At 38.5% G+C, this 288,358-nt stretch overlaps 1 protein-coding gene and 1 pseudogene across 2 annotated transcripts; one reads left to right on the forward strand and one right to left on the reverse strand.

Moving 5' to 3' along the window:
- Positions 1 to 89,487: 89,487 nt before the first annotated feature.
- LOC149206840 (Tetratricopeptide repeat (TPR)-like superfamily protein) lies at positions 89,488 to 215,523 on the reverse strand. 2 transcript variants are annotated; one of them, XM_089395600.1, is made up of 4 exons: positions 214,662 to 215,517; positions 91,436 to 91,588; positions 90,862 to 91,067; positions 89,488 to 90,696 (listed from the first exon to the last, which is right to left on the reverse strand). In XM_089395600.1, the coding sequence occupies exons 1-4, from the start codon at positions 215,121 to 215,123 to the stop codon at positions 90,498 to 90,500; spliced, it is 1,020 nt and encodes a 339-aa protein (XP_089251726.1). In that variant the 5' UTR covers positions 215,124 to 215,517; the 3' UTR covers positions 89,488 to 90,497. The 2 variants fall into 2 exon arrangements, with proteins under 2 accessions (XP_089251726.1, XP_089251727.1); XM_089395601.1 differs by lacking the exon at positions 91,436 to 91,588 and having other exon boundaries at positions 214,662 to 215,523.
- A 63,384-nt stretch (positions 215,524 to 278,907) lies between these two features.
- LOC149206841 (threonine synthase, chloroplastic-like) lies at positions 278,908 to 280,497 on the forward strand (annotated as a pseudogene).
- The last annotated feature ends 7,861 nt before the right edge of the window (positions 280,498 to 288,358 follow it).

Genomic DNA, 288,358 nt, shown 5'->3' on the forward strand with positions numbered 1-288,358 from the left:
TCTAAAGTCCTCTACCTCACTAAACTCACTATAGCTCATAGTCACTACTCTGACATAATCTCATCCATCCAACAATAGGGTAAAGAAAAAGTCCTTTCTCCCATGGCCTGCCCTTTATTTTATAGGAGTCCTCAGAGGTGACACTTGGCATTTCATGCATAATTAATTAATTTTTTTTATAATTCCATAGTTTGATTATTCACCCACCCATGTGTCACTCTCTCATCAAGAGTCTCCAAAATTATTTACTTAAATTTTAATTTAAAACTAATATTTTTCCTCACCTCAACAAGATTCCTATTTCTTCTCCTATTTGTTTCTTGATCCCCCTTTTTACTCCTTAATTTGTGTTCATTACTAAATTCAATTAATGAGTCAAGATTTGATCCCCTATCTACTCCCTAATTTAACTCAAGTTATCTCTTAGATGGATATTCTTATGTTGGTTGTTGACAAATGGAGGTTCTCTATATTTATCTAAAATTTAATTTATTAATCTTATTTCAATTCACCATCCTATTCTCTTAATTAGGTTTAACTATTTTAGGATTAATCTTTATCCTTACATTTATGTCCCTCTTTCCCCTTTTTACCTAATTAAACTACATAATCTACCTAATATTTTCCAACATGGGAAGGGTAGAGTTTTTAAGATAAAATATTTTATTCCTCTTAACCCAAGTTTTATTCTTGATTTAATTACCTCAGTTTCTAACATAATTTACCATTGATGTAAATTTACCTAGTTTTCATTTCTTGATTATATTTATTAATTTATTTATTTTTAATGATTCCAAGGTTGCCAAGTTTGGTCGTGCCCTTCAAGAACTTCCCTTGAAGTTCCAAGGGTGCCATGCCAAACAGTTTATTTGTGATGCCAAGGGTGCCAAGTTGGTTGTGCCTTTCAAGAAATTCCCTTGAAGTTCCAAGGGTGCCACGCCACTTGCCCTTCAAGCATTTAGTGGCTACGAGGGGAAAGTATAGGTGCAATGACAGACACCACTATCATCTCTTATGTTTCCTGCTATAATGAGACTAATGGTGTCGGGGATCAAGGAATCCGCCTTGATGCGCACCCCCAGTAAAATCCTCATGAGCGACCCAACTTTGGGACCTGGCCTCATAACATCGTGATCTTCAAGGCGAAGGTGTTTCAACCTTTCCAGCCCAAGTCATGGCGGGGGTGCTAGTGGGTGAGATCAGGGATACTGCCCCACCCCTCCCATGTTGTTCCATCCAATTGTACAACCCCATCACCCATGTGTGACTCATTCAACCAAGTAGCTAACCTGTGCCTGCAACCACTAACATGTCATTAGAATTTATGGCAAGATTCAAACTGAACTTTAAAATTTTAAAGACAAAATATTCATTTCCATCAAACCAGATGTTGTTGACTCTTCACATGCGAGTGCATCTGGTGTTTCCTGTCATACTCGATAACCATTAGTAACAATGTTTCACAGTGTTAGTCATTGACATAATAGCATCATCAACATGACATAGTCATCCAAATCATTGTTCATTGTGAACTAGAACTAATATAAGTAGACAACATAAGGAACACGTCCATCATAGGTATCATCAACATAACATCAGTAGAAATAATACATATACATCAAAGATATCATCATCATAATACTGAATAGGAAATAAACACATCCATCACATCCACTAATAGTAGAGTTAAGTGTTTGGATCCTCAACTTGAGGTCCCCAAAGAATAATGTGTGAGCCTTGAGGCTAAATCATTGTTAATGTCATGTCATATCAAGGTCAATCAACTGGAGAGGGGCACTACAGGGAGATCCCTTTTGATGGTGAAGTCATGTTGATGAGGATTAATGATGACTTCTTGGTGATGTATTCAATGGTAAGGAACTTGCTTCAATGAGAGAGAGTCTTGATGACACCCCCTTTTGATATAGCTTCCTTTGGATGAATAGTCTTAAAAACACTTAATCTTGAGTAGATGTAGGGTTTTGGCCTTCTTTTCTTGATGATGATCTTAATACTTCTTTGTAGACTTCTTGAGTTCAAGATGATATTCGCTTTGATGCCTTCCTCTAGATTTGATCCTTGAGTGTCCCTTAAAAAGATTCCCTTCCATGAATTATTTACCTTAGCTATAATTCCATGTTGAGTAATTTAGGGCATAGCAATTAAGTGATTTCTCTTCTATTAGTAACTGCTTGTGAATGCTTTTTACTTCTTATATTAGGATCTTCTTATGTTATGTTATTATTTGTGTTCATCTTCATCAAATAACTACCATTCCATGAACATAAATAGACAAGAGACATAGAATGTAGGCTATCATCCAGTGCCAAAACCTCTCACTCTTTGAGAGGAAAACCCGCACACATTCTTCTTATAGAGATTCCAATTGACGAATACAAAGACCAAGACCCTTGACCTTATTTCCACTCCAAGACCAAGACACAAGTCCTCTTCCACTTCGATCTTCTTTAGCTTCAAAAATTTCGGCCTTCCTTCTAGAATTCTACTCTTGCCTCTTTGAATTCAGATCTTCTTTGTCTCGACCTCTCTTCTATTGGTAGCACCAAAATCATTTGTTGTAGTAATTCCGAGATCACTTGTTGTGGTAGCACCGAGATATATTCACTGAAATAGCACTGAAACTGTGATAGGCTCCACTGTAATTATACCGAGATTTTAAGAGCACCGAGACCATTACTGTAAGTGCACTAAGACCTATAGTTACTGTAGTCACTATAATAGCATCTGAACTGTTCACTGTAATAACATCTTCCTGTTCACTGTAATAACATCTGAATTGTTCAGTGTTATTATCTCTATAATATTTCTGATCTCCTTCACCGAAATACTTGTCTTTGGAATTGCTATTCGAACTTATCTATGTAATTAACTCGAAATTATGTGTTGAAAATGAAATCCGAGCTAGCTATTTATAGTTGTTTTCCACAGTTAGTGAGCTGACATGAGTGAAAGTGAGACGATGTGACCTTTGAGAAGATAATTTTATTTCTTTGAAGCCGACCTGTATGAGGATGCTTATGCTTGTCTTAGAGGGTTGTTTGACACTTCTATTTGACTCATACAGAATATAATATGCCCAAGAAGGGTCCTTCATACATGATATAAACTAAATTTTACTTTTATGACTAGATGATTCAGTCCTAAAGGCTCACAATGGGCGCCATTACTAAAATAAAATTCCTTTCCCATGAAACCCACGAGACAAGTATTACATAATAATTTTATTTTTCTTATTTTCATCAATTCATAAAATCACAATTACACATGTCATTATGAAGACCGAAACTAGTTACTTTTCAATAGGATAAGCATATATGGTTTCCTTGAGGATATAGAATCCAAGAAAAGAAAGGTACCTACACTCTTTGAGGATAGGACAGGTATCCAAGAAAAGAGACGTCGAAGAGGACTTATATTCTTTGAGGACTCAGGATTGGAGATCCAAGATAAGAATAGTCGTAAAAGGACATACCTTGTGAACATTTGGATGGGGTATATGCCTTGTATAGGTAGTTCGATATCACACGTAAATCCTCCCAACATAATCCTCTCAAATAAATTTGAGCTGGTCAAGATAGGCCTCAGTGACAATGTTGGTTATAATGATGATGCTTGTAGTTTGGCTTATCAATCTGACTCTTCTTATGAGAAATATTTAGTCTAAAAATGATGTTGTACTGGTTGTGCAATTATGAATACCTCCCTAGTTAAGAGGGAGTGTTGAAAATGTAACTAGTTTTGGTATTCATAATTATTGTTGTACTCATTTCAATATGTATCCTATGTAACAAACAAAAGAAGAAAATAAGAAGTTATTATTATTAAAGCATGGGTTTCATGCTTCTTATTTATGGTCTTCTAGGTAAAAACATGTTCTTCACGGTTCTAGGGTTTGTTAGGTCTTAGGATTTATTGTCATGAGTAAAAGGAATCAACATCATGTTTATAAGACCCTTCCATGTTGAAAAATGTGTAACTAGGTTCCATCTTCATAAATATGAAATGTAATTTTGATTCTTGTATATTGTAAAATGAAAGAAAAATTATTATTGTTATTTTTGAAGCATGGGTTTCATGCCCAAGGTATTTTATTTTAGAGGTCAACCATCCATTGAGTGCTTCTAGCATTTTTCCTAGGTCAAGAAGTCAAAAGAATCACTATCATATTGTTAAAATTGGCAACTAGGGCCAAACTCCATGTGGGTCATCTTATTTATGGTAGCTGATATTTTTATTGGATCCTTCTCATCGAGAGGTGTAGGATTGATCTAAAGATCATCTGATTCTGATAAGTATTCATGGAGTTAAGAATTTATTTGTGTTATAAGACAATTCATTAAGGTCGGCCAACAACTAAATAACACCCACATGTGCTTAACATTTTAGTATAAAAAGAGGTAACTTGATTGTCATTTCAACATACACTTCACTCTTGATTTCTCTCCATTTGTTTTGGGTTTTAGTGGAAGATATATCAAGGAGTGGAAGCCCTAGACGTTGGAGGAAAGGAGGTTTCCCTAGCCACAACAAAGAAGACAAGCCAGCGAAGCTATGGAAGGGATCTACATTAACCTAAAGGAGCTCATGGAAGAAATTTAACGCAGCTATGGAAGAGGCCTTAACAAGCCCTAGCCACAGTCCTAAAGTAGCCCTAACACTATCCTAAATCAGCCCTAACCGCAGGTCTGCCCAGCCCTAACCGCAGGTCTATTCAAGCCCTAGACGCAGATCTATTGAGGTGTCTTGGGTGCAAGAAAGGGCAGCGTATGATGCTACAAGAAGAGGCCAAGGCAGCGAGGGAGTTAAGGTCTAACCGAGCTATTGTTAGAGGGTCGAGGAGCTGAACTTGGAGGCCGAGTTGAAGAAGGGTGATCACAGGTCTGTTTGGGGCAACGAAAAGGTAAGGGAAGGTTGTTTTGAGTGGGCTATAGGTGATAGCATGGGATTGTGGTAGGCCACAGTCCTAACCACCTCAAAACAAGGATAGTGTGGAGAGGTTGAGGGCTCAAACATGCCCAAAACAACAACATGCTAGGGGAGGAGTCTCATGAGGGTGTGGTGCAGTTTTCCTGAGAGTTGTTCAAGGACTGTGTGAGGAGTTTAGGGCTGACCTAGTTCCCTAACCAGAACAACCACGAACAACAATATACAAACATATTTGGAGCAACATTTGTATGGTGTGTTGGCAGCTGGATACATGGGACAACAAGGTCACTTGGTGGAAAAAGCAATAGGAAAACAATCAATGACATGGTGCAACAAGGCTACAATGGGACAACAATAATAACATAATGCTGCAAATTCATTAGGACAACAACAAAGTACAACATGCCAAATGGGACAGCTAGCAATGGTGCTTGTTGGAGCATAGAAAATGAGACAGCAGTATGCCAAACATGGAATGGAAATACCACTAACAATGGGACAATAGTATGCCACATGGGACAACAGTGGCTAGCATGGTGCAGCCATGGCACATGGGAGAGTTGTGGTAGCATGGTGCAACAATGACACATGGGACAACAATGGCAGCATAAGGTGCAACAATATGATGTGTGCAACATGGTTATGAGGTCCAACATAGTGATGATGAGTGCAACATGGTGCAGCACGGTGAGGTGCAACATGATGATGAGGAGCAACACAATGATAGGTGCAACATGGTGATGGAGTCACCTGGGAGAATCAATTGAAGCAGCTTGTCTTCAACTGAGTTCAACTACCTCATGTATCATCTATTTAGAGATGATCTATGCTCTTATTTAGATAAATCAAAATGCTGACTTCTGTTGTATATGTACTATCTCTCTCTCTCTCTCTCTCTCTGCTGAACTATTGAAGAACATATAAGAAGAATTGATCAAGGGTTTCCCCACATTGGGGTTTGTCCCTGGCTAGTGCCACATCTTGTGTCCTCTTGTCTTGGCTTGTCTTCTGTGATCTATGTTTATGTTCTATCTGCAATTTACTTTAATGCTGATGTGATTGCTAATCTGGAAAAGGTATTGAGCTAACTATGAAAATTGAAATAAATTTCTTTATGCATAGAACATACCTAAATTTAACATGGAATCAGAGCTGAGGTGAAGACAAAGCCCAAGCAAGAGTGAAAGAACAATCACCGAAGACAGTTGGGAAAGGAAAAAAGGCTCAATGGGTTCCTCATCCCTCTTCAAATTCACCAAGGGTGAAGTTGAAGCAAAGAACATTATCATAATGGCGCAGCGGAAGCTTCTAATGGCCTACCTAAAATATCACTTCATTGGAAGGAAAGGCAGATGCCTTTTTTTTAATAAGTTTGGCCATTATGCGAAGGAGTGTCTGAATGGTAGGGACGCATCACTTGATGATAACAATCATTCCAGAAACATCTTCAATGATCGGAGGAATGACAGGTAATGAATATCATCAAGGAAATAGCCAATTCTTCAAAGAAAGCAAGGAACCCCAAGTATGGAGAATCAAATGTTGTTTCTAATAAGATAAAGAAGATCATGTATTGGCCCTCTCCTTCAGGGTCTTTGGGAATCTGGCTTATTGATTGTAGTGCTTCAAGGCACTTCATCGGATATAAGGGTGCTCTCTAAGTTGGTAGAGACGGAAACAATCATGGGATTATACTTGGAGTCGACACCACCTATCCCGGAAAGGGTGTAGGGAATGTTACCCTCAACTGAATGAGGGTAACTCGATTCATTTACAGGAATATCTTTTATGTACCTGATCGAAAGAAGAACCTGGTGTCCATTTCGGCAATGGAAGTCAAAGGTTTCAGGGTGGAATTTATCGATGAAAAGGTATGTGTTTGAAAATAGAAGTTTCAAATATGCTTTTACTCATGGGTTCAGGGTTGAAAATTTGTATCAACTTGCAAGATGGTCCATTGGGGATCATGTCAATTGACTTATCTCATCTCTAGCACCGGAGGTCTACTTACTATAGGACCCTATCCGATGTGAGTCAGATGGTGACTGGGATGCCTGAATTCATAAATAGCATGAAGGTACATGTCTGAGATGTACCGAAGGAAAATCTTACAAGGGGACCATTCCCCTCATGTAGCAGGTCCATAGGTTTGGAACAACCCGAGGGTTTGAGATTCATGATCGGGAATCTCATGTATGTAGATGGAAGAAAGCTCTCTATGGCTTGAAGCTAACACCCCGGGCTTAATATGAATGAGAGAATTGATAGTTGTCTGATGAAGATGAGATTCACTAGGAGTGAAGCCGATCCAAACCATTGCTTGAAGGTTGTGGATGATAGACCTCTCATATTAGAACCTTATGAGGACGACCTCTTTCTAACAGGTGCAGACCCTCTCATTTGCAAAAGTAAGAGGGAGTTGGATTCCAGATTTGGAATGGTGAACTACAAGCCTATGACTACCTCGATGGAGCTTAACTTTCAGAAGTTATGTGGTAGTGATGCCGGACCAGATTTGGGAAATGCCTTTGAGTTTCATAAACTCATTCGCATTGATGTTCTTGGTGAACTTCCGTCTGGATATATGTTTTGCAGTTAGCATGTTGGGCTCATATTTTTGGTTGAGCCTCATCAGATTGGTGCCAAGAATATTCTCAGATATATTCGGGGCACAATCTTTCATGGATTGAGATACACTGCTGGAAATATGAAGCTACATGATTATTCGAATGCTGACTGGGCAGGCAGTGTGGAGGATCTCAAGAGTAATTCTGAGTGCTGATTCTCTTTGGGTTTTGTTCGATATCCTGGATGAGCAGGAAGCAGAAGACGATTACTTTGATCACCGTTGAGACCGAATACATATCCACGAGTAAGATCTCGTGTGAAGCTGCCTGGTTGTGGAAGCTCTTCAATGAGCTATTTGTACACATGATGGATACCATCGTGATCTTCTGTGTCAGCCAGGGGGGGATTCGATTGTTGAGGAATATCGTATTTTATGATTTCTCTAGCATATAGACATCAGATACTACCTTATCCGGGATATGGTATGTCGATGAGCAAGGAGGCTCCATCGCATTGAGACTGATGTACAGGTCGTAGACATTCTGTCAAAGCCCTGGGGAAAGGTAAAATTTGTGACTTTCCCGAATGACTTGGAGTTGTTGAGAGACCCTCTTATGAGGGTCCTGCATGATGCATGCATTGAGCTCTGGGAGCTCCAGTGGGCTTGGGGTACTTCTTGGAGAAACAAGCGACCATAAGGTGACTCACCGTCCCCTAACGGTGTGTTGTGTACAGGGTGAATGGCTCAGCCTTCCCCTGTGATACCCTGTGGCGACTTAGGGACAGGATGAATGGTTCTCTTGTTGAGGCATCCTACCCATTGCAGTATGGGACTCATGGGAAGTACCTCTCATCTGGCCAATGAGCAGGGAAATGGGGTTAGGGACCATAGTAGTACTATCGATGAACACATCGTTGTATATATAGTACTCCCTATGCTAGGATGACCTCCATTGATCTGGGATCAATGAAACTGATCTAGGATCAGTATGAGTGGTTTCAGACACTCTCTTGTGATATTGATCCAGGATGAATGAAACTGACTTTGGTTCATTAAGAGTGACATAACTCACTCTCTTTTGGAACTAATCTGGGATCAGTAAGAGTGGTATGACACACTCTCTCCATATGGAACTGACTTCGGGTCAGTAGAGAATGGTATGAGACATTCTCGATCAATTCTTCTTCTTCATGGTTTAGTAGAGCAGTGCAGGGCACTGATGGCAGAGATAATACAGTCAGACAGATGGATCAACAAATGGAGTTCTCCCTAGTTGAGAGGGAGTGTTAAAATTGGAAACTAGGGCCAAACTCCATGTGGGTCATCTTATTTATGGCAGCTGATATTTTCCTTGGATCCCTCTCATCGAGAGGTGTAGGATTGATCTAAATATCATTCGATTCCAATAAGTATTTAAGGAGTTAAGAATTTATTTGAGTTATAAGACAATTCATCAAGGTCGGCCAACAACTAAATAACACCCACATGTGCTCAACGTTTTAGTATAAACAGAGGTGACTTGATTGTCATTTCAACACACACTTCACTCTTGATTTCTCTCCACTTGTTTTGGGTTTTAGTGGAAGAGAGATCAAGGAGTGGAAGCCTTAGACATTGGAGGAAAGGAGGTTGCCCTAGACACAACAAAGAAGATAGGCCAGCGAAGCTATGGAAGGGATCTACGTTGACCTAAAGGAGCTCATGGAAGAAGTTTAACGCAACTATGGAGGAGGTCTTAACAAGCCCTAGCCGTAGTCCTAAAGCATCCCTAACGCTATCCTAAATATGCCCTAACCGTAGGTCTACCCAGCCCTAACTGCAGGTCTGTTCAAGCCCTAGACACAAGTCTATTGAGGTGTCTTGGGTGCAAGAAATGGCAACGTATGATGGTACAAGAAGAGGCCAAGGCAATGAGGGAGTTAAGGTCTAACCAAGATGCTGTTAGAGGGATGATGAGTTGAGCTTGGAGGCCGAGTTGAAGAATGGTGATCACAGGTCTGTTTGGGCAATGAAAAGTTAAGGGAAGCCTATTTTGAGTGGGTTGTAGGTGACAACATAGCAATATGATGTGTGCAGCATGGTTATGAGGTCTAGCATAGTGATGATGAGTGCAACATGGTGCAACATGGTGAGGTGCAACATGATGATGAGGAGCAACACAATGATAGGTGCAACATGGTGATGGGGTCACCTGGTAGAATTAGTTGAAGCAGCTTGTCTTCAACTGAGTTCAACTACCTCATGTATCATCTACTTAGATATGATCTATGCTCTTATTTAGATAAGTAAAAATGTTGACTTTTTTTGTATATATACTATCTCTCTCTCTCTCTCTGCTGAACTATTGAAGAACATATAAGAAGAATTGATCAAGGGTTTCCCCACATTGAGGTTTGTCCCTGGCTAGCACCACATCTTGTATCCTCTTGTCTTGGCTTGTCTTTTGTGATCTATGTTTATGTTCTATCTGCAATTTACTTTAATACTGATGTGATTGCTAATCTGGAAAAGATATTGAGCTAACTATGAAAATTGAAATAAATTGCTCTAAGAATAGAACATACCTAAATTTAACACATATGTTGAAGGCCCCATCAAGAACATTGTAACTTGTAAAAATAATTATTTGTGTATTTAAAAGTGTCAAAATTCCCTCCAAGACCAAGTCGCCCTGCCAGCTAAGAAGTCGGCCTAATTTGGGGTACTTCGTCGACCTTGGAAACCTATATATAGGAGGGAAATAGACCTCCAATGGACACAATTCATTCTCTCATCAAGCAAGCAAAGGAGAAGAAGAAAGAGGATAACAAAGGAAGAAGAAGGACAAATACCAAGTTATTGGGTAATTGATCTCTCTCTCTTCACACGTGCGAAGGAAGGAGACTAGGGTTTCTATTGTTGGGTTAGGGTTTTGTTGTTGCAGGATAGAACTTGGAGAAAGTGAAAAAAGAAGGTCGAAGGAAGGCTCATTAGGTCATCCTCAAGCCCTAGAAGAAGGAGAAATTCAATCGAAGGTTGTTGAGAAATCTAGGGCATTGGGATTAGGATATTTCTCTTCAATGATAAATGCTTGTGAATGTTTTTTACTTCTTTATATCAGGATCTTCTCTTTCGTTAGATTATTATAGTGTTCCTCTTCATCAAATAACTACCAAATCATAAATAATAAAGAGACAAGAGACACATAATGTAGGCGATCATCCAGGGCCAAAACCTCTCCAAATTGAGAGGAAAAACCCAAACAAATTCTTCTTCTTATAGAAACTTCAATTGACGAATACCAAGACCAAGACCCTTGACCTATTTAACCTCTCCAAGACCAAGTCACAAGGCTTATTATTTTGACCTCTTCTTCTTCCTTGAGTCAACGATGGTTAAACTGCTACCTTTCATATCTCGGCTTCTTAGATCAGACCTGCAACTTTTTGGCCCTACTTTAGAAACCCTAGTCGCAAACCTTTACTAGGTTTGATCTTCTGAATTTCTTTGCTCTAGATGAAGGCTTCTTCTTTAATAATGCAACTTGAGAATCACCTTAATATTCTTCGTAACCTGACCTTAAAGTGTTATTGCAATACTTCAGCTCCTTCTATAGCACCTATACCTCGCACGTGTGAAATGTATCAACCCAAAACAGATCAGAAATAAACTTGGTTATGTTCTTCCTTCACTTGGTTATAAGCTTCCTTGTTCATGAACTTCACACTTATTTCTCTCTCCTTTTCCTTGATCAAAATTTTGTCTTCAATTGGAGGCCAAGCTACCCTATATATAGTGATTTTCCCTTCAAATAAGCCGACTTCTCCTAGTGACAAGGCCGACATGCGTTTCTAGAAATATATTTAGGCCGACTTGAAGGAGGTGTTTGAGCTTGGTCTTGGAGGTTCTTTTAATGAATCACATACATATGTAACATATCCAATAAGGGTATTTCATACATGATATTGACTCAATTGACTTTTATGACATGATGACTAATCTTAAAGGCTCACAATGGTAGCCTTAACTAAAAATAAAATTCCTTGAGCATGAAACCCATGACTCAAGCATTACAAAAATAATTTTATTTTCTTCTTTACATCAATTACATAAAATCATGATGTCATTATGAAGACCAAACCTAGTTACACATTTCAACACTCCCTCTTAACTAGGGAGGTATTCATAATCCATACAAGGTACTTGGACATTCTCAATTTGAAGAATTCTCATACAAAAAGTCGGATTGGTAACCCATCTGTATAACATCATATGACCCAGCATTGTCACATAGCAAGGTCTTGATTAAAAAATCTATCTCTCCACAAGATCAAAGCACAATGTTGGCGAGACCAATGATGTATAGACACCCTCATCATTTTCTCTCTCGAAACATACCCTACCTGGGTTTTCAGAGTGTGTTCTACCAGGACCATTCTTATCTTGGATTCCCAGTCCTCGGTCCTCTACGAATACTCTTATCTTGGATGCCCTAACTCATCCTCAAAGAGTATCAGATGCCAAATGTTTACCCAATCCTCCATTTTGTCTTGCCAAGTGAAGACAAGAATGATGTTTCTATCTCTCTCCTCATGGACTTCACTAAGACTTACGATTGTTAGTCCTGGTCTAGAGCATGACACATGAGATAGAGAACCATAACTGTCACTCCCTCTTAACCAAGGATGATCAACCCATTCTGTTATCACTTGTTAAAATTGGCAACCAGGGAAAAACTTCATGTGGGTCATCTTATTCATGGCTGATAATATTTTTATTAGATTCCTCTCATCGAGAGGTGTAGGATTGATATAAAGATCATCCGATTCTGATAAGTATTCATGGAGATATGAATTTATATTGATTATGGAATTATTATCAAGCCGACCTACAACTCATGTAGACTCAGAAGGCCAACAGTCACATCTATTCACCCACCAACGTTGTGTATAAATATAAGAGGAATTTTCCTCATTTGGACTCACTCATCTCATCACATCTCTCTCTCTCTCTACTGCGCAGATATGAGTCTCTTCTCTACTGCGCTGAAATGGGTCTCTCTCTCTCACACATGTGAAGCCGGAAGCTGTTGAATTTGAAGCTGCAACTGCAGAAGTAAAGATTGACTTGCGTGGCCTAGAAGATATCCTCTTTGGAACTGCACTGTAGGTTCATCTGAACCTCCTCTGAAAGCCGCAACTTTTGGTGGTGGAATGAAGTCAATCCGACGAACGGTTTGCAAGATATCGACTGCCCTAGTTTGAAGCCGGAAACTGCTGAAACTGAAGCTGCAACTGCAGAAGTAAAGATTGACTTGCGTGGCCTAGAAGATCTCCTCTTTGGAACTGTGTTGTAGGTTCATCTGAACCTCCTTTGAAAGCCGAAACTTTTGGTGGTGGAATGAAGTCAATCCGACTGTCGGTTTGTGAGATATGGTTTGCCCTAGTTTGATAATGAAGCCGCTAATGCTGATGCTACTGATCTAGGGTTTGCTACTGCTGATATGAATCAGATTTATTGTACTACTTCTGTCTGCTGAATTATTGAAGATAAAAGAAGATTTGATCAAAGGGTTTCCCCACACATTGTGGGGTTTGTCCCTGGCTAGCCGCCACATCTTGTGTCTCTTGTCTTGGCTTGTTTTCTGTCGATCGTTTAATGTTCTATCTGCACTTTACTTTATGTACATGTGATTGCTAATCGGTGGAATATAATAAGAAAAAGAAGTAAACTTTTATAAGCATAGAACATACCATAACTTAACATGGTATCAGAGCTGAGGTGAAGACAAAGCCCAAGCAAGAGCAAGAGCAATCATCGAAGAGAATATTGGCAAGGCTATCCTAAAAGAACTATGGGGTCCTCAACACTCTTTCCTGCTGAAGACAAGCTCCGTGAGAAAGCTGACTATCATGGATGGAAGATGTCTATCGATCTAACCCTTGAAGATCAAGGAGTGCTGGACCATGTAAGAGGCAATATTGTTGAGCCTTCATCAAATGCATCTGCTGCTGCCTGGAACAAATGGAAAAATGGAGAAGTCAAAACAAAGAAGATCATCCGGGACTCTATCAACAAGCGCTTGGTGGCCTACATCTCTGATCTAGACACCTCCAAGGAAATCTACGACAGACTGGTGAGTTTATTTAAAGTTAATGATGCAAATCAAGTTTTGTTTCTTAGAAATAAGTTGAGGGAAATCAAGAAGGGTAAAGATGAAAGTATGCAAGCATACTTCATAAGAATCACTGAGATCAAGAACAATCTCCCATCTATTGGGGAAACTCTTACTGACAGAGAAATGGCACTCAGAACTCTCGAAGGATTACCATCTGAATGGTATGTGTTCAGGACTACTCTTCTGAACAATAATGTAATTCCTAGTTTCGAGGAATTAATGGCTAGATGCATTCAAGAAGAAACAAGGGAAGAAGTGCAAGAAATGCCCATGCCTAAAGGTCCTCATGCTTCCTTTTCTTCTCATGCAAAGAAAAGAAATAATTCCGGGACTAAATCAAAAGGAAAGGCTGGACCTAAGGCTAGAAGAAAATGACGATGTTACATTTGTGATAAAGCAAGTCACTATGTATGAGATCATGAGCATCATGATGAATGAGATCATGGACATAAAGGGCAACATGAGATCATGGACATATAGGATAGCATGATGATGATGCACACTAGTTTGAGCAACATTATGATGGATAAAATCATGGACATGGGCAACATGATGATAATCATGATTAGAGAAGCATGGTACAGTATGCAGTGGTGCAACTCGAAATCCCTATGATGGCAATCAAAGGAATGACAAATTCAACAGCAAAGGTAAGAGGAGAGCTGGGAATCAAGGAAGAGGACAAGCATTCAAGAAGGCTAGAAATTCTAGGATGTATTAAATGCACCTGACCTCAAAAGGAACCTAGTGTCCATCTTGGCAATGGAAGACAGAGGCTACAAGGTAACCTTCAGCAATGGCAAGGTATGTATATGGAAAAATAATGTTAAAGATGCCTTTACTCTTGGGTTTAGTGTTGATTCATTATATCAGGTCGATGGAAGTCCGCTAGGTGTCATGTCTTGTGACGCAACTCTTTAGTCCGAACTTTGGCATCAGAGGTTTGCCCACCTTCATTACAAAGCTCTACCTGATGTAAGACAGATGGTAACAGGGATGCCCGAATTCCAAGTAGAGAAAGAAGGTGTATGTCCGGGATGTGCCAAAGGAAAGCTCAAAAAGGGGACCATTCCCCTCAAGCCAAAGAAAGACCTCCGATATATTACAATTGGTTTACTCAGGCATACCTGAGGTTGGCATTAAGAGGGAGACTACGACACCACATACTCCTGAGCAGAATGGTGTGGTGGGAAGGAAGAACCACACGATGATGGAAGCTGTCTGGACCATGCTACATGATCAAAGACTTCCAAAGTTTCTATGAGCTGAAACTACAATCACCGCCATATATGTACAAAATCGATGCCCTCATCAAGCATTGGGTTCCTAAACTCCTGAAGAAATGTTCACCACCAGTCAAAATGGAAGTCATGATTAGTCATGATGTCACCTTTGACAAATATATGGCTCTCAGCAAGGTGGACAATCTGCTGACTTTGAGTAGCTCTCAAGAAGACAACACCAGGGAACCGAAAGAAAAGGATGATGAATCAATGCCTGATGTAGAAGAACCCATGGATCTGATTGATCCTCATCCACATGAGCCTTCCTCTTCTAGGAAGAGGCCTTCATGGCTTAGGGGGATACTTGATGATGTTGAAGGACATGCTGCACCCTGAGGAACCTTCCATCAAAGTAAGAAACTTAACAGGTATCAGGGATACCTGACCATCATGAGCACGATCATACAAAATGAAACTTCATCATTCTCAGATGTCATCAAGCATTAACTATGGAAGGATGCTATGACCATAGAATATGAGTCTATTATGGAGAATGATGTCTGGGAAGTAGTTCCCAGACCCTGGACAAGACAATTGTTACTTCAAAATGGCTTTACAAGATAAAGCATGTAGCAAATGGAAGTATGGAAAAGTATAAGGTTCATTTTGTTGCTCGTGGTTTATCCCAGAAGGGAGGTATAGACTATGATATTTGCACCTGTTGCCAGATATACGACCATCCGCTTGATCATAGCCCTTGTGGCTTCACAAGGATGGAACCTACATCAGATGGATGTCAAGACTGCGTTCTTGCACGACTCGATCAAAGAAGAGGTCTACGTGGAGCAACCCGAAGGATTTGAGATTTATGATTGAAAATCTCATGTATGCAGGTTGAAGAAGGCTCTCTATGGGCTGAAGCAAGCACCCCGAGCATGGTATGAGAGGATCGATAGCTACTTGATGAAGTTGGGATTCACTAGGAGTGAAGCCGATCCTAACCTTTACTTTAAGGTTGAAGATGAAAAGCCTATCATACTGGTGTTGCATGTGGATGACCTCTTTCTACAGGTGCAAACCCTCTCATTCACAAATGTAAGAGGGAGATGGCTTCTGAATTTGAAATGAAGGACCAAGGACTTGAAGTGTGGCAAAAGCCAGGAGAAATTTTCCTATCTCAAGGAAAATATGTGGTGAAGATATTGGAAAGATTCGGAATGGTGGACTACAAGCCTGTAACTACTCTGATGGAGCTTGACTTCAAGAAGTTAAGCGGTAGTGCTGCTCGACCTGTTTTACGAAATGCTACCGAGTATCGGCAACTCATCGGAGCATTAATGTTCTTAGTGAACTCCCATCCAGATATATGCTTTGCAGTCAACACGTTGAGCCAGCATATGGTTGAACCCCACCACATACACTGGATTGGTGCCAAGAATCTTCTGAGATAACTTCGTGGCACAATGGGTTAAGATACACTGTCGAGGATGTGAGACTACTTGGATATACTGATGCTGATTGGGCAGGCAGTGTGGTGGACCGTAAGAGCACTTCCGAGTGCTATTTCACCTTGGGATCTGCTTCGATATCCTGGATGAGCAGGAAGCAGAAGTCGATGACTTTTAGCACCGCTGAAGTAGGATATACTGTTGCTAGCATGACCTCGTGTGAGGCAGTCTGGTTGCGAAAGCTCTTCAGTGAGCTATTTGGATACCATTGTGATTCTCTATAACAACCATAGGTGGGATTCGATTATTGAGGAATCCCGTATTCGTCGATTGCTCCAGCAGATAGACATCATCTAGGATATGGTAAGTTGATGAGCAAGGAGGCTCCATCACATTAAGATGATGTACAGATTGATACACCTTGTCAAAGCCCTGAGGAAAGATCTAATTTGTGATTTTCCCAAACGACTTGGAGTCATCAAGAAACCCTTGTACAAGGGTCCTGCATGTTGCATACATTGAGCTCTAGGAGCTCTGAGGGCTTGTGATTCTTACTGGAGCAACATACGACCACAGGGTGACTCACCCTCCCCTGGTGGTGCGCACTAGAACAAGATGATTCGCTCTCTTGTGGAACAAGATGATTCACTCTCTTGTGGAACAAGATGATTCGCTCTCTTGTGGGACAAGATGATTCGCTCTCTTGTGGAACAAGATGATTCGCTCTCCTGTGTAGCAGGATGATTAGTTCTCCTGTGAGGCCTGGATTGATGTGTTCTCCATGGCGATTGTAGCAGGATTGATGTTTTCTCCTGTGAGGCCTGGATTGATGTATTCTCCATGGCGGCATGGATTGATGTGTTCTCCATGGCGATTGTAGCAGGATTGATGTGTTCTCCTGTGAGGACAGGATTGATTAGTTCTCCTGTTGAGGCATCCTACCCATGCAGTCTGGGACTCATGGGAAGTACCTCTCATCTGATCACTGAGTAGGGAAATGAAGTTAGGGACCATAGTAGTACTGATGGACGCATCGTTGTAACTACTGTACTCCCTACGCTAGGATGACCTCCATTGATCTGGGATCAATGATACTGGTCTGGGACCAGTGGTAGGAGTTGTACCATACTATGACGCTGACTTCGGGTCGGTTGAGACTGGTCTGGGATCAATGGTACATACTCTGAGACTGACTTTAAGTCAGTGGAGGATGATATTGGTCTGGGACCATTGGAGTTGTACTCACTATGACGCTGACTTTGGGTTGGTTGAGACTGGTCTGGGAACAGTAGTACATACTCTGAGACTGACTTTGAGTCAGTATGATACATCCTCGATCATTTCTTCTTCTTCATAATTCGGACAAAAGCAGAGTAGAACAGAACAATGCAAGAGCAGAGCTGAACAGAACAAAACAGTACAGATCAGTGCAGGGCAGAAGAAGACAAAGCAGAACAGGCAAAATAGAGCAGATAAGGGCAAGGGTCAGGCTGTACAAGGCAGTGCATTTGATGGATGAATAGTAACGACCGATAGACAGATTGCAGATGAAGTTCTCCATGGTTGAGAGGGAGTGTTAAAATTGGAAACCAGGGCAAAACTTCATGTGGGTCATCTTATTCATGGCTGATAATATTTTTATTAGATTCCTCTCGCCGAGAGGTGTAGGATTGATATAAAGATCATCCGATTCCGATAAGTATTCATGGAGATATGAATTTATTTTGACTATGGAATTATTATCAAGCCGACCTACAACTCATGTAGACTCAGAAGGCCAACAGTCGCATCTATTCACCCACCAACGTTGTGTATAAATATAAGAGGACTTTTCCTCATTTGGACTCACTCATCTCATCACATCTCTCTCTCTCTCTACTACGCAGATATGAGTCTCTTCTCTACTGCGCTGAAATGGGTCTCTCTCTCTCACACATGTGAAGCCGGAAGCTGTTGAATTTGAAGCTGCAACTGCAGAAGTAAAGATTGACTTGCGTGGCCTAGAAGATCTCCTATTTGGAACTGCACTGTAGGTTCATCTGAACCTCCTCTGAAAGCCACAACTTTTGGTGGTGGAATGAAGTCAATCCGACGAACGGTTTGCAAGATATCGACTGCCCTAGTTTGAAGCCAGAAACTGCTGAAACTGAAGCTGCAACTGCAAAAGTAAAGATTGACTTGCGTGGCCTAGAAGATCTCCTCTTTGGAACTGCACTGTAGGTTCATCTGAACCTCCTTTGAAAGCCGAAACTTTTGGTGGTGGAATGAAGTCAATCCGACTGTCGGTTTGTGAGATATGGTTTGCCCTAGTTTAATAATGAAGCCGCTAATGCTGATGCTACTGATCTAGGGTTTGCTACTGCTGATATGAATCAGATTTATTGTACTATTTCTCTCTGTTGAATTATTGAAGATAAAAGAAGATTTGATCAAAGGGTTTCCCCACACATTGTGGGGTTTGTCCCTGGCTAGCCGCCACATCTTGTGTCTCTTGTCTTGGCTTGTTTTTTGTCGATCGTTTAATGTTCTATCTGCACTTTACTTTATGTACATGTGATTGCTAATCGGTGGAATATAATAAGAAAAAGAAGTAAACTGTTACAAGCATTGAACATACCATAACTTAACATCACTTAAGAATTCTAATGCCAAAATTTCTCACACTAGTTTGATGATAAAGGTCGGTGCTAGTCTAAGTTTGATTTTTGTTTTCCTTAGAGTCTGAGTCTTAGGAGTCTTGAGTCAAATATGCATTCTCATTCATCACTAGTCATTCTCATTCATCACCGGTCTCATAGCCATGTGTCAGTTTTGTTTAAAAGCTACTATGTGCCACAAAGCCCTTTAGGTGATTTCGTAGCGCATGTAGTCATCTTGAAGTGTTTTCGCAGCGCAAAAATTCTTTTTAGTAGTTTCGCAGCGCAACATGTTTTAGGTGATTTCACAGCGCGACATGTTTTAGGTGATTTCGTAGCGCATAATTCAAAATTTACACTGACTGCGCTACGAAATCGGAGATTCGTGCAATCCGCAGCGAATCTTTCCTAACTGTCAAATTTGTCAAGTTCAGTTATGGTTGCATTATTCATTGTCAACTTATGCACTCCACATATCATGTCCAACCGCTTATCTCCATTATTACAGCCACTAGGTACATTGGTACACACGGATTGCAAGTTCCAAGAGAGGCCAGGTATTCACAGTCTTAATGATGATTGTATTCGTTGCATGAGGGACAAGACTGCAAGTTTTCAATTTGAATCCATAGTTATCAAGCGAGGCAGCCATTCAAGCGAGGCAGAAATTGAAGTTTAAGCAGCGCTAGCATTTCCAACCTCCATTACACTAAATCTTCATGGAGGGATTGGCAGAAAGAAAAGACCACAGATCAAGCAGATGTTTGAGAAACGAACCTGAAGGTGTAGACATTCTCTTGAAACACAAAGAAGTTGAGCAGGCATTCAAGCAGGTTGGATGTTGGAATTTTTGTGAGAAACTACAGGGAGGTCATGCACAAACCACCAAGGAATTTGCTTTGAATTTCACAGGGCTGAATTCAAAGGTTGGGATGCTCGAATTGCAAGTCTCACCAGAGGTAATATCCACAGTTACTGAGATTCCAAGGGGACAAGAAACTTGGTTTAAGAATTTCAAATTTGATATGAGTCCCTGCAAAGAGTTTTTGAATCCAGAACACATTGACTCAGATTTAAACAAGTCTGTGACTAGAAATTATGTCAAAGACTCATATGCCAATCTTCTTACCTGTATACAGAGGTACCTTACCTGTGAAGGCAGATATAACAACGTGTATTCATATCATTTCAAGATTTTGCTACATTTCGCAGGAAAGATATCCATTGATCTACCTTTTTACTTATTCCGTAGCTTAATTAAAATGTGTGATAAGGTGCAGCTAAGGAAAGAAGCCTGTGAGACCTCATTGTTTCACCACGGTTTGATTAAGTTTATTGTTCTGCATGAACTCTAGAAAGTAGGTAGAGACTGGCCCACCTTTATATTCATGTATGGTTTCAAAAACAAGACCGGTCTCAGTCCTCAAGCTGCAAAAGATCTTCCAACAACAACTGGTCATCAGGCAGAAACAAGATCCAGGAGGTTTTCAAAGCTAAAGGCAAGGAAGCAAGTAAGAGAATCCACCAGGCCACTGACTATCCAGGATACACCCCAGCATTCCCCTAAAGAGAAAGCTCAAGTCAAGAAGCTGCACATGAATCAAGCACAAGTGAAGGAGTTCAAAGAAGAAGGACTAGGAGCCAATTAGCTAAAGAAAAAGGCAAATCAAGGATTATTGAAGAAAGCTCTGTTTCAAAGGGAGACTTAAATGACTTATTGCAAGCCATCGACATTGAAGAATCTCCACTAGTTCAAGTAGATTTGATAGAGTCAGGAAAAGACAAGGCTAAGAGAGTCAAAGCCTCGAAAAAACTCAAGTTTGATGATCAGGTTGATCAATTTGTCTTTAAGCCCAGGAGACCCATAACAAGGAAGTTTAAACAAATACAGGAGGTACTACCAAGAGCAGATGAAACAGGGGAGGTGACACAGCGTCATGAAAGAAAGGATAAAGGCAAAGTAGTTACCATTCAAGAAGAAGATAGCGTGGAAGAATTGAAAAGGAGATTGGAATTGGCCAACTTTGAAATTGCTAGACTGAAGAAAGCTGCCAGGAAATTTGTAGTTAAGGAGGCTTATTTTAACCAAATGCAAGCTCGGTGGGAGGACCAAACACCTGAGGTGGTTGATTTTAATGTTCAATTCCGTAGCTGGACTGTTCTTGCAATAAAGGAAGCTCAATTTATCAGAAAGGTCAATACAAACCTCAGATCTGGGATCAAAGTCATGAAGAAACAAATTGAAGACTTAAAGATACAGTTAAGCCAGTAGAAAGAATTTCCTTAAGGCAGTCACACATCAAGTAAGGTTTTGTTTCAAATTTTGATGGTCTTCCTTGTTATAATCCCACTTGAAGAATCATACATTTCCATTCAGTTTTGAAAAGCTTTGGAACAATTGAAAAGGATGTTTAAATATCAAGAGGCTTAAAATAGCAAAATTTTGGTTGAAACTGTGTTTTTTGGAATAACACAACAGTTTTGTAGCGCGTTACAAAACTGCGGAAGATGATGACTAACGCACAACAGTGTCGTAGCACGCTAAGAAACTACTGAAGCTGCACAATCTAATCTCAGTCAACCAATTTTGAAATACAAGTGGAAATTTTTTTAAAAGGGAATATCTTCAAGGGATCATCTACAGGTATCAACATTCAACAAGGTCAAGACAGGTGGAGGAAACATGTACTCGAATCCAACTCTAAACTTTTTGTCATAAAGTGATCACATTTACTACAGTCCAAGATATGTCAGACAGCTTGGAGGAGCTTTTGCCTTCACACATGAAAGAGGTTGACAGCACATCAAGGACGTGGCATTCTGATATATTTTGGATAATCAAAGATGAAAGACATGGTTCATTGGATTCGAACTTTTTTGAGGAAAACCAAAGGCCGATAAACAGGGGTAGTTTTCTATGTTTCAGGGGCAATGGAGAAGATGTGACATTGAGGACCATTATGGAGCTTTGAACATCCACCACAGCCAAACTAAAAAACACCACTTGTCAAAGAACGAGAATGATTGTAATTAAGGCTATTATTAGCATAATATGGAGTTAGACTCCTATTTGATTTAGATCTCTAGAAAGTCTAGTAGCAGTTTGTTACATTAAATAGGCAGTTAAGATTTGAATAGGTGTCATTAGAAGTAGATTTCGAGTTCCCCTCATGCTTGAGGAGGAATCTCAGTCAGGTAGAAGAGCTCTATATATAGGAGAAAGAGAAAGGTAAAGAGGGTTGGAAATTTATGTAAAAAAGGCTCTGATATTTGGCTTATGTAAAGACTCTGTTTCTTTTGGTAATACAGTACTGGCTTATGCTTCTCAAGAATCATAGAGAATTCAATGTATGAGTTTCTTTTGTTGTCTTTTCATGTTACCTACAGTATTATGAGTATTTGATCACTTAGAAATCACTTGCAGTGTTCTAATTTCCTTCATATACTCGTAGACTGTCTTTTTGTGTTTGGTGTGCTCTACCTATATTGAAATCTGAATGCCTTGACTTTTATGCAAAGCCAATCCTACTATTAATACTAAATCACATATGACTCCATGAGCCCAATGGATGCTTGTTAATTTTGTTTCCACCATCTTCATTCCTATTTGTTTCACAAAGAGTTAGCCATCTTGATCATAATCAAAAAACCTTTAATCCTTTGAGAGAGCCCTCTCAGGCTAAGGAGGCTAAGTCTTAGCTAAAAGATTGGTTTGATACAGTTACTTGAAGTCTTCCTGGTTTACAGCCTTCCAGGGCTTGATTTTGAGATAACATTTTGGTGCGTCTGCCGGGAGCCTGAAGATTAATCATTCCCGAAATCAAAAGACTGAACTTCTGAAGGTAGCAGGAGCTCAGAAGATTTTTCGAGGCTGCAATCTACCTTGGTGACTCCATACAATTTTCAAAGTTTAAAAGGTGGCTTCGAGAGGGAGATATACACGGAGCAATCCTGACCCAGATCCACCTACTCCTGTGGACAATCCAATCACCATTTCAAGGAGCAGACAAAGATTTACTAAAACACCAGGTACTCCATCTTTTTCAAAATCTTTACTCTCTGAATTTTCAAGAAGTCCTGAGGACAAAATTGTTGATGTAAGATTCATGAGGTGTTGTTGAGATCTGAAAACGAAGAAGAACTTATTGGAATTATTCTAGGTTTACAAAAAAGAGGTATTGATACTTCATCCTTAGTGTCACAAAAAGATAAGGAGGAATTTTGGGAGGTTGTTACTTCTAAATTGTTGTTAGAAGAGGTGGATTTAAATAAACTCAAAGAGCTTAATCCTTTTGAAGTCTTACTCAAATCTAAAACTAGTCTACCCCTTCCAAATTGGAGTACATTTGTCAGTGGTTTGCAAAGTCCAAATAGTCCTTTTCGTATCAGCACTTTATCCTCTGCCTCTGCTAGTCCTAGTAGCTCTCAGACACTAGGAAATCCACCTCATACCAGTTCTGGTTCCTCTGTGCCCACAGTACCTATCATCACTACTCCTCCACTAATTATGGTCGTACCTGCTAGGTATGCTCCACTAGCCCTCCCTGTTGTTTTACATGACCTTCCCAGCAAATATGTTGCTATAATTCCAACATGGGGTGGGGATGAAAATATCACAGCAGAAGAACATGTAGACAGATTCAATGATTTTGTGGACAGAGAGGAAGTTGATGATGAGGATGTGAAGCTTAGATTGCTTGCACAAATCTTCATTGGAGAGGTTAGAAAATGGTTTAAGGCTCTTACAGCCGGAAGCATTCACAGTTGGGCAAAGTTTGAAGATAGTTTTCTAAGGAAATGGGGAAATAGAACTAACCCTGTCCAAGCTCTTACTGAATACAACAATCTTAGAAGATCCCCTGATGAAACTATCCAAAACTTCTCCAAGAGGTTTAATAAAATATACAATTCTATTCCAGCCCATTTCAAACCTCCTGAGGCCTTGGCACAACTGAGATATGCCGAAGCATTTGATTCTGACTTCTCTCTGTTACTCAGAGAAAGGGATTCTACTACTCTTGCTGACATGAAAAACGATGCAATTAAAGTGGAGGTGAACATGATTGCTACTAAGAAATCAAAGATGGCAAAGGTTAAACTGAAAGAAGAAGAGAAACCTTCCACTTCAGCTCCAGAAGATAAGTTTGAAACAATGATGAAGACCATGGAAAAATTAATGGATCGGTTGGCTCTTGGGAATACCTTTGCTCCCCCAGCACAGCAGGAACCTCAATTTAGGAACCCTCAGTTCAGAAGACCTCAAAATCAGCAAAGGCCAAGAGAGAACAGAAAGCAACAGCCAGATCCTCCAATAAGACCTCCTTTCCAGCAAAATTTGGTGGATGAAGAAGATGAACCTGAAATTCCTGAGGAGTCCATCCATTGTCTTGATGAAGAAGTGTCAGGGATTTTCTTGACTAAGGAAGAACATGATCAGTCCAGTATGACCAAACCAGGAGAAGAGCCTTCAGACTATTTAAAGGGCTATCAACATGCTATCTTTGAGATGCAAAAGCAGTACAATCTCAGGAATAGAAACGTGCCCATTACAGCAAGAAAAGCACAACCCAAGAAGGATGCCTCAAAGTCTGTTGAAGATAAGAAGGATAACTCAAAGGTTGCTGAAGGTAAAGATGATTCTCCACCTGGCAAAAAGGATATTCAAGCTCCATCACCTACTAAAGAAGTTGAGAAGACTGTTTCTGTTTTTAACCTTGAGAATGAGATTGCAAAAATCAAGATATCAGTCCCCTTTAGTGAAATCCTCAAGGTAGATAGATACAGAAGTAAGATTGTTGAAATGCTCAATTCACAACCAGGAGTAGCTGATATCCTAAATGTACAAGAAGATAATCCTATTATTTACTTAGGTCCAAGACTTGAAGATGAACAGAATGAAGAGTTTCCTTCTTTCTACATAAGCATTAGCATTCATGACATGAATTTACATAATGCTATGTTAGATTCAGGGGCATCTCATAATCTTATGCCCAAGGTGATCATGGAAAGACTGGGATTAGAGGTAACTAGACCATATAAGGATTAATTTTCCTTTGATTCAAAAAGAGTTCAATGCATTGGTTTGATTAAAGATGTTGTGGGTCTCACACAAATTCCAACGAAAACAATTGTCATGGACATTGTTGTGGCTGACATTCCACCTAAGTTTGGGATGCTTCTCTGAAGATCGTGGGCAGCAAAAATCAAGGGCACGATGCAGATGGACCTTACCTATGCTACTATCCCTGTTTTTGGTGAACAAAGGAGGCTGTATTGGGAGACCGGAATGGCTTATATGGTAAGCAGTAAAGATAAACCTCAAAACTTTCCCATTTATTCATTTGACACTGGTCTTAGATCAACTATCCTTTTCAATGAGTCAGTTGGAGAAGAATCAGAGGATAAACTTTCAGGAAACCAGTGAAAAGGAGATCAGCAGGAAGAGAGGGGGCAGGAGCTGGAATTTGGATCGCAAGTCCTGACAAAGAAAGTAAGTTTCTCTCCTACAAGCTAAATTTTGATTGCACTAACAATATGGCCGAGTATGAATCTCTGATTTTGGGTTTAGAAGCTTTGTTAAAATTGAAAGCTAGAAACATTGTTGTTTGTGGAGATTCTGAATTGGTAATAAAACAAGTGGAAGGTGCTTACCAAACCAAGGATGTAAGGATGAGGGCATATAGAAACTTAGTGTTGGATATGTTGGAAAAGTTTCAGGCTCATACTTTTAGTATCAAAACCAAAGACCAAAACTCTATTGCAGACTCTCTTGTTGTTTCTGCCAGCCTTTTTATTATTCCTACACACTCTTCTGAAAAATGAGGTGGAGGTTCGTCACAGACCAGTTATACCATATAACATTATTAATTGGCAGGTCTTTGAGGATGATCAGCAGGTAAGGAATTTCATTGAGTTGAAGGAAGAATTTCAGAGCACTCAAATAGATCAGCAAAATATGTTTGTGGAATCAAAGGAAAAGTCTAAAGTCTTACAATTAAAAAACAACTTAATTCCAAAAGGTCTCATTCCCCTTGAGAAATTGTTTGATCAAAACGATGTATTCAAAGCACCAAAATTACAAGCTGATGAAGAAGAGGTGGAAAGCTGCAATTTAGGAGATTCAGTTGTGCCTAAGATGGTCAAGATTTCAAAATTTCTTTCAGCTGATATGAAGACTAAATATGTTGAGATGATGAAAAGGTTCATTGATGTTTTTGCATGGAGCTATGCTGACTTGAAACAATATGATTCCTCAATTATACAACATACCATTCCTATTAAGGAGAATGAAAAGCCTTTCAAGCAGAAGTTAAGAAGAATTAATCCTCTTCTTATGCCATTGATTGAAAAGGAAGTAAAAAAAAAAATTGATGCTAAGATTATTGTTCCAATCAGATTCTCAAATTGGCTTGCTAATTTGGTCCCAGTTAGGAAAAAGAATGGAGAGATCAGGATTTGTATAGACTTCAGAAATTTGAATAAAGCTTCATTGAAAGATAATTATCCTCTTCCAAAGATGGATCTGATTCTGCAAAACATTGTTGGTTCACAAAGGATGTCTATGCTTGATGGTTTCTCAGGGTACAATCAGATTCTTGTTCATCCAGATGATCAAGAGAAAACAGCCTTCACAACGCCATGGGGAACATTTATGTACGCCAAGATGCCTTTTGGTCTCATGAATGTAGGAGCCACTTTCCAGAGAGCAATGGATATTGCTTTTGCTGAAGAAAAGGACAAATCAGTGGTGGTTTATCTTGATGACATCACAGTTTTTTCAAAGAGAGAAGAAGATCATTTGAAGCACCTTGAAAGAGTTTTGTTGAAATGTAGAAAGTTTGGTATTTCCCTTAATCCAACTAAAAGTATTTTTGCTTTAACCTCTGGCAAACTTCTTGGTCATGTCATTTCTAAAGAAGGAATTAGAATTGATCCTATTAGAGTTAGTGCAATTCAAAAGTTAGATCTGCCAAGAAGTAGGAAATAAATTCAATCCTTCCTTGGAAAAGTCAACTTTGTTAGACGATTCATTCCTAACTTTGCTGAAGTTGTCAATAATATAACAAAGATTGTTATGAAACCAGCTCAAGAAAAGATAGAAAAGATAGATCAAAGCCTTAGAATTCAGCCTCTTCGAGGGGGAAACCTCCTTTACATTACATAAATGAACAATTCTTGGATGATACAAATGAAAAAACCTCCTTTCTATATATAGGAGTCTAAGGAGTCACAATATAATCCAGCCGACCTAACAATAATAATATAAAGCCACAAAAATAACAATAGAGGGATTCTATGGGGCACAGAAATAACAATATGGGGGTAATAGGGGCACAACAATATAAATAAGGGGTATAACTACAATAGTAATGGGGTAATCACTAGTATTATAGGGACCCAACATGCCCCTCTCCTTCAAAAAAGTGTTGTCCTCAACGCTTGAGTAGTTCTGGATACTTCTGCATAAAATTCTCATCCTCCCATGTGGAATCTTCAGCGGATAAGTTCTTCCACTTGATAAGATACTCTGAAATTGATCGATTTCGTAGCTGTCGAGTTCTTGTTTCTGTGACTGCTTCCGGTTCCAATATAATTTTTCCTTCCTCGTCAAGTTCTGGCAATATTGTTTGAACTGGGAGCTTGTCGCCTATAACCTTCTTTAAACATGAAACATGGAAAACTGGGTGCAATCGAGAAGCTGCAGGAAGCTCCAATTTGTATGCCATAGTACCAATCTTTTGCAACACCTTGTACGGACCATAATACTTTGGTGATAATTTATTATCCTTCTTAGCTTGCTTTAGGGACATTTGCTTATATGGTTGTAGCCGTAGGAATACCCAATCACCTACATCAAAACTTCTTTCACTGCGATGTTGATCTGCCTGTTGTTTCATTCTATTTTGTGCCAACACGAGGTTATCCTTTAAGAGTTGGAGGACTTGTTGTTGATGTTCGATGTGATGTTCCACTGCCTGAACCTTAGAATTTTCTCTTAAATATGATGTGATGGATGGTGGTTGATACCCATAAAGTGCCATAAATGGGGTCATTTTTGTTGCTGTATGGAAGGAAGTGTTATACCACCATTCAGCCAGAGGCAACCATTTGACCCATTGTGTCTGTTTATCAGATACAAAGCAACGAAGATATCCTTCCAAACATTTGTTTACTATCTCAGTTTGCCCATCAGATTGAGGATGATAAGATGAGCTATGAGCTAACTGAGTACCAAGACAAGATAATTCTGTCCAAAAATTTCCAGTGAAAATGGGATCTCTGTCACTTACAATAATCTTTGGGTTTCCATGTAGCTTTTGAATTGTTTCCATAAATGCAGTAGAAACTGTACTGGCTTTAAATGGATGTGATAATGCACAAAAGTGTGCATACTTGGTAAGTCTGTCAACTACCACCATGATGACACTCTTTCCCTCAGACTTGGGTAAACCTGTGATAAAATCCATTGAAACCTCCTCCCAACGTTGGCTTGGAATGGATAAAGGTTGTAATAGACCCGGTGTCTTAATTGTTTCAACTTTATTTTGTTGGCAAACCAAACATTCCGCCACAAACTTTTGAATATCTGATTTAAGGCCATCCCAAAAAAATTCCTTCTTAACCCTGTGGTAAGTTTTTAAAAATCCTGAGTGCCCTCCTAAGGGAGAAGTGTGCAATTCCATAAGAATCTTTTGTTTTAGCTGGGAATTCTTACAGAGGTATAAGCGATCTTTGTACCATAACGAATCATTTTGCCAGCTAAATGTATCAGACGTACTGGAATCTTGTTGTAGCTTTCGAATAAGTGCCCACACTTCTTCGTCATTCTTCCATTCCTCCCTTGCTTCGTTTATCCAATCTGGTTGGATAATAGAAATGGCACACAACAATGCTTCCACATCCTCATCCTTTCTTGAGAGTGCATCTGCCACCACATTTTGCTTCCCTTTTTTGTAGATGATTTCAAAGTCATAACCCAACATCTTTGTGACCCACTTTTGTTGCTCTTCAGAGGATAATCTTTGTTCTAAAAAGTATTTAAGGCTATCATGATCCGTTTTTACCTTGAAGTGTCTTCCCATTAGGTAGGGTCGCCATTTCTTAAGTGCATGGAGTATTGCCAACATTTCCTTCTCATAAATAGCTTTGCTTAAAAACTTTCCCTTGATTGGACGACTTTCAAAAGCAATGGGTCTTTCATCTTGCATTAGAACAACACCAATTCCATTTCCTGAAGCATCACATTCCACAATAAAGGTTTTTGTGAAGTCCGGTGTAGCTAAGACCGGTGCTTGGCACATTGCCTCTTTAAGATGTTCAAAGGCCTTTGTTGCTTCCGGAGTCCATGAAAATGCATCTTTCTTCAATAATGTTGTTAGAGGTGCTGCTATTCTCCCATAATTCTTAACAAACTTGCGATAATACCCTGTCAACCCAAGAAATCCTCGCAGATGCTTTATGGATGTGGGGATTTTCCATTCCTTAATGGCTTTAATTTTGCTAGGGTCTACCTTAACTCCTTCATGAGATACAATATGACCCAAATATTCCACCTCCTGGACTCCAAAGAAACATTTGGATCTTTTTGCATATAATTGTTTCTCCTCCAATAGTTGTAGCACCCTGTCAACATGTTCAACATGATCCTTCCAAGACTTGTTGTAGATTAGTATATCATCAAAAAATACTAACACAAATTTTCTAAGGAATGGTTTGAAAATTGAATTCATCAAACCTTGAAATGTTGAAGGTGCATTGGTAAGGCCAAAAGGCATGACCAAAAATTCATAATGACCCTCATGAGTTCTAAATGCCGTTTTCGGAATGTCTTCAATCTTCATTCTGATTTGATGATATCCTGAACGAAGATCCAACTTGGTGAAGTAAATTGATCCATGCAATTCATCCAGTAATTCATCAATGACAGGAATGGGGAACTTATCTTTAATAGTGAGCTTGTTGAGCTCCCTATAATCCGGACACATGCGCCATGATCCATCCTTCTTGTGCACCAATACTACTGGAGCAGAGAAAGAACTTTGACTCGGTTGAATTATACCAGCCTCTAGCATTTCTGCAACCATACGTTCAATTTCACTTTTTTGGACATAGGGATATCTGTACGGCCTGATGTTTGGAGGAACACTTCCTGGAATCAGATGAATAGCATGATCATGATCACGCATAGGTGGGAGACCTTTGGGAGTCTCAAATACCTTGGAATGATTGTCCAGACTTTTTGGAGATCTGGAGAAATAGATGATTCCAATGTGGAAACATCTAGCGAACATAATTGTGCAATTACACCTCTTTGCTCCTTTTTTAGAAGCTTTGTCATACCATTAGAGCTGATTATCTTTCCTGGTTTCCCTGCAATACCCCTTAATTCAACTTCCTTTCCTTCCGTAGAAAATTTGATGAAAAGTTCTTGAAAATTAAAAGCTATTGTACCCAAGGATTGTAGCCATTGGACTCCTAGTACAACATCAGCACCTCCCATTGGAATGGAAAGCATTGGGCTAGTCAATACATATTCTCCCATGGATAGCTTGATATTATGGCACTTTCCAGAACAATTTATTGTTCCTCCATTTGCAATCATCACTTGACACTCTGGTGCTGGATATAGGAAGCAATTCAATTCTTTTGCTACCCTACAATGAATAAAATTGTGGGTGCTTCCTGAATCAATCAACACTATTACCTTTTTCTTCTTGATTTGTCCTTCTATCTTGATGGTTTGAGGAGTGGTAATTCCCGCCAATGCATTACAAGATATGGTCGGATTTATTTGTTCTTCATCTAGGCTTTGTTCCTGGAGTATATCTTCTTCTTTTGACCTTTCTTGCTCCTTTTCTTCTTCCTCTTCACAATCTATGTAGAATAATTTCTTCTCAGCACACTTATGACCTTTAGTGTATTTGCTATCACAACTGTAACAAAGCCCTTTTGCTCTTTTTTCTTCCAATTGTTGTGGTGTCAACCTTATAGGTTGTGGAAGACTAGGGGCAACAACACTTCCGTCTTTATAGTTGTGAGTGGTATGCTTCCTAGTTGCCATAATTTTGCTTTCCATTTTTCTTGCTAACCTGAATGCCTTCTCTAATGAATCAGGTTCCCAAAGGCGAACATCATGTTGGATATTATCCTTTAAAGACCCTATGAACACATCAATCCTATGCTCCTCTGGAATATCTTTTACCCTTATGTTCAATTTTTGGAACTCCTCAATGTGCTCCATTATTGAACCCTTTTGTTTGAGACTTATCAATTGGCTAAAAAAAGTGTTGCTTTTTGTATCTTCATAATGTGCTATCAATTCTTCCGTAAAAATTGCCCAAGTGATAAATTTTTTACGAGAGCAAAGCCATTGATACCATACAAACTGATTTGGTTCCAAATATACAGTTGCCATACGTACCTTTTGTGTGTTTTGCACATTATTGAGATCGAAGAACTGCTCCATCTGTAATATCCATGTGGCGGGATCCTTGCCATCAAACTTCCTCATATCGATTTTTGGAATATGGTGGGTCTTCGATCCAACATTAGAGTCTATGGAATCATGATTAACATTTTTTTGTTCTCATCATGAGTTTCCTTTACAACCTTTTCACCATTAGTAAGTATTTCTTGTAGAAAATTTGTCAAATCTGTCTTCAAATCTGCCATGTTTGTCTTCAAATCTGTCTTCAAATCTGTCATGTTTGTCTTCAAATCAGTCTTCAAATCATCCATCTTAGCTTCCATGCCCTTTATCTTATATTCCATGCCATTTATCTTAGATTCCACGCCATTTATCTTAGCTTCTGTTAGCTTTTGTGAGCGTGACATTTGTTGCACTTGTTCTTGTAATTTTGATATATCATGTAGCATTTCTTCCTCTTCTTCATGAGTCATGCTAGAGCTTTCAGGTTCCTTACTAGGTGTTTGCATTTTCTTTCCTCGGGGCATCAGTTACCGATAATAATGCTTTACTATGCCCTTTGAATTCCGTTAAACCAAGCTTACACAAAAATTTTAAAAAAAACTACACACCTTTTTTCACTTTATAGAAGCCTGATATTGAATCTGATGTATCTCTGTAATTTTGGATCATCCAATTCTGAAATTGTGATATATAGTAGCCTTCTGCGTCCTCTTTCCAATGCCACAAGTCTGACCCAAATTGGATTCTCCAAGGAAGAGTTATGTGAAATCTCCCACAGTGACTTGATTTTAGACTAGTTCAGTAGAGCGAACTTGTACGACGTGCCACGAGTCACTGTTTCAACCTTTGGATCTGAAACTCGCATACAAGAAACTACAGTCCGTCCTCTTTCTGTACCTTCTTATGAAATTTCAATCCGATCCCTAGAGAGAAAGTTATGACGATTTTCCCCAGGTCACCTGTTTTGAATGTAATTAAGGAGTCTGCAAAAAGACCAACTTCCTCAGATCATATCTCTGAAATTATCCCGCGAAATTCTCTGAAATTCGGACCCAAGGTTCAGCGCGATTTCTTCTCAAATGGGTTTTTTTTTAAACTTCTGAAACGTCACAGAAAAAAAGTTATAGCGAAAATGCCACGATGACCTGTTTGGAGCAGCGAAACCCTAAAATCCAAAGCTCTGATACCAAATGTTATGAAACCAGCTCAAGAAAAGATAGAAAAGATAGATCAACGCCTTAGAATTCAGCCTCTTCGAGGGGGAAACCTCCTTTACATTACATAAATGAACAATTCTTGGATGATACAAATGACAAAACCTCCTTTCTATATATAGGAGTCTAAGGAGTCACAATATAATCCAGCCGACCTAACAATAATAATATAAAGCCACAAAAATAACAATAGAGGGATTCTATGGGGCACAGAAATAACAACATGGGGGTAATAGGGGCACAACAATATAAATAAGGGGTATAACTACAATAGTAATGGGGTAATCACTAGTATTATAGGGACCCAACAAAGATGTTGAAAAAGGGAGTGGACTTTAAGTGGACAACTGAAGCAAAGAAATCATTTGAGGAGATCAAGAAGGCACTCACACAAGCACCTGTACTTATCAGCCCTGATTTTACCAAAGAATTCCTTATTTTTACATTTGCTTCTGAGGATACAATTGTTGGAGTTCTGCTGCAAAAGGGAAGTCAAGGTACTGAACAACCTATTTCTTTCTTTAGCAAGACATTAGCAAATGCTGAACTGAAGTATAATATCCTAGAGAAACAAGCCTATGCATTGGTGAAAGCAATAAAGGATTTCAGGATCTATGTTTTGCATTCTCACATTGTTGCCTATGTTCCAAATGCTGTTATAAAGGATATTCTAACACAGGCTGATCCAGATGGAAAAAGGGGCAAGTGGATAGCAAAATTGTTAGAGTATGACATTGAGATTAAACCCACAAAGTTGGTAAAGGGTCAAGGCTTAGCCAAGCTACTGACACAATCAAATTTGGACTGTCTTGACATTAACTTGAGTACAGAGATCTCAAAAATTTCTGAAAATGAAGAGGAGTTGGTCCAAATAAATGAAAAATTCTTGGTTTCTGAATGGTACAAGGATGTAGCATTTGTTTTGCAGCATAATAGAGCCCCTGCTAATCTTTCAAAATCCAAAGCCCAATTTGTCAAGCTGAAATATTTAAGATATTTTGTGTATGACCAAAATTTGTTTTGGAAAGATGCAGGAGGGATATTGTTAAATTGTCTCCTTGAAGAAGAAGCTGATAAAGTAATTGATGAATTTCATAAGGGAGATTGTGGAGGACATCACTATCGGAAAGCTACTGCAAACAAGATCTTGAGGGCTAGATATTTTTGGCCAACTATGTTCAGAGATATCTACAAAAAGGTAGCTACATGTCATGAATGTCAAGTATTTGAAGGAAAAAGGAAGCTTGTGCCATTGCCTTTGGTTCCTATATATGTTGAAGCGCCCTTCCAGCAATGCGGATTGGATTTTATAGGGGAAATTCATCCTCCTTCATCAGGTCAGCATCGTTGGATTCTCACAGCCACTGATTACTTTACAAAATGGATAGAAGCAATCCCAGCAAGGCAACCAAATGATTCAGTGATTATCTCTTTCTTAGAAAATAATATATTATCAAGATTTGGTTGCCCAATGAAGATTGTAACTGACAATGCTCAAGCTTTTAAGTCCAAGAAGATGATTAATTTTTGCCATCAGTATCACATTTCTCTTGGACACTCTACTGCTTATTACCCGCAAGGAAATGGCCTTGCTGAATCATCAAATAAAAGCCTTGTGAGGATCATCAAGAAGCTACTGCAGGAAAATAAGAAAGCTTGGCATTTGAAATTGAAGTATGCTTTGTGGGCTGACTGGATTTGTACAAAGAGATCCATTGGGACATCACCATATGAGTTAGTATACGGTGTTGAAGCCATATTTCCAACATCCCTTGGAGTACCTGTAATGAAGCTGATTCAAGGATTAGAAGAGGAACCAAACGTTGTACAAAGAAGGATCAATCAGCTGATAGCCTTGCAGGAGAAAAGAAATGAGGTGTATGACAGTCATCAACAAAGTTAGAACAGAATCAAGAGAACATTTGATAAAAATATCAAAGAAGTTACTTTTCAGATCCATGATAGAGTGTTGAAATGGGAAGCTAGAATTGAAGAAAAAGGTAAGCATGGTAAATTTGAAAATTTGTGGAAAGGGCCATATCAAATTTCTACTTTTCATGGAAATAACACTTACATTCTGCAAGAGATTGATGGAAAACCATATGCTGGAGGACCTGTCAATGGCAGGTTCCTAAAGCATTATTATTGATCAAAATTCTGCCAGTTTCTCACAACATTGTATATACCCGTTTTATCAGTTTTTCTTTTGTTGCAAATAATGACAAGCTGAACAGAAAGCTCAAGCCCGAGGTGAAGGCCCAAGAAGCTGGAAAGAAATGCTCGTCAAGCAAATCTATGTTTATCATAAAATGGACAAAGCACTGGACCTGCGAGTTCTTAGTGTACTACAGGAGCACACTATCCCAAGTGGAGCCACTGTTATCACTTAAGAATTCTAATGCCAAAATTTCTCACACTAGTTTGATGATAAAGGTCGGTGCTAGTCTAAGTTTGATTTTTGTTTTCCTTAGAGTCTGAGTCTTAGGAGTCTTGAGTCAAATATGCATTCTCATTCATCACTAGTCATTCTCATTCATCACCGATCTCATAGCCATGTGTCAGTTTTGCTTAAAAGTTACTATGTGCCACAAAGCCCTTTAGGTGATTTCGTAGCACATGTAGTCATCTTGAAGTGTTTTCGCAGCGCAAATTTTTTTTTAGCAGTTTCGCAGCGCAACATGTTTTAGGTGATTTCGCAGCGCGACATGTTTTAGGTGATTTCGTAGCGCATAATTCAAAATTTACACTGACTGCGCTACGAAATCGGAGATTCGTGCAATCCACAACGAATCTTTCCTAACTGTCAAATCTGTCAAGTTCAGTTATGGTTGCATCATTCATTGTCAGCTTATGCACTCCACATATCATGTCCAACCGCTTATCTCCATTATTACAGCCACTAGGTACGTTGGTACACACGGATTGCAAGTTCCAAGGCAGGCTAGGTATTCACAATCTTAATGATGATTGTATTCGTTGCATGAGGGACAAGACTGCAAGTTTTCAATTTGAATCCATAGTTATCAAGCGAGGCAGCCATTCAAGCGAGGCAGAAATTGAAGTTTAAGCAGTGCTAGCATTTCCAACCTCCATTACACTGAATCTTCATGGAGGGATCGACAGAAAGAAAAGACCACAGATCAGGCAGATGTTTGAGAAACGAACCTGAAGGTGTAGACATTCTCTTGAAACACAAAGAAGTTGAGCAGGCATTCAAGCAGGTTGGATGTTGGAATTTTTGTGAGAAACTACAGGGAGGTCATGCACAAACCACCAAGGAATTTTCTTTGAATTTCACAAGGCTGAATTCGAAGGTTGGGATGCTCGAATTGCAAGTCTCACCAGAGGTAATATCCACAGTTACTGAGATTCCAAGGGGACAAGAAACTTGGTTTAAGAATTTCAAATTTGATATGAGTCCCTACAAAGAGTTTTTGAAGCCAGAACACATTGACTCAGATTTAAACAAGTCTGTGCCTAGAAATTATGTCAAAGACTCATATGCCAATCTGCTTACCTGTATACAGAGGTACCTTACCTGTGAAGGCAGATATAACAAGGTGTATTCATATCATTTCAAGCTTTTGCTACATTTCACAGGAAAGATATCCATTGATCTACCTTTTTACTTATTCCGTAGCTTAAGTAAAATGTGTGATAAGGTGCAGCTAAGGAAAGAAGCCTGTGAGACCTCATTGTTTCACCACGGTTTGATTAAGTTGATTGTTCTGCATGAACTCTAGAAAGTAGGTAGAGACTGGCCCACCTTTATATTCATGTCTGGTTTCAAAAACGAGACCGGTCTCAGTCCTCAAGCTGCAAAAGATCTTCCAACAACAACTGGTCATCAGGCAGAAACAAGATCCAGGAGGTTTTCAAAGTTAAAGGCAAGGAAGCAAGTAAGAGAATCCACCAGGCCACTGACTATCCAGGATACACCCCAACAATCCCCTAAAGAGAAAGCTCAGGTCAAAGAAGCTGCACATGAATCAAGCACAAGTGAAGGAGTTCAAAGAAGGACTAGGAGCCAGGTAGCTAAAGAAAAAGGCAAATCAAGGATTATTGAAGAAAGCCCTGTTTCAAAGGGAGACTTAAATGACTTATTGCAAGCCATCGACATTGAAGAATCTCCACTAGTTCAAGCAGATTTGATAGAGTCAGGAAAAGACAAGGCTAAGAGAGTCAAAGCCTCGAAAAAACTCAAGTTTGATGATCAGGTTGATCAATTTGTCTTTAAGCCCAGGAGACCCATAACAAGGAAGTTTAAACAAATACAGGAGGTACTGCCAAGAGCAGATGAAACAAGGGAGGTGACACAGCCTCATGAAAGAAAGGATAAAGGCAAAGCAGTTACCATTCAAGAAGAAGATAGTGTGGAAGACTTGAAAAGGAGATTGGAATTGGCCAACTTTGAAATTGCTAGACTGAAGAAAGCTGCTAGGAAATTTGTAGTTAAGGAGGCTTATTTTAACCAAATGCAAGCTCGGTGGGAGGACCAAACATTTCAAATACCCGAGGTGGTTGATTTTAATGTTCAATTCCGTAGCTGGACTGTTCTTGCAATAAAGGAAGCTCAATTTATCAGAAAGGTCAATACAAACCTCAGATCTGGGATCAAAGTCATGAAGAAACAAATTGAAGACTTAAAGATACAATTAAGCCAGCAGAAATAATTTCCTTAAGGCAGTCACACATCAAGTAAGGTTTTGTTTCAGATTTTGATGGTCTTCCTTGTTATAATCCCACTTGAAGAATCATACCTTTCCATTCAGTTTTGAAAAGCTTTGGAACAATTGAAAAGGATGTTTAAATATCAAGAGGCTTAAAATAGCAAAATTTTGGTTGAAACTGTGTTTTTTGGAATAACACAGCAGTTTCGTAGCACGCTACGAAACTGCTGAAGCTGCACAATCTAATCTCAGTCAACCAATTTTGAAATACAAGTGGAAATTTTTTGAAAAGGGAATATCTTCAAGGGATCATCTACAGGTATCAACTTTCAACAAGGTCAAGACAGGTGGAGGAAACATGTATTCGAATCCAACTCTAAACTTTTTGTCATAAAGTGATCACATTTACTACAGTCCAAGATATGTCAGACAGCTTGGAGGAGCTTTTGCCTTCACACATGAAAGAGGTTGACAACACATCAAGGACGTGGCATTCTGATATATTTTGGATAATCAAAGATGAAAGACATGGTTCATTGGATTTGAACTTTTTTGAAGAAAACCAAAGGCCGATAAACAGGGGTATTTTTCTATGTTTCAGGGGCAATGGAGAAGATGTGACATTGAGGACCATTATGGAGCTTTGAACATCCACCACAGCCAAACTAAAAAACACCACTTGTCAAAGAACGAGAATGATTGTAATTAAGGCTATTATTAGCATAATATGGAGTTAGACTCTTATTTGATTTAGATCTCTAGAAAGTCTAGTAGTAGTTTGTTACATTAAATAGGCAGTTAAGATTTGAATAGGTGTCATTAGAAGTAGATTTCGAGTTCCCCTCATGCTTGAGGAGGAATCTCAGTCAGATAGAAGAGCTCTATATATAGGAGAAAGAGCAAGGTAAAGAAGGTTGGAAATTTATGTAAAAAAGGCTCTGATATTTGGCTTATGTAAAGACTCTGTTTTTTTGGGTAATACAGTACTGGCTTATGCTTCTCAAGAATCATAGAGAATTCAATGCATGAGTTTCTTTTGTTGTCTTTTCATGTTACCTACAGTGTTATGAATATTTGATTACTTATAAATCACTTGCAGTGTTCTAATTTCCTTCATATACTCGTAGACTGTCTTTTTGTGTTTGGTGTGCTCTACCTATATTGAAATCTGAATGCCTTGACTTTTATGCAAAGCCAATCCTACTGTTAATACTAAATCACATATGACTCCATGAGCCCAATGGATGCTTGTTAATTTTGTTTCCACCATCTTCGTTCCTATTTGTTTAACAAAGAGTTAGCCATCTTGATCATAATCAAAAAACCTTTAATCCTTTGAGAGAGCCCTCTCAGGCTAAGGAGGCTAAGCCTTAGCTAAAAGATTGGTTTGAAACAGTTACTTGAAGTCTTCCTGGTCTGCAGCCTTCCAGGGCTTGATTTTGAGATAACACATTCCATAAAGGAATGTACCCAAGCTCCCTCTTAATCAGGGACTTGACCAAGCTTCCTCTTGATCATGGACTTGCTTTCAACAGATCTTTAGGTGGAGAACATGGGATTACTAGCTGCTTGTAGAACTACTTCTTTTGATGTCATGAATTTCTTCTTTTTCATAGAGTCTACATATTTCGGTACTTCTTCATAGGGCATAGACCATCCATCACTTTCATCCATGAGTTAGTCATGTCATCATTCCTTTCATTAGAAAGTGATCCATTAGTCCATATCTGGTCTTCCTTTATGCCATGCTACTTTCTTCATGCCATGTTTCCTTAAGGATATTTCATCCTACTACATCGGCATCAATTGTGGAAGACATCCACAGCTCTTCCCTTGGAAGCCCTGCATAAGCCCATCCAAATATTATTCAAAAATAAGAAATGAACATTAAATCAAAATTACCTTTGTGATGGTATTTCATCATGACGTCTTCTAGTTTGCATGAGCATCCTGCATATGCACTGACACATCTCCAAAAGATATATATTGTCAAGGGTCTCTTTCTTTTTCAAAATTCATTAGAGTCTTTATATCTTTCATGGAGAAATCTTAGTCAAATCTTCCAGTTCTAGGATGTTGATTGCCTTCTTCATGGTTGCATATTCCACGATCTCTTTCCTTCTTTCTTCACACATTTTTCTTCCTAGGAACTTTTAATCAGAGTTCCTCCAATCACTGTCAACCACCTCATATATGAGGACATATTATGTTGATTTTATCTAGTTAATGTGTGACCCATGACTTGTTGCATCCTTTAAGGAGGAGATACTTTCTTTTGATCATGCTCCCGAGATAGATCATTTATCCATGTTACCTGTAGCCATATGACATGACTCTACAATATCATATACAAGCATACACACCTCATTTTTTCCCTTTTTGGTTATCTAGACTTTCTTCGACAACTTCCTTGATTGAAATAACTTCAATCCTTGATTTTCTTCACATCTTTGTCATCATACCATCATCCCATGAATTCCCTCAAAATGGAATTCTTGATGAAACCCTTGCTTCCTTTTTATTGTTGAACCTTCCGATGAAGATTCCAATAGAGGATCTTGAGTATCCTCATTCAACAAATGTTCCCTTTTGACTAATGTATGGTGAGCTTTGTGCTAGATGAATTTTCATTCTTTTTCCCATAAGTGCCACTTATGCTTCTAATGAGGTTTCCAAGAGATATATCCTTCCATATGTGACTACCATAGACTTTTATTTCAGCTATTTTTCTCTATGATCACAAGCTCTTTCTTTTCATGCTTCTATGATTTCATTATGCATCCTATTATTTTCCTTATTGATTCATGATATCCATATCTTACAACAGAAAATTTGAAAAGAACTAAGTAGGGAAGACTATCTCAATCATAGTAGAGATATTTTACTTCCTCTTTCTTCAAATTCTTCTTTTCATCGTCCTCCACTTATTCGGTGATATGGGATGCTTCTCTACCTCTTTTTCTATTGTCCTTCTTGAGCTTAGAACAATATATTTTGTAATGCCCATATTCTTGACATCCATAGCATTGAATCTTAGCCATGTTCTTCTTCTTTTTTACGAGGAATAAATTTCTCATACTTTCCTCTTCTCTTTGCCATAGCAACATATGCTTGATTTTGCTTATTTGATCCTACATCAGTTTGCCTTCAACCTGGTTTCTTCAATTTTGCATAGAGACCATAGATCCTAGAATGGAGTAGCTTCTTTCTTCCCATAAATACTTGAAGTAAAAGTTACCCCACTCCTTTGGTAGTGCATTTAGTACTACAATGGTCATCTCCTTGTCAGACATTATTTCACACAGACCTTGAAGTTTATCCCTTATTTTAGATATCCTCATAAAGTATGAGTTTATCCCTTCTTCTTTTGATATCCTTAGCTTGTAGAGTTATTTCCTTAGAGAGATAACTCCTCTTGCAGTGCTTACGGAAAATAAATCTACCAATTTGTCATATATTTCATTTGAGGTGCTGTGTTTAGATAGATATGGAATCAAGGGATCCTTGATGGATTCTATGAGAATCCTTTGAGCCCTCACTTTCCCTTTCATAAACTTTTCAAGTGCTTGAGCATATTCTTTTGATGGTTTGGTGATAGAGCCTTTGACATGATCCATCACCTCATTTTCAATGAGATTCAAATCTGTCCTCTTCTTCCATGCAATATAGTTTGAAGCCCCAACCAATTTGTTTCTTTCCTTGCAAAAAGACATTTTGACAGATTCATACATAAATATACTTACTTGTGAAGATGCTTCTTCCACTTGTTGCCTCCTTGAATTTGATGATGATATAGTTAATAGAAAACTTATCCTCCTTGATGGAGATAGTTCTCTTTAGGAATGATCATTGACCCCACAAAGAGGGAGATCACTTTAGATCCATTGATGGTGATGTCCTTGTTGATGATGGTCAATGATGACCTCTTGATGCTTCTTGGATGATCTTCTTCAGTGGTAAGAACCTTGCTTCAACGAAAGGGAGATTGCCAACGTCCTTGATATTGCTTCTCTTGGACGAATAGTCTTTAAGATTTATAGGTCTCATTAACTTGAGTAGGTCTTTGAGGTCTTTTGAGGATCCCAAGTCTTCTTCTTCGATTTAGGGTTTTGAAACTTCTTTGTAGATCTTGAATTTTTTTTTGATATCCTTTGATATTTGATCCTTGAGTGCTTGTGTGTCCGTTGATGAGATGCCCTTTCCTTGATTTGTCACATTAACTCTAATACCATGTTGAGAAATCTAGGGTATTATGATTAAGAGATTTCTCTTCAATGATAATTGCTTGTGAATGCTTTTTACTTATTTAGATTATGATCTTCTCTTTCGTTAGATTATTATAGTGTTTTTATTCATCAAACAACTACCAAAACATAAAAAATAAATAGACAATAGACACCGAATGTAGGCGATCAGCGAGGGCCAAAACCTCTCCAACTTGAGAGGAAAAAGCCAAATGAATTTTTCTTCTTATAGATACTTCAATTGACAAATACTAAGACCAAGACCCTTGACCTATTTAACCTCTCCAAGACCAAGTCACAAGGCTTATTATTTTGACCTCTTCTTCTTCCTTGAGTCAACAATGGTCAAATTGCTTTCTTCTTCCTCTTCCTCGGCTACACTTTAGATCTCGACTTCTTAGATCAGTCCTGTAAATTTTCGGCCCTACTTCAGAAACCCTAGTTGCAGCACTTGACTATGTATGATCTTCTAAATTTCTTCGCTCTAGAAGGAGGCTTCTTCTTTGGTAATGTGGCTTGAGAATCACCTTAATATTCTTCGTAATCTGACCTTCAAGTGTTACTGCAATACTTTAGCTCCTTCTATAGCACCTATACCTCGCACGTGTGAAGTGTATCAACCCAAAACAGATTAGAAATAAACTTGGTTATGTTCTTCCTTCCTTCGCTTGGTTATAGGATTCCTTCTTCATGAACTTCACACTACTTTTTGTCTCCTTTTCCTTGACCAAAATTATATCTTCAATTGGAGGCCAAGCTACCCTATATATAGTGATATTCCCTTCAAATAAGTTGACTTCCCTTAGTGAAAAGGCCGACATTCCTTTCTAGAAATATCTTTAGGCCAACTTGAAGGAGGTGCATGAGCTTGGTCTTGGAGGGTCTTTTAATGACTCATATACATATGTAACATGCCCAATAAGGGTCTTTCATACATGAAATTGACTCAATTGAATTTTATGACATGATGACTAATCCTAAAGGCTCACAATGATAGCCTTAACTAAAAATAAAATTCCTTGAGCACGAAACCCATGACTCAGGCATTACAAAAATAAATTTATTTTCTTCTTTACATCAATTACATAAAATCACGATGTCATTATGAAGACCAAACCTAGTTACACTTTTCAACAAAGGTCTCAAGAAGTCTTGGAAGCTTGAAATAAGCTCACACGTGTGGAAGCAACTATTTCTAGGAGGGCCAAAAATTTCAGCCCTGCAATAGAGGCTAAAAATATGTTGTTGAGGGTCGAAGTTGTGCTATTGGAAGAGATTTGACTGGGTTTGACTTGGAAAAAGGAAGCACACCATCAAAAAGGTTGGACGTGGTCTTGTGGAGGTATTGGTCTTGGTTTAGAGGTATTGGAATTCGTCAATTGAAGAATCTATAGGAAGAGAAGAGATTTGTGTGTTTCCCTCTCAAGTGGAGAGGTTTTGGCCATGGCTTGCAGCCTATATCTTGTGTTGTGTATTGTTGATCTTCCTTTTTTGGTAGCTGTGTGATGATAAGAATAACATAATAATACAAGAAGAAGCTAATAAGTAAGAAAAAGTAAAAATACATCACAAGCAGTTATCAAGCTAAAGAGAAATCATCATATCCATTTCCCTGTAAATTTCTCAACATGGTACCAGAGCTAAGGTTGGCTAAGGGCATGATGACGATCACTACTCCCGTAAATAAGTTTCTAAATAAGTGTTTGATGTTATCAAGTCATCTAAATAAGGGCATCAAGGCATTATGGAATCTCCTATTTTTCAAGAATGATATGACCAAGACATCCATAAAGGACGAAGGACTATTCTTAGCTCTTACTAGCACATTTGAAGATGAGAACATTTGGGTAATCAATAGTGGAGCATCAAGACATATGACTCGTGAGCACAATCAACTAAATATGTTATCAAGAGGGAAATATTCTTACTTATTTGAGCTTGGTGACAAGAAGAGCTATCCTGTAAGAGGAATTGGTTCAACCACGTTGGAGCTAGAGAATGGAGGAAATATTCACCTCAACAACATCGTATTTGTTCCAAGTTTGCAAAATAATATACGTTCTATTTCATGTCTAGAAGATAAGAGAGATAGAGTCGCTTTTATAGATGTAAAGTTTTTAGTATGGGATAAAAACTCTAGCAACGAAAACGCAAAGATGATTGGGATTCAAGAAGGAAGACTCTACAGATTTTTTACTCTTATCTCTCAAACTTTCGTTCACATTGAAGTAATCCCATGTGAAATTTGGCACAAAACGTTTGGTCACCTTCACTATAAAATCCTACCAACTCTAAATTCAATGGTGAATGGCATCCCTGAACTCAAGGAAGATCATTAAGGAGTATGCAAGGGATGTGCATTAGGTAAAAATGTCAAGAGAAAATTTGGAAGCAATGCTTCAAGTTCAAAAGAAATTCTGGAACTCATTCATTCCGATGTCTTTGGTCCTACATCTACAAAGTCTCTTGGAGGTCATCTATATTACGTGACATTCATTTATGACCATTCAAGGAAAAATTGGGTTTATTTGTTGAAACCCAAGGATGAGGTATTCATTAAATTTCAAGAATTCAAAGTTGAAGTGGAGAATCTTACAAAAAGAAGAATAAAGATTCTAAGGTCTGATAATGGAGGAGAATATACTTCAAAATAAATCATATATTCTTGAAAGGAGTCTGGGATAAAGAGGGAGTTGATAGTCCCATACAATCCCAAACAAAATGGAGTGGAAGTACGAAAGAATTGATCTATTGAAGAAAGTGTAAGAGCCATGTTACATGATCAAGATTTGCCAAAATTTATGGGGGGTGAAGCAACAAACACTGTTTTATATATTCAAAATCGAAGTCCTCACAAATCACTAGACAACATGACTCGTGAAGAAACATTCACTAGGAAGAAAACGAGTCTGGACCATCTTTGAATATTTGGTTGTCTTATCTATATTCACATTTCAAAGGACAAAAGAAAGAAGTTGGATCCTACAAGCATGAAGGGAACATTTGTTGGCTATAGTAATACTTCAAAGGCATATAGGATCTACATAAAGGAAGGACACCAAAAAAAACTTAGTCGAGATGTGATATTTGATGAAAGAATTGCATTTAAGAAATCAAAATACCTCGATATGGAATTTGATGATGAAGAACTTATATTTGAAGAGGAAGGTACAAGGGAAGAAGAAGATTCAAATCATGAAGATGAAGGTCCCAGTGAACACGTGTAACCTGTGGTCATCCATGAAAGAAAAAAGAGACTTAATTGCTTAAGGTCTATCCTCCTAGATGAAGAAGGACATAGAGAATCCAAAGCCACATTTAGGGAAAGTAAGAAGCCCAAAAGATATTCGGGGCATGCAACCTACATGACAAAGTTAATAGAAGTTGAACCATCCACCATTGAAGAGGTTGTCAAACATAAAGAATGGAAAGATGCCATGAATGAAGAATATCAATCCATAATGAAAAATTGAGTTTGAGAGATTGTGTCTAGGCCCGAAGAAAAAAATGGTAACTTCCAAGTGGCTCTATAAGATTAAACATGCAACAGATGGAGGTATTGAAAAGTATAAGAAATATTTGTGGCTAGGAGATTCTCTCAACAGTAAGGCATCGACTATGAAGAGACATTTGCACCCATAGCAAGGTATACAACTATACGTTCGTTGGTCTCTTTGGCACATCGAGGGGATGGAACATCCATCAAATGGATGTCAAAACTACATTCCTGAAAGAAACTATTGATGAAGAATTCTATATAGAGAAACCCTTGGGATTTGAAGTCAAAGATAGAGGGACTTATGTTTGTAGGTTGAAGAAGGCATTTTATGGCCTCAAGAAATCACCAAGGGCGTGGTATGAAAGGATGGATGCATACCTACAAATATTTTACTTCTCAAAGACTTTTGTTGATCTGAATCTCTACATCAAGGTTGTGAAGGATGAGCATGTAATCATTATTCTATATGTTAATGATCTTCTCATGATAGGTGTGGAAGGTCATATCCAAGAATGCAAGAAGCAACTGGCAACAAAATTTGACATGAAGTATCTTGGGCTGATGCACTATTATTTGGGAATTGAAGTTTGGAAGGGACCTAATGACATTTAACTAGATCAAGGAAAGTATGTGATCGATATGTTGAAGAGGTTTGACATGATGGATTGCAAACCTATGACAACTCCCATGATCACAAACTTGAAGACGCTAATAAATTTTGAATCAAGACTGGTGTATCCGACCAAGTATAGACAATTGGTTGGCTCACTGATGTATTTGGTGAATACTCTACCAAACATATTTTTACAGTGAATGTTCTTAGTAAGTTCTAGGTAGAATCCAATCATGATCATTGGACAACAACCAAGAATATACTGCGATATCTACAAGGAACAATCTATTACTGCCTGAAGTATGATAAGAGAAATGATGTTCACTTGACCAGATATACAGATTCCAACTAGGGGAGGCAGTGAGTAGGATGGAAGAAGCACTACTAGAGAATTCTTTAGTTTGGGATCCTCCATGATCTCTTGGATGAGCAGAAAGCAAGAATCAACTGCTTTGAGTAGTGTTGAGGTAGAATATATTGCAACCTGTGAAGTAAGCAGAGAAGATGTCTAGTTGAGGAAGCTGTTGTCTGACTTGTTTGAAGGACCAATGGACCCTAGAGTGATACATTGTGACAACACCAGCTGTGTAAGGTTGTCTCAAGACCTAGTGTTTCATGGAAAGACAAAGAACATAAATAACAAGTATAACTACATTCGAAAACTGGTGCATGATGGAGTGTTGAAGCTACGGTATATCTCCACTGTTGAACATGTAGATGACATCTTGAAAAAATATCTTCCTAACAAGAATCTTGTGTATTTGAGAGACAATCTTGGATTGTTTGACATATCCTCCCTATTTGAGAGGGAGAGATACACACATCATTCTTGTCTTCACTTCAGGAAGAAAGAATGGAGGATTGGGTAAACACCTGGCATTTGATACTTTTGAGGATGAGGTAGGGAATCCAAGATAAGAGTATTCGTAGAGGACCGATATTTTTTTAGGACTGGGAATTCAAGATAAGAATAGTCCTGGAAGGACATACCCAGTGAGCACCCAGGTGAGGTATGTGCCTTGAGAGACAATGATGATGGTGTCTATTAGTCATTGGTCCCACAAGCAGTGTGCTTTGATCTCATGGAAATATAGAGTTGTTAGTCAATGCTTTTCTGTGTGACAATGTTGGATGGTATGATGTTCAACAAATGGCTTACCAATATGACTTTTCTTATCAGAACTCTTCATATTGAGAATGTCCATGTACCATTTATAAGTACCTCCCTAGTTACGAGGGAGTGTTGGAAAATGTGCAATTAGAAATATGAAATGTACTTTTGATTCTTGTATATTGTAAAATGAAAGAAAAAATATTATTGTTATTTTTGAAGCATGTGTTTCATGCTTAGGGTATTTTATTTTAGAGGTCAAGCACCCAATGAGTGCTCCTAGGGTTTGTCCTAGGTCAAGAAGTCAAAAGAGTCATCGTCATATGTTGAAGGCCCCATCAGGCACATTATAACTTGTAAAAGTAATTATTTTTATATTTAAAAGTGTTAAAATACCCTCCAAGACCAAGTCGGCTTGCCAACTAAGAAGTCAGCCTAATTTGGGGTACTTCGTCTACCTTCAAAGCCTATATATAGGAGGGAACTTGACCTCCTATGGAGACAATTCATTCTCTTATCAAGCAAGTGAAAGAAAAGAAGAAAGAGGTTAGTGAAGGAAGAAGAAGGATGAAGATCAAGTGATTGGGTAATTTATCTCTCTCTTCACACGTGCGAAGGAAGGAGACTAGGGTTTCTACTGTTGGGTTAGGGTTTTGTTGTTGCAAGATTGAAATTGGAGAAAGTGCAGGAAGACGGTTGAAGGAAGGCTCATTAGGTCATCCTCAAGCCCTAGAATAATGAGAAGTCAAGTGAAGGTTTCAAGAAGTCTTGGAAGCTTGAAATAGGCTCACACGTGTGGAAGCAACTGTTGCTAGGAGGGCCGAAAATTTTAGACCTGCAGTAGAGGCCAAAAAACTGTTGTTGGGGATCAAAGTTGTGCTACTAGAAGAGGTTTGACTGGGTTTGACTTGGAAAAATGAAGCACATCATCAAGAATATCAGACTTGGTCTTGGAGAGGTATTGGTATTGGTCTAGAGGTAATGGAATTCATCAATTGAAGAATCTATAAGAAGAGAAGATATTTGTGGGTTTTCCTCTCAAGCGGAGAGGTTTTGGCCCTCGCTTGTAGCCTATATCATGTGTTCTTGTGTACTATTGATCTTCTTGTTTTGGTGGATGTGTGAAGATGATAATAACATAATAATACAAGAATAAGCTAATAAGTAAGAAAAAGTAAAAAGACATCACAAGAAGTTATCAAGCTAAAGAGAAATCATCTTATCCATTGCCTTATATATTTCTCAACATTCTGGGAAAAAAGTAATTGGAAAATTAATTATTTTTTAGTCTAGAAATTCCTGGAAACTCCAAAAGTACAAGTCAACCTTTGCAACTTTAAGTCGACATAAAGAAGGGAATTCAACCTCTTGAAAAGGCTATATAAAGGAGCAATTCGAACTCATTTTCCATCCACTCACCAAGAAGTTCGATCTCAAGAAGGAAGTTCGATATATAGTTGAGAAGCACATGAGGAAGATAGTGAAGGTCTAGAAGAATAAAGGAAGGACGCAAATCCTTTTTTTGGGTTATCTCTCTCTCACATGTGCAAAAGTCTAGGCTTTTTGCAACTACCAAGGAGGGAAAAATTGTACATTCGAGTTGGAGTAGGACGAAGTACAGTCTCCTATTGATGGAAGGAAGAATATTATGTCTTGGCCTCGTTGACCTTAGGAGGAGCTATCTTTCTCAAGGAAGGTCTCAAGAGGAATTTGGATTAGGGTTTTTGCAACTACTACAGGGCCACAATTGTAGGTCGAACAAGCAATTCTGAAGTTGGGATGTCGAAGTTGCAGTTTGAAGTTGGTTGGTACTAGGTTAAAGAAAGAACTTGTTGGAAAAGATGACTTGGTACATGGAGAAGGAGTTGGTCTAGGATTGGGTCTTTATTGTCTCATTTGAATTAGATTCTATAAGAAGTGAAGAGTTTTCCAGGTTTTCCACTTGGAGCGGTTTTGCCTTGGCTGAGAGCCTAATTTCTATATCCTATGTTGTTACTGTGTATGTTCTTGATATTTTTTTGATGAAACGATTTAGCTAAAGAACACAATAAGATGAACTAAGTTCACAAGAAGATATTAAGGTTAAGGAAAATCTGAATTAACAAGCTACCACATTGCATTTTCCAACACTTCACAGTATACTTTCCTTGCCCAACAATATTCCATCAAGTTTTTGCCAAATTTCCAATCTAAGATAGTATTGCATAAGGCCAAGACCCCATTCATTTCAAACTCTGAAATTAATTTTTTCTTGCATTGAGAAATCAAATTCTCAGCTCCAATAAGAAACAAGCCATCCACATATGACAGTAAGATCAAGGGTTTTCCTTTCACAAGTTTGAAATATAGGTTGGCATCAACATCACGTTTGGTAAAGCCAAGACTCATCAAGTAAGTATCAATTTGGGCATACCATGCACGAGGGGATTGTTTGAGTCCACATAGGGATTTATTCAATTTACATACTTGAGTCTCTCTATTATGAATTTTAAATCCTTTATGTTGTTCAACATACTCCTCTTCTTCTATAAATCCATTCAAAAAAGCAGTTTTGACATCTAATTGATGCAATTTCCAACCTGTAATGGAAGTAAGTGCAATAATTGATCTAATGGATGTACACCTGACAACTAGAGAAAATGTATTGTCGTAATCTTCTCCCTCTTTCTGGGAGAATCCATGAGCCACGAATCTTGCTTTGTATTTTTCCACACTTCCATTAGCTGCATGTTTGATTTTGTAGATCCATTTTGAAGTGACAATAGTTTTACCCTTAGGTCCAGGTACAATATCTCAAACATCATTTTTCAAGATGGATTGGTATTCTTTTGTCCTGGCTTCTCTCCATTCATGTTGTTCAACGACTTCTTCATAGGAGGATGGCTTGACTTGAATGAGGCTAGCCATAAGGGCTATATAACTTGAGTATTTTCTAGGCCTATTGCTTTCTCTAAATGTTTCATGAGCAACAACATGTACTTCAACATCCTTTAAAGTGCTCTTCAACCAAGTAGGCCTTTTTCTATATTCAGGTGCATGAGATTCAGGAGGATGATTAGTTTCATGAAATTCTTCTTCTTGAATATCTTCATCTTCTTCCATGGAACGATGTCTTTTGTTTCAACATTTTTAGGGGCTTCTTGAACTTCATTATCAATCTCCAAGTGAGACTCTTTATACTTCCAAAATACAACAGCTTCATCAAAGATAACATCCCTAAATGTTTCAATTGAAATATGCCCCAGAATATATACCTTGAAACCCTTAGAAGACTCATTGTATCCAACAAAGATTCCCTTTTTTCTAGATGGTTCTAGTTTTCATATTTTCTCCTCGGGAACATGAACAAATACGGGACAACCAAATATTCTTAAATGATCAACATTTGGTTTGTCACATGAAAATACTTCTTCCAGGGTCAAGTATTTCAGGATTCAATGAGGACAATGATTTTTTACATATACAATAGTTCTTGCAGCTTCATTCCATATAAAACTTGGAAAATCTTGGTCATGGATCATTGCTATGGTAACTTCCATAATTGTTCTATTCTTTCTTTCAGCTACCCATTTTTGTTGAGGATTGTAAGAAACAATGAGCTCCTTTTTTATCCCATCTTCTTTACATAAAGAAATGAGTTCTTTAAAGACATACTCTCCTCCATTATTAGATCTTAAAATCTTGATTTTCTTCCTTGTAGCATTTTCAATCTGAGCTTGAATTCACGAAATTTGACATACACTTCATCTTTGGTTTGAAAGAAATAGATCCATGTTTTTCAAGAATAATCATCAATAAATGTGACATAATATAGATGGCCACACAAGGATTTGATAGACATGGGTCCACACACATCAGAATGAATGAGATCAAGAATTTCGTCATACTTGATATCACTGCTAGAAAATATTCCTCTAACATTTTTGCCAGGAGCATGACCTTTACAAATGCCATTAGTTTCAATTTTGATCTCAAGAACACCATCTACACAATATTTCATTCTAGATAGGGATTTATAGTGGACGTGAGCATACCTTCAGTGCCAAAGTTCACATAGATCAATAGTATAATGTAGGAGATCTTCAATAGATATACCAAGAAGATGATATGGCCCTCCTATCCTTACCCCAATTACTTTGGTATATTCTAATGAAGAATATTTCTTCCAATCAAGTACTTGTCCATCCACAAAAGCAAATCTATAGCCCTTATATTCAAGAGAAGAAACAAACAAGAGATTCTTCTTTAACCCAGGAACATAAATTATATTGTTAATAGAAACATTTGTACTTGATTCCATTCAAAATGTGGAAGAGCCAATGTCTTTGACTTCATATTTTTCCATTGTCCCCAAGTTCCACCTTTTGAGGTATCATTTGTCCATCAAGTCTGTAAGATTATCACAACATCTTGTCATGTGCCTAGAGGCACCACTTTAAATCAACCAAACTTCATCATGTCCTTCAAGGGAACCTATTAGAGAAGAGATAAAAGAACATTCTTCATCACTAGAATTTTGATCTTTGGCTTCCTTCTAGATGATGTTTCTCCAACTTAAGTTGTTGATGAAATGATACTAATTTCTATTTTTTCTACATTGAGGGCAATCCCTTTGCTAATGCCCATATGCATGACAATGAAAACATTAACCTTTGACAAGTCAAAATTTATTGAAGAGGGAGGTATTCTTCCTTGAGGAGTGGGTATATTTCTTTGAATTTGATTTGGAGCAGGTCTTTGTCCTTTCTTTCTTTGAAATTTTCCAAAGTTCTTCCTTCCCTTGTGTCATTTTGCATGAGTAACAAGAGCTTGTGATTATTCATTTGGAGTCATTCCTCTATTCATGAGGCTAGATTCCTCTTGAGTGTAAGCATTCCATAATTTTTCAAAGGTGGGACGAGTTTCTGTAGCATTGATTCCAAACACAAAAGGACTCCAAGGGGGAGGTAATCCATTGAGAGCAATAGTGACCAATTCTTTATCTGAAATATGTTCATCAATTGCCTTGAGTTGATACCAAATTTGACATAGTTTTACAAAGTAGGATGCCACAATATCATTGCTTGTTATCTTGGCATCTATAAGTTGATTCCTTAGACAAATAGATCTATTCATGTTGTTGATTGTATTGAGATCAATAAGAGCATCATACATTTCTTTGGAAGATTCATGACCAGAAATGTAAGAAATGAGGTGGTCTCTTACCAATTCAACAATGATGCTTCTTGCTAAGGTGTCTTCATGTTGATACTTCTCTTTTTCTGTTTGAGAGACTAAATCTCCTGGTTTGGTAGCTTTTCCAGTCACAACACCCAATACTTTATTTTTAGCAAGAATGATATCCACCCTTGTTTTCCATGCTCTAAAGTTTGATGCTCCTTTTAGTTTGTGTTTGGTCTTCATGAACATATTCATGTTGATTCAAATGTAAATAATAACGTATTCAAAAGATTTTTGGTGATTTCAATGCTCTCTATTCTTCTCCTTAGCTCTGATACCGTGTAGATTTTACTAGTGAAAGTAGAACTAGAATAAAATTTTCAAACCTAGTATCTACTTCAAATGATTTGTCAATCCACTTTAGATCGTTTAATGTAACTTGTAGAGCATTTAAATCATCAAGCCGTTACACATGAAAAATTCTACTATAAACAATGAGAAGTAGAGATCAAAATAATACAGAGACAATAGACACCAAATATTAGGTCAATGACAAGGGAAAAACCCACAAAGGAGAAAACTCAATCCAATCTTTTCCTTATGATAGAATAATCAGTTCCAATTATTATCCAATAATATACAATCAAAGGTCAAATATTGACCTTTAAATATCAAGTCAATGTATCCCAAAACAAAGAGAAATATCACAAATTTTCCACTGTCAAAATACTAGTCAAAGTGTGGTCAACGATGGTCAAACATTCAGATCTGTCATTGTTCGGTGTATAGAGGTCAACGTAGGTCATTAGACCGAAATTCCACAAGTCTGAGGATCATAAATGGAAATCAACAAAGGTCCAAAGTCGTTAATTTTATATGGTATGTTCTATGCTTGCAACAATTACTTCAATGTCTTATCACCAACATATATCCATCTTAAGCATGGATCTAACATGAGCCGAGAGGGATCGAATTTCTTTAGGTGCAAACTTATTTTAGAGTGCAAAAAACAATGTATATTATTTGATTGTTTAACTTGTATTTTTTAATGTTATAGAGATTACATAATATATGTATTGAGTCATTTTATAAACTAGTTTTTTTTATTATGAATATATTTAAGTATAAGTATACCCCTGATGGGGGTGGACATACGGCGCCAGGTTGGTCCTCGGGGCTTTCCCCCTCTATCGCGCAACACAAATGTGGCATTTAAATAAAGGGTTGAGTCCTCTGTACTCCTGTAGGGAGAATGTTCTAGATGGTATATTGGTTATATTACGAAGGGTGGCATTTCTCTTGTTTTGGTTGACAGTTTAGGTGATGTATGTTGGTAAGAGGGAGATCAACAGAGTGGGAGACGCTATACATGGTGGATCATCGGGGCTTTGGCTCTAGATGTGCGGCTATGTGGATTTCCGGTCCGCTCTAGTTCGACATAAAGTTGACCTTCAAACGAGCACTTGGGATCCTAGCTCTGTCAAGGGCGGAAATTTGTAGCCTGACTCTATCTTTGGTTGGAAATTCAAGTTTTGTCACCTCATCCTGCTTTACTGGCTCAAGATGTTTGTCTTTGCTGAATTTTTTTAGGTAATTTTGCTTTTCAGTTTGTACACGGCACAAAGGTCTCTCTTGTGCATCTAATGTTTCCTCTGGGCGTTGTTGGGCAGGTTTGGTTTTTATTTCGAGGTTGCGTGTCTTCAAGAATTTACTGACTCCTATGGTTTTGTCTACCTTTGTTTACTCCCTGGGTTTCTCTTGTTTGGTCTATATGGGAGCCCATACCTTGGTTTTTCTTTAGCTACCTTCTCTGTTTTTCTCCTGGCTAAGGGATTGTCTGTTTCTTCTATTTGGGTATCAACTACGTGTTCTATTTTTTCCCCAATTCTGGTGTCGTAGGGGTCCCCAAGCAATTTTCGGGGATGGTATTTGGGCACGTCTGTGAGTTCGTGGTTATTTGGTCAGAGACTTTCCAGGTGAAGTTCGTGTTGAAGGAAGTGTAACTAGGTTCAGTCTTCATAAATGTAATTTTGATCTTTGTACTTATAAAAGAAAAGAAATATTATTTTTGTAAATTGTAAAAATGAGTTTCTTGCTCATTGGATAGGTCTAGCACATGTTGAAGTGCTATAGGAAAGTCAAAGATTCAGATAAAATGTTGAAGAACCCTTCTTAGGCATATATCAAATGTATTTGAGTCACAAACACTGTCAAATAGCCCTCCAACGACAAGCACAATCCTCTTTGTCATGTCGGCCTGCAAATCGAATTAAAATAAGACATGTCGCTCATATTAGGAGACACATTGGTTCACTCGGTCAAGTCGGCTTATTATGGAGGAAAAACTACTATAAATACCCAACTAGGGTCTGCGCAAAAGGAAGGTATAAGAACTCACATTTCTCTGAAATATTCGGATGGGTATAGGGTCTGAGATCTGCATTACAAGAAGGCAGAACAATCTTGGATAAACTCTGAAATTTTCGGTGGTGATTACAATGAGTAATCACAGTCTCAAGACCTCGCAAATATCTGAGATCTTTGCTCTTTCAGATGGGTACCATAGAGGTACAGTCTCGACATAATTGTGACAAGGAAGATCTTGGTGCAAGGAGAACACAGTCATAGTCTCGGTGAAGATCTCAATGCAGAAAGAAAACACAGTCATGATCTCGGTGATCTCACAACAACACACAGTGTCAACATACATATAGATGCAGTCATGGTCTTAGCATATGTGTAGATCTCACAGTGTCACACTCTGTCTTGACATACCTCAAGGTACAATCATGATCTTAATCTTGATGAAAACACAGTCATGATCTCGGTGAAGGTACAACTATGGTGAGATAGTCATGATCTCGGTAGATCTAGGTGCAACTCTCATTCATATATATACATATCTCAATATGGAGATCTCGTTGATGAAGACCTCGGTGAAGGTGCAACAATGGTGTTGCAGCAGTAATAAATATCTCGGTGGTGCAGTAGTGATGACCTCAATGGTGCAACAATGATGATGATCTCAGTAGTGACAAAGAAGAGGATTGGTGTCTTGGTATTGGAGTGGCCTAATAGGTCAAGGGTCATGGTCTTGGTATTTGTCAATTGGAATCTCTATAAGAATAATTATGTGTGGGTTTTCCTCTCAAAGAGTGAGAGGTTTTGGCCCTGGCAGAAAGCCAACATCATGTGTTCTTGTCTCTTTTATTTTTGGTAACTATTTGATGAACTAGGTAGACACACTTCAATAATAAGGAAAGCTTCTACTAATAAGAAAAGTTAAAAGAACCTCACAAATAATTATCATGGCAATAAGAATCTCATTAACTTCATTTTCCCTAGATTCTTCAACATGGTATCAGAGCTAAGGTACTGAAGTCAAAGGAAGGGCAACAAGAAGAGACATTCAAGGATCAGCGTCAAGAAGGGCATTAAAGCAAGTTGAAGGGCTTTGTCAAAATTGAAGGATCAGTCTTCAACAGTAATCTACAACAACAAGGGTTTTCTTCTATATAATCAAGGAGACAGTCTACAACAACAAGACAATTCAAGATAATTTCGGTGCCAGGATCAAGTAATCTCAGTCAAAGTGAAGTCTCAATGTTAGTGCTCAGAACTCGGATCACAGTCAAAAGAAGAAAATGCAGTACCTCTCACAGTTTCGGTGCTAGCCACAAATTGGGTGTCATTACAATCTCTGTCATACCACAAAGATCTCAATAACTTATAAGCCTAGAGCAGTTTCAGTGCTTGGTGATGGATAATGCTAAAAGGTTTCAAAGGAGATTTTTGAAAAAGGGATTTCAGTTGTTCATGCTAGTCAACTCAAGCAAGGATCTACAAGATTCTACACCAGCAAGGAGCATCACAACAAGACCACAAGGATATACAATAAAATCACATCAACTTGAAGATCACCCTGAGGAAGCATCAATGCATCTTCAACATGATCAAGGCAAATATTTTATCTTCACATATCAAGTAAGTATTTTCATTAATCAATTTGGTTAAATGACTTTGTGTTTGCAAGGAGATCCATAAATCGGTTGGGTCATCAAGATTCCTTGCATAAGAAAGGAGGATAGATATAGTCCCCGAAAGAGAAGTCATATGAAATCAGTCCTAGGTCCTCTCATCCCTATGTAGCAGGAGAGGTGACATAAAAGAGAGATATGAAATGCTAGAAAATATACTCTCTGAAATGCAGTGAAGAAGGTCATATCACTTAGACCTATTGTATCAAAGAATGAAGGGATATCTTCATAAGATCTCAATTGGAAGATCTGGGAGAGATGATAAGAAGATGATCATCATTGTTCTAACTGATAAGCAAGGTAACAAATGTCCATGAACAAGAAGGTTACCTCATTCGACAATTTGTGGTCTCTATGCTAGATAGAGAAAGACAAGTTGATGGAAAGTATTGAAGGATAAAGGACTCAAACATGTGTAGAAAGGAAAGAGGGAGTAACAAGATCTCTACTATGATTGAAATGGTATCCCTCACAAAAGGGTCCTACCATAAGCTTCTGTTATAGATATGACCATGATAATTAGATGCATCATGAAAGCATTAGAAACAAACTCTCGGAACATCACGATGGGAATCATGAAGAACAAAATCCATGGTAGTCAAATGTGAAGGATATAGCTCTTGGGAACCTCATTAGACATTTAAGGAAAGGATGAAGTCATCTAGGACAAGGCTCATCATACATCAAGTCAAAAAGGAAACATTTTCTAGATGGGGATATGCAAGATCCTCAAGGTTCTTTGATGGAATCCTCATTGGAGGGTTCATTAATCTAGAGAGGAAGCAAGTGTTTCATCAGCAACTCCAACTTATGGAATTCATGGGATGATGATGTGATGAAATGAAGTAGATCAAGGGATTGAAGATATTTTCAACCAAGGAAGTTTCTGGAAGAAGCCTCAATGATCTAAAGGTAAAATCAGGTATGTATGCTTGTATTTAATATTATAATGACATGTCGTATGGTTGTAGGTAACAAGGATCATTACTTCTATCTTAAGAAGCATGATCAAGAGAAAAAGGATCTCCTTCTCTAAAAGGATGCAGGAAGGCATAAGTCACACTAGATGAAATCAACTTAATATGTCCTCATATGGAGTATGAGGTGGTTGACTACAATTAAGAAACTTTGGTTAAAGATCTTGGGAATGGAATGTATGAGGAAGGAAGAGATCATGATATATGAAACCATGATGAAGGCAATCAACATCCAAAAGACCAAGAAGACTAGACTAGGAAATCTCCCGGAAACATATGAAGACTCTGATGGAAAAGGATGAATACCCTTGACAATGGATATCTTTGGGAGATGTGTCAACATGTATGATGATACCTACAGGAAGATGTCATGATGAAGAGCCATCTCATAAGATATTATTTGATTTAATGTTATGATTTCTTGAATAATATCTGAATGAATTCATGCAGGGCTACTGGAACAAGAGTTGTAAGTGCAAGTACAACTATCTTTCATGTAATGGATGGAAATTCCTGAAAGAAGCATGATGAGAAAAAGGTAGCCATATGAAGAAGGTTCCAGATATATACCAAGAAGGCAACTTTCCATGAAGAAAATAATGATATGACAAACCAAGAAGGAAAGTGATTGATGGCCTATGCCCTACAAAGAAGAAGCTCGACTAAATTTCATGACATCAAGGAAAGAAAGTGATCAAGCAATTGAAGGACCCATGAAGAAGAAGTTGCTGATGAAAAAGGAGAGCCCTTGCTAAGAGGGAGCTCTGACAGGTCCCTAATCAAGAGGGAGCTTGGATTGGGCCACCCCTAATTAAAAAGGAGTGACAGTTGTGTTTTTTCTATTTCATGTGTCATGCACTAGACCAGGACTAACATTCGTAAGTGTTAGTGAAGGCCATGAAGAGAAATGTAGACACATGATGGATGTATCCTCCCTAAATTGAGAGGGAGAGATAGACACAATGTTCTTGTATTCACTAAGGAAGAAAGAATGGAGTATTGGGTAATCATTTAGCATCCGATGCTCTTTGAGGATATGTAGGGCATCCAAGATAAGAGTAGGCAAGAGAACCGATATTCTTTGAGGGTTGGGAACCCAAGATAAGAATAGTACTAGAAGGTCATACTCAGTGAACACCCGAGTGGGTATGTACCTTGAGAGACAATGATGAAGGTGTCTATAGTCATTGGCCTCGCCGGCATTGTAGCTCATGGTCTCGTGGAGAGATGGAGTTTTTAGTCAAGGCCTTGCACTGTGACTATGTTGGTTGATATGATGCTATACAAATGGGATTACCAATCCGATTCTTCTTATGAGAAATTCTTCAGATTGAGAATGACAAAGTACCATTATGAATACCTCCCTAGTTAAGAGGGAGTGTTGAAGGAAGTGTAACTAGGTTCGGTCTTCATAAATGTAATTTTGATCTTTGTACTTGTAAAATAAAAGAAATATTATTTTTGTAAATTGTAAAAATGAGTTTCTTGCTCATTGCATAGTTCTAGCATGTGTTGAAGTGTTATAACAAAGTCAAAGAGTTAAAGAAAATGTTGAATAACCCTTCTTGGGCATATATCAAATGTATTTGAGTCACAGACACTGTCAAATAGCCCTCCAACGACAAGAACAATCCTCTTTTTCATGTCAGCCTGCAAATCGAATTAAAAGAAGACATGTCGGCTCATATTAGGAGACACATTGGTTCACTCGGTCAAGTCGGCTTATTATGGAGGAAAAACTACTATAAATACCCAGCTAGGGTCTACGCAAAAGGAAGGTATAGGAACTTGCATTTCTCTGAAATATTCGAATGGGTATAGGGTCTGAGATCCGCATTACAAGAAGGCGGAACAATCTCGGATAAACTCAAAAAATTTCGGTGGTGATTATAGTGAGTAATCACAGTATCAAGACCTTGCAAATCTCTGAGATCTCTGCTCTTTCGGATGGGTACTTGTCGGCATAATTGTGACAAGGAAGATTTCAGTGCAAGGAGAACACAATCACAGTCTCAGTGAAGATCTCAACGCAGAAAGAAAACACAATCATGATCTTGGTGATACACACACAGTCTCTACATACATATAGATGCAATCATGGTCTCAACATATGTAGATCTCACAGTGTCACACTCTGTCTTGACATACCTCAAGGTAAAATCATGATCTTAATCTTGATGAAAGCACAATCATGATCTCGGTGAAGGTACAACGATGGTGAGACAGTCATGATCTCGGTAGATCTAGGTGAAACTCTCATTCATATAAATACATATCTCAACAGGGAGATCTCATTGATGAAGAAATCAGTGAAGATGCATCAATGGTGTTGTAGCAGTAATAAAGATCTCGGTGGTGTAATAGTGATGACCTCAGTGGTGCATCAACGATGATGATCTCAATAGTGACAAAGAATAGGATTGGTGTCTTCGTCTTGGAGTGGCCTAATAGGTCAAGGGTCATGGTCTTGGAATTCGTCAATTGGAATCTCTATAAGAAGAATTTTGTGTGGGTTTTCCTCTCAAAGAGTGAGAGGTTTTGGCCCTCGAAGAAAGCCAACATCATGTATTCTTTTCTTTTTTGTTTTTGGTAACTATTTGATGAACTAAGCAGACACACTCTAATAATAAGGAAAGATTGAACTAATAAGAAAAGTTAAAAGAACCTCACAAATAGTCATCATGGCTAGAAGAATCTCATTAACTTCATTTGCCCTAGATTCTTCAATAGTTCATGGTTCCCTTTTGTATTATCTTTAGTGGAGCCTCTGGATTTTCTCAGCCTTATGGGATGCCCCTCTCCTCTGGTGGTTGCTTATGCGCTTTCTATTGCAACAATTCTTCGGGTTGCTCCCAGTTCTGGTCGTTCAAACCCTTTGCTGCAAGCGCAATGCCTCAACACCAAGGATTACCTCATCACAGGGGTGGAAATTTCATCAATGTAGGCCGCCTTATTCCACATAATAACTATTCTTCAAGGAATTCAGTCATCACAGAGTGTAAGGGTGAAGTGGTGCTCTCTCTAGCTCGCTCTCCGGGAAGAATCAAGGCTCCAACAACAATGGAATCCTTGGCCATGTAACTTTGAGACATTCAGGTCGATCTTGACATCATTTGCAACCACAGGTCTGAAGACCGCAATGAAATCATTGCATACATGAATAATATCCAATTTAGCCATAATGAGACACTGGAATAGCTGGATTATGTTCGCCGAAGGCATCGTAGAATGAATGACCGCCTCCGTAACCTAGAAGCTCGGGTGGAACATATTGATTTTCATATCCATGAGCATGTTGGATACTTCGTAGCTCCCCCTGTACTCCCTCCCCATCCCCCTTCCTTGATATGTTTTCATTGGTCTATGTAGTCTTTTTGTTTTCTACATGCACAATATGGCTTCTATGCCAGGCAAAAATAATGTTTGTAAAGTCTTATCAGTGGTATCCTCCGGCCCCTGATTCCAACAAGTCTAGTCAGAATGAGGAAAAGGGGTCCGTAGAGACATCTTATGTAACCTTTGTTTTAATGATAATCTAATGAAGGAATTCGGATTGACAAAAAAAACTATTTAATTATAAGTATTCATAACTCACATTGGACATTTTATTTTATATAACATAAAAGTATTTTCTTTAACATTTTTTGACTATATATAGATATATATGAAGTTGACATCACATGTTAAAATATTTTTGAAAAGTATAAGGTTTAAACATCTTACTCACATATTTTTTTTACTTCAAATTACTTTACATGAAATTATATTAGGTCATATGGACAACAAATTAAATATATATACATACATATATATATATATATATATATATATATATATATATATATATATATATATATATATATATAGAGCTTACATTGCTTTTTAGAGAATATTTTATTTTTATTTTAAGAGGGATGGACATACTTACACATCCCCTTCGCAATGGGTTGTAGAATGAGCCTCTCGGCTCAATCATTGAGAATAATTATAGATAGAAAATCAACAATATGTACAAGAAGATATGAGATTATTTGATTACACCTGAGGGTCCCAATTATATACCTAGGTAGGTAGCCATTCACGAATGGTCATGTCCTTGGAGACATGACTCTTCAACACTAATTATTAGTTAATTATTCATTATTTATGATTGTTATTATTTATAGTTATTTATATTATTTTTACATATCTTTTATTTTATAACAAGCTTCTAAGAAGGGGAATTAGTCCCTAGTTGCACTCTTTAATACTCCCTCTCAACTAGGGAGAAACTCCACCTCTCAACATCCATACACTAGTATGACATCATGTCCAGCATGTGCCATCTTTGCAACTTGTCTCATCTCAGCTGAAGATTGATATCATAGTCCACTAAGAAAGCATTTGAAAGAGGATGGGTCATAAGACCCTTCCATCCTCGCCAAAAAGATAGAGGCAAGTCCTTATGTCCAAGGATATAACCCCTACCAGGCTTGATCCTTAGTGATCAAGTTGTTGAACATCATGCATCCTAGTCATAGGGAATACAATAGTACTTGACGAGTATGTCAGTAGTACTAATTAACCCTAACCACTTTTCCCAACTCATCAAATAGATGAGAGGTACTTCCCAAGAGTCCCGAATTGCAAGGGTAGGATGTATGTTGGGGTTTCCACAGGGGAAGGTGAACCAATCACCCTGTTTTCATATAGTTTACTCAATATGGGAAGGTGTACCACTCGCCCTATGCCCACATATAGTGTACTCCATAGGGGAAGGTGAACCACTCACCCTATGTTCACATATAGCATACTCCAAAGGGGATGGTGAACCACTCACCCTATGTTCACATAATGGGGTATGTACTCCACAGGGGAAGGTGAACCACTCACCATGTGCTCATATAGCTCCAAGAAGTACCTCAGACCCCCAGGAGCTCCCAGAGCTCAATGTCCAACTCAATCAAGATCTCTCCATATAGGGAATGTTTCTCTCTGAAGGATAAGAACTTTTCCTTCCCTAAGGCTTTGTGAGGATATCAAAAACATGATCATCCATCCATGGGAGTCTCAGTGATCCTACAAGCATCACATAGATGTATGATGGCACACAACTACTAAAGAGCTTCCTAAAAATACATTGTCTTACAACTAGCCATTCTAGCAACAATGATTTTAGCAATCCTTTGTTTCCTATACATTCAGGATACCAAATCAAAATCATGTTAAAGAAAATATTTCACTAACCTTACTCCATCACTCAAGGAGACCACAAGCCTAAGCGTTTCTAATTCATGAAGGTGCCCTAGTGCTTGTTTTGCACAATTTTCTTTCATACGATCAGACTCTCTTTGGCTTAAGGTGCATTTTGTAATACAAAGGATGCTTCAAACAAGATTGTAGTGGTGATGCATAACTCTCATTACAATGATGTGAGAAGTCATCGATATTTAAACTTAGTTCTCACATCATAGTATGTTATGCATGGAAACCTTTATCAAGCTAGGAACCAAGTAATATGTCAAGTTGAAAGATCTTCAATCTTGTCACCTCTTTATTGCCAATGCCAGTTAAGGTTTATGAAAGAGGGTCTTAACCAATCTTATTTAAGCAAATTGACTTCATAGACTTTCAATTATTCCTTATTCCATTCACATATATAGTCTTCAAGAGCGTTCAAACAAAAATTACTAATAGCAAGTACATACTTTATATTTCGGTAATTAGACATATTTACCAGTAGTTACTCCCCACAATAATTTATGGAATTCTTTGCATTCTTTATATTTCAATAATTAGACATATTTACCAGGAATTACTGCCTACCATAATTTATGTAATTCTTTGCATTCTTTATAAAGGAGTAAAAATTAAATATGTTGTACGTAAAGATTGTAACAAGCCCAAACAATTGAACACTTTGTTGAGGCCTTTCTCCACCAAAGCTTTGATACCATGTTAATTTTATATGGTATGTTCTATGCATGCAACAATCACTTCAATGGCTTATCATCATTGACAGCAATTGTAGATATAACGTCAACAATACGTACAAGAAAATGTGAGATTATTTGATTACCACTAAGGGTCCCAATTATATACCTAGGTAGGTACCCATTCACGAATCATATCCTTGGAGACATGACTCATCAACACTAATTATTAGTTAATTATTCATTATTTATGATTGTTATTTTTATAAATTTTATATATATTTTATTTTATAACAAGGTTCTAGAAGGGGAATTAGTCCCTAGTTGCACTCTAACAGAAGTCACTGCAATTTTCGGTCTTCTTCCATAGTTCAGTCAAACCCAAAAACAGTCGAATCAACGTTTGATCAATAGAGTCAAACTTCAAATCATAATCTTCTTTGTCTTCTCCTTCGCATGTGCAGAATCTTCTGCGGCTAGTAGATGGTTTCTTGTTGTGTGATTGGATGATGAAATGATCTCCTTTGATGGGTTATTTATAGTGTCCATGTGGGAGGGTCATGACCCTTCAAAAATCCACCTTTTGAGATGTATCTGACCTAATCTTGAAGCCTTCACAATCATAATTTCGACCTTAAAGTTTTTGTTAATAAAAGTAATGACCAAAGCTATATTTTCAGCGATCCCTCTTAGCTAGGGAGGTACCTTTTATTCTCCCTTCTATTATCCATCATCATAAGGAAAGATACCATCATCTCCTTTTAGGGAGAGAGAACACCATACCATCATCTCCACTAAGGAGAGAGAACATCAAATCATCATCTCCACTTAAGGAGAGAGAACATTACACCATCATCTCCAATAGGGAGAGAGAACATCAAACCATCATCTCCATTTAAGGAGAGAACATCAAACCAATATTCTCCCTAAAGGGAGTATACATGAAAACCTTCCTGATAAGGAATATTTTCATTCTCATAGTATCATATAATCAAAGCTCCCTCTCCTTAAGAGAGGGGTTATCAACCACACCAAGCTTCTCCCTAAAATATGCAAATTTTATCTGAGATAGTGGCTTGGTCAATACGTCAACAACTTTTTCATCAGAAGTAACATACTCAAGATTTACAACTCCTCTTTGGACAACATTTAAGATGTATTGATCTCAATATGTTTTGATCTATCATGAAAAACATGGTTCCTTGAGAACTTAGCACAACATTGATTGTCACAATATATAATGGTAGGCTCTAACTCATGCCCAAATAAACCATAAAACATCTTTCGGAACCAAACTTCTTCTTTACATGTTGAACCGGCAGCAATTATTCAACCTTGGTCAAACTAAGAGCAATAGATGTTTGCTTTTTACTTGACCATGAAACCATGGTAGACCCAAAACTGAGAAAGATCCCATATGTGCTTTTTCTCTCTTCGGAGCAACTTGCCCAATCAACATCAATGAAACCATGTAGAACCCATTTTGCATTTGAAGCAAACATCAAACCATATTCAATAGTGTCACGCAGATATCTCAAAATGTGCTTAGCAAAAATCCAATGTAAATTACGAAGCTCAACTAGAAATTGGTTCAAAGTGTTAACAACATAACAAACATCAAGGTTGGTATTAGTCAAAAAATTTAAAGAGCCAATAAACTTTTGATATATTGAGGGATCAATCAAATCAGATTCATCGTCTTGAATTTTCTTTAAATTTGTTATCATGGGAATATCCATGGACATGCAGTCCATCCTACCAAATCTTTGAAGGATCTTCATGTTGAAACTATAACCAGTGTCAATCTTCATAATCGTTATTGTACTCATTTCAATATGTATCCTATGTAACAAACAAAAGAATAAAAGAAAAAGTTATTATTATTAAAGCATGGGTTTCATCCTTCTTATTGATGGTCGTCCAGGCAAAAGCATGGTCTTCATGCTTCTAGGGTCTGTTAGGTATTAGGATTTATTATCATGAGTCAAGGGAGTCAACATCATATTTATAAGACCCTTCCGGGAAAAATGTAATTGTAAAAAGAATTATTTTTGAGTCTAGAAAGTCTTGGAAACTCCAAAAGTACAAGTCGGCCCTGGAAGCTTCAAGTCGGCCTAAAGGAGGGAATTCAACCCCTTGGAAAGGTTATATAAAGGAGCAGTTCGACCTCATTTGTCACTCACTCACCAAGAAGTTTGATCTCAAGAAGGAAGTTCGATCTATAGCTGGGAAGCATAAGAAGAAGATAATGAAGGTCTAAAAGAATAAAGGAAGAAAAACTTGTTTTTGGGCTATCTCTCTCTCACATGTGTGAAAGCATAGGGTTTTTGCAGCTACCAAGGAGGTTGAAATTGCATATTTGAGTTGTAGTAAGACGAAGCAATGTTGCACGAAGCGGGAGCGAAGCGGAAGCGTTTTTTGGAAGCGGGGACGCCGAAGCGTCATTTTCCAAAAATCTAGGAAGCGAAGCGTCTGCAGAAGCGTCTGCTATATATATATATATATATATATATATATATATATATATATATATATATATATATATATATATATATATATATATATATTATTTTTTTGCATTTATACTCAAAACAAACATCCCAAATACCAAATTAATTGTAGAAGACATGAAAACATGCATATTTTTGCATAAATCAAGATAGATATAACATCCATTGTACATTAATGATCTAGAATCTAGATTCTTCTCCTCTTGTCTAGCCTTTGCCTCTACCTCGATTGTCTAGGGATATTAGTCAACATTGCCCAATTTTGATCAAACTACCTAATTCAAGACTTAAAATATGGTAGAAAAAGCTTAACATGTTTGATCGATGATTTTGACTTGATTGAAAGGTAATTTTTTGCTAAGGGTGTGCCGCGTGACAAAGGAGTTCAACAATTAACACCACCAACACCAGGGTACATATAGGGCTTGGTGCTCTTGATTAAATGTTAATCGCATACCTTCATACTTGATATAATCTAATGAAATGCCACAATCCCATTGATCCTGAATACCTGAAAACTGTTAAGTCTGCTGAATTTTGAATAGGATATGAAATTCTATTTTCTCCATATGAAGTCCAATGAGGCTGGAACCACTCTCAAACATTCTGAGTCATTTCATGGTAATGTTAAAAATTTAAGTAAAAGGATGAAAATGAAAAATAAAGGAGAATGTCACTTTTACTTTAAGAATTTAACATTACCATGAGGGAGCATCTGCTATATTTATATTTCTTTTTGCTTTCATTTGTCACCCTAACCCAAGGTGGACCCACCCCCAACAAGCAAACTCACCTAAAATTTAAAAAAAAATTGAAAAAAAAAACGATTTTCTAAATGCTTTTCCGGAAGCTTTTCTGGAAGCGTACGGAAGCGTCTGGGAAGCGTCTGGGAAACGTCTGGGAAGCGCCGTACGAAGCGCGCTTCGGCGCTTCGGAAGCGGCTAAAAAATCCGGAAGCGCGCTTCCGGCCAAGCTTCCTAGGCGCTTCCGTACGGGACGCGCTTCGGGGCTTGGAACCGGGGGGGGGCGCTTCGTGCAACACTGAGACGAAGTGCAATCTTGTTAAGTTATGGTATGTTCTATGCTTATAACAATTTACTTCTTTTTCTTATTATATTCCACAAATTAGCAATCACATGTACATAAAGTAAAGTGCAGATAGTGTTATCACTCAGGTTGTTCCCCAAAGTTGTAAGAAAGGGAATACAGCCGAGGTAACCACAGACCAATCTTTTAGATACAGATTCTAGCCAATCTGTATCCAGAGAGGGCTCTCTCTATATGATTTAGCTTTGTTTTGAAAGGTGTTAGGCTAGCTATAAAGTGCAAGGGTTTTGTTTTGAGTTTGGTTGGAAGGATTCAATAGAATAGTGAGGTAGAACTGAAAAGTTTCAGTCCATTGGGCATGATGGAGTCAAAGAAGGATAGCTTCCTGGATTCGGTTTCTAAACAGAGGATGGCATCACAGAGCAAGGTACTCAAACATGGAACAATTTAAAGGCTGAAATCAGATGGAATGGAGTCAAATGGGTGAAGGGCAGTTAAGAATCCTTCATCATATTTTGACAGAGGGAAAATGGCCGACTACTGCTAAGGAGAAATTAAGAATTCCTTAGCAAATACTCAAGAGGAAAGAATCAGGGGAAACAGGAGCAATTAAGAATTCACTGTTTATTCTAATTCTGAAGAAAACATTGATAATAATAAAGACTGAAAACAGAGTGCAGTCAAGCAAATTCTGAGTTATTCTTTCTCTCTATTATTCGGATTATGAAACATAGATGATATAGTAAACGTAAAAACTGTAAAACACAAGTTAGAATGGACTTATTGATCCACAAGTTGATTCAAGAATTCTGTAACAAGTCTTCAGCATCAATTCCTCATCCAGTAGGCTAGACAAAAATGGTTCCAACAGCTTCTTATTCCAAAAAATTTCAGTATTACAGTAAAAAACTATGAACACCCACCAACCCCAAATACTTCGTCTGGGGGGATATTTATACAAAATATCAAAATGTCTTACAAAATATCTGATGGAGATAATATCTAGTGATGACTAATCTCTTCTTTTGCAAAAGATAGAGACAAACAGTGTCGAAAACAGGGAAACAATAAATTGAAGCTGTGCTAGTCGTTCTATCTTTATTGGATGTACCGGAGGTAGGTGCTGCGAGTCGGTTTATGGCCGTCTTCTATTGAAACTATGTGCTAGTTGTTCCGCCTTGGCCGGACATTCTTTGACTTTGATCAGATATGCTTTGACCCGCTTGAGCCTCATTTAACTCTGTTTATCTTATCATGGAAAAATAGCCCGAAATCTCCGCTTTGTCCAAGAGAAATTTACAAAATTCCCAACATGTCTTCCCACCATTGTTGATCTGGAAATTTATGCCTCTGAAGTTTCCTCAGTGTTTCATCAGCTTCTGTATATCTAACAAAATTAGGCTGGAGCTAAAACAGATGTTTTACTTCATGTTCAATATAAAATAAGTTCTCTAAATTATCATAGAGACTCTGGCCTGAGGGAAGTGCTTTTTCTCCTGAAGCACTTGTTGATGAATTAACTTGATCAATAGCAAATGTGTTCAACTTGTGTACATAGTCTGTGTCTCATTAGCTTGTCATTATTTCCTAAAAGACTTGGCAGCCCTTTATCCTGCAAAATTGTAAATCTTTGCATGAAAGAATTGATTTCTACTTGCATATCCTGGCATCTTTTTTCTAAATTCTGCATTAGAGTTTTCTTGGTTAGAACTCTTTTGATATCCAAAATGGTGCCTGTTCTGTCTGGGATGCTGAGCTGTTCCAGCTGTTCTCTGTTTCTATAATTCAAAAAATGAATGAGCCTGTTGGCTTGATCAGGCATTTGTCCTAATAAAGCTCTTGCTTTTTGAATTTCTCCATGTGCTGCATTCACCAAGTCAATCTGCTCATAAATTGTCTGGATAGATGGCCAAACATCACTAAGGGATTGAGTGATGTTGGTCCAAAGGATTCCTTTGATTTCCGCCAGAGGCTTGTCCATAGTGAGATCCTTTTCTAATGTTCTGACTTTGTTCTGCAATGCTTTAACCTCTCTTGTTTTCTCTACCACATTAATTTTGGATTTATCATAACTCTGTTCTACTTTTGCCAATTTTTCCTTTACTTGCTTCAGCTCTGACACTTGGAGTTTCAATTCTTCCATATCTTTTATCAATTCTTCTGTGCTCATACCTGTACTGCTGCCTGGTGCTGCTCCTGCTGATGTTGTACCTGTGATTACCTCAGTTGTGGCTGGTGGGACAATTGGGGCCAATGCTGATCCAGTTGTTGAAGGGACTGCACTTGTAACTGTAGGGATTACCTCAGGTGGTCGGGAGGTCGACTCTCCCTGCTTCTCTTTTAATGCTTTTTCAAGTGCCTGCTCTGTATTAGTTAATCTTTCATTGAGTTTCATGAGCAGGTCCATCATGTACTCCTCTGATTTTTTCTCTATGATTTCTGCAGTCTGAGGGTGTCTTGAAGGAGGTAGCTTCAACTGTTTCCTCAGGGCAGCAATGTCCTCTTCCTTTTTCTTGATTAGTGCTTTTATGCCTTTAGCATCTTTGGGGTCATGTCCCAGTTCCATAATGATCTCTTCCAATGATTTTATTCTATTATCTTTGGCCAGAGAAGAAGCTTTTTCCCAATCTAACTGTGCAGTTGTGTTGTCTAAAGAACTTTGTAGCTGGTGGGCCAACATTGCTTTGTCAGCCAGTGTAGAATAAACCATTTCTCCAGTCTGCTTGTGGAGTTCAATTTGGTCCATTGGATGAATATCTTTGGCTAGGACCTCCAAGTTTGTTCTGATGAAATCTGCTGATGACTGGGGTTGTTGTACCTTTGGTTTAAAATAACTCATTATCATTTTACCCTCTTTAATGTCATATGCAGACATTAATCTTTGTTGGTTTGAAGGGGCCATCTTCAAGTACTGATTGTACATTTGAATCCTTACAGGCTCATTTTTAGCCTTAATTTCTGTGAAAGTCTTTTTAATGTCAGAGGCTTGTTTGCTTTGTGGCCTGGTAGATGATACTTCAACATTGTGCTGCCTTTCTAGCTCCTGCCTATGTGAGCTAGTTGATGTATCTACCACTGGGGAAGTTTGTTGGCTGACTAACCTCTCACCTCTTAGGCTATCTGTTGTTTCCTCAATGATTTCCTCTTCTAACAGAGGATCCAATCTTTGTCTTTTTGCTCCTGGTTGTTCAGCAGGTCCACTGATAGGTGTGGCCTCTTCTCTGTCTCTCTTCTTGCTTCTTTCCTCATTTAGAGGGGTTTGTAGTGCTGGAATTTCTGGTGCTTTAGATTGGGCAGGAGGAATTTGTACTTGTCCCTGCTCCTTGGACCCCCCTGGCTGACCAGTCATTATTGGCTGCTCTGCAGTTTCTACCTCTTTTCCCTTTGAAGTCCCTGTGACTGATGCACTGGTTTTCTGTGCAGGCTGCTGAGAAGTTCCAACAGAGGATGTCCCAACTCCTGATTGTTGAGGCCACTTGAAAGATACCTGTCCAAAAGAGTCCAGGTCAAGGGTTTTTTCAAGATTTTTCATAGCTTTTTCCATTTTTTCCTGTTCACTAATTTCCTCTATTAATGTCCCTTCTACCCATTCTTCCTGATTTGCATACTGCTCAATTTCTGGGATTTTATGATGTACATACACTGATAACCTGTTTCTTACCCTTCTGTCACTTATGAAACTACAAGGGTCATATGGTACCCACTCAAAACTCTTCTTGAATTTAAGGTGGTTTTCTAATATGTTCTCAGCATCTTTCCATGCATCTCTAGAATGGATGACATAAGGGCCCAACTGGTTTTTGATTCTCAGCTGAGCCTTCTTCTTTACATTACAAAAGTGGGTTAAGTCTGAACAGATGAGCTGCCTGAAATATTCTAATGCAAATAACCTCATAGGCACATACCTAGGCAACTTGAATGGGCATAATTCACATCCATATATTCTGATTTCAGTGTGATTCTGGTAGAGGTACCAGTCACCTATCCTGTACTGTTTGGATAGCTGTAAAATTTTCTTCATATCACCAGTAATTCTAGGAGGAGGAGCTCCTATCAACAGAGTGGAGGCTGGGTGTACAAACAAATCAATGAATTCACTATAGGTATAAGGGGAGTCATAGTTATGGAAGACTGAGCTCCAAAAAATCACAGACCTCCGATTTCCTTTTGAGTCTAATTTCCTGATGGGAAATGGGAAACTGTCTAAGTGATAATATAACAACATACGGTATATGAAAGATGTATATTTAAACACTCCTTCCCTTTCCAAATTCATGAATTGAGCATGGATTTTGTCAGCAATGAAAGTGGCATAGTCATACTTGACAGCAGGGGGTTGTCCTGGAGTAAAGATAGATAACAGAACCAGGGTGATATCATCCACATATTCACTGGACCTAAATCCCAAGATCAAGGATATCATGTCAAGAATGAGTTTTCCAGTCTCAGTGAACTAGACATGCAAATAGGGAGGTGGGCCTTAGGGTTGACAGTTTGGTTTCATGAACATCTGGGCAATACGAGTTATTTCTGAGCTGGGAAATTGAGAGGCTTTTTCAAGCAAAAATCCCATGGAAAGATGAGCGAGGGGTTCAGATGAATGGAAATGTATCATCTCATTGATGGATTCAGCAGTTATGTAAAAAATGACAGTGTTGGACGAAGACATAACAGCTCTATGAACAGGGTCATAATTGGCACAGCACTGGTGAATGATGTCTGGGAAAACATGGACTGAGGGCAGGAAATACATGGGAAGGTTTGATTCCCACAGTCCAAAAATGTCAGAGTTGCTTAAATAACTATCCCTTATCTGGCAGAATGTTTGAAGATGATTCCCATCACCAAATGGGTCTTTTATTTGGAAATCTTTGTCGACCAAAGGTAGATAATTCAAGTCTTTATGAGGTGCATTCACGGGCGCGACATTCAGGGCTATGGGAGCTTCCATGTTTGGTTCTTGTGTTTTCAAACAGGAATTTGGGCTTTCTGTGGTAAATTGGACTAAACAGCAGGTCTAGGAGTCTTTTTGTGGGCTAAACAGACTGTTCTCAACTTGAATTTGGTTTTCACAGGTGGAATTTTCAGTGAAAAAGAGGAATTTACAGGGTTGCCGGTAAAACGAGTAAATACCTGGATTAGGGACGCAAATTGAGTAACTGTAGGTTGAATAACGGAGTACAGAGCACGTTGCTGGTGGTTTCCTCGGCCGGGTGGCGGTTGAAAGCAGGTACAGTGGCTTCAGTTGTTATTTTGCATGGGAATGTGAACACAGAGATTTTACAGCGAAAATGACATTTCGTCGCTTTTTAACGAAATTTCGGGTTGGCGGGTAATTTTGGCATTTATTGACGGATGACGTCAGCATGATGGGACAGTTTGTCGTTTAGCAGAGAGTACGGGATGGTGACGTGGAGAGATGACATCAGCGAGGGGTCAGCGGGAGGGCGGTAAGTGGTTTACCCCGGACCGCTTATGGGCTAAAGTGGTTTTGGATGGGGGGGCCGCGAGCAGTGCGGGCGGTTGACACGCGTCCATGGTACGGGCGCAATACCGCCAGTCTCCCGGGCGTTAAAATGCAGCGGCGGAGGGGGTCGCGATATGCATATTGACCGTTGGATGAGCGGGCCCAGATCTGACGGTCGGCGCTCTGCGAAGATAGTGGAGAGTTAATGCGCGGGGCCCAATATAATAAACGTTAATTAAACATATCGGGGTTGTGTTTATTGGTTGGCGGGGTGATTTGTTATTAATTAACATGGGGTTAATTAATCCCGTGGTTTGTGCGCGGTGGGTTATGGTTCTTAACAGGCTTCAAATAAACCTGCTAATTCATATTTGAACAGCGATTTAACAGTTTTATGGTTATAATAAACTGGGGCAGGGATATTAAAATATAAGGTTCTTTGTTATATATACATATTTACGGGGAAGGGTATTATTTCACAAGGGATTTATATAATAAATTTAGAGTTTAATTAATGTGATTTATGAAATGGGAAGCGCTAAGTGATGAACTTAGGCTATAGGGAAATGAGATGGATGGAAGGAGTTGTTTGGTGATATTAAGCAAATCTTAATATCACTAGGGAAGTTAGTAAATGATTTCAGGGAAACATGAGGGAAGTTAGTCATGCCTCTGCCATAGTACCTGTGATGGAAGTAAGATTTAACATTCTGAGAGACGAAACCTATCATAAGTCTCTTTCTGCAACATCAAAACTACCTACCCAACCTACTGTACCTAACATTTTTTCTGCTTTTTCCAAGGGTGCACTTAGACTAGCAAACCCTTTTCAATCTTCTTTCTTTTCATGGTAGGCTTACCTAAGTCAACACTTGTAACATCCAAGGGCTCAGATTTAACTGTTGAGCTCCTTTGCTTCTCTACCTAACTATTTATCTGCCAAGATTAAATAGTTTGGACAGATTTTTACTCTCTATCACTCAAACAAGTAAATTCAGACATGAACTAGCCAAGATCGACAGAAAACAAGCCAAGACAAGAGACACAAGATGTGACGGCTAGCCAGGGACAAACCCCACAATGTGTGGGGAAACCCTTTGATCAAATCTTCTTTTATCTTCAATAATTCAGAAGAGAGAAATAGTACAATAAATCTGATTCATATCAGCAGTAGCAAACCCTAGATCAGCAACATCAGCATTAGCGACTTCTTTATCAAACTAGGGCAAACGATATCTCACAAAACGACCGTCGGATTGACTTCATTCCACCACCAAAAGTTGCGGCTTCCAGAGGAGGTTCAGATGAACCTACAGCGCAGTTCAGATGATGAGATCTTCTAGGCCACGCAGCTCAATCTTTACTTCTGCAGTTGCAGCTTCAGTTTCAACGGTTTCCGGCTTCAAACTAGGGCAGTCGATATCTTGCAAACCGTTCGTCGGATTGATTTCATTCCACCACAAAAAGTTGTGGCTTTCAGAGGAAGTTTAGATGAACCTATAGCGCAATTCAGATGAGGAGATCTTCTAGGCCACGCAGGTCAATCTTTACTTCTGCAGTTGCAGCTTCAATTTCAGCAGTTTCCGGCTTCAAACTAGGGCAGTCGATATCTTGCAAACCATTCGTCGGATTAACTTCATTCCACCACCAAAAGTTGTGGCTTTCAGAGGAGATCAAGATGGACCTACAGCGTAGTTCCAAAGAGGAGATCTTTTAGGCCACGCAGGTCAATCTTTGGATCTGCAGTTGCAGCTTCAGGTTCAACAGCTTCCTGCTTCACATGTGTGAGAGAGAGACCCATTTCTGCGCAGTAGAGAAGAGACTCATTTCTGCGCAGTAGAGAGAGAGAGATGTTATGAGAAGAGTGAGTGCAAATGAGGAAAAGTCCTCTTATATTTATACACAATGTTGGTGTTTGAATAGATGCCACTGTTGGGCTTCTGAGCCTACATGAGTTGTAGATCGGCTTGATAATAATTCCATAATCAAAATAAATTCATATCTCCATGAATACTTATCGGAATCGAATGATCTTTATATCAATCCTACACCTCTTGATGAGAGGAATCTAATAAAAATATTTTCAGCCATGAATAAGATGACCCACATGAAGTTTTGCCCTGGTTGCCAATTTTAACAAATCTCCTGTTGCTGGAAGGAAGAATATTATGTCTTAACCTTGTTGACCTTAGCAAGAGTTGTCTTGCTCAAGGAAGGACTCAAGAGGAAGCTGAATTAGGGTTTTTTTAGTTGCTATAGGGTTGAAGTTATAGGTCCAAGACACAGTTTTGAAGCTGGGAGGTCAAAGTTGCAATTTGAAGCTTGTTGGTACTAGGTTAAATAAAAGGACTTGTTGGAAGGGATGACTTGGTACATGTAGAAGGAGTTGGTCTAGGATTGGATCTTTATTGTCTCATTTGAAGTATATTCTATAAGAAGAGAAGAGTTTTTCAGGTTTTCCCCTTGGAGGGATTTTTCCCTGGATGAGGGCCTAATTTTTGTGTCCTCTGTTGTTAATGTTTTTGTTCTTGATATTTGTTTGATGAAAAGATCTAAATAAAGAACACAAGAAGACTAACTAAGTTCACAAGCAAATATTAAGGTTAAAAAAAATATGAATTAAGAAGCCGCCACATTGCATTTTCCAATATAGTATCAAAGCTAAGGTGAACAAGAACACGGCTGCAAGGATTATCGTGTGGAAACAAGGAAGGGTTTGCTTGTCAAGGGGAATCATTTGTGGAATAAATGGAAATAGAAGACTTATTGATCTGAAAGAAGGGTTTCTACATTGAATAAGATCAAGTCTACATCAAGCTCTCATAAAAGGAAGGTTTGAGAGGAAGATGACAAGAATGTTGTTGATCTCTATTGTAAATAGATCCATTCATAAGGTATATTTGAAAGAAGCATCAAGGGATCTTGGTATCATTCATCGCTCTTGGAAGTCGTTGTTGGAGGAATCCTAGGAACATCTTTCAAGGACATTGTTGAATTTTCTTCAAAGGTCTTGAGGGCATCAACAAAGGTTAGAAACATCATCAAGGAAGAAGAGGGTCATGGTTATCAAGTAAGTATCATATTATTACTCTATGTCTGAATCTGTAAGTCATATGGGTTCTTTCTGCAAGGAGAGAAATAAGCTCGTTCGAGCATCAAATTACCTAGCCTGGAAGAAAAGGATTGACCTGACACTTATTGAACATGAGGTAATGGAATATGTCTCTGGTGAAATTAGTGAACCTAGCAAAGACAACACTCAAGATCTAGCAAAGTACAAGAAAGGGGACATAAGGGCACAAAGGATCATAGTTGAATCCATTAAGGATCCACTTGTTCCATTTGTTGCAAATTTGAAAACTCCCAAGGCTATGCATGACAAGCTAGTGAACTTGTACTCTGTAAGTAGATCGGGACAAAAGATGTATTTGCAGAACAAGCCATATAGAATGAAGAAATGTAAGGATGAGGACATGACATCCTTTTTTATGAAGATCTCTCAATTAAGAGATCACTTGCAAGGACTTGGAGGGACTATTTCTAATTCGGAAATGTCCATTTGTGTACTAAATGCATTGCCATTGGAATGGATCAGTTTGTAACAAGCATCTATTCTAAGAACGATTCAACTCCCTTTGACTTGTGGGCACAATGCATTTTGGAAGAATCAAGGATCAAGGTAAAAGATGACATTGGATTAGATGAGCAGTCTCAAACCTTTCTAGTTCGAGTGAAGAAGCAAAAAAAGGGAAGGTTTGGAAAGTCCAAGAAGAAAGATATGTCCAAGGTTCAATGCTTTGAGTGCAATGAGTATGGACATTATAAGAGGGACTATCCTAGTTCACAGAAAAACAAAAGAAAGGAAAGAAGTGAGGCTCACATAGCTGAAGAAACAAGAGATTTGAGAAGAAGCTGAAGAAAGAAGAAGTAAGGGATTTTTACTATTGAAGAAGGCACCCTGTCTATCAGGTTCTCCATGAAGATTGATCTTTCCTTTAGAATAGTATGCATTGTTGTTTACTTAATTTTTCATAACATCATAGAGAGAAGCATGTGGTAGTAGCATATGTAGAGTCTACTTGGTTGACTTGCTTTGTAGAAATCATATAGTCCTTCAAAGAACATAGATAGACCGTTTTGCATATTGCTCATCCAGGGATTTTCTAACATTATGTTAGAGGTAGTCATATTACTTAGGTGGATCATCATGATCCTTGAAAAACCATCATTGTGGAAGGTTCTTGGGAAAAGCACCATGACAACGTTAGTATACATTCCATGTATATGGAAACAATACTAGTAAAGGGATGAAGAAATGCTATGGGTCGGGATGCAGGCTAATTATGAGACATATAGCTAGATGATGGAATAAGAGGCATAAGGATGCATGTTGGAAGTGACTATTGGTTAAGATTCATGTGTATAGAATATTGTAACATGCTTGGTATGTTTGTATGATGTTTAAAAGAAAGAATTTGACTTACTTGAGAATGTGTAGAAGATTAAGACCTTCAATAGAATATGTAAATAATGATTAACATCCAGTATAATCTCCGAAAGAAAAAGTTGTAACTTGATAATCAAGTTCGATCCTTGGGAACTTTGATGCATGAAGGAAGATTCATATGGAGATGGACCATGAGGATGTTGATGGAACAAGAAGTTCATCATGATGAGGTAAGTTTGATTTTAATTATTGTTGGTTATCTGGTTAACATATTATTTTTCTACCTGGAAGAATGTTGTAGGAATACATGATGACAATTGAGGCAAGTTCAACTATATGATGGAAATGTATGAAGAATGTTGAGGGAAGCTCAATATCTTGTACTTGGAAACTGTGAAGTCAAGATGTGCCCATCTTGGGATTGAAAGGTAGCAGTGCAAGAAGATAACCTGAACTTAAAAGGAGATCACTTTCAATTTGGAAAGGCTAAATGCAATGCCTTCATCTATGATGTCAAAGATGAAAGTGATGAGCAAGAGAGATGAACTAGATCCTGTCACAAGATTGAAGAGTGGATTTGGATCCATGATACCTCGAAAGGAAGTAATCTCAATACGATGAGATGCAGAGAAAAGAAGGAGCTTGACAGCGATGAAGAACTAGTAGTTGATACTCTTATAAAGACAAGCTATAAGGCTTATGGTGTTGACTTCCCAAATAGAAACAAAGTTTGGAACCTCCTCTAGATTTGAGAGGGAGCAAAGGAGTCTCCTTAAATAGGAGCAAGGATGTATTCCCTAGACAAGAGAAAATAGGTTTATCCTCTCTAGTTGAGAGAGAGTGATGTTGGACATCACGTGTGTATTCTCTTCTTCAAGCGATGAAAAGAGAATGGTGGAGGATTGGATAAGAATCTATGGTTTCCTTGAGGATATGGTATCTAAGAAAGGAAAGGTACCAACACTCTTGGAGGATAGGATATGTATCCAAGAAAAGAGTGGTCGAAGAGGAACGATATTCTTTGAGGGATTTAGTTTGGAGATCCAAGATAAGAATATTCCTAAAATGACATACCTTGTGAACATCCGGATGGGGTATGTACCTTGTAGAGGTAGTGCAGTATCACATGTAAAACCTCCAAGCATAATGCTCTCAAATAAAGTTTAGCTTGTCAACATAGGTGACAATGTTGGTTATAATGATGATTCTTATAATTTGGCTTATCTATCCGACTCTTCTTATGATAACTCTTCAATATGAGAATGATGTTGTACTAGTTATACAATTACGAATACCTCCCTAGTTAAGAGGGAGTGTTGAAATTGTAACTAGTTTTGGTCTTCATAATTGTTGTTGTACTCATTTCAATATGTATCCTATGTGACAAACAAAAGAAGAAAATAAGTTATTGTTATTAAAGCAAGGGTATCATGCTTCTTATTGATGGTATTCTAGGTAAAAGCATGTTCTTCATGCTTCTAGGGTTTGTTAGGTCTTAGGATTTAACGTCATAAGTCAAAGGATTCAACGTTTTTTATGCAACCATCTCACAAAAATATAGATCAACGAATTAAAAATTATCCTCTTCAAGGGGGAAACCTTCTTTACATTACATAAAATGAACAATTCTTGGATGATACAAATGCCAAGACCTCCTTTGTATATATAGGAGTCTAAGGGGTCACAATATAATCATATCCTACATAACAATAATAATGTAAGGGCACAACAATAACAATACTGGGTTTCTACGGGGCACAATAATAACAATATGGGGCTACATGGGAACAACGATAACAATAAGGGGGATACACTAGTATTATAAGAACCTAACATGCCCCTCTCCTTAAAAAAGTGTTGTCCTCAATGCTTGAGTAGTTCTAGATGTTTTTGTATAAAATTCTCATCCTCTTATGTGGAATCTTCAACAGGTAAGTTCTTCCACTTAATGAGATACTCTGAAATTGATCAATTCTGTAGCTATCAGGTTCTTGCTTCCATGATCGCTTCAGGCTCAAATGTGATTTTTCCTTTTTTGTCAAGTTTTGGCAACACTCTTTGAACTGGAAGTTTGTCACCGATAACCTTTTTAAGCATGAAACATGGAAAATTGGGTGTACTCAAGAAGGTGCAGGCAAGTCCAATTTGTATGCCATAGTACCAATTTTTTGCAATACTTTGTAAGGACCATAGTACTTGGGTGATAATTTATTATCCTTCTTAGCTTGCTTGAGAGACATTTGTTTGTATGGTTGTAGCCGTAAAAATACCCAGTCACCTACATCAAAACTTCTTTCATTGTGATGTTGATTTGCCTGTTGTTTCATTCGATTATGTGTCAGAGTGAGGTTATCATTTAAGAGTTGGAGAACTTGTTGTTGATGCTCGATGTGATCTTCCACTATTTGAACCTTAAAATTTTCTCTTAAATATGATGTGATGGATGGTGGATGATATCCATAAAGTGACATAAATGGAGTCATTTTTGCTGCAGTATGGAAGGAAGTGTTATACCACCATTCAGCTAGAGGTAACCACTTGACCCATTGTGTTTGTTTATCAGATACAAAGCAACAAATATATCCTTCCAAACATTTGTTCACTATCTCAATTTTCCCATCAAATTGAGGATGATAAGATGAGTTATGAGCTAATTGAGTACCAAGACAAGAAAATAATTTTGTCCAAAATTTTCCAGTGAAAATGGGATCTCTGTCACTTATATAATCTTTGGATTTCCATGAAGCTTTTGAATTGTTTCCATAAATGCAGTAGCAACTGTACTAGCTTTAAAAGGATGAGATAATGCACAAAAGTGTGCATACTTGGTAATTCTATCAACTACCACCATGATGACACTCTTTCCTTCAGACTTGGGTAAACCTATGATAAAATCCATTGAGACCTCCTCTCAACGCTGACTTGGAATGGATAAAGGTTGTAATAGACTCGAGGTCTTAATTGTCTCAACTTTATTTTGTTGGCAAGCCAAACATTCTGCTACAAACTTCTGAATATCCGTTTTAAGGCCATCCCAAAAAAATCCTTCTTGACGCTCTGGTAAGTTTTTAAAAATCTCGACTGCCCTTCTAAGAGAGAGGTGTGCAATTCCATAAGAATATTTTGTTTGAGTTGGGAATTCTTACAAAGATATAAGTGATCTTTGTACCATAATGAATCATTTTTCCAGCTAAAGGTATCAGATGTACTGGGATCTTGCTACAACTTTTGAATGAGTGACCACAACCTCTTCATCATTCTTCCATTCATTCCTTGCTTTGTTTATCCACTCATGTTGGATAATAGAAATGACACAAAATAATGCTTCCACATCCTCATCCTTTCTTGAGAGTGTATCTGCAACAACATTTTGCTTCCCTTTTTTGTAGATTATTTCAAAGTCATAACCCAACATCTTTGTCACCCATATTTGTTGTTCTTTTGAAGATAATCTTTGTTCCAAAAGTATTTAAGACTATCATGATCTGTTTTTACCTTGAAGTGTCTTCACATTAGGTAAAGTTGTCATTGTTTTAGTGCATGTAGTATTGTTAACATTTCCTTCTCATAAATAGGTTTGTGTAAATATGTTCCTTTGATTGGACAACTTTCAAAAGCAATGGGTCTTCCTTCTTGCATTAAAACAACACCAATTTCATTTCATGAAGCATCACATTTCACAAAAATAAATAAATAAATAAATAATTGTGAAGTCTAGCATAGCTAAGACCAATGCTTGGCACATTGCCTCTTTAATATGTTCAAAGGCCTTCATTGCTTTTGGAATCCAAAAAAATGCATCTTTCTTCAGTATTGATGTTAGAGGTGCTACTATTCTCCCATAATTCTTACAAACTTGTGATAATACCCTGTCAACCCAAGAAATCCTTGAAGATGCTTTATGGTTGTGGGGATTTTCCATTCCTTAGTGGATTTAATTTTGTTAGGGTCTACCTTAACACCCTCATGAGATACAATATGACCCAAATATTCCACCTCATGTACTCCAAATGGTTTTTGCATATAATTGTTTCTCCTCCAATAGTTTAAACACCCTGTCAACATGTTGAACATGATCCTTCCAACACTTGTTGTAGATTAGTATATCGTCAAAAAATACTAACACAACATTTCGAAAGAAGGGTTTAAAAATGGAATTCAACAAACCTTGAAATGTGGAAGGTGCATTAGTAAGGCCAAAATGCATGACCAAAATTCATAATGACCCTCATGAGTTCTGAATGTTGTTTTCAGAATGTCTTCAATCTTCATTCTAATTTGATGATATCTTGAACAAAGATCCAGCTTGGTGAAGTAAATTGTTCCATGTAATTCATCCAACAATTCATCAATGACAGGAATGAGAAATTTATCTTTAATAGTGAGCTTGTTGAGCTCCCTATAATTTGGACACATACGCCATGATCCATCCTTCTTGTGCACCAATACTACTGGAGCAGAGAAAGAACTTTTACTAGGTTGAATTATATCAGCCTCTAGCACTTCTGCAACCATATGTTCAATCTAACTCTTTTGGGCATAAGGATTTCTGTAAGGCCTGATGTTTGGAGGAACACTTCCTGGAATCAAGTGAATCGCATGATCATGATCACAAATAGGTGGGAGGCCTTTGGGAGTCTCAAACACCTTGGAATGATTGTCCAAGACTTTTGGAGATATGGAGAAATAGATGATTTCGGTGTTTGAAACCCTAGTGAGCATAATTGTGCAATTACGCCTTCTTGTTCTTTCTTCAGAAGCTTTGTCATGCCATTAAAGTTAATTATCTTTGTTGGTTTCCTTGCGATACCCCTTAATTCAACTTCCTTTCCTTCCCAAAAAAAAATCAAGAAACGTTCTTGGAAATTGAAAGCTATCATCCCCAAAGATTATAACCATTAGACTCCTAATACCACATTAACACCACCCATTGGAATGGAAAGCATTGAACTATTCAATACATATTCCCCCATGGTTAGCTTGATATTATGGCACTTTCCAAAGCAATTTATAGTTCCTCCATTTGCAACCATCACTTAACACTTTGGTGCTGGATATAAGAAGCAATTCAATTGCTTGGCTATCTTAAAATGAATAAAATTATGGGTACTACTCGAATCAATCAACACTATTAACTTTTTCCTCTTGATATGTCCTTCTATCTCGAGATTTTAGGGAGTGGTAATTCCAGCCAATGCATTACAAGATCTGGTCAAATTCATTTCTTCTTTCTCTGGGGTTGGTTCCTGGTGTATATCCTCCTCCTTCGATATTTCTTGTTCATTTTCTTCCTCCTCTTCACAATCTATGTAGAATAATATCTTCTCGCACACTTATGACCTCTAGTTTATTTGCTATCAGAACTGTAACAAATCCATTTTTATCTTTTTTCCTCCAATTTTTGTGGTGTCAACCTTGTAGGTTGTGAAAGACTACTTCCGTCTTTATAGTTATGAGTGGTAGACTTCCTTGTTGCCATAATTTTGCTTTCAATTTTTCTTGCCACCCTGAATGTCTTCTCTAATGAATCAGGTTCCCAAAGGTGAACCTCATGTTGGATGTTATCTTTAAAAGTCCTATGAAGACATCAATCGTATGCTTCTCTGGAATATCGGTTACCCTAATATTCAATTTTTGGAATTTTTCAATGTGCTCCACCATTAAACCCTTTTGTTTGAAATTTATCATTGGCTAAAGAAGGTGTTTCTCTTTGTATCTTCATAATGTGTTATCATTTCCTCCATAAAAATTGACCAGGTGACAAGTGGTTTACGAGAACAAAGTCATCTATACCATACAAACTGATTGAATTCTAAATATAAAGATGCAATATGTACCTTTTGTGAGGGTTGCACATCTTGTACATCAAAATATTGCTCCATCTGTAGTATCCATGTTACCGAATCTTTGCCATCAAACTTCCTCACATTTATCATTGGAATGTGGTGGTTCTTAAACCCCACATTGGAGTCTCTAAGATCTTAATTCATATTCCTTTTTTCCTCAGCATGATTTTCATGGATTACCTTGTCACCACTGGAAAGCCTTTCTTGCAACAAATTTTTCAAACCTTCCATGTCGCCTTTTAAACCATCCATGTCACCTTTTAGTTCATATTTGGTTGCTCTTTGTGAGAGCGAAATTTGTTGCACTTAGTCTCGTAATTTTGATATATCATGCTGCAATTCTTCCTCTTCATGCGTCATAGTAGAGCTTTCTGAGGGCTTAATGGGTGTATAATTCTTTTGCTTAGGAGGCATTTAGAACCCAATACTAATATCTATGCTTCAATATGCCCTTGAAATCACTTCGAACTGATTTTTCAAACAAAATTTATACAAAAAATATACACCTTTTTCTTGCTTTTAGGAACTTGGTCTTGAAACGGTTGTAACTTTGTAATTTCGGATCTCCAAGTTCTGAAATTTCTTCCTGTGGATTCTTCAAGAAAGAGTTATGCCAAATCTCCCACAATGTCCTGAATACCGACTGGTTCAGTAGAGCGAAGTTGTACAAGATGCCACGTGTCACTGTTTCAACCTTCGACCCTGAAATTGCTACACGAAAAACTACATTACGTGCACTTTCAACCACTTTTCACATAATTCAAATTTGATGCCTAAAATGAAAGTTATGACAATTCTCCCTAGGTCACTTGTTTGAGACAGAATTCTAGAGCTTGCAAAAACCCTAACTTCCTAAGATCATATCTCTGAAAATATAGCGAACCAAGCTCTAGAATTTTTAGACGAAGTTCACCAAGATTTCAGCTTCATGTGGTAAAAATTTCATCTTCTGAAGCCTCGTAGAAAAAAATTTATAGCGAAAATTCCAAGATGACCTGTTTGAAGAAGCGAAACCCTAGAATCCAAAGCTCTGATACCAAATGTTATGCAACCAACTCACAAAAAGATAGATCAATGACTTAAAAATTATCCTCTTCGAAGGGAAAACCTTATTTACATTACATAAAATGAACAATTCTCAGATGATACAAATTACAAGACCTCCTTTATATATATAGGAGTTTAAGGGGTCATAATATAATCAAAGCCTACATAACAATAATAATGTAAGGGCACAACAATAACAATAGTTGGATTCTATGGGGCACAACAATAACAATATGGAGAATACATGGACACAACAATAACAATAAGGGGGATACACTAGTATTATAGGGACCTAGCAACATCATGTTTTTAAAACCCTTTCAAGAAAAATGTAATTGGAAAAATAATTATTTTTCAGTATAGAAAGTATTGGAAACTCCAAAAGTACAAATCGGCCTTAGTAGCTTGAAGTCGACCTAAAGGAGGGAATTTGACCCCTTGGAAAGGCTATATAAAGGAGCATTTCGACCTCATTTATCACTCACTCACCAAGAAGTTCAATCTCAATAAGGAAGTTTGATCTATAGCTGGGACGCAGAAGAAGAAGTTCGTGAAGGTCTAGAAGAACAAAGGAAGGACCAAAATCTTGTTTTTGGGCTATCTTTCTCTCACACATGTGAAAGTATAGGGTTTTTGTAGCTACCAAGGAGGCCAAAATTGCATATCCAATTTGCAGTAGGACGAAGTGCAGTCTCATGTTGTTGGAAGGAAGAATACTCTGTTTTGACCTCATTGACCTTAGGAGGAGCCATCTTACTCAAGGAAGGTCTCAAGAGGATGCTAGATTAGGGTTTCTACAATTGCTACAGGGTTGATGTTGCAAGTTGAAGAAGCATTTTTGAAGCTAGGAGGTCGAAGTTGCAGTTTAAAGTTGTTTGTACTAGGTTAAAGAAAGGACTTGTTGGAAGGGCTAACTTGGTAATTGGAGAAAGACTTGGTCTAGGATTGGGTCTTTATTGTCTCATTTGAAGCAGATTCTATAAGAAGTGATGAGTTTTCCATGTTATCCCCTTCGAGCAATTTTTCCCTGGCTGAGAGCCTAATTTTTGTGTCCTCTATTGTTACTGTTTATGTTCTTGATATTTGTTTGATGAAAAGATCTAAATAAAGAACACAAGAAGACTAAGTTCACAAGAAAATATTAAGGTTAAGGAAAATATGAATTAACAAGTTGCCACATTGCATTTTCCAACACTTCATAGTATACTTTCCTTGCCCAACAAATATTCCATCAGGTTTTTGCCAAATTTCCAATCCGAGATAGTAGTGCATAAGGCCAAGATCCTTCATTTCAAACTCCGAAATTAATTATTTCTTGCATTGAGCAACCAAATTCTCAGCTCCAATAAAAAACAAGTCATCCACATATGACAATAATATCAAGGGTTTTCCTTTCACAAGTTTGAGATATAGGTTGGCATCAACATCACTTTTGGTAAAACCAAGACTTATCAAGTAATTATCAATGTAGGGACACCATGCACGAGGGGCTTGTTTGAGTCCATATAGGGCTTTCTAAAATTTACATACATGAGTCTCTCTATTATGAATTTCAAATCCTTGATGTTGTTCAACATAAACCTCTTCTTCTATAATCCCATTCAGAAAAGAAATTTTGACATCTAATTGATGTAATTTCCGACCTATTATAGAAGCAAGTGCAATAATTTATTTAATAGATGTATACCTGGCAACTGGAACAAATTTATCGGCATAATCTTCTCCCTCTTTCTAGGAGAATCCACGAGCCACGAATCTTGCTTTGTATTTTTCCACACTTCCATCAACTGCATGTTTGATTTTGTAGATCAATTTTGAAGTGACAAAAAATTTACCCTCAAGTCTAGGTGCAATATCCTAAACATTATTTTTCAATATGGATTGGTATTCTTTTGTCATGGCTTCTCTCCATTCCTGGTGTTCAACAGCTTCTTCAAAGGAGGATGGCTCGACTTCAATGAGGCTAGTCATAAGGGCTATATAACCTGAGTATTTTCTAGGCCTTTTGCTTTCTCTAAATGTTTCACGAGCAGCAGCATGTACTTCAACATCCTTTAAAGTGCTCTTCAACCAGGCAGGCCTTTTTCTAGATTCAGGTGCATGAGCTTCAGGAGGATCATTAGTTTCATGAAATTCTTCTTCTTGAACATCTTCATCTTCTTCCATTGAAACATGTTCTTTTGGTTCAACATTTTTAGGAGCTTCTTGAACTTCATTATCAATCTCCAAGTGAGACTCTCTAGAATTCCAAAATGCAGCATTTTCATCAAAGATAACATCCTGTAGTTTCAATTGAACGATTCCCTAGGATAAATACCTTGAAACCCTTAGAATTCTCACTGTATCCAACAAAGATTCCCTTTTGTCCAAATGGTTTAGTTTTCATCCTTTCTCCTTGGGAACATGAACAAATGCAGGACAACCAAAGATTCTTAATTACCAACATTTGGGTTTTCACCTGAAAATACTTCTTCAGGGGTCTTGTATTCTAGGATTTGATGAGGACAACAATTTTGTACATATACAACAATTCTTGCAACTTCGTTCCATAAAAAACTTGGAATATCTTGGTCATGGATCATTGCTCTGGCAACATCCATAATTGTTCTATTCTTTCTTTCAGCTATCCATTTTGTTGAGGATTGTAAGGAACAATGAGCTCCTTTTTTATCTCAGCTTCTTTACATAAAGAAATGAGTTTTTTAAAGACATACTCTCCTCCATTGTCAAATCTTAAAATCTTGATTTTCTTCCCTGTAGCATTTTCAATCTAAGGTTTGAATTCACGTAATTTGACATACACTTCACCTTTGGTTGTCATGAAATATATCCATGTTTTTCGAGAATAATCACCAGTAAATGTGACATAATATAGATGGCCACCCAAGGATTTGACATGCATGGGTCCAAAGTCATCAGAATGAATGAGATCAAGAATTTCCTCAGACCTGCTATCACTACTAGAAAATATTCCTCTAACATTTTTTCCAAGAGCACAACCTTTACAAATGCCATCATGTTCAATTTTGATCTCAAGAACACCATTTACACAATCTTTCATTCTAGATAGGGCTTTATAGTGAACATGAGCATACCTTCGGTGCCAAAGTTCACATAGATTAGTAATATTATGTAGGAGAGCTTCAATAGATCTACCAAGAAGACGATATGGCCCGCCTATCCTTACCCCAATTACTTTGGTAGATTCAAATGAGGAATCTTTCTTCCAAGCAAGTACTTGTCCATCCACAAATGCAACTCTATAGCCCTTATCTTCAAGAGAAGAAATAGACAAGAGATTCTTCTTTAATCCAAGAAAATAAAGTATATTGTTAATAGAAACATTTGTACATGCTTCCATTCGAAATGCGGAAGACCCAATGCCTTTGACTTCATATTTTCCATTGTCTCCAAGTTCCACCTTTTGAGGTATCTTTTGTCCATCAATTCTGTAAGATTATCACAGCAGCCTGTCATGTGCCTAGAGGTACCACTATCAATCAACCAAACTTCATCATGTCCTGCAAGGGAACCTGTTAGAGCAGAGATAAAAGAATATTCTTCATCACTAGAATTTTGATCTTTTGGCTTCCTTTTGGATGATGGTTCTCCAGCTTCAGTTGTTGATGCATGTTATTCATTTTTGCTTTTTCTACCTTGATGGCTATCCCTTTGATAATGCCCATATGCATGACAACGAAAACATTCAACCTTTGACAAGTCAAAATTTCTAGAAGAGGGAGGTCTTCTTCCTTGAGGAGTAGGTCTACTTCCTTGATTTTGGTTTGGAGCAAGTCCTTGTCCTTTATTTCTTAGAAAATTTAAGTTATTCCTTCCCTTGTGCCTTTCTGCATGAGCAACAAGAGCTAGTGATTCTTCATTTGGAGCCATTCCTCTATTTATGAGGCTAGATTCCTCTTGAGTGGAAGCATTCCATAATTTTAAAAGGTGGGAGGAGTTTCTCTAGCATTGATTCCAAACACAAAAGTACTCCAAGAGGGAGGTAATCCATTGAGAGCAGTAATGACCAATTCTTTGTCTAAAATATGTTCATGAATTACCTTGAGTTGATCCCGAATTTGAGATGGCTTTACAAAGTAAGATGCCACAATATTATCGCTTGTCATCTTGGCATCTATAAGTTGGTTCCTTAGACTAATAGATTGATTCGTGATGTTGATTGTATAAAGACCAATAAGAGCATCATACATTGCTTTGGAAGATTCATGATCATAAATGTAAGAAATGGGGTGGTCTCTTAATGATGCTTCTTGCTAGGATGTCTTCATCTTGATACTTCTCTTTTTCTATTTGAGAAGTTGAATCTCATGGTTTGGAAACTTTTCCTGTCACAACACCCAATACTTTATTTCTAGCAAGAATGAGATCCACCATTGTTTTCTATGCTCTAAAGTTTAATGCTCCTTCTAGTTTGTGTTCGGTCTTCATGAAGGTATTCATGGTGATTCAAATATAGAGAACTAAAATAAAGTAGAACTAGAATAAATTTTTCAAAACTGGTAACTACTTCGAATGATTTCTCAATCCACTTTAGAGCATTTAATGTAACTTGTAGAGCATTTAAATCATCAAGCAGTTACACATGAAAAACTTCTACCATAAACAATGAGCAGTAGAGATCACAAGAAGACAAAGAGACAATAGACACCAGATATTAGGTCAATGACTAGGGAAAAACCCACAAAGGGGAAAACCCAATCCAATCTTTTCCTTATGAGAGAATAATCAGTTCCAATTCTTGTCCAACAATATACAATCAAAGGTCAAATATTGACCTTTCAATATCAAGTCAAAGTATCCCAAAACAGAGAGAAATATCATTGATTTTCCATTGTCAATACCAGTCAAAGTTCGGGCAACAATGGTCAAACTTGCAGAGCTGTCATAAGCCGGTGTTCTGAGGTCAATGCAAGTCAATAGGCCGAAATTCCACAGGTTTGAGGATCACAAATGGCAAACAATAGAGGTCCAAATTCACTGCAATTTTCGGTCTTCTTCCACAATTTTGTCAAACCCAGAAACAATTCAATCAACACTTGGTCAACGCAGTCAAACTTCAAATCATAATCTTCTTTGGCTTCTCCTTTGAACATGTGGAATCTTTTGCAGCTAGTAGATGAGTTCTTGTTATGTGATTGGATGATGAAATGATCTCCTTCGATGGGTTATTTATAGTGTCAATGTGGGAGGGTCACGGCCCTTCAAAAAGTCACCTTTTGAGATGGAGCTAACCTGATCTTTTTGAAGCTTTCACAATCATAATTTTGACCTTGAAGTTTTTGTTAATGAAAGCACTGACCGAAGCTATATTTTCAACAAGATTCAACAACTTCTATGAAAAAATTCCTAACTTGTCTATGCTTTGAGGCCAAGTCATCATAGTTAACACCAATGAATAAATGTAGTGTGTTTTATAATTTCATTAATATCAGATACCGACTTAAAGACAACGATACTCAAGGTAGTTAATATTTTGTTATTATTTCAGCATTATATGATACCTAAAGACAACATAACTTCTGTATAAATAAGACCCTTGAATTCCATATTATCATCACCTATTTGTACTTGTATTGAACCTCTTATTTTAAACTTTAACAACAATAATTTTTATCTTCATGTCTATCTCCTTGTATTTACACCCTTGTTCTCTTCTATTACATCTGTAAGGATGTGTAAGGATGTGTAAGGATGTGCGGATGTCTTTAATTCTTATTAATTCATTATTACTCCTAGAAACCCTTATTCAAAATTATGATAGTGAGGAGGAGAATCCTACATTACTATCTCATTGAAGAGACAATGCATTTAAGGAAGGCACAATATATTACTATATCATAGAAGAGACAATGTGCATGTAAGGCACAATGCAATGTTAGTCATCAACCAAAATGCATTTTAATCTTTTAAAGGGAGAAGGATTCTCCAAGTAAAGGTGAATCGTTGTTTCATTTGTATAATGAAATGTCAACAAGGGGCGAAGCTTGGATTTACCATAAATAAGGAGTACTTGACGCACCTGAATATATCAGCTTTCATTAATATTCCAAGCAGAATCACTGATGCAATACGAAGTGAACATGAAGTTGTGATCGTAGACAACTAGATATCAGCTTACCGACTTCTTTGTGGGTATATATACACACAGATAATCTCCCTCTATTAAGGTCCCATTTGAAAATCACCATCGACTTATTTTCATTTGAAATGGGCAAAGCCCAATATTTGGAATCCACACAACTAAGAAGCAAAAAGTTGTCTGGAAGTCATTTACGATCTGTTTACAATTAATATCAGCCTATTTACAAGTTTGAAATATTTTGATGTGGTTTATAAGCCACACCCCAAATAAGAACACCCCATAATCGCTCACAGGCATGTGGTTTAGCAGTGAGGTGATCCGGCTTTTTTCAATGCAATGACACAAGTTCAAAACCCTCCGATAGGGTGCAGATGAGGCCAGGTGCAAATCCTAGGGATTTTGAAAGCATAGAAATGCCACTTATAGTACGGAAGCTTAGCTAAAGGGGCCGCTGTAAGTTACTATACAGTATTCCTTCCCGTCCCCTTCCCCACCCACAAAAAAATGCTGCTGCACGGTTGTCAACAAATTCTCCTTAATCTGTACATAAGCCATATCACGATTTCAACACCATGAACCTACTATATGATTAGGTTCGATTGAAACTGCTTGAAATGGAATAATTACAATGTGCGACCATGTTTGTAACTATGCTCATATTTGACTACAAAAAGGTCACTATAAAATTACAGTCTGTGCTGGCAAACCTCAACCAGCTATTAAAGACACGGTTCAAAAACGGCAGATATGTACAATTACGCTGTTACTCTCTTGCCCCTTGAGAGGTGTGAAGGATATACGCTAATATACTAACTGCAACATTGAAGTTATCAAACTGGAGAGATATTGGCACCGTGTACCTCTTGACGTTTGTCTTTTGCTATTCATAATAACCATTCATCCTTGTTGACAATGGTACATGTGATATATGGCCTATATACATGCGCCAAGTATCCTTCAAATCCTCCACTTTTTACAGATGAACAAAAATCTGTACCTTGATCTGTTGAGTATCTGATTCAATGCTATGAGATGTGCTCACCGCAACAAATATAACTTTGATTATATTGAATGCCTCACAATTGAACATTAAATATACATAGCCAACTTAACCAGACAAGAATGGGAAACTTTCACAAACTATCCTGAATACTTTTAACCATGTGAGCCAGCAAAAGAGGGCTTAGTCTTGAAACACTAAAGCCACCCCAACTAATGTAAGCCACATAGCTACAGCCACCCAAAAATAAGGGCTGCGTTCCCATTGTGGAGGTTTCCAAACAAGAAAATCTGAAGAATAGTCTCTTGTAGGTGAGGTTTCTTTGTTGACAGAAATTTTCTTCTTCCGATTTCTGTACATCTGGCCCCGTGAACTCTTCGAACTGGAACAAAAAACAGAGAGAGCATAAAAATAACCAAGAACATGCTGAGGTTGATGTCATATATTTTCAACTATCCCATTTCTTTGTGGAGTTTAAAAGGAAGTATCTATAACAAAGAGACATTTCAATATACATTACAAATTTGAAAGAAAAAGGTAAGCTTACCTGTCATAGTTTGAATTCAGTAGAGGAATGGTGACCATCTCATCCTCTGTAATTTTTAACTTTGGTGCCTCAAGAATATAACGCAAACCAGCAGCCTGCTTACGAATACCAGAAATTGGATGGGTTTTCTCTAAGATCTTGTAAAGGGCAATACAATCACCATGGCGATTATGAGCATCATAGGCCATAGCAAGCCAGAGTTGAATCTGAAATGACAACAAAGAGTCACGTTATACATTTTGTCTACGATAGCTAGATGGTGTTTCAATCATTAGTAATTACTGTCTTCTTCAGTCAATAAGTAATTTCTGTATTACAAAAAAACACAGGTAGAAAACATCGCCTAGCAATGTCAGAATGAATCAAATCCACGTATAACAATGAATCAACCTATAAGATAAAGTTGAAATTAGCTTAGCAATCTTGTGATTTCTAGAGTTCATATTAGCATTTACAAAAATCAGGTTTTGCAAGCTTCTTGAAAAAGATAAAATCCTGTTTGGGCATCACAATAAGTTCCCCGGGATGGCAAACGCTGTACAACGTTGTCAAGAAGGAAAGATATTAAGCTCACCTCACCACCAAAGAGTGATACTTTTGAAACATTTGTAAGTGCACCTTCAAGCAGTTCTACTGCCTTACCGTACATGCCCTTCCCATAGGCCCGCTGACCCATCTGAAACATCACCTCTGCTTCCTTTCTCTTTTTAGCTTGCTCCTTTGCACGCTGTAACACAGATTTACACCATGTTTAAGAAATTTTCTACAATATATATCATCTTCACATACTCTTGGTTGCTAATGGAGATACCTTGAGTGTCAGAATAGAAGTTAGTGTGAACCACCCAGTTCATAGTTACAAATGAAAGACAGGCATCATCTTGAGACTTGAACCTTGCTTCTCTGGCTTAGTTGCTAATACCTATTAATTGGTCAAAACAAAATTTCAAATATAGATATACCAATCACATGCAAAGATTGTACAATGAGAATTATCTCGAGGAAACAAATATATTGAGTTCATTCTGTTTCTTATGTGCAAAGAAGCTATCCAGTAAAAAGTAATTAAGGGATCTATTGAATTTTCGTAAACAAGAATTTATTTCGTGTTTGGTTGCCACTTGGGCAAGGTTTTGAGAGATGGATCTCAAGGTTGGTAATAATATAGTCTTTAGTAGTTAATATTATGTTCAGGATTTTATAACGTAATGGCATGGTTGATTTGCAGAACCTGTGAACACAGAAACATAGACCTCACTAAGCTTTTCATTAAGATAAAATGCTATGTTGTTCAATAGCCAGACAATATGATCATATTTTAGAAACTCAATACAGTTTCCATCGACTCTTTGGCCAGTACAAAATATTTTGGAGAAGCATAATTCACAATATAAATAACCTGTAACAATTTGCAGGAGACATCTCACTTAGCTGGAGGAACCAATTTCAAATTCTATAGTCTCTAATTTTATTTGTTAAAAGTTATGCAACAGATCATGTATTGACATTAGCTCTATCCATAGTTGTATGGGTTCTTCTATCCTCCCTAATGTCACACCCACACCCACAAGACAATAGTTCTATCACATTATGGAGTTGGAGAAGCTGAAATTTTGATCGGGGACTCTCAATCTTGATTTTTGATCAAAAATACCATTTGCATTATATACAGTGTTTGTGTGCATTAAAACTCAGCCAGCCTGGATACAATACCCGTTTGCATGGGAACTGCACCTGGGGATTGGGAAATTTGTTCCTGCCATTTCCTGATTCCTAGGAACTTGGAATGGGTACAAAACATTCCCAATGCATGGGGGGTGGTTCCAAGAGCTTTGGGAGCCTAGAGGGAGCAATGCCATTTCCATGATGTTATCCATGGCCGAGGCACAGAGGTTCCTGGATGGGTGGGGCCCTTTAAAGCCCTATTTTTGCTTGTTTTTGTGCAAGGCTACAACACTAGATCATTCCAGTTCGGCCCACAAAATGCCAGCTAGCTTCCTGAAACCCTAAAACACTATGGTATTAAAATCATGAAGCATATGTTGAAAAATGTAACTAGGTTCAGTCTTCATAATTATCATTGTATCAATATGTATTTCATGTAAAAACAAAAAGAAGAAAAAGAAATTTTATTATTATTATTATTTTCTAGTCAAAGCATGTTCTTCATGCTTCTAGGGTTTATTGAGTCAATAAGGAAATTTGTCACGAGTCAAAGTCCCATTTGGACTATTTGTAAGAAAAAGAAACTTTTTATTTTGAATCAAAAGAGTCAATTTTATCACCACAAGGCCAAGTCGGCCCTTCAGATGGACAAGTCAACTAGCCCATAAGTTGTCCCTTCATATGATTGAACAACTATATATTGGTAACTATGCTCCACATTTTGGCAACCAATTCGATTTCTGTGCAAGAAAGAGAGGAAAGATCAACGAAGTAAAAGAAACAAGAAGATATAAGGAGAGAAAAAGCAAACTACTTTTCCCTAAATCTGTCCACATGTGTAGTACCTGCGGTTTTGCAGATGCTGTTACAGTGCCGAGATTTCAGGGCCCGAAATTTTAGAGGCCGAGATTTCAGGAACTGACCAGAATTGAGAAAGTTGACCAGCGTTGACTTTTGTTGACTTTGATTTGATGAAAATGGATTGGAGGAGGGCTGACTTGGATCTATGTGGCAGTCTTAGTCCTCCTCTTGACTTCGCATGTGTGGATCAGAAATAGAAGAGATTGTTGAAGAATGCAACTAGCTTCGTCTTCATAATTGTACTTGTCAAAAAGAAAATTTATTATTAAAGAAAATGACTTATTAAAGCATGGGTTTCATGCTTGGGTCAAAGTTTTCTAGATCAAAGCCTCCATTGAAGGCTTCTAGGTTTGTCTTGAGTCATTAGAGTCATTGTCATTTTTATTAGACCCGTCTTGGGCTTTTGTATCATGTAAAAATAATTATTTTGAGTCAAAAAGGTAATTTGTCACCTCCACACCAAGTCGGCCCTATCCCCATGAAGTCGGCCTACATTAGGGAAATTCGACCAAGCAGAAAGGCTATATAAGGAGAGGCAATTCGACCTATTTGTAACACACTCAACAAATTCGACCTACAAGAAAGAGAAGCAAAAAAAGAGAGTGAAGAAGCTCGAGAAGGACGAAATTTGTAGGGAAGACATAAATCGAGTTTTAGGCTATCTATCTCTCACACATGCGAAGATTCTGAGCAGCTGCTGGGGCAAAAAATCTGTGTCTACTGCAGGTCTGAAATTTTGTTGTTGGGGGTTGAAGTTCTGTTGCTTGAGGGCCGAAATTCTGGACTGAAGTTGTTGTTGGGAAGTTGTCACTTGGAGTATTTTGTCAAGATCATCTATTGTAGGGAAAGGCTGACTTAGTGGTTGGAGGAGGTATTTGTCTAGGTCTAAGAAGTCTGGAAGTGTCTTACCTTGATTTGAATCTACAGAAGGAAGAGTTTTTGACTAGATTTTCCCCTTATAGGGGTTTTTCCCTAGCTGAGCGCTTAAATCTTGCGTCTCTTGTTCTTGTGATCTTCATATACATATAATTTGGTAATTGCTTGATGAAAGATAAACAAATTAAGAAGTAAGAGAAGCCAACATAATTCACAAGTAATTATCAAGAAAGAGGAATCAAACCCTAATTCACATAAGCATTGATTTCCCAATAGAGATATGTGATGCTCTGAATTGGTTCAAATGATGAGGTCAACTTGTGTTTTTATACTTGTCAAAATGGGTGACTTTTGACCAAAAGTCACACCCCTTCATGGCGGGGCTAACTTGACCATTTGGGACCTACATGAAGCCCAAAAATACAAATTTTAATTTTTCATTTCATAATTTTCCTTGGCCAACTTGGGAGGCCTTTTGGCATACAGGAATACCTCCCGCTGCTACACAAAAAATCAACACTCCCTCTCAGCGAGAGAGGCATTCTCTGTAATAGATTTCCCTTTTGCTGAAATTTCTCCTTCCTTAAGAAAACTTCATGAGCTTGTCATGTTGATGCATGTCTATAAGATAACTCCATCCTGGAGTGGGCAATGTAACTCCTCATATGTACGTGAGTATCTAGGGCCTTTGTCCAAAGTCCTTTATGGCTTCTTAGGAAAATGTATCAATCTCTTATGGTCAAAGTCTTTTATAACCTAGTCAAGTCCTTTTGGCTTTTCAGGAGAGAATTTTCCTTTGGACCATTCACCTTTCTAGTCAAAGTCCTTTATGACCTAGCCAAGTCCTTCAAGCTTCAAAGGCGAATTACATCTATCTCCTGTGGCCGACCTAACCAAGTCCTTTTGGCTTCTCAAGAGAAGCTCCGTCCAATCCTATAATTTCCCTGGGTCATTCACCTCTTGGTCGACCTAGCCAACTCCTTTTCGCTTCAAAGGTGAATGTATCCATATAATTGCCCCTGTAATTTCCTTGGGCCATTCACCTTTCTGGTCAAAGTCCTTTATGACTTAGCCAAGTCCTTTTGTTCTGGCTTTAAAGGTGAATATATTCATCTCCCCAAATCATAGTCTTTTATGACCCTACCAAATTCCTTTATGGCTTCAGGAGATGGTATGCCCAATCTTGCAAAGACCTCATCATTTCCTTAATGAGGGGAACATTAAGCATCATACTAAGCTTGTCTTTGAAGTATGTCCACAATCTACTCATATGTGGATATGTACTAGCCCACTAGAGCTCTACTGCTCCTCTTTGCATCATGTCTCAGACGAAGTGATCCGGCCATGTCCTTCTGCCTTCTTGAAGCCACATTGCTTCATGACTTGTGATATTCCTACAAGGACTCACTTCACCTCCTGAGACATATCTCAAACCACATCCAACTGTATAACACAAGTACCACATGCTTTGTTGTCATCCACTGTACATGCCTCAACTTAACCATAAACTGGTTCAGGGAGTTCACTGTAAAGCAAATATTTGGCCTAGTGTTAACCGTGTACATCACGAATCTAATCATCTGCCTGTACATCGTGGGATTCACCAAATCTGAATCTCCAATCCTAAGAAATAGTGTATTTTCCAAAATCCTTCATTTCAATCTCTGACGCCAAACTCACTCTGACACAGAAGCAAGTCTTCTTCTAATTATCTTGGCTGCCCCCTTTGTCACGACAGCAAATCCTCCTGCCATTGTTGTTCCCTCTATCACGCAAGCAAGTCCTTTTATTGTAGTTGTAAGCAAGTCCTTTTGTTGTAGTTGCTCCCTTTATCACATAAGCAAGTCCTTCTGCTATGGTCTTGTTAAATTTGGACAACTAGGTCCAAACTCCATGTTCTGATGCTCAGATTAAGAGGCTAATATTTTTGTTGGATTCCTCTTTCTGAGAGGTGTAAAATCCATATAAAAATAGTCTTAATCCGATGAGCAGAACTTATATTTTGAATTTATTATTCTTAATAAATTATATGTGCAAGGTCAGCCAGTTTTGTAATGTAGGCTCACATGCCCAACAGATGTGTCACACACCCTCATTGATGGATATATATACAGGAAAAGTTGGAGAGAATTTGAACACAACACAACTCACATCTTCCTCTCTCACCCTAAAGAGTACGAGCTACCTGGAGGACGAATTTCAGCCACACGTGGGAAGGACGAAGAGGACTTTTCTACTGCTAAGGTTTTCTGCTGCTAGGGTTTCGCAGAAGTTTGACCAGCGTTGACTTTGGTCAACGCTTGGTCCAAACAAGCTGAAAACTTGTGGGAGGTTCGATTTTTTGAAGGCCGTACTACCTGGCACAAAAATCGAGGTCAAAGGGTTGACCGTTTTGCTGCTGCGTTGACTTTTAGCTTGCTGCCCCTGCGTTGACTTTTCAGGACAGCGTTGACTTTTGTAGAACTGACTTGGGTTGACTCATCTACTGGTTGGAGGGTTGTTGTGACACATGCTGGGCTGGCTGACCAAAGGAGACTTTGCTGGTTGAAGCATCCTGTTGACCGCTGAAACGAACACACACATTTTTCTTGTTTCTGATTTGTCTTCTGTAAGATCTGCTTATATGTTCTATCTGCATTTTGCTTAACTACTTGTATGATTGCTGTGAGAAAAGTGAAATTGCTCTTAGCATAGAACATCTACAAAACTTAACATGGTATCAGAGCTGAGGTGAAGACAAACTCTATCTATAGCAATCATCATCGATGTCAATGGATGCCTTTGTGTCGCTGTACATAAAGGATTATATACGCTATCAATGATATACACGTTGTAACGGAAAGATATACAACGCAGTACTGTAGAGGATATGTTTAGGCAGTAAAGGAAGCCGCAGTCATAAGGACATGAGGCTGCAGTCATGAAGAGTCAAGTCGTAGTGATGGAGAGGTATCCGCAGGCTTAAGAGCTCTGGCCAAAGTGCGAAGAGGAGTATTTCTGTGTCTTTTGTTTATGATCTGATTGGCCGAGTAAGGAAGGAGGCTAGCCGAGCTTGTAAAGAGGAGTTATGGGCATAAAGACAAGGGTTATTCTCTATGCACAGGCCGCTGAGTGATTTTGAGTTTTACAATGGGACAAAAGTCTGTTTTGAGAGGGCCGAGAGGCCCAACAAGGAGCAGGAAGAAGGCCGCAGTACCCTTGACCATCAACACAGTAATTAAAGAAGTTTGAAGGCTGTATAGTAGGGCTGTCGTAGCAGCCACAGAAAGCCCTAACCAGGGCCGAAATTTCAGGGTCTGTGCATTGGTCGAAATGTATTTGTGGACAGAAATATGACGTCTATCACAGGTATGTGCTTGTCTTTTATAATGATGAATTTGCCAGATATTATGGTCCAGATTAGACAGTTTGCAATTCTGGTATAATGGGCTGTAAGTAGCTCCAAGTATAGTCCCTTGAGAGGGACAACAAGGGCTGTTACAAGGCAGATGCTTTGGAGTCTTAAAAATGGATATATGGAAGAGCTTAAGGGTGGTCAAGTGGGCTTATTATCAGACCCCATCTTCTGTAGTGAAACATGACAATATGACATAGTTTTCTGACAGTGATCTTCTGCACTTATTGTAGTGTCACTTACTCTCATGACAGTTATGCCTAGCAGTGATATTTCAATTTTCACAAGTCCTCCATCTACAAGATGTACTCTATGTACCCAAATTGAAGAAGAACCTTGTGTCTGTGACAAAGGATTCAATGTAACTTTCTCTGATGGAAAGGTACTCATGTGGAAGAAGAGCTTCAAGGAAGCTATCTCAATTGGTTTTAGAGTTGGTACACTCTACCAGGTTGGAGGGAGTCCGTTGGGAGCTATGACTTGTGATACTATCCGTCAAACCGAACTATGGCACCGAAGATTTGGACACCCTCATTACAAGGCTCTTCCCGAAGCAAGGAAGGTGGTGACAGGGATGCCTGATTTTGGAAATAATCATGAAGGTGTATGTAAGGGCTGTGCTGAAGGAAAACATTCAAGGGGACCTTTCCCCTCAAGTGTCACAAAGACATCTGAGATATTGCAACTGGTCCATTCTGATCTTTCCGGTATGTTGCCTATAACATCCCTAGAGGGATGTTCTTACTATATGACATTTACTGATGACTTCTCTCGCAAAACCTGGATATACTTCTTGAAGAAGAAGGATGAGGCTTTCATGTGGTTCCGTACCTTCAAAGCCTTGGTGGAAAATATGACCGGAAAGAAGATCAAGATTTTGAGGACTGACAATGGCACTGAATATGAGTCAAATGAGTTCAAAGACTTTTGCAGAGAAGCTGGCATTAAGAGGGAGACTACCACTGCATATACTCCTGAGCAGAATGGTGTTGCTGAACGCAAGAATAGGACTATTGTGGAAGCTGCCCGTGCCATGCTATGTGACCAGGGTCTTCCAAAGTTTCTGTGGGGAGAAGCTGCAAATACTGCTGTGTACATTCAAAACTGATGCCCTCATTCCGCTTTGGACTCCAAAACTCCCGAGAAGTTTTTCTCTGGTAAGAAACCTGATGTCTCACATTTTAGAATTTTTGGATGTCCTGTCTATTTTCATGTGCCGAAAGAAAAGGGAAGTAAGCTGAATGCTACTGGAAAGAAAGGAATGTTTGTGGGCTCCAGTGAGACTTCTAAGGCATATAGAGTCTATGTACCTGGTCAAAGGGAAGTAGAGATAAGCCATGATGTCACTTTTTCACGAAGATGCTTCCCTGAAGAAAGTAGTAGATCTTCCTAGATCTGAAGAAAATCATGAAGAAAGACCTGGAAATCTGGAAGAACCCCAGGATGAGACTATGCCTGATGTTGAAGGGCCAATGGACCCTATTGATCCTTCCCCTTCTCTAGGAAAGAGGTCATCATGGCTCAGGGGCACCCTCGAAGATGCTAAGGGTCATGCTGCCCCAAGGGGGACATTCCGAGAAGGCAAGAAGCCGTGTAGATACCAAGGGTATCTCGCTGCCATGAGTCCTATTATACAATCTGAACCTGGATCTTTTGAGGAAGCCATCAAGCATCAAGTCTGGAAGGATGCTATGCATGAAGAATATGAGGCTATTATGAAGAATGATGTCTGGGATGTGGTCCCGAGACCGAAGGACAAATCTGTTGTCACCTCTAAATGGCTCTACAAGATTAAACATGGACCTGATGGGAGTGCTGAAAAGTTTAAGGCAAGATTTGTTGCCCGTGGCTTCTCTCAAAAGGAAGGAATTGACTATGACGATATATTTGCACCTGTGGCACGATATACCACCATCCGATCCATCATAGCCCTTGCTGCTACGCAAGGATGGAGTCTTCATCAGATGGATGTCAAGACCGCTTTTCTGCATGGTGCAATAAAGGAAGAGGTGTATGTAGAACAACCTCTGGGATTTGAAGTTCAAGATCGAGACACTTATGTCTGCAGGTTGAAGAAAGCCCTCTATGGGTTAAAGCAAGCACCCAGAGCTTGGTATGAGAGGATGGATAGTTACTTGATGAAGCTGGGCTTCATTCGAAGCAATGCTGATCCAAACCTTTACTTTAAGGTTGTGGAAGGAAAGCCTCTCATTCTAGTGCTGTATGTGGACGACCTCTTCCTGACAGGTGATGACCCTCTCATTCATCAATGTAAGAGGGAGCTTGCTGCTGAGTTCGAAATGAAAGACCTAGGACTGATGCACTATTTCCTAGGCCTGGAGGTCTGGCAGAGACCTGGAGAGATTTTCCTTTCTCAAGGAAAGTATATTGTGAAGCTTCTGGAAAGATTTGGGATGGTGGACTGTAAGTCCGTGTCGACACCAATGGAACTCAACTTTAAGAAGTTGAGTGGCAGCGCTGCAGGGCCTATCTTGGCCAATCCTACTGAGTATCGTCAACTCATAGGAGCTTTGATGTTCTTAGTGAACACCTGTCCGGACATATGTTTTGCAGTGAATACTTTGAGTCAACAGATGGTTGAGCCTCATCATTTTCACTGGGTTGGTGCCAAGAATCTTTTGAGATATCTTCGGGGCACGATAAACCATGGGCTAAGATACACTGCCGGGAGTGTGATACTCCGGGGATATACTGATGCCGATTGGGCTGGCAGTGTGGTGGATCGTAAGAGCACATCTGGATGCTGTTTCAATCTTGGTTCTGCTTCGATCTCATGGATGAGCAGGAAGCAGAAGTCGGTGGCTTTGAGCACCGCGGAGGCCGAATACATTGCTGCTAGTATGGCCTGTTGTGAAGCAGTTTGGTTGAGGAAGCTCTTTAGTGAGCTGTTCCAACATGTGCTAGATACCACTGTAATACTCTGTGATAATCAGAGTGGGATTCGTATGACTGAGAATCCTGTGTTCCATGACCGATCCAAGCATATTGATATCAGGTACCACTTTATCCGGGATATGGTACAGCGAGGCGCCGTAAGGCTCGATCATATAGGAACTGATGAGCAGGTCGCGGATATTCTCACTAAGCCCCTGGGGAAGGTCAAGTTCCTAACCTTCCGTGAGAGTCTTGGTGTCGTGGAAAGACCCTATGATGTGGGTCCTGTTGGACGATGAGCTCTGGGAGCTCTGGGGGGCTTTGGGGATAGCTTCTCGGAGCTATAAGCACTCATAATGCTTCTGCCCCACCCTTGTGATTATTGAGCTGGTTCGCCACTCATTTAATCTGTGCCCCGTATGCATCCTACCCATTGAGTTCAGGGCTCATGGGAAGTACCTCTCATTTGGCCAATGAGGTGTGGAAAAGCTAGAGACTATTAGCAAAGACTGATGGACGCATCAGAGATTGTCGTACTCTCTATCTAGGATGGCATGGTCCAACCACTTGATCTGGGATCAAGATTTGTGAGGTCTGGGACCTCTGGACTGATTAAGTCAGTTGGGGAATGATGTCTTTGTGACTGACCCACTTCTGTTCTGAAATAAAGAAGCCAGCAAAGCAAGTTTCGGCGGGATGACTCACGATGTTAATTGCACTAATAGATGGAGTTCTCCCTAGTTGAGAGGGAGTGTTAAATTTGGACAACTAGGTCCAAACTCCATGTTCTGATGCTCAGATTAAGAGGCTAATATTTTTGTTGGATTCCTCTTTCTGAGAGGTGTAAAATCCATATAAAAATAGTCTTAATCCGATGAGCAGAACTTATATTTTGAATTTATTATTCTTAATAAATTATATGTGCAAGGTCAGCTAGTTTTGTAATGTAGGCTCACATGCCCAACAGATGTGTCACACACCCTCATTGATGGATATATATACAGGAAAAGTTGGAGAGAATTTGAACACAACACAACTCACATCTTCCTCTCTCACCCTAAAGAGTACGAGCTACCTGGAGGACGAATTTCAGCCACACGTGGGAAGGACGAAGAGGACTTTCCTGCTGCTAAGGTTTTCTGCTGCTAGGGTTTCTGCTGCTAGGGTTTCGCAGAAGTTTGACCAGCGTTGACTTTGGTCAACGCTTGGTCCAAACAAGCTGAAAACTTGTGGGAGGTTCGATTTTTTGAAGGCCGTACTACCTGGCACAAAAATCGAGGTCAAAGGGTTGACCATTTTGCTGCTGCGTTGACTTTTCAGGACAGCGTTGACTTTTGTAGAACTGACTTGGGTTGACTCATCTACTGGTTGGAGGGTTGTTGTGACACATGCTGGGCTGGCTGACCAAAGGAGACTTTGCTGGTTGAAGCATCCTGTTGACCGCCGAAACGAACACACACATTTTTCTTGTTTCTGATTTGTCTTCTGTAAGATCTGCTTATATGTTCTATCTGCATTTTGCTTAACTACTTGTATGATTGCTGTGAGAAAAGTGAAATTGCTCTTAGCATAGAACATCTACAAAACTTAACAGGTCTCCTCTAGGAAGACACACTGCTCCTAGAGACCTTTTGTCTCTGAGCATCTAATTGACAATCTTAATCCCATGCCATCTTTTTGGAAGGTTGCTCCCTTCACTTGCCTGACTGTCGACTCTCTTGGAACTGGAAGCTCTTCCAATTGTCGAACATGATATTAGATGTCAATCTATACAATTTCTTCCTTTCGAACACCAAATACTCTTAAGAATTTGACCATCTGTGATAGGAGCAAAAATCTTCTCGTAGTTCACTCCCTCTTACTTGGAGAACCCTCTTGTCACAACCTTTCCTTGTACTTCTTGATGCTGCCACCTATATAATGGCAGTGTTCGCAATGGACTTGTTTTTCAGTAAACTCATTCAGGAAGTCATGGGAAAATAATATTCATAATGGAAGAAAGAAAGAAATATCAAGGACACACAAAAAATGAAAAGAAAAGAGTCTAACTAAATAAAAATAATAATCAAGCGAGAGAAAAATACTTATCTTTTAATTTAAGAACCAATTGAGAATTGAAGGGAATTGTCAATTCTTTGACAAATCCAAAGGAAAATATCTTTTGACTTCTTATGAGTGGTTACTCATCATCATCATTATCAATGTTGGTTGTTGATGCATGCTGCTTTTCCTTCCTTTTTCTTTCAGGACAATTGGATGCATAGTGTCCAAAATTTTGACAAGTGAAACACTTCACCTTTGACATGTCCTTCTTGTTCTAATCTTGAATAGGAGCAAGTCTTCTACCTGAATTCTTCTTGTTAAATTTTCCGAAGTCCTTTTTGTAAAATTTTCCAAGGTTCCTTCTTCCTGTTCCTTTTCTAGTATGAGCAGCAGGAGCTTGTGTTTCTTCATTCTATGGAGTTTCTGAGTTATTTCGGGACAAAAATCTTGATTCTTCTTGAACACAATCACTCCATAGATCAAATGTGGGTAATTTTGATCGTGCAAAATTCCTTGAATAAATGGCTCCCATGAGGGAGGAAGTCCATTGAGAGTGATTGAAACAAGCTCTGGATCTTCAATGGTGTCTCCAATGGCTACAAGCTCGTCTCTGATCTATGATATTTTCATAAGATACGAAACAACATAATTTGATCTAGTCATTGTGATATTATAGAGACAATTTTTCAAGGCTAACTTCCTGTTGGTAGTGCTGCTTGCATACAATTTCACCATTGCATCATATATTGCCTTGGCAATGTTTAATCCAACAACATAAGGAATCAAGTGATTTTTTATGGAATCTACCAAGATTGTCTTGGCCTTAAGCTTCATTCTTTTTATATTTGGCTTTCTCTTCAGTTCTCTCTGACTCTGGAATGACTTTCTCCACATGATCCTGAAGTTAGTCCTTTTCCAAAATAAGGAGTATCCTGGTATTCCAAGATCTGAAATTGATGGCACCATCCAACATGTCTTCAACTCTAAGACTTGGTGTCATTTTATGCAAGACACCCAAAAGCCAATTAAGCTGCTTGAACATTTGTCTTGAAGGTTTAATTCAATGGCTGCTCTTTCAACAAAGCTCTGATACCATGTTGAATTTCCCACAAGAATGAATAGTAGAAACTGATTTTCTGATCTGATAATTACTTCCTAATGATTTCCAATCAATTTATCTTATGCCACTTATATCATTGAGCAATTATACATAGAAAATCTCAACAGTTATGCAATGAAAACAGTAGGATCATAAAGAGAGCCAAACACAATAAAGACAACAAATTTACCCTAGGAAAACCCAACCATGTGAAAAACCCAACAACTTTTCTTCTAGGAGAAATTTGTTCTTCGATAATATTTACAATTCCGAGAATATTCTAAAAAATTGTGCCACAAATCCAAGTCCAAGATACCAGTCAAACCTAGTCAAATACCAGCTAATTAATGTTGGTCAAACCTCCAAAGAACAGAGAATTCAACTTTGGTCAATGATCAAAAATTCAGCCTAAGGTCAAGCTCATACCTGCAGTCAAAGGGCATGCGGTCAACTTTGGTCAAATGTGGTTGACTATTCTTTAATTCTGCAATCAAAGTCTCAATTCTCTGCAGTCAAATGTGGACAAAATCTTGATCAAAAACAGCAAGTCAAAACTCAGTCAAATGCAATCTTCTATGCTTCGGTCAAACTTCAGATTTCCTCCCCTTGACTTCGCATATTTGGATCAGAAATAGAAGAGATATGTGATGCTCCAAATTGGTTCAAATGATGAGGTCAACTTGTGTTTTTATACTTGTCAAATGGGTGAATTTTGACCAAAAGTCATACCCCTTCATGGTGGGGCTGACTTGACCATTTGGGGTCTACATGAAGCCCAAAAATACAAATTTTAATTTTGCTTTCCATAATTTTCCTTGCCTGACTTGGAAGACCTTTTGGTATGCAGGAATACCTCTCTACGCTACATAAAAACCAACAAGAGCAAATGTTCATTTTCAATCATCATGCCTCATTGGCAATTTATAGGATGCATTCAAATTTGAAATTCTTGAAACTTGCAGAAACAAGTCACGCCACATATTTCATCTTGATTAAGATATGCTTGAGGTGCACGTGGGTCTAAAAGCTGTTGTTGCCACTAAGTGGAATGCATGAGCTGAATCTATATAAGCTCAAAGGAAGACTCTAAGAGCAATGTTTCTTAGTGGGGAATAGTGGCCAGAAAGGCTGAATGTAGATATGTCATCTCGTTTACATCTTCAATTTTGGAGAGATCAAGAATGCAAATGTAGAGTCTGATTCCCCTACTCTTGGAAAAATATATAAATGTATTGACAATATGGTGGGCACGATAAAGCATATCATTCGTTAGAGAGACCCCTCTTTGAGTTTTCAAAGAAATCCATACGCTGATAGAGAAGAAATGGAACAAACTGAACACTGCTTCACATGGTTGCATATGTCCTCAATCCAAAACAGTGCACGGAAAGACCAAACAAAATACTACCCGTTGATGAGGTGAAACAAGGGTTTCTCAATACCAGAGGCAAGATGTATATCCCTGAAGAAGTAATTGTGCTTTAGGAGCAATTTATTAATCTTGGTACACTCAATCATAGTTTTAAAAACCGGAACCGGTGACCAGACCGATCCACCTAATAGACCAGGTTTCAAACCAGAATCGGTCAAACCGAGACCAATTAGATCTCAATGAACCGATTTCAAAAAAACACATGAAATAATTAATTTTTAAAGAGAAAAATGTTTTCAGATTTAAAACCATGATTCCAAACCAATAGACACAAAATATGCAAAGTTTGCTCATATAAGTTCCACGTAAAGGTGAAAATATCAAAATCGAACCAAATGCAATACATATTAGCAACAAAATATATAATCAATGAGGCTCTAAATGGCCTCTAGACTCCAAAAACAAAGCCTACAAGTTATGTAGCCACTAGCCTACTACAAGTCTACATATATGATATTAGTAATCAACATTATCACTTGAAACTTTGAAAGTTGAAACTTCTCACCATGATCAAACTTAGGTGGTTGAGTCGCGACTCCCAAACTTTGCAACTGCTTGAGCCACAAACTTCACTGCTGATTCAATGACTTGAGTCTCAAACTTCTGAAGGTATTCTTCCCTAATATGCCCTATTACTTCATTTGGTGCTCCATATAGCTTTACATGGCCCCCTATCCCAGCCAAGTGTTGCTTGAACTTGTTAATACCCCCTCCTTCAATAGATTTTTGGCAATATTTGCAAATCATTTTGCCATCAATCATATCACAATGAGTCCATGCAGTATCCTTGGCTTTTGGAGGCATGGTGGCTACTACTTAGCTCAAACTCTTTGTTGTTCCACTACTCCAACAAAAATTCAACACTCTCCAAGCTCCCAATGAAACTCACAAAAACTCCAAATGAGATTTGTGAGGCAAATGAGCGGGGTGAGCTCCTTTTAAAGGCTTGGAGACAGTGTTTTTGGACAGAAACAACCCTTACTTTCCCTCCAAAACACCCGTGGAAGCTTCCAAAAAGAGTTTGTGTGGGTCTGTCACCGTTAATCGCGGTCTTGGCAATGAACCAGCGGGTTTATGACGGAACCGACCGATTTGACCATAAACTGGTCGGTTCTGTCATAAACTAGATGGTTTTACCGATTTTTGTGATTTTTTGGCAAAGTCAGCCCTTAAACCAGGTTTCTTGCCCCATTCAACCCGGTTGCCTAATGAACTGGTGGGTTTGACTGGGTTTGGGTTCATGTCGGCCAGTTTTTAAAACTATGCACTAAATACCCACACTTCCACTCTTGATACAAAGCATTATGCACAAAAGAATCCCATTGGATGGTGGAGAATGTATGCGGGCCAAGCCAAAGAACTCCACAAGCTTGCCTCAAAAGTGTTATCTCAGGTTGTCACTTCCTTAACAGCTGGAAGCAACTGGTCTACTTATAGTTTCATCTACTTTGTTAAGAGGAACAGAATGACCTCTAAGACAGTAGAGAAATGTGTTAATGACAATACTAATCTTCACCTCATTTGATGAAGCAACCTGAGTATTTAGAGGGACATATAACATGGTGTGATGTGAATATCAAAAATGTTGCTTAGATTGATGATGATAATGTTGATTCTTCACAAACTGCAAGTTTGGTCGACATTCCCTTAGAGGACATTGACATCCAGCTGAACATTAATGATGTTGATGACGCCCCTAGAGAGATTGACGTTTGTTTTGATGACCTTAAAGTCAGAGATCATACTTTATGACCAACTTCAGATTTTATGTTGTATTTTGGCCTTAGTGCATTTTTTAACTATGTAATTCTTTGGGCATTTTGCCAACTTTTGTATTAGGACATATGTACTATGTGTTACAACAAAATCTAGCACCCCCATATCATGTAAAGTCCCAAGCATCAAGGGGATAGTCATGTGAAACTCAAGAGGGCTACCCACCATCACCACAGTAGCTCTTCCTCACATTGGGTTGGCTTTTTTCTAACTCAGGGGGGGCTTACCTAAAAGGTGGGATTGCCAAGGCTATAGAGTAGAGATATAAGTGATTTAGCGAAGAGTAATCCTAAGAAAAACAAATGGATGTAGTATATGTGCAATAATGAGAGGTGTGAGAAGGAAAGATTAAGGTAGATGTTGATGTTTGGAGCTCGAAGCCTCGGACAAGTACTTTTGCACATGTTTAGTGTCAAACATGTGAAAAAACATCCAAAGTCTTTTTAACTTCGTAATTCACTTTATTAAAGTTAATTATTAAAATGAAGAGTCTTTTAATTTGATGGAGTTGATTAAGTCGAATATAGTGTAATTTTACACTAGCATCATGGATTGGGATTTAATATCAACCACTAATCTCAATGACAGATTAGATTTATGGAGACTTAGTCATCAACTCAAAATTATAAAAGGACAGACAAGGTGGAAGGAAGAGACACAAAGAAGTCATTGTGACAGTTACGTAGTTGCACAGAGAGACAATGAGTTCACTCAGTGTGCAAGGCAAGGAGAGAAGGAAAGTAACAGCAAAAAGTGACCTCAGCCAATTAGTGGACACCGTAGGCACCATCAAGAGGAGGTCATGTGATTGGACGCAGCAACAGGAGATTTGATTCAGCCAGTGTTCAACCAGTAGATCAGCCGTATGATTTTCTAGAGAAGGCCATATAGTAGCCAGGTTTTGTTCTGGGTTAATCTTTCTTAGTGGCTAAATTTTACCAGTGTTGGAAGCCCTTGTATGTTTGGAATAATATTAATGAAAGACTAATTTTTAAGGGTAGAAAATTTGTTGTGTATTTGGAAAATTATTTAATTGCTTCCACTATTTATTCTCTAGTTAAATTTCCAGCCAGTGTAATTACTCTATTATCTAAAATTTCTATTTTAAATTTCAGTAAGTAATTTTCCTTAAGAATCATAAGTAATCTACCTAGGGTTGGAAAATAGATTTTAACATGGTATTAGAGCTTGATATCCGAGAGAAATCAATTTCCAAGTAGTTACAACAGCAAATGAAGGTTACTGTAGTGAATCTGAAGGTTACAGTAGCAGGTCATAAGGCTACAACTGTAGATATGGGTTTACAGCAAAAATATCGTCCATATTTGAGTTTCCAACAGACAAATCTAGTGCATGCATGGGTATACAACAAGTAGAACTTGCAGATCTGAGTTTCGAGCAAACAAATATAATGGGTTTACAGCAAAAATATCCTCCATATTTGAGTTTCCAACAGACAAATCTAATGCATGCATGGGTATACAACAAGTAGAACTTGCAGATATGAGTTTCGAGCAAACAAATCTAATGCAGATCTAGGTATACAGCAAGCAGATCTTGCAGATCTGGGTGATCAACAGACAGATCTAGTGAAAATATGGGATTACAGCAAGCAAATATTGTAGAATTGAGTGACCAATAGACAGATGTAGTGTAGATTTGGGTTTACAGCAGACAAATCTTGCAGATCCCAGTGACTGGTGCAAATCTAGGTTTACGACAAGTAGATCTTGCAGATCTAAGTGACCAACAGAAAGATCTAGTGCAGATCTGGGTATACAACAAGCAGACCTACTAGATATGGGGATCAACAATTATTTTTTACTAGGTGCTTGAAGGACTAAGCACTTTTGCAGGGCAATTTTGTTTAGATCTGGGTATATAGCAGCAATATGTCTTAGATTTGATGACAAATTAGATGGAGCCTCAAATTTCCTATCACGGAAAGCTAGGGTTACATTGCTATTGGAGCAAAATGATCTCTGGCACATTATTTTGAATGTAATTCTGACACTAACAAATCCTCAACAATTGGCAGGTCATAAGAAGAAATAGGTCAGAGCCAAGAGGGTGACCTTGGATACAATGAAGGATCATTTGATCCCTCAACTATCTAAAGATAAAAACAACAAAGGAGATGTTTGGGGCACTGGTAAGTCTGACCAAACCCTTAGTAAAAGGGAAGTTTATGTCCTTCAGAGATGAATTTGGATTGGTGCAGAATACCTTTCCTTGCTAAGAGGCAGTGTTGATATTTGTAGCTCAGACAAGTACTTCTGCATAGGTCTATCATCAGACGTGCCAAAAGTTGTCGAATGTCCTTTTACCATTGTATTTCACTTTATTAAAGTTAATTATTAAAGTGAAGAGATTTTCAATTTTATGGAGTTTATTAGAGTCTAATAAAGTGTAATTTTACACTAATGATTTAGATGTTATCTCCATCATCGTTTAGGATTTAATCTCAAGCGTTGATCTCAATAAGAGATTAGTTTCGTGGAGACTTAGTCATCAACTCAAAATTATAAAAGGGCAAGGTAGAAGAGAGAGACACAAAGAAGTCATTATGATAGTTACCCAATTAAAGAGAGAGACAATGAGTTTGTTCACTCAGTGTGCAAGGCAAGGAGAGAAGGAAGTAGCAGTGAGAGAATTGACCTCAACAAATTAGTGGAGGTCGTATGCACTAGTAGGAGGAGGCTATATCATTGGACATAGCAGCGACAATAGGGGATTTGATTCAGCAAGCAATTCGACCAATAGATCAGTCGTACAATTTTTTGGAGGACAATGTATAGATCGGGTCATACAACAACCAAGTCTTGATGTGGGTTAATCTTTCTCAGTGGTTCAAGTCTCGTAGGTTGACATGTTTATGCTCTAGAATAGAGTAACTTTGTTGTGCTCTTAAGTGAGTCTACTCTGAGGGCTGGCCTAGTACCATCAACCTCTCTCCTGCCTTCGAGTTGAGTGGGAGGTTGAATTTCTTCCCCAAGAAGTACCCAATGCCCAAATATTTTCTCCAAAAAAAGAACAAAGAGGGCAAGTGCACGAAAATGTAAGGTAATAGGAGCCACTATGCATCCCACAACTCAACCTTAGCTTACTAATTTATATCGTCAGAAATTGTCCTTGGAAATCTAGGTCTACTATTCAAAATGTTGGTACAACGATGATGCCAAATATTTGCTAGCAACAATTAGGTTTATTACCTGTAAGCTAGATAAAACAACCCAGTAATAAGAGGGATTAAATCCTCGCATTATATTATCCAATGAATCACAATTCATTACAAGGCCTTCACATCAACAATACATGGGTTTCCTACAGTAGAAATCAACATATCAAAACATAACAATCGTAAAGCCTTGTTACTTGCTAGATGCATCTAGCAAATAAAGGAAGAGGACTATCAAAGTTGGACAAGGCATCGGTCAAAATTTCAAGTTCAAAAGTCTTGCAGGGCAATTTTGCCACTTCTTCTTCCTTCTCCTCTCCTCTTCTCTCTTCTTTCTCTATGCAATTTTCGTACCCCATGGGGGAAGTGTAAAAAATGTCACTAGCACGATGAACTTATGTAAAAGGCTTAGCCCCCTGGGACTTGGTTACTAAGGAAGTTGCTCTAGAGTGTCTTTTTTCACTTAATTAATTATTTTTGCTTTTTAGCGATAAATAATTATTGAGTTTTTTGACTCACATCCTCCAAGGTTGGAGTGTGTCTTAATAACTAGACCTTGACGGTGTTTTTTGAGTCTAGGGTCAATGTATACTACCATGCTAGGCATTACCTTCAGTCTCGCTGAATTGCATTAGGTTTTTATAGGATTTTTAAATAATTAAAAATTTCCTACATAATGAGAATTTTTTAAATAAAATTTATGTAACAAATAAAAAAGTGGTACTAGGAAGTTTTGTATGGCATGTAAGTACTCATTTTTCATCCTTAGAGTACCAACATTACCTCAGTACCCCCTTTTGGGTGAAAATAACAGAATTTTCCTCATGAAAATCAATTATTTACTCAAAAAGGTGGGCCAAAGACAAAAAATTAGGTTATTAAACAAGAAAGAACATGTTGGAAACATGTCTCTAGTTAAACTGAGACTCGCAGTCAATTGATGGTGAGTTAGCTCATGACTTTAGGTCGTGTTAAGAGGTTGAGTTGGGAGCTCAAGTTAGAGGCCAAGTTAAGGGCCGAGTTTGTTGCCAGTGAGGTCGAGTTCTCTCATGTGTTGGAAGTCGAGTTGAAGGATAAGGGAAGGCCAAGTTAGGCCACAAGTTAACGTTGAGAAATCCTTTAGAGCATAATAGTTGGGGCTTTTGTTATGTTGATTTCTCTTTCTTTGACATTTTCTTGTGAAGTTTCTTAATAGTTCTTCTTTCCAATTATTAAGTTCAAACACAAATGCCAAATAATGAAGATCACAAACACAAAAGAGAACACAAGATGTAGGCACTCAGCCAGGGAAAAACCCCTCTTTTAGAGGAAAACCCAGAAATTCTTCTTCTCTTCTTTAGAATCAAATCAAATGACACAACCTTGACCTTTGACCAAGACAAAAGCTTCACCTCAATCCATCAAGCCAGCCCTTAAGAATTTTCCTTCAAGACAATGCAGAATCAAATATGCCTTTGGTCTATCAAACCATCCATCAAACTAATTAATTAGGGCTTCATTCCTTCTGCAATTCGGCTTGCAATCATAATCTTGTACCTTCATCCTATGGTGCTTCAATCCTTTCACACATGTGACAGAAAGACAAACATTAGGCTTCCTCCTTCTTCGCTAGGTTTTCCTTCACTTCTTGTTATGAGATAGGCTCTTATTTATGATATTCGCACTTCATCCTTTCTTCTAGAGTTGCAAATCCAAGTGATGCCAAATAGGTCAAGTATCACTTCAATTTATAGTGGTTGTAGTTCCATTAATGAGGCCAACTTGATCTGCTTGAGGATTTACCTGACTAATAACATGAAAATAATAATTATTTTCCTGACTTAAGAAGCCCAATAAGGGTCTATGTTAAAATTGGCAACTAGGGCCAAACTCCACAAGGGTCATCTTATTTATGACAGCGAATATTTTTCTTGGATTCCTCTCTCCGAGAGGTGTAGGATTGATCAAGAGATCATCCAATTCTGACATGTACAAATGAAGTTATGAATTTATTTTGATTATGGACAAATTGTCAAGGTCGGCCAGCAAACTTATGTAGGCTCAAAAGCCCAACAGTCACGCCTATTCATCCTCAACGTTCGCTACAAATACATGATGCCTTAGCCTCATTTGGACACACTCATCTTCACACTTCTCTCTCTCTCCTCATTGATTGGGTGCAGATTTCTGAGCCTCTCTCTCTCCACACATCCAAAATTTCAGGATCGAAATTTCAGGAGGCCGAAATTTCAAGAGGCCGAAATTTCAAGAGAGTGAAATTTCAAGAGACCGAATTTTTGGACAGTTTGACCATGCGTTGGCCGGCATCGTTGACATGTTTGACTGTGTTTTTGGGTGAGATATTTCTGTTTGGGCAGGCTGCATTTCTGGGCACAAAAATCGAGGTCAAATGTTGACTTTGACCAGTGTTGACTACAGCTAGGGCTGATCGCAGGGTTGGCTGTTTGACCAAGTTTGACTAGACTGTTTTGAGGGCTGATTCATCTTGTTGTTTGGAGGCCAAAGTTGACTGAAGTTGACCAAATTGTTGAGGGTCAAATCTGCCCTGTTGACTAGTGTTGACTTTTCTGGTTAGGGCTCTTTTACTGCTGTTACAAAATATCAGATTTGTAAATTGTACTATCTCTCTTTGTTGAACTATTGAAGACTATAAGAAGATTTGATCAAGGGTTTCCCCACATTGGGGTTTGTCCCTCGCTGGTGCCACATCTTGTGTCCTCTTGTCTTGGCTTGTCTTCCACTGTTTATATTTATGTTCTATCTGCATTTAACTATCATGTTGATGTGATTGCTAATCTAAATATTGATACTAGGCTATTAAAGAAATTGAAGTAAAATTGCTCTAAAGTATAGAACATATCATTTTGCCTAAAATTAACAGTATATTACATCATAACTTTGACTTTGACTCAAAACATAAACCCTAGAGCACTCAATGGGTGATTTTGGCCTAGAAATAAAATAAACAAAGCATGAAACCCATGCTTAAATAATTTTTCCTTTACAGTTAACTTTTTCTTTCTTTCCCTTGACAAATACATTACATTATGACTCAAGTACAAATATGAAGACTGATACTAGTTGCATTCTTCAACACTCCCTCTTAACTAGGGAGGTATTCATAAGTGTTCAACCGGTACAAGGTTGACCTCAATTTGAAATGTTCCAAGAAAAATACAACAACATACGCAATGCTAGGGATACTCTAATTGCCAAGGTATCCAACACACCAAAGATCCAAGTGTCATGACACTATTATCATACACTCATGCAAGGATCTAAGATACTAATAGGGACTAAGGTGTCATCTAGGCATTTTCCACTATAGGTACCATCAGGCTACAACCCTGGTATCCATCCATCCAAAGGATACCATATGGGCCTCCATGCCCTGACACCAACCCTTATAGGGATCCAGGTATCAACACTAATCTGGAGCTCCAGCCGATACCCTCCCTCTGGGATCTAGACATCAATTGAGATCTCAATACTAACCAGGCCACAATGTCTTTCCAAGTACCATCACACAAGCAATTTTATGGTACTCATCTCTCCCTCTCAATCAAATTAATAAACCAACTTTTCAAGAAGATATCAACACATCTACCAATCTGAGCATGCTCCTAAAACTAGCTTCTTATGGGGATGAAATTTCATCAACACAACAACTACTAGTTCATCTATTGGCACATACTGTAGCTTCACGACCCCATCTTGAACCAAACTTCTGATGTATATGTTCTTGTATGCTAGCACGAAACTCCGGGATCTTCAACTGTTGTGATGTTGCTCAAGTCACCACAATATCCAAACACATCTCGACGGAAGCTTCCTTCTTCAATTTCTCCAGCAGCACTAAACTCAGCCTCAGCGTTTTTCAACATATCCAAGTCTTGTTTACAACTTCATCAGTCACAAATAATCATTTATAGTGCTTTAGCCATTCTCTGATCTCATGTTCTTTTGGCGTTCTCTAATCTCATTCTTTCTTTAAGGACTTTACTATACTATCACAATATGCCCTCCCACTCAATTGGGGAGATATCTTCTTTCTTTATCCAAGCTTCTTCTTAACTAGGGGATAAGTCCAACAGACCTCTTTCTTCCAGCGACACAGGGTTTTGTATTCGTATCATCATATCATCAGAGAACTTCAACTTTCTGGAACATCATTCCTTTTATCCTTACTTGGCAACAAGGTCATCAGCAATGTATACTTTAAAGTCATCAGCTCCCTCTTTCCATCATGCTCAACATCATCACCAAATCATCAACAAGTATGAGGTAGTCAAACATCTTCAATATCTTATGTACCTGTTAATCTTATCAACAAGTACAACCAAGCACAAATATACAAGAGCATGAAGTTAACCTTAATATAGGGCTAGCATCAATGGGAGCATCTAGGGTTAAAATAAGTAAACAAACATTAGATATCGAAAACCTAAACCTGGTTAGGTTTACAATCAACAAGGATTACACCTTTTATGCACTAGACTCTTACAATCATTTTGCTAGTGTTTTTGTCACAAACCCTAGATTCTGTCATTAAGACTAAAACCTTAGATATCAACAACTAAATCAAGTTAGTATTCCAATCATAGCATAAGCATTTAGGGTTTCATTATCATGCTCTAGAATCTTATATCAAACTCTCTAGAGTTTTGTCGTAAACCCTAGAAATAATCATCAACTTTAATATTAAACATACAACTACTAGACCAAGTTAGGGTTTCAATCATATGGAAGCATATACACCTAGGGTTTCATTCCTAGGATCTTTCATTAACTATTAGAAGGATTTTGTCATAGACCCTAATTCATCAAACCCTAAAAATCTAGGGATCTATCCTATAAACTAGACATCAACAACAACCCCTAAAAGGCTAGGGCATCATCTTAACTTAAACAAACCCTAAAAAACAAAAGGCCTAGGGTTTCATGCATCAAGAGATTAGGATTTGATTATATTTTCTAGACTTCATCAACAAAACCTAAGTAGGTTAGGGTTATATAGTGAACCCTAAAGATTAGGCTTTTACCAAGGTGAACAAAAGATAGAGAGTATGACAAGGGTTTATTTAATTCAAAGATTAATCACCCTGAACAAGAATCTTGATGATTCAAAACCCTAGACATAAGAGATTTAGAATATAAAGCAAATTTCCAAATGTTCGTACCTTTTAATATGAAGAAGACTAGCTACAAATCATGTGGTCTTAAACATACCATGAGTTGCTCTTTTTACAAACCTTGTAGGGTTCCCTTCTTGAAGAGCTCCCTCTGAATCTAGCCACAATCTTTCCTTTTAGAATATACCTGCAATATTCATTGACAAGCAGAGGCAAAATATACAAGTACAATAGCGTAATGATTATCTAGGGTTTCCATTATCTTTTAGAGAATGAATTCCTAGGGATTTGAATTACAAAATCTATACATCATTCAATTTCATTCTTGCCAGGGGTTTCCATATTTCTTAAACTACTTACGAACCCTAGACATTATGAGATAGGGTTTCTAAGAGGGAATAAGCGAATGAGGTTTTCATATGTACTATCTAGGGTTTTACAATCCCTAGATATAATGAGAACTTACAAACCCTAGGATCACACAAGCAACTAAACCTTAAAATATTATATTTTAACAAATGAATATGCTATACATACCTCAAGATTACATACCTTAGACTTCTTATGATTCGAAGATTAATGTTCCATTGGGCTTGTTCTTCTTCTTGCAAGTTGAAGACATATTAGATGACTAAAACATAAAGAGTAATAACAATACTTGAATTTGATAAGGATTACAAGCTGGTCTGCTTTCTCTTGATTGTAGTAGAGGCTTCGAAGAATGAGCTGCTACAGCTCTTCAAATACACTGCTTCCTTTAGAGATAATATGCTTGCTCATGATAGAACTTTCTTCAACAGGGCTAGACACCTATTCCTTAAGGAATGTAGACATTGATCCTTTTCAATGTTTCACAAATTGCAAGATTGATGGATTGCTCTTCTGGATAGGACTTCTTCAAACACAGATATATGTCTTGTGATCCTACTTCAAAAGTTGGCTTCCTTTATCACTGTCGTGGCTTGGCCTTTCCAATATATATTTGCACAGAACTGCATCCTTCTACCATAGGAGTCTCAATTCCCTTTTCAGGTGACTATAAATTAGTAACAGGCCTTCCAAAAAGAAGTCCTAAATACCTCAAATAGTTCGGTCTTAGGTCTTTTTGACAAGTGTTCCTTTTCACTTTCTGTGAGGGCTAACTTTAGTCCATAAAAATGCTCTGAGATGTATTTTGGTCACCCACAAGTATGCACAGGCCTCTGAAATTTCGGATCTCTGAGATAACACAGAGAATTCAGATCATTTTGAAGTGATTTCAGACCCTATCACCTGAGCACAGAACTTCACTCTTTCTTCCAAAAGGCTTGCCTTGTATAGGCTATTTTCTTAGCCTCTCGGATTTCCAGAATGGTGTCACCAGTGCTTCTTTAAATGCTTTGTTCCTTTAGCTCAGGCCTGCATCCTAGTCACAGAGACATGCCCAAAATGCCTTATTCTAAACTCAAAGTTTCTTCTAGGAGTTTGGTCATAGGGAACTGGCTTCTCTTCCTTGACTTGAAGCCCTTGAGACCTTCTAATTGCCCTTAAGGCAATGTCCATAGCTTTGATACCATGTTGAGAAATCTTTTAGGGCAGCATAGTCAGGGTTTTTGCTATGTTGATTTCTCTTTCTTTGACATTTTCTTGTGAAGTTTCTTAATAGTTCTTCTTTCCAATTATTAAGTGCTTATCATCAAGACAAATGCTAAACAATGAAGATCACAAACACAAAAGAGAACACAAGATGTAGGCTCTCCGCCAGCGCAAAACCCCTCTTTTAGGGGAAAACCCAAAAATTGTTCTTCTCTTCTTTAGAATCAAATCAAATGAGACAACCTTGACCTTTGACCAAGACGAAAGCTTTACCTCCATCCATCAAGCCAGCCCTCAAGAATTTTCCTTCAAGACAATGCAGAATCAAATATGAATTTGGACTATCAAACCATCCATCAAACTAATCAATTAGGGCTTCAGTCCTTCTGCAATCCGGCCTGCAATCATAATCTTGTATCTTCGTCCTGCAGTGCTTCAATCCTTTCACATGTGTGACAGAAAGACAGACATTAGGCCTCCTCCTTCGTTGGGCTTTCCTTCACTTCTTGCTATGAGATAAGCTCTTATTTATGATATTCGCACTTCATCCTTTCTTCTAGAGTTGCAGATCCAAGTGATGCCAAATAGGCTGAGTATTACTTCAATTTATAATGGTTGTACTTCCATTAATGAGGTCGACTTGATGTGCTTGAGGATTTACATGACTAATAACATGAAAATAATAATTCTTTTCTTGACTTAAGAAGCCCAATAAGGGTCTATTACATCATAACTTTGACTATGACTCAAGATATAAACCCTAGAGCACTCAATGGGTGCTTTTGACCTAGAAATAAAATAAACAAAGCATGAAACTCATGCTTAAATAATTTCTCTTTTACAATTAATCTTTCTTTCTTTCTTTCTACTTGGCAAATACATTACATTATGACTAAAGTACAAATATGAAGACCGATACTACATTCTTCAACAGTTAAGTAGGGAGTTAACAGGAGAGTGGGGAGTTCTCCCCCTCTTCACTTCTCATTGAGCCTGTTGTCGCACAGAATGTCTAGGCACCGCGACAACGCTCAGATTGGGGGCTGTCACCCTGATCCCCAATCTCTTCGTTTAAGCTGTCTCCCTATAGCAGGCTAAGGGGGGTAGACCCTATGGAAAAATGGCATGAAGAAGAACTAGTTGGGAACCAACCAGTTCAGGAGACACAGCGAGGTGATCAAGTACTTGATTAAGGCTTAGCAAGACCTAGAATTTGATTAGATTTTAAATGATTAATACCAGTGCCTTATGGAGTTAATGATCTTGCTAGGTAAAATGAAAGTCGAGTAATTGATTAGCTACTGCTACTTAGGAAACAAAGATATGAAATCTGTTTATAAATTCACAATAAAATTCTTTAACAATTGCTTGAAAATATTTGTAAAATGTCTAACATGTAACAAGCATTTAACGATTCAAGCAATGATTAATTTCACTAGATGCACAATGTCTTAGCAATTAAATTTCAAGAGATACAAATACCTTAAATAACCATGAAATTTTAAAAGCTAACCAGTTTCAAAAAAAATTATGCTTAGTGACCCAAATCTAGGAAATTCACCACTTTCAAATAGTTAATCTTCAGATAAAAAATTTAAGCACATTTAACTATAGAGAAATGACGAATACTGATACCACAACAGTCTTTAGCACAAAAAGACACCAAGAAGAAATTTTAAATTTGACAACTTAATTATTTCTTAGGTGAATTTCTCGATATGCCAAGCAACACTAAATATGACCCAAAATAAATCGAAAAAATATTTAACAATTTTTTAATGGGCCAGAGGCCACATAAAAAAAAATTTAAACCTTTAAATATGAAATTTATTTCGATTTAATACTTTAGGATTTCTCAAAGTCACAATTAATGTGAAGTCCCTTTTTGGATTTTAAATATTTTAGATGTTTTTAGGATTTTTAGTTTTTTTTTTTTTTTTTAAGATTTTTTTTTTTAGAAAATTTTAATGTTTATTGAATGTAAATAAAAATCAAAATCAAAAATCAAAAGGCAAAGTCAAATTATTAACAACAACAAAAAGTCGAAAAACAAAAGCCTAAACAAAACAATTCGAATTTCAAAAATAAAAAAAATAAATAAAAGAAAACCAAAACTAAACTAAATCAAAACAAATTAAAATCATGAACTGAAAATACGTCTAACCCTAATCTAACCCTACGAATATACAAAGCTAAAAAAGAAAATCCAAATTTAAAAGGAAATGTTTCCAGGTCCTAGAGGCAGCAGCTAAAGGTTAGACGAGCAACAATGGAGAGGGAATGGCTCACGACAGTAGCAAAAGAATGCAAGGGAAAGCCGAGGAAAGGGAAAGACTGCGAGAGAGAGGTTTTTTGCAGGTTGAAGGATAGCATGGAGGTCAAGGGTATGGACAGCGAGCAGCGGATGAAGAGCTACGCAGGCTAGGAGGAAATGTGTGAATCTAAGGGCAGCAGGTGGATGAAGCTGCGTGGAGAGGGTTTGGGCGGCAACGTGAAGTTTGAAGGGAAGTGATGGCAACGAAAGATGAGGGAGCATGCAGGCTTGAAACTCTACGGATAGCGTGGAGAGGTGGAGCTCAATGCTGACAAGGAACAACAAGTTTGTTTGCAGGTTTGTGCAGGTGGCAAAGGATAGCACGCAGATCTGGAGGGGTTGGCCTGAAGGAAACGTGCAACGAAGGTTGCGTGAGGGGGATGAGCTAATGCCGCAGGGTTTATTGCAGGTGAGGGAGTAGCGTGGAAGAGTTTCGATTGGCGGGAGATGGCTGCGTGAAGGAGGGTTTGGTTATACGCTGCGGGTTTGAGGAGTGTATGGCAAGAGATGGGCAGCAAAGATGATGAATAAAACCGAAGGCAACAAAACCCTTTAAAAATGAATTCGAAAATGATTCTGCCTAAAAAACCCCAGGCAGCAAACAAAATGGGAAATCGCTGCCCAATAAACCCTTGATATTTCCAGATTTAAATGTTATATTCTGCTTCAGGATTTATTAAAAAAAAATCCCCAGATTTAGAAGAGATTTTGAAACCCTTGTTCTGCAAAACAATGCCCTTGCAAAAGCTGGTTTTGGGGCCAAATCTTACCCTCCAAGGCCTAGATCTGGCTTCAAAATCAAACTTCACCTTCAGATCTGCAACTTGTTCCTGAAAACACAAACACCCAGAATCCCGATATACCAAAAAAAAAATGAAACCCCAAAAACCCTAAATCAAAAAAATTAAAAAAAATTACAAATCTATGCACAGGAGTAGCAAATCTACCAGATCTGGCAAGTGTGAGTCCAACTCCACTCCCAGATCTGATAATCTGAGGCTCTTAAAAGCCAAATTTATCAATTTAGCATAGAAAATTTTTGAAATTTTAAATTTAAACGGAGGTGCTTCGCCCAAAACCCTTCATGCATCAACAATGAAACTTCTTATGATAAGCCCGAGATTCAATCAAGTTGGGCTCTTCAGAAAATACTAATCGGGAGTTGGCTGGTCTAACTGAAAACTTCCCCGAACGCCTGATGATCTAAAAATCAAGAATTCCCTACAACTCAATTCAACCATTAACGTAGAGTGAGAAAATGATAATAAAATTTAGATTTAATAGAGATACCTGCCATTATATTCAAAACTACCATTCAAACCCCAGTGATCAAGCAAGATAGTTGTGCTTAAATCACTCTTCATAAAGCTATCATCAATGGCTAAAAGGAAATTTATGCATGAAAATAACACATCTTACAGCATTTCCACGAAGAGTAACACCAGCAGAAATTAACCCCAAAGTCTTCTTTTATTGCTCATAAAAAGAAAAGGATTACAAGAGAGCTTTCACTTAGCACACAACTCCAAGATCGAATGATCTCATCTAACAAATGACCTCCTATTTAAAAATAAATCTCCGAACGGCCAGTTCGAGTGATCCTTGTCAAAGTGATCTCGACCATTGATGAGGATCAAAATTTCTTTTAATCTCATCCGTCGAAATTTTAAATATTGAGGGAATTTCGAATTTTTCAATTAAATGCATTTTAATAAATTCAAAAATTAAAATTTTGCATTAATTTCCTCAAAATTTTGACTTTGACTTAACCGCAAGGACCAAAGGCCTAAAATTTAGTAAAATAATCAATTTACCTTAGTCCCTGGGGCTTTTAAAATTTGAATTTTAAGGACCCACAAATTTTGCCTTTGGAAAATTAAATTTTTTATAGGACCTATAATTAATTAAATTTCTGGCTTAGGATTTTAATTAATTTTGTCCAGAAATTTTAATTAATTAACCTACGAAGGGATAAATTATTTTTCCAACCTTCAAGACACTTTACATCATTATTTTCATATCTTTTACATCACAAGGGGGAAAACCCATCTGAAACAGACCCTCACAGACCACCCATTTCTGCGACACAAATATAATCCAGCAGACTAAGCAATTTGTAACAAAATAACCTAACCAAATAGTTAGGACTATTCCCAAATCACTTTTACACAAACTCGATCTATAACACTAGGACTTGCCTAAGATTCCGGTGACAAAATTCATTCCGACTTTGGGGTAAGGCTGAAGGAAAACTCTGTCGACCACCCGAGAATGGATTAGTGAGACAAAAAACCTTCTAGAATGTAGATCGTTACCAGAAAAATAGGTTTACCTAGGCAATTACATACATGACACAGATCTGTTGAGATTATTTACATCATATATATGCAGAATGGGTTTACATTATAACATGACAACCAAGCTGATGATGATAGCTAGACGACTCGGACATACCGATCAGGTGCTATCCCTTTTGTGAAAAAAAGGGGTGTACTACTATGGGTCATTGACACGTAGTGGTCAATAGAGCCTACGGACCTCTTCTTGGAGACACACAAGCCTTCCTAGGGATACGCATGCCACTATTGATGACTTGTCTTCCTTCGTGGGATTATCACTTGCCTTGGGATTCTCTCCTTCTTGGGATCCATGTTTTCTTCGTGGGATCCACATTTTCTTCTCTATAAATAAAAGCGCTCTCCCAAAGTGCAAACTAGTGTTGGAAAGTGTAGAAGAGTTGGAACTCTCAGGGAAGCTTTGTTGTTGTTGTATTGCTCTATCATTTTTGAATAAAAAAGGATTTGGATGCTACATGGCGTATTGATCTTTGTGTGGTGGCTTGAATCTCATGTGAGATATAATTTGTTTACATTGCATTTGCCTTGAAATTATTTGTTATTGTAGGCCTTTATAGGGGCATTACTACCTGTTACCACACAATCTAACAGGGGTCCTAGGAGGGGTTCCTAAAGGGAAACTACTAGACCAAATGGCAACAATGGGACAAGGACCCACTGTCACCTCAGTGGATCCCCTGCTCTTTACGAACTTTCACCGATGGGAGGAGTCCTGGTATGAGGGAAATCACTAGAATGATGTGATCAATGATTAGATATGATGTGAATGATGTGATCAATGATTAGATATGATGTGATTTCCAAAGCCCATTCACAGGAGAGGCTCAAATAATAGGCTTGTTTGCTTCAAAAGCAAGTTAAAGGGCTCTCCTAGAAAGGCTAATTAGGGAATGTCAAGACCTAGGTAAAGATGGATCAATATGATGCCTATGCCTAGATCAAGACTTCCCAAGGAAAGGAGAATGATCTCTATTGTACTTTATGTAAGATGATTTGTCATACAATGAATGGGACCACAAAGAGACCAAGGACACCCAAACAAGGCCTAGGGTTTAGGGTTATCTTCAACCAAATGTCTAGGTCAAGTAAGGGTGAAAGAAGGGATCAATAATCGATGAACTTCTGTTGTGTTTTCAAGCACTCTATGCCCCTTGAAAGGTCGCTAACAAAGAAAGACCTAAGCCAAAACAATTTTGGTGTTCCTCACAAACAGACCGTGGGAAAGGCTTCAAACTTGGAGGGTTGGAAGGAGAGACCCTAGCATAGTTCCTCACCAACTCGCTTTACAAGAGGATGGCTCAAATGGAAGTCGTTGGATGCCCTAGCTAGGTCGTCTAAGGTTAGGGCTGAAATTGAAGAAAGAACCTGACAGGTTTTAGGAGTGATCAAAGGATTGTGGATCGGTGCCTTGCTTTTTGGGAGAAATGGAGTCAAATGACTTTGATTAAGGCAACTTTGATGCTTCAAGGAGACCTGGGGGACCTTACTATCTTAATAGAAGATGGCAAATGAACACCCATAAGAATTTTATACTTCCAATACAATGTCAAGATGAAGTTTCAAGGACCTAATTATACAATTATTCCTCTAGGAACATTCACTCAATCTTTGTCAAATGCATCAGACATTTATTATGACAGAAATAAGCATTATAAAGCACTTACAAGTCAAGAAAGAGTATATCCATCCATCCAACATGCAAATAAAAGCTCCAAGAAGAAGTGTGAAATTAATCCAAACATCAAAATTCATTTAAAGCTCCAAAAACTCGTCCAAATTGCAGGTCCGAATTCTTTTTGAGAGACAAATCCAAATCCAAATCCAAGTGATGATGAATGTTACAATGAGGCTCTATTGTATTTATATGAGCCTTTAAGGGATTCGAATGGTCTAATTTAGCCTAATGATGCCCCTACAATAAAATAATGTGCAAAATAACATCACTTTGGTGACAAGCCCACCAAATAGCTCCAAAATATGAATAATAAGCCTCTCAAGAGGGCTGAAATGATAGAACAATAGCTAGATGGGCCGTTGGAAGGCCAAATCAAGTCCCTCATGTGCCAAAATGAATAGGAGGGCTCCAATGACAATGATAAAGGGGGTGGCCCCTCAATCTCCAAGCAAATAACCTTTGGTGCTCCCAAGTTGTTGTGGGGGCACAAAGAATGGCCTCATGGGTCTCCAACTGAATCGAACAAGCCTATGCTCCATCTATAAGGGTTGTAATAATGATTCAAGCCCTCCCTTGTCTCCCCAGGTGAGAAAAAACCCCATCCGGGCCTTGGATCAACTACTAAGTGTGTAGCCGATTGGGAAAGGTTGTCCAAGTGCATCATCGTCATCAAATAACTGGGACATGAGCAAGCAATGGGTGTTGCTGAAGGCTCCCATGGTGTGGCTATCTGCTCTCTGCTAAGGAGGAGGCCCATGGCTCTCAACGCACACCCTACAAGTGCCATTAAGGCCCTTTGGAGGGCTTGGATCCTGTATAGGGAGGCCAAACCCCAAGATGAAAACTCACTTGCAATCCTGTATAAGATCCAATGCAACTCTTCACCTTCCAGTACAACAATTCATTAATGCAACTGAGCAAATGAGCTTACAAAACATGGAATCGAGTGGATGCTTCGTAGTGGCATGCCCTTCCATAATGGGCTTCAAAGTATACAGGAGTCTCCAGACTCAAGAGGGAGGTTAACCAAGGATCCTATTAGATGGTTTCAACCTCTAAGGGGATGACATGTCCATGGTACATCCGTTAGATGGCAGGTGTCATATGAAATAATGATGGAATGGAGTGGGGCAACAGGGAAGGCTCCAAACCACATGCCATGGTACAAGGGTAGCTATAATGAGGGAGACCCACACTTGGGTGTATAGATGTAGGAGGGGGCAATCGTGGTACATGAATTACCCTAGCCTTTGTTTTTTCCACGCTTCTTCATATGCCTTTTACCTTTTATTGATTTCTTTTATTTAAAGTGCTCAGGGCTCCAGGGAATGAGAACATGACGTGAATGATATAGCAGTGGATACCCCCTTAAGGCTGGGCAAATCATCGCCCACCAGGGGTTGGGACAATCATGGGTTCCTCAATGATGCAGGGGCTCACATAAGGGGCCCTAGGAACCAGGGTGATGGCCATAATAATAGGGGTAGAGCTCATGTTTAGCTTTTGCCCACATGCTAAAGTTTTATGTCCCATCCATCTTTTGCGTTTTATGGTACATTTCCTATTGTGAGCGACCAATTATGCTTTTAACTTTCCTTTTAGTTGCATCAACCTCTGGGGCATCGTTCCAGGCTCGACCCAAAGTATGGTAAAGGGGAGGGGGAGGCTAACTACTTGTGGACCCAGTGGACAAATGTGGACCCGGATGGGAAATATGTGGAAAAGGGTTATAATGAGAGGGGAGTGATGTACGTGGTGTTAGGAAGCGAGACCACGCAACCAAAATCAAGGTTTCCCATGTAGTGTCACTCCTAAAGCTAGTAGCCAATAAAGGAGATCCCACGGGACTAGGATACAAGACTAACCACCAAGTTGGACAAGCGAACAAGAGTACAGACCAAGCCCATTCTTTTTGTCGAATCCCCCCACTAATCCATGTCCAAATGTGTCCATGATAAGCAAGCAAAAATACCCAATCACACAATGAAATCCATACCTTCAGGGTTGGAAGGCCCACCTTCAAACATACGATCATAATAGATGGGCGATGACACATAATCAACTAGCTCAGGTGGCAGAGATGGTAGCACACCGATCTATCTGGGGGCTGCAAGGAGTTGTTGGGTACCCACTGAAGACAATCTTAGGAGAAAAATTTCTCCTATGGGTGTCACCTACTAGTGGTGGGTAACACTGCCCATAGGAGAAGATAAACAAACTCGATTGTTTGTTTGTTTTCTTGAATGTTTTGTATTTTGGAATTGAATTTCACATGTGCTTCTAGTTTGATTGTCATGTTTATCCAATTTCCATATGCAAGACTTCACCTACTTTAACTAATCTCTTGGCAAGATCTTAAGAAGTTGCAGGAGCCTCAAGTTTGAAGAGTTGGATTCGAGTGTCTATCATTCTTCAACACAAGTGAAGCTATATTCCCACCAAGCACCAAGTCTAGTCTCCAAGCGAATTAAAGATTTCACCCACTTCTCCCCTTCTCTTCTCACATACAAACTCCAAAAAAAATATCAAAATTCTCGGTTTGCTTTTGTGAGATTTTATTGTTAAATCTAGCATATTGAAGGCTAATCTTGCTGTTGTCCTAACAGCAACAAAATCAGCCAAGAAAAGCTGATTAAAGTTGGCTTTTCTAGGTTGTTTTAGAGTAGAAATTTCCCTTTGTTTCCTTATAATTTTCACCTGAAATTTTGTAAATTTGTCTACTAACAATTGCAGGTGTTCCCAAAGCATTTTGGGGCATCTTTCACCATTTTTGCTTGCTAGCTTTCAGCAGGTCTGCGAAAATACAAGGAGAGGTGCTGTCCGATTTTGATCAAACTGGAGCATTCAAGCACTCGGAAAGAACCTATAACATTCCTTTGTGTAAAAATCAGATTATTATAACCATTATAACTTCGAAAACCACCATTTTCCCTTTATTCATAAGGGATACACATAACAATCATTGTAATCTTGAGGGAGCTAGAAGAGTCTCCTAGGCATCGCATTCCCCCCTACCTAGCAAGGGGCCTCTTGTGTCTTTGACTCATTTTCATGGTGTGCTTTTACTCATATAAAAATTAACCTCGCACTACAAAACACATTAGAGTAGATTTATTTCATTTTAGTAGATTAGAACTCTTTATGATTTAGATAAGATTTCCTTTTTTGCAAAAGTAACGAATCTTTACCCTCCAGGGCTTGTTATGCTCTCAGCCATTGCAAGCAAAGCTTGATCCTTGTGCATGATTCAGAGAGGAATTGTAATTGGTGGAGTAGTTTAACTAGGGAAAAACTCTTTTAACCATTTATTGTAAGTTTGGGGAAAAGAAATTGTTGACTTGTCAAATTAGGGGAGTGTGAGCTAAGCTTCCTCCTGTTGGAACTCTAAGCAACTGTTGACTTGTGAAATTAGGGGAGTACTCATTGAAGCTAAGCTTCCTCACATTGGATCTCCAAGCAACCTTCTCAACCCCATTCGAAGGATAAAGGTGAGAGAGGAAACGCACATTAGAGTAATTTTTCTTTTCTAGCAATTACATGGGTCACATACTTGCCTCTCCATTTGCACTTGCTTAACTAATAAATCCAAGTGAAATCAACTTAATAAAATTTATCAAGATAACTCTCTAAAACATTTCTATAGCATATTCCATTGGGCCACAATCATATTGCCCGGATTTATTTTCAAGCAACAAGCATTTACTTTTGGCACGAGTCTATCTCGTTATTTTATTTCTGTCATTTGATTATATGCTTGTCATTCATATAAATTATATGTTGTTGGTTAATGTACTCTTGTGTAATCTAATTAACTCCTAGAATAGTCTCTTGTTTACTATAGCTTAATTAGCATTAATTATTTTTAGGGACTACCCTCTTGGTTTCACTAGTAGTTAGCCTAGACGAAGGAGTCGAGATTGAGTGACAACAACATGATTCGAGACTTGCCCCCAAGGTGACACTTAGTGGATAAAGATTTTTCCACTTAACCCAAAGGTGTGGATTAGGTGACAACATTTTTTGGCACTATTGCAAAGAAATAAATATTTTTAAACCCAAAATACAACTTCCATTTTCCTTTTATTTTCGCTTTGTTTTATGTATGAGTATTAGAGCTTGATTCGTATCCACCTGGCAACTCCACTATTTAACAATTCATGAAGGAATTCTACAAGAAGAAATTCAAGTGGTTTGATTAATCTCATTCCTAAACCTAAAATGGTTTATCGAAGGAGATTGAACAAACTTTCTTCTCATAGACTCCTTGGAAACCTTGGAGACAAATCAATTTCTGACATCCATTTACTTTTAAATAATTGTCAATGGATGATCTTTATGCTCCTATTGATTTGTCTAATGTTGATGGTTATCCACATGCTATATCTAACAAAGCCTTGGAGAAGTTGCTTTCTTTTCAGGGACATAATGCAATAAGTGCTAAAATGCACATTAGGAATTTGAACCTCTATGTTATCAAATGGTGTAATAATCACAACTATGAGTATGTGAAGATGAAGTTGTTTGTCCTATCCTTAGAAGAAGATGCCTTAGATTGGTTCATGATAACAAATTATCAACTCTCAAACAGATCATAGATGCTTTTAGTGATAGGTGGGGGGAGAGGAAAGAACATCAACACTTGTTAGCCTCCCTTAGTGGAATAAAGAAAAAGGAGAATGAGACTACGGAGGAACTCAATAAAAGATTCAACGATTTGATCAAGACTCTCACTGACAACATTAAGTGTAGAAATTCCACGAAATTATGATCTGCGAATATGAACAATCTGAAGACACTTTCTTTTCATATAGACATAGAATTTCTCTACGAAATTTGCTGCAGAATAGAACAAAAATAATTGCACAACTCACACAAGAGAACAACAATTTTTTCTAGGGAACCCAACTGGGAAAACCCTCACTTGCTTGAGGATTTTAAAGAAGAATGACCAATATATCTCTTACAAACAACTTGTTTCAATAGAGAATACAATCTGATCTCTCAACCTTAGTCTAGGATTGAAACAACCTGCAAGATGCTGACCCTGCTTCCCTAAATCTATACGCACTAGAGGCCCAAATTCCTTGCACAAATCTAGCTCCTATTAAATAGGGAAATTCCCTATTTCTATGTGCACTTCTAAGGGATATTCATCCTTCAATTTGCACAAGAAAACCACTTGGCTTCTTTCTCTCACAAGCTCACACAAAATTTTGATTGCAAAGTGTGCCTTTGTTCCTTCTTTTATAGCAATTTGAATGGCTAAGTTTAGTGAGTTTTCTAATTAAGGATTGATTTTGTTATCGATTGACTTAACTAAGTGAAAACTCACATGCAACTCATCTTGTCTCAAATCTAAGACTTGAAACTCAACCACTTGTCCTTTTCCTCAATCAACTCACACTAGAAGACAAGTAACTCATCATTCCACTTGAGCACATTAGTTAACTGCACCATATCTTGTCTTAATTTTTAGGGAATCTCCTAATTTTTAAGAAATTGAGCATGCCAACGAAAAAACTCGAATTTGACTCTTTGAATGAAGGAAAAAATCAAGGAATCAATTTCTCCCTACTATTTTCAACATTAACCCTCTAGATGCCTCTATTCCCATCTATTATATGAAGGCATTCAGTGGTGAGATGAGATATGAGCTGAGGCATAGGGAACCAGTTTATTTGAAGATTGCACAAACTATGGCTATAAAAATTGATAAGAACATGCAATATTCAAGAAAATCAAATCTCCTTGGTTTCACAAGAGGGACTTCTTCAAAGTCACAAGAGTCTAAGAATAAACCTGAAATCAAGGAAGTATCTAGTGACCCTATCAAAGAGTTGACTCAATTGATAAAGACTATGGAGGTCAACCATGCCAATCAAATGAATGCCATGCAAAACAGATTGATTGCCATGGCGAGGTCACAAGCAAATAGATTCCATCCTAGGCCAAATGATAGGTGGCAAAAGAAAGGGCCTTCTCAAGATCAGAGACCACCTAATCCATTAGAAACTACAAATTTAGTGGAGCATCAAGCCCCTCCTTTTTGCAGACCTTGCAATGAGTTTCATGAAGAACCTACTTCTCCTATTTTTTGTTAGATTGTTGAAGAAGAAATTGTAGGAAGAAGTGAACAAATAAACATGTCTCCGTATGCCTCTATTCTCATCTATTATATGGAAGCTTTCAGTAGTGAGATGAGATATGAGTTGATGGATAAGGAACCAACGAATTTGAAGATTGCACAAACTATGGTTGTCAAAATTGATGAGAACATGCAATCTTCAAGAAAATCAAATCTCCCTGGTTTCACAAGAGGGACTCCTTCAAAGTCACAAGAGCCCTGTTGTCGCCCAAATTGTACAGGTAAATGCGACAACGACTCAGGGCAGGGGCTATCACTCTGATCCCCACCCTCTCCGTTCTAGTTGTCTCCCTACAACAAGCTATGGGGGGTAGTCCCTATGAAATGTGAGGATGAAAGACTTGTCAGGAACCGACAAGTTTGAGAGACACAACTGAATGGCCTAGCAACTTGGTTAATGATGATTAACAAGTTTAATTATTAGCACGATTTAATTAGATTATTGAGAGACCAGTGCCTTATGGAGTCAAATCACTTGCACAATATAAATTAGTTACCAAGTTACCGGATGAATAGTTGTTGCTTAGGATGCACACTATCCTATATGAGATGTGACACCTAGAACTAAGTGAAATGCAAATTCTTGGTTAATTTTAGATTAGATGCTTATCTAAGTGAGTCATTTCTCTCAATTGTTTTGAAGTTAGTCTCAAGTGTAGGTTGTGGAGAGAAACCCAAGGGAAGATAGCAATGGTTATATTAATGATAACTCCCCTGGAGTTCTAACCACCTGAATGCCCTGGCGCTGCAGAGACTATGGCTCTAACGACCGCAAGGTCATTGTGTGAACCACAAGTGAGGGTCCAAACTTCGCAAGTTGGGTGAGGCAGGTGTTCTTATCGTCTTTCAACCAAGCTTATGCTTGGAGATAAATTTTAACAATGCACTACTAGTACTAAAATGCAATGCAAATTTGAATGATTAGCTTTAGGTGAGATTGTTAAATGATTCAAGTATTTTTATCAAAATAACAATATTCAATTTAGAGCAGTAAAGGAAAATACTTAACAATTGTAAAGACAATATTCACCAAAAGAAATGCTTAATGAACTCTTTGATTATAAGATAGATAATCCAATGACAAGTAGAGAGTGTTAAGCAATTCAAGATTAGAAATCTCACAATGGACAATTACTTGACCAATAAATGTAAAATGCACAAGTCCAATGTTTCTCTTAACAATGTTAATGTGTCAATTAGACAATGTCAATCCTACGACAAGATATCAACACAATTAGCAATTCTTCAAATTACTTATTACTCTTATCACAATATCCATGATCAATCAAGTGCTTTGATCAATATTGTGAGCTACAATATTGTAAGATTATGATTTCTAGATATGAAGCTCACTTGCAAAACAATATGTTAGTGCACTTATTAAAAAAGTAAACTCACAAGAAATGCAAATTATGACAATAGCAATGTAACCACTTATCCAATAGCCAATTTCTTTAGGAAATGATAGTAATGACAAGCACAAGTATTCCTTTAAAACCAATGTCACAAAAATGCTAGCAATCCTTTAGACAACACAAAGTACTAATGCTTTGTTAGCTTTTGTAGCATCAAATGGTGTTTTAGTCTCGAGACTTTGTGGAGAGGCTAAAACACAGGAGTTCTCCAAAAATTAGAAATCGTTTCTGGAAATTCCACCTAAGCTCAATTAAATTAATTGACCAAAATTGAAAATTTCCTAGGTTTAACTTATGAAAAATGATTAATTAATAAGAATTAATTGAGAAAGGTGTGAATCTTCTAGAAACTCACACAGATCAACTTGTAAATGATCTCAACAATCGATTAAGTTTTAATCGTGGTTGTTGGAGTCCCAACTAGAGATTATAAGAAGAGGTCAATGGGTAGATGGAGGACGCACTAGTGCAGATACTTAGTGATCTGGAAAATTTGATTCTCTAGTGCAGGTGTTTCAACAGGAGAGATTGAGTCAAGGATTGAGTAGAAAGTGTCAGAGGGGCAGAGACAGTGATCCAGAGGAAGATTTTCAATTCCGTAGAATCAGCTACAAAAGGGTCGAGTTTCCTCAATGAGGTTGCGTAGTGCTGGTGCAGAAGCTTCAGAGGCAGAACTCGATTTGGCCAGTCAGAGAGTCCATTCAGTTACTAGAGACCGAGAGAATTTCCGGAGAGGGTCAGCTAGTCATTCTCAGAGGTCGATTCGGGCAGATGGCTTGATCAGTGGCAGTTTCCAGGCAGAGCGTACCACTGCCTGCGTAGGAATGATGTCGAGCTTTTGTAGAGCCTAGTATTTGCCAGTTTTGGAGCTAGGTTAGTGTCGGGTGAGACAAAACTTGTCTCACTAATTTTTTGTTGCCAGTTTCTTCTGTAGAGGATTGTTAGTCTAGACATCTAGTTGTACTCATAATTTTCTCACAGTTGGATTAGTTTGCCCACACTGGGTTTTTTCGGCGTCAATTGTTCAAAAATAATGGTGTCACAATTTTTGCGTGTGCTAGCATTTCTCAGTTTCCAACGCTTTTATTTTCCACGATATTTTATTTGTGAAGATTGCAGTGTGATTAATTCGTTGTTGCCGTAACAATAAACTACATAATTAATTTTACAATTAGAAGAATTAATTTCAGTTACTGCAATAGAAATTTCGTAGAAATTTTCACATGCTTTTCAGTGTCAATGAAAATAAGAGAGCATAACATTCACTAATTTGATAACCAATAACATGTAAGAATACTTGCAATTAGAAATACTAGGCAACTTAGAGAATGATAATATGCTCAATGATCTTATTCTTTACTTGATGCTTATGACATTATGAGAGCAAGAGCAAACTTGTGAGAACAGCAAGCTTATCTTATGTGAGGAATGCCAATTGTCTTTTAGAGCATTAATGAGTGCACATATATCTTGTCAATTAGATGAGATTGCTAATAGTGAACCACTTACGACTGCAAGAGCTAGCAATGAAATGCAAGAGACCAATGATCACAGCAGTGAGAGAAGTGGCTCAATCAAATTACTTTTAGAATAACAAGACCATTACCAAAAAATGCAATGGATGCTAAGAGTGAATGCCCAACAATGCAAATGGTTTTCCAATGAGATAAGATGAATGTTAATTATTTTTTATACCATTGTTATGAGTCTTGAAGCTGTAATGAAGTAGTGATGAGGAAAGAGAGGGTTTGAGAAGCAAACCACTAGACCTAATGGCCTTGTTGGTGACTATTTTGACTTCTAGGGATCTTCCAATTGAGTATGCCCACTTGCAACCACAAATGTTAACTCAAAAAGCACTGCAAAACAAAGTCTCAGTCTAAAACACCAATGCAAACCAAGAAATGACCAAGTTATGACTACATGGAGGACTTAATGAGGGCTCAGCCAAAGGATCGAGGCCTAATAAGGCTTGCGGCAAGGTAGATAGGAGCATTTAGGGCTTACAACACACCAAGATAAGCTAGAAAGGGCTCACAGTAGGGGAGAAAAATGCCACGGCTATCAAGGGCTAGAAAGGCTTGTGATGGCAATGGAAAAGGCCTAAAGGCCTGCGGTGGCTAGGAGGAGGCCCAACTAGGACTGCCATCAAGGGTTAAGGGCCTATATAGGCATGTGGCTCACAAGAATCATGAGGATAGGGCTACTGCAAGAGAAAAATAGCCCTCGGTTAGGCCTTGGAGACCTCAAAAATCTTTGGACCCCTACAAAACACGAGGGTTAGGAAAACACAAACTTTCACCATTAAAACTCAAAATTTTACCTTGTAGGGCCTGTGGATCTCTCCCCTTGGTTGAGAATTGAGGTTCAAGGGCCTTAGGAGGCTACATCTAGGCCTCTAGGGCTCGGATCAACCCTTCTCTTTTGAGAAAATTTGACAAATAGGTTGGATGGCTTCTCTTGAGGGTGAGAAACCCCTGAAACCCTAGCCCTAAGGCTAACTTCTTCACAAAATATTTTGATCTCCTTTGATGGCTTGAAAAAAATCACCTGTACAAATGAAAAGAAAATTTCCCAAAACCCCAATATATACAAAAATAAAAATGATACCCTAAACCCCAAGTACGACAAAAATAAAACAAGGGTTAGATTTATTTACACATATTTACAATATTTAAATATTTGCTCTTATTAGCCAATTGAATCTTTATAGTGCAAAATAAATAAAATTTTGAGATTTTAGAGTAGATAGTATGGATAAATAATTTTGAAAAATTACTGGCCAGAACCCTCCTGCAAAACCATTCATCAAAATGAAAATCCAAAGCTCAAACAAGGTCAATCCCTCCCCACAGTCCGTGAACTTGGAGTCCAAGGGCTAGTGTACCTGTAGATCTCTATTTAATCTTGAAAATAATTGTTCGATCATGGGGTGAATCAAATCACCTAAGGCAAGATAATATACCAATAGAATGTTCTTATCATCAGCAACTGAAATAACAATTATGAATTTTAGCACAATATAGAGCATGAAAGAATAAAATACTAGCACATACCATAGATCAATAGATAGAAGAACACCATGAACTGAAACCCCAAAGTCTTTTTATTATGCGAAAAATAATTCCAACAGAGCAAAAGCTTAGTACATCAATTGAAAATTACTTCATTCAAAGATGAGAATGAGAGGCTCCATAGCTTCCTTATATAGAAAATGAGAGAGAAATAAACCACTCCAAGTGGAAATAAAGACTAGTTCACTTGATCCTCGTCAAAATAATCTCATCCATTGAAAATAATTTTATCTTCTTTTAATCTCTACGTTGATTTTTCATTTTTGAGGAAAAATTCAAATTTCTCTTAAAACCCTTTATTTATTAATCCAAAAAATAATATTTTGGACTAATTTCCTCCAAAAAATTCACTGACTTAACCACCAAGATCCAAGGGGTCAAATTTTCTTTAAAAAATCAGTTTTCCCTTGGTGGAGGACCTCCAAAAATTTATTATTTTTTGACCCACAATTTTTTTATTATTTTCCACTTGGAGAGAATTTATTTTCTCTCAAATTATTTTTTTGACTCAAAATTAATTAATTTTTTGGCTTACAATTTTTATTTTATTTTGCCAAAAAAATTAATTAATTGACTAGAAGGCATTAATTATTTTTTCCACCCTCAAATATTTTAGCTATGGTGTCTAACTATGAGTAAGCATGCACTAAAATATTTTTTACATCAAGATATTACAAATTAATTCAACCCTTACAAGGGGAAATACACATTTAGACATAGACCCTCAAGTCATTACCCAATTCTGCGACACAATAAAATCTAGTATGAAACCAAATGTGTCTATAATAAAACAATTTAGCCAGGTGTCTATGTGTAACCATGCACTAAAATATTCCTAAACCCACTTTTACATAGGCTCGATAAACACTAGGACTCACCTAAGACCTTGTCAACGAATTCCACCCTAGCTTTGGGATTATAATTGGAAGAAAAACTCTGTTGATTATCCATGTTTACAAACACACATAATTCGGGGAGGTTAAAAAACTTCCTAGGATGAAATCCTTTGACAAAAATCATAGGCTTACCTAGGTGTTGTTACATGACTTAATGGTCATACTAGCATCATTTACAATAATTTGCAGAAATTGGGTTTACAATGATAAAACTGGAGGTTGAATGATGACATTGATCCTTGAAAAAATTTGTCTAGTGCTTCGTACTCTACTTCTTGGACTGTTGACAAAGTGTAGTCAACATTTGGCTCCACTTGGGGACATGTTGCTTCTCTTGAAGGAAAGCGAGAATCCAGAATCCTGTATCCAAGAAAACAAAGTAACATCAACTAGATATCTGCTCAAAATCAAAATCATCATGTATACATCACCAAATATATAGAACATATGAAATATAAAGGCATAAAATTTAAATGCATGAAAAGAAAAACTAACTAATGTCAGAAATAAAATCTTCTCTAAGGGAGTAGGGTTAGAGATACAATACAGAAGATGCTCTATCACATCATATGTCTTCAACGCAATGTATATTGAGCATCTGCTGACTTTCATGCAAGACCATGGGTTGCTTCTCTGATGTGCCATGCTAAATTTTGAAGATGCTAGGGCTTTGACTTATTTGAATATCACCATCAGATGCATCAAGCTTCTTACTTCATCTTTATTGTTTTTTATCTTTCTTCACGGTGGGTTGTGGTGCTAATTAGTAATAATGTGATCAATGCAGATCTTCCGACTTGATGCTCGGATGAAAATTTTAAAGTATCTAAGGCATGCTCAATTTTATTCTGAATATATTTTGTCAAATGCAAATCTTCTGACTTGAAGCTCGGATGAAAATTTTGAAGTATTTGAGGCATGCTCAATTTTATTCTGAATATATTTTTTCAAAGGCGACACATAAGTCCTTCCAGTTTTGTGATTGATCTAACTTTTCTCAGTGTCTTTTCTAACTATGCCACTTCTGGCTAACCCCTTTTCAATGGGAAAAGTAACCTCCTTGCAATGAGATGGGAATTGCTTTAGCAGACTAGGAGGCTTCTGATTTTCTTTATGCCTATCCCCTGGATCCTCTGGTCTAAATTGGAGTTCCTGAACCTGTGATTTTTCCATCATTTGCAATTTACTTTGAAGAGTGATTTGCTCAGCCTTCATGGTAGTTATTTCTTCGATGTGTTTTGATTCCATAATTTTCATTTGTTGTATGTGATCAACCTCCATGGTTTCTACCATGTTCTGTAACCTGACCTCCATAGCACTTATTTCCTTAGCATGATCTAATTCCATGGTCTTTATTAACTTGTTATGATTTTCTTGAATAGAACTCATCTCTTTCTCATGATTTGTTTCCGTGGTAGTCAAATGATTTTGCATGGTGTTCATCTAGATAGAGTGATTAATTTCTATGATTTGCAACCTTTTCTGCATGGCCCTTATTTCCTTGGCATGATCTGCCATTAATCTTTCTTGATTAAGTTCCATGGTTTTCACCAATTGTGCTTGATTGAATTGCATGTCTTTAATCATTTGAGTCAATTCATTGATAAGTTGCCTATCAATTTCCCTTTGATCATTTGTCCATGTCTCTCTACTATTAAGGATTCTTCTTGCGACGACACAAGTGGATTCATCATGAAAATTCTCACAAGGTCTGCAATATGGCAATGATTGATGTGGTGCATTCTCTTCAACCCTTTCTACGTCGGTTAGGTTCCTTACAGGATCATCTGTATTTATATTGTAAATGGCACAAGGTGAATCCCTTTGATCTCCATATCTATTTTTGAAAGCATTGATGATGGCTTGTAGAGAATCAAAAAAATTGTCAGGAAAGTCATAAAACCAATTCATAGCATCACCTTCCAAAGAAAGGACGAAGAGACACATCTTGATGTCTTCATGATTGTAACGTGCAGAACACCACTTTGCCAAACAAATACTAAACTTCAAGAGATGATCTTTAGCAGTAATTGCATTATTGCCTTGAAAAGAAGGCAAATTATCAATGGCATTTTTTGGAATATCATGAGGATAACCTTGAATGCTAGTAAAACAACAAGGGGCAAACAAGTCATTCATGATGACTTGCTCAAAAGGAGCTAATGGATGTCAGAGAGAGATCCTTGTTCAAGAAAAACAAGAAGTCTACAAGAAGCGAACTTCTAGCAGAAATTCTAGTAAAAAATGAAAGAAGTGGAGTCGCCACTTGAACATGAATCTAACTTTAAAATCCAAAAGGCAAAAACTGAAAAGTTAGTCGAGAACCAGGAAGAGAAAAAACTCTACCCCCGGGTCAAGGAAAAGCAAGTGGATATCAGAAGGGCTTCCTGTCTGAAAAAAAATGAATGCTTACTAGAATGTAATTTGTTTAACCAAGCTATAAGAGCCTTTTCAGTATTGGGAGCAAGGTTAAGCAAGCTACCAAGATTTCTTCTAGTATAAGCTCTTGTGAGAGGATGAATAAGTGGGGTTGCCACGCAAATAGGAAACTAACCCAAATGTCCAGGTGCTAAAGGTGCAGATAGAAATAGTGATGTTGGACAAGGTGATGAGAAGATTAATAAGATGTCAAAGTGTCAAAAAATCTATCGCTTAATGGATTGATGAAAAAGGTCAGAAATTAGGGAATGTTGTAGCACCGAGAACAAGACAAACTTATTCTTGGCCAAAATGTGAGATGAAAAAACAAAAACCAAAGATGGTCTTGGAGAGAATGTCATTGAAACGCCAAGAACAAGATAAATTTATCCTTGGCAACGACACCAAAAAATGTTGTCTGTTGATTTTGGGTAGCATCAGATGTGCTCTAGCTCCGAAATTTTGTGGAGGGGCTAGAATACATAAGATCTCCAAGACCCAAAAATCGTTCCTAAGTCTAAACTTAGGAAAATAAAAATATTAATGGGTATTAATAAAAATATGGGTGAGAAGCTTCTAAGAGACAAGGATCAAGTTTGTTTTAATCTTAGTCGTTGATTAGGGACTTCATCTCGGTCATTAATTCATCAACAGGAAAAGTATGAGAGGAGGCTTGAGGGTCAGTTGGAGATACCACCAAGTGATCAGTCAATTCGATTTTTTTGGGGCGAGGTTTGCTGAGAAAACCGAACAAGTGATCTAAGTTGCAATGAGAGGGGCAGAAGCAGAGATTTGGATCGAAAAGGAGTTCCGAGCCAAAGAGTACGTGGCAGAGAGGCAGCAGTAGCATAAGAGAAGCAGTGTGAGGCATACGCAGCCCAGGAGGGGCTGACGTAGGCAAGGAGGGTCTCTTGCAGTGGCAGTACAGAGTATTCATCAAAAGTCCAAGATTTTGCTGGAGAAGCAAGGTTCTAAGCCAGGTGGGCTGAACATTAATCTTCCTCCAGCAAATCGATTTAGCAAAAAGGGTGACACAGTCTCCAAGAGGCAAGACGTTGGCCCAAGCAGTGATTGCGTTGGGATTTCGCAGTGTTTTTCGGGGTCAGGCCACTCCGTGGATCAGTTGTGACTTGGAGAAAGCGGTAAACCCTCGTATGTATTTCTTGTTGCCGTGATTTCTCTGAAAGGTTCGCCGGTGTGAGAGGCAACCTGTTGTACTCAGATTATGCTTACTTAATAATACAAATGATCTAAAAATCACTCGTGAATAATCTCAGTTAATTAATGAAGGTATTACAGACTCATGTGCTAGGGTGTGTTATTTTAGGCAACGGATCAATAAGATTGTAAGATACACAGACACTTGAAACAGTAAGAGAAACACAATAAGCAAATACAAAACACAACAAATTTAATAAGGAGTTCACCCAATCCTCCTGGGCTACGTCTCCTGGTCCAGCCTTCAGTGGTGGCCTTTTTTATTGTGTCTTAAAGCAGAGATTTTACAATAAGGAGCTCAATTTGAGTCTCACTTAACAGATGATGATCAGTAGGGTGGTACTTGGATTCCCCAAGCCTCTAGAGTACACAAACTCCCCCTTACTGGATCTCGACCTCAACTGGTCTTAATGGTATGAGCCCAATTTGGTACTCAATACCGGACAGGTATACACAGAGGAGTTGCCTGAACCTCTCAAGCCCTCTCTGGAGTTCATAGACTCTCGGACTCTCTCTGTCTCTATCTGCTCGATGCTGCCTTTGCTCTGCAGGTCAGCTCGACTTCTCTGTTCTCTGCAATTCGCTTCTTTCTCTACTTTTGTCCCCCCTACTCTTTGTTTGTTCGTGCCTTAAAGCCAATCTGCTCCCTGACTGTTCGTTTCCGCTTCCCGGCTCTCTGGATCGCTTGCCTCTGTCCATTGAAATTCCCCTGCTCAACGTCGTCATCGCTATGTAACGTTGCACAGAGAGGTGGCCACTTGTCGCCTTACAGACTGAGTGTCAGTTTTCTTTTGAACAATTGTTATTTCCATTACTCCAGGATTCGCCCACGAAACTGATCCTTCTACCAGCTCATCGGCCATGTCAGACCTCAAATCTTTACGTGCCTCAGTCTATTTTTCCGTCGAATCCGGTCATCCATCGGGTTAATTCTTCGCCGTTGATCTGGAGCCTCCATATCCTACGGTCTCCGTTTATATCGCGCGGGTAAGTTGCTCGACCGTTACTCACGCAATGTAAGCGGTTTTCTCTCTCATCCGCTGGACACGCGTCGCCCAATGTATGGCATCGCGCTGAACTCGGCCAAACCCGCTTACCGCTCGAAGTGCACACGATATCCTGCCGATTTTGAGCGTGGGACCCGCCTCTGACGGTTTCCGCACAGTTTTTCTGTTTTCCTCGTGACCGAGCGCTCGGGGCTTTCCTTCTCTGAGGGTTTTGTCCTGCGATAACTGCCTCTGTTTCTGGATCTGGGCTTCCGATTGCCAATTTGCGTCCATGCGCGGTCTCCATGGGCCAACAGTCAACGCGCTTTGACCGAGGGTCCTCATTGTTCCGTGCGGGACACAATTGCCATTGTCCAGAGGTCATTTTTGATACTTGTTATTCATAAGATTTGATCTGACATAATTTTGAAACAGTCATGAGAAATGTTTAAGGATCCAATTCGGATCACGGCCTTCCCACTGAAAAAGCTTTTGGACCACCAAAAGTTGGTTTTCTATCCATTTTGCACTGCTTGGCGTTGAACCCTTAAGTCCAATCCTGAGGTACTCAACATCTCCCCTGCGCGTCGTCCTCACCTTCCTGTCCAACACTGTGTCTTCCTGCAATTCATTGAGATATTCACGTAACAAATCATCAATAGAAGGCAATTGACTTTGCTCTTCGGGATCTTCGATTAATGAAGGTTCAAATAGTCTCAAGCTATCTGCATTAACGACTAAGTAGATGTGCATGTAAGCTAGTAAATCAAGGTGAAAAGCATTCTCACCAATTTTCTCAAGTATCTTGAAAAGTCCATACCTTATTGGCTTTATCTTTTTACCTTCACCTTGTATTCTGTCTTTGCTGATATACAGCCAGACTTGATCACCAACTTGGAAACTATGCTCCATCTGATGCTTGTCATGCCTTGCCTTGTATTTGGCTTGGCTCTTTTCCAACTGTTCCTGTACTGCCTAGTGAATATTTTGGATTTGTTCAATGAACTTGGTTGCCTTGTCCACATCACTGTGTCCATCAATTGTTACGTCTTTACCAAAGACAAAATCCAAGGGAGACCTTGGTGTGAAACCAAAACAGGTCTCAAAAGGAGATCTCTGTGTAGAAGAATGTTTTGCTCAGTTGTAAGCATGCTACACGTAACACAAATGTTCATCCCAAAGTTTGGGATGCTCGCTGCAATAGCCTCTAAGCAACTGGATCCCTGTCCTTTTGACTACTTCTGTCTGGCCATCTGTCTGTGGATGAAACGTTGTGCTTTTCTTCAGTTTGGTGTCCATCAGTTCCCACAGACTCGACCAAAACTTCCAAACAAATCGGGTGTCTCGATCAGATACAGTGGAAGTGGGTAATCCAAAATGAACCCATACATGTTGAAAGAACAACTTCACAGTTTGTTCAACTGTAATCTGTTTATTACAAGGCATCAAAATACACATTTTGTTGAACCTATCCACAACAACATATAAATAGTCATGACCCTTCTTAGATTTAGGCAGTCCTCCAACAAAGTCCATGGAAACACTTTCCCAAGGATAAGAAGGAACTGGCAATGGAGTGTACAAGCCTAGTTTTCTATTGTTGGGCTTGCTTTTAGCACACATGGTACACCCTCTTACATATCTAGAAACTGTCTCATTCATTTTTGGCCAATAACAAAATCTTTGCAGCTGTGCAACCGTTTTACTTACCCCAAAGTGACTTGATATTAGAGAAGTGTGTGCTTCCTAAATTATCTTTACTCTTTCAGTTTGCGAAATGCATAGCTTCCCACAATGATACAAGAGTTGGTCCTCAATGTGATAATCCAATTCTTCTACTTGTTTCCTTGACTTAAAGTTGCATATACATCTTTTAAATCTATATCTTAAGCATATTGTTCAATGTAGCTCTCATTCAGTACTAAATTATGCTTAAGTATAGTGGATGCATTTATAATAGGTCTAGATAACATATCTGCAACTTTATTGTGTATGCCCTTTTTATATCTGATGACTAAATGAAACTGTTGTAGAAAACCCATCCATCTATAGTGTCTTGATTGCTACAACTTAGTTTGGGAGTGTAGATATTGAAGTGGTTGATGATCAGTATGTATCACTGTCTCTTTGCCCATTAAGTAATGTTTCCACTTTTTCACACTCTGTACTAATGCATACAATTCTTCATCATATGTTGGATAGTTAACTACTACAGAATTAAATGTCTCAGAATGATAACATATGGGTTTACCATGTTGTATCAACACTGCTCCCATGGCATAGTCACTGGCATCTATTTAGATCTCAAATGGTCTTTGAAAATCTGGTAGTGCTAGTACTGGTGTTGTACTAATCTTTTCTTTCAAGGTGTCGAAGGCTTTCTGTTGTTTTCCTCCCCATTGAAACACCTTGTTCAATCCTGTTAAAACATGTAAGGGAGCTGCAATTGAGGAAAAGTTAAAAATGAACTTTCTCCAATATTGTGTTGCTCCTAAGAAGCTTCTCACTTCTATAGCAGATTTGGGTTTAGGCCAGTTTATAATGACTGCAACTTTAGAGGGATCTATCTTCAATTCACCACCCCCTACTATATGTCCCAAATAATTCAAAGGTGTTTTGCCAAATTCACATTTTGAGAGTTTAACATAAAGTTTTTCTCTTTTCAAAACATCTAGTGTCTGCTTAACATGCTTTAAATGTTCTTCCCACGTTTTGCTAAATATAAGAATGCCATCCAGATATACAATAACAAAATCATCAAGAAAAGGTCTAAGTACAGCGTTCATTATTCTCATGAAAGTAGCAGGAGCATTAGTTAAACCAAAAGGCATAACCAGCCACTCATACAATCCCTGCTTTGTTTTGAAAGCGGTCTTCCATGCATCTTGTTCTGCAACTCTGACCTGATATTTCCCTTTGCCTTTTGAGTGGTCATGGAGGAGAGATTCTTCTTCTCCTTTATCTTGTTTGGAGCCTGATGAATCCTCATCTTTATGTTTCCTAAAGTCCTCATACATTTCCTCTACCATGGACCTCATGGCCAGGAAACTATCTATAAATTAAGGGTCTAGCCCCAAGGGACTTTCTTCTTACATTTTCTTCCAAGGATAGACTCTTCCAATCTCTGGGTTAGTTTTGACCAGCTCTCCTTCTCCTAATTTAAGCTTTGATCTAGTTAGCATTCAACAGCAAAATCCAACACAAGCTTGTCTAACCTTAAACAACCTAGGAGCTCTGATACCACTTGATCTGAAAATCACTCGTGAATGATCTCAGTTAATTAATGAAGGTATTACAGACTCATGTTCTGGGGTGTGTCTATGTTATTTTAGGCGGATCGATAAGATTGCGAGATACACAAACACTTGAAACAACAAGAGAAACACAATAAACAAATACAGAACACAACAAATTTAATAAGGAGTTCACCCAATCCTCCTGGGCTACACCTCCTGGTCCAGCCTTCAGTGGTGGCCTTTTTTATTGTGTCCTAAAGCAGAGATTTTACAATAAGGAGCTCAATTTGAGTTTCACTTAACAGATGATGATCAGTAGGGTGGTACTTGGATTCCCCAAGCCTCTAGAGTACACAGACTCCCCCTTACTGGATCTCGACCTCAACTGGTCTCAATGGTATGAGCCCAATTTGGTACTCAATACCGGACAAATATACACAGAGGAGTTGCCTGAACCTCTCAAGCCCTCTCTGGAGTTCACAGACTCTCGGACTCTCTCTGTCTCTGTCTGCTTGATGCTGCCTTTGCTCTGCAAGTCAGCTCGACTTCTCTGTTCTCTGCAATTCGCTTCTTTCTCTACTTCTGTCCCCCCTGCTCTTTGTCTGTTCGTGGCTTAAAGCCAATCTACTCCCTGACTGTTCGTTTCCGCTTCCCGGCTCTCTGGATCGCCTGCCTCTGTCCATTGGAATTCCCCTACTCTGCGTCGTCATTGTTGTGTAACGCTGCACAGAGAGGTGGCCACTTGTCGCCTTACGGACTGAGTGTCAGTTTTCTTTTGAACGGTCGTTATTTCCGTTACTCCAGGATTTGCCCGCGAAACTGATCCTTCTACCAACTCATCGGTCATGCCGAACCTCAAATCTTTACGTGCCTCAGTCTATTTTCCCGTTGAATCCGGTCATCCATCGGGTTAATTCTTCGCCGTTGATCTGGAGCCTCCAGATCCTATGGTCTCCATTTATATCACGCGGGTAAGTTGCTCAACCGTTACTCACGCGATGTAAGCGGTTTTCTCTCTCATTCGCTGGACACGTGTCGCCCAGTGTATGGCATCGCGCTGAACTCAACCAAACCCGCTTACCGCTCAAAGTGCACGCGATATCCTGCCAGTTTTGGGCGCAGGACTCACCTTTGACGGTTTCCGCATGGTTTCCCTGTTTTCCTCTTAACCAAGCGCTCGGGGCTTTCCTTCTCTGAGGGTTTTGTCCTGCGATAACTGCCTTTGTTTCTGGATCTGGGCTTCCGAATGCCAATTTGCGTCCATGCGCAGTCTCCATGGGCCAACAGTCAACGCGCTTTGACCGAGGGTCCTCGTTGTTCCGTGTAGGACACAATTGCCATTGTCTAGAGGTCATTTCTAATACTTGTTATTCATAAGATTTGATCTGACATAATTTTGAAACAGTCATGAGAAATGTTTAAGGATCCAATTCGAATCAACAAACCCTCTATCTGTTGCACCAGTTTTCCCGCATTGGGTTTTTCCAGGGACGTGTTGTCCAAAAATAACGATGTCCCTTATGTGTTTGTCTCATATATTGTTTCAGTTTATGATTTGTATGTCGATGTAGTCTGCTGTAGTTTTTTACATCATTATTTATAATTAAATAACTTGTTGAATGAAGTAACAAGTAGGAGGTGATAAACCAGTGACTGCAGTAGGATTTCTATTTGTAAAGATTCAGAAATTTTCACATGGTATCAGAGTATTGCAGTTCATAGGATACTGAAGCCATCAGCCAGGAGATCCAGTAACTCTGCTCTAGAGAGGCACTGTCCCGAGTGACAGCAATGTTCCAGAGCCAGAGAATGTAGAGGAAGGGTGATGCAGTGCAAAAAAGGTGATGCAGAGGCTCACGCAGTGCCTGCATCAGCGTTCTAAGCCAGGAGAGGGTGATGCAGTAGCTAGGAGGAACCCACGCAGTGATTACGTCAGCTTTCTGGGTCAACGCAGAAGCAGAGAGGGGCAGATCAGGCTCACGCAGAGCCACGTCATCTTCCTAGACCAAGAAGGAGTGACGCAGTGGCCAAGAGAAGTTGATCTAGCTCACGGAGTGACTACGCATAGCCGAAGGAGCTCAGATTCTTCAGTTGTTGGGGCAGTAGAAGCAGTGCAGATTCGATCTGTGGTGCTGGTGGGACGTTGTTGCTGTTGTTGCAAAACAGAGTCTGTGGAGACAAAACCGAGGTAAAGGGAGTTACTGCCTTGACAGATTTCTTGCCAAAAGAAATCTAGGTCTGGGTTGTTGAGCAGCAACAAAGGAGGATTGGAGAAGGGGTGATTCGACATTATTTGGTGGGAGGATTTCCATGAAGGAAATCAGGACTCAAAGGGAGTCTAGAAAGAACTTGTTCCTTAGAGGATTTCTAGTGCCAAAGAAATCCAAATCCAAGTCTTGTTGGGGCAGCATCGAGAGAAGGAGAAGAGAACCTCTTCTATACTTGTTTGAGCAGAGATGGCAATCAATGGACTGAGTGATCAGGACAGATTGGATGGAGCATCCAAGTTTGTCATCTGGAAGGCCAGGATCCTGGCAGTCTTGGACAAGAATCGCATCAAGGATTATGCCTTGAAAGTAGTTGTTGTTCCGGTCGATGCTGATCCTCTCAAGAAATATGAGGAGGCTCAAGCAAAGGCAAAGTGCATGATCTTGTTCGGGATCAAGGATCATGTGGTCCCACATATTGCTGAAAAGGAAACAATTCGGGAAATGTGAGAGGCCTTGACCACCTTGTATGAGGGAACTTCCATCCAACGGAAGATGTTGTTGGAGAATCAGCTAAGACAATATTAGATGCAGAAGGGAGAAGAAATCGATCCCTTCCTTCTCAGGTTGCAACGGATTCGAGACCAGCTGACTTTTGTGGGGTCTACACCAGATCCTGAGTTCATGGTCAGGACTGCCCTAAATGCAGTCACTGAAGACTGGGAGACCTTTGTCCAAAGCATTTTGGGCAGGGCTTCTCTCCCCAGTTGGGAGGAGATGTGGGCGGCTCTTCGATAGGAAGAAATCAGGCAGTTAACCAAGGTGTGAAGTAGCGGCAAAGTACTCAAAGCCAAGAAGGAGGAGGAGAAGTATGCAGCTCTCACATCATCGAGACAGCAAGGGCAGCAAAAGAGGAAGAAAAAGGATATAACCAAAGGCAGATGCTTCAAATGTGGGGAACTAGGACATTTCGCCACACAATGTCCTCGAAAGAAGGTCAAGGAAGAGAAGTCTGACTCGAAGGTTGCTCTAGCAAAAGCTGACAGAGAAGGCGAGGATGACGATTGCGACATGAGTGCTCATGCACCTCTAGAGAAGAGGTGGGGCAACATAGAGTTGTAGTCGGGAGAACTACACGAGGGCAGGATCCTTGAGGTGCCCAAACTCTTGGATCACATACGGCTACGGGAGCCCTTAATGATAGTAGCAGAATGACGGGAGTCAGTTGATGCAAGGGGTGATGGAGCAACAGTGGCAGAGCTAGAGTGCCAGAGTCTGAAGCAACTCTGTGGAGGTTGTAGCAATGCGAGAGGCACAACGCAGATTGCAGCAGCGCAGTAGCAGCAGAGGGTTAGCACAGATTAGCAGCAAAGGTAGCTTCAGCATCTTGGGGTATCCAGACTGACCAACATGTCAGCTTTTGGGTGGCTTTTCAGTTGCTTACTTCTCAACAACTGAGTTGCAGTGTAGCAGTTAGCAGTGGCAGTGCTATGGGCAGCATGATGCAACATTTTTTAGATGGAGTTGTAGTATAGATGCAGCAGTGGCAGTGGCAGTGTCATGGGCAGCAGTACAGGGTGCAGCAGTGCAGTGGATGAAGAGCAGCAGGCCAAGCATCAGCAGCACAGAGGACCGATGTCGTGGATTAGTGTGATACTTTTGTTGGGAAATATTACCAGAGCACATTCCTTGCAAAGAGGGAGTGTTGATTTTGGGTAGCATCGAATGTGCTCTAGCTCCGAAATTTTGTGGAGGGGCTAGAATACATAAGATCTCCAAGACCTAGAAATCGTTTGGAGAAACTCCACTCAGATTGTGAGCTATTAAATAATTAATATTTTTAATGGGGTTCCTAAGTCTAAACTTAGGAAAATAAAAGGAGCAATGGGTATTATTAAAAATATGGGTGAGAAGCTTCTAAGAGACGAGGATCAAGTCTGTTTTGATCTTAGCCATTGATTAGGGATTTAATCGCGGTCATTGATTCATCAACAAGAAAACTATAAGAGGAGGTTTGAGGGTCAGTTGGAGATACACCAAGTGATCAATCAGTTCTATTTTTCTGGGTCGACGTTTACTAAGAAAATTGAACAAGTGATTTGAGTTGCAGTGAGAGGGGAAGAAGCAGAGATTTGGATCGGAAAGGAGTTCTGAGTCAAAGAGTACGTGGCAGAGAGGCAGTAGTAGCATCAAAGAAGCAGCGCAGAGGCCTATGTAGCCCAGGAGAGGCTAACGTAGAGCTGACGCAGGCCAGGAGGGTCTCTTGCAGTGGCAGTGCAGAGTATTCGTCAGAAGCCCGAGATTTTGTTCGAGAAGCGAGGTTCTGAGCCAGGAGGGTTGAACAACAGTCTTCCTTCAGCGAATCGATTCAGCAAAAGGGGTGACGCAGTCTCCTAGAGGCAAGACGCTGGCCCAAGCAGTGATTGCGCTGGGATTTCGCAGTGTTGTCGGAGTCAAGCCACTAAGTGGATCAGTTGTGACTTGGAGAACAAGGTAAACCCTCGTATGTATTTCTTGCTGACATGATTTCTCTGAAAGGTTAGCCAGTGTGAGAGGCAACCTGTTGTACTCAGATTCTGGTTGCTTAATAATACAAACCCTCTATCTGTTGCACCAGTTTTCCCACATTGGGTTTTTTCAGGGACGTGTTGTCCAAAAATAACGATGTCCCTTGTGTGTTTGTCTCAAATATTGTTTCAGTTTATGATATGTATGTCGGTGTAGTCTGCAGTAGTGTTTTTCATCATTATTTATAATTAAATAACTTGTTGAATGAAGTAACAAGTAGGAGATGACAAAACAATGACTGCAATAGGGTTTATGTTTGTAAAGATTCAGAAATTTTCACATTGTCGCCCAAATTGTACATGTAAATGTGACGACTTAGGACAGAGGTTGTCACTCTGATCCCTGTCCTCTTCGTTCTAGCTTTCTCCCTATAGCAAGCTATGGGGGGTAGTCCCTATGAAATGCGAGGAAGAAAGACTTGTCGGGAACCGAAAAGTTTGGGAGACACAACTGAATACCTAGCAACTTGGTTAATGATGATTAGCAAGTTTAATTGTTAGCACGGTTTAATTAGATTATTGAGAGATTGGTGCCTTATGGGGTCAAATCAATTACACAATATAAATTAGTTACCAAGTTACCGGATGAATAGTTACAACTTAGGATGCACATTATCGATATGAGATGCGACACCTAGAACTAAGTGAAATGCAAATTCTTGGTTGGTTTTAGATTAGATGTCTATCTAAGTGAGTCCTTTCTCTCAACTGTTTTTGAAGTTAGTCTCAAGTGTAGGTTGTGGAGAAAAACCCAGGGGAAGATAGCAATGACTATATTAACGATACTTCCCCTGCAGTTCTAACCACCCGAATGCCTCCGACACTACAGAGACTGTGGCTCTGACGACTGCAAGGTCACCGTGTTAACCACAAATGTGGGTTTAAACTTTGCAAGTTGGGTGAGAAAGGTGTTCCTATCGTCTTTCAACCAAGCATATGCTTGAAGGTAAATTTTAACAATGCACTACTAGTCCTAAAATGCAATGCAGATTTGAGTGATTAACTTTAGGTGAGATTGTTAAATAATTTAAGTACTTTTTATCAAAATAACAACATTTGATTTAGAGCAATAAAGGAAAGTACTTAACAATTGTAAAGACAATCTTCACCAAAAGCAGTGCTTAATGAACTCTTTGATTACAAGATAGATTATCCAATGACAAGTAGAGAGTGTTAAGCAATTCAAGGTTAGAAATTTCATTATGGACAATTACTTGATCAATAAATATAAAATGCACAAGTCCAATGTTTCTCTTAACAATGTTTATGTGCCAATTAGACAACGCCAATCCTTTGATTCTAGATTCCAATCTTTAAGAGTGAGTTACAATATTGTAAGTTTATGATTTCTAGATGTGAAGCTCACTTGCAAAACAATATGTTAGTGCACTTATTACAAAAGTAAACTCACAAGAAATGCAAATTATGACAATAGCAATGTAACCACTTATCCAATAGCCAATTTCTTTAGGAAATGATAATAATGACAACCACAAGTATTCTTCTAAAACCAATGTCACAAAAATGCTAGCAATCCTTTAGACAACACAAAGTACTAATTTTTTTCAATGTCAATGAAAGGAAGAGAACATAACATTCACTAATTTGATAACCAATGACATGTAAGAATACTTGCAATTAGAAATACTAGGCAACTTAGAGAATGATGATATGCTCAATGATATTATTCTTTACTTGATGCTTATGACATTAAGAGAGCAAGAGCAAACTTGTGAGAGCAGCAAGCTTATCTTAAGTGAGGAATGTCAATTGTCTTTTAGAGCATTAATGATTGCACATATATCTTGTCAATTAAATGAGATTGCTAACAGTGAACCACTTATGAATGCAAGAGACCAATGATCACAGCAGTGAGAAAAGCAGCCCAATCAAATTACTTTTCCAATAACAAGACCATTACCAAAAATGCAAGGGATGCTAAAAGTGAATGCCCAACAATGCAAATGGTTTTCCAATGAGATAAGACGATTGTTAATTATTATTTATACCACTCTTATGAGTCTTGAAGCTGTAATGAAACAGTGATCAGGAAAGAGAGGGTTTGAGAAGCAAACCACTAGACCTAATGGCCTTGTTGGTGACTAGTTTGACTTCTAGGGATCTTCCAATGAGTATGCCCACCTGCAACCACAAATGTTAACTCCAAAAGCACTGCAAAACAAAGTGTCAGTCTAAAATACCAGTGCAAACCAAAAAATGACCAAGTTATGATTGCATGGAGCGTTGAATGAGGTCTCAGCCAAAGGATCAAGGCCTAATAAGGCTTGCGACAAGGAAAATTGGGGCTTTTAGGGCCTACAACACACCAAGATAAGCCTCCTAGAGGCTGCCACAAGGGAGGGAAGCCCCTTTAGGGCTCACAATAGGGAGAAAAAGGCCACAGCTCAAGGAATCAAGGGCTAGAAAGGCTTGCGATGGCAAGGGAAGAGGCCTAAAGGCCTGCGGTGGCTAGGAGGAGGCCCAACTAGGGTTGTCGTCAAGGGTTAAGGAAATGTATAGACCTGCGGCTCACAAGAATGATGAAGATAGGGCTGCCGCAAGAGAAAAATAGCCCTCGATTAAGCCTTGGAGGCCTTAAAAAATTTCGGACCCCTGCAAAACACGAGGGTTAGGAAAACACAAAATTTCAACATAAAAACTCAAAATTTTACCTTGTACGTGTTGGAAAATGTAACTAGGTTCAGTCTTCATTAATGTATTTGAGTCACCATGTGATGTACTTGTCAAAAGAATAAAGAAAAGAATTATTATTATTATTAAGACTTATTAAGGCATGGGTTTCATGCTTGGGTCATCATGTTTTAGGTCAAAGTCCCCATTGAGGACTTCTAAGATTTATTCTGAGTCAATATCGTCATTGTACTTTTAAGGAGACCCTTCTTGGGCTTTTGAATCATGTAAAAAGGTTAAGTATCGAGTCAAAAATGAATTATGTTACCTCCACACCAAGTCGACCTTGAGATGATTGAGTTGGCCTCAAGGAAGGGTATTCGACCTCACCCAAAGGGCTATATATGAAGCAGTTCGAATTCCATTTGGAGGAAAATCAACTCACGCAAGTTCGATATCTCTATGAAGTTGGGAAAAAGTGCGAATTAGAGGAAGGAAGCAAAAGGAGTGCGAGTTTGGTCTAGGAGAAGGAATGAAGGAAAATCGAAGTTTTGGTGCATCTATCTCTCTCTCTTGTGCCCTAGATTGGAAGATCGAAGTTCTCTTGTTGATTCTATAGCCAGTTGCTGCTGCTAGATCAAGTATAGGTTGAAGTTGCTATTACTGGGTGTTGTTTCTTCAGGAAGTTGTATTGGGCCAAGATCGAAGTTTCTAGGTGAAGATCGAAGTCTTTCAGTGAAGATCGAAGTCTCCTAAGTAAGGTCTAAGTTGTTGGGTCCAAGAAGGTGTTGCTACTGTTGTTGTTGTTGCCAGGTCAAGTAGGATCATCTGCAAAGGAAGAAGAAGGCCGACTTGGAATGGAAAGTTTGTGTCAAGGTTTAGAGTCTTGGAATATCTCAGGAAAACTATTGAAAGAAGAATTACTAACTGGGTTTTCCCCTAGAAAGGGGTTTTGCCCTGGCTGTGTGCCTATATCTGGTGTCCATTGATTTATGTGCTATTTCTTTGGTAATTGCTTGATGAACTAAAAGAAAGAAGATATAAAGAAATCTAATAAGAAATCAAGAACATCACAAGTAATTATCAAGTATAAGAAAATATTTCTGCCTTTCTGATTTTCTAACATGGTATCAGAGCTTTGGTGAAGAAAGAAGCAAAAGGCAGTCTCAAGCACTTGATCAAGGAATCATTCAAAAGGATTATTTCAAGGAAGAAGTCTACTATATTCAAGGAAGATGTCTAACACAATCAAGGGAGAGAACAAACTTGAAGGAGCCTCAAACTACAGGTCTTGGAAGAAAAGGATTGACCTTATTCTTGAAAAGAACAAGGTACTAGACTTGGTAAAAGGAAAAGTAAAGAAGCCTACAAAAGACTCCAGTGATGCTGATAAAGTGAAGTTCATAGATTTGGAATTAATGGCCATGAATTTAATGGTAGAAGGAATAAAGGACAACTTTGTCCCATTCATATCCAACATAAACCATGCTCAAGAAATGTATGAGGCCTTGTCAAAGTTATTCACTATTAGGAACATTGGTCAAGTAGCAAGCCTGAAAAATGAACTAAGGACCACAAAGATGTCTAAAGAAGACACGGTGGCCTCCTTTGTGAAGATAGCAAGAATCAGAGGTGATCTTTCGGCCATTGATGAAATTGTTCCAGACAAAGAACTCGTGATCATTGTTATATTAGGATTGTTGAAGAAAGTGTAACTAGGATCGGTCTTCATAAATGTACTTTTGATATTTGTATTTATTCAAGAAAAGAAATATTATTTTTGTTATATTTATCAATGAGTTTCTTGCTCATTGAAGTAGGTCTAGCACATGTTAAAGTGCTATAGGAGAATCAAAGAGTCAAAAGAAAATGTTGAAGACCCTTAAGGGCATGTTACACCATGTATATACTTGTATAAAGAGTCAAAGGAAATCCCTCCAAGCAAAGTCAAGTCCTCTCCATGCAACGACATCCTTCAAAGAGCAAAAATGATGAAGAAACTTCAAGTCAACCTACAGTCTACAAGTCGGACTAAAGGAGGGACAGTCCTCTATATATAGAGGTTGTCCACTCCCTCATAACATCATGTACTCACCTCTGAAATCAGCGAGCAAGAGAAGTCGAAGAAAAGTGAAGAAAATCGAAGTTTAAGGAGCCTCTAGTGCAGCGAAGAAGGAGAAGACAAGATCGAAGTTTAAGGGACTGTTCTAAGGGTCAAACACAATCACACATGCGAGAAAAAGAGGCCTCTCTGCGGTCATAACAACAGTAATATATCAGCAACATATCTCACATCGTTTGGGCTAGTAACTTAGGCCTATTAGGCCTCCCACTATAGTGAAGAAGAGGCTATCTCAAGCGAAGGTTAGAAGAGCCTAATACTCAAGAAAACCACCCACACGTGCGAGAATCTAGGGCTGTTGTACAGTCACATCAGTCTACATATACATCTCAAGAAGAATCTCGTTTGGTCAAGAGAAGGAAGGTGTCTCCATAAGAGAAGGATATCACTAAGTATAGAAGAGAAGCATCTCATCTAGAGCTCACATAAACAAGGTCTATCTCTAGTCAAAGAACAAAGAAGGAGTATGAAGTGTCAGGGAGCAAAGTGCTGCAAGAAGGAAGACTAAGTGTCAGGGAACAAAGTGCAGAAAGGAGGAAGGACTTGACTTGTGCTTGGAGGACATTCTAGTCAAAGGTCTAGGGTTTGGCATTGATCAATAAGAAGCTTCAATAAGAGAAACTTACCAAAGGGTTTTCCTCTCTAAGAGAGAGAGGTTTTGGCCCTGGCAGAGAGCCAACATCTTGTGTTCTTGTTCTTATGTTTTTGGTAGCAGTTTGATGAAGTAAACACACATGCATTAATAAGAAGAGTAGAAGATTAAGCTAACAAGATAAATTGTAAAAATGCGTCATTAATTGTTATCAAGTCTAGAAGAATCCTACTATACACTATTGCCCTTGATTCTTCAACAAGGGTTACCACCTACTTGGGGTGCATTTGTTGCAAGACTTAACAGTTGGAAGGAAGCTCCCACTTTTGAAGAATTATGGACTGCTTGTAGTCAAGAAGAATTAAGGATCTCATTAGTTGTCAATCCTGAAGGAGTTTCAAATGCCTACATAGCTCGTCACAAAGGAAACTTCAAGAAATCGAAAGGACCAAAGAGAAAGGTAGACATATCCAAAGTAGAATGCTATCAATGTCATAAGAAGGGTCACTATAGGAGTGACTGTCTTGACAATCCAAGAAATAAGAAGAGAGAAAGAGATCAAGCCAATGTTGCTAAACAAGAAGACCTAAAGAATGCCAAATCTGAAGAATCTGGTATAAGGGACTTACACTACTAAGTCCTTTGCTTCTAGTCTTAGATATTCTATTTTTTATTTTTTATATTTAGAATTTATAGGTTTAACATGTTTTTTGGAAAAGACATTTTCTTTGTTTTTATAAGTTTATAGGTATCCCTCAAGCTTTGGAGGGAGCCTCCAACATCTCCCAAAGATAAGTATCTCATTTCCTTTCAATTTTTGGTTTCATGTACTTATTTAAGTTTTAATTTTATTAAATACTAATCACCATTCTCCCTCTATTGTCTTGATTAGGAAAATATCTGCTATATCCTCTAGGAGTATGGAAGAAGGCCTTCCAAGACAAGGTTTGTCAAGGAAGAAAGGTATGCCTCAAACTAAAAAACATTGATTTCTTTATAACAAATGTTTGTTCATTTGATAATCTATTACTAACATCGTTATATCTAGCTGCATTGCATCATAATGATTCTTGTTTTGGGTGATTCATCACTTGATAAATCTACCCTCCTCGTATTCTTAATTGATTTTATAGAAAACCCTAAACATGTTCTCTAAAAAACCCTAGCATAAGGGCATGATAATGTTAATGTTTGAACCCTAAAACTGCTTAGGGTTATTGAGATATGTTATTTGAAGTTTTTGTTGATGTCATGTTTGGGGTTTTGGTATGATCATGAAAACCTAACTTGTTAGGGTTGAATGATGTTGTCTAAGATCCCAAACCTTTGAAATTTTGGTATTGTAGGGTTTGCTTTGTTATGTTGTGTAACCATAGATCAGTAGGGTTTGGATGGGCCTAGAAGCAAAACCCTTGTCATGTATTTAAAGTCATAGGAATGAAACCCTAGGTATATATATATGTCTAGGTCTGTATATGTCTAATGTATTAATGTTGCCTGACATATGATGTGCTTATGCATGATGATGAATTCCTAGATATATGTGTTGACCTAAGTATTGATGGTCATAAGTCTTGAGATTTAATATAAGCCCTTGTCTGAGTTTAATATTATAGGATGACACTGTTTGGGAAATCTAGGGTTTTGCAACCAAACCCTAGTAGGAGCTAAAATCTCTTGTATGTGACAATCTGGAATCTATGAATTTATATAATGATTGTTGAGATTGTGAAAATGAAAAATCTAGGGTGTACATCAAGCCCTAGTAGAAGCTATTCATGTTGTTGAGTTGTCATTGATTTTGATTGTTAGAGATCATGTATAAAATCTAGGGTTTACTTGAAAACCTAGTGAGAAGTCTAACATATGAATTCTAAAAGTTGCTTTGTAGATCTAGTTTTGTTTGAATTGTTTCTAGGGTTTGCTATATATAGTAGGGTATGTCATACCATTGGAAGAAACATTGAAACCCTAGATGTAATGAGAATTGTTATGAAATAAGCCTTGATGAAGTAATCTAGGGTTTGTAACAAAGTCCCTTGCAAAATGTCGAAGAGTATGTATCTCTTGTTTGGGTATCTGATATATATAAAGTTGAAATGCTTCCGTGATTCTGATATGACTAACTTCATGCTTCTATAGATTTGGTTGTACTTGCTATCTAAGTTGTGCAAGTACATAATCTTCAAGATGGTGAAGATGATCGCAAGTAAAGTTGATGTGAATGATGATAATAATGATAACTCTGATGAGATGGATGGAAGCCACGAAAGATTCTCCGATGTCGAAAAGAAGAAGCTGATTTCCCTGGGTTAAGAGGGAGCCCAGATAGAAGAGATCTCCTTGAGTTTAAGAGGGAGCCTGGATAGAGAAAATCTCCCTGGTTGAGAGGGAGAGCATAGTTTTGATTGGAGAATGAATTTTGAAGAATATGTTGCTATATGTGAAGTTGAAAAGAAAAGTATCTTCTGTCAAAGATTTAGTTGATAGTCCTACCGTGTTGAGAAGCAACATCAGGAAAACCCCGAAGGTTTGTGTTTATTTATGAATATGTAAAAGTATATTATTGATTGGGGTTGTGTTTGTACAAGTAAATCTCTCGAAGGTTTTGATAGCATGTTGGTTACCAATCAGTTTGATCGGGAGAGATTTGTTGTCCTTGATCTACTGGATCAAGGAGTGTTGAGGCTTTGTGAGTGAAGCATTTCCTGGGAGGACATCTGGTCGGCACTTTGTGTTGATGTCTAGGTCCCAAAGTTGAAAAGGTGGTGTTGGTCATAGAGCTCTGATTTCAGATACACACCTAGATCCCTGGGTTGATGGTTAGCAAGTAAGTCTGATGGTACCTATAGAGGTTGAAAGCTTGAGTCCATCTTAGTCCCACTTGGATAGATTGCCCTGGTCAGGAATCTAGTCCATGGTATTGTGGTGCCTAAATTGTTGAGAGACCAATGGATAGATTGCCCTGGTCAGGAATCTAGTCCATGGAATTGTGGTGCCTAAAATTATCATGGTTCATATAGTTGAGATCTTCCTTGTACTTATTTATGATGAATGCCTCCCTAGTTAAGAGGGAGTGTTGGAAAATGTAACTAGGTTCGGTCTTCATTAATGTATTTGAGTCATCATGTAAAGTACTTGACAAAAGAATAAAGAAAAGAATTTTTATTATTATTATTATAACTTATTAAAGCATGGGTTTCATGCTTGGGTCATCATGTTTTAGGTCAAAGTCCCCATTGAGGACTTCTAGGATTTATTCTGAGTCAATGGAGTCATTGTACTTTTAAAGAGACCCTTCTTGGGCTTTTGAAACATGTAAAAAGGTTAAGTATTGAGTCAAAAATGAATTATGTTACCTCCACACCAAGTCGACCTCAAGGAAGGCTATTCAACCTCACCTAAAGGCTATATATGAAGCAGTTCGAATTCGATTTGGAGGACAATCAACTCAAGCAAGTTCGATATCTCCTTAAAGCTAGGAAAAAGTGTGAATTAGAGGAAGGAAGCAAAAGGAGTGTGAGTTTGTTCTAGGAGAAGGAAGGAAGGAAAATTGAAGTTTTGATGCATCTATCTCTCTCTCTCGTGACCTAGATTGGAAGATCGAAGTTCTCTTGTTGATGTCGTAGCCAGTTGTTGCATGTTGTTGTTGCTAGATCAAGTATAGGTCGAAGTTGCTATTGTTGGGTGTTGTTACTTCAAGAAGTTGTATTGGGCCAAGATTGAAGTTTATAAGTGAAGATCGAAGTCACCTAAACAAGGTCGTATTTGTTGGGTCCAAGAAGGTGTTGCTACCACTGCCAGGTCAAGTAGGATCATCTGCAAAGGAAGAAGAAGGTTGACTTGGTGTGGAGGAAAGTTTGTGTCAAGGTCTAGAGTCTTGGAATATCTCAGGAAAACTATTGAAAGAAGAATCAATCACTGGGTTTTTCTAGAAAGGGGTTTTGCCCTAATTGTGTGCCTATATCTGGTGTCCATTGATTTATGTGCTATTGCTTTGGTAAATGCTTGATGAACTAAAAGAAAGAAGATATAAAGAAACCTAATAAGAAATCAAGAACATCACAAGTAATTATCTAGTATAAGAAAATCTTTCTGACTTTCTGATTTTCTAATAGTAGAGCATGTGGCCCTCTCTCCTTGGTTGAGGGTTGAGATTCTAGGGCCTTAGGAGGCTAGATCTAGGCCTCTAGGGCTCGGATCAACATTCTCATTTGAGCACATTTGACAAATCGGTTGGACAACTTCTCTTGGGGTGGGAAACCCCTGAAAACCTAACCCTTAGGCTAGCTTCTTCACAAAAGAATTTGATCTCCTTTGATGGCTTGAAAAAAATCACCTATACAAATGAAGAGAAAAATTCCCAAAACCCTAATATATACAAAAATAAAAATAAAACCCCAAATCCGAAGTGCTACAAAAATAAAATAAGGGTTAGATTTATTTAAAATTATTCACAATATTTACAAAATTTAAGTATTTTCTCTTATTAGCCGATTAAATCTTTAAACCTCAAAATAAATAAAATTTTGAGATTTTAGAGTAGACAATATGGATGAATAACTTCGCAAAATTACCGGCCAAAACCCTCCTTCAAAACCATTCATCAAAATGAAAGCCCAAAGCTTAAATAAGGTCGAATCTTCCCCATAGTCTTTGAACTTGGAGTCCAAGGGCTAGTGTACCTGTAAATCTCTATTTAATCTTGAAAATAATTGTTAGATCATGGGGTGAATCAGATCACCTAAGGCAAGATAATATACCAGTAGAACATCCTTATCATTGGCAACTGAAATAACAATTATGAATTTTAGCACAAAATAGAATATGAAAGAATAAAATACTAGCACATACCACAGATTTGCAGATAGAAGAACACCATGAACTAAAACCCCAAAGTCTTTCTATTATGCGAAAAATAATTCCAGCAGAGCAGAAGCTCAATACATTAGTTGAAAATTACTTCATCCAAATATGAGAATGAGAAGCTAGCTTCCTTATATAGAAAATGAGAGAGAAATAAACCCCTCCAAGTGGAAATAACAGCTAGTTGGCTTGATCCTCGTCAAAATAATCTCATCCATTGAAAATAACTTGATCTTCTTTTAATCTCCATCGTCGATTTTTTATTTTTGAGGAAAATTTTGACTTTATCTTAAAACTCATTTTTTATTAATCCAAAAAATAATATTTTGGACTAATTTCCTAAAAAAATCATTGACTTAACCACCAAGGTCCAAGGGATCAAATTTTCTTACAAAATCCATTTTCCCCTTGCTGGAGGACCTCCAAAAATTAATTCTCTTTTGACCCACAAAATTTTTATTATTTTCCACTTGGAGAGAATTTATTTTCTCTCAAATTATTTTTTTGACTCAAAATTAATTAATTTTTTGGCTTAGGATTTTTATTTAATTTTGCTAGAAATATTAATTAATGGACTAGAGGGGATTAATTATTTTTTCCACCCTCAAATATTTAGCCACGGTGTCTAACTATGAGTAACCATGCACTAAAATATTTTTTACATCAAGGTATTACTAATTTTATTTCAACCCTTTGAAGGGGAAATAACATTTAAACATAGAACCTCAAGACATTACCCAATTTTGCGACACAATATGATCTAATATGTGTTGGAAATACTGAGAGGGGGGGTGAATCAGTGTTTCTTTTTTCAATTATTAATTTTATCAGTTAAAAACATTTATATTTGGAACACAGAAATAGATAACAAGAATAGATGCTTTTATTAATGTGATCTTTGCAATAAATGGCTCCAACCTCTAGAGCACCAACTTTGTCTTGTCAAGGCACCAACCTTGAATTTAGGAGCACCAACTCCCAGGACACCAATCCTTTCAGTTCTGAGGCACCAACCTCAAGGGCTCCAACCCTCTGTTGTAAACTGTCTGGATCTGTTTGGTTGTAATTCTCTGCTCCCAACCCTGCTGGGCCTATGACTTACTACTTATGTCCTCCTATTCCTTCCATTTCTGTCAGAGCTTCGGCTTCCTTTATTTTCTTACAGTTTGCCAGTCACACTAAACTTTCCTTGTTCTCTATTTTATATTCCTGATACCCCTGACCTTTGGCTTCCTTTCTCGCTGGCTCTTCGGCTTCCTCAACGCTCGCTTGATCTTTCAGCTTCCTCTATGCTCACTTTTCGGCTTCCTCTGTCTCTTCAAATCCATCAATACACACAGGATATGTTAATGTGGAAGAGAGGCCGAATTACAATAGTGTTGCATATTAAAAAATATCAGAGAGGCCCTTTTTAATATTCATACAATATACATCAATTGTTCACGGAAAACATATAAGAGAGACTATAGCCATATAGGGGTCCCACATGCCACATCATCCTTTTATCCCAATCGCCGCTTCTAGAGGTTCGCACATAACATAGAAGATTCCCAACTGCCGACGGAGCGGATGCGATATGGTATTAAATAGTTATTAATAAGTCCATCGGGTGCATACCCTTATCGCAATCTCCGGATTGACATTTATTTGTACATTGCGATTACCGCAGATGCGACATTTGATTAAGCCATGCTATAATGGTGTAGTCGAGTCCGCAATTATATCGCAATCGGCAGATTTCAATGTGGCAAAAACTTTAACAAGGCTTGTGATATTGCGACGGACGCGATATTACAATAGGGCATGTTATAACGTTGCAACAGGTCTGCATACGTATCGCAATCGGCATTTTAATGTGGCAAGGCTTTAAAGAGGCTTGCGATATGGCGGATGCGATGTAACTTTAAAGTGTATTACAATGGAATCCTCGGGCCCGTGTATTGTATCGCATCTATATAATATATATATATACTCCTTCGTTCTTAACTTTGGTTAATGCGGACTTAACCCATAACCCTTTATCCCCTTTAATTCTATTATAACCCTCGTATAATGGGAATATACACAAACACACGGGAACTTGCATTTTCCACTTTTCCATAGCCTTGGCGCATTTATCAATGCTTACCTTTATCAGGGTCATTCTCTACCGTAGATTAACTCGCGCTAGATCCAACGACTATCAGAGATTTTGAGTGGACAAATAGCATGGAGAATACCCGCCCGATAAAGCGGTTTTCTCTCTCTACCCTCGTGCTACGTGTCGCTCGGTTAATGGAATCGAGTGCTCTCCTCTAAATACCACTTACCGCCTAGCGTCCACCCGAAAACCACTGCCACTATTACAAACCCGCCTTTTGGAATATAACCACGTGCATTCACTCTTCATCCGTCTTCTTGATTTCTGTCGATATTATATACTCCTCCGCTCTTTTGGCTCCTCCTCCGCTCTTTTGGCTCCTTTGTTAACTTCTTTGGCATATATTACATGTGATACTCCCGATATGGCTCCTCCTCAATCTCCCGCTCTTACACTTACTTGGCTTTCCTGTGGCTTCCGATACTTGGCTTTCCTGTGGCTTTCTCTGCTTTGATAGCTCTGCTCTGATAGCTCCTATGACTTCCGATATTCTCTCCAATGGCTTGACTGTCTTGGCTTTCCTCTGGTTTCTCCTCATGGCTTCTTGCTCCTGTTTCTTCACGGATCTGCTCTACTTCTCCTTGGCCTCACATCATTGTTTACTCATCCAGAATATTGCCATATTGACATCAATGACAATCTAGGTCAACAATCTCCCCCTTTGTTATTGATGGCAATATTCTTCTTCTCTCCCCCTTTGACATCAATGGCAAAGGAGTGCTCAGGGACTCCCCCTATCGAACTGCTCCCCCTGTCCTGCAACATCTTTATGAATCAACTTAAATGATGCTAAAGAGATAACTCCCATCTTTTGACGAAGATGTTCAAATGCTTCTCAAGGAAGAGGTTTTGTGAAAATATCAGCTATCTGCTCCTTAGTATTGATATATTCCAAGATGATGTTTTGTTCAGCTACTTGTTCACGAAGGAAATGATACTTGATTGGTATATGTTTGGTCTTTGAGTGCATCACTGGATTTTTGCTGAGGCTGATCGCACTTGTGTTATCACAATAGATGGTAGTTGGTTGATTTGTACCTATGTTGACATCTTTTAGAGCTTCCTTCATCCATAGTATTTGAGTACAACAATCTGCGGCAACTATATACTCGGCTTCAGCTATAGATAGTGATATGGATGTCTGTTTTTTGCTGAGCCAAGATACTAAACAGTCTCCTAGGAAGAATGCATTTCCACTAGTACTTTTCTGATCATCGACACTTCCGGCCCAATCAGCATCGATGTATGCAGTCAAAGTAAGATTTGAGCTCTTAGGGTACCAGAGACCGAAATCAGGAGTTCCTTTCAAGTATCTGAGAATTCTTTTCACAACCAACAAATGGGATTGTTTATGAGCTAATTGAAATCTTCCCACCATTCCTACTACTTGCATAATTAAGGAATTTAGACTTCTGTGATCCATAACATTGTTTAGATAATCTTCGGCAAAATCACATAACCAATCTTTTGTCGACGCGTTTCGAACCAACCAGTGTGGTTCATCGTCAGGACAAGTTGACGATGAACCACACTGGTTGGTTCCTTTTACTTGCATAATGTCGGGTCTCGTAGCAGTTAAGTACAAAAGGGCTCCAATTATTGACCTGTAATGAGTTGCATCTACCGGAGGGGAGTCATCATTTTTGCTCAATTTGCAACTTGTGGTCATAGGTGTGCTCATGGGTGCACAGTCTTCCATTCCATATCTTTTAAGCATGTCTTTAAGATATTTGGCTTGAGATATAAACATGCCTGCCGTGGTTTGAGATACTTGTAGTCCAAGGAAGTGAGATAACTCTCCTATCATTGACATTTCGAACTCTTTTGACATATTTTGAGAAAACTCATGGCTCATCTCATCATTATTACTAGCAAAAATCAGATCATCAACATAAACAAGTGTGACTAGTAACTTATCCTCGTCTGTCTTTATGTAGAGATTACTTCCTGCCACCCCCTTCTTGAAGCCTTGTTGTAGATAGTGATCCAATCTTGCGTACCAAGCTCTAGGAGCTTGTTTCAACCCATATAATGCCTTTTTCAACTTACAAACAAAGTCTTTTCCTTTTGTTAGATTAAACCCTTCTGGTTGCTCCATGTAGACTTCTTCCTTGAGTTCCCCATTCAAAAATGTTGATTTTACGTCCATTTGATAGATTTTGAATCCTTTTGAGCAAGCAAATGCCAAGAACATCCTGATAGCTTCCACATGAGCTACTGGTGCAAATGTTTCTTCAAAGTCAATTCCTTTAATTTGTGAATAGCCTTTACAAACAAGCCTTGCCTTGTTTCTGATGATTTGTCCATCTTCATTCATTTTGTTCTTAAACACCCACTTGGTTCCTATTATGTTTTTGTCCTTTGGACAAGGTACCAGCTCCCATGTCTCATTCTTCTCAATTTGAGACATTTCTTCTTCCATGGCTTTTACCCAATGAGGATCCTTGCTTGAGTAAATGTTTCTGATTCTATCATGGATAGAAGAGCAATATCATTTTTCTTTGGTGTATTTGTCATCCTTCTTCGAGTTTGCATCCCTTCATCTATATTGCCAATAATCTTCTCTTCCGGGTGATATTTTTGGAGAAGTTTCATCTTTGAAGGAGTTTGAGATGGTTCTTTTTCCTTTGGTACTTCTTGATTTTTCCTTCTTCTTTAGGTTCTTCTTCTTCAATGAGAGGATCAACTTCATCTTCTTCAATTTCTTTCTCTGGAAGGTCTTCATCAATCTTCACATCAATGCTTTCCACTATTTTCCGTAGTCGGTTATTGTAGCACTTGTAGGCTTTGCTCCGTGTAGAATATCCAAGGAAGATCCCTTGGTCAACCCGAGAATCAAACTTTCCTGGTGAGCCATCATTGGTTTTTTATGAAGCACTTGCCTCCAAAAATCTTAAAATATTTTACTGAAGCGGGTCTTCCTTTCCATAATTCATAAGGAGTCTTTTCATTATTTGGTCTTAATTGAGTTTGATTCAAGGTATAGACAGCTGTCCCGACTACTTCTCTCCAGAATTTTGGCTGTAAGTCAGCTACTATTAACATTGTTCTAGCCATTTCTTGAACTGTTCGGTTTCTTCTTTCAACTACCCCATTTTGCTTGGGTATTCTGGCAGCAAAGAGTTCCCTTTTAATTCCATGTATTTTACAGAATTCATTAAATTCTTTTGATGTGAATTCTCCCTCTCTATCTGTTCTGAGGCACTTAATCTTTGAATCCTTTTCATTTTCTACAAGAGCTTTAAGATTCTTAAAACACTCAAATGCTTCAGATTTATATTTTATAAAATATATCCACATCATTCTAGCATAGTCATCAACAAATAAAGCAAAGTACCTTTCTCCTTGGAGTGTCGGAGTTCTAGTTGGTCCACATAAATCAGCATGGATGATCTCCAAAGGCTTTGACGTAGAAAACTCCTTGGTCTTGTGGCTGGTTCTGGTTTGCTTTCCATGTTGACATGGACCACATATTCCTTGATTTGGTTTGAATGACTTTGGAATGTCTCGCACTGCTTTAATCTTGCTGATATTGATCAAGTTATCGAAGCTTGTATGTCCAAGTCGCTTGTGCCACAACCAACTTTCATCTGTTTGAATTAAGTAGCATTTGTCTTCTTGAATCTTGTTCAAAATGTAGATGTTGTCTGGTGTTCTAACCCCTTTCGCCACAAGTTCCCTTGAGGAAGAGTTCCTTATTTCACAGTCTTTGGTGCTAAAGACAACATTATATCCTTGATCACAGATTTGGCTAACACTTAGGAGGTTGTGTTTGAGCCCGTTTACTAGCAAAGCATTTTGAGCTTTTCCTTTTCCATTAATAAGAGTAACAGTTCCTTTTCCAGCAATTTTGGCAGATCCACTTCCAAAGGATACATTTCCTTCCTTTTTGTTCAATGAGGCAAACTTCCTTTTGTCCCCTGTCATGTGTTTGGAGAACCCACTATCCACAAACCAATGATTTTCATCATTTTGACTACATAGAGCTAGGCCACATTTATCTGTGTTGGGATTCTCACTTCTTGCTTTTCCTCTTTTGAGTGGGCAATTTTGTTCATTTGTCCATTATTGTTACATAATGAGCAAATCATATCAAATTTGGCGAAGGGATCAAAAGAATTGTAGGTTTTGATTTGTCCTTGCCATTTGGGGCCATATGGTTTGTTTATTTGATCCTTCAGTTTTGATGTGTCATTCTTACGAGCCATGCAATGTCTAGCTTAATGACCAAGATTTTTACAATGAAAACAATGCCCAAAAAAGATAGTTTCGTACCTGTTATAATAGCCATGATTTGAATCAACATTCTTCCTTGGAGTTACTCCCGCTTTATTCTTTGGATTTGAGATGGGCCTTTGATGAAGTACTGTTTTGTATATGTTGTAACATCCATGATTCAAATCAACATTCCTCCTTGGAGTTACTCTCTCTTCATTCTTTGAATCTGGGATGAGCCTTTGATGAAATAATCTTTCTTCTTTTGGATTGCTGGAAAGTACATCGGCATAGTTTTTCGCATTATTCTTAGCACTTGATGATTCTTCTTTAAAACCTATTCCAGATTTGTCATGTTGAGGTTTTTGATTATTTAGGATAGCGTAAAGTATTTGAGAGCTTTTCCAACCCTTTTTAACTTGCTCCAATTCCTTCCTCAGAGATACTATTTCAGCTTCACGTTCTTCGCACGCTGCTTCTTTTTCTTTTAGCTTATTTTTCAAGAGATCTTCACTTCTTTTTATTTCCTCGTTTTCTACCTTGAGAGAAATGATTTTATTCCGTAATTTCTCATTTTCTTCAATGGCACTTATTAACAATTCATCTACATTTCCATCTAGCCCTGAGTCATCATCATTTGTGAATGCCATGAATAATACTTCTTGGCTTCTAGCATGATCATTTTCTTCATCTGATTCTTCATTACCTCCTTTGCGGGGTGAGGGAACTGGTTGGTTGATTTCTTTTTGATGACTACAAATTCATCTTCATCAGACTCATCTTGCTTAGAAAGGAAATTCTTCTTATTGAACCCTTTCTTTTTGTATACCATCCTTTTAGAATTTTCTTCATCATCACTATCATGCTTATGAGGACATTTTGCAGCATAATGACCTATTTTTCCACATTTGAAACAAATAAGAGGGTATTTACCTTTTAGCTTAGATCCTTTCTTCAGTCTTCGTACAAATTGCGCCAATTCGGATTCAACATCGGAGTCATCACTACTGACATTCCTTTCTTTCCCCTTTTTTGATTTTGAGGCCTTGAATGCTACATCTTTGGAACTTGGGCAACCTTTTCTCATCTCATAGGCAATGAGGATTCCATGGAGTTCATCCATCTTGAGAGTATCTAGATCCTTCACTTCTTCTATGGCACTTACTTTGGAGTCAAATCTGTCTGGGAGAGATCTTAAGACCTTTTGAACAATGGTGCTTTCTTCAATGTTTTCGTCCAATCCTTTAAGAGAGTTGACCACTTCAGCTACTCGGAGAAAGTATGATGCAATATCTTCTTCATCATCCATTTTCAGACTTTCAAATTGCCTTCTATGAGTTTGAAGCTTTGCCTTCTTGACTTTGGAGTCCCCATCGTATAAGCTAATTAGCTTATCCCATACTTCTTTGGCAGAGTTACAATTCATGACTTTTGTAAATTCAGAATCAGTGATTCCACTAGTGATGGAGTTTAAGGCTTTTGCATTTGCAACGTAGACTTTCCTCTCGTCTTGATCTGTTGGAAGAGTGGAAGGAGCTATGTACTCATTTAAGACCAAATGCCAAACTTCAGGTCCAAGGGACATTAAGTAGTAGGAAATTCTCTTTTTCCAGAAACCAAAATTTGTGCCATCGAACAGAGGAGATCTTCCTGACACTTCTTGATTTCTCATCATGACTAAGAATCCTTCTTCAAGCTGTTAGGCTGATATGAAGAAGCTTGCTCTGATACCAATTGTTGGAAATACTGAGAGGGGGGGTGAATCAGTGTTTCTTTTTTCAATTATTAATTTTATCAGTTAAAAACATTTATATTTGGAACACAGAAATAGATAACAAGGATAGATGCTTTTATTAATGTGATCTTTGCAATAAATCAAGTACAATATATATATATATATGATTTCAATCGGTTGCCAAGCACCAACTTGGACTCTTTCTGAGGCTCCAACCTCCAGAGCAACAACTCTGTCTTGTCAAGGCACCAACCTTGAATTTAGGAGCACCAACTCCCGAGACACCAATCCTTTCAGTTCTGAGGCACCAACCTCAAGGGCTCCAACCCTCTACTGTAAACTGTCTGGATCTGTTTGGTTGTAATTCTCTGCTCCCAACCCTGCTGGGCCTATGACTTACTTCTGTCCTCTTGTTCCTTCCATTTCTACCAGAGCTTCGGTTTCCTTTATTTTCTTACAGTTTGCTACTCACACTAAACTTTCCTTGTTCTCTGTTTTATATTCCTGATACCCCTGACCTTTGGCTTCCTTTCTCCGCTGGCTCTTCGGCTTCCTCAACGCTCGCTTGATCTTTCAGCTTCCTCTGCGCTCACTCTTCGGCTTCCTCTGTCTCTTCAAATCCATCAATACACATAGGACACGTTAATGTGGAAGAGAGGCTGAATTACAATAGTGTTGCATATTAAAAAATATCAGAGAGGCCCTTTTTAATATTCATACAATATACATTAATTGTTCACGGAAACCATATAAGAGAGACTATAGCCATATAGAGGTCCCACATGCCACGTCATCCTTTTATCGCAATCGCCGCTTCCGGAGGTTCGCACATAACATAGCCGATTCCCAACTGCCGACGAAGCGGATGCGATATGGTATTAAACAATTATTAATAAGTCTGTGGGTCCATACCCTTATCGCAATCCCCGAATTGACATTCCTTTGTACATTGTGATTACCGCGGATGCGACATTTGATTAAGCCATGCTATAATGGTGTAGTCGGGCCGTAATTATATCGCAATCGGCGGATTTCAATGTGGCAAAAACTTTAACAAGGCTTGCGATATTGCGACGGATGCGATATTACAATAGGGCATGTTATAACGTTGCAGCGGGTTCGCATACGTATCGCAATCGGCATTTTAATGTGGCAAGGCTTTAAAGAGGCTTGCGATATGGCAGATGCGATGTAACTTTAAAGTGTATTACAATGGAATCCTCGAGCCCGTGTATTGTATCGCATCTATATAATATATATATACTCCTCCGTTCTTAACTTTGGTTAATGCGGACTTAACCCATAACCCTTTATCCCCTTTAATTCTATTATAACCCTCGTATAATGGGAATATACACAAACACACAAGAACTTGCATTTTCTGCTTTTCCATAGCCTTGGCGCGTTTATCGATGCTTACCTTTATCAGGCTCATTCTCCACCATAGATTAACTCGCGCTAGATCCAACGGCTATCAGAGATTTCGAGTGGACAAATAGCACAAAGAATACCTGCCCGATAAAGCGGTTTTCTCTCTCCACCCTCGTGCTACGTGTCGCTCGGTTAATGGAATCGGGCGCTCTCCTCTAAATACCACTTACCGCCTAGCATCCGCCCGAAAACCACTGCCACTATTACAAACCTGCCTTTTGGAATATAACCACGTGCATTCACTCTTCATCCGTCTTCTTGATTTCTGCCGATATTATATACTCCTCCACTCTTTTGGCTCCTCTGTTAACTTCTTTGGCATATATTACATGCGATACTCCCGATATGGCTCCTCCTCAATCTCCTGCTCTTACACTTACTTGGCTTTCCTATGGCTTCCGATACTTGGCTTTCCTGTGGCTTTCTCTGCTTTGATAGCTCTGCTCTTATAGCTCCTATGACTTCCAATATTCTCTCCAATGGCTTGACTGTCTTGGCTTTCCTCTGGTTTCTCCTCATGGCTTCTTGCTCCTGTTTCTTCACCGATCTGCTCTACTTCTCCTTGGCCTCACATCATTGTTTATTCATCCAGAATACTGCCATATTGACATCAATGACAATCTAGGTCAACAATATGAAACCAAATGTCTATAATAAAACAATTTAGCCACGGTGTCTAACTATGAGTAACCATGTACTAAAATATTCCTAAACATGCTTTTACATAGACTCGATAAACACTAAGACTCACCTAAGACCTCGTCAACAAATTCCATCCTAGCTTTGAGGTTATAACTGGAAGAAAAACTTTGCCGATTATCCGTGTTTAGAAACACACACAATTCGAAGAGGTTAAAAACTTCCTAGGATGAAATCCTTTGACAAAAATCATAGGCTTACCTAGGTGTTGTTACATGACTTAATGGTCATACTAGCACCATTTACAATAATTTGCAGAAATTGGGTTTGTAATGATAAAACTAGAAGTTGAATGATGACAATGATCCTTGAAAAAATTTGTTCGGTGCTTCGTACTCTGCTTCTTGGATTGTTGACAAATTGTGGTCAACAAGCCTAAGAATAAAGCTAAAATCAAGGAAGTATCTAGTGACCCTATCAAAGAGTTGGCTCAATTGATAAAGATTATGGAGGTCAACCACGCCAATCAAATGAATGCCATGCAAAACAGATTGATTGCCATGGAGAGGTTGAAAGCAAATAGATTCCATCCTAGGCCAAATAATAGGTGGTAAAAAAAGGGCCTTCTCAAGATCAACGACCACCTAATCCATTGGAAACTACAATTTTGGTGGAGCATCAGGCCCCTCCTTTTTACATACCTTGCAATGGGTTTCATGAAGAACCTCCTTGTCCTATTTTTTGTCAAATTGTTAAAGGAGAAATTGTAGGAAGAAGTGAACAAATAAGCATGCCTCGAGATACCTCTATTCTCATCTAATATATGGAGGCTTTTAGTGATGAGATGAGATATCAGTTGATGGATAAGCAACCAACGACTTTGAAGATTGCACAAAATATGGTTGTAAAAATTGATAAGAACATGCAATCTTCAAGAAAATCAAATCGCTCTGGTTTCACAAAAGGGACTTCCTCAAAGTCACTAGAGCCTAAGAATAAAGTTGAAATCAAGGAAGTATCTAGTGACCCTGTCAAAGAGTTGACTCAATTGATAAAGACTATGGAGGTCAACCGTGCCGATCATATGAATGCCATGCAAAATAGATTGATTGCCATGGAGAGGTCACAAGCAAATAGATTCCATCCTAGTCCAAATGATAAGTGGCAAAAGAGAGGGCCTTCTCGAGATCAAAGACCACCTAATCCATTGGAAACTACAAATTTAGTGGAGCATCAGGCCCCTCGTTTTTGCAGACCTTGTAATGAGTTTCATGAAGAACATACTTGTCCCATTTTTTGTCAGATTGTTAAAGGAGAAGTTGTATGAAAATGTGAACAAATAAATATTGTTGGGAAAAAGCATACTCTTTCTATGGTGAATTGGATAGAAAGTATTGAAAAGAGTCAAATTATTAATAATGTGAATGTTGCATATGATAATGTTCAGTAAAATTTATGGTGAGAAGCCTATGCCTGAACAAATCCTTAAGATGGCTAGGCATAAGAGAGTAACTTATCAAAGAAGGGGAAATAACGGTAAAGGTAACTTGTAGCAAAGTGTACATAAGGCTTTCAATCCTCCAACTTCGGATCTGAACATGGATTTGGGTGGAATGCCAAAGTCTTGGTTCTAATAGCAAAACTTCTCAAAATACCATCTGAGAAAATCAAATTTATTAAAGGCTATAGAGGGTCCTCAAGGAAAGGGTAATTAAAAGATTCCCAAGGATCCACTTGAGGATGCTCCTGTTATATTGCAGAGTATGGATAGGGGTATGGGAAATGAAAAGCATCAACCTTTCTTTATCACGTTGTTGGTGAATAACTATCTCCTACATAATTGCATGTTAGGCTCAAGGGCTTCTTCAAATGTGATGACCTAAGTCACCGGATTCGTCCTAAACCCCCTGTGAATCCCAAATCCGGCGAATCCGACACGATTCGGTCCGGATTCGTGTCCAAATCACAGGACACGTCATGTCCGAGGGCGTGTCGCGATTTTCAAAAGCGTGTCGCGATTTTAGGACACGTGTCCGGTTTCCAGGACTCGCTAAGCTCAGCGCGGGAATGAAAAGGGCGTGTTTTCTCATTAAAATTGGTATTTGGCAAGTGATTTGTGCTGTTGGCAAGTGATTTGTGCTGTTGGAGCAAGGAGTAAAGCATTTTGGCAGTTTCATGATCAAGTCTAGGCCCTAGTATTGATATGCTATTCATGGTAATGTTAAATTCTTAAAGGTAAATGTGACATTCTCCTTAATCTTCATTTTCATCCTTTTACTTAAATTTTTAACTTTACCATGAAATGACTCAGGATGTTTGAGAGTGGTTCCGGCCTCATTGGATTTCATATGGAGAAATTAGAATTTTAGATTTCATTCAAAATCCAGCAGACTTATCAGTTTTTCAGGATTTTAGGATTGGGGGATTGCAATGTTTCCATTGAATTTTGTCATGTATTAAGGTATGGAACTCGTATTTAATCAAGAGCACCAAACCAAGAGCTTCTAAATATGTCGCTCCCGCTCCCAAGTAACACTGTTCCTGATGATATAGGTCTGGACACCACTGTTGAGTTGGCATTGGCCAACATGGATCTCAATGATCCAGTGCTAGAGCCTGTTAGATTTGATGACTTAGAGGGGTCACCCTCCATACCAGCAAATGCAGAGGCGACTATGGATACAGCGGAGTAGGAGGATGTAGAGGAGAGCAATGGGGACCATGATGATGGGGATAGTGATGCTGATCCTTATGCTGATTGATGCCTTGAGGCTTGTATACCTGTAGTTGTTTTATATTTTCTATTTCTATTTGCCATTGGCATTGCACCAACACTACCTATGTAACACATTTTGATTTGATGACTTAATGAGAAAACTACAGTTATCAGTGTATTTATCTTACTATCTTGTAGTTGTAAGTTGTCTTTCAGTTATGAATTATGAATCATGATTTAAATTTTTAATAGATTTATCATTTATGTGACCAGTACCACTGACATTTATTTGACTTTTGTATGTACTATGCATGCTAATAGCTATAGATGAAGATCTATGTTTGAAATCAATAAATTTGTATCATTAATTAAAATTTGTGTAAGAAATATGATAATATCTAATTTTTAATATATATGTATATTTTTTAAATATATATATATATATATATATATATATATATATATATATATATATATATATATATTTAATAAAATAATATATAACGTGTCCTGTTCCGGGGGGTCAGCGTGTCCGAATCCGACACCACGAATCTCGAATCCTACGTGTCCCGAATCCCTGTGTCAGGTGACTTAGGTGATGACTAAAAAGGTCATGGAACAATTAAACATAAGAATATCTAGACCTTATCATAACATTTGTGCCATGGATTCAAAGAAGATTGAAGTGTATGGTTTGATAAAGAATCTTCAAGCACATTTGGCAGCGTACCCAAATATTTCAATTACTATGGACATTGTGGTCATAGATGTGCCTAATGCACGGGTATGCTTTTATCTAGAAAATGCACTGCAAATTTGGGTGGTGATATCCAAATGGATCTATCATACGCTACCATCCCAACCAATGATAACACCTTTGTCAGACTTGATAGGGATATTGAAATATTAAAGGAAATTTCAACCTAAAAGTGGCCTCCTAAGGAAAAATAATAAAATAATAGGAAAACAATAAAACAATAGTTATGAATTTTGGAGGGAAAAGAAGAAAACTACATTTTTTCATTGTATTTTTGGCTTATCTTATTATAAGTTTACTCAAATTTCAAGTGTAGACACTCGTTGGATGCAGGATTAAATTTTGTATCCAACGAGTACCCATATGCATACTTTTGAGAAGACCCACATTGATATGTATCTTCATTTTTTATCAATGTGGGTCTTCTCAAAAGTATGCATATGGGTACTCGTTGGATGCAAAATTTAATGTTTTTTAATGTATCTTCATTTTTTATCAATGTGGGTCTTCTCAAAAGTATGCATAATAGGTACTCGTTGGATGCAAAATTTAATCATGCATGCAACGAGTGTCTACACTTGAAATTTGAGTAAACCTATAATGAGATAAGCCAAAAATACAATTAACAAAAAATAACTTTTTTTTCCCTCCAAAATATTTACATGTACCTCTTTTTAAATTTAAAGGATTTTGATTGGTTTACGTATTATGTATGTGAAAATTTCATGGGCAATTTTAGGCTAAAATTTCCTCTAATGGGAGGTATCACGTTGAGAATCCCAAGAATCCAAATAATGAGTTGGTTTATAAATCAAATGAGCTTGGGAGCTATGTTGTGTTATCCAATTCCTTAGCACCTATAGAAGACAAGATTAAGGAAGAAAAGGTTGATAAAGTTTGGCATATGAATTTTGATGGTGCCCATTCAAGATTTGGAAAGGATGTTCTGGAACTAATAGCAGTCCCTAGGGAATTAAACAATAAAGCAAATGAGTTAGCGGTAGCAAATTCTATGCTACAGCTCACAGAGGAATTAATAAAAAATCAAATAAAATGGAAGTTATTTTTAGACCGTCAGTGCCTGACAATAAAGATCATTGGCTAGTTTTCAGTGATGAAAAACAAATATTGAGATTTATCAACAATATGCATGACTTCTCACATTATCGAGTAAGTTATAAAGAAGAGTAAAGAAGAGGGGTGTGAATACCAAGAGGTTGATGAAGATAGCATAAACCCCGCTCCCACAAGACCCATAGCTTTAGAGCAAATCTTTCATGGGCATGACAGCCATAAAAAGAAAATTGAACCTGGTGACCACATAGAGTTGAACATTGTGACAAATCATGATCCCAAGTTGATCAAAATTGGAAAAGGTACATCAGAAAAGGATCCAATAAATCTTCTTGTAAATGGGCAGTTACTCAAGTTATTCTTCACCAAGAACATCTAACGCCCACAAGGCATTCTTCTGTAATGTGTTCCTAACCTTTTCTTGCCTTTCTTCTCTTGCCTTTCATTTCATAATTTGTATTAAACTTGTAGGATATTAATGATTTTATATGGTGCATGTGCTACTACTATTTCTTTTGGCGAGATGTTTGAGGTCATTACAGATTCTGAAGTTCCTACATGCTTTCATAAGGATCAAGCACACGTCCCTATGTGAAGCCAAAAGTTACCTGCTAGATGCACTTAGCAAATAAAGGAAGAGGACTATCAAATTTGAACAAGGCACCGATCAAAATTTCAAGTCTAAGAGTTCTGCAAGGAAAATTTGCCCCTTCTTCTTTCTTCTTCTCTCCTCTTCTCTCTTCTTTCTCTATGGAATTTTTGTACCCCATGGGGGAATTGTAAAAAATGTCACTAGCATGATGAACTTATGTAAAAGGCTTAGCCCCTCAAGAACTGGTTACTAAGGAAGTTTCTCCAGAGTGTTATTTTTCACTTAATTAATTATTTTTTTTTAGAGATAAATAATTAATTGAGTTTTTTCACTCACATCCTCCAAAGTTGGACTGTCTCTTAATAACTAGGCCTTGAGGGTGTTTTTTGAGTCTACGGTCTAAGTATATTACCATGCTAGCCATTATCTTGAGCCTTGTGGAATTGCATTAGGTTTTTATAGGATTTTTTAATAATTAAAAATTTCTAGCATAACGAGAATTTTTTAATTAAAATTTTTGTAACCAATAAAAAAGTGATACTAGGAAGTTTTGTATGGCAAGTAGGTACTCGTTTTTCAACCTTAGAATACTAGCATTACCTTAGTACCCCCTTTCTGGTGAAAATAACTGATTTTTCCTCATGAAAATAAATTATTTACTCAAAAACGTGAGCAAAAGACAAAAAATCAGGATATTAAATAAGAAAAAACATGTTGGAAATATGTCTCTAGTTAAACTGAGACTCACAGTTAGTTGATGGTGAATTACCTCATGACATAGGCTGATTTGGGAGCTCGAGTTAGAGGCCAAGTTAAGGGTTGAGTTTGTCGACAATGAGGTTGAGTTAAAGTAATCAAAGAGGTTGAGTTGTCTCATGAGTTGGAGATCGAGTTGAAGGATAAGTTAAGGCCAAGTTAGGCCACAAGTTAAGTGGGGAGTGTTATCCACCACCTGCGGGTAGTATGCATAAGAAAAAAAATTTCCTAGATGGTCCTCAGCCGGCAGCCAATAGCCCCTTGTAGCCCCTAGATAGCTCGATGTGCCATTTTCTCCACCACCTGAGCCGGCCATGTGGTCCCTCGCCCATTTGTTATGAATGTGTGTTTGAAGGTGGGCCTCTCGACCCCAAAGGTATGGCTTTTCAGTGGTATAGTTGAGTAATTTTCCTTACTTGTCATGGGCACTTTTGAGCATGAATTGGTGGGGGGATTCGGCGGAAAGAGTGGGTTAGGCTTGTATTCTTGTCTCCACTACCCAATTTCATAGTTACCCTTGTATCCTAGTCTCGTAGGATCTCCTTTATAGACCATTTGGCTTTTGGGTTGGCACTACATAGGAAATCCCAATTTGGTTGTGTGGTCCTGCTTCCCAATACCACCTACATCATTCCTGTTCCACTCATTTTAGCCCCATTCATCTATTTTCCCATCCGGGTCCACATAGGGTTAACCTCCCCCTCCCCCTCCCCCTGTCCACACCTTAGGTCGAGCCTGGAACAATGCCCCAGAGGTTGATGCAGCTAAAAAGAAAGAAAAAGCATAATTTGGCCACTCTCAACAGGAAATGTACCACAAAATGCAAAAGATGGTAGGAACATACAAATTTAGCGCATGGGCAAAAGCCAAACATGAGCTCTACCCCTTATCCATAGGCGTCACCCAGGTTCCTATGGGCCCTAAACGAGTCCCCTCTATCACTAAGGAACTCATGATTGTCCCAACCCCTGGTGGGCGATGAACCACTCCACCTTAAGGGGGTATCCACTGCTACATATTACACATTATGCTCTCATCCCTTAGAGCCCCAAGCAGTTATGAAGAAAAATCAATAAAAGGAAAAAGGCATATGAAGAAGGGTGGAAAAACAAAGGTCGGGGTAACTCATGTACCACGATTTGCTCCCTCCTACACTCACATACCCAGGTGTGGGCTTCCCTTATTATAGCTACCCATGAACCTTGACATGTGGTCTAGATGATTCCCCTGATCTCCACTCCATTCCATTATTATATCATTTTCCACCTACCACTTAAAGGATGTACCATGGACATGTAACCCCCTTTAGAGGTTGAAACCACCTAATAGGGTGTTTGTTTAGCCCCCTATTGAGCTTGGAGACACTTGTACATGCCAAATCCCACTATGGAAGGCCATGCCACTACGAAGTGCCCCATTCGTCCCATGACTTGTAAGCTTTATTACTTGAGTATTCTAATGTCTTGTTGTATTGGAGGACAAGGGGACGCATTGGATCTTATGCAAAATTGCCGGTGGGTCTTCATTTGGGGTTTGGTCTCCCTATACAGGGTCCTATCCCTCCAGAGGGCCACATTGGCACTTGTGAGAGCCATGGGCCTCCACCATAGCAGATAATACTTCATGGATTCCTAGCACCGATCATTGATTGCTCGTGTGCCACCTTTTTTGGATGAGGATGATGCACTTAGTTCACCATGCCCAGTCGGCTCCACACTTGGCAAATGTTCCAGGGTCTAGAGGATTTCTCCCGCTACAAAGGGAGGGCTTACATCACCATCCTAGCCCTTACAGATGGTCTATAGGCATTTTGATCCACTTGGAGACCCATGAGGATGTCCTTGTGCCCCCACACCCACTTGGGAGCACCACAAGTTCTTGCTTGGAAAACAAGGGGCCAACCCCTTGTCCACTATGTTGGGAGTCCATTTCTACATCATGGCACCCCTTAGACTTCATTAGGCCTCCTCAAAGGCCCAACGACTCACTTTATTGATCATTTGGCCCTCTTGAGAGGCTTATTCATGTATTATTGAGCTATTTGGTGGGCTTGTCACCAAAAGTATTGTTATTATGCACATTATTTTATTTTAGGGGCTCAATTAGGCCAATTTAGCTAAATCGAATTCATTAGAGAGTGTATAAATAGAAGTGAGATGATTCATTTTGATCATCATCACTTGGATTGGGTTATCTTCTCTTGTGAGATTTTCGCTATCCTTCTTGGAGGATGAGTTTGGATGAATGGATGAATTTTGATGTTTGGATCTCTTTCATTTTGTCTTGGAGCTTCATTATTGGCATATGTTGATGATTGGATATACTCTTTCTTACATGTAAGTACTCTTTAAATGCTATATTTGTTATTTTTTCTTGTCATATGCATGTTGATGGGATTTTTGCTATACTAGGCTGAAATTTACTGCTTTTCTAATGCGAAATTGTGGAAATTTGATATTTTATAGCATTGCATCATGTCATGGGCCATGTATGAATGAGTGAATATTCCTAGAGATATTTTGTGTCAAAATTTTATCTTGATAAGTCATCAAATATTGCAAATCGAAGTATAAAGACCTTGAAGCAGTTATTCTCATGCCCTAATGCCATGCGAAGTTGTTTCTAAGGCCTCCTTGACTAAGTGAATCCATTCCAAATGTTAAAATCTCCTTGACTCCATCTCTCCCAAAGGACAAGGCACTAATCCTCCATAGGTGATCACTCAAAAGCATATTTTTCCTCACCTCTCTCCCTTTCTTTCTAGGCCTAGCCTCCATAGGTGACCTAGGGCATCAATTTTCTCACGATTCATCCATCTAAAAAGTTTGATCTCTTGCCCACTACTGCATTGTTGTGCCTTCTAGAGGCCCTCCAATTTGAACCCGTTCTGACGATGGGATCTTGAGATATTTCAAGCCCTAGCTCTGAGATCGATTCTTACCCTTGGTTTCCCTTGGCTAGTGACCTCATTGGGATCATTGCATCAAAATTACCAAAAATTTCTCCTTTGATCCCCTTCTCCCCCTCAATTAGGTCAAGCACACCCCTGGTTGATCAATTCCATCCCCTTGACCTAATTTTGGGTCCACTTGGTCCCGTGTGGTCCCACAACCTATTGAAGTTAATTTCACAAAGACCACTTGGAAACCAAGTTTTCACAAGGATTTCTAGGACTAGGTATCTTCCTTACAAGTCTTATCCTCAAACCCTAGCCCTTGAAATCCCCTCGGCCCTTCCTAGTGAGCCTTATACCATGCTTTTCAAGCAAGCAAACCATACAATTGAGTCTCTCTTGTGAATAGGCCTTAGGAATCATTGTTCATCCTTTCATTGGCTCACTCATCTAGTGATTCCCTTCATACCGGGTCTCCTCCCATCGGTCAAATTTCGTAGAGAGCAGGGAGCCTTAGCTGAGGTGACAGTGGATTGTCACTCCACTGTCGCCCTTGACCTAGCAGTTGCCCTTTTAGGACCCCCTCCTATGATCCCTGCTAGTTTGAGCGATAACAGGGAGTTAACTGGAGAGTGTGGGGAGTTCTCCCCCTCTTCAATCCTTATTGAGCCTACGCACTTCTTCTTGGAGACACACAAGCCTTCTTGGGGATACGCATACCACCCTTGATGACTCGTCTTCCTCCTTGGGATTCTCTCCTTCTTGGGATCCACATTTTCTTTTGGGATCTCCTCCCTCTTTATAAATAAAAGTGCTCTCCCCTTGTCCAAGCTAGTGTTGGAAAGTGTGGAAGAGTTGGAAATCTTGGGGAAGCTTTGTTGCTATTGTATTACTCTATCGTTTTTAATTAAAAAGGCTTTGGAGGCTACATGGTGTGTTGATCTTTGTGTGGTGGCTTGAATCTCATGTGAGGTATAATTTGTTTCCATTGCATTTGCCATGAAATTATTTGTTATTGTAGGCCTTTATAGGGGCATTGTTGTCCATAGGAGAAGATAGAAAAACTCCGTTGGTTGATTGTCTTGCTGATTGTTTTGTATTTTGGAATTGAATTTCACATGTGCTTCTAGTTTGATTGTCACGTTTATTCAATTTCCATATGCAAGACTTCACCTATTTTAACTAATCTCTTGGCAAGATCTTATGAAGTTGCAGGAGCCTCTAGTTTGAAGAGGTGGATTCTCCTTGGGTGGAGTTCTTATCATTCTTCAACACAAGTGAAGCTATATTCCCACCAAGCACCAAGTGTAGTCTCCAAGCGCTTTAAAGATTTCACCCATTTCTCCCCTTCTCTTCTCACATACAAACTCCAAAAAAATTCTCAAAATTCTTGGATCGCTTTTGTGAGATTTTATTGTATCTAGCATATTGAAGGCTAATCTTGTTGAAATTCTATGCCAAGTGCAATAGAATACAATTTTCTGCTAGATAATTAACTCCTAATGATTTTTCACATGGTATTTTATGCCATTGCTAGCATTGAATAATTACACTCAGAAAATCTCAACAATAAATGCAATGGAAACAATAAAGATCATAGAAAGACAATCATACAAAAGAGAAAATAATTTTACCCTAAGAAACCCAACCTAGGAGAAAACCCAACAACTTTTCTTAGGAGAAATTATTCTTCAGCAAGGTTTACAAATCAGTGATTTGTCTAGAAATATGTGTTGAGAAATCTAGGGCAACTAGATTAGTGAGATTTCTCTTACTTTGATAACTGCTTGTGATGTTATTTTACTTAACTTGATGTACTTACTATTAAATTCTTCTTATTATTATGTTTTTATCATCAAACAGCTACCAAACTATGAAGATCAAATAGACAAGAGGACACAAAATGTAGGCTGCTAACCAGGGCCAAAATCTCTCCTCTTAAGAGGAAAACCCACAAGAATTCTTCTCTTCTTATAGAATGTTCAGATGACGAATTCCAAGACCTAAGACCCTTGTCAAAGACCCCTCCAAGACCAAGTCAAACTCCTCGATGAACTTTCTTCTCACAAAGTCAACTCAAGTCGAACTTGCCTTATAGTTGCTCCAACTTCTCCTTCGACCAAGAATTTCCGGACCTGCAACTTCTGACCTAACTGCAGAAACCCTAGTTTCACACATGAGAGAGGATGGTGAAACCTGGCTTCTTTTTCCTTTGCTTGGGGTACTTGTCCTTTCCTGATGATTTGGCCTGCAAACTAAATCTTTTCGACCCCAACTTTCAGCCCCTTAAGGTCATTGTATTTTCTATTATGTTGCAACAAGATGTGCCCTAGTTTTTCTCACACGTGTGAAGAAAGATGCCCAAAAACAGTCCTCAAATTCTTTGCTTTCTTCTCCTTTTATTCTCCTTCTCTTTGTTGGGTATTGGGCTCCTTTTTCTTCCTTGATCGAATTGCTTCTTGCTTGAATGTAAGTCTCTCCAAATGAGGTCGATGGCACACTTATACATAGACTTCTTGTGAAGGTTGAGTAGCACTTATGAGGCTGATTTGTCTTGTCTTGAAGGCCAACTTGTCTTGCTTGTAGGCTGACTTGTCTTGAAGGTTGTCTTTTGACATTTCGACTTTACAATAAATTTCTTTGACTTGATACACGATGTCCAATAGGGTCTTTACATATTTCAATGACTCGATGACAAAACCTAGAAGCACTCAATGGGTGCTTGACCTACAAAAATAAACTTGAGCATGGAACCCATGCTAAAAAATAATAATGAATTTCCTTTTCTCATTACATCAAATATAAAATCATGATTACATTAGACATTATGAACACCGAACCTAGTTACATTTTCCAACAATATGTACCAATAATCCAAGTCAAATACCAATCAAACGAAGTAAAAACATGTATTGGTCAATGTTGGTCATACCAGCCAAAAAACCAGAAATTCAACACTTGTCAACTCGGCCTGATCCAACTGGCCTGTGGCCAACTATGGTCAACAGTTCGCATGTGCGGCCTGCGACTGGTCAAACTGCAATCAAATCACACGTGTGGCCTCCAAAATTAGTCAAACACTCGATCAACAACTCAGTCAACTCGGTCTACAGCTTGTTCAACTTTGGTCAATGCAGCTTGCTCAAATTCGTCTTCTTTCTTCACACATGTGGTTGTCCAAGATAGATAAAATGATGAAGGGGAGAAAGAATAAAATCCAAAATTGAACTTCTCCTTTTTGCTCAAACTTGCTCTTGCTTGGTGATCAAATGAGACGTTACATCATCTATTTATACTTGTCAAAGGGGGTGTGAGAACCCAAGGGACACATACCTTCACAAGCTAGTTGACTTGACGTTTCCTAGGCCAACTTGACTTTTTCAAAATAATAATTTGCATTATGCATCTAGGGCTGACTTGAAGACCCTTAGCCATGTGGGAATACCTCCTGATGCTACACAAAAATCAACACTCCCTTTTAACGAGGGAGGTATTCTCCTTAGATGAAAACATATTTCTCCTTAGCTGAAATTTCTCCTCCACTAGAAAAGTTCATGAACTTTCTACATTGATGTAGTGTCTTCTCACATGCACATCTATAGATATAGATCATTTTATCTCAGAGCAGACAATGTGAGTATCTTGGGCCATTTACCCCTAGCCAAATTAGCATGGCTCCATGGGTAAATGAATCAATGTCCCCAAGTCAAATCAACATGGCTTCTTACGAGAAGGTCTACCCCTAAGCCATTCACCCCTGGCCAAATCAGCATGGCTTCTTAGGTGAATGTATTATTCTTCCTTAGTCAAATTAGCATGACCCTATGGATGCCAAATCAACATGGCTCCAATGGAAGAATGTATGCCCTATGCTGCAATTTCCCTGGACCATTCACACCCCTAGTCAAATTAGCATGGCTCTGTGGGTGAATGTATCATTCCACCACTAGTCAAATTCGCATTACCCTGTGGGAGAGTGTCTGTTCTATCCTGAAAGAATCAATACTCTGAGCCATTCACCCCTAGCCAATCAGCATGGCCCAATAGGTGAATGTATCATTCTCCCCTAGTCAAATCAGCATGACCCTGTGGGAGAATGTCTAACCTATTCTGCAAGTTGCAAAAACATCAACTCTCCCTCTCAATGATGGAGACATTCTGCATCACGCCAAGCTTGTCTTTGAAGTATACAAACTTTGCTCTAGGCAAAGGCTTAGTGAGAATGTCCGCAATTTGCTCGTATGTGGATATGTACTGGAGCTTCATTGCTCCCTTCTGCAACATGTCTCGACTAAAATGATATTTGATCTCAATGTTCTTTGACCTATGTTAATTTTAGGTATGTTCTATGCTGAGAGCAATTTACTTCAATTTTTCACATTAACTCAATATCAATTCCAGATTAGCAATCACATTTAGCATGATAGTAAAATGCAGATAGAACATAAACATAAATCGCAGAAGACAAGCCAAGACAAGAGGACACAAGATGTGGCGCTAGCCAGGGACAAACCCCAATGTGGGGAAACCCTTGATCAATTCTTCTTATGTTCTTCAATAGTTCAGCAAAGAGAGAGAGAGTACATATACATCAGATTTCAACATTTTGACTTATCAAAATAAGAGCAGAGATCTTCTTTACGAAGATAACACATGAGGTAGCTGATCTAAACTCCGATGAAGACATACTGCTTCAACTGATCCTGCAAGGTGACTCCATCACCATGTTGCACCCATCATTGTGCTGCACCTCATCATCATGTTGCACCCGTCACTGTGCTGCACCCAATCACTGAGTTGCTCTCATCACTGTGTTGCTCCCATCACAGAGCAATACCTCATCATCATGTTGTACCCATCATCAATAAGTTGTTGCAATACCATGTTGTACCATTGTGTTGCACCATACTGCACCACGCTGCACCCAACATACACTCATCCATGCTTGTTGTAATATATATCATTATGTTGCACATACAGCATCCAATATGTTGCAACCTATTTACACTTATCAGCCTTAGCTGCTTGCTATGGCTTGCAGCCTAGCAAAGCAGCTAGGCTATGGTTGTTTAGGCTTCTTTCATATTCAGGCAGCAGAGAGCTTCTCTAGGACAGCAACCAAGTCCTCTAACAGCCCTCCTAAACTGCCTCTAACAGTCCTCCTTAACTGCGGATAAGTTCCCTCCATGGACTATGTCTAGGGCACCAACATGACACATAAGACTGCGATTAGAAGCACAAATGGACAGTTGTTATAGTCCTCTATTTTAGTGATTGTAACCTTCTCTTTTTTTCTACGGCTAGGGCAGACTTGAGACTGCAAATTAGGAACCATTCAGGCAGCTTATTGTAGCTCCAGAGATCCCCTAGGACTGCGGCCAGATCTTGTCATTTACTACAGCTAGGGTAAGACTGTAGTCCTCCCATTAGGACTGCGGCTAGGGCTTGCACTCACGGCAATTTAGGGCACATGAAAAACCCTCCTCAAACTGCGGCCTAGAACAGCGTATGAGGGATCTCTTTTAGGGACAGCGTTTAGGTCTTCACCATGACTGCGTTTAGGTCTTCACCATGACTGTGTTTAGGGCAACTTCACCATGACTGCGTTTTAGGGAAGCTTCACCATGACAGCGTTTTAGGTGGCATCTTCATTAGGCAACGTAGCTCCTTCTTACCCATGACAGGAACTAGGTCTAGGGCATCTCCTCAGCTGCATAAACTCCCTTTAAACTTGCGGCTAGGGCACTCCGCCTTCATGATTGTGTTTAGGGCATCATTAGGCCAGCAGTTAGGGCTTGCTTCATACCAGCGTTTATCCTTCTCCATGATAGCATAGAGCCTTCTCCATTAGGGCAGCATTGTCTCTTAGGATCTCTCCTTCCACCAAAACCCAAAGACAAGTGGAGAGGAAGAGATCACAAGAAGTGTGTGTGTGTACAAATGACTAGCAAGCCACCTCTTTTTATACTAAAACGTTGAGCACAAGTGGGGGCAATTTGGTTGCTGGCCGACCTTGACGAATTGTCCCATAACACAAATAAATCCATATCTCCATGAATACTTATCAGAATCAGATGATCTTTAGATCAATCCTACACCTCTCAATGAGAGGAATACAAGAAAAATATCAGCTGTCGTGAATAAGAAGACCCACATGGAGTTTGGCCCTAGCTGCCAACTTTAACAACCTATCATGAAAAAACTGGAGTCTCCAAAAGCTTGACACAGCTTTGATTATCACAATATATCAAGGTCATCTCTAACACCTGATCAAATAGCCCTACAAGTAGATTCTGAAACCACACTGCTTCTTGGCTTGTGGCACTGACTGCAATATACTTTGCCTATGTTTTACTGAGTGCGACAAAATTTTACTTCCTCCAAAACCAAGATATCATAGTTGATCCTAAGCTGAAGCAGCACCCCAAGGTACTCTTTTTGTCCTTTGCACTCCCAGCCCAATCTAAATCAATATATCCTTACAGCGTCACTTCACCGCCTGAGACATATCTGAAACCATATCGAATTGTACCACACACGTACCTCAACACATGCTTCATTGCAACCCAATGTACCTGCCTCAACTCAACCATAAATTGGCCATCTTCCTTCACTGGATCTATCATCATAGTTGCTTTCTGGTTACCCTAATAGGGTGCTCCCTCTAACACTAAAGTAGATCTTCTTGTGACAATCGTGGTTGCTCCCTTTGTCACGGAAGCAAATCCTCTTTCCGTTGTTGCCCCCTCTATTACTGAAGCATGCCTTTTTGTTTGGCATGGTCCACTCATAGAAGGCATATTGCTCCTAGAGACCTCCTACCCCTGAGCATATAGTCTGACAATCTTGTTGAAAATTTGGCAGCTAAGGGATGAATTTTTAAAAATGGAAAATCTAAAAATAGAATTTTTAAAAATAAAAAGTCTCAAGTATGACTTTCCAAAAATAGTCAATCACCTTGCTTCAATTGGTAATCAAGTATAGATGATGGAAAATCACTCAACTTATTCTTAATCAATCTTAATTGTTCAATTTTTACTTAATCATCAATATTATCATTATTATTATTATTATTATTATCCTTTATGATAGATACTATTATATTATTATTAAAAGGAAATTCATGTCTCTCAATCATGGCACTCAATCATGTCATATGTAAATCCCCTCAATTAATGCATATGTTACTCTCTCTCACTTAATGGATACGTTACACTCTATCTTATGCACTCATTAAGCATGTCATAAAAGATTCCTCTTACGCACTCTTTAATGCATATGTTACATTCTCTCCTTTATGGCATAAGTTACTAAGGCATGCATTTCTCTCCTTAATGGCATGAGTTACACTCCCTAATTGGCATATGTAACTCTCCCTCAAGGCATGTGAGTTACTCCTCCTTTATGATTCAAACTCCTTGCTCCTCCTATATATATGTGCCTCTCATCCTCTCTTCTTACTACTTGTGCATTGTGAAAGAAGAATTCGAACTTGAGAGAGAGTTGGAGAGAGTTGAAGAAGATTGTGAGAGAAAGACTTGGAGAGTAAGAGCAGAACTTGGTGAGCCAAGGTTGATTCAGTGCTTTAGTGTTTCAATGTTAATTCAGTTGAAGGCAAGGTTGATTCAATGTGTGCATTTGTTGTTGCTACCAGTGATCTTCATGCTACAGCTTGTTCAGATTTAGGTGAACTTACTCATTTTCTTGATCTCTCATCGTACTTTGTATTTTTGTTGAACAATTGATTTTTAATAGAAGAAGAATCTAGTTGGGTTTTCCCTTTGTGGGTTTTGCCCTAGTCATTGAACCTAAATTCTTTGTCTCATTTTGCTCTTGGTTGTCTTCTATTGTGCATTTGATTTATGTTCTATCTACAAGCTTGTCTAATATTGCAGCATAAAAAAGTTTTGTAATAAGTGATTATTACTGCATAGAACATCAAAATTTCAATATGGTATCAGAACTTTGGTGAAGACAAACCCAAAAAGATAAGAGTTGTCTCTCCTTCCTTGCTGCTGAAATCTTATTTGTTGCTTCTCACTACTACATATTTACTGTTGAAATATTATCGCTGAAATTCTACTGCTGAAATTCTACTGTTGAAATATTACAGTTGAAATTCTATTACTGAAATTTTACTGCTGAAATCTTGCAACTGAAATTCTACTGCTGAAATCTTGCAACTGAAATTCTACTGCTGAAATTTCACTGGTGAATTCTATTTGCTGAAATATTACTGTTGAAATTCTACTGCTGAAATGTCACTGGTGAATTTTACTGCTGAAATCTTACAGCTCTGTTGAAATTTTACTGCTGAATTTTATTGTTGAAATCTTCCAATGGAAATCCTACCGCTGAAATTTTGCTGCTACTGGTCTTCCAAGATTTCAAGGAACCCAAGATATGATAGTAATTTTGCAGATAGAAATTATGGTGTTGCGTGTGTTTAATAGTTGTGGTTTTGGTACTTGTTGATGCATGCAAAAGTAAAGAGTAGTTTTACTTCTGTTTATGCATGTGAAGAAAGTGTTGTTTTGAAAAAGAATATAATGCATAGAAGGTTATGAAAGAATCACTGATAGAAATTGAATGTTGAAGATAGGGGGATTTTGACTCTCTCACATTATATGAGAAAGGTCATAATCTTATGGGTTTTGGTAATTTTGATATTAGAGTTTACTAACAATAGTGGTTGTAGGTAAGAATCATGACTTTTGCAAAATATGGAATGATAGTTTTCTAAACTAACCTCTTTTGCAGCGATCAAAGATGGATTATAACTAATATCATTGCAGGCAATGAAGTCAATATGTATAATTATTATTACATGCCTTCACTCTGGGATCAAGATTTGAAGATCTTTATAAAATCAATGGAAGACCTATCCATGCATTGATTCATGATAAGTAATCATCAATATAAACTGTGGCACCAAAAGTTCATTCATCTTCACTATAAAGCATTACCTCATGTGAGAAAGATGATTTCCAAAATGCTTGAGATTAGAGTGGATCATCATGGAGTTTTCCAAGTAGTGTTCAAGAAGATGCATTTCTTTTGCCAACGACAGATCACTGATGGACAATGGTAACTTATAGAAGCCGGATCAAGACGGAACTAACAGCTTCCTTCAATCCCCATTAAAGAATATATATAAGTATTTTCAAGTCTTATGTTGTTTCTTTGTGTCGCTACTCTTGTTTAGATTTATCTTTATAGATATTCTTCCCGCATGAGTATTTGAATGATTCTTTCACTAACTTCTTGATGATGATGCGATCAAGAAAAGAAGATCTTTAAGATCATTAGGGTGCAGAATAGTGCAGGAAGAGTAAACTCCAAGAGGTAGTTGGTGCAAGGATAATGGAGCCACTCTCACATCTAGAAAAGAAAGAAAGTCATGTCTAATCACCAGGTAAACTTTCATTATGTTTTTTTACTCTGCTACTATTGCTCTTGCTCTTGTTCTGGGATCAACAAGTACAATTGATGAATGTGAGAACCAAGTCCTTTGTATCGAGATTGAGAAATATGTCGAGTCATCCCATGACTTGAGTGGACATGAACTGGACAAGAGCTCAAGACTTCTACAAGGATCAAGAAAGAGACCACCATATCATATAACCTAGAACAAAATGGGCACTTACGGATCTTTCACTACCCTGTCTACTTTCATGTGCCAAAGGAAAAGGGTACCAACCCAAAAGCTTCGGGTAAGAATGGTATGATTATTGGTTATTATGAAAATTCTAAAGCTTACAAAATATATGTGCCTGGTAAACGAATTATAGAGTTTAGCAAAGATATAACATTTGATGAAGATGCAACTCTTGGAAAGGCAAGAGACACTCCCCTTCCTCCTGCTACTAGTCAAGATGATGCATTTGAAATGCAAGAAAATCCTGAGCCTAAAATTGATACTATTGATGAACCCATGGGGCCCATGGATCCCTTGGATCCTCCTCCATGTGATCCTCCTGCTAAAAGGAGACATGTATGGCTCTGTGACACCCTTCAAGATGCTGATAAACATGTTGCTCCTAGAGGAACCTTCAGAGAAAGCAAGAAACCATGCCGATTCCAAGGATATGTTGTAGCCATGAGCAACATTATTCAAGTTGAACCATGCACTTTTGAAGAAGTTGTGAAGGCTTAAGTGTGAAAAGATGCAATGGCTGAAGAATATGAATCCATCATTCATAATACTTCCCAAGACCCCAAGGTAAATCAGTTGTGTCTTCTAAATGGTTGTATAAAATTAAACATGGTGTTGATGGCAGTATTGAAAAATATAAAGCTAGATTTGTGACCAGAGGGTTCTCTCAGAAAGAGGGAATAAACTATGATGAAATCTTTGCACCTTTGCCCACTATACAACCATCTGATCTATTGTGGCTCTAGCTGCTAGCCAATGATGGTCCCTTCACCAAACGGATGTGAAGACGGTTTTTCTTGGAAGAAGTAATTGTGAAGCAACCACAAGCTTTGAAGTACATGACCGGAAAACTCATGTGTGTAGACTGAAGAAAGCCCTCTATGGTTTGAAGCAAACTCCAAGAGCTTGGTATGCCCGCATTGATAGCTTCTTGATGAAGCTTGGTTTTACTAGAAGTAATGTTAATCCAAATCTTTACTTCAAGGCAGTCCAAGGTATGCCTTTTGATTTTGGTATTATATGTTGATGATTTATTTCTAACCGGTAGTGAACCTCTTATCCTCCAATGTAAGAAGGAGTTAGCTTCTAAATTTTAAAATGAAAGACCTTCATTTGATGCACTACTTTCTAGGTCTTGAAGCATGGCAAAAACTTGGTGAGATTTTCTTTTCTCAAGGAAAATATAATGTCAAGCTGCTAGAAATATTTGGTATGACAGAATGTAAATCCATGAATACTCCAATGGAGATGAACTTCAAGAAGTTGTGTGGTGAAGCTACAGGCCCTGATTTGGAAAATCCTTTTGAGTATCAACAATTGATTGGGGCACTAATGTTCTTAGTGAACACTAAACCGAGCATAAGCCTTGCGATCAATACTCTAAGCAAATATTCGATTAAGCCATCAAATGCACACTGGATTGTTGCAAAGCATGTGTTGAGATACCTACATGGGACCATCAATATTGGATTGAGATATACTGTTGGATATGTAAGACTACATGGGTACTCTGATGTTGATTAGGCTGGTAACTCTGCTGACTGAAAAAGAACATATGGATGTTGCTTTAGCTTGGGATCTGCCATGATACCTTGGATGAGCAAAACAGAAGTTTGTAGCCCTTAGCACGGCTGAAGCCTAGTATATTGTTACCAGCATGACTAGTTGTGAGGCAGTATGGCCGAGGAAGCTCTTTGGAGAGTTGTTTGAACATGTGTTAGATACGATAGTGATATACTATGACAATAAGAGTGGGATTCCACTTGCAAAAAATCTTGTATTCCATGACACATCCAAGCACATTGAGATCAAATATCATTATATTCGGGATATGGCATAGAGAGGAGCAGTGAAGCTCCATCCTATTGTGACTGATGATCAAGTAGCTGACATACTTACCAATCCTTTGCCGAAAGGGAAGTTCTTGGTATTCAAAGAGCAACTTGGACTGGCGGATGTGACCCTTCCTAGACAGGGTGGTCATGGATGATGAGACTTGGTTATGCGAGATCCTTGTCATGTGTTAACAAGTGGATCCCCCCAAGCAGAGATGTGACTTGGTTGTGCAAAATCCTTGTCATGTGTTGACAAGTGGATCCCCCCAAGCAGAGACGTGACTTGGTTGTGTGAGATCCTTGTCATGTGTTGACAAGTGTATCCCCCCAAGCAAAGATGAGACTTGGTTGTGCAAGATCCTTGTCATGTGTTGACAAGTGGATCCCCCCAATCAAAGATGTGACTTGGTTGTGCGAAATCCTTAACAAGTGGGTTATCCCCCCAAGCAGAGATGAGAGTTGGTTGTGTGAGATCCTTGTCAAGTGGGTATCCCCCCAAAGTCTATGGATGCAGGTGTTCTACCACTTGATTCTTGAGGATCAAGGTGGGAAGATTAGCAGACAATAGGATAGAGTGTGATCATTACCTCTCATGGTAGATGGTATCCTACCTATTGCTGATCAAACATATATTTAGGGTGGTAGATTAATCTCCCCTATTGTTTGTGGATATACGCTGGTAGTCGGAGCTCCCCTATGATGATTCTTCTTCATTAGAGTGAGACATTATTGTTCTAGATGATACAGAGCAGAGATAAACAAAGATGAGCAGAGGAAGCAGAGATCTTTTGTTGCAGAAAGAAATTCCTCCCTAGTTGAGAGGGAGTGTTGAAAATTTTGCAGCTCACGGATGAATTTCTAAAAATAGAAAGTCTACAAATAAGATTTCTAAAAATAGAAAGTCTCAAGTATGACTTTCCAAAAATAGTAAATCACCTTGCTTCAATTGGTAATCAAGTATAGATGATGGAAAATCACTCGACTTATTCTTAATCAATCTTAATTGTTCAATTTTTAGTTAATCACCAATATTATTGTTATTATTATTATTATCATTATTACTATTATCCTTTATGATACTATATTATATTATTATTAAAATGAAATTCATGTCTCTCAATCATGTCATATGTAACTCCCCTCAATTAATGCATATGTTGCTCTCTCTCACTTAATGGATATGTTACACTCTCTCTTATGCACTCATTAAAGCATGTCATAAAAGATTCCTCTTACGCACTCTTTAATGCATATGTTACATTCTCTCCTTTATGGCATAAGTTATTAAGGCATCCATTTCTCTCCTTAATGGCATGAGTTACACTCCCTAATTGGCATATGTAACTCTCCCTCAAGGCTTGGGAACTACTCCTCCTTTATGATTCAAACTTCATGCTCCTCCTTTATATATGTGCCTTTCATCCTCTCTTTTTACTACTTGTGCATTGTGAAAGAAGAATTCGAACTTGAGAGAGAGTTGGAGAGAGTTGAAGAAGATTGTGAAAGAAAGACTTGGAGAGTAAGAGCAGAACTTGGTGAGCTAAAGTTGATTCAATGTTTCAGTGTTTGAGTGTTGATTCAGTTGAAGGGAAGGTTGATTCAGTGTGTGCATCTATTGTTGCTACTAATGATCTTCATGCTACAGGTTGTTAAGATTTGGGTGAACTTACTCATTCTCTCGATCTCCCATTGTACTCTGTATCTTTGTTGAACAATTGATTTCTAATAGAAGAAGAATCTGGTTGGGTTTTCCCCTTGTGGGTTTTGCATTGGCAATTAGACCTAAATTCTCTGTCTCATTTTGTTCTTGTTTGTGCATTTGATTTATGTTCTATCTACAATTGCTTATCTAATATTGCAACATAAAGAAGTTTTTAAATAAGTGATTGTTACAACATAGAACATCAGAATTTCAACAAATCTCAACCCATGACATCCTCTTGGAAGGTTGTTGCTTCCACTCTACCTAATTGTCTGCTCCCTTTGACCTAGAAGCTCTTCCAGTCATCTGACCTAATCTTGGACATCCTATCAATCTATACAATCCTCCTTTTTGAACACCAATCACTCCCGCTGAGTCTATGCTCAAGCCCTTAGGCCATACAAGAAGCTAACCATTTGGTTACTAGAGAAAAAAAAATCTCGTAGTCCACTCCCTCTTTTTAGGAGAACCCTCTGTGAAAATTCCAAACTGGAACCCTATTGCAGCAACTGGAAATTATTCTCTCTCTATTGACTCCTCATTGTGAGATCTAAATATGGGCTAGGATGAGGTCTGAGGACTAGTGTTCAATTGTAATTTTGTCTTAGCACTAATTAATAAAATAAACCAAGAACAACATTCCGTCACATTTGTTTTGTTTGCAAAGTTCTTAAATTTCTTGCTATCTTGGTGGTTTAAAGTCTCACATGCAAATCTTATTTCAAGAGATAGTTTGGATGCAAGCATTGTAATCTCTTTTAATTTTGAAACAAGTTTAATTTTCTTCTACTTGGAAATTGGCTTACCTTTTGGTTTAATTGCATATTGTCGTGAATGGTCGATTTCACTTTCAAGTACTATTATTTTGGGTTGCAAACTTAATTACATGTTGTCATCTTGGTCTAACATTTGAGTTCTTTTTGTGATCTCATTCTCACAAATAGATTTCTAATTGTATCCTTTTGAGCAAGATAGTTTCCATGCTTTGATTTGTAGACTTATTCATCTTAAACGCATTTATAATATCTTGTGGTAATAGTTTATTGTTTCACTTTTCAGAATTACTTTGGCTTTCCATTTGAAAGCGTTTCAATTCATTTTAAGCAAATACAATTTCATTTCTTAAAGAGCAATACTTTGAAGGCACTAGTTGTTTATGTATTTCATGCTTAACTTATGTATTGATGCTTATTGCTTATATCAGTTTTTGCTTATAAATCTTAAAGAAGTAATCTATTTAACTCTAACAACTCTCCTAGAAACTCATATCACTTTTAACTTAACTTTTCATTAGGGACCACCCCCTTAGCTAACCTAGGAAATAGCTCAGACGGAGAGAGTCGAGATTAGTGTGACAACCCCTTCTCTGAGTTCCCTGCCACCAACCACACCTTGTGGGGTTGAAGGCTTTTCTCACTAACCTGTAAGTAGGTGTAGGTGGTAGGTGATAACAGGACCAGCATTGTTCCTTCTTCTAGAATGAGCAGAGAAGGCAGTAGGATTGTTTCCGTTTGAGGGCTTGTCTCATTCCATCATCCTTATTTCTTCTTGAGTGCATCTGGCCAATAGTTCCTCATATCCCGAAACCCTGTCATTGTTAAGAATGGTAGTGTTGAACACATCCCAATCTCTTGTAAGGCCCCCAAGTGCAATAAGAGAGAGTTCCTGGTCACCAGTGACTTCTCCAATAGATAGAAGATCATTCTTGATCTCGGTGATCCTCATGAAGTAGGATTGGATAGATTCTCCTCTATCCATCTTGATGTCTTTCAACTTGTTCTTGAGAAAGAGAATTTGATTTGCATTGTTCACTTTGAACATCCCAACCAGCCTTTCATACATCTCCTTAGATGTTTCCAAATCAGAAATATATGCAACCAAAGGCTTATGAATAGAATCAACAATAATCTTCTTAGCTTTTACCTCATCTTTCTTGTACTTGGTTTGAACAACAGCGGATGCACTTGAAGGAGGCTCGGTTATTCTTCCTTTGACATAGTCCATGGCATCATTTTCTTCCAAAGTCATCTTCCATGCATGATAGTCGGACTTGTCCTTAAGCTTGTCCTCGAATTTGAAGAAAGATGTAGTCGTCATTGGGACTAGTTCCAAGTTCTTGTCCAACAGCGTCCTTTAGTGATTGTTTTGTTTTCACTCTTGCTTGGGCTTTGTCTTCACCTCAACTCTAATACCATGTTAATTTTAGATAACAATGGTATGTTCTATGCTTAAGACAAATTACTTCAATGTTCCTTTAGCAGCCCAATGACAAATCCAATTATATCCAGTAGCAATCACATTAACTTATAAATATTAACAGTAAATGCAAATAGAACATAAAATCATATGCATAAGACAAGTAAAGACAAGAGGACACAAGATGCGGCGGATGCCATGGACAAACCCCAATGTGGGGAAACCCTTTGATCAAATCTTCTTATTATTCTTCAATAGTTCAGCAGAGAGAGAGTACAAATATAAGCCCAAAACAGATCTGCCAAATTAGCAGTCAAATCAGCCCTAACCAGAAAGTCAACGATGGTCAAAGCTGCCAAAACATCCTCCAAACAGCAGTTAAATTCGGCCTTCAAATCAGCTCAAATTCTTCGGTCAAACCCAGTGAAAGGAGAGAGAAAGTCTGCTGTAATTTTCTGCAGTCAAAACAAAAGTCAACGTTGGTCAAACTGTCCCCAAACACCTCAATTTCTATGCCAATAAATGCGGCCTAGAAAAATCGAAATTTTGGTCCAAAAACGTTGGTCAACACCCTGAAATCTGCAACTGTTCTGCCCAGAAAAACTCAGCCTCCTACCACATGTGCGAAGTAGAGAGAGAAGGAGAGTTGCCACACGTGCGAAGAGAGAGAGAGAGAAGCCTCCAATGTTGTACGACCCAATCAAGACAGCGAAGAAGATGTGATGAGATGATGTCCAAAGGAGGAAAAGGTCTCTCTTATTTATACACTTCATTGAGGGTGAAGAGACACATCTATTGGGCTTCATGATCCTACATTTGACTGGAGTTGACCTTGACAATTTGTCAATAAGAGAAATAAATTCATAATTACATTTTTGTTTGTTAGAATGAGATGATCTTTATATCAAAATTGTACCTTTCCAAAAAAGGAATCCAATGCAATAATCATCTCCATCATATGAGTTGTCCTAAGGTGGAATTTGGCTCTAGTTGCCAATTTTAATAGAACGCCTTTGGAGCGACTTTACTCGGGAAGAGCTTAGGCTCAACTTGGTTGAATGCAGCAGCGACAAGGCACCAAAGGTGGAGGAGGTGGAAAATTTTGCCCTAGCAGGAAAAGGCAAAGCGAAGAAGGGTCCCAGTAAGGGACAAGGCTCAAAAGGAGAAAAGAAGGACCTATCAAAGGTCAAGTGTTTTGGCTGTGGTGAACTTGGTCACTATGTTAGCCAATGTCCTAATCAAAAGAAGGACAAGAAGGAGAAGCAGACAGTTGCTTCAATAGAGATCAAGGATTTGTCTTCCAATACGGAGGATGAATTCGCACTTATAGCGTCAGTATCCTCAAGAGGAGGAGGAGTATGACACTCCAGTATTCTAGGTCAGGCAGGGTCCGAGGAAAGAGCAATAAGGAGATCTAGATCATAGCTAAGGAGGGCTTGATCAGTGGATCAGATCTAGTTGTTGAGTATATGATTCCTCAGTTGGACCATTACCTTTGCTACAGGAGCCCAAGTATTAAAGTAGCAAAGAAATCAGTGAGAGATCGAGCCTCACTATTGCAATGATAGCAACAACACAGAGGTAGCGCAAGGGCATCAGCAGTGTGAGATCAAAGTAGTGCAGTGGAAGCACAAATTGGTTCAGCTATAGCATGTAGCAGGAGAATCAGAGTAGTGCAATGATAGCATGGTGGACAGTGATTGTCAAAGGATTTTCTTCACAGATATTTCTAGTCTCTCAGTGGCAAAGGGAGATTAATTTTATCTACGTAAGAATGTGAGTTGCTCCACAGAGGAAGTAGTCTCTCCAGTAGTGCGAGTTGACTGAGGTAGAGGAAGTTGCTAGGGCAAAGAGAAACTTTGCCAAAATAGATTGATTTGCAGAGGAGAAGCAATTCCATGTTGATGGTTTGATTTCCAGTAGAGGCTGAGTTATTTTCCCAACAATGTGAGTTTGTCAGAGAGGACACAGTAAATTGTCGGCACCCAGCTACAAAGGTCGATTCAGGGTCTCAATGGGAGGTTGAATTGAATGGGAGGGGTCGAGTAGCTTCTAGGAGGTTAGATTAGCTAGCAGAAATGAAGAAATGAAATTCACCAGAGGTATGCTAATTCATGGCAATCATTTGTAATCACAGATGTTGGACACCAGCAGCGCAAATCAATTCGACTACAGCATGTTCCCACAGATCAGTAGGTTGCAGATATACTCACGAAGGCCTTGGGTAAGGCAAAATTAGTCTACTTCAGCAATAAGATGGGAGTAGTGGAGAACACCTTCCTCGCTAAGAGGGAGTGTTAGTTTTTGGTAGCAGCAGACAAGTGTTCTAGTCTCTATGGTGTCTATGAGGCTAAGGAACACAAGATCTTCATAACCCAAAAAAGGTTTCGCAAGAAACGCCTTAGAAACACCTCAATTAGATTAACTGACCAATAATTAAAATTTTCCTAAGTCTAACTTAAGAAACTAGTTAATTAAATCAGATAAATTGAGGAAAATTGATTTTGCTCTAAAGACTTCTGGAAAAGTGATTTGATGGAGTCAAGATGATCTTAGCCATCGATTGTGATTAGATCATGGTCGTTGATAGTTGAATGAGAGATTATAAAGAGCAAGTCGATGGGTTTGGAGAACACACACAAGACATTCAAGCAGTTTGACTCCCCGATTACAGTTATTCAACAAGGGCGCAGTTGAAACAGAGGGAGACACTAGCAACGAGATTTTCGGCAATGAGAATTTCGGAAGAAATTCTCAAGAGGTTTCAGGCATTCCAGTGTCATGAAGGGAGGCTGAGATTTCCAGCAAACGAGGCCAAAATAGCAATGCGAGTTAGCCAATTTACCCAGTGCGTGTAGCAAGAGCAGTATTTCCACTTCTAGTTTCCGAAAGAATTACTAGAGACTTGAGTAGCTTCAAGAGGCAGGGGGCAGATCGACTTGCAGGGAAGTGATTTTGGAGGATGTGCAAATTTTCCAAAAACACCAGTGCGCATTTCTGGACCAGAGTGCGAGTGTCAGGAGGAGAGCAAGTTGGCTAGGAGGAGGTCGAGTTGATTTGCTAGAGGGAAAAGGGATTTCCCAGTTATTTTGCTAGTTAAGATAAATTTGTCGGAAACTTTGCCAGTGAATAGGCAAGCAATTGTATTCTCTATTTTTGTTGAAGAATAATAACAAAACCCTCATCTGCTGCACTAGTTTTCCCTCCAGGGTTTTTCCAGGCACGATTGTCCAATTTTATGTGTGTGGATTATTTTCTCAGTTCTTGTATTTTATTTTCCACAGCATTTTTACTTATGAAAAATTGCAGTAGTGAATTTATCGTTAATTGTCGTCAATTAATTTATAGAAGACAAAGAAACTGCATAAGTTACGAGATAAATATCAAATTACTACATTCATGGAAATTTCACATAAACCTCGCCTGTACTTCTCGATGCTACCATCTATTGCATGAATCAATATTTTAGTAGCCTTCGCAATGGACATGTTCTTTTTTTCCGCAAACCCCTCTTAGGAGGCCATGGAAAAAAGGAAAAATCATAACCAAGCAATCATTTTCTGGTATCTAAAGCATACAAAATATAAAGACAAGAAGCTGACCAAAAAATCAAAGGAGAAAACTATATGATCGGAAGTACTTATCTTTTGATCAAGGAAGAAATTGTTGAGGGTTGTACGGAACTGTCAACTCCCTCTTGATCCTTGCCTCCTTACAGAAAATCATTGAATTTCTTGGAAGTATACTCTCCTCCATTATCTAACCTCAAAACCTTGATCTTCTTCCCTGTCAAGTTTTCTACCTGAGCCCTAAACTCCTGGATCCTGTTGAAGGCCTCATCCTTGGCCTTCATGGAAAAAATCATTAATGAATGTCAAAAGAAGTATTCTTTCCGAAGTCCATTTGCAATCTCATCAAGTTTTTGTCTTCTTTTGAGGTTGTTGTTCATCATCATAATCATCATCGGTTACTAATGCACGCTGCTTTTATTTCCTTTTCTTCTAAGGACACTAGGAGACAAAGTGTCCAAAATCATGACAATTGCAGAACTTGATCTTTGACATATCTTTCTTCTTCTGATCTTGAACTAGAGCAGGTCTTCTACCTGTATTCTTCTTATCAAACTTTTAAAAATTTCTTCTTCATCCTAAGCTCTCTGCAAGTTGTCCTGGACAATAATCTAGCCTCCTCTTAGCCCATAGCTTAGCAAACTTGGGCAGCTTTTCTCGTGCACAAATTCCCTGAACAAATGGCTCCCATGAGGAAGGAAATCCATTGAGAGTCACTGTAACAAGCTTTGTATCATCAATGGTATCTCCAATGGCTCTAAGTTCATCTCTCAACTAGGAGACTCTCATAAGATAAGAGAATATAATCTGATCTAGACATCATAACACTACAAAGTTGATGCCTCAAGGCTAGTTTCCTGCTAGTGTTGTCACTCTGAAACAATCCCACCAAAGCATCATACACTTTTTGGCAGTCTTCAAATCAACAACATGTGGAATCAAGCATCTCTTTATGGAACCTATCAAGTTTCTCTTAGTCTTGGCTTCATCTTCTTATGTTTGGCTTTCTCCTCAACTCCCTCTGGCTCTTGAGTTACTTCCTTCACATGATCTTGAAGGTCATTCTCTTCCAAGATAAGAAGTATCTTGGTCTTCCAAGATCTAAAATTAGTAGCACCATCCAACTTGTCTTCTACTCTAAGACTTGGCACCATTTTGACAAGAGATCTAAAATCCAATCAAGTTGTTGATTATCGTCTCTTAGGATTACTTCAATCAATGCTCTTTCATCAAAGCTTTGATGCCATGTTGAAATTCTATGCCAAGTGCAATAGAATACAATTTTCTGCCAAATAATTACTTCCTAATGATTTTTCACACAACATTTTATGCCATTGCTATCATTGAATAATTACACTAAGAAAATCTCAACAATAAATGCAATGGAAATAGTAAAGATCACAGAAAGACAACCACACAAAAGAGACATAATTTTACCTTGGGAAACCCAACCTTGGGAGAAAACCCAGCGACTTTTCTTAGAAGAAATTATTCTACAGCAAGGTTTACAAATCAGCTATTTGTCTAGAAATTCATGCCAATAATCCAAGTCAAATACTAGTCAAACCTGGTCAAAACATCTACTGGTCAACTGTCAAACTAGCCAAAAAATAAAAAAAATTCAACATTGGTCAACTCGGCCTGGTCAAATTAGACTACAATCAAACGATCAACCCTGCGGTCTGCGGTCAACATTTTGCACGTGCGTCGTGTAGCTGATCAAACTATGGTCAAGTTTGCACGTGCAACCTCCAAAATTAGTCAAACACTCTATCAACTCGGTCTGCAACTCGATCAACTTTGGTTGATGTGGCCTGCTCAAATTCATATTCCTTCTTCACACTTGCGGTTGTCTAAGAGAGAAAAAATGATGAAGAGAAGAAATAATAGACTCCAAAATCAGACTTCTCCTTTTTGCTCAGACTTGCTCTTGCTTGGTGATCAAATGAGACATCACATCATATATTTATACTTGTCAAAGGGGGTGTGATAACCCAAGGGACACGTCCCTTCACAAGTTGGCCGACTTGACTTTTTCAAAATAATAAATTGCATGATGCATCTAGGGCCAACTTGAAGACCCTTAGCCATCTGTGAATACCTCCTGATGCTACACAAAAATCAACACTTGTTGTTGTCCTAACAGCAAAAAAAAAGACAAGAAAAGATGATTAAAGTTGGTTTTTCTAGGTTCTTTTAGAGTAGAAATTCCCTTTGTTTCCTTAGAATCTTCACTTGGAATTTTGCACATTGGTCTACTAACAATTGCGGGTGTTCCCTACGCATTTTAGGGCATCTTTCACCATTTTTGCTTGCTTGTTTTTAGCAGGTCCCCGAAAATACAAGGGGAGGTGCTGCCTAACTTTCATCAAATTGGACCATTCAAGCACCTGGAAGGAACCTATAACATTCCTCTTTCTAAAAAAGAGATTACTGTAACCATTGTAACTTTGAAAACCACCATTTTCCCTTTATTCATAAGGGATACCCATAACAATCATTGAAATCTTCATGGAGCTAGGAGAGTCTCCTAGGCATCCCATTCCCCACTACCCAGCAGGGGCCTCTAGTGTCTTTGTCTCGTTTTCATGGTGTGATTTTATTCGAATTAAAATTAACGTCGCATCGCAAAACACATTTTAGTAGATTAAGCCTCTTATGTTTGAGATTAGATTTCATTTTTTGCAAAGTAATGAATCTTTTCCCTCTAAGTCCTGTTATGCTCTCAGCCATTGCAAGCGAAGCTTGATCCTTGTGCATGATTCAAAGAGGACTTGTGATTGGTAGAGTAGTTTAACTAGGGAAAACATCTTTTAATCATTTATCGTAACTTTGGGGAAAATAAACTGTTGATTTGTGAAAGCAGGGGAGTGTGAGCTAAGCTTCCTCCTGTTGGATCTCCGAGCAATTGTTGACTTGTGAAATCAGATGAGTACTCATTGAAGTTAAGCTTTCTCCATTAGATCTCTGAGCAACCTTCCCAACCCCAGTCGAAGGATAAAGGTGAAGGAGGAAAAACACATTAGAGTATTTTTTCTTTTCTTGGAATCATATAGGTCACATACCCGCCTCTCCATTTTGCACTCACTTAACTAATAAATCCAAGTGAAATCAACTTAATAAAATTTACCAAGAGCACTCTCCAAAACATTTCTACAACATACTCCATTGGGCCACGATCACATTGCCCGGATTTATTTTCAAGCAACAAGCATTTAGTTTTGGCACTACTCTATCTCGTTATTTTATTTCTATCATTTGATTATATGCTTGTCATTCATATAAATTATATGTTGTTGGTTAATGTACTCTTGTGTAATCTAATTAACTCCTAGAATAATTTCTTGTTTACTATAGCTTGATCAGCCTTAGTTATTTTTAGGTACCAACCCCCTCGGTTTCGCTAGGACTTACCGTAGACAGAGGAGTCGAGATTGAGTGACAGCAACTTGATTCGAGACTTGCTCCCAAGGCCACACATCGTGGATTAAATATTTTTTCCATGTAATCCAAAGGAGTGGATTAGGTGGCAACAAGTCTCACAATAAAAGATGTTGTACCTCCAATCTTCCATTCAAAACCAAGCATATGATGTACAAATGAAGTGCAAGGGAAGAGTTCCTTGATCCCCAAAATCACAACAACCAATACAACGGAGAGACAAGTCTTCCTTATAGAGTGAGGTTCTTCTCTCATATAAAAAACAAGTCTTGGATCTTGGAATTGGTCTTAGGTCTTGGAAGTCTTATTTTGGAATTTTGGCTTTGGTCTTGAGTCTTGGAAGTCTCATTTTGAACTGATTTTATAAGAAATGTATTATTTTTGGGTTTTCCACTTGGAGGGATCTTGCCCGAGCTTGGAGCCTATATCTTGTGTACTTAGTCTCATTATGATCTTCATTGTTTTGGTAATTGCTTGATGAACAATAAATAACAGAGTAATAAAAGGCCAACTAACATCACAAGTAATTATCAAGTAAGGAAATTCAAACATAATATACTAGATTCTTGATTTTCCAACACAGGGAAGGTAGGAGTTCACCATCTAGCTTAGCAATATAAAATTACCCAACTCCTACTTTGCCATGGACCCTAATAGGAATGGGATTACCATCGACAAGGACTAGATCACCCACTCGAAAGTCTTTGCCTTGTCTTTGAATCCATTGCTTCTTTTTGTTTCAAAATGTCGGCTTCTTGGTTTTGTTCACATGTGTGTTCTTAACTTGGCAGACATTTCCCGAAGGTCCAAACCCTTTTGGCCTTTCATCCTCTTTTGGCTAAAGGTGCCTTTGTCTGATATGTGGGTCTTTAAAAGGAATGCCAACTTTGGTCTTTCCAACCAGCTTGAGGAACAGAAAAGGCTCCATATCTTCCACATGCTCAAACATGTGTGGCTCCCTGTAAAGGATAAATGGCGTTCCATCCACAGTAGGGATGGTGGCATATTATAAGTCCATCTGTAAGTGTCCACCAATTGAGGCACATCATTTCCTTGATGGTAGCATTCCCCAAGCATCTAGCACATCTATGACTACAATATCTATCAACACAGAAATATCCTTATTTACAACCAGAGAAACTTTGATATCCTTCATAAGGCCATAGACTTTGAGTCAAATCCGTGCACATTCTTATAAGGCCTAGTGATCTCCATCTTCAATTGGTTCATGACCCTTAAAGGCATTACATTAGCAGAGACACCAAAGTTAAGCATACAATTGTGTAGGATCATATTATTTATCACTAGAGACAATATGAAGGGTGCATGCCCTCCATTTCTTCTACCATTGTACATGTTTTGGAGAATAATCAGAGGGTTTCTAAACTCTTTCTCAAGGTTGAAGGCCTTCTTAACTTGCCCTCTTTAGGGCTCAAGCTTGGCCAACTCCAAAAGAGGCACCTACACATTCATTTTAGCTAAAACATTTCCTAAGTCAACATCCAAAGACACATTAGGAGCTTGGGTAGTGGGCTTAGGGATGTTCTTAGGTGGTGGAGGTGGCCTATCCTTCTTTTGGAGGGCAGAACTAGAACTAGAGATTGCTTGGTTTTGGTCATTATTCTTTCTTGAATAGTGCAATCCCTTAAACCTTCCTCCTTCCTCAATAGATTGGCTCATCTTGATCACTAATGACTTCTTCAACACTTTCTTCATGTTGTTCTTGGAAGTAGGATTCTCCAAGCAAGATATTAAAAGGAGCATTATCATGTACTACATTTAGATGCTCTGGGAATTCTTCCTCTTCCACTTGATTATAAGGACACTCCTCAAGAGAATGGAACTCATTGCAAGTTTGACACCAAGGATTTCCATCCTAGCCGACCATGTTGGTCAAGGCAAGAGTATTTGGAACATTCTATTGTGAAACATTGCCACCAGTAAAAGCATTCTTCTTGGGAGGCCTTTCTTTATTAAATTGTGGTTTGGGAGAAAAATTTTGACAAGATCCTTTCTCCCTTTCCAATATTGTCAATTTGTTCATCATGATCATCTGCCCTTACATGAGCTCGGAAGTAACTTTTATCAAATTACTGGGCAAATGCTTGCAAAGCAAGATGTTAATTTTTGGTATGTTCTATGCTTAAGAGCAATTTACTTCAATTTCTTTATTAGCCCAATATCAATATCCAGTTTATCAATCACATCAACATGATAGTAAAATGCAGCTAGAACATAAACATAAACAGTAGAAGACAAGCCAAGACAAGAGGACACAAGATGTGGCACCAGCCAGGGACAAACCCCAAAGTGGGGAAACCCTTGATCAATTCTTCTTATATTCTTCAATAGTTCAGCAGAGAGAGAGATAGTAGAAATTTACAAATCTAATAATTTGTTGGACACCTAATCCTAAAGGGTTAGTGTGGAAGCCGAAAAGACTAAGCAGTCCAAGAGACCTTGGGATCTGAAACCCAAGAGTCACAACATTGTATTATAAATGTACATCTCCTGTTAATAAAAAAATGAACTCACATGATTTATCTTTCACATTGTTTGTTGTCCATGTGTGTTTAACATGGTATCAGAGCAGGCGAATTCTGGCCCTGCTCATATTTGAGCCACTTGTTTTGTGGTCTCTATGTATATGTCATTTGTTCTGCCCGTTACCTATAAAGCTCCATTAATTCATTGTTTTGCCAGAAATCAGCTGACTCTGACTATTTTAAGCCTCTCTGTCTGACCCTTGAAATCATACCTGCGCTCTCTCTCTTCTGCGTTACTTGCGCCCTCTGTCCTTTGAATTATGCCTGCGCTCTTTACTGTTTATAAACGTTCTGTAAAAGAAGCGCTGTCCTGACAATTTAAAATTCTGTTGTGCTGACATTGAAACGCTCTCTGCCTCTGTCGTTCTGTCTCTGCGCTGTTCCTGACATAACGCTCTCTGGCTGCCTCTGTCCTGAGCGCCTCTGGAGACTGCGCCCTCAGATCATAAGTAATTAATGTGCGTTTCTCCATATTCCATAATGTTCTCTGCGTGATTCCCTGTACCTCATTGAATCCCTGCGCATCAGTTTTTTATTTGTTGCCTCTCTGCGCATGAATACACCTCTCTGCACATGAATACCCATGCCTCATTCTGTCGCCCTTTCATCTCTTGCACTGGACTTATGCCGCTGAAAATCGTTTTAATATCCTGGTGCGTTTGAAATTTGCGTTTCCAGTTGCGTGAGATCCGACAGCGCACTCCCGGACCTGGGCAACGTATTCTTCTCTTAGCTTTCTCAAGAAGCTATGTTGACCATGTTGGCGCCCCAGAAGCCCTGTCATTGAACAAGTGATCCAGTCTTTGAGCGTGGACAAATCGAAGGAAAGTCCTCGGAAATCAGGTGGAAAAGGCGTTGGAAAGAAAAAGAGTGAGGCTGTTAAGCGCAAAGCAGCTTGTCTCGGTGGAAGAGCTGCTGGTCAAACGAAAAGGTTGAAGGTAATTGTGAGCGGTACAGGCTCGGAAATTCAAGAGTCATGGATGGAGGGCACCTGAAGGGACTCGACCTCATATGGAGAATGATGTGTAAAAGTTAAGCGTTATTGGAATTACATGACTTTTGCATGCCGCAGAGAAGAAAGTGAAGCGTGGTGCGTTTCCAGTTGCGAACTGCATATCAATCGTTGGCTACCTGCTATCTGGAAAGCGTAGTTTGGGTTGAACTCTGAAGTGGCGCAGTTTGATAAGGAGCCAAGCTATGCTACAGATTTGAGATTATCAGCTATTTGAGACGCAGTTTTGTGCAATTTGTATTTTGTGAGGTACAACATTCCTTTCTTTACTGTTTGATGGCCGATATTTTCACTGGTTATATAATTACCTGGACTCTTATGTATCCTTACTCAGATTTGTAAGTTTTACTCTCACGTGGATTGATAATTTGGGGGAGGTTTGCTTCTTTTTGGTGGCGGATTGCGTTTATTGTGTGAATCAGAGGGTGGAGACGGAGTTTGTTAGCTATTATTCGTTTCTATTGAAAATTGTTGTGAAACGAGACCGCCTTAAAGAAAGTTGGCTGTTAATTCTCGAAAATTTGTTTTGCTTCTCTCGCTGATTCAATGGAGATTTGTATCAAATATTCAGTGTTTCGAACTGCTCCATGTATTGTGCTTTTGAAAGTTTGAGACTTCGGCTTGGAAGCTGCATTCGTTTTATGGTGGCAGTCGTATTATGAGCTGAAGGCCGCCTCAAAAGCTGCCATCAGACAGATGATAGTTGAACAGTTTGGGTTGGCAATAAGCGCTCCCTTCTTGTAACTAAGTTTTATGTGAGACATTGCCTCTGGATTCACCTCGGGAATCACAAGGGGTACACCATCGTCCATACGGAACGCAGAGCTGTTGTCTACTACAACTGTCCCCTGTTGTGTAGCTATGGGTCCGAACTTCTTGCTTATTGAGCCACCAGCACTGAACAGAGCAATGTCAATCCCGCGGAAACTATCTTCAGTGAGCTCCTCTACTACATAATCTCGTCCCTCAAATGTCATTTGCTTTCCAGCAGAGCGCTTGCTCGCCAGCAATCTGAGACTCCTGTAGAGACAGCGGAGTCAGCTCCCAAGTTTTGTGGAGTAAACTTCCAATTTTTTTTGAAATCTTAAGTGTTCTATGATTTGGATTTTCCAGCAATCATTATTGGAATTTGGTTATAGAAAAATTGTTGGCGAACTTTTATTGTATCTGGGTCGTGCAATCTCAACGATTAATATCTATGATTCCAGTTATTTTTCAAATTATTTAACCAAATTTTAGGCAAAAATGATCAGGACAAAAATGATTGGAGACGTTTCATTCTAAATTTTTAGTCAAATTTTGGAGAAAAAAAAATAACTGGAAAAGGTCCCAATTATAGCATGTTCCAAGTCAACTGCATAGGCTTGCTAAGTCCGGAGTCAACTGTTGACTGTCTTGCCACGCTGAGTTGATTGCTTTAAAGCCAAGTCTGGTAACTTTGGTTTCATTCAATTAGAAAGTTTTCAGAAATCAGTGAAAGGCATTGCCCTTTTTTCACTATGGTCACAGAAGGTTGTGCTGAAAGAAGTTGGTGAAATATATGTAAAACATAATGCAACAGAATGCAATGTATTCAGAGGTTCAGAGACCTGTTTGGCTGCACCAGATTACTCTAATTACATAAAGACCTGCAATTCTAAAAACAAACCTGTTGACTGTGCTTTCAAATCATTCATTACAAAAGGTTTTTTTTGAAGGTCTATCATTAGTACCGCAACAATATGTTGGAGCAGAAGTGATATCATCATAGCATCAAATTTAAGGTCTTCAACAGTAACGTAGCTTCATCATCTTATTTTATATGGATTGTAATTGGTGCTTGTTGATCGCACACTGATCATTTGTTGCACGGGATATTGCTAGTGGGTGTTACCTTTTTGCATTGAGTAGTAGTTGTGATCAGTGTTTGAGGTGTAATTCTGACATTAAAGAAAAAATGGCCAGAACCAGTGAAGTATTACAGTTCCTTAAAACTTTGATATTATCTACTGTTGATGACACATTACAAATCAGCAAAGGATCTCTCTCAGAAATTCAGACATGTTTACAAAATGCACAAGAAAAGATCGATTTTTTGCAGCTTGAATCACAGCTACAGCAAGAAGAGCTACATCAAAATAGACACCATTCTGAACCTGTTTCTGTTCAGAACATTGAGACAACCACCCATCAGCAGCATGTTAATAATGGTACAGTTCATTCAAGTAAAGCAGCCGTTGTACATGCAGATGCAGAAACTCAGTCTGCACTTCCCAAGCCCATCATCAGACCTTGGGAACAGCTTGTCCACAACAAGCACAGAACTGGTCTTGGATATGACAAGGACTTGTCCTTTCATATTCCAGACTATGCCAAGCCCATTCAGTTTCAGAGTGCTGGATTCATTTATGACAGTTCACCTGCTCCTCATGACAGTTCAGCTTCAGCTGTTCCAGATTCTGCCCCTCTTCCACAGCAAAAACAACAACAAAAACAACAGATCGTGAAATGCCAACACTGTGACCGAGTTGGCCATCTGAAAGATCACTGTTTTGATCTTCATCCATGTGAGCACTGTCATAAAACCAGTCATTCTTCAAACAGATGCTTCAAAAACAAACGTCCTGCAAGAACAAAGATTCATCTTGGATGGATCGCTTCTTGGCAATGGGCATCAACAGCCAAGAAGATATTCCAAACACATGTCAGAACTTGTTCCAGAGTATTGAACAGTCTTGCACTTGAGTTTTCTCCATCTTCTCACCTTGTATCTGACAGGGGGGAAAATGATTGTCATCTACAAGCTTCAAAGTCACATCAAGCGAGCCTGAGCCACAACCTGCCACACCAGTTTCAAAGTTGCAGCCAGAGACAAAGATGCCCGTGATCACAGATTGAGAACACTTCCTCTAGCAGAAGACACCAGCTTCTTGCCAGTTTTGGAAGAGTTCCAGGAATTGCATTAAGCGTTCCAGAGTTGTTGGTTATCCTTAAACCATCACAGGTTGAGACTTCCCTTTTCAGGTTGAAGTTTTACCTTTTATGTGGGGTGAGACCTCCCTTTTATGGTTGAAGGTTTCCCTCTTTGAAACAATAGGATCACTTCCTCTAGCAGAAAACTTCAGTTTCTTGCCAGTTTTGGAAGAGTTCCGGGAACTGCACTAAGCGTTCCAGTGTTGGTGGTCATCCTTAAACCACCGCCCTTTATACCAACATTTCATAGAGCACATTCAGCCTAGTGCTGCCATGTATTTTTTGCACATTTTGTATTACAGCTCTTTTCTTGGACTCATACATAACCCTTCGGATTAAGGGGGGGAATGTTGGACACCTAATCCTAAAGGGTTAGTGTGGAAGCCGAAAAGACTAAGCAGTCCAAGAGACCTTGGGATCTGAAACCCAAGAGTCACAACATTGTATTATAAATGTACATCTCCTGTTAATAAAAAAATGAACTCACATGATTTATCTTTCACATTGTTTGCTGTCCATGTGTGTTTAACATAATTTATGACAGTAGTAGAAAAATCCCTAACCAGAAAAGTCAACACTGGTCAAACAGGGCAGAATTCTTCCACTAAGCAGCTCAGTCAAACCCAATCAACTTCGGCCTCCAACAGCAAACCCAAACAGTCCAAAACAATTCGAAAATGTCCAGTCAAATCTGGTCAACAAAAGTCAACCCTATGGCCATCCCTAGAACAATCAACGCAGGGGTCAAACAGCCCCAAAATTCGTGCCCAAAATTGCGGCTTGCCCAAACGGAATTTCCTCACTCAAATTCACAGTCAACGCAGCCCTAAAAAGCCTCCCTACAACTCGGTCAACGTTGATAAATGTTGGTCAATGCAATCAACAGAAAACGTCCTCCTTCCTTCGCACGTGTGAGAGAAAGCTGCCAGATTTGTGTACCCAATCAAGTGAGGAGAGAGAGATGTGATGAGATGAGATGATGAAAGAATGACTTGAGGTCTCCTCCTTTTATATGCAACATTGAGGATGAGCTAGGGGTTAAAATGCCTATTTTGCTTGCTGGCCGACCTTGACAATTTGTCCATAATACAAATAAATTCATATCTTCATTTTTACATGTCGGAATCAGATGATCTTTAGATCAATCCTACACCTCTCGGAGAGAGGAATCCAAGAAAAATATTAGCTATCATAAATAAGATGACCCATGTGGAGTTTGGCCCTAGTTGCCAATTTTAACACTCCCTCTCAACTAGGGAGAACTCCATCTGCTAATCCATCTACCAATCGATACTATCTCTGCCATCAATGCACTGCTCTACTCTGCTCTGCTGAACTATGAAGAAGAAGAAGTGATCGAGAATGTATCATATCATTCTCTACTGACCCGAAGTTAGTCCCAGATAAAAGAGTGTCTCATACCACTCTTACTAACCCGAAGTCAATTCCAATCAAAAGAGAGTGTCTCATACCACTCTTACTGACCCGAAGTCAGTTCCAATTGATCCCAGATCAATATCGGTCATCCTAGCATAGGGAGTACGGTAGTACATGATGCGTCCATCGGTAGTACTATGGTCCCTATCCTCATTTCCCTACTCATTGGCCAGATGAGAGGTACTTCCCATGAGTCCCAGACTGCATGGGTAGGATGTCTTGGCAGGAGAAGGATGAACCACTCATCCTGCCTACATGTCGCCAAGGGGTATCACAAGGGAAGGATAAACCACTCACCCTGTACACAGCAAACCACTAGGGGAAGGCTGAACCACTCACCCTATGGTTGCTCACTGCTCCAAGAAGTACCCCAAGCCCCTCGGAGCTCCTAGAGCTCAATGTCCATCTCATATAGGACCCTCATAAGAGGGTCTCTCCACGACTCCAAGTCATTCTCGGAAGGCCAAGAATTTGACCTTCCCTAGGGGCTTTGTCAAAATATCAGTGACCTGCTCATCAGTACCAATGTGATGGAGCCTTATTGCTCCTCGTTGTACCATATCCTGTATAAAGTGGTACCTGGTATCTATGTGCTTGGAGCGATCATGAAATACGGGATTCTTTGATAATCGGATCCCACTCTGGTTGTCGCAAAGGATCACGGTGGTATCCAGCACATGTCCAAACAACTCACTGAAGAGCTTCCTCAACCAGACAGCTTCACAAGAGGCCATACTAGCAGCTATGTATTCAGCCTCAGCGGTGCTCAAGGCAATTGATTTCTGCTTCCTGCTCATCCAGGATATCGAAGCAGAACCCAAAGAAAAACAACACCCAGAAGTGCTCTTGCGATCCACCACACTGCCAACCCAATCAGCATCAAAATAACCATGCAGCCTCACATCTCCGGCAGTGTATCTCAGTCCATGAGTGATTGTGCCCCGAAGATATCTCAGAAGATTCTTGGCACCAATCCAATGTATATGATGAGGCTCAACCATATATTGGCTCAACGTATTAACTGCAAAACATATGTCCGGACGGGAGTTCACCAAGAACATTAATGCTCCTATGAGTTGACGATACTCAGAAGCATTTCCTAGTTCTAGTCCGCCAGCACTACTGCATAACTTCTTAAAGTTAAGCTCCATCGAGGTAGTCACAGGCTTGCAGTCCACCATCCCAAATCTTTCCAATATCTTTACAACATATTTTCCTTGAGATAGAAAAATTTCTCCTGGCTGTTGCCAGACCTCCAACCCTAAGAAGTAGATCATCAGCCCTAGGTCCTTCATCTCAAATTCAGAAGCCAACTCCCTCTTACATTTGTGAATGAGAGGGTATGCACCTGTCAGAAAAAGGTCACAACATAAAGTACCAGTATGAGAGGTCAACTTCACTTATAGTGAATCTCAGCTTCATCAAATAGCTATCAATCCTCTCATACCAAGCCCAGGGTGCATGCTTCAAGCCATAGAGAGATTTCTTCAACCTGCATACATGAGATTCTCGATCATGAACCTCAAACCCCTCAGGTTGTTCCACATAGACTGCCTCTTTGATCGAACCATGCAAGAAAGCGGTCTTGACATCCCTCTGATGTAGGTTCCATCCTTGCGAGGCAGCAAGGGCTATGATCGAGCAAATGGTGGTGTATCGGGCAACAAGTGCAAATATCTCATCGTAATCTACACCTTCCTTTTGAGAGAAGCCTCGAGCAACAAAGCGAGCCTTGAAATTTTCTGCACTCCCATCAGCTCCATGCTTGATTTTGTAGAGCCACTTAGAGGTGACAACCGATTTGTCCTGGGGTCTAGGGACCACATCCTAGACATCATTCTTCATAATAGACTCGTATTCTTCATTCATAGCATCCTTCCATACGTGTTGCTTCACGGCTTCTTCAAATGATGAAGGCTCATTTTGAATGATATTACTCGTGATGGTCAAGTATCCTTGATACTTGTTCAGCTTCTTGCTCTCACGGAAGGTCCCCCTTGATGCAATATGTCTCTCGGCATCCTCAAGAGTCTCCCTAAGCCATGAGGGTCTCCTCTTGGAGGAGGAAAGCTCATGAGGGAGTGGATCAATAGGATCCATAGGTTCATCAACATCAGGCATCGTCTCGTCCTCTTTTTCACCCTATTTTTCAATGTCAACTTCTTTGTCCTTCCTTGGGATTGGAAGGTTGTTGATCTTGTTGAGGGCCATATCTTCGTCAAAGGTGACATCGTGACTCATCTCAACTTTCCTTTGACCAGCCACATAAATTCTATAGCCCTTAGAATTTTCGCTATAGCCCACAAAGATTCCTTTCTTCCCTGATGCACCCAATTTGTTTCTTTTCTCTTTCGGCACATGAAAATATACGAGACTTCCAAAAATTCAAAAACGAGAGACATCGGGTTTCTTACCAATGAACATTTCTTCGGGAGTCTTGGAGTCCAATGCTTGATGAGGGCATCCGTTTTGAACATACACGACGGTATTTACAACTTCGGCCCATAGAAACTTCGAAAGCCCTTGATCATGAAGCTTAGCACGAACAATTTCTACAATAGTACGATTCTTCCTTTCAACCACACCATTCTGCTCAGGAGTGTATGGTGTTGTAGTCTCCCTCTTAATGCCAACTTCTCTGCAATAATCATGGAATTCATTTGATTCGTACTCAGTCCCATTATCAGTCCTCAATATCTTGATTCTCTTCTTGGATTGGTTTTCGATCATGGCTTTGAAGTGACGGAACCAGGTGAACACTTCATCCTTCTTTTTCAAGAAGTAGATCCAAGTCTTGCGAGAATAATCATCTGTAAAGGTGAGATAATATAAGTATCCTCCCAAAGAGTTTACGGGCATCATACCAAATATGTTGGAGTGGATCAACTGCAATATATCTGTGGTCTTGCTATTACTTGAGGGGAATGGTCCCCTTGTAAGTTTTCCTTCGGCACATCCCGGACATACACCTTCATGCTCTACTTTGAACTCGGGCATACCTGTCACCATCTGTCTCACATCAGGAAGAGCCTTATAATGAAGATGGGCAAACCTCCGGTGCCATAGTTCAGATTGTAGAGATGTGTTGCAAGACATGGCTCCCAATGGACTTCCTCCAACTTGATACAAAGTGTCAACCCTGAACCCAAGAGTAAAAGCATCTTTAAAATTCCTTTTCCAAACACGTACCTTTCCATCGATGAATGCCACCTTGTATCCTTTGTCTTCCATTGCCGAAATGGACACCAGGTTCTTCTTGAGATCAGGTACATATAGAACTTCTTGTAAATGAATCGTGTTACCTTGATTCAATTGAAGGGTAACATTCCCTACTCCCTTCACGGGATAGGTGGCATCGTCTCCAAGGATAATCTCCAAGTTTGTCTCCTTCTCTATCAGATTAGAGAGAACTTCTTTGTATCCGGTGAAGTGCCTTGAGGCACCACTATCAATTAGCCAATTCCCCAAAGTGTCCAGAGGAGAGGTAGTGGAGAGGGTCGATATAAGATAGTACTCCTTTTGCTTATTGTTAACAACATTTTATTCTTCATACCTGGAGTTCCTTGCTTTCTTGAAGGGTTGACCATTTTCTTGATGTCCCACATTCCTTTTTCGTTTGCCATTGAACTTGCCATTCCTTTGGTTGTTGTTGTTGTTGTTGAAGTTACCCCTGGAATGATTGTGATCATCATTGTGTGATGTGTCCCTTCTATTTGGACACTCCCTTGCATAGTGGCCAAACTTATTGCAAACAAAGCACCTGCCCTTCCTTCCACCCTTGGATCCAGTGTTTCCATTGAAATGACCTTTAGACCCTGCATTATTTCTCCTTTCGGCATGAGCGGAGAAAGCAGTGGGGTTGCAACTATTAGAAGGCATTTCTTACTCCACCATTCTTGTTTCTTCTTGAATGCATCTCGACATTAATTCTTCAAACCCTAGAATTCGATCATTATTGAGAATAGTGGTTCTAAATATATACCACTCGGGTGGGAGTCCTCCAAGGGTAGTGATAGTAAGTTCCCTGTCAGGAATTACCTCTCCAATCGAAAGTAGATCATTCTTGATCTCAGTGATCCTTAAGAAGTAGGATTGAATATCCTCGTCCTTGCCCTTCTTAATATTCTTCAACTTATTTTTGAGAAATAAAATTTGATTTGCATCACTAACCTTGAACATGTTGACCAACCTGTTGTAGATCTCCTTGGAGGTGTTCAAATCGGAAATGTAGGCCACCGGACGCTTGTCAATGGAATCTCTGATAATCTTCTTTGCTTTGACTTCAGCTTTATTGTACTTGGTTTTCGTAGCAGCCGGTGCATTTGAAGGAGGCTCAGGGATTTTACCCTTCACATAATCCAACACTTCTTGTTCTTCCAAGGTCAGATCAAAGGACATCTTCGATCCATGATAGTCAGACTTTTCACGGAGCTTGTCTTCAGTCGGGAAGTGGGATGAGGAACCCAAAGCCTTTTGTCCTTGTACAACTGTCTTCGGTGATTTCTCTTTCACTCTTGCTTGGGCTTTGTCTTCACCTCAACTCTGATACCATGTTAATTTTTGGTATGTTCTATGCTTAAGAGCAATTTACTTCAATTTCTTTATTAGCCCAATATCAATATCCAATTTAGCAATCACATCAGCATGATAGTAAAACACAAATAGAACATAAACATAAACAGTAGAAGACAAGCCAAGACAAGAGGACACAAGATGTGGCACCATTCAGGGACAAACCCCAATGTGGGGAAACCCTTGATCAATTCTTCTTATATTCTTCAATAGTTCAGCAGAGAGAGAGATAGTACAAATTTACAAACCTGATAATTTATGACAGCAGCAGAAAAAGCCCTAACTAGAAAAGTCAACGCTGGTCAAACAGGGCAGAATTCTTCCACTAAGCAGCTTGGTCAAACCCAGTCAACTTTGGCCTCCAACAGCAAACCCAAACAGTCCAAAACAATCCAAAAATGTCCAATCAAATCTGGTCAACAGAAGTCAACCCTGCGGCCAGCCTTAGGACAGTCAACGCTGGTCAACGCAGGGGTCAAACAGCCTCGGAATTCGCACCCAGAATTGCGGCCTGCCCAAACAGAATTTCCTCACTCAAATCCGCAGTCAATGCTGGTCAATGCAGCCCTAGAAAGCCTCCCTGCAGCTTGGTCAACGCTGATCAATGCTGGTCAACGCAGTCAACAGAAAACGTCCTCCTTCCTTCGCACGTGAGAGAAAGCTGTCAGATTTGCGTACCCAATCAAGTGAGGAGAGAGAGATGTGATGAGATGAGATGATGAAAGAATGACTTGAGGTCTTCTCCTTTTATATGCGATGTTGATGATCAGTTGGGGGTTAAAATACCTGTTTTGCTTGCTGGCCGACCTTGACAATTTGTCCATAATACATATAAATTCATATCCATTTTTACAAGTCGGAATCGGATGATCTTTAGATCAATCCTACACCTCTCAGAAAGAGGAATCCAAGAAAAATATCAGCTGCCATAAATAAGATGACCCATGAGGAGTTTGGCCCTAGTTGCCAATTTTAGCACAAGATCAACTTCAGCACTAAGCTTAGTATTTGGTTCAATTTTGGCCCTAGGATAAGCAAGAAGGTCAATGTTAGAAGCATTAAGATTATACTCTAAACCTTCAACTTTAGCTTCATCTAAGGTTTTTGGCTTCTTATCTCTCAGAGCATATGACATATGTCCAGGAAGTGCTTTAATGAACCTATCAAAGATAGTCTCATCAGTTGGCTTCTACATGCTAGGAACTTCCCTGAGTAGATTATCAAACCATTGTATAAATTCTCTTATGTTTTTCATTATCAGTTTTCTTAGCATCCTGGTACTCATCAAGAAGCATAATGCCTTCTTTAACTGTGGCCCATCTTTTGTCGAAGGCTTGGTGAAAGGTATCCCAATCAGTAAGACTACCTGGAGGCAAACTAAGGTACCAATCCTTAGCACTTCCTTCTAAGGTCAAGGAAAAAAGAATCATTACCACATCTTCATCTGTGACTAGCCTAACACTAACAGCCCAATAGAACTCATGCATATATTTTTCTGCAGTAAGAGCATTAGTGCCACTGAATTTGGGTAACCAATCCTCATACTTTTCAGGCAGTAAATGCAGAGCATCAGAGAATTTACTCACATCCAATGCCTTAAATGTTGCAATGAGCCAAGGTTTGTTCATGGTGTTAGGGGTAGTGTGATCCATGAATAAGCTTCTAACCACGGAGGTCTTTGGAAGCACGAGAGATCTAGTAGTTGAAATGGAAGCTAAAGGAAGCAAAGCACCAAGTATGGCACATGCACGCGCTAGTTGTGCAGCTCAGCCAACTCGTGCTTCTGCTAGGCCTAGTACTGCTACTAAGGGTAAAATTGTGAGCTTTATCAATATTTCAAAATTCCAAATGAATAGCCAATATGTAGGGCGCTGTTTTTGGTTGCCGTTGTCCTTCCCCTTACTGAAGAGGACAACATAGACATTTCCATCAACGTGTATGTTTCCTGCTACTCATAGCTCATCTGTGGTTGCACAGCTGCTTTAAAAAGTCAGAGTTACATACAATCTTCAGACAAGGGGAAGTCTAACAAGTGGATGAGTGTGTGTCTATATATATGTATGTTTCTTGCTACTCATTGTTCATCTGTAGTTGCACAGCTGCTCTAAAGAGTCAGAGTTACATACAATCTTCAGACAAGTGAATGTGTGTGTCTATATATGTATATGCATTCGAAAACATGAGGTGATGGATCATCCCGTGGGATGTGCCTGAACATTTATAATTCTGAGCATGATTTTGAATGTGGCTGGGGAAGCCTTTAATATCTTGTATGGTGTATCATTTTGTGCCCATGGCCAATGATTACATTGTTGTAGTAAAATTTCGTGGAGGATTTTGTTTTAATTCCCCACCTTGGTCTTTGGACTCCAGTATTTCACGAGGTCGGAACTTGGTATATAAATGTACTTTTGGGGTTTGCTGATTGTGGATGAAACACATTAGATGATAGGCTAGCGGGTTGAGATGAAGGGGCCCGGCTTCTGCAGCAGTGGTTGTGCCATGTGCCTGAGCATTTATGACTCTGACCATGATTTCGTTAAGCTCCTCAGGGCAGCCTTTGGTATCTTGTATGTTGTATCATTTTGTGCCCAGGGCCAATGATTACATTGTTTTATTATAATTTGGTAGAAGATTTTGTTTTAATGCCACACCTTGGTTATTGGAGTTCAGTATTTCAAGAGGTTGGTATATTAATACCCCCATATGATTCTATAGGAGTGACCTTTCCTGTGACCTTTTTCTTTTTAATATTGCTATATGTACCTATTGTTAAATTAATAGAAAATTCAGAAGCATGTCTACAAAAAAAAACATAAAAAGAAAAAAGAAAGATCAAATGGCCCTCTGTCCTCAGAGATCCCTGGTGCTACGACAAATCTGTCTGAAGTGTCTAACAGGTAATCAGGATGTTCCCTTTTCACTTCCTGCCATAAAAGGGATCTGCCAAAATGTTTGAACATTTACCAAGATAAATGATTGAAAGAACTGACAATTTCTGGACTTTTTGACCGTATAACCATTGAAAGTTCAATTCATCTGATTACCTTAAAGCATTGTAAAAAGGTAGATATAGAAGCTAGATCTGATGCAATGGCGCTACTTGCATGGCTAAGAAGGGGAAGACAGGCTGTTATGTACACTAAGAAAGGGGGATGATTGCATCCCTTCTAGTGGTTTTAAAAAAGAAAAGTTAAAGGAATTGCAAGAATATTTAAGCTAGAAATAAAATTAAAAAAAAAAAAATGAAATGCCCTTCTTGGAAAATAAAATTGGTAAAAGTTGCTAACCTTTGCAAGCTCCTCCCGTAGCCTGTTCTTCCTGTCTTCTTCAGATTCCTCGATGGAAGGAGTTTCAGCCCTTCCCTCGCCCTCCTGCAATTTCTCTGCCTCCTTAATCAAGTCTCTCATGTCTTCTAAATCCTTCATTTTATCTCGGGTTTCTTTCCTTTCCCAGAAGCTCATGTTCTCATCGCCATCCTCACTGTCATCGCCATTTTCATTCTCACCCTCATTCTTATACTCAGAGTCCTCAGAGGTCGAGTCTCCAGAACCTTTCGCACCGGCCCTCAATCCCAGTTTTCTTCCTGTAATCTGAACACTATACAAACACCTGTTGAGCTTGAAATCTGCCTGCCTGATTCCCAAACATAAAGATTTATTATTTCTCCCAATCCATAGAGTTTTACCCAGCAAGGAAATATTTGCCATGGGCACTGGATTGCTATGGCAATATGAGGTTGTAACAGCCATTATTGAAGGACCCAATACACAGATACAGAAAGAAAACACTGAAGTTCTGTTATCTGAACAGAATATTGCGCAATTCTGAGTTGTTTACCATACCAGTTCTCGAATGAAACACAAGGTATAAAGACGGGGATTTACACGCAACTAGGCCTGTAATTTTCGTAGGCAAACAGGTTTAAAGATCTCTAAAATACCCGTGGGACTGTTTTCTGTCGATGTGTGCTAAAATTGTTTCAGAGCTCCACATGGTGGAGAGCATGGCATTCATACCCAAGGGAAGCTATGATGGAAGCCTGACCCTTCGAATTTAGAAATTTTCAGATATAGTTATAATTGAGCTTTAGTTTTTAATCCACTGTCGAATAATTTTTATGGTAGCTAGCTCTACCAATGTTTTATTGCAGAAACGTCAAATGTTCAGGTGAAATCTAATTTGTGTAATATTTTATTTTATTAATATGAATATTTCTCATTTAAATCTAAAACATAAAATTTAAACAATTTTATTTGAAAAAATCATAGATATGAGAATTTATTTACTTTATTTTTAAATGTTTAAAATACATAAATAAATTTATTTATTTGAATTTTTTTTAAACTTGGTAGTACTTTCTTTATTAATATGCTCCGGCCACTAACATGTTTTTAACAGAAGTTACAAGTGGCATCAATTTGCTCGTATGAAACCAGGTTGGCCACCTATTTGCGTTAAATGATGTCCAAAATTTAAATAAGTCTTTCTCCACCATCCATGCAACATTTGTTGTTTTATCTATTATAAACAACAACTTAGGAAAGTAAAGGCTAATCGACATATAACAAAATTCTGACTAGAAACCTGTTTCACTCGTCCGAGGAATCCACCAAGGTTGGGGCTTTCGCACTGGACCCCGGCATCTCGCTTCTCTTCATATCCTGTAGACTTTGCTCTATCATGCTCAGTGCTAAATTGTTTTTGTATACTTGTATCTGAACTGTAGCAATCTCTCTGTGGAGATCCTTCATGTTGGGCTCCTTTGTTTTGGCGTCCTCATGTACCTCCTGTTCCTTGTTTAAAGCCATAGCTCGGGCTATTATGTTCTTCATAACCCAGTATTGTTGTATTGTTTACCGAAAAAAAGTATGGCGACTGCAGGTATTCCCCGAGTCTTTCACCATAGCTTCCCACTCTTTTGTTTGGTTGGTTATGTTGTCATTAAGTTCCCTCTCCCATCCTGTTATTTGAGCTCTTACCTCTGGCGGGTTGCCAACCATGTATGCGCTAATGAAAGTCTGCATGTGCTCCTTTCTCAACTTTCTGTCTTTTTTGCTATGACCTTTGTTGGAGGTTGCTTCCCCCCCCTCCCCGTGGTCCTTTTCCCTGCCTTCCCAATTCCTCTAGTGCCTCTTTTAGCCGCCTCTTTTCCCTCTTTAGCCATGTTATCTTTTTCTCAGCTTCATTGTTCTTCGTCTGAACCGCTCTCCACAGCCGAGTTTCTCGCTCAAGCGCAATGTGTGGTTCGAACCTCCAAGTTGTGTAGCACCCTGGCTATTTTAATACCTAAAACAATAACATAAGAAATTTCATTATCAGTCTGGATACATTTACGCAAATTGATCATAATTTTCTTTGCTCCAGACTTGGCCACTCACTCTAGTCCTGGCGACTTGGGTTTGCCCTCCTTCTCCCTCAGTTTCCCCCCTGACTGCTCTTGAAATAACAGGCTTCGGCCTCTCGGTTCCTCTCCTCTCTGTTTACTCCCTCCCCAGCAACCCAGAGCATGCGGGTCATCCTGTGCAATTCTACAGGAGTCCCTAATTTGGGTTCCCTTATCCATATTCAGGGTCACAATTGAGTTTCCTGTCTAGGACTCTCTCCTCTCAGGTATCCTCGCCCAATTTTTGCCCCTGATTATCCCCTGAGTCCCGCTTCTGACATTCTAGTTTGGGTTCGTATCGAGCTAGGCTAGCCATAGCCTTGCTGCTTTGGTCGTTGCGATACCGGCCTCTATGTCTCTGATAAATGTTTTTTCTTTTCCATGCCTTAGGTGCACCTGGGCGGGACTGCAATCTTGCTACGCTCTCCATTAAGGGAATCCCAATTGTCATCCCAACTTACCTCGTTCCCTCTCTTCTCATCTACCTTGAGATACCTTATAACTTCCCCGTATCCCCTGGCTCCATTAACATTCTAAGCCAGGTTAAATTCCCAAGAGCCCTAAGTCTCGACTCATTCTGAGTCGTGGCTTCCCCTAGCCCCCTCCCCTAAATCCTTTAAATTAGTCATTTCTTCATTTCTATCAGGTAAGGCAACCGAAGTAACATACCATTGATTTGCATCGAGAACTGTTGTCCTCCCGATGTCCTTCAACCTGCGTCCACCACCTTCCGCTTCTCGTTCCTTCACCTTCTCCCTTTGCATGCAGTTATCTCCTCTCCCGTCTACCTTTGCCTCTTGTTGTTTTGTCCAACTACCCCACCTTTCTTCCGTCCAGCCTCCCACATGCCCTCTTCCTCCTCCCGCCGCCCATTCTTTCCTTCCTTTTCCTCGGAATGATGTTCCTCTGACTCTTCCATCATTGTTTGTCATTACTTCCCTCATGCCTCCGGCTGCTCCTATTGTCGGTTTCTTTCTACTATCGTGCCACTTGTCAACATTGTTCTGCCCGCCCTCTCGCTTGCCCCCAAGCCTGCGTCGCTCCCTTCTGTCCTCAGCCACACTTGTCCTTTCTCGATGCCATCCTCTTCCCCCGCCCTGTCCTACTCGTTGTGCTTCTTGCGTCTCATCCTCCCACATCCCAATGTCCCCTCTGTCCTCGGGCCCATGTGGTTGGCATCTGACGCCTCTACCTCCCATCCCCTATGGCCCACCTCGCCTTCCTTGTCACGCCCTGATCGGGGGTTATTTATTTGAAATTTAAAAGTTAAAAATATCAATAATTAGTATGTATTTATTTAAATTTTTTTAATTTTTAAAAGATATATATTTATTTGAAGTTTATAAAGTTATGTAATAGAAAAAAATATAATTTATTATGTTGGAATGTGTGTTTTAAAGAGAGATATGAAAAGATTAATGGGAGTTGAAATCTTTAGAGAAAAAGTGACCTTGAATACACCTTCAAAATTGGGATGGCTCGTTAGAAATTTAGAGTGGTTTGTATGTGTTGTAAAACTTTTGATATTTTAAATCCATGATATGTAGAGTGAAATGATTATAAATGAGGATATTTTATGGATTTTTTTATGTTGTTTAATAGGAAAACAAAATTAATGGAGATTTCAAAAGTATATTGTATTTATTTGTATATTAAAGTATTTCTTTTAAAATTGAAATTTGTACTTAAAAAACAATTTCCAATAATTGATGGCTTTAAAGTTGGTATGAAACTTGTATAAGAATATTGTCTAACTTATTTATAAATTTTGAAGACTCAACGTAGGTTATTCAATGGGTCTATGAAAATTGCACTCATGAATTTTACATTATAAGTATTGTATGATGAAGTTCTAAATTTACTAACATCTTTCTCATATGCATCAATGTCTCCATTTACAAGGACAAGAAAAATGTTGAAGATGGGCTCTCAAAAGTTGAAGTCAGAATAAAACAGAGAAACTAAATTGTTTTAGTAAAGCTATAATGAACATATTACAAAATATAATGATAAATTATAGACCTAATCGTAACCATTATAATTTTGATCTCAGATTTTGTATAATGAAAGACTTTCACAGTATATAGATAGAAAAATAATGTACAACTTGAATGAGCCTAATGGTTAAGAACATGTTCTTCCTCGTAAGAGGTAATAAAATAGACATAAATACAACATATAAAATGTTTTAAAACATCAAAGGACAACAGCTTGATTGGTACCGAGCAGGTTTAATCCCCCTTCCACCTAGGTTTTATTATCCAGAGACACGTTAACCTATGTGGCAAAAAATTGAACATGTTGAAATCTTGACGAGTAATTCCAATAAACCCAAAGGGACAAGAAAATTTGAATATCTTGATATTGAGGTGAATAGCGGCAATCATGATTCAATCATGAGTCTTGCCTAGAAAAATCCTTTGAAGTTACTGATTCACTAGTTACTGTTATGTGTGTGTGTGTGTGTGTGTGTGTGTGTGTGTGTGTGTGTGTGTGTGTTAAAACATTTACACATATCATAGACATTAAACAATATATTTTTGTTATATTAGTAAAAACACTGATTTTTCCTATTAATAACCAAAGATCGTAATGCTTTTGCTTGGAAAAACTAATCTAATGGATGGAGCTCTGAAGGCTCCTGGGATGATTAGGATTTTGCCCTAGCTAGTTGATCCATGCTCAAATTGCACAGATTTCCCCATTAATCTTTGTTGTGTGGCTCTAGCATCCTCAACAATGGCATATCTTCATGATTCAATGAAGAAGACATCATCTTTTGCAGGAATGGTAGTTGGTTCAGCAAGCTCTTCCTCTGAGACAGCTCAAGCCACAGTTTCATATAGTGCCATGTTGAAATCTGGATCTGTTCTTCTAGTAGTTCAAGAAGCTCCTTCCTTTAATGTTCCTTTGGATGAGGAAGCCTTTAGTTGTGAAAGAAAATTTTCAGATCAAGGTTTGGGCTGTAGATTTAATGGTTTTTGGTCGTGGTTAGTTTATCTCCACAAGTGGATTTCTAATTCATGGAAACCTCTTTTGACTAATGAACTGAATATTTACCCTCTAGATCAAGGTTTTTTTTGCTGTTGTTTTTTATAATATAAAGGATAAGAAGACTATTCGTGAATTTGATCCTTGGTTCTAGGGTATTGTTGATCTCTTCATGCAACCCTGGTCTCCCACCTTTGATATAATTACGACATCAATCTCCATAACTATAGTATGGGTAAGGCTTCTGAACCTTCCCCTGTATCTTTGGAATCTCCCATCGCTACCCTCCATTGGAAATACATTAAGGAAGTTCTATTGTCACAACTGAAAAATTGAAAATTTGTATAAGGCCATTTATGCTTGAATATGTGTGGAGATGGATTTTAATAAGGGTTTCCCTGCCGAGATAAATCTGACAACTCCAGGCTATGTATGGGTTCATAAGCTTGATTATGAAAATGTTTCATTTCAATGTTGAGCATCTTATGAAACAAGGCATGTAATCAAAAATTACCCCAAGCATTTGCAGAATAATAGAGTCCAAAAAAATAATTGGAGGCCCAAATGGTGGGAAGGAGATCAAAGCGAACATTATAAGGTGTACAAAGAAGAAGAGACTCAAGGTAAGAAAGAAGCAAAAGACAAAAAGGAAGAATTTATTGTCAAAGAAAATTCATAGAAGGAAATAAAATTCAGGCAAGAAGAAGTGCATGTGAATGAGGACCCTTCGATTTCAACACTAGTGGAAATGCAGCAAATGCTCGTGAAAGCCAAATCCCCCTTTGAATCCTCAAGGAATAAAAATGGAAAAAGTAATTTCTTGGGAAAATTAGACCGATGAGGAAGAACCTAAAGACAACAACGCTCACTCATTGAAGGATGACCCACTGAATGTAGCAGAAAACAAAAGTTGAATGCAAGTGGGGGAAGAAGGGCAAAAATATTTCCCCAAGGAAAACATGAAGCGAGTCAAAATCAAATTAAAAAGTAGTGAAAATGGAACATAAATGTATTTGGATCTTAGGAGCATTTTGGGAAAAAAATAGTTGGAAAGGAACTGAATTTTTTATCATGGCGTATTCACTTGAGGGATTAGATTGAGCCGCTGAGCTCAATCTCAAACCCGCAAGGAAATTGGTAACTTTGAAGAAATGTATCGATTTTAGGTTAGATCCTAACTTTATATTTTAATACAACTCTCGTACCCATTTCATATATATATATATATATATATATATATATATATATATATATATATATATATATATATATATATATATATATATATATATATATATTCCTGCCCATGGGACGTGGAATAGATGGTGGCATGGTGTTTTGCTAAGCCACTCCGTGGTGTAAAGATCACCAGTTCGAAACTCCTTGGGTAAAAATCTAGCCATGCTAAGGGTTGGTGTGGCTGAGCCTAAGTGTGATCCATGGGTGATTTTGACAGCTTAGATGCCCCTAGGTCATGGCTATTCAAGTCACAGGTTAGTCGTGACATAAACTAGCAAACAAAAAAAAAATATTGATTTTTCCCATTGATAAAAAAAATAATTTATTGTGAAGAAAATTTCCAGATGGAAATGTGTATAGGATTAATCGATTTTTCCTTTGACTTTGAATTTAACCTATTTATTTAAATTAAAAAACTTATTTTTAATTTAAAATATTTTATTATTATCAAAAATCTTCTTATAACCCGCTCCTCTCGCCCCCTCCCCCAATTTTTTACTTAACCCTTAACAATTCTTTTAAATTTGATTATTTTTCCTAATGGCTAAATAATTGATTTCTTTTCTATTTAAGGTTGGCCAACACTTGCATGTTTATCATTCAATATTCTCTAGTCCCTAATGTTTATCATTCAATATTCTCTAGTTCCTCATGATGGGTGGAGTGTCCTCCTGAAATGTTATTTCATTTATGCTTTATATTTGGACAACATATTGATCCTATACACAACTCCATTCGGAAATTTTCTTCAAATATGAAAAATTGTGAAAATCTTCATTATATTAATATTTATTGTACCAAAAGGCACTCTACAACCTAGTAGAGGAGAGATGATGTTCTTCCATAATGTTACACTAAAAAACAAAATAGTATCGACATTTAAAAAATTAATATATATCTATATATCTATATATATATATATATATATATATATATATATATATATATATATATATATATATATATATATATATTAGGTTTTGAAGCATAGATGAGTGGAACCCCCCCCACACGCACATGTGTGTGTGTGTGTGGGTTCCACTCATCTATGCTTCAAAACCTAAATTCCCCCAATCAATAAAGATTAAGTATTTTCTTGTTATTAATATTTATGTTCAATATTGAACATAAATATTAATAACAAGAAAATACTTAATCTTTATTGATCGGGGGAATTTTAGGTTTTGAAGCATAAATGGGTGGAACTGATCAAGGGTGCAAGCGGCTAGGGTTACCTAGCCATAATGGCTCCTCTCGGCTTGTTGCAAATCAGTGCAATGGATTTCATAAATTTGAGGTTTGTGGTGGTTGTGTGCAGAGGTCTTTGTGGTAGATCAGGAGTTTGATATTGGGTTTCAAAGCAGGGTTGCGAGGGAGTGCCCCCCCACCCCCGAAGCATGCTCATCTTGGGAGCAGATCTGGAGTGTGCTCCCTTAAAAAAAAAATCACTCCCTACCTTTACGAGAGCGAAAGAGGGAGCGATTGAGGAGTGATTGCTCTTGTACCGCTCCTGCTCGTTCTCAGAGTTATTTTTTAAATCGTGGAGTGATACGGGAGCTATCGCTTCTGACTACTCCCCCTTGCAAAAATTTGCTCCCTGCAATAAAGAGCAGACGCATGATTTTTTGTGATGGAGGGAGGGGAGGCACAAAAAGATATAAAATGCCTCCTCCCACTCCCACAATGCATCATTTGCATATTGAGAGAGTAAGAGAGGGATTTTGGAGCTTGGAAGATTGAGAGGGTTGCTTGAGGAGCTTGCAAGGGAGATTGGATCTTGGGATTGAAGGCACCATTGGAGAGCCAAAGAGGTAGGGTCTAATCCCATTCTTTTTATTTTTCCATGTAGCATTTGTGTTTTTTATATGTTCATTGTTGAATGAAAGATGTTCTCTTCTCTCTTTCCCATTCCCATTCCTCCTCCATTTTATTGCAGGCAAGAAACTATAACTCCACCAAACATGATGGGTATATGGCTTGGCATTCTCTTGTTGGTTCCATTTTTTGTTATGATGGTGTTGGGGAGCAGAAGAAGGAGGAATGTTGAAGATGATGAAGAAGTGGGTAGTGGTGGATTAGGAAACCCTAGAGAGGAGAAGTACCAAGAGGAAGAGTAGGAGGAGGATAATGAGAGCAGGGATAATGATGTCAAGAAAACCAAAGTTCACCAAACCCCCTTGTGTAAATATGTTACTAGGCTTTTAGGAGGGAAAAGGGGTGAAACCACTAAATTTAAATGCCCCCATTGCAAAATCACTTTCATGGATTCATACCCCCGTTACAAAAAAAAACCTTGTGGGAAAATGGCATGGGATGGAAATGAGAAAATAAGAATCAAAACTTGTGGAAGTGTGTCAGCACAACATAAAGCCAAATACATAAGGGAAGAGGACGAAGCCCAATACACATCTAAAAGATCAAAGAGTGACTTTGAACATGACACCACTAGCCCACAATCACGTAGACTAAAAAATCCATCAACATCCACTCATGGTAGTGGATACAACACAGGCATAAACATCCCTTTAAGGCATAGAACCATATCATATTTCTTTGATCGAGGGTGTAAGGATTATGTGGATGCAAAAATTTACTAGTTTCTCTATGCATGTGGGATACCATTCAATGTTCTTCACTCACCTTATTGCCATGAAATGGTTGGCACCATCAATGATGCCCCTAAAGGATACAAGATCCTTGGGATGACAAAGCTATAACCATGGGATTTGATCATGACAAATCCAAAATAACACATGCTTTGGGTAAATTGGAAAATTATTGGAATGAATATGGGGTATCCATTGTATCTGATGGTTGGAAAAATGTAAAAGGCAAGTCATTGATAAGTGTTCTTTGTGTGTCTGCTACTGGTGCAGTCTCCCTTTCAACACATGATTACTCAAAAAAATTTAAAATTTTCATCAACATTGCACAATCATTACTTCAACAATTGAAATTATTGGGCCATACAATGTCATCCAAGTCATCTCTTATAATGCTTCTAATTGTAAGGCAGCAGGAGCAATCATTGAGGATAAATATCCCAACATATTTTGGTTCGGGTGTTTGGTTCACAAAATGAACCTTTTGAGGCATGATATTATTAAGAACAAGGAACCTTAATACAAATGGATTTGTTATTTGTACAAGAGAGTCATAATAATGATAAAATTTATTACCAATCATAGCAATACCCATGGGCATTTCCATTGTCACTCAAGGTTGGAGTTATTGAAGCTTAGGAAGACTAGATTTGCTAGCTATTACCTCACCTTCAGGCGCCTTTTGAAGGTAAGAGAGTCATTGGCTAGCATTGTATCAAGTCCACATTGGCAGGTATTAAAGGATAGGGCTCCAACCGCAATTGATAAGGAAGGTTTTGAAGAGGTGGAGGAGACCACTCTTAATGGTCTGTTTTGGGCACATGAGAGGGATGTTTTGAAATACACCAAAAACATTTATAACATGATTCATTTTGTAGATACAGATACACCAGTGACTGGGGAGATGTATGAGCAGATGGATAACATGTTGGGGCAAATAAAAGACATTGTTAAACCAAAATATCCCAGCTTGTATGATCAAATTTACAATTTTGTGTGTGCATAATGGGATAAACTTAATGTTCCAATACATGCCTTGGCATATATCCTTATGCCAAAATACGAATCTCCATCTTGGTTGGGAAAACTTGCACTTGAGGGTGTGGTTAGGACCAAACCCCGAATGGATCTAAAGGTACAAAATGGGTATATGACAACGTTAGGCAAGTTGGTCCCTGGCAAGGAGGATTGTGCTAGATTGCATGGAGAATTAGGAAAATACTTCACTCAAATTGGTGTGTTTGGTTCTTTGCATGCAATGAAAGATAGGGATAGAATGAATGTTGTAACATGGTGGGATATGTATGGTGGCAGGGGACCTTCGACAAAATTGGCAATAAAAGTGCTTTCACAAGTTGTTAATACTTCTTCTATAGAGAGGTGTTGGAGCACCTATAGCTTCGTCCATAATGTGAGAAGAGATAGCCTCAATGAAAACCAGGCAAAAAACTTGGTTTTTGTGCACTACAACTTGAGATTGTTGACACATTTTTGTGAGTCAGCTCGTGTTGATGCATCATATATGACTTGGAACATCAACCTAGATGAAGTTAATTTGGAGGATGGAGATATACACTTAGAAGAATTGGAAGTGGAACTTGTGAAAGATGATGATGAAGCAGCAACAACAACAACAATAGCCATGCCACCCCCATCATCCAGTTGCAGTGCCTGAGTTCCATAAGCTTTGTTGTTGCTACCTCCATCTACAACCTCACGTGGAGGTCATGTGCTTTCTGGTTCTACTTCTAGTTTTGGACATGGATGTCCAACTGTGTGGGAGAAAACTCCCAATAGATCACGAGCTTCTCATAAATTAGACATGTCTCGTCACAAGAGACAAAGGAAGCAACAAATAATAGATTTACTTGTCTTTTCTAGTTTCTAGTAGTTTTTATAATTGTTGACTCTTTAATATTTATTATTCTATTTTTTGTAAACAATATATGACAATTTAAGTTTGAAGTTTGAAGTTGGCAAGGAATTATGAATATGATGCTTCGTGAAAGTTGAAAGTTGAAACATTTCATTTCATGTTTGACATTCTTTGTTATAGTTTGGTAATGGTAATGGTTACAAGTACAACTTTAGTGATCACTGATGACAAATATTATATATTGAATTTTGTAAGCTTGAAACTTTAAGATTGATGAATCATGAATGATGAGACTTGATATGTTGTAACATGTAACTTGTGGACATGTGGTTGATGAAGTTTATAAATTCTAAGTGATTGATTGTATATGGTTTAATCCATGTTTTTATGCTTTTTATATCTAATTCATCATTCTACATGCTTTTGTTAACAGATATGAAAAATAAATATTATATAAAAAATCGCTCATGATTCACTCTAGACCCGAAAGCTTTTGAAATGTCGCTTCCTAATCTTGCTTGCCGCTTCCGTCCGGCTCCCAAGCAACCGTGTTTCAAACTTTGGTTTTCTTCTGCCCCTACTTGTTATTGGCTTGGATGATCTATGCTCTCAATCAGTTTTTTCAGTCCATTTTCTTTACAATGGGTGGTCTTTCCAACATTGGCTTGGATAGTCATGGCTTTCTACCCCATGGTGGATTTGTAAAAAAGGAAGATACAATTCCTTCTCTTTATTTGGGGTTTGTTACCTTTGTGAAGAAGAGCAATAATACCCTTAAGGAATGAGGGTGGATAGGTAAGTTCATCGGACTTTGGCCAAATTATAGCTTTGTTTTAGAATGGATCTCTAACAATTGGACTAATAATGAGCCCATCGGTATTGTATATTGTGAAAACGGTTATGTTTCCTTTGTATTTCTCCTACACTTGTATGTGTTAGATTGTCATATATTCGCTTTCTTTGCTACGATGATGGTATTTTCAAAGCCATAGGTGATAAATTGGGTCACTACATTACTAGTTCTAAGGGCAAGACAATAACTTCTCCTATGCCATAATTTGTGTTGAAATGGATTTTGCAAAAGGACTCCTTCAGGCCATTCAACTTTACTTCGAGGGTTAGTCACATCTTTAGGATCTGGATTGTGAGAAGGTTCCTTTAAACTACATTTTTTGTCATAAGTATGGGTTCTTTGCAAAAGCTTGTCTAAAAGCTCCTCCGTCTCTTGTTGAGTATGTTGCCATTGATGTTAAAGCGGGAGCAGGTGCAGGATGTCGACCAAGTGTCAAATTTTGAGCAGGTGCAAGATATCATAGCAGATGTAGGAGATAATGATGCAGCTTGATGATGTCCTTGAGATGGTGTAGCCTAATGAAACCCTAACTCTAGGGTTTGGATTCTATAGATGATGAGCACACCCCACACTTATTGAACATTTTGTTAATGCAGATCATCATATTTGTCTTGGAGACCCTCGCCATTGGATTCTCCTCATCATGTCGATTCCATTGATATGTGGAGCATCTCGTGGACCTTCACAGTGTGAGGGATATGTTGGTTTGAAGATGATGTACCCAACTTGTGGCTCAAAGCCCTAAAGGTGGATGATGTTGCATGGTTTTATTGGTTGGCCTAAGGCTCACTAATTATTTTATAATCAAAGCCCCATGGTGAAAATAAAGACCAAAGAAAGTGGTGGAAGGTTTCTAATTTATTATTATGGAGGACTATCCAAATTATTTCTAAATTTATCTCAAAAGGAGCTTTACAAAACCACCTTAATATTGTTAATATTGGGGCCAAATAAAAATAAATTTTTTAATTTGAATTCCATCTAATATTACTCAATGTTAGCTAACCTAAGATACACATCCAAAACTATATAAATTACCTCGCTACTCCTTCAAATGCGTATGCATTGAAGTGTGAATCTTCTAATAGAGTTCTGGAAATTCTTTTGAAGAAGTTGAAGGTTGGCCTGGGGTATTTCTCTTTTGTTATTTGACAAGGGTTTCGTTCATTGGGATAGGGGTTCGTTGTTTTGAATATCTTTGCAGGTAGCTCATACAACCTAGGATAAAGGCATTCATGACCATTCGACATCTAAGGAAAATCTATGTGCAGTTTAAGAGATAACATCTGAGGAGTATTAAGACAATGTATCAAGTATAACTTATGACCCTTGAAACAATGTAAATCTTGATCCTTGAAGACAATTTCACTCTAAATATGTTTATATCCCTAATAAAATAATGGATCCAACACGCAGATTAATGTTTGAACCTATCTCTATATGCATTCTCTAGTATATGTGGGACTTAGACCAAAACCGAGCCTTGTCTTATTTGTCTGAAGTTTGCATTTATCCAAACCCTATTTAGAAACATGTATTCAGTGACTATGTCAATTCAGAACTATTTCTATTGGATTTAATATGAAGATCAACCTCGACAACCCATGTGACTAATACTCAGTGGTCAAGAATTGTAGTTCCTATGTTCCTATGACTTTGACCTACAATGTATTGCAGCGGGTCTCGACCTTCTCAGTCAAATAGGTCTTGAAGGGTTTATCTTTGTGGTCATAAACTATCTATCTTGTGGCCCCGATCTACCTTGATGAATGGCATCAAAGTTCCTCTTCAACTGCATGACATTGTTGAGTTGTTTTGTTTTGTTTTTTTTTTTTTTTCTATGATTTGAAGTCTCTTGGCTATATTCAAGCTCAGTTTCCTACAATTTTCTTGTAAAATTATAATTGCAGAGATTTGTCTGAGCTTAAGGGCCCGCCATATGTGCAAACTTGTGTAGACTCAATGCAAGAAATCAAATGGTGAATAATTTTGACTACTTGTAGTGACATGTCTATGATATTCGCATCCTAAGTATAAATACTTGTTCATGTGCCTGTCGAGTAGGAGTACAACTGACCTTACATAACTTCAGGTTTGAACTTGAGGCATATATCGATTATCTTCTAGTCATCAATACACAATGAGAAGTTCTGAGCATTTAAAGGAAAACTATGTTTGGCAGACTATAGAAGGCATTCTTGTAGAATTTGTTAGTAGGGGCGATTTTGCAGAAGTATGTATCAAGTGTTTCTGTATTCTGTAGTTGTCTTCATTATTCAGTTCATAAGGATTGCAACAGCTAGGGTTTGACTATAAAATTGATAGGCTACCTTTGTTTGATAACATGGTGACAACCTCATGTATGATAGAGACTTTATATGGCAGGGATTCTTTTGATAATAACTTTGACATAGATCGTCGATTCTTGTGGATTGAAATGTGGTAATTTCCTCAAAGGGTCTGTAGCATGAATGGAGGTTAGTCCTGGAGCAGTAATTATAGGGCTAGTGACATTTGTTGTGGCAGTTTTCTACGACTTAATGACTTTTTGTTGATGACAACAGTGACCTTGTGCCCTTACCTCTTGACAATATCTACAGTATTGTGTGAGTTATCTGAAGATATCACTGTGTTTCTTTTTCTTTGAGCTTGTGACAATAATGATTGGATATGGCAATATATAACAGTGCAGTGACAGTAGGGACAACAGTGTGATATGCAATATTGAACTTGTTGACTCTCTTAATAATAAGAATGACTTGGATAATAATCACAGTGATGACAGTATGTTGACTACTGAACTTGATAGAAGATGCTCTACACTCGAAGACTGAATTAAAGAGGTCACCATTGGTTGTAAAACAATATTTCTAATCATCGGTTCCCTAATTTCTGTGTTTGTCACAATAACAAAAATAGTTGTGTTACAGTGAAAACAAGTGATCTCAATATATTGACATATGGCTAGAGTGATATGCAACAATTACAATGACTATCCTTTTAGAGTAACCCTGGTATAAACCTAGCATAGCAAGAGTATAATGTTGTTTGGTATAAGATACAAAGTCAACACCTCCTGAGATTTATACATTGCAATGATAAGTGTGATCTGAAGCACTCTATTGAATGGTTACATATGGGTCACATTTGAAGAAGTACAAATCTGCTTTATAAATTATCCAATGGTTTTTATAGTCTGAACTTTGATACCAATAGCAAAATTCCATCATTGTCTTGCAAGATCCTATAGCAACAAAAAATAAGTGGGCTTGATGATGTGAAAGCCAGTGAAAAGTTAGTGTATTGGTGGCAAATATGTGTTTATCTGTGACCATCCTTGGCAAAGGCTGCAATGAAGGATGCATCATGGCAGAGGACTAGATAAGGCTTGATAGATCTAATGAACATAACAGTGGTGTTATTTGAGCATAAGCTAATCTATTGCAGTTTGTTTTGTTGGCAAAATCAGAAGTAGTGAAGCAGTACATTGGCAACTATGAAAGTACATCAGTACTATTGTATGTAGAGGTTTGGTGTTCTACATTGGTCGCTGGAAAGTGTAGGAGTGGCAACAACAACAACGGTTAGTAGGGAAGTAGTAATAGTAGTCGCAACAATGGATAATGGTATAACAATAGCAACAGTTAGTAGTGCAGTAGTAATAATAGTGGAAATAGTGGATAATGGTATAAATTAGCAGCAGAAGAATAAGCAATGAACAACAGGTACACTAGTAGTAGCAGTGGCAGCAGTGGGCATCAGTACACAAAAATGATAGTAAGAGCAGATAATTGCAACAACAGGTGGTTGTGGCAGTGAGGTAGTAGTGTTTGTTTGATTGTGTGGGACGCTGAAGACTCTTGTAGACCTAGTCTGCAAACATCTTCAGACTTGGGGAATTTTATACTTCCTTCCAGCATGGCTAGTAAAGTTGCATGTAAACCATACATAATGTAAAAGCACGTGTTGAAGACAAATTTTGTGTACTATCTATGTGATGTGATGATGATGTTTTGTGTTCTATTTCATGCTTTGAATACTTAAAAAAAACTAACAAATTGTGAAAAATCAGGGAAATAATGATTCACCCCCTTTTAGTATTTCCAATACATATTTCTATCCCTCTGCCATCTTCTGAAAGTAATGATGAGTAAGGAGAATTCAAAACAATTCCAAGAATGCAAAACAATCATCTGTCTAAGAGGTGTCATTTCTACGGGCCTGAATCTCATCAACATCCTCCCTCTAATAATAGGTATGAAGCTTTGAAATCTTTAGAGGCAGAAGTTGAATAAAATTAACTAGACCCAAATCAAATGCCTTAAGAGAACACCAATCACTTGTCAAGGAAGAGAATCCTTCTAAGGGTGTTGACAAAACCCCTCATTCAGATAAGAAGGAAGAAGAAACTAGTTCAAAGGAAGAGGAGGTGGTCAATCCCTCCACTTCTTCTCCTTCATATTCAGATGTTATAAAAAGAAATCAACGATTTTCTCCTCCACTAACAAGAAATAGAAAAGATCAAGGAAAGAAATCATCAAAATCTAGTGCCCATCATGCCTCTCGTGGTTCTAGTGAGGGGTTAGTTTCGATTAAATTTTAGAAATGTTTTGTTTTTGTACCATATTGAGCATGTAATTTATAAAAATCTTCTCCTATTCTCAAGAAGTAGTAGGCTCAAGTCTCAAAAGGTCTAGTATTGGATCTCCCATTCTTTTGTTGGGAGGAGGATGGATTTTTTCCTTTTTTAGAATCATTGAAGAACTTTTCTATTTAGTATTGATTCTAATGAACTTTAACCGCATGTTCCAACCACAAATTTTTGCTTAATATAAAATTCTTGTTCTAGTTCAAAAAAATATAATTAAAAAATATTTCCATCCCTGCCATAAATAAAATTGATTTGGATTGGATCGTTATATTATTTATCATCTATCTTAATGATTTCAAAGTGGAAAAAGTGGAGGAATCAATTTGTAGGACCATGTTCACCAAATTTGTGAATTGGGGTTTGAAACCTTCTGGAAGTAGTTTGAGGCATCAAATGATTTTTTTGGGGGGTCAAACTTTGTCACTTAAGTGTGCATCCCTTTATTCTATTCTACACTCATATACCTTTCAAATGACACAAGAATCGCCTCAAACAGAGCCCATATGCAAAAGTTATTCCACCCAAAAAATTACCTTCATGTTTTGACCACCATGATTTGAGAGGATTCCATGTCAACCCCCATTATTCGTGAAAAATGGGTTATCCATGTGATCATGGTGAAGAAGACTCAATTGTAACTCTAGCTAGGAGTTGAATGAGTCAAACTTAACCACTAGTAGCCTATTAGGCTATGTTATAATCGGGCTAATAAAAGGGAAAGGTGTTCCATTAATTTTGACTGTATTTTGTTCAATAAATGAGAAGAGTAGCTGAGAGTGGATAGAGAGAGAAAATAGAGAGGGTTTGTGCACTATAGTAGCCCACATGCCATAAGTCTCACTCCTTTGTACTTGCATCCATTTTCTATTGAGAGAAAGAAAGAACAAAGTAGCCAAGTTTTTTTCTCCCATACGAGTTTCCCAAATCATATCTTGTGTTATTATGGTCGTGAATGATTGTATTTTTGTTGTTGTTGCATATTTATATTTTGCATGAATATACAATACACAATAACTCAATAATTCTAAAAACCTAAGGTAAAATTAACCTTCATTGTATAGATTTCAGATTTTAAGTATCATATTATTAGATGTGTTGTGACAAACTATCTAGTGGAATATCCATGGTAGGTTACGGATCAAAAATACTTTCAATGTTCACCTTAAATAGCTTAACTTTACATAAGATTTTATATAAAGTAAATAATAATAAAAGTCAATTTCATACATAATGCTTTCTACATTTTTATATGAGAGAGATGTATAATTCCTTCACTGCTCAATATGGAGTTTACAGGTGACATTTAAAACTAGCCTAGATCCATGTTAACTCTGTATCTATCAAGCGCTGCGAGGGATCGAATCTCTCATGGTGCAAACCTCTTTTTTGAGTGCAAAATATATTTGATCACTATCAACGCTTGATAGATCAAGAGTTAAGATGGATCTAGGTTGGTTTAATTCCCTCTTTAAATAAGCTATATTCCACATGAATACCATGGTTCAATACCATCGATTCTCATAAACATGGAGCTCAAAATCCGTCTGTAACTTGACTAAGTCAAGCTTACTTTAACTACTTAACAAAAATTAATAAATAATAATAATAATAACGTAGAATTCATATTTTTATTATTTTAACATAGGGTTATTTTTATTTTTTTTATTATTTCATTATTTTTTGTTTGCATAACATTACAACATCTCTTTTATACTAGGTTGGAGCGCCTCTCAGCATAATAATATTGATATTACAACCTTAGATGTTAAATTCCTCCCGTGCTCAGCATATAGTTGACTTGTAGTATTTAAAAAAGAAATATTAATAACAAACAAATTTTTAGTTTCAACAAAAAAAAATATATATATTCTTACTTTTTGATATGAGTGAGATGAATGCATACCTTGAATAAAATACTTGAATATCCACGTATTTTTGTTTTTTGTAATTTTAAATAAAATCATTTTATATTCAATAATCACCTTTCTTTTGTAAGTCGAAGGTTCCATTGATAATTCAAAAAATTACATCATTCCCATGATACTATCTAACTCTAGCATGCAACTCCAAAAACCATACCAAAGATAGAAAAGTATAGATTGTAGTGTCCCAAAAACATAGAGAAAAAACTAAAATAAAAATTAGATTTGTTGCCCTAAAGATGAGGAAACCAACAATTAAGAGTAACCAAAAAAGGCAATTCCACAAGGCTGCAAACCCAAGGAGGTCTAATTGACAAAAAAAAAAAAAAAACAAACAAACAAACAAAACAAAAACAAAACAAAACAAATATTTCTCCAAGGATAGGGGGATGACTCCCCATGTAAAGAAACATAACATTCCAGGAATTAAACATCATAAATAGTATGAAAAATTTGTGCATCAAGATGATAAATAGGTGTCCAGGTTGATAGGTTGCTTCTCAACCTTGCATGATGAAGGGATAGGAGAACTTGGAGGCGAGCCCATCTCAACCATGACCAAATGACCCTCCACATCCAACAATAAATTATTTAGCTCACCCAGCTTGTGCAACAAGTTGTCCTAAGTTTGGTGCATGTCCACTAAGAAGTTGCCAAGAAGCATCTCTACATGCCAGTAAATATCCACAATGTGGATATAATGATTTTGATGCCCACACATATTTCTAGAATCCAAAACCCACAGAGTGACACCTTACATTACCTATGAATCAAGATCTCTATCCTCTCCTAACAAAATTCTTTTTCCATGACTTGAATTTCGAATTGGACCTCTGGTGGAGTGTCAACATAGTAATTTTGGGCTGACTACTTCACTCGAAATGCACCTTGGAGCTGTCCATAGTGTCATGACCTCCACCTCCTCTATGTCTACAGGCTCATTGTTAAGTCATTATTGTTGGAGGCAAAAAAATACAAGCCAAACTAAGAAGGTTCCATAAAAGGGAGTGGATAAATCTCAGGTTGAGGAAGACATAGAAGTTGTCTTTCCAAGAAGATAGTGAAGTAGAGGTGGTTTGGATAAATTCTTCTCCATTGAAATATGCCAATGATGGCAAAAGGGAAGCTAGTGGAGGGAGAGCATTCCACAATGCCCGAGAGGAGGTACCCCGGCTGAACGTCATGGTGGGCACAAGAAACAACATAATGATATAGAAAAAGAGTAGTAGAAAATCCAAGAGATCATGTTGGAGGAATAACATTATAGCAAAGGATTTGGATGCCTCGACCCAGGGGAGAGTTAAGGCTCTCATAGTGTGCCCTACCATCCTCCTTGGTAGGTGAGACTCATTAAAACTTGACTCAAATGGTGGCATGAAGGAGGGTGGGGTGGTCGGAGGCCACACCCTGTCATCCCATGAAAGTATTTATAATGACGATGACAACCCCCACACTTGAATATCCATGTTAATTAATACTTCAATATCAATTTCACACACAAGAATAATAGCAAAGAGGACGAGGAGAGCTCTGCCATGAAACCCTAGCCGCTCCTTGGCGCCTCTGCGGCTGCACTGCGGCCTGTGGCTTTGGGCCCTCTGCCCTCCTTCTACGCTCTTTTTTTTGAGTCCCTGCGGTTCAAAGCATTGATCTTCTGCTGGGAGGGACGAGCAAACCAGGCTCGCCCTCATGGAGGTCCCGAGCTCGCCCCAGGCAGGCCCGCCTTCATCTGCTGAAGCCTTCTCTCGGCTCTTGGCCAGCTTACCGTAGAAGAAAAAAAGTGAAGCAACCAAGTTTGTCAAGAGGCTGGAAGACATCCCTGAAATCTCCCTACCGCCAGAGACCCTGATCCAAGTCGCCCTTTCCTTGGCTGAGCGGGCTCTCGTTGGCTAGTTCACCGGTCTATGGCCTTCTCCTAAGACCACTGAGACCTGGGTTAACAAGAACTGGGCTCCCCTGATCAAGAGCAGTGTCACCTCTTACTTCTTAGGACGAGGGTTTTTCCTCTTCGAATTCACATCAAAGGAAGACAAGGATCTGATTTTTCAGAACGACCCCTACTTCATGGGCCCCCAGGGACTTTACCTCAATAGATGGATGCTGGACTTCGACCCTACAATCAACGTTCCCACGGTTGTCCCTGTTTGGGTCAGACTCCCTAATCTCCCAGTCCATTGGTGGAACTGGGACTCGCTGAAACACATCGGAAACGCCCTTGGGAAATTCATGGATAGGGAATATAACAAAGATCAATATGATTGTGCCCATATCTGCGTTGAAGTAGACCTAGAGGTGGGTCTCCCGGAAGCCATCAAAATCAAAGTAGGAAATTGGACCCATTTGCAGAAGCTAGATTACGAGTAGCTGCCTTTCAAATGCCGAAAATGTCATGTCTACGGCCACTTCGCCAGAGGATGCCCAACCAATGTGGAAGCAGATAAGGGGAAAGAAGAAGGTTGGAACTAGGTCAAGCGCACTAGGAAAACCCAAAAGCAGGTTGGTCCAAATGGAAGAGGTACTCAGGCCCCTCCTTAGCACCCCCCTCCCAGAATGGATCAAGTAAATAAATTCGCTCCTCTAAGCTCGCAAATAGAGGAATCTCAGGAACCAAAAAATCAAAAATCAACCCCACCCTCTAAAGGAACCCCCAAAGGTTCTAGAAATGGAGTTAAGCAAGCTGGAAGTGGTGTTCCAACAATAGATTTGGCATTCGCTGAGAGCTCCAAAGGAAATACTATCAAAGTAGAGGAAGATGAGCATGAATTGGATTGCTCGGAGGAAGAAGGAGAAATAGGAGAATCCCAAGCTTCGATAAGGCGATCCACAAGAGGCCGTAAATCAGATTGGGAAAAAAGAGAGTAGGAAACTTTCAAGGACAAGCTCCAAGGTAGCCAACCAACCCTTGAGAAGTTACTAGCATCAAAAGCAAAGACAACGAGAAACCAGCCCCAAGGCTCCAAGGGAGCCAACCAGAAATACAAATGATGAAGATAGTCTCCTGGAACTGTAGAGGTATGGGGAGAAGAATCAAAGAAGAAGCCATCAGAAGTTTAATAAGAACAAAAACTCCTGACATACTTCTCATCCAGGAGACCAAATTGGAAGACTCTGTCTTCCTTCAGGCAAGTAAGAAACTCTGGAACAAGTGTGAGGCGAAAGAAATCTCAGCCCAAGGGGCTTCCGGAGGGTTGGGCACTCTTTGGAACACTAGCAAATTCACATTCGTCTCTGAGACCCTCAATACTCACTGGCTGCTCTTAAAATTGCAGCACATAGACTCAAAAGAGATTATCAGTCTCTTCAACGTGTACACCCCTGTGAACGCTATGGAAAAAAAGGCCTGCTGGGACTCCATAAGAACCCAAGCAGATCTAGTTAATCTTGAGAATATCATCATAGCAGGAGATCTCAATCTCACTCTCTTATCAACAGACAAGAGAGGAGGCAGCATTGTTCGAGATCCGGCAAGGGAATGGGCAGAGGACCTTATGCAGGACTGGGACCTGCTGGACATCAAGCCAATCTCTGGTAAGTACACTTGGACTAATAAAAGAATTGGTCCTGGCCACATTGCTGCTAGATTGGATAGATTCTTAATTCAAAGCTCTTTTCTTCTGCTTGGATTAGAGGCTAGAGTGCATATTCTCCCATGCAGCACTTCGGACCATAAACCCATCAAGCTGGAACTCGTGTTTCAGCTTGACCTTGGACCTATACCTTTCAGATTTAGCCCGCTCTAGGCTAAGGAATCGAACTTCATGCAATTAGTTAAGGACACTTGGTTGCAGCCAGTCAAAGGCTCCCCTTTTTTCGTATGGGAAGAAAAGCTCAAAAGAGTGAAAAGGGCTTTGAAAAGCTGGGCCAAATCTCTGCTCGATCTAGCCAACGAAAGGAAAAAAATCCAACATATGCTGGAAGTCCATCAACTCCAAGCCGAAACAACTGACATAACAAAAGAGATTCTAGATAAAGAAGCCCTGTTTCAACAAAACTATCATAGGGCATGTCTATCTGAGGAAGAATACTGGAGACTTAAGTCTCGCAGTCTTTGGCTTAAAGCAGGGGACAGGAACTCTTCCTTCTTTCACAAACAAGCTCATGCAAGGAAATGTACCAATTCCATTTCCGAAATCAAAGATGGTACCATCATTCACAAGGATAATGCAAACATCAAAAAAGCAGCTTCTCTTCATTTTAAAAGCCTGTATAGCGAAGATATAAATCTGGATTAAAATTCAGAGATGATGGAAGAGATACCCTACCTGATTTTTGCTGAAATGAATCACCTCCTTGAAGCTAAAGTCACCAAGAATGAAGTCAAGGTTGCCTTATTTGCCATGAACCCAAACAAAGCCCTTGGGCCAGATGGATTCTCAGCCAGATTCCTCCAAATTTGTTGGTCCATTATGGAAAATGATCTTTACAAAATGGTTCTAAAATCCCAAGCTTGCCAGAAAATTGGAGGAAGCACGAACTCTGCTTTTCTTTCTCTCATCCCCAAAGAGAAGGGAGCTAACTCCTTTAACAGGTTTCGTCCAATTTCGCTTTGTAAAATAGGTTACAAACTGATCACCAAAGTCATCGCTAACAGACTGAAGCCCATCCTCCCCAAAATCATTCCGGAAAGCCAAGGAGGTTTCATTCAAGGTAGACAGATTGTAGACAACTTCATTCTGGTTCAGGAGGCAATCCATTCAAGCATGAGTCGCAATGAAAAAGGTATGGTTGTCAAACTCGATTTAGAAAATGCTTTTGATAGAGTTAGGCATTGTTTTCTGCTGAAAGTCTTACATAAGCTTGGATTTGGTGAGAATTTTATAAATTGGATTCGAGCTTGCATCTCGGAGCCTTGGATTGCCCCATTAATAAATGGCAGAGCTGCCGATTTTTTCAAAGCCACGAGAGGGCTCAGGCAGGGGTGCCCTCTCTCACCTCTTTTATTTGTTCTTCAAGCCTCTGTCCTCAGTTTTTACCTAGACAAAAAAAGAGCAGATCAGGATATTGCTGGGCTCTGTATTGCAAGAGGTGTGAAAACCATTAATCATGCCCTCTTCACGGATGACTCACTGCTATTGGGAGCAGCTTCTGGGCTTATTGCCTCCAGATTTAAAAGAGCTTTGGATGAGTATTGTCTGGTTTCGGGAAGCAGTCTAAACAAAGGCAAATGCCATATCTATTATTGGAACACCACTTCTAGCTTGCTTAGCTCCATTTCCAGAACCTTTGGTTTTGCAGCATCCTCAAATTGGACTTCCTTCAAGTATTTGGGCCTCCCGATTTTTCTCAAAAAAGCTTATAGCAGAGATTGGCTCCCCCAATTGGAGAAATTCAAGAACAAGCTGCTTGCCTAGGGTTATTCCTGGCTTAACATTGCTGGTAATTCTATCCTCATTAAATCTGTTCTTTCCAGCCTTCCCTTGTTTCAGTTTTCTGTCCTTCTTGCTCCCATTGGTATTCTCAGAAAAATGGAGGAGACCATTCGAAAATTCTTTTGGAAGGGGGGCAAGCAGAATGAGAAAAAGATTCCGCTAGTCAACTGGGAATGTATCTCCAAACCGCTGATGGAAGGAGGCTTGAATTTCAAGAATCTTGGCTACCATAATGTAGCAATGGGAGCTAAATTAATCTAGAGAATTATTGCCCCTATACTTGGTTGGGCGCAATTAGCTAAAAATACTTCAAAGGCCAGCATTCTTGCTGCCTAGATCACCCTAAGATGCACCCAAATACGCCCTTTCTGAAGATTTGTAGCAAAGCCTGCTCTCTCATCAAGGATCATGCCTTCTGGATCCCCGGTAATGGAAAAAGGATCAACCTCTGGACAGATAAAATTTTGAATAACGAGCCACTGGGAGACTGTCGTTCACTCCAAACGCTGCGCAGATGGATGAATGAGGCTAGAATGCAAACTCTGTGGGACATTTCAGCTTGGCAGAACTCACGCTGGGCTGGCTGGAATCTTCAAACACCCCCAGAATTATCTATGGAGTGCGAGATTCTGATTTCCAAACTCCACGGCCTGTCTCCATCGTTGGCTCGAAAAAGGGATACAAGAGGATGGGGTACGCAAACTAGTGGATACACTGTTGCTCAAGGTTACGCCAAGCTATGTGAGCGCCCCCATGTGGCCACAAACCCTGAGCCTTGGAAAGGGATATGGCATTATCCCACCTTGCCTAAAATCGACTTCTTCAACTGGCTGTTATGTCACTCCAAAATCTTGACAGATGATAATCTCCAGAAACGTGGTTTTCATGGTCCTTCAAGGTGCAGCCTTTGTAAGGTAAACCAGGAAAGCGTAATTCATCTGATGCTTGAATGCACCTTTACTTTGCAGATTTGGACAGAATTGTTGGGAACTCTGAGTTCCAGCATCGTGTTGCCTTCCTCCATCCCCGATATTTTTACTAAATGGCTGCAAAGGTATCCCGGGACTCCCCCAAAAAACAAAATTATCAAAGCTGCTTGGACTGCTCTCCCTAAAATAATTTGTTGGCAGGTTTGGCTTGAGAGAAATAAAAGGATTTTTAGAAGCTACGAACAGGAGGCCAAGCTTGTGGTAGTTAAGATTAAAAGCCAACTTAAAGAGAGTCTGAGAGAAATTAAAGATGATTTAAATCTCAGCCAGCAAGATATAAATTGGGGCTCCTCTCTCGAACTTCAGTTCCAAAATAGTGCAAATAGTATCTCCCTCCCCAAAGATTGGCAAATAAGACTTTCAGCAAATGACTTCAAGGATTGGGCCACAAATCAGCAGAGATTCTCCCTCTTTTTTGATGGGGCTGCAAAGGCCAATCCTAGAAGAGCTGGCACTGGAGGCGTCATCTTGAATCCCGATGGCATAAGGATACATAGTTTCACCTGGGGCCTGGGCATAACTTCTAGCATTCAAGCTGAGGCTTTGGCTCTTTTCCAAGGTCTCAAGATTATGAAAATGCTGAACATCAAGGAGGCAAATGTTATTGGGGACTCCCAGGTTATCATTAACATTATGGTGACACATTATAAGCAAATGGATCTAAGGCTTGCAAGGCTGATTTTTAGAGTAAAATATCTTAGACTCTTTCCAGAAGTTGAATTTCTATCATGTGTTGAGAGCTAATAATAAGGAGGCGGACATCGAAGCCAACAAAGCAGCCCTCCTTACGGCTGGAGCCTTACTCAGAGGAGGACAAGAATCATGGGAATCAATTCCTTAATTTAGATAGTTGTCATGTTTTACTGCCTTTTGTTAAATCAGTTTGTATGTATCCATAAAGTTGGGAAAATCTCTGAAATAGACTACATAGTAGCAGTCAAAAAGAGATGTGAGCTAAGCATAAACGCCATGGCCTTGCATGGTTGTGCGGGACTTGTGAAATTAGACTCACCTTTTGTAATCCGCTTTTTGGCATTAAGGCCAAGTATCTAATATATCCTCTATCCGTTTCTGTAAATATATATATATATATATATATATATATATATATATATATATATATATATATATATATATATATATATATATATATATATATATATATATATATATATATATATATATATATATATATCGACTTTTTTACGAGGAATAAAATTATTTTATATCAACTTTATATTTATAAAGAGAGAAAAATAATTGAAAGTAAATAATTTCAACTACTTCTTACTTCTTAGTATGCTAGAGATGTGTACTATTCCAATATGCACATTAGCTAAAATATTTCAATAGCGAATATATATATATATATATATATATATATATATATATATATATATAGAGAGAGAGAGAGAGAGAGAGAGAGAGAGAGAGAGAGATTTTTATCATTGTGCTCCCCCACTTGAGGTGTGGAGAGTACGATCTTTGACTCTAGAAAATATATAGAATTGGATCTAGTTCATTGGAAAAATGATATGGAATAATTGGTTGATAGCTTCTTGCTTTTGCCTTTTCTTCATTTTTGTTATTTACTCTACCTTGACTAGGCAATAGGAATGATGTAGTCGTTTTACCTCTTGATTCTATCTCCAAGAATTTATCCATTCATAATTAAATTATTTTCTTAGCTTTGTTTTTCTTTCAACAGATTTCAAATATTTGGTGTGTCTTCTAACAATGAAGACAAGGATGGAGATCAAAACATTTTCTCCATAGGACCAACTCTTTGACAACACCACTATTTGTTTTCGATATTCTAGATATCTTCAAGAAATTTTGCACTCACAAACTCAATTGGTTTGGAATAATTCGGGATATGAAAGCTATTTTCTTTGTTATATCCCAATCCATGTCAATTTCTTTTGAACGGTAACTCTTGATGTTGTTCTTTTGCCTTTTCGCATTTGTTTTTGTCATTATGTGATTCTTCTTGTGGCTCATCTGCATCCACTATTTCCTTCATTAGTTCATTGTATGCTTCCAACAAGTCCTCTATATCACGATGAACATCAATCACCTGTATTATGTTTTGTTTGTCACAAGTTGCATCATCTTTTTGCATGATTTCACTTATATCACATACTACATCAAACTTTTGGATTAGATCTTTTGTATCATATGTTGCATCGATTTTCCCTAGTAGCTCCTTTGTGTCACAACTTACATCAACATTCTAGATGAATTCATTTATATCACAAATTGCATTAGCTTGTTCTATGATATACTTTGTATCACAAATTGCATCTATCTTAGCTATAAATGTTGCATCAAGCATATCATCAAGTTGATCTTGATTTTCTCTTAATTTTATGTAAAGTGCATAAATCAATTGATCCTTCATATTTATTTGATCTTGGATTAGAAAGTCAATTTCTTCACATTTATTAGTTTTGTAATCTCTTAATTCCTTGATTTCTTGATATACATTTTGTAAATGTTTTCTTGATTTGCCTATTTTCTCACACTTATTTGTACTCACTAATCTACACTTGGTTCTTTTATCTCAGGTTTGATTGATTTTTATGACACATTAGAGTCAGGTACTACCAATAATGCACCCTAAAATGTGATTTTTACAATGACTTGATTTTTGACCTCATTTAATTTTAGGTAGGTCGCAATTGATTTTTGAATTGAAAAACACTTTATTGCCTTGAAAGGGTTAAGAATTCAATGTATATCCTTTAGTTTTTACAATGTAACGATGAATTTGATGTTTCATAAGACTAGAGGAATAAATAACAATTTGCTTTCTCTAATTACATGCTTTTAATTCCCAATTATGCAATCCAATATTATCCTTCATAAGAGCATGACCATTTATGTGTGCGTGTTTTGTTTACTAAAGAAAAGTGTCAAAAGACTAGACATAAAGAAATAGATTCATTCAAGGAATTATTCAGATTTCAGGTAGATCTAGGACGAGAGCAAAATAAAAAATGATTTTATTATGATGTTTTTTTACAACCAAAATGGTGCCCCCCATTACAATGAAAGAGATAAAATAACACTTATTCAAACCTTTCAAAAACTTTGAATCTCCCTCACAACAATTCTCCAAGCTCTTTTGTAATTACAAATGCTTTAACCAAATTGATTTCTCCAAATTTGCTTTAAAAGAAGAAATTCTGTCTCTTTTGAGAGATTCCTCCAAAGGTTTTTCACTTCAATAAGAAAAAATATTTATCAATACAATTAGTTATCTAAAATACTCAACCAATTTTAAAGGTTACATGCTCAAGCAAGAACAACAAGCCACAAAGCACTACACATAAAGAATCCAAATATCAAGCTTGGATCCTTTCAAAGAATGAACTATTTAGAAACTTCTCAGCTTATACCTAATATGGGGGATATCATATATCAGGCTTCAAGATTTGAAGTCTAGTCAACCAACCAAACTTCAATCATCACTTGGAAATTCTAACATAGCAACTAGTATCCTTAAAATTAATGATAATTAGAAATAATGGGAATGCTCAAACATAACAATTGTTCACTACCAAATATTAGTGGTCTTTTAGGCACGTCTTCATGGAGCTTAGTTCCACAGTGTCAGATTGAATATGACAAAATCTCTTGGTACAATTATTCATACTTGTGATTGAGGATGGGGAATGTTAGACTGTGAACCCTTAGCCAATCACAAAGCCTGAGACCACCTTAACATGAGTTGTAAATTGTATCCTTAATGAGGTGTTGTCATGATCCATTGTTGAGTTATCAGTGAGATCTTAGATCTACAATGGTCCATTATAAATTTAGATACAATGTGAGTTGAATACAACTTAAGGCCTTTTCCGCCAATTTTCTTATCTTGGTTGCTTAATTATTAACATACTTCTCATTGTTCACTTTACTCTGACGTTTATTTCTCTTCATTCCAACTTTTATTTTACATCACTTTGGTTTCTCATGAGACCTTGAGCCAATAGGGGGGGCATCATTGGACTTAGCTAAAAACATTATAGAATCAAAATAGTGCAAAAGAACTAGTTCAAACAAACCCTTAAATAATATGTATCATCGTATATTAAGTATAACCATGTAGGAAAATCAAATTTAACACACTCAAGTTACATGAATCAAGATGACTCGAGGTGTATTGTTAAGACACTCCTTGCAACATCATTGGTTGAAACCTCAACTAGCCCATGTACCATGTGTGGGACCATGTGGATACCCCTGGAGGTTATAGTGGTAGTGGTCAAAATATGTCACTAGTGATAGTGATAGACTTAGAGGTTATAGTGGTAATAGTTAGAATATTGTCATTAGTGGTAATTATTAGCATGTTGTCGATTAAAAATAAAAAAAGAATAATGATATATCTATCCAGAGAACAAACCATCAACAAACTCATTCATTCTCATATTTAATAAAACAAAAAATAAAAATCATTAACATACTTGAACTGATTATCATTAAAAATAAAAATAAAATATTTAAATTTAATAAAATACAAAAATGATCTAAAATTAAAAATTACCGAGTATTAAAAATATATAATATTTTCCATATTTAAATATCTCAAATTCAAATTTAATTATATCCAAATTAGTATGCTTTAATACATTTTATTGCGAATAAACTAGTCTAGGTCCATCTTAACTCTAGATGTATGAAGCGGCAAGAGGGATTAAATCTCTTGAGATGCAAACATTTTTTAAAGTGAAAAAAAAAAATTGATCTCTTTCGACACTTGGTAGATTATGAATTAAGACGAATCTAGGTTAGGTATTTATTATATATATTTTCAAACTATCAACATTTAGTTGATATTAACAAAATCAAGAAAAATAAATATAATAAATATAACTGAGAAAAAAATAGAACATATAAAAACCTATTAGAAAACTATTTTGAATTTTGAAGTCAAAATTAGTTTTAATGCCATTTTAAGCAAGAGTAGTAGTTTATTCCATCATTTCCATTCACCATTGTTACGTTACTTTGTGTAAAAGAATAATCAATGCTATTTCTTAATCTGAAAATTAAATTCTATTACAGATGAATGTCTTTGAATGCGCTGTTCAACCCCAATAGATACAGGAAACTACTGTTGTTTGGTTCAGTTTCCTTGTCCTTAATTTCATTTCAGATGTCAGGATTAAATTTTTTAACCCAAGGTCACACTTGCACCAATGCATTGCATCAATGGATAAAGGTAATATTCACTTACATAGAATTAAATATATAGATTAAAATAGCAAATTTGAAAAAACTCATAAAATCGTGACAGCTACTAAATACACACACTTTTATTTATTTTTAGTAGGTAAGCACCCATGGGAGATTTGAACCAGTGACCTATCGCAAGGAGTGCCTTAATAGTGCACCCATTTACCGTCAATCCAAAATTCGGTGGGCAAATACACGCATTTTTAAGAACCTGTTGTGGCCACCAACAACCCCCCTCCTTATTTAGTATTAGCAATAACATTAGATAAGTGGGGACCCTTAGTAAAAAATTCAAAAAATTCGATTAAGGCTCATATATTTTACTCCTTAAGAAACATCGCATCGCGTGAAGAATGATAGGACATTTCCTTATGAGTAAAAATGATAAACTGCGAGAGTGCGACGCAAATTCCATCGCATTGCATGCATTAAGAAACGCTCACATTGGAAAACCTTAAAAAATCGCCGATATCCGATATGCGATATTGCATATCGCATATCGCAATGTCGCATGAAAAACACATAACCATTTAATGATTGTAACGATCTGCGATTTTGCGATAGCGCGATACTACGATCTGCGATTTTGCGATAGCGCGATACTGCGATCCGCGATCTTGCGATAGCGCGATCGAGCAACCTTGCAATAACACATCAAAATGAAATTTGTGGTAATGCGATACTGCGATGCGAATCGCAGAAACATTCCATCGCAGATTTTCCCCGGCTCAACATTCAAGAAAAGTTTTCCATAAACCAAAAACTGGATATGCGCTTTAATGATAATTAATGAATGATATGCCAGTTGTTAATGCAAGATGGTTCTGTGTTGTTCGAAGAGTCAGGTTACGTCAGGTGGCATGTTTTTGTACATCCATAGAGCTTAAAGATTTCTTGTCGATTTTTATTATCATTACTCTCTCCTCATGTGTGAACTGCAGGAACGAAAAACATAAGTAACACAAAGCAATGTGCAGGAAGCCATGAAGGAAAAGGGTAAAGCTCCAATGCTCAGAGACAGAGAAAATATGCCCTCATAAACGGATACCGCATGCAACAGAGCCGCAGATTCACAGAATGTTGCTAAGCTATCCATTACAGATCTTTCATTCACAGCCGTGGCTGAATGAGTAATTGAACAATGCTGATATCAACAGGCGGTTTAACGCTCAAGGTCAGAAGCTCACGAAAGCAGTATTTTTACAAATTTTGAAGCTTATACCCGGTGAAGGAAAAGGTGCTAAAGGCAAAAAACGCATCAGAGAGGCCCGGATCAAAGAACGGAGGCAGTTTCCGATGCGCGATTAGCGCCTAGAGCTAATCGTGCATCACTTAGAAAATTGCTCAAAAATAAAAGCCTCTAACTGCTCAGTCACTTGTAAGCCCGGAAAACGCAAGAAAGCAATGGTAAAGAACAAACTGGAAACATAAAGCTGAAAGAAAAGGCAGAAGCAATTCGAGGATTAACCAAGTGGAACTTGGATTATTACTGGGCATACACAGTAAATCCACATAGCCAGAGGATGATTCTCGAGTATATCATCAATTTTGCTGAAAAGATGGTGCCAGCTCTTACCATTTCTGTTTGCTTAGCTCAACCAAAAGCGGAAGACAGTCAGCCGACTCTACCCAGGCTAATATTGAATGCTCGCAACATTAAGGAGCAAATGCATAAATAGTTAGATATTAGATTTAATTTTTAGAAATAGTTTTGCTTAGAAAAAGGGCGGTCATTTAAACCATATCCTGAATCTGTGTAATTAAGTTATTTAGTTAATAGTATTTAAACCCTTCTCATGCATTTAGAGAAGGGTCCAGAAATTTATCAAAAACTTGTCCTCAGAACATGCACTTTTGCACCCTCAGAGGAGGTTTTGGTGAATGAATGGATCAAGATTTGTTGATGCTTGCATTTGATATCTGCTACTGATGTTGCACTTCTGTACTCTTAGTGGATGTTGGAGCAAGGAGAGATAAATCATTGTCGCTTGAAGCTTATGAGTAGGACTAGTCATAAATGGTACTTTTATCTCTTGACCATTTATGCTTATATGTTAAAGTGATATATAGTTTTTAGTTGTTTATGTATTATTGCGTGAATGCTTGAGTTATCATTTGGCACTTTTGTACGGTGATAGCTATTTATTTATGCCTAATGTATGAATAGCTCATTATGCGATATGCTTTTCACAACTGTTTCGTCTAACTTTTTATGCGAAGTGGTTCATCTTGATTGATTTCCTTTCTTATAATCGCTGAATGATCTTTATTACCAGTTGTTATTTGAAATCTCTTTAGATCACATAATAGAAGAATTACATCCCGAGTTAGTATAGATTTAGATGTGCTGTTTATTAGATTACAATAGCATAAAATTAGATTAAAATTTGAATTAGAATATCTTAGATAGGAACTGTTAGATCAGCAACATCAAATTCTACACACACACACTCATAGATTGGGAAACTGGTCCCATTATCCCCAGTCAGACCCGCTATACCAAACGGATAAGGAGCTGCCAACCAAGGTCCGGACCGGGCGGGTATCCCCCTTGTTGTCGACCCGATTTTCGGGGCTTCAACATATTTGGCGCTAGAAGGAGGGCCTGAACTATGAATGGCAAGTAAATCCAAATCTGAATACCATTCTGAGAGTAAATCGCCCTCATCATCTCCCCTGAATTCTCCATTACATTTAAATCCAGAGTCAGAAGTCGCTCGAGTATCAACTGCTGCTACACACCCTGATATTTCAAAACAATCTACCGTTGAACTTCCTGAAGTCGAATCCCTGATTCACAAACTTCAGCGATTTTCCATTTCTCCTCAGAGGTTTGATAAATCTCAAGGCAGCGTGACTTCACAGTACAACCCTGGTTATCCCCTGACCAGGCTAAAGAGTGAAAAATTTGGTGTCCAGCCAACCGAATTACCTCTTTCTACCAGGAAAAGAGCGAGGAAATCACGTAAAGAGTCTGACAGTGAGACTCTTTCGTCAACATCGTCCATCTCAACTACTTCACCGTGAAGTCAACCATCCACTCCTCCACTCCAGATCATCGTCCATCCGTCCACTGGAACACCCACTACTCCTCCTCAATCATCTACAATCGTAATATCCTCATCCTCCCAGCCACAGGGATCATCTTCTGCACTTTCCTCTGTTAGCAGTTCAACAATGGCCCAGTCTCCATGGAATAACCCTGGGGCAGTCTTAATGCTTGCACCCTTGAGTCAAATACCGGCCCATCCTGAGAAATGGCTACCTAAATTTAACCCCGAGGCAGGCATGCTAGCAGAAGAGCACATAAACAACTTCATGCTTTCCATTAATCTCAGTGGGGTTACTAATGAAGATGCTGTTGTTCGGATTTTTCCTTATACACTGCAAGGAACAGCCGGGTCATGGTACTTTTCATTACCCTCCGGATCCATCACAAGTTGGGACATCTTCCAGGAGCAATTCCTAACCAAGTTTGGTGATGACAGGTCTACGACAACGTTAATCAATGACCTATCCAATCTTAAAGCCGAAACTAGAGAGCCTATCAAGGATTTCAATTTACGTTTCAACAAAATTTTCAACAAAATTCCTACTGCTTCCCAGCCCAGCGAAGAAGTACGATGTGAATGGTATATCACCACTCTACCATTGAACATAGAAATCTTCGTGGACAGGGCAGACGAAGCAAAAATCAATTTGATCCTCCCCAAACTACCCCTAAGCCGAAGAGCGCAAGCTCTGCAATAAAGGATAAAGTCGCGACAAAGAAAACGATATCTAAAGTGACTTAAACCAGCCCAGTCCAAACAGATGAAACGACTCCATCTAAAACACTGATAGTGTCGGATGAAATGGAGTACAATATTATTGAAGACATGAAGAAGACTACGGCTAACATCACCCTTACGAACTGAGCAAGTTGAAACATCAACAAAAGATAATGATGAAAGAATTACATGCCGTGCCAACTGCACCCTTGCCTGCCGCTGTACTTTCTCAAGCTTCCCATAACATGGGAATACCTCCAACTAATGCGATCAATAAGATTGATTCAAATGACATCGCTCTAATTGGAGGAAGATTAAGATCTCACACTCCCCCGTTTCTCCTTACTTATGAAATCTTCAATAAAAATGTGCACAATTGTTTGGTAGATTCTGGTGCTTCATCAAATATTTTACCCAAATCTATATATGCCAAGTTAAATGTTAAACCACAGAAATCCGCAGTGCGCATAGTTCAGCTAGATCGATCTCAAGTCGAAGTGATTGGCGAACTAAATCAAGTAACCATAAGGTTGTCATCCAACCCGAAGGTATGTCAGGTTATTGATATTCTAGTTGCCGATATCCTAGAATTCTATGGCTTAATTCTTAGCAGGGATTGGTCAGAAAAACTCCATGGATACTTCGCAAACGACTGGTCGCACATGTGGCTGCCCGACAACGGTAAACCGAATCAAATAAAAGTTGAACGAGAGCTACACCAGAAGTACATAGTAACGGAGTTAGATGGAGAATATGGACCAGTAGCGTATAACAGCAACATTATTGGAAATTACTCGGTAGATTCTTTCCTCGGCAATTTCAATGCTCATGCGTCACCCTATTTAGAACACTCCGTTTTGTCCCAAGTCGAAAATTTTTCTCGAACTGATAGTTCGAAATGTATCAATTTTTTAGATAAACCTGTAAATAAATCTCTTTTTTGGAAATTATTTTTTGATGGTTCTAGATCTAATGAAGGAGCAGGAGCAGGATGCGTTCTGATTAGTCCAGAAGGAGATAAAATCATGCTCACATGCAGACTCGAATTCGATTGCACAAACAATACAACATAATATGAGGCTTTGGTTCAAGGCCTGTACAAAGCAATCGGGTTAGACGTCAAGTATCTTCAAGTTTTTGGAGACTCTGAGATTGTAGTTAAACAGGTACGTAACACTATACATTGCTTATCAGGCCATTTAAAACATTATCAATCCTTAGTACAAGATCTGACTGAGCATTTCATAGCGTTTAATATTTCTTCAATCCCCAGACTCCAAAACGCAAGTGCAGACCTTTTGGCTAACGTAGCTTCTAAGCTTATTCCGTCCGAAGATTTTAGTCCAGATAGATTCTTAATAGAATTAATCTTTAGACCATCAATTCCTGACAACATCACAAATTGGAGAGTATTCAATTACGATCCTGATATCGTAAATTTCCTCACATCTGAAGGATCCTACTCCAGTCAAATAATTGATGAAGACCAGCACGATCGACAATTGCAACAAAATAGCACTAATAATGCTATACCTAAGTCGGTGGTCAAGTTAGAAGACTTGTACGATTTGAAAGATCGGTTTAAGAGGTCTACCAATTCAAAACTCCAAAGTTCAACCTTGAACTACGAATTAGTAAACCTAGGGACCGATGCTAAACCACAAAACATTAATCTAGGCCTCGGCCTAGCCCCTGAAGAGAAACTAGCATATATTCGTCTTTTGAGACAATATAAAAATGTTTTTGCCTGGAATTATGATGAGCTGAAAACATACGACACTTCCATCATCCAGCATACTATTCCCATGATCGATAATGAAAAACCTGTCCAACAAAAGCTGAGAAAGATCCACCCCAATTTAGAAAATCAGATAAAAACTGAGCTCAATAAGTTATTGAAAGCCCGAATAATATTTCCCGTTAGACATTCCAAATGGGTCTCCAATATGGTACCTGTTAGAAAGAAAACGGAGATATTAGGATTTGCATTGACTTTCGAAACCTTAACAAATCCTGTCAAAAAGATAATTTTCCTTTACCACCTATGGAACAGATACTGCAGGCAGTGGCGGGCTTAGAGCTAATGTCTTTCTTGGATGGATTTTCAGGATACAATCAAGTGTTGGTACATCCTGATGATCAATTGAAAACCACATTCAGAACTAAATGGGGCACATACGCATATCGAAAGATGCCATTTGGTTTGATTAATGTTGGTGCCACATTTCAGAGAGCCATGGACATCGCATTCAAAGGTTTAGTCAATAAATCTGTAGTAATTTATTTGGATGATATAACAGTGTACTCGAAGAAGCGAAGCGACCATCTCAAAGACCTGAAACAAATCTTTCAATGGTGTTTAAGGTATGGAATTTCACTTAACCCAAAGAAATCTTTTTTCGCGCTAAGTGAAGGGAAACTTCTAGGATTCATAGTGTCAAAATCCAGTATTCACATTGATCCCGATAGAATCAAAGAAATTTCTGAAATATCCCTACCTCATAACAAAAAAAGCCATGCAATCTTTCCTTGGTCAGATCAACTTTGTAAAGAGATTCATTCCAGATTTTTCACGAATCGTGTCTCCTTTGCAAACCATGATTAAAAAGAATTCAAATTTTAAATGGGGTCAAGATGAACATGAAGCATTCAACTTGATCAAACAAGCTATTATTAATGTTCCATCTTTAGCAACTCCAAATTTTTCAGAGCCTTTTATTTTATACACATTTGCCTCAGATAAGTCATATGCTGCAATTATAACTCAAACAAATCAAGAAAAAGTGGAAGCTCCAATTGTGTTTTTTAGCTCAAATTTACAGGGTGCTGAACTAAATTATTCAGACGTGGAGAAACAGGCTTATGCTATTTTCAAAGCGGTCAAATACTTCAGACCTTTCTTACTTAAAACCCATACTAAGATCATAGTACCGTTTCCAGCGGTAAGGAATCTTCTAGTACAGAAGGATGTGGGTGAGAAAAGGGCCAATTGGGTTACTGCCTTACAGGAATATGATATTGAGATCAAACCAGCAAACATTGTAAGAGGTCAAGGCTTCTGCAAAATGCTGGCTGGAGCATCGCAAATTTTTGAAATTCCATCTGAAGAGGTACAAATGTGTGAGGTAAGCCTAAACGATGCAGAATCATTATATGCTGATATCATTTATTATCTTAAGAACGGGTATGCTCCTTCACACCTTGATCATACTAAGAAAAGAGCTCTAAGGTTGAAAGCTAAACAATATCAGCTCATAAATGATATTCTTTTTAGAAAAAATTATGATTCTGTTCTTCTTAGGTGTCTTGAGAAAGCTGAAGCTGAAAAAGTTTTGCAGGAACTCCACGATGGGCCGGCAGGCGGACACTATGCTAGAGATGCTACTGCACATAAAATCTTACGCGCAGGATATTACTGGCCCACGCTGTTTAAAGACTCGCACAGTTATGTGAGAAGATGTCAAGTCTGCCAAACTACTGCTGGAAGACAAAAGAAGCCATCCCTTCCACTACAGTCGGTAAACATCGAGCAACCTTTCAGTCAATGGGGCTTGGACATAATAGGTGAGATCGTTCCTCACTCTTCTAAGCAGCATAGATACATCCTCACAGCAACAGATTATTTTACTAAGTGGGTAGAAGCAGTTCCGCTCAAGACGACTAATTCTGAAAATATCATTGAGTTCATAGATCAATTTATAATCACCAGGTTTGGATTGCCATCCGCTTTAATGTTTGATAATGCATCATACTTTTCTGGAAATGCAATGACTGAATTTGCACTTAAGAGAGGATTCAAACTTAAATATTCAGCCAATTACTACCCACAAGGTAATGGGCTAGCTGAGTGAACAAATAAAAACCTAATCAGGATTATTAAAAGAACAATTGACCAAAATCATAAAAATTGGCACAAGGCTTTGATATATGCTTTATGGGCAGATCGGATAACGCAAAAAGCTTCTATCGGCACTTCTCCCTTTAATTTAGTTTATGGGAAAGAAGTGGTTCTTCCGACTCACTTAGCAATTCCCTCTTTGTCTTTAGTACAATCCATTGATGAAGTACCCACTTCCTCCTTACAGCTAAGACAAATGGAAATAATTAAATTAGAAGAACAACGAGAACAAGCTAGGAAAACGCATGCTCATCATCAAGCACTAGTAAAATCCTCTTTTGATTCAAACATAATGACCAGAAAAAGATTTTCAGATGGGAGATTTAGTTTTAAAGTGGGACAAGGTTCATGAAGAAAAGGGCAAACATACAAAATTTCAAAGGATGTGGCTTGGTACTTTTCAGATTGTAGAAGTCATAGGTCCATCAACATTTGTGTTACATGATTTAGCAGGTAAGAGGGATCCTTTGCTTGTTAATGGACAAATTCTCAAGAAATATTTTCCATAGAAGATTATTCTTCTATTTTTGTAGAATAGTTGTTTTTCTTTTTCATAATAAAACCAGTTGTAAGTGGTTACATTAGGCATTTACGAAAAAGACACCAATTCTCTTTCAAATTTTGAACTTTTCGCTTGTATAAATAGTAAATCTTTTGTAAAACTGATCTTTATTATTGATAGATACAGTTAAAAACTTTAGCTTAGATATGATACTAGTTTCAACTTCAAAAAATTTGATGAAAGCAAACTTTAGTGAAGAAATTGTTTTATCTCAGTACAATGAAAGGTATCAATAACAAAATAAAGATTCTCTGTAGAACAGTTGTTTCCAAAAAACTCTATTATTGTCGTCCAGAGCTATCTTAAGGAAACAATGACTTCCTCCCTGCTAAGGAAATCGCAACTTTCAGAGGAATGATCCAAGGATACACTTTATCTTGAAGAATGAGAGGTCTCATCACGAGCCGGCTTATCATTATCACAGATATTATAACTTGCTGACTTTGCCAATACTGTACACCACAACAGGGCAATGACTCAAGATTGTTGCAATCAAAAGACAAGGGGTCTCATCACGAGCCAGCTTGTTCAGCAAAGTTTGAATGACTGTGTCATAATTTGGCTACCAAACCAAGACATTGTTCTTTAAGAATAAAAAGAAAATCAAAGCAATAAGTGTGGATATGGATTTTTATTTGAAAGTTGTAGGCCACCTTAAGTAGGATACAGGATCATTGCTGGGTAACAGGTAACCTTGTCGAGGCTATAAACGCCCGCTGGCAGCAGAGGCTCTACCTACGAAAAATGAGCATATTTAAAACTGGTTTACAGAGGAGACTTTATTTTATCTTTACAAGACCAAGTAATGGCTGATGTAAATACAAGGACTAGCCTGAGGAAGCAAATAATCAAAGTAGAAAAAGGTTGAAACAAAATATCATTGACGGTTTAGAGCGTAATGTACTTTATCTTTCCATAATAAAGTTTAATTTTCTGAAAAATTTTCTGTTTTGGAAGTTTGAAAAATTCAATAGAAAAACAGAGATAACTAGTTCTTCCAAGTGAATCGCCAATTGTTGTGGCCACCAACAACCCCCCTCCTTATTTAGTATTAGCAATAACACTAGATAAGTGGGGACCCTTAGTAAAAAATTCAAAAAATTCAATTAAGGCTCATATATTTTACTCCTTAAGAAACATCGCATCGCGCGAAGAATGATAGGACATTTCCTTATGAGTAAAAATGATAAACTGCGAGAGTGCGACGCGAATTCCATCGCATCGCATGCATTAAGAAACACTCACATTGGAAAACCTTAAAAAATCGCCGATATCCGATATGCGATATCGCATATCGCATATCACAATGTCGCATGAAAAACACATAACCATTTAACGATTGTAACGATCTGCGATTTTGCGATAGCACGATACTACGATCTGCGATTTTGCGATAGCGCGATACTGCGATCCGCGATCTTGCGATAGCACGATCGAGCAACCTTGCGATAACACATCATAATGAAATTTGTGGTAATGCGATACTGCGATGCGAATCACAGAAACATTCCATCGCAGATTTTCCCTGGCTCAACATTCAAGAAAAGATTTCCATAAACGAAAAACTGGATATGCGCTTTAATGATAATTAATGAATGATATGCCAGTTGTTAATGAAAGACGGTTCTGTGTTGTTCGAAGAGTCAGGTTACGTCAGGTGGCATGTTTTTGTACATCTGTAGAGCTTAAAGCTTTCTTGTCGATTTTTATTATCATTACTCTCTCCTCATGTGTGAACTGCAGGAACGAAAAACAGAAGTAACACAAAGCAATGTGCAGGAAGCCATGAAGGAAAAGGGTAAAGCTCCAATGCTCAGAGACAGAGAAAAGATGCCCTCATAAACGGATACCGCATGCAACAGAGCCGCAGATTCACAGAACGCTGCTGAGCTATCCATTACAGATCTTTCATTCACAGCCGTGGCTGAATGAGTAATTGAACAATGCTGATATCAACAGGCGGTTTAACGCTCAAGGTCAGAAGCTCACGAAAGTAGTATTTTTACAAATTTTGAAGCTTATACCCGGTGAAGGAAAAGGCGCTAAAGGCGAAAAACGCATCAGAGAGGCCCAGATCAAAGAACAGAGGCAGTTTCCGATGCGCGATTAGCGCCTAGCGCTAATCGCGCATCGCTGAGAAAATTGCTCAAAAAGCAAAGCCTCTAACTGCTCAGTCACTTGTAAGCCCAGAAAACACAAGAAAGCAATGGTAAAGAACAAACTGGAAACATAAAGCTGAAAGAAAAGGCAGAAGCAATTCGAGGATTAACCAAGTGGAACTTGGATTATTACTGGGCATACACAGTAAATCCACATAGCCAGAGGATGATTCTCGAGTATATCATCAATTTTGCTAAAAATATGGTGCCAGCTCTTACCATTTCTGTTTGCTTAGCTCAACCAAAAGCGGAAGACAGTCAACCGACTCTACCCAGGCTAATATTGAATGCTCGCAACATTAAGGAGCAAATGCAGAAATAGTTAGATATTAGATTTAATTTTTAGAAATAGTTTTTCTTAGAAAAAGGGTGGTCATTTAAACCGTATCCTGAATTTGTGTAATTAAGTTATTTAGTTAATAGTATTTAAACCCTTCTCATGCATTTAGAGAAGGGTCCAGAAATTTATCAAAAACCTGTCCTCAGAACATGCACTTTTGCACCCTCAGAGGAGGTTTTGGTGAATGAATGGATCAAGATTTGTTGATGCTTGCATTTGATATCTGCTACTGATGTTGCACTTCTGTACTCTTAGTGGATGTTGGAGCAAGGAGAGATAAATCATTGTCGCTTGAAGCTTATGAGTAGGACTAGTCATAAATGGTACTTTTATCTCTTGACCATTTCTGCTTATATGTTAAAGTGATATACAGTTTTTAGTTGTTTATGTATTATTGCGTGAATGCTTGAGTTATCATTTGGCACTTTTGTACGGTGATAGCTATTTATTTATGCCTAATGTAGAATAGCTCATTATGCGATATGCTTTTCACAACTGTTTCGTCTAACTTTTTATGCGAAGTGGTTCATCTTGATTAATTTCCTTTCTTATAATCGCTGAATGATCTTTATTACCAGTTGTTATTTGAAATCTCTTTAGATCGCATAATAGAAGAATTACATCCCGGGTTAGTATAGATTTAGATGTGCTGTTTATTAGACTACAATAGCATAGAATTAGATTAAAATTTGAATTAGAATATATTAGATAGGAACTGTTAGATCAGCAACATCAAATTCTACACACACACACTCATAGATTGGGAAACTGGTCCCATTATCCCCAGTCGGACCCGCTATACCAAACGGATAAGGAGCTTCCGACCAAGGTCTAGATCGGGCGGGTATCCCCTTGTTGTCGAACCGATTTTCGGGGCTTCAACAGAACCATAGAGTTAAGCAATTATATACTTGGAGAAAATGAAATAATCTTTTCACTATGAGGTAATGCATTTGGAAGTTGATCAAAACATCTCTACTCGAATCAAATGCAAATTGTTTTAGAAGTCTATAAACTTTGACAGTTGCTCACTTTATATTTATTAGACCCAAAATATTAAACACGCTAGTCATATTGCCTAGTCATTATCAAGACAGATCTAAAATTTTCCATTAGTTATTAGTTTTAAGATTTTGATTAGTGTGTAACTGATTTTAAAATGCAGGGCAATAGATAGGTTTTTATTTCACTTTGAGATGAATAGTTTGGAGTTTGGATAATGAGAAAATCTAAATATTTGATGATTTTATAATGAAGAAACAATGATACAAAGAATAACATATCTTGTTTCATTTTATATGAGAAAATTGCTCAAAAAGTAAAGCCTCTAACTGCTCAGTCACTTGTAAGCCCAGAAAACACAAGAAAGCAATGGTAAAGGACAAACTGGAAACATAAAGCTGAAAGAAAAGGCAGAAGCAATTCGAGGATTAACCAAGTGGAACTTGGATTATTACTGGGCATACACAGTAAATCCACATAGCCAGAGGATGATTCTCGAGTATATCATCAATTTTGCTAAAAATATGGTGCCAGCTCTTACCATTTCTGTTTGATTAGCTCAACCAAAAGCGGAAGACAGTCAACCGCCTCTACCCAGGCTAATATTGAATGTTCGCAACATTAAGGAGCAAATGCAGAAATAGTTAGATATTAGATTTAATTTTTAGAAATAGTTTTTCTTAGAAAAAGGGTGGTCATTTAAACCGTATCCTGAATTTGTGTAATTAAGTTATTTAGTTAATAGTATTTAAACCCTTCTCATGCATTTAGAGAAGGGTCCAGAAATTTATCAAAAACCTGTCCTCAGAACATGCACTTTTGCACCCTCAGAGGAGGTTTTGGTGAATGAATGGATCAAGATTTGTTGATGCTTGCATTTGATATCTGCTACTGATGTTGCACTTCTGTACTCTTAGTGGATGTTGGAGCAAGGAGAGATAAATCATTGTCGCTTGAAGCTTATGAGTAGGACTAGTCATAAATGGTACTTTTATCTCTTGACCATTTCTGCTTATATGTTAAAGTGATATACAGTTTTTAGTTGTTTATGTATTATTGCGTGAATGCTTGAGTTATCATTTGGCACTTTTGTACGGTGATAGCTATTTATTTATGCCTAATGTAGAATAGCTCATTATGCGATATGCTTTTCACAACTGTTTCGTCTAACTTTTTATGCGAAGTGGTTCATCTTGATTAATTTCCTTTCTTATAATCGCTGAATGATCTTTATTACCAGTTGTTATTTGAAATCTCTTTAGATCGCATAATAGAAGAATTACATCCCGGGTTAGTATAGATTTAGATGTGCTGTTTATTAGACTACAATAGCATAGAATTAGATTAAAATTTGAATTAGAATATATTAGATAGGAACTGTTAGATCAGCAACATCAAATTCTACACACACACACTCATAGATTGGGAAACTGGTCCCATTATCCCCAGTCGGACCCGCTATACCAAACGGATAAGGAGCTTCCGACCAAGGTCTAGATCGGGCGGGTATCCCCTTGTTGTCGAACCGATTTTCGGGGCTTCAACAGAACCATAGAGTTAAGCAATTATATACTTGGAGAAAATGAAATAATCTTTTCACTATGAGGTAATGCATTTGGAAGTTGATCAAAACATCTCTACTCGAATCAAATGCAAATTGTTTTAGAAGTCTATAAACTTTGACAGTTGCTCACTTTATATTTATTAGACCCAAAATATTAAACACGCTAGTCATATTGCCTAGTCATTATCAAGACAGATCTAAAATTTTCCATTAGTTATTAGTTTTAAGATTTTGATTAGTGTGTAACTGATTTTAAAATGCAGGGCAATAGATAGGTTTTTATTTCACTTTGAGATGAATAGTTTGGAGTTTGGATAATGAGAAAATCTAAATATTTGATGATTTTATAATGAAGAAACAATGATACAAAGAATAACATATCTTGTTTCATTTTATATGAGAAAATTGCTCAAAAAGTAAAGCCTCTAACTGCTCAGTCACTTGTAAGCCCAGAAAACACAAGAAAGCAATGGTAAAGGACAAACTGGAAACATAAAGCTGAAAGAAAAGGCAGAAGCAATTCGAGGATTAACCAAGTGGAACTTGGATTATTACTGGGCATACACAGTAAATCCACATAGCCAGAGGATGATTCTCGAGTATATCATCAATTTTGCTAAAAATATGGTGCCAGCTCTTACCATTTCTGTTTGATTAGCTCAACCAAAAGCGGAAGACAGTCAACCGCCTCTACCCAGGCTAATATTGAATGTTCGCAACATTAAGGAGCAAATGCAGAAATAGTTAGATATTAGATTTAATTTTTAGAAATAGTTTTTCTTAGAAAAAGGGTGGTCATTTAAACCGTATCCTGAATTTGTGTAATTAAGTTATTTAGTTAATAGTATTTAAACCCTTCTCATGCATTTAGAGAAGGGTCCAGAAATTTATCAAAAACCTGTCCTCAGAACATGCACTTTTGCACCCTCAGAGGAGGTTTTGGTGAATGAATGGATCAAGATTTGTTGATGCTTGCATTTGATATCTGCTACTGATGTTGCACTTCTGTACTCTTAGTGGATGTTGGAGCAAGGAGAGATAAATCATTGTCGCTTGAAGCTTATGAGTAGGACTAGTCATAAATGGTACTTTTATCTCTTGACCATTTCTGCTTATATGTTAAAGTGATATACAGTTTTTAGTTGTTTATGTATTATTGCGTGAATGCTTGAGTTATCATTTGGCACTTTTGTACGGTGATAGCTATTTATTTATGCCTAATGTAGAATAGCTCATTATGCGATATGCTTTTCACAACTGTTTCGTCTAACTTTTTATGCGAAGTGGTTCATCTTGATTAATTTCCTTTCTTATAATCGCTGAATGATCTTTATTACCAGTTGTTATTTGAAATCTCTTTAGATCGCATAATAGAAGAATTACATCCCGGGTTAGTATAGATTTAGATGTGCTGTTTATTAGACTACAATAGCATAGAATTAGATTAAAATTTGAATTAGAATATATTAGATAGGAACTGTTAGATCAGCAACATCAAATTCTACACACACACACTCATAGATTGGGAAACTGGTCCCATTATCCCCAGTCGGACCCGCTATACCAAACGGATAAGGAGCTTCCGACCAAGGTCTAGATCGGGCGGGTATCCCCTTGTTGTCGAACCGATTTTCGGGGCTTCAACAGAACCATAGAGTTAAGCAATTATATACTTGGAGAAAATGAAATAATCTTTTCACTATGAGGTAATGCATTTGGAAGTTGATCAAAACATCTCTACTCGAATCAAATGCAAATTGTTTTAGAAGTCTATAAACTTTGACAGTTGCTCACTTTATATTTATTAGACCCAAAATATTAAACACGCTAGTCATATTGCCTAGTCATTATCAAGACAGATCTAAAATTTTCCATTAGTTATTAGTTTTAAGATTTTGATTAGTGTGTAACTGATTTTAAAATGCAGGGCAATAGATAGGTTTTTATTTCACTTTGAGATGAATAGTTTGGAGTTTGGATAATGAGAAAATCTAAATATTTGATGATTTTATAATGAAGAAACAATGATACAAAGAATAACATATCTTGTTTCATTTTATATGTAAAAATTGGAATACAAACTCGGAAATGCGCAGTCCTCTACCCTAAAATGAGAAGGCTAGTGTGCCAATAGGAAACCCATACAATTCACTTTATCCCTGTGGGAACAAATCACTTGTTCATGATGGACATAAGAAACTATTTAAATTAAGTCAATTCAATTATTCCATCATTCCTTTACACTTAGTGCATATACTTATATTATCTTGTCCTGATCAAGTTACCTAATGTTAAAACCAAAGTAAATTTGAATAAGAGGAACTTAATTGTGGAAGTTAATGTGGTGTTTAAAATAATTGATGAAAAATTATATTTATATATAATTTACCTAGCCTTGGTCATACTCGTTGGGCTTTTAGTGATTGCAAGTGTGTGAATGAGTGATTTCAAAATGTCGACCCATTCTAAATTGAGTTACAGACCTATGATTGACATACTTTACTTTTATCTCACAATCATAAGTAGATCTGCAATTGAAATACTACAATTACAATATTAGGATCTGAGCAGAAACCTCTAATGAGAGAATATGATGTAATTGGAGGAACGGGTAAATTCAGATTTCCTCGCAATTATAAAGTTATTACCACGAAATTCCAAAATTGACCTTCCAAGGGCATCAATGTAAGTATGTTAACCTTGATCAGTATGCCAATATCTTATCTGTGTAGTGTGTGGATGTGCTTCAAGTTTCCATACCCTGATTCTTGTTATACAAAGAAAAGAGTTACCTCGTAATCCAACGAACTTTGGAAACACAATGGGCAAATTCAATAAGTGAGTGATAGACGGTATGTTGTATATTTATTTATATGTTTACTTTTATTTTTGATTTGTTAAAATCGACATTTAATTGTGTTTTGTTTTGTTTTTTTTTGTTTTTTTTTTTAATATCTTTATTTGTATCTCCACCATATGTAATATGTAATAAAGTCGACATTTAAAAAATGTTGACATACATTACATCTGACGTCTAATACCTACACATCTCCCCTATACTAGGTTGTAGAACCCTCTCGACACAAAAAAAAAAGTATCGACTACATACTATTAAGAAAATATAAACATCGAAATCTAATTGAATAAAAATTTCTAACCTCCAAATTAATGTACTCACCATAATTTTATTCCGATAAAAAATATTTACTATAAACCATTATATTTAATGTAAAAACATAAACATCAAAATCTAAACCATTTCAGTTTGATATACCCTATAATAAATCTACACTACACCAATTCAACATTATCAGTTGTGTTTGACAACCATAACATTTGGTGAAAAATCTATATAATAGTATTTATTAACATAGCCACATATAAAATGGTTGGTAAATTGTTAATATGCATTAAAACATTTTACTATATAATATTACATAATTTGGAGGGTTAGCTCATTTGGTCGAGTACCCATTGTTAAAGCACATTTTTTATTGAGAGGTCACGAGTTCCATTCTCTCGACACTCTCAGGGTCAGGCTTCGTGGTTTAGCCCGCAGGAAGTTGATCCATTCGAGTGGATATGTTTAGTACAAATATAACATGGACATATCAAAAAGCTATGTGAACCCCCCATATATATATATATATATATATATATATATATATGGGGGGTTAATTAAAAAAATCAACTAAATTATAACTTTATTTTAAATAATGATTATTATTATTAATTATAAAAAGAATTGACATATAAATTATATATTTATAGTTACTAATAGACGAAATGGTCTTTTCCAAAGCATTTTTTTATAGTTAATTTTAACCAAGATTTGTTAGAGATTTTTAAAAGTTCAAGTCTAAGTTGTTTAATGTATAGAATTTGGGTGCCCCATAGTCTTTAAGGGTGTTGAATCTACTTATGCACTCAAAAAATGTATTTTAAACAACCAAAAATCACATTCTTGCTTGAAATTGTATCCCCGAATTCCGATGAGAAAGGTCATTCACCTATAAGTCATGTTGTGCCAATTACACACACACACAATATGAAATAAGATTCTTCATTATGTAGATTTATCTCCACTTTAACATGAGATTCTTAAGTTGTAAATAGTTTTTTTACAATACCATGGGCCAATACTGTGCTAATACCATGGTTTATCAATACTACATGTCGAAAAAAACTATAACATATGGCACTTGTTCATATGACATTTTTTGAATTAATCAATTTAATTAAAGGGGCAAAAAGGGCATAACTACTTTTGAGATAAATTCATTTTTTTGTAAGCTTGGTAGATCCTTCTAGTTTCATTAATATATAAGCAAGTTACAACCACATAAAACTGGTTAGGTGGCCTCAACTTGCTCAGCAGGAAACCAAGTTTGTTGGCCACCTAACCGCATGATAAGTCATCCAGTAGCAAAAAGTGATAAGTCTTTCTACCCAAGCTATATAAGTTTGTATATCATGTCCTTGCCCATACTCTATTTTCCTATAAACATATATGACTTCAAACTGAAAAGTAAAAGCTATCCGCATAAGTACTAATCAAAAATTAAAAACCAGCTAACATTGTAATCATCTTTCTCAACAAAGGCGGATTCAACCGGAGCCGAATCCTTGGCATTGGAACTAGACAACACTGTCTATGAGTAAAGACATGGGAAGTGTTTCTCGATGCGGCCAAGGCGTCCATCCTATTTTTTCATTTGGAATTGCAGCTTCTAGAAATCATGTTTGTAATTAGGGAAGTCCTGCATTGTTGTCGCCATGCTCACTGAAATTTGCTCCAGGGCCTTGCCCAGGAGGCTTTTCATAATCCAATACAGATACAAGGTCTGTTTGAACTGGGTCACTCGCCCTCGAGTATGCCCAGGGTCCGACACCATCGTGCGGAGATAAATTTCAACTTTTGATGTGTGGATACTATTAAGGATATTTTACAATATTCCGTGGAAGTTAAAGCCCTATTCCAAAATAGATACCTCAACCAATGTAAATATATATTTTTTAATTATTTAACATTGTTAATTATGTTTGACAACCATGAAATTGAGTGAAAAAATTATATAATAAGAGTTAATGTTAAATTTTTAATTATATTTTAATATTCTATTTTTCTATGTGGTTCACGAACCTGTTGATGCCTCGAAAATCGCTGCAACAACATCGGGGATAACCACCCGGTCCGGACCTTAGTACAGCTCCTTTTCCGTTTGGAATAGTGGCTCCGACTGGGGATAATGGGACCAGTTTCCCAAAAGTGGATAAACGGGATGAATGGATGATTTATAAACTAAGCTAACGGTGAGCGAATAACTAAAACTACTAACAAGAATACATAGACTATGATCTATCCCGGGAACTTATTGAGCTTTAAAGTGCAGCGCTTGATGATCCGTGTCTATAAACAGGCATATAGATGACTCTATTTAACAGACATAGACATTATTTCATTCATGATTGCTATGCTTAAATAGTTAAGCAAAGCGATTGAAGCGATATTACCACACTTATCATTTATATCATTGACATATACATGATTAAAAAAAACACATCATAAAACATCCAATAGTGGAATGAATATAGATCTGCTGTTATAGCGCATGCATATAATCAATAATAGCAAGAATAATCACATAACGATTCATATGAAAGGAATGAATTCAGACATAGATAGAAATACCATATGAGCTGCTCGACACTCCCAATATCAATCGCTACTTGTAGTTCTTCCTTCAACGCAAAAACATTCTCAACAAAGACAATAGTGCACAATTGCATAAAAAGCTTCCTTGTCGAATTAAGAACAACTGGTCCAGTTTTATAAAAGAATATTTGACTGAAGCACAATAGTGCAAACTTCAGTCTTTTAAGTCTGGTACAAAACTTTACGACCCTTTCCAAAACAATGAAAGGGTCTATAAATACTAAATTAATCTAAATATCTATTAAACTGAAATCCTACTAAATCGGTATCAATAAATCTTGATCTTATTTTCCTCAGCGATCTGGCAATCGGCGGCATGATTCATCAAGTAGGCTGCTTGCCTTTAAATCTGAGCTGACTTATCGCAAGCATTGGCTCTACTTCAGGAGGTTTGTTGAGGCGCGAACTGAGCTGGGCGGCATAGGTGGCATCCTGAATATCGAGAATTATATACCCGATCGCATCTGTTAGGCACTTAAGGGCGGCTCTCTGTGTATGCGGCTTAATTAGGAAGAGCCAATATGCTTCCATGGTTAAACTGTTGATCCCAACGATTAATCTCCCCTTTTCCTCTAAATCAGGATAACATGATTGCTCCAATGTGTTTGTTGTTGTCAATTTTCCTGGTGTACATTGGGAAATCATATTTGATAAGTAGAGAGTGTTTTTTTTCCGAGGAAAATAGAGTTCGTAATTTCTATTAAAAAGAAAATAATAGAGATTACATAATGTTGATGCCAAGGCATATGCAGTAGTGTGGTTTTACCACTGATCTGGGTAAACCACTTACAAAAACCAATACTTCAGTGAAGTATGCAGATAAAGCCCTCAGATAGGGCATCCAGAAAACAGGGTATGTAAACCCCAACAGGAGTATACTCCTACCCTTACAAGCTGATAAAAAGACAGAAAAAAAACGATAGCTCCTGTGGAATGTGCAGTAATACAAAATGGCTGCCAAAATACAGAGGGGAGAGGCACGAAATTAGCCTCACCCCGCATCCCCTCAACTCTCCAAAACCCCAGGAGCCAGTGGAAGAAAACCACCCAAGTCCAGAGGAGCCAGAAAAAGAAGCTGACCAGCAACAGCCATAGAAAAGTGGCACGAATCGATGCAGAGACAGACTCCACACCTCAGATCCCTCAACACTCTCCATTGCTGCATTGGTACAAGCAAAGGACCAAAAAAAAAAACCCAGCATCAGCAAGGGAGCCCAACAGGTCCCGAAACGAGCTGAGGCGGGTCGGTTCCGGGGGCAGAGGCAGCTAGGGCAGGCACCTCGCCCCCATGAAGAAAGTCAGAAGCCCAAATCCCCTGTCCCCGCACTGCGGCGCAGCACAAAAATCAAAAGCCAAAGCCCCTTACTGAAACCGCCAAGTTGGAGGGTCGGACGGTGCGTAGAGAACCGCCGAGGAAACCAGAGGAAGAAAAGCCGCCGCCGCGCCGCTCATAATTATTGAAGAACTCCGGACCACAGCCGATGACTGGTAGCACGAAATACCAGACGATGGCAGCCGGAAGGGCACCAGTACCCCCACCAGCGGTAAGCCCTGCCTCCGCAGGCTCAGGCAGCTACCAGTGCCGAGAAAACCCTAGGTTCCGCCGCGCCTTCTTCAGCACCATCTTAAAGCATATAAGTAGAGAGTGTTGTTAACTAGTTCAACTAGATTGCTGGAAGTTGATTTACATCTTGAAGCCGCCCTCTCTGCTTTCATCATCTGAGACTGCCATTCTGTGAAGAGTATATCCTTATGTGTTTCTGAGATCCTGGGCAAATTTGCTGCTCTCCCTTGATCAGAGTCTTGCCAGTCAAGAAATGTAGTTATGATCTCTTCGGCTTGATCCAATTCATTTCTGGCCTTCTCTACCTGCTGATTTATGGATGCCGTTAGTTCACATAGTGGCTCTGCCTGGGCGATTTGTTGACACAGAAGCTTAATTTGGGATATTAATGCAGTGTTTATTTGTAATGCTTCTGCTCTGAATTCATCTACTTGAGGAGCGCCCTTTATTTTTTCGAGCTGCGATGACAATTGAGCAATTTGCTCATCCTTTGTTTTCATCATTTGCTCGTTTGCTGCCCTTAATTGTGTCAATGCCTCTGATAATTCCTTCTGTTTCTGGATCGCGCTTTGGTCGATCCTTTGCTTTTCTGCCTGCAATTGCTGAGTTAATTGACTGTTCACTTGCTGTTGTGTCAACAATTGCTGCTCTGCCTGCTCTGCCTTCTGCTTTGTCTCAGCCAATTCTGCCTGTAATGCGAAAATTTCTTGATCCTTGGTTTTCAGTAGAAGACTTACCTCTGATGCCTTATCGATTGTCGCTGCCGAATAGGCTCCCGCATACTGCGACAGTTTTGTCAGGTCATCGGAGGGGTCAAATTCCTCCTTCCAAACCACGCTGCCCGTAACAGTTTGCTCTGGGAAAAGGGAAGGTTGATCAATCCTCCTTCTTTTCCTTTGTCGTTTTACCACTGCTTTATGCCTCGGGCTGTAGAAAACATCCAGGGGAGGAATATCTTCTACCTGGAGAATGATTTGGTCGGAGGGGTCTTTTGGTATTACCTCAACATCCTTAGAAATGGGTGGGCCGCTGGTTCCACTTAGAACCTGAGGTGAAGTGATGTCCTGTGTATCGTTTGTCTTGGAAGTGTCTGTATCCTTGGAACATTCCAACCCACTGATGATAGAGTCAAATTGCTTCCATTCCTGGAGCAATTTAGGGTCAATACGAGTATCTATATTGACATCAATGGTGGTTTGTTTTTGCTTTTCGGCTTGGGACTCCTTCCGCATTTGTTCCTGCTCTTTCTTCTGTTGCTCCTCTTGTTCCTTCTTTTGTCTTTCCTCCTGCTCTCTCATTTGCTGTTCCTCTGTCTCTCCTCCTGTGCTCTCTTCTGCCTTTCTTCTTTTTCTTTTCTCTGCCTTTCTTCCTGTTCCTTCTTATGATCCTTTGTTATAACCGGAGGTTCCTTTGACTGTTGCCGACCAGGCTCGCTTGATGATGTCGCTGGGGTTGTTGCTAGTAAATCTAGAGGCAGAGTTTGCAACCTCTGTTCTCTAAGTTTATTAAATTCAGTCAACCCTTCATCATTATATTTCGCTATGGCGAATGATTTAACCTGATTTATTGACTCCGCTAAAGAGAACAGGTCGTCAAAGATATCTTCCTTATGATCAAATCTTGTCAGTTTGGCCTGTTCTAATGCATTATAGGCAACTTTATTTGGATCGAAATGCCTATTTGGGAGAGTCGCCAGAGTCAAGGATTGAATTTTTGTGGCTTCCTTTTCTGCATGTTTGAGGTCATGCAGGGTATATACACCACACTTCAAAGGAAAAGAGGGCCAGCCTTGCTTCTTATTTTTCTTGAGTGTTTGTGTAACACTCTCAGCAATGATTTGGTAAGAAATTTCCCTCGCTAGCAGTTTATCCGGTATGTACAAAGGGAGGACATGCGGTCTGGCTTGACTACCGAAAACTCTTATGTAGGTAAATCTCTCCTCTCCAAACCATCTACCTATTCCAGTTAAATCAATTCCGGCTTGATAGGAAATCTTGGGAGCAGGTCTATCAAAAATGGAATAATAAATAGGCAACATAAAGCCATTACAGACTTGGTATAGATGATGTTTATAAGAAGATTTCCACAATTTCTGATGATATATATGGATAGGCGTGGGGTCTTGTGTAGTCCACCTCCAGCCGAGTACGGGGAATTCAGAGTTAAAACAGAGGGTATCTAGAATATAGGCACTGTAGTAAAATGGGGGAATTACCCTTTCAGAAATACGGGTCTTGCTTCTAAACTCAAGCACAGCTTGTGCTAATTTGTCAGAAAGGATGGTGGCCCAATCCATAATTATACTGTTGCATGCTGCTTCCATTAGAGGGACCATTTCTATGGTAAAATTAGCAGAGTCATGCAATCCCCATAATCTACACATCATTATTCCAGCATAGCAATAAGGAGAAGCCAAAGAATCAACCGAGTACTTACTGGAAGATTCGTGTTTGTGCTTGGCCGGATTTTGCCTCCAATCCCGGATGGGTTCGGATTCAACTTCATTTTCATTTGCGAATTTCTCCAGGAACGCCTTATTATATATCTTCTCTGGCTCGGGCAAATGGTACATTTGCCTTAGATCATCCGCCCTGAATGACCCGAAAATTCTCCCGTCTCTGGTGCTGAAGGTTCTATCCAAGATTGAGATTTCTTCAATCACCCAACGCACTACGTCTGTGTATGGGAGAATTTGCTCCCTGGCCGCTATCCGGTGAAGGAAAGAGTCGGCTAAATCCTTGAGAGTACTCTCAGACTTCCGAGTTGAATCCACAGTAGCTTCTACTATTGTCCTTGCTGGTTCTTCGGCTTCAATCAGGTTGTAGGTGCCTTGCCAAGTAACTCTGACGAGACTCGTACATGTAGTATCAGATATCAAGCCCTTCTTTTTGTCCACGACAGCTTGTCCTACAGCTGGTGTAGCGGAAGCGCCTGTGGTCTTCTTGGATTTCTTCCCCATCTTGCTTGAGCTTTCTTCTATGGATGAATTCTGCACAGCGGCGAAAATAAACGTAACACAGAGATATGCCAATGAAAATCCAATACGGGAAAGATATATTAATCAAAGCGTGCTGAGATATTAACTCTTAAAAATGGCTGCGGATACAATTGATGGGAAGATCTTACAATTACATTAAATGGCCGTTTAAGACCTGCCACCCTTTAAATGCTCATTATACAATTATTCGGCTGAATGGCCTGCTTAAGCGTGCTATGGATATTTTGGCAGTTGAGTGCGGGTGACCGATTACTTAAGAGATCAAGCTTTAAATATGCATGGATCGTAATATCCCTCCATTTAACGGCTTTTTTGAAATCCGCGCTATATCGTAATCGGGCGTTGGGAACACTTAAATCCTTATGTTGACAATTTTGAAATCCCGATTGCCGATAGCGAAATCACATTGCATCGGGGTGAATGGGCATAACAATGTGCATAAATAGTGTATTGCCGATTGCCGATTGCGATATCGCATCGCATCGGGGGTATGACCTGGGCGCCTTATTATTGTGCATGGGATATTGCCGATTGCCGATTGCGATATTCCATCGCATCGGGGTGAAAGGGTTGGGGTGTTTTAAGACTGCGTAAAGATTACTGCCGATAGCCGATCGCCGATTGCGCATTGCATCGGGGCTAATGGCATGGGTCGCTTTAAAATGTGCATAGAATATTGCCGATAGCCGATAGCGATATCGCATCGGCGGAGACCGATGTGCCACTTATTTGTGTTTTCTATGCCATTGCGATATGCGATCTTGCGATCGCTTTATCGCAATGATAAAAGATTGTATTATTTGACCAAAAATGGGTTTAAAAGGTTTTATATAATGTCTTCATTTGGTTTGCGGACCTTTTTCCAATAATGAAATATTGATACCAACTAACTTCTAAAGGGACCCATTTCATATAATAATTTTGTAAATATAAATGGTATGAAATGGGGGGTTGTTGTAGGGCACAACAGAACCCTAGAGATCGGTGATTGCTACATCCATAAAATATTTGTACTAGGCATATCCACCCAAAGGGATCACTTACCGACTCAACCACAAAGCCTAACGTCGATAGTGTCGAGAGAATTGAATTCGTGACCTCTCAATAGCAAAGGAAATTTAACGATAGAGACTTGACCAATTTAGCTAATCCTCGGGGCTTAATTATAATTTATTATAATATAATAAATGTGAAATTTGACAATAATTTTATATATTTCATATTAAATTTAAAAAACTTATAATTTAAAATTTAAAATATATAGTAATCATATATATATATATATATATATATATATATATATATATATATATATATATATATATTATTTCTATGCTTGGATGGAGCGCTCTGTGGTTTTGGGGCTAAAACGTTTCTCGTGATATGATTTCCTTTCATCCTTCGGGGAGGGGGAGGACTTCATCCTAGGTTCTGGTTTAAGGCATATGAGGTTTCTATGCGAGTTCAGTGGGTTAGTTGGAAAGGTTATCTCCAAAGGAAGGTCGTCATCATACTCTATACAGATACGAAAGCATGACAAAGCAATCATGATAGAAGATATAGTAGACTATGGCTTGAATCCCAACACGTGACAAATTTTTCGAGCTCCTCATTAACGATTTTCACAACCAACCAAAGAAATAATTACTTTATCATATGGGACCCATATAGAGGAGGTGAGGAGTTGGAAAAGGATGCAGACAAATTAAAATTATGTTGTTTCCCTTTTCATGATAGGGCCAAGGTGGACGCTCAAGAGTAACATACTCAGTGGGATCATAATAAATGAATCCACATTAAAAATCCAGTAAACCCTCTACTGGTGGGAAAGGGCATAGAACTTGATTAAGTCCCAAACTTCCTGATAATGGCCCCATTAGGTAGGTTCTACGATAATATTACAAGAGAGGCAATTATCAAGATGTGGCTAAAGGATACATGGTTGTCGAAGATAGGCTACTCCATTATCTTCTATTGGTTAGCTTGATGGAGGCTGGTACTTATGATGAATTCAGAATCAGACGTGGAAGAGATGCTGGATCGTCAATGGTCGTGGGTACCATCTGGGCTAGCATTATAGAGGTGGACAATCCACTTCAATTCAAAAAGGGCAGTTTTCACACAACAAAAAGTGGGGTAATTCTTCTTGGGTTGTTGTTGGAATTCTTGGAAGAAGGCACCCTTAAGTCGATTAGTAACAAGATAGGAATATTTTCCAGCCTAAGGAAAACTAATCTTCCAAGGTGGACCACATATGGGATTGGGTCCAAGTGGAGGTGGACGTAACAGAAGGGTTGTTGGGTGAATTGAATATGGATAGAGGAGGAAGGCACTGGATTATTGAGAAAATTCAAATTTCCACACTAGCAGACGACTTGGATGCAATTAACTTGTGTGACATGGATTTTGTCACCTAGTTTACTCGGTAAATTTGAGTTCGAGGAGTTAGAGTTCAGTTAAGCATGTGTGATTGCTAATTTGTAGCAACCAAAGTCAATTATCTCAAGTTGTTTTCAATTAAACTAGTTCCAACTGTTGGAGGAACTAGTGGAAGGTCAATTGTGCAGTGGGACTTCAGTTAAACTCAATGATCATCCAATTAACTAATCAATCAACCCAAAATATCCAGTGCATGTAGAGAATTAGATTTTCCCAATTGTGGTGGAGATTATAAGGTAATGTAACATCAGTTGTAGACTAGTCTTGTGTACATGTGTTGCATGCAATCAAATGATCAACCTTGGGAATTGTGCAATCCATTTTGGAGAAATTCTTAAATAATAGGGGCCTAATTTCTCAAGGAATTGTGCAAGGAAATAGGGGTTCAAGCAGAGGAAGAAATTGATTAAGTCTAGGTTAGAGCTTCTCAGTGAGAAAAGAGATAGGTTATTCACTTGCAGGTTTTTCTCAGTTGAGAAAAGCAATTGTAATACATCTCTATTCATCATATTAATGCAAGCAGGAATTGGGGTTTTTAGTAGATTATTTTCCCTAGGAAAAATATTGTGTGAATGTGTGTTATTTCTTGCTACATGTCTGAAATTTTTGTTCTAAATTGTGAATTAAATTCTCCAAAGCAGTAGAGTAGGTTTGTGTCCTGTGATTTTGATTAAAACATCATGAGAAGTTTCAAATCTACACTATAATTTTTACAAGGTATCAGAGAAGGATTCACATTATAGCAAGAATTTCAAAGTTGTTTCTTAGGAAAATCAAATTTGAAGTTCAGTGCAGCAAGATCTCTCCAGAGCTGAGAAGATGACCTTCAATGGGTTGAAGCTAGAGTATGCCTTGGAAGGCACCTCTAATTTCATTGCATGGAAGGATCACATGGAGGAGGCATTGGATGACAATGACTTGCTATAATACATCAATATAGATGTTGCAAAAACACAAGCATCTAATGCCCAGAACCTTGCTCAGTGGAAGAAAGATGTAGCCAAGGCGAGAAGAATAATCTTGGAGGGAGTACAAGATCACATTGTCTCAAACCTCCATGGGAAAGAAACTGCGTTCACAATGTGCAAATAAATGACATAATTGTTTGAGAATAGTAGTGACCACAAGAAGATGACACTCAAGGATAAACTTCGAAGCATCAAGATGCAGAAGAATGACACTATTCCGCTGTATTTGAGCAGCTTCACACAATGTCATGATGAACTTGGTGGGGTTGGTGTTAATGTTGCAGAAGAGGACTTGGTAAGCCTAGCCCTTCTAGGCATTCCCAAGATTTGGCATAGTTATCAAGATTTAGTGAATGGGAGGGAGAAACTACCGAATTGGGAACACTTATGGTATGATTTGGTATAGGAGGAAATAAGGCGGAATACCAAAGATGGGAGTTCATCTAAGGGTGAGGATGAAGAAATATTTTCATTTGTTGGAAAAGGGGAGAAGGGAAAAGGGAATAAATCTCAATCCAAACTAGAATCCATCTAAGGGGGCAAGAAGAAAGATTCGTCCAAAATTAAATGCTTCCATAATCATGAATTCAGGCGCTATGCCACGAAGTGTCCACACAAAAGGCAAGCAAGAATACCTCATGAGGAGCAGCAGGTGAAGCCTTGGCTTCACAGTTTGAGATTGACTTTACCCTGATCACATGCATGGCAAACACAATGATGGGGAGTGTGTGGTACTTGGACTTAGGTGCATCATTCTACATGATAGGGTGTAGAGATTTTTTCAATGAATTGGAGGAGAAATATCTCTAGATGCACATCGAGTTGGGGGATGACGAAAGGTATAGTGCGACCGGGATTGGTACAGTCACCTTTCAAAGGGAGTCAGGCTACTCTCTCAGGCTCAAGGATGTCATGTTCGTTCCGGGCCAAAAGTAAATCTCATCTCTGTTGCAGTTTTGGAAGATCGTGGTTATGATGTGATCTTTAGAAAATGAAAGGCATTCCTGAGACACATAGCCATGGGATAGGTGAAGAAGATCGAGGTTCGTGTGAAGAAACTATTGAAGCTAGATGTGGAAGACTATGCTTCATTAAGCACAAAGGCGAAGAAGGTGCAGAGCTGCGATGTCAGTGAACTTTGGCACAAAATACTTGGCCATTTGCATCATGACACCTTGAAGATTATGCAGTAGATAACCATAGGCCTCCCCAAAGGAGAACTTGAGCAGCAAGATGTATGAAAAGGATGTACTTTAGGGAAGTACACAAAACCCACATTCCATGATCGGGACAACAAAGAACATGTAGTCATGGAAAGGATCCAGTATGATGTATGTGGACCTTTCTCGACAACATTGGCAGACGCAAATATTTTGTCAATTTTATTGGTGACTTCTCACGGAAGTGCTAGATCTTCTTCATGCAGAAGAAAGATGAGACATTCTCCATGTTTGTAGAATTCAAGGCACTGATTGTGAAAGAAACCAGTAAGAAGGTGAAGGATCTCAGGAGCGATAATAAAGGTGAGTACGTGTCGAATGGATTTAAAATTTTATGTGTAAAAGAATGCATTCGACAAGAGTTGATAACACCCCATAACCCATAGCAGAATGGCATGGTTGAGAGAAAGAACCATAACATTGTGGGAGAAACGAGGGTGATGTTGTATGACTAATGCCTACCTCTACATTTGTGGGTTGAGGCATGAAAAACAACAATCTACTTATAGAACCAAAGTCCTCATTGGATGCTTGGTATGATTACACTGGAGGAGGATTTCTTGGGGAGGAAGTCGGATGTGTCGCACTTCAAGATTTTTGGAGCCTCTATTTACTTCCATGTCTACAAAGAATCAAGGAAGAAGCTTGAGCTGAAAACATAATTGGGGGTATTTTTGGGTTACACAAAAACTCCACACAACTACTATGTGTACTTGTCATCCCTCAAAATGACAGTTGTGCGAAGGGATGTAAAGTTTGATGAGGAGAAAGTGATGCGGTGCTCTCTTGAGAGGGAGAATCAGATCCCACTAGAAGAGGATATTTTATCTCCAAAGGAGGAACCTCAAGAAGTTGTGGAGAAATCACAAATTGAGGAGCAGAGAGTGGAGACATCCAATCAAGCATAACCATCCAAAGAGGTAGGAAAAGGATCAGGGAAGCTGAGAGACTTGTGCAGGATGTGAGGGAGAATGTGGGTGCTCCTTCAAATCAGTGCAGGTAATGAAGGTCACATGATTGGTACACTGGCTACATGGCTCTAATGACTGATCTTGTAGAGACTAAGCCATCCTCTTTTGAGGAATTAGTTGAGCAACCTGTATGGGTTGATGCAATGGTGGAGGAATATAAATCCATTATAAAGAATAATGTTTGGGAAGTTGTGGGTTTGAGATTATGCAAGGTGAACTAGGCAGCAGATGGAAGAATAGAGAAGTACAAGGCCAGATTTGTGGCCAAGGGGTACAGTCAAGTTGAGGGAATTGACTATGAGGAAACCTTTTCTCATGTAGCAAGGTACTCATACATTAGATCAATTCTTGCTCTGGCTGCACATATGGGGTGGAAGATCCACCAGATGGATGTAAAAACAACATTTCTCAAAGGATTTATTGAGGAGGAAGTGTACATCGAGAAACCAGAAGGTTTGAAGACATTTGATTAGGAGTCTCATGTGTGCATACTCAAGCAAGCATTGTACGGTCTCAAACAAGTACCTCGTGCTTGGTACACCAGGATCGATAGCTACCTCACCGCTTTGGGCTTCACCAAAAGTGAAGCGGATGTAAACCTCTATCATATATTGGTAAAAGGTAAATTTCTTATATGTTGATGATTTTATTTTAACTGGTGATGAACAAATGATGAAATCTTGCAGGGATGACCTTACAAGGGAGTTTGAAATGAAGGATATGGGTCTCATGCACTACTTCCTTGGGTTGGAAGTATGGAAAGGCGACGGGGAAATCTTTGTCTCTCAAGGAAAGTATGCCAACAAGATACTTTAGAGATTCTGCATGGAGAGTTGAAAAACCATGGAGACACCTCTAGCGACCAACTCGAGGAAGGAGAATGTTGTTGGCGGGAAATAATTCCCTAAGGCAAGGGTTAACAACCTCAATAGATTGAAGGAAGACATCAATAAGAAGCATATGTTCAAGCAAGAAAAATATATAAACTACCAATGTTGGGTTTGAGACGAGTACCTGTAGATCCTACTTTCGATGTCGATCCCGTAGGGTCCAAACCCTCTGCTTCCTCCCAAGCGAGCATACCTGCAACATAATTCAGAGAAGCATATACATAGCAAGTAGTTCAAAGTGCATGCATAATAAACATGTTATATCATCAAGCATAAACATATAAATCATGACATATTACACATGAATCATAAAAACATGAGATCATAACATATCAGAAACTAGACAGAGCTTCTTTATTGATATCAACAAAGAGTAGTGGAGAGATACAACCTGATCTGACCACGACACCAATGAAAACTTCCTCCAGATACGTCCAGCCCAAGCCTCAAATATCACCTCTCAAGCACGTGCAAAAGGATGCCATATAATGAAGGATGTGCATATATGCAAGGAAACAAGGGTTTCCTATGTCTGGGAGTGCAAGAGGCACAGGGAAAATCAAACTTGATCTGGGGACCGAAAATACTATAATGGCTATATATCCTATCTCCTTGATGTTCTTAGGCCTTCCCATGAGGTGTATAAATACCACCAGAAATCAATTGATTCAGTTAGCCCATGGGGTCCCATAGGTGGGCTTTCGGTGAAACCCGTAAACCCCGCTCAAAAAATAGGATATTATTTTAATTTTTTCATATTTTAAATAATATACGTGGGTTATGTTTTATGGTACCCGCGTGTGTACGCACTTTTTAAAGGGTAGAGTCACGTATGTAATTAAAAATATTGTTTTTTAATAAATGATCAAGTCTGTATGGGAAAGGGCTTCCCAAGGACATACCAGAACATCAAAACTACAAGAGTGATGAATGATGCTATAACAGATGCCCCCTAATATATGAGGTCAGAAGGGGTACACGATGGTCGAAATGTATTAAGTACAAAGAGATATCATTTGACGACCTAAGAGGAGATCGCAAATTCCAACCCACTGAATACCCATGGAAGGAGTCAGAGAGAAGACCTATTTCTGAGGCGGTCATACCCATGCTTAGAGATAGTAAAGCTTATCCACTGATCAAGTATAGAGCGGATCTAAAATGTATACATAAGTGTATATAGAAGACTGAGGAATACATTGTGGATCATCTGATCATAGTCACAAAAGAACACAACAAAGTTATGTCTCAATATCACATATAGAAGAAAATATGATCAATGATGCTCGAAGAATGTGTGATCACTAAAGCTGCATAATTGATCCTCATAATAATACCAAGTCATATAGGTGGAATAGTGGTACTGCATAAACTCGGGTGTCAACATATAGGATGTTGTTGTGATGAACTACAACATATAAGGGTGGTTGGTAACATTGATAGAAAACTGAAGGAGCTGACAAGTGAACCAAGATGCTGACACAACTCGAGGTCTTCATCGATCGCAGATGGTACATTTCTATACTATGGGAATAAATGAACTGAAGTCAACCATGTGAGAAATCATTTGATTATCGGTCATTGATGTATACCACTAACAAACATGAGACAACTCACTAATAATGTTGATGAGAGTCATTGTACCCCAGTACAATCTAACAAGTGTGAATACATGTGTTGAAGTCGAACACTTGAGAGAATCTATCAATCAGGAGATATTGACATATTATCATTTTTGATAGTGAAGGAGTTTGCCACTAATGACTACAAACCCTAAGGCACTGACAAAAGGACTCTAGATCTTGTTCCCAGAGCAATGAGTTGGAGTCGATGGGACAATATTTGCTAGAGGGAAGGCATTAAGGCATCCCACATCAACCAGCACGAGTGTAACTTGCAGGTCAATAATTTGGAAGAACTCAGATGAAAAGAGATGAAGTAACAATTTCGAAGCACGTTTCCGGTGTACACAAGATGTGGCTAGCACACATTAGAAACCCTCTAAACTAACCAATAATGAGAGCTGACACAGAGGTGAGGAATCCACTAATAGGGTCAAATGGAAACCAAGGTACTTCACAAAGCCCAATGTGTGATAATGTAAGCTGATGTTAAACACAAGGGAAACCACTCAGTCAAAGACCCATGATACTGATCAATGAAGAGCACAACGTCACCTATAAATGATGTAAATAGGGCTAGGGTGTCGCTCTAGGCCTACTCTCAAAGCAATTTGTCGGAGTCGATAAAAGAAGACCTGCCAGCAAGAAGTCAATGGAGACCTTCTTAACCAGCATGAGCGAAGGAACAAATAACTGATGTGATACTGAAGATAACTTGACAGACCAGGTATGGTCGACTAAAAATGAGTCAAGAGACACCGCAGAAAATCCAACACAGGTTGACTTCCCTTAAACAAAAGCACGGCTCAAATGTGACTCTATGGCAACAGAAAATAAAGTTGTATGAGTTTGCAATGTAGGAGGCATTAAAAAACTCTCCATATGATTGGAAGAGATAACCAACCGGAGGAGGAATGACTCAAGAACAAGGTTATGGCTCTCCCTAAAGTCAAACTATGTCCCATCCTAATGGAGAAAATACTTTTTTTGAGTGATTTGTTCATGGGCGACACAAATGACTCTTGCTTCCATCAAATACGGAAGTAAATGTCCTATTCTCACTCTTTTTTGGAATATTTTTTTTGTTTTCCTTTTCATATTTAAATCCAGAAAAAAGAATAAAACAATGGCTATAGTACAGTGGAAAGAACGAGTGTTAAGGGTAGATGCACTAGTTCCAAGGAATGGAACATCCCGATGCTCAATGCAAGGTGGCGAATACTAGTCGTCAACACTCAAAGGAAGCCATTCTTGAGATGACTTGCTACCTTTGAACACTTTTTTAGAAAATTCTTCAGTGTAGTAGAGATCTTCATAATGCCTTTAGCCAACCTTAGCTCTGATACCATGTTGAGAATCTAGAGGACAATGATTAGAGTGATTTCTCTTTTCTTAATACTTGTGATCTCTTTTTACTTTTTCTTACTTATTAGTTTTTTGACTTCTTATTATGTTTGTATATCATCAAACAACTACCAAAACAAGAAGAATAAGAACATAGAATGTAGGCTGCAATCCAGGGCCAAAGCCTCTCCACTTGAGAGGAAAACCCACAAATCTCTTCTCTTCTTATTGATTCTTCAATTGACGAATTCCAAGACCTCTAGATCAAGACCAATACCCTCCAAGACAAATTCCAACCTTTTCGGATGATGTGCTTCCTTTATCCAAGTCAAACCGAGTCAAATCTCTTCCAGTAGCACAAATTTGACCCCCAACTTCATAATTTCAGCCTCTACTGCAGGTGAGTACCACAGTACCACACGTGTGAGCTTATTCTGGCCTCCCAAGACTTCTTTAGACCTTTGCTTGGCTTTATCCTTCTTCTGGTGCCTGAGGATGGCCTAATGTGACCTTCATTGACCTTCTTTCTCTCCCTTCTTTAAGATAGAACCTGCAGAAGAAAAACCCTAGACCAGCAGAAAAAACCCTAGCCTTCCTTCGCACATGTGAAAGAGAAATATCCCAGAAACAAGTCTTCTTCGTCCTCTTCCTTCTTCGCTTCCTTATTTTTCTCCCTCCTTCACTTGAATGAGTGAGTGATGAATGTCTTCCAAGGAGGCTGAGTTCCCTCCTTTATATAGGCTTCTTAAGGTGGACATGGCTCCTCAAGTTAGGCCAACTTCCCAGCTACCAGGCTGAATTGGTCTTGAAGGGTGTTTTGACACTTTTAATGACAAAAATAATTTTCTTTACAAGTTATAATGTGCATGATGGGGTCTTCAACTTATGAAAATGACTCTTTTGACTTCTTGACGTAGGAGAAATCCTAGAAGCACTCAATGGGTGCTTGACCTCCAAAATAAAAGACCTTGAGCATGAAACCCATGGTCAAAAAATAATAATAATAATGTTTTTTTCATTTTACAATATACAAGAATCAAAAGTACATTTTTATATTTATGAAGACCAAACCTAGTTTCACATTTTTCAACACGAATCTCGTTTACTTTTCCACGTTTACTTTTCCAGAGGACACAATGAGCTTCGACTCTCGTTTACTTTTTCGGAGGACACACCGAGCTCATAGGTTCAATTGGTGCCAACTATTGGCTATTGGGTATGCTCTACAATGGCCATGGCAAGCTCAACAATGTTGTAAGGAACATCATTTCTCCAAAATAAGTGAGCAAGCATTCAATCCAATCAAGAATGACAAATGGTTTCTTAGTACAAGTTAGGGTGACAAGTGGGTCTTTAGCATGGAAAAGATGGCTTAACCCATGCAAGAAAATGACAACCTTTAACCTCAGAAACCCTATTTGTGTGCACGTCGAACCACAAGCGGTCTTAGCAAGCCTTGAGACAGAAGCCAAATCAACGCCCTATGAAAGCATAAGTACAAGTGGTAGGAGGAGGCATAGTGATCAGAATATCAGGGAAGAAGCTAGGGTTCTTGGCACTAGTGTGAGTCATGGTTTCTCTACGAAATATGTACCCTTTTGTTCAGGGTCCAAGACGGATGAAGAGTATTCGCTTGAAGAAATTGTATACAAGAGTCAATCTGGCACTTTGCTGGACATCCAATACGAAATGAATGCTTAAAAAGGTATGATGGAAAATACTAGATAAAGCTCTTTGATTCTAGAGTAGGAAAGACCACCTGACCTTATGGGTTAGGTGTTTGGAGTAAAAAAGAATGGGTTCTTCCTAAAATAGATAATGATCGCGTTGTTAGTGCCTTTGAGAGGAATTATAATATGTTCTGGGCCGAGAGGTATGGGGAAGAGATATTGGGCATGAATTATTTATGGGTGAAGCATTGTGTGATCAGTCACACAAGGAGTTTTAAGGATCTGGGGATGACTGCGCTTGTTAGTCAGATCAATAGGATTAGGAAGATGAATAAGCCCATTGTTGGTGTGGGTTATGGTTCGATTGGTGATGCATCGGCTGTGCTGTCAACATACAATGCTACTATAGGGATACCTTCTATTATCTTTCTGCTTGCAAATCACATCGCAATTGCACAGTTAGTGCAGCTGATTGGCAATGGTGTGTTGGTGCTCATTCTCGATACTAATTATCGATGGGTGTATGAGGCTGATCTGGGAGGTGACTACAAAGTTGATGAACTATTTAGTGAATTCACTCAATAGTCTATCGTTTGAGGGGCAGAAGACTACAACGATTGAGATCTTGCAGCAGTTTGATTGGGAGGTTCCAGATTAGGTCATTGTGCCCAACCTGAACTTGGGGAATATCTATGCATTTTATAAGGGGTTCCAGATCTGTAAGGAGCTAGGCGTGGTGAATGATATTCCTTGCCTTATCTGTGCGGGGGCTGCCAATGCCAATCCTCTGTATTTGTATGATAAGTGTAGGTGGAATGAATTTAAGCATGTGACTGCCAATTCCACCTTTGCATCGACGATATAGATTGGTGATCCTGTGTCAATCGATCGAGTTATTTATGCATTGAATAATTTAGATGGAATAGTCGAGGAGGCTACCGAGGAGAAGTTGATGGATGTTGCAGCTTTGGCATATCTGAAAGGTATGTTTGTATGCCCTCATACTGGAGTGGCTCTTGCAGCATTGACAAAGCTCAGAAGTAAGGGTATTATTGGGCTTAATGACATGACCATTGTTTTCAGTACTGCTCATGGGATGAATTTTACACAATCCAAGGTTGACTATCACTCAAAAGAGATTCATGACATGAAATGCGAATATGCAAACCCTCCTTTTCCAGGTTCTATTGGTGCCCGATTATATTCGCTATTTATAGGTTTGCAGAGTTTTCTTCGCCATTGGAACTTGGATAGGTTCTTTTCCATTTCAGAGAGTGCAAAGTTTTCTTCGCCATTAGAGCTTGAATAAGTTCTTCTCCATTTGAGTGAGTCTAGCAACAACCTGTGTTGAAGAAGGCCAATATTAATACAAGCACAAGGAGTCCTGCACAGATTTCAATTGGATTCAAAGTAAACAACAAAATGAAGGAAATGGGTAGGTTGAGGGTTGCGTTCTTGAGAGAAAAATATGAGGAATTTTTCAACTGCCCAAAACCGCGAAGGCTTGGCTTAGTTAACCACCCATCCTTCAAACTTCCAAAACCCTTGAGATGGAAACACAGTGATACTCCAGAGCACAATGAATTGGACGCGGGATTTGAGATTTTAGAAATAATTCTCAGCAAGAGTGTGTGTAGTGATTCATCAAACCTGGGATGTTTAGCGCCATAATTTTGTGGTTCATGGGTAGGCAGAGGGCTACATTCTTGAGAGGAAAATCTGAGGAGGAAGTTGTCATCTTCTTGAAGCCACAAAGGCTTGGCTTGGTTAACCACCCATCCTCTGAACTTCCAAAACCCTTGAGATGGAAACACAGTCATACTCCAGAGCACAATGAACTGAGCACAGGATTTGAGATTTTGGACATAATTCTCAGCAAGAGTGGGTGTAGTGATTCATCAAACCTGGGATGTTCACCGCCATATTTTTGTGGTTCTCCTCCAAGTTGGGTCGACAATCCTCTTGTTCATGATGTGTAGTTCAGAGTGCCAACCTCACCCTCTACTATTTCAAAGCCAAAGTCATGTGTTAGGCAATCATTAGGATCTAGTCCTGCTATTCGAATTGAGGGTTTTGATTGCTTGGATAGGGATACAAGATGCAGTATTCCAACAATGGCCTAATCATCCATTACCACAACCTACTTGTATTTCAACTGATTATCGACACGAGGCATACCAAAATGTCCTTCAACATGATGGCCTTCAGGCCTTTTGGACATGTCCATTTTTCCAGAACTAGTGATGCCCTCATCGTTTTTGACGAGATTCACCTTGGCATTCTTTGATGCATGTCTGGGATAGCTATCTATTCTCTGATTATCTAAAACAATAATTGTTGTAGGAATTTCCAATGCCTTCATCCTTTTTGAGGAGATTCACCTTGGAATTCTTTGATGCATGTCTGGGATAGCTATATATTCTTTGACCCTCTACAACAACAATTGTTGTAGGAATTTCCAATTCATCTAAAAAAGTTTTGTCCTTTAGACTTGAGTAAAATTTATTGGTTGTTAATGGGTAAGAATCATGGGTTGTTAAGGAATAAATATTCATTTGCTAGATTCCTTCAAAGTATTCACAATGTTTCCTTCCATCTGTAAATGATGAACTCACCCCCAAAAAAATTCAAGTATCACTCCAAATCAATACCTTTATTGGGGAAAAAAATAATTTGAAATATTTATATCAAGAAATATGCAATTAATAGGAACAAACCATAATAGTTGAATACTATATAAATCTCAACACCTTCTGTGGGATTTGGAGAATCTCGATCCTTAAGTTACCAAAAGGATTTTTCTGCTCTGAAATTTGAGGAGTGAGTGATGATTTCTACTAATCTGAACATGCTGAGTAACCTAGTTGGGCACTTGCACGACCACATTCAGATGCTGAAGCGCTCTGTGAATGGATCCATCTATGTGGTGGTAGCTCTTTCTGTTGTGTTCATGGTTCTATATATTCCCCTCATAGCAATAATTATTTCTTAGCATCATCTTGAAAACCATTGTCCATGTTATTTTTAAAATCTAATGTGCTTGCATTTGCACCTGCTAGCCCAACTGATATATCAACCTCAATTTGGTTTGATTCAGTTGAATGTTCATTTCTAGAATTGATTTACCATTAGGAATGCATACGTGAGACTCTTTTTTCATATCAATCTTTTTAGATTTCAAACCAACACTATCAGAAACCCCCAAATCAGTATTCAAATAGCAACCAATAGATCCCTCAGTTTCACTTTCCCTTCGTTTTAGAGGATACTTATCCACATTATTTTTATCCAGTCACGGGGTCAGCATAGTAGTTTCAATTTTTCTTCTCCACACTTCTTGGATATCATTATCCTCTAGAGACAAGCCCTCCTCTGCTTTCTTCTTCCCTTTTTTCTTATCAATAGAATGAGCCTCCTTCCATTGGCTTGTCTTTTGAAACACATACTTACTAATGTCATTTGTTTCTTCTCCTTCCTCCAAAAATGTAATATGCTCACTGATTTCAAGCTTTTCAACACCATTCATCAAAGATCCTCCACTTGCAGAAGACTGATTTCCATCAACTATATCTCGCCTTTTGAACAAGAATATATCTTCCTTATAACTGGTTTCACCTTCCCCAACTGACTTCCTTCCTTGATCCATGGTTTTAGAATGCCCATCCTCATCCTTTGCAGGTGCCTGTAGCGGTGCCTCCCTATATGTACCTACTAAAATATTTACAATTTATATGCCTTAGGGCCATGATGTTGTTGTAATAAGGAATTACTGAAAGCCCGGGGGGGGTGAATCAATAATAGTGAAGTTCTTTCAATTTTAAGTATAAGTCTTTAACTCTTTTCACTATGGTCAGTTACTTGTGAGAGATTTCATACACAATACAGATAATCAACAAGATAAAGCATTCACATGTACATACAATCCATCACATGAGCAACATACACATATTGACACAGGTATTTTTACATGGAAACCCAAAGGGAAAAAACCACCAATCTGTTTGTTATTATGATGTAAATTAAGCACCTACTTAATTACATCAATTTGTTTGTGAGAACCCACTCACAAGAGGCACTGACCCCCTTAAGATAGCAAGCACCTACTTTCCAAGAGGCACCAACCTCTTATGAATGCAGACCACCACCTGCTCTAGCCATTGTTCTACCTTTCATACAATTTTCAAACTGAAAATAGGGGAAAATACATATACATAGAGAAATACCAATCTGGTTCACTGTAGTGTCATACTTCAGCTCTAGATCCTCTACTGTCGCACAGGCTCTCTCGGCCTCACACATGAACACCCTATCCTTTGCTCACAACAACATATACTATGCTCTCGACCTTCTATTGCACTGACTCTCTGCAACACTCTTCTTCAGTTCAATACAAGGGCCAGTTACTCAACTTTCGCACACTCTGCTCTACTCTCTTCAACACATACACAACAATACTGTATTCTTCAGTAGCTCAATGGAAATCCTAAGTTTTGTTCCTGTGCTACACTGAGCTCAATGTTGTCTCTGTCACCATCCACACTGCCTGAGATTGTACTCTTGGCATGGAACTCCATTATTCTGTTGCATCTTTTTTACAAATTTTGTTACTGCATTAAAACATAAGGATGGGCTTTGTTCACTTCACCATGTCACTGTGTGATTCTCCATATTGAGAATTAAATCTCTGTCCACCTAGACACTCCACTAACACTCCCCATGCTTATTCATGGATCATAGAGCTTGATTGTACTTCCACATGGTTTCTCCGTTATTCATTTATTTCTATAAGATGTGCATGAGAGATCAAAGATGTATTTCTTTCAACATCGAGACATGCCCAACATTTCTTCTCTAATAATCGTGGTCCTCATCGTCTTGACCCAACGATCTTTACAGTCCCCATTAACTTCATCAACCAACTCCTTTTTATGCATTTACTCACCTGCTGACCCATCTAACCTTCAATACTCCTTTATATTGAACTATCAGAGCCCTTGCATATTGCATATTTTATTGAAAAGACCTTACGAAATTGTAAAGTCCCGATTGGCTTTTAGCTCCCTCTGCTTAGCTCATTATTGCATTTCCTCCATATGACTGGGTGTCATGGCCATCGACATAATATTCAAGTGCTAAGGCCTTCAGGCTCCTGCCGGGGGCCAATCTCCCTGTGTTATAACTCTTGCCCTTAGTTCTTTGGAACTCCCTCAACCATGTGCCACTTAATATCAGAAGCTCCCTCCATCGTAACTTTTTTAAATTGCAATTAGAATAGAGCTGTGATCTCTTCTTCTTTCAAAATACTCCCTAGAACTTGGGTGCTCGGTCTTCACTTTACACCCTTGGTTCTATTAGTTTCCTCGTCTAAGCACCAACACATCTCTCCAAATTACAATTACAGAGGAGTTCCGAAATTTCAACCACCGAAATTCTTCCCACGTGGTGTCTTTACAACACTAGGTGCTAAGACTTGCTTTATGCCCTTGGTCCTTTGGGTCCCCTCGACCATGTGCCAATCAACATCAAAGCTCCTTTATCAGATCAAAACTTTTCCATAATACAATTAGACAAGAATTATGAAAATTCTAACCTTCGAAATTCCGACCTCCAAGATGATGTCATGCTGATGTCATCAACTCCATGTGGCGCCTCCTTAGTAATGACATGTGTCACACATATTTGCCCCATTAGAGCACCCAAAATGTTGAATCTGACTGTCAAGTTTCCTCCGTACTGCCACGTCATGTTGACATCATCTTCCTCGTCATCTTCTCAGGGACAATCACCTATTTCCAAGTGTCTTATGGGAGGAGAGAGAAAGGGGACCCTCGGTCCTTAGCTTTTTACAAAAATTCCTTTTTATTTCCTCTTCCTTGCAAACCTCGATGCTTTCAAAGAATTGTAATTTATAAGGACATACGAGGTTCTGAGGTTACGATATAACTACCCTCCGATATCTACCTACTTTTAGGTTTGAACTCTAATATTTCGGCCTTCTGAAATTTTGCTTGATGCTCTGGTTTAATGCCATCTCGGGTCCCTTTTAAGTAAACCACCGAGGTCCCGATGTTCCGATATGAACTGATGAGTCATTTGAATATTGGCTCGCAATCATTTGAGCCTTATGATATGACGACCTTTGATATTTCGTCTACCTCCGATATTCGATCCTTCCAAAATTTCGACCTTCGATATTTCGGTTGCCTATGATATTTCGGCCTGCTTAGGACTTCAAGATCCTGACTTCAGAAATCCATAACTTTTGATCTGTTAGTCCATTTTCAGACTTCCACACACCGTTGGACAACTCTTTCAGAGAAATTTCCAGTCGAGAGGGTCTGATGTAGGTTTTGAGCCCATTTTCTACCTAAGAAATGGCTACAAACTTTCTGTTGTTCTTTGCACATTGGCCCTTCTCTTGTGCATGGAATCCTGGACTCCCCCTAAGCATCTGCTGCCACAAACCTCCATGCTGATTTGGTTGACATCAATGCCAACACACTTGCAGCCACTAGCCATCCATACATTGCTAACTATCCAACAATATCCCCCTTTGGAATTGATAGCAACAACATAAGCTTCCCCTGAAACCAAGCATGGTATTCCTCATTGTTGTTATTCTTTGATGCACCAATATTCTTCTCCCCCTTTGGAATCAATGACAAAGGATGCCCTTGAATTCTCCCCCTAAACCACTGCAACCTACTCTTAAATTGATCCCACATGCTGAGTAGCTACCAACACATGCTATAGTGGAGTCATTTGGGAGGAGGAGTCACAACTCCTATTCGCTGCCTGAGATATTCAAAGGGTTCTCTTGCTAGTGGCTTAGTAAATATATTTGCAAGTTGGTATTTAGTGGCCATATATTCAAGTCGAACAACATTGGATGCAACCTGCTCTCTTAATAAATGGAACTTGATAGGGATGTGCTTGGTCTTTGAGTGCATGACAAGATTCTTAGAGATACTGATGGCACTAGTATTATCACACATGATTGGAATAGGATCAGTCAACTCTACCTTAATGTCCTTCAAGGTCTGCTTCATCCATAGAATTTGCAAGCAACAAGTGGCAGTTGCAATATACTCTGCTTCAACAGTTGATAAAGAAATGGAGGCTTGTTTCTTATTGAACCAAGACACTAAGAAGTTTCCCAAAAAGAATGCTACACCTGAGGTGCTCTTCCTATCATCAATATTGCCTGCCTAATCAACATTATTACAGGCCTTCAAATTAAACTCTTCGCTTTGAGCATACCACAACCCATAATCAGTTGTTCCTTAAAGATATTTGAAGATACTTTTTACAACAGTGACATGCCTTTCATGAGGAAAAGCTTGAAATTTTGCCACAAGACCCACTGCTTGCATGATGTCTGGTCTCAAAGTTGTGAGATACAACAAGCTTCCTATCATTGATCTGTACTCAGTCTGATTTACCAACAATGTCTCATCTTCTTTGCTAAATTTGTAGCCTGTAACCATAGGAGTGCGAACTCACTTACAATCTTCTAGCCGAAACTTCTTCAGATTTTCTCGTAGGTACTTGGATTGGTAGATAAATACCCCATTTTTCGATTGATAAATTTGTAGTCCTAAGAAGAAGGAAATTTCTCTGATCATTGACATCTCGAACTCTGTCTGCATACAATTTGCGAATTGTTGTCCCAATTGTTCCATATCACTGCCAAAGATTATGTCATCCACATACACAACTACAATTAGTAGATGATCATCTTCAGACTTTATGTATAGGTTGTTGTCTACAATACCTTTCTTAAAGCCTTGTTATTGAAGGTATCAATCCAATCTTGCATACTAAGCTCTCGGGGCCTGTTTGAATCCATATAAGGCCCTTTTTCAGTTTGCAAACAAACTCTTTATCTTCGATGAGTGTGAATCCTTCTAGCTACTCAATATAAACCTCTTCTTCCAGATCTCCATTGATAAATGTAGACTTCACATCCATCTGATATACCTTGATATTTTTATGACTGAAAAAGGAAAGAAACATTCTGATAGCTTCCAGTCTCGCTACTAGTGCAAAGGTTTCCTCGAAATATATTCCTTATATCTAGGCATACCCTTTGCAAACTAATCGAGCCTTGTTCCTAATTACTCGACCCTGCTCATTTAGCTTATTTTTGAAGACCCATTTTGTACCTATGACATTTTTCTCTTTGGGTCTTGGAACAAGCTCCCAAGTGTTATTCTTTTCAATTTGGTCAAGTTCTTCATTCATAGTTTTCACCCAAAACTTGTCCTCACTTGCCTAGCTGAGATTTTTAGGTTCAATCTGAGATAGCAGAGAAAGATTTGCACAACTTGAACTTCCAAAAAATTTCCTTCTGGTCTGAACACCAAGTCTTTGGTCTCCAAGAATTTGACTATCAAGGTGTTCTTTTTGTACATACCTGGAAGGTGTTTTGGGCCTTGGAGTTGTGCTCGTTTCCACATCTTCGTTATCTAAATTTGTTTCATCTTGATCTGAGGGCCTGATGTTTGAACTCTCTTCTCCATCTAAGTTCATGTTTCCTTTGGAGGACTTAGGTTGTGAAGCTATTTCATCTACTACTACATCAATGCAATCCTCAACCCTCTTTGTTCATTTGTTGTAGCACTTGTATCCTTTACTTCGAGCAAAGTACCCGAGTAATATACCCTCATCAGCGTGTGAATCAAACTTTCTGAGATTTTTATCATTCCTTTTGATAAAACATTTGCTCCCAAACACTTTGTAGTGTTTAACTGATGCATGTATCCCCTTCCACAACTCATAGGGAGTTTTATCACTATTAGGCTTGAGTTGTGTTTTGTTTGATAGGTACATTGCTGCTTGTGTTGCTTCTCCCTAGAAGATGTGAGGTACATTTGCTTCATCCATCATAGATCTGGCCATTTCCTAGATTGTTCTGTTCTTTATCTAAACTACTCCATTTTGTTGTGGAGTTATAGCCACATAATATTGCCTCGTTATGCCATGCTCTTCACATAATTATTAAAATTCTCTTGAAGTGTATTCTCCTCCTCTGATTGATCTTAAGCAGTTGATCTTGAGATCTTTCTCATTTTCTACTTGAGCTTTAATTGTTTGAAGTGTTTAAATGCTTCTGATTTTTCCTTTAAGACCACAATCCAAGTGGCCCTGGAAAAATCATCAATAAGCAT

This window comes from Pinus tabuliformis, chromosome 1_2 (assembly GCF_031772625.1).
Source record: "Pinus tabuliformis cultivar Carrire ecotype Pingquan chromosome 1_2, CPIR1, whole genome shotgun sequence".
Classification (NCBI taxonomy): Eukaryota; Viridiplantae; Streptophyta; class Pinopsida; order Pinales; family Pinaceae; genus Pinus; species Pinus tabuliformis.

What these genes read in the sequence shown, in the direction of transcription:
- LOC149206840 (XM_089395600.1), bottom strand. Translation starts at nt 215,123, where the DNA reads ATGGCTGTTACAACCTCATATTGCCATAGCAATCCAGTGCCCATGGCA. An exon ending in TACGGGAGGAGCTTGCAAAG is followed by an intron (nt 91,589 to 214,661) that starts GTTAGCAACTTT and finishes TCTGTGTTACAG; the next exon opens with CGTGCAAAGGAGCAAGCTAA. An exon ending in CTGAATTCAAACTATGACAG is followed by an intron (nt 90,697 to 90,861) that starts GTAAGCTTACCT and finishes TTTTTGTTCCAG; the next exon opens with TTCGAAGAGTTCACGGGGCC.